General features: G+C 41.2%; 6 protein-coding genes across 12 annotated transcripts in view; 5 read left to right on the plus strand and 1 right to left on the minus strand.

The window, feature by feature from the left end:
- The window catches only part of vps8 (VPS8 subunit of CORVET complex), a 36,608-nt gene extending 22,770 nt beyond the window's left edge, over positions 1–13,838 (plus strand). For both annotated transcript variants that reach the window (XM_027277650.1, XM_027277651.1), the window contains 25 exons: positions 1–91; positions 235–324; positions 648–699; positions 818–860; positions 1,045–1,117; positions 1,271–1,390; positions 1,830–1,901; positions 2,036–2,155; positions 2,733–2,789; positions 3,622–3,704; positions 4,344–4,428; positions 4,676–4,774; positions 4,867–4,956; positions 6,679–6,725; positions 6,828–6,972; positions 7,650–7,739; positions 7,839–8,000; positions 8,077–8,158; positions 8,660–8,742; positions 9,510–9,590; positions 9,701–9,870; positions 10,699–10,867; positions 12,143–12,196; positions 12,403–12,483; positions 12,652–13,838. The exon at positions 1–91 is cut by the window's left edge and continues 132 nt beyond it. In XM_027277650.1, the coding sequence (XP_027133451.1) occupies positions 1–91; positions 235–324; positions 648–699; positions 818–860; positions 1,045–1,117; positions 1,271–1,390; positions 1,830–1,901; positions 2,036–2,155; positions 2,733–2,789; positions 3,622–3,704; positions 4,344–4,428; positions 4,676–4,774; positions 4,867–4,956; positions 6,679–6,725; positions 6,828–6,972; positions 7,650–7,739; positions 7,839–8,000; positions 8,077–8,158; positions 8,660–8,742; positions 9,510–9,590; positions 9,701–9,870; positions 10,699–10,867; positions 12,143–12,196; positions 12,403–12,483; positions 12,652–12,777 (2,365 nt within the window). In that variant the 3' untranslated portion in view covers positions 12,778–13,838. The remainder of the gene's footprint in view (positions 92–234; positions 325–647; positions 700–817; positions 861–1,044; positions 1,118–1,270; positions 1,391–1,829; positions 1,902–2,035; positions 2,156–2,732; positions 2,790–3,621; positions 3,705–4,343; positions 4,429–4,675; positions 4,775–4,866; positions 4,957–6,678; positions 6,726–6,827; positions 6,973–7,649; positions 7,740–7,838; positions 8,001–8,076; positions 8,159–8,659; positions 8,743–9,509; positions 9,591–9,700; positions 9,871–10,698; positions 10,868–12,142; positions 12,197–12,402; positions 12,484–12,651) is intronic.
- A 2,490-nt stretch (positions 13,839–16,328) lies between these two features.
- Positions 16,329–19,238, plus strand: LOC113744943 (calcium homeostasis modulator protein 2). Of its 3 annotated transcripts, XM_027276190.1 has the most exons (4): positions 16,329–16,375; positions 16,642–16,894; positions 17,138–17,745; positions 18,559–19,238. In XM_027276190.1, the coding sequence occupies exons 3-4, from the start codon at positions 17,194–17,196 to the stop codon at positions 18,970–18,972; spliced, it is 966 nt and encodes a 321-aa protein (XP_027131991.1). In that variant the 5' UTR covers positions 16,329–16,375; positions 16,642–16,894; positions 17,138–17,193; the 3' UTR covers positions 18,973–19,238. The 3 variants fall into 3 exon arrangements, with proteins under 3 accessions (XP_027131991.1, XP_027132006.1, XP_027132000.1); XM_027276205.1 differs by lacking the exon at positions 16,329–16,375 and having other exon boundaries at positions 16,641–16,894; XM_027276199.1 differs by lacking the exon at positions 16,329–16,375 and having other exon boundaries at positions 16,641–16,780.
- Positions 19,239–41,948: 22,710 nt separating this feature from the next.
- Positions 41,949–60,320, plus strand: ncapd3 (non-SMC condensin II complex, subunit D3). The gene is made up of 35 exons (XM_010749169.3): positions 41,949–42,078; positions 43,072–43,244; positions 43,415–43,577; positions 43,969–44,138; positions 44,292–44,462; positions 44,541–44,602; positions 44,684–44,771; positions 44,950–45,083; positions 45,458–45,530; positions 45,670–45,795; positions 47,310–47,562; positions 47,843–47,875; positions 50,257–50,349; positions 50,462–50,535; positions 50,689–50,823; positions 51,041–51,261; positions 51,409–51,600; positions 51,704–51,801; positions 51,883–51,992; positions 52,802–52,909; positions 53,297–53,411; positions 54,098–54,193; positions 54,321–54,559; positions 54,962–55,041; positions 55,195–55,332; positions 55,478–55,611; positions 55,870–56,078; positions 56,205–56,315; positions 56,535–56,714; positions 57,128–57,240; positions 57,761–57,825; positions 58,461–58,508; positions 59,164–59,226; positions 59,381–59,429; positions 60,049–60,320. Exons 1-35 carry the CDS (start codon positions 41,991–41,993, stop codon positions 60,116–60,118), a joined length of 4,275 nt encoding a protein of 1,424 aa, XP_010747471.2. The 5' UTR covers positions 41,949–41,990; the 3' UTR covers positions 60,119–60,320.
- Positions 60,321–60,940: 620 nt separating this feature from the next.
- si:dkey-187a12.4 (uncharacterized) lies at positions 60,941–65,646 on the plus strand. Its single transcript, XM_010749170.3, has 4 exons — positions 60,941–61,510; positions 62,267–62,490; positions 62,572–62,731; positions 64,206–65,646. The coding sequence occupies exons 1-4, from the start codon at positions 61,228–61,230 to the stop codon at positions 64,364–64,366; spliced, it is 828 nt and encodes a 275-aa protein (XP_010747472.1). The 5' UTR covers positions 60,941–61,227; the 3' UTR covers positions 64,367–65,646.
- A 2,005-nt stretch (positions 65,647–67,651) lies between these two features.
- Positions 67,652–127,420, plus strand: LOC104933668 (ras and Rab interactor 2). Of its 4 annotated transcripts, XM_019256248.2 has the most exons (13): positions 67,652–67,827; positions 68,015–68,202; positions 84,182–84,273; positions 91,829–91,929; positions 93,783–93,993; positions 94,930–95,041; positions 100,005–100,077; positions 103,706–103,797; positions 109,006–110,634; positions 123,050–123,358; positions 123,449–123,580; positions 123,677–123,840; positions 124,391–127,420. In XM_019256248.2, the coding sequence occupies exons 3-13, from the start codon at positions 84,223–84,225 to the stop codon at positions 124,862–124,864; spliced, it is 3,348 nt and encodes a 1,115-aa protein (XP_019111793.1). In that variant the 5' UTR covers positions 67,652–67,827; positions 68,015–68,202; positions 84,182–84,222; the 3' UTR covers positions 124,865–127,420. The 4 variants fall into 4 exon arrangements, with proteins under 4 accessions (XP_019111793.1, XP_010747473.1, XP_027129291.1 ...); XM_010749171.3 differs by lacking the exon at positions 68,015–68,202; XM_027273490.1 differs by lacking the exons at positions 67,652–67,827; positions 68,015–68,202; positions 84,182–84,273 and adding an exon at positions 87,137–87,308.
- Positions 127,421–131,088: 3,668 nt separating this feature from the next.
- slc24a3 (solute carrier family 24 member 3) lies at positions 131,089–232,074 on the minus strand. Its single transcript, XM_010749173.3, has 17 exons — positions 231,691–232,074; positions 195,254–195,379; positions 147,660–147,736; positions 145,714–145,788; positions 145,502–145,586; positions 144,134–144,237; positions 143,395–143,469; positions 143,218–143,243; positions 143,056–143,109; positions 142,173–142,300; positions 141,438–141,598; positions 140,134–140,368; positions 139,424–139,590; positions 137,231–137,345; positions 136,447–136,559; positions 134,269–134,334; positions 131,089–134,084 (listed from the first exon to the last, which is right to left on the minus strand). The coding sequence occupies exons 1-17, from the start codon at positions 231,872–231,874 to the stop codon at positions 133,935–133,937; spliced, it is 1,941 nt and encodes a 646-aa protein (XP_010747475.1). The 5' UTR covers positions 231,875–232,074; the 3' UTR covers positions 131,089–133,934.
- Between the last annotated feature and the right edge of the window lie 56,284 nt (positions 232,075–288,358).

Genomic DNA, 288,358 nt, shown 5'->3' on the forward strand with positions numbered 1-288,358 from the left:
CCTCCTGGCCCATTACCATGGCAACGGTATGATGGACAGCCTGGAGAGATGCATTGTACATCTGGATGTCACCAGCCTGGACATACAGCAGGTGTGTGTATGTATGTCTTTGTGTACAGTAAGGACTGTACGGTGAGTAAATATGGCCTCCAATATGAGAGGACATGCCATAAACCCTGAAACCCAATGAGTGTAGTGTCACTCAAAGTCTTCCGTGTGTGTGTGTGTTTGAAGGTGGTTCGAGTGTGTTGGGAGAACCAGCTCTATGATGCAATGATCTACGTTTTCAACAGCGGCATGAACGACTACATCACACCTATGGAGGTAAGTCTTCCACTAACAGGTTGTTTCCTCACGTTCATCATGTCAGAGTTGATGCACAATCTTTGAAGATTGAGGCTTTATGTGGCAAAACATACAAATCACTTGACTCTTTAGACTCTTCTTTGGCTGAGGTAAACATTTGTAGGCCTTAGTTTAGTTATTATTATATATTACATATATTTATTCAGAATTATTCTCCTTTTTCATGAGTGTTTATGTCATATCTTGTTTTTTTACATATAAAATTGTTGCAAGAAATATTTTTAATAGGACGTGTACATCACATCATATCCTCTGGCTTCTACTTCATGTTTATTTTTCAGAAACTCTTTGCAGTGATTGGCCCGCCACTTAGGGAAGGGAGGAGCCTAACAGGTACGTCTGGAAACCACACTCCCCAGAAATCATAGCACCAATTATTTGAAGGTTCTGGATACTCCATAGAGTTTGAAAAACATCCATCTTTAGCTCTGCTCTTTGTCTTCTTTGACAGATGAGGAAGTGGTGATGGGAAACAAACTTCTGGTGTACATCAGGTGAGTTCACACAGGTGTCATATATCTGCCTGAACAGTGATGAACAGAACAGAGTGATGTACTAAAGAAGAGCTGAGCAATGTGCTTTCATTTGTTTGGTTGCTGATAATATTACTAATATTTATATTTTAATATTCTGTTTGTGTGTGTGTGTGTGTGTGTGTGTGTGTGTGTGTGTGTGTAGCTGCTGTCTTGCAGGAAGGGCGTATCCACTAGGAGACATCCCTGAAGACCTCGTGGTTCAAGTCAAGAACCAGGTGTGTAGACACTATGTTTGATTGTACAGTTTGTGATCATGGTTAAAGCTACACAACTTAATTGTGTCAGAGGTCAGCATGGAGGACAGGAGCGAGACTTTCTGTTAGCCCTAATGTGTGTGTGCGTGTGTGTGTGTGTGTGTGTGGGGTCAGGTGTTTGAGTTTCTAATTCGTCTCCATTCAGCCAACTGGTCAGAGGAGGAGGAAGTTTTCCCATTTATCCGTACACTCCTTCACTTTGACACCCGGGAGTTCCTCAATGTCCTCGCCATGGTGAGATTTTTTTTTAAACTCCTGTCATGCTGGCCAGTCATTGTCGCTGCTTACTTCCTCTGTTGGCCTGACTGTCATGAATGTTTTCCAGTACACATAATTCACATGTGAAGGCCTATGCTGCCTCCATTCTCCACATCCTGCTTTCTTAACCAAACAGTACAAGTTACTAGTGCAACAACATGATCCCTTCATCAGTAACTTTGTTCAGAAGCCCAGCTGAGCTAACAGTGTTAGAGCTCAGCATTTGTGCTATTCAACTCTAATTTTCATACATGTTGCATTGTTTTGAATTAAAGTGAACTTCACTCCATGCTGGCTGTAGTTTTAGTCTTGCTTTAGTTCCTCGGGTTGAGTTTTTGTTCTCAGAAACTTGAAATGTCAGAGATGTTTTCATATTTTTATTGTCAGTTAAGAATTGTGTTTTACTTCATTTTAGACATTTGAAGATTTTAAGAATGACAAGCAGGCCCTTGAGTACCAGCAGAGGATAGTGGACATCTTACTTCAGGTACTACCAACATAACCACACACAAAACCATTTCCAGAACAAACCTTGTTGGTTGTTACTCTCTGTTACAGCAAATCAGATAATCAACTGGCACTGAACACAGAACATCTCACTCTGTCTCTCTGGTTACCTAGGTGATGGTGGACAACCCAGACTTTACTCCTTCCCAAGTGGGTGGGCTCTTCACCTTTTTGGCTCGCCAGTTGGCCAAGCCGGACAACACGCTGTTTGTGAACAGGAAGCTCTTTGATCAGGTAACCAATCAGATCACACATATCCTGCTTCGGCTCTTTCCTGGTTCCTGTTTCACAGGTTGCTCGTTCAATGTATACTGGCTTGGACTGTTGTCTGCATCTTACCACCTCACCACAGGGGTTCCCCAGGGCTCAGTATTGGGGCCCCTTCTCTTCACTATTTACACCCACCTCCCTGGGTCCGATTATCCACTCGCATGGCTTCTGGTATCACTGCTAAGCAGATGACACAGCTCTATCTGTCATTTCTACCTGACAACCCATTGGTTTTTGCACGGGTCTCTGAATGCCTCTCAGGCATATCTACATAGTAGTCTCCGGTTCTGAACCCACCTACTTGGATGCCCTTATACAGACTTTAGTTACCTTTAGCAACCATTGTGTTCCTCCAATGAACGACACCTGGCTCTGCCACCCGTACACTCAGGGCTTTTCTCGTCTGTTGTTCCCCATTGGTGGAACGTGCTGCCAGTTCCTACCAGAGCAGAGACGTCCCTCAGCACTTTCCATCAGTAATAATGAAAATATCCAACCTGCCATTCAAACCTCTTCATCTTTGCTTTTTCTGTCTTTTCAGGTTCTGGAGTTCCTGTGTTGCCCTGATGATGACTCCCGACACACCGAGAGGCAGCAGGTTGGGTTTTTATTCAAACAAACACACACAGCCAGAGGTGGATTGTAGCTAAGCACATTTAGTCAAGTACATATTTGAGGTACTTGTACTACCACTTAACCTGTAGGAAGGAAACATTGTACTTTTTATGTCACTACATGTATCTGTGGTACAGCTCATATGATTCATCAATGGACAAAATCAAGGCAATCATGCAAAGCTAGCTCTGCCTTTGAAGTACTGCAAATGCTTTTTCTAATGCGAATGTCAGTGCATGTAACGTTAGCTGGTCTTCCTAAGCGGAGTCCAGAGGGAAATACACCGATAACGGACACAGAACATCTTTTACATGCTCCAGTAGCCTGTAGCTGTGACAGGGAATATATGGAGTCAGATCTGAAGTTATCGTAACGGCACACACAGACTGAGAGACATCGTCCTGGGCGGGCGTAACCACCCGCTGCAGGTGAGCTGTGCTGCCCGTGATTTGTTTGTTTATTTATTTATTTATTTCAAAACATTGCAGCGAAGCAACAACCACAATGTAACGATAATATTCCATACAGCGCATTGTTTCACGTGACATATTGAGACAGAGACATAGAGATCCATTCATTGTGTCAGCATTGTGAAGGTGTCACTGTGTAAAAAGTCTATAATAATCAGCAGATGAACCCGTAACAAAAAATACTGATTAGTTGCACACATAATAGTTCAAAATGAGCCCCCCCTTAACTAACTCACTATACATTATATATATTTCTACATGTAATATATATATATATATATACATGCAGTCCTCTGTGATTTATATCATGTCATGTGACTGCTCTTTGTTGTGACTGCTGTGTAGGTTCTCCTGGAGCTGCTGCAGGTTGGCGGTGTGGTCCAGTTTAATGAAGAAAGGCTGCTGGCTTTGGCAGAGAAGGCCAAGTTGTGAGTAGCTCATCCAAGACTGGATACGAATACATTTGCACTGAATAATTGTATCAAGTCATTGTAGTGTCTTTTAGTTTTGCATATCTGCGATGCATTTTTCAGTTCACAAATTCTCCGGATGGTGCTTCATAGCTGTTGTAGGAAGCATCTTCTTAAGAGAGGGCATTTGTGTTTGTTCAAAAGGTTCTCGCACACAGCTTTGTCCTGTGGTCACTGTAGGATATAGGTAGGAACATTTCTCTCAGATGCTGGAGGACATGAGCAACAAATAAACAATAAATATTATATTATTACATTCACTTCAGTCAGGAGAGACTTAATTTGAATGATCAAACATATTGATTGACACATGCACAATAAAGATGAGAAATGTGATTAGACCTGAATATGACATCATGACGAGACATCATCAAGTCATTCACTCAGACAGTCTTATAGCAAACATTTAGTTAGTGTTCAGTCTCACAGTACAGCTTTCCACCGCTTTCTCATGTCATCCAGAAACTTTGGTTAACTCCCTGTAAAACAGCAATGGTAGCAATAGAACGAGTAACCTATAAGTTAAGTTATAAGTTAGTGTTACTACATTTTGTGGCTTCACTGCCGTGTTTGTTTTCTCCCCGTCTCCCCCTCCAGCTACCAAATCTGTGAATTTTTGTATGAGAAGAAACATCTGTATGACAGGATCATCGACTGCTACCTGAGAGACCCCCTCAGGAGGGTAACGCACGTTTCACATTAATCAAACTCTGCGTGTTTATGTTCTGTTTGAATCAGTGCATTTGTGTTTGTGTGCATGTGTGATTTTTGTAGAGGTCTAAATTTTGCTCTGTCACCAGATGTTTGCTTTACTTTGAGTATCAAAGAATGTACGAGGCCTGTGTAGATATTTAAAGTGTGTGTGTGTGTGTGTGTGTGTGTGTGTGTGTGTGTGTGTGTGTGTGTGTGTGTATGTATGTGTGTGTCAGGGGGAGATCTTCAGCTACATCCACAATCTGCTGTCCATGCCCGGCTACAGCCCTGAGGAGAAGAAAGCGGTCAAGGACAAAGTACGGGGACACATGCAGGTCAGTGCACACACTCTACTGAAGGAGGACACACTCTGCAATGTGTGTGATTGTTTTCATCACCTGACAAACCCTCTAATATATTTTCACAGGAGCTGGTGACCTTTGACCCCACTAAGTCTGCTGATTTAGTGGTGTTTCACTTCAGTGAAGAGGTGCAGCAAATCATCTCTGAGTTTCAGGTACGCTCAAAATGAATAATAGTACTTAGGGGTGGGCGATATATCGAATATACTCGGCTTGTTCTACGTGAGATGTATGAAATGACTATATCGCGACCATCAAGTACTTGTCACGTAAATGTTTTAAGCCGTCGGCATTTAATTCTCTGAGTTCTGCCTATGTCCCTCACTCTTGCTGCTCCTCACAGCACGCAGCACACTTCCCCGCACACCCAGAAAAATCCCCTGCGCACATGCGTACTTTTTCTATCAAGTGAGGAGAGACAAGGCCCACTGGCCCACACCGGAGGCGTTACGGCTGCGTACGGCTGTGCCGCGGTCACCGGAGCAGATAGCTGCCAGTCTAGTCAATGAGAGCACTCACACAGGGTGAAAAGCGTCTCTCCGCGCCATGGCGCGAGCATTCCGTAGCATTTCTATTTTTGACACGAGCTGCTGCTAAACCTCGTAAATTTCAACAGAGCACTACGCACCAGACAGGAAATCCGACACAGAATCAACATAATAAACTTCCGCCCCCTTTCAAAATAAAACACAATAGCGTATTCATGTAGCTTTTTATAACTTCACATCTACGTTACATCATGACCTGTGTCACCAGGTGAGCAGTCAATCAATCAAAGGGTCTCAACATGGACGATGAGAGACTAATTGTTGAAGTGGAACAACACACAATAATTTATGACACAATAGATGCTTTTTATAATCTCCTCCAGGTCGGAGAAGCAAAGTCAGCTGTTTGTTGTTGTTGTTTTCTTGATACAGAGTTTATTGCGGGGTCTCGCGTACGTCCAGGATTCTCACGTGATCTCGTGATCTCATGATCTCGTGTGAATACAGCCGGCTAACGCGGTGCAGCGTTATTAATCTAATAAAAAGGGTCTACTTGAATCATCATACTGATGTTATTTTTTGCATCAAAGGGTTGAATTTAACATTCATAGTGATTTACAGGAGAAATAAAAATATCGAGATATATATCGTGTATCGCGATACAGTCGTCCCTCGCTATAACGCGGTTCACTTTTCGCGGACTCGCTGTTTCGCGGATTTTTTTCAGTGTAATTTTGCATGCTTTTTTTTACAGCGTACTGTACAGTATGAATGCGCATTGTGTTCTGCGTCCTAAATTGGCTAAGGGAGAACTGCACATGTGTTCTGCGTCCTGTTTAAGGGAGTACTGTACAAAATGCGTGTAAAAAGGTGTATAAAAGTGTGTGGTTAGGGGTTTTACGGCCTTAAACATGTATAATAATTGTAAAACTCACTTCGCAGATTTCGTTTATTGCGGGTTATTTTTAGAACGTATCCCCCGCGATAAACAAGGGACCACTATATAACTTAAAAATATCGAGATATTGGTTATAGGCCATATCGTGCAGTACTATTAGTACTGACCAGCTGTGAAATAATACACAAATACCAACAACCTTTTACACTAAAACTGCTGCAGATCATTTTTGCTTTCATGGGAAGTAAGGTTATGATTGTCTTTGCTCTTAAAACATCTTTTTTTACAGTGTGCGAGACAGGCTTTTTTTTCTGAATCAAATAGCTTTTCAGTAGCTGAGCTTGTTTATTGATCAAGTAGTGCAGTAACTTCCACACAAGCATTTCTTTAAGAATTAGCTGAAGTGCAGAGGAACTTTCTGCAGCAGTCTGAAATAAAGCTGAAGGATCAGTAAGTGACACCGCTGTCTCTCTGTGTGTCTCTCTGTCCAGGATGACCAGCTGCTTTTCAAGTTCCTCAGCTGTCTCCTGGAGCCACGGTACATGTGCATCATTTTCTAATGAGAACTCTTTCACCTCACGCCTCCATGTTCGTCTCCTCCTTTCCTTCCTATTCACCTCTCTTCTCCTCTGTTATTCAGGGAAGGCCATCATCCGGGGACCCTCCTGCTCCAGGAGCATGACCTCCATGAGCTTCTGCTGGACTTAATGAGCCGCTTTGCCCCACAGCAGCTCCTGAGCTTCCTCCAGACCTCCCAGCACTACAGACTGGAGGAGGCCATACAAGTACTGTCTTCTATATGTTGATTATGTGCATGTCATGTGTTTGTGTGCAATAAAGAAGCATGTTAGCATTATGCCATTAGCATTTAATTGAAAACAAAACTGGGACTAAGTACAGCCTCAGCAGCCTTTCATCATGAAATATATCAGACCCAGTCAATAACATTTATGCTGATGGACAGTTATGAGGTGGAATGCTGAGCTGTGCCAAGGTTCATGATGGCTAACAGAGGAGCAGCCATTGTTTTTTCTGCTCTGTCTGCCTGAATATAAGGCCGTTTTGCATTAACTCAGTAAATGTCACTTCCCTCTTAACCATCAGCTGTTTTTTTAACTTAGACGAAGTTAGCATGTAGCATATCAAAGTAAGGCTGTTACAGTCTTGAGCGAAAATCCTCTAGAGTCCTCTTTGTCTGAGACCGAGATTAGACCAAGGCCTTTTAAAAAATCGTCTTGACCAATCTTGAGAACTATAACATGGCTTATTGGATTACAGAGCTCAAAGGGGCAGGACTGAGAAAAAGCATTAATACAGTTCTGATTAAGGAATCGATGTATAATAATAATAATTCTGCCTGCTATAGTAGTAGTACTGTATTGTACTGTGGTGATAGAGTACTAAGTTGGACCATCTTATCTGCACTAAGAGTCCACGTGATTCTCTCTGTCTGCCTCTCTAGATAACACAGAAGTACCACCACAACGAGGCCACAGCCTATCTGCTGGAGCAGAAGGGAGACATTCAAGGAGCTTTTGATGTCTTGCTAGAGGTGCATACAAAATCACTAAGTGTTCGTGAATGCATTAAGAAAGTGATTGTACTCAGTTTCCTGGTGTTGTCACAAGTTAATTCTATAATCTCTCTGAAGACACTGAAGGAAAAACTGAGTGTCCTCACCACTGAGGCTGACAGAGGAGACGAAGAGGAGAGAGACGGTGAATCAACCCTGACGACAGTGAAGGATTCACTTGATGGCATCATTGCTTTGTGTCACCAGAGCTCTCAGAACCTCTACCAGCAACAAAGAGAGGTATAGTCAGTGTGTGTGTGTCTGTGTCAAAGTACCCCCCTCTGCCTGCTCATTCATTGCTTTTGTTTGCTCTCAGGTCCTCTGGTTTCCACTTCTGGAGACCATGATGGCTTCTCAAAAACTGGTGAAAGGACTCAATGCTAAACACACATTTGAGGGTAAACACACACACACACGCACATGCACACGCACACACACACACACACACACACACACACACACACACAGGTCTAGCAGGCCTGTGCTGCTCTCTGCTGGACAACACTGACGTGGCATCGAGAATTCATGTCACAGTGAAAAACAGTTCATTTAGGTATTCGAGACAGTAACAGCTTTGTGTTGTGTTGCAGTGTGACACAGTAACATACACATAAAAAGATATTAGACAAAACAACATGAGTTATATTTGCATACTCTGTATATATTCTGTTTGTTCCATTGTAAATCTTCCATATTGAATCAACAGTTGAAGAAAGCTAAACGCTCTCTGAAGTTCAGCTCTGCACACACATATTTTCATGTCCTCCGCCCTTTGTCATCATCTCTGATATGATCATGCTTTATGTAGTCATTGAGCACCATTGTTTATTATGTCTTTGTGCATGTATGTGCTGCTATGGTGATTAAGAAAAGATGAATTATGTCTGTGTGTGTCTCAGTGCTGAAGGAGCTGACGATGAAGGTTCTCAACTGTATGAGCAGCTTTATTTCTCTCCCTGCCATCATCCAACGAATACTCCAGGTGTGTGTCTGTGCTGTTCTCAAGCTTCACTCCTTCATGACTCCGTTAATAAAGTAGCACAAAACAGAAGTACATGTGGTTTAGTTACTCACAGTTTGAAGCTCTTACCATGATATGGATGGATGGATGGATAGATAGATAGATACTTCATTGATCCCGAAGGAAATTCAAGCATCCAGTAGCAGCATGCAAACATACATCGACCATACATTACAATTGACCTATAACACAGTATCCATACGTTAAAATTGACCTGAGGTAGATCTAAATTTGAATTTGCACAGAGAAAATAAACATTTGCATAGGATTTAAATCAGTACAGAGGAATTAAAAATGTGCAGAGTTAAACTTTTGAAGTTCAAAAATGTGCAGGGGAATTAAACATTTGCATAGAAAATAAATATATAACTGTGTTCAGAAGTTAATCCGTGCTAAACATCTACACATAATCTATATAAAAGTAGAAAGTAAGTATAAAAATGTTATATACAAATGGAAAACTATATAAAAAATGGGGCAGATTTCACTGAGAGCTGTTGTACAGTGTGATGGCCAGGGGGAGCAGGTTTGAGAGAGCAGTCTGCCACTGAACACACTCCTCTGCCTGATGAAGGTGTTGTGCAGTATGGGCATACAGTGAATGTTGGATAGAATCTTTGTAATGTGTTAAGTGAAATAAATGTGAAATAAATGTCTGATATTTCCACTCATACTGTGTAACGAGGACTCGTGACATGTGATGCTGTTTTCATGCTCGTGTCTGTCAGGATCCAGTCTATGGGAAAGGAAAGCTGGCAGAGATCCAAGGCCTCATTCTGGGTATGCTGGACACTTTTAACTACGAACAGGTAAGGTGTGTGTGTGTGTGTGTGTGTGTGTGTGTGTGTTATGATGTTTTCTACTTATAAAAAAATATATAATATATTGCCTTTTAATAACATTGCTTTTTCTGTTACAGACTTTACTTGAAACAACCACCAGTCTGTTGAACCATGACCTTCACTGGTCCCTGGCTCACCTGCGTGCTGCTGTAACGAGGGGCCTCCACCCAAGACAGGACTACTGTAACATCTGCCTCCAGCAGTACAAGAGGAGGCAGGACTCAGCTGAGGAGATCATCGTATTCAGGTAATACACACTGGAGGTGTTTAACCTGTGGGCTTGATCAGCACTGCCTAGTTTAGGTTAATGAAGAAAGTCATGAGCCCAGTGTGTCAATCACAACATAGAGCATACCCTTAATCTATGTTAGTCATGACTTATAAAATGAACATAATGCTGTGAGGAAGAAGACTTAAAACTAGAGACTGAGACCATAAAGACTGTTTACTGAGGTCATAAATCATGTGAGAAGTAGGCTCATTCTTACATAACCCAGATAGCATGGCAGCATTGATTCAATGTTGAAATTCCATCAGAATCGTGGTTTTTCTTCAGGTTGAATATTCGAGGCTAGATAACATTGAATCAGTGTTGATTCAGTGTTGGCCTGGGATTGGTTTAATTAATGTTATTTCAATGTTGGTTCAATGATAAAACAGCGATTGATTTGAAGTTGAACTAACATTACAATTGTAACATTACATAACATTATTTCAGGATACAAACCTGATGAAAAATTTGTGTTATATTTCAATGTTGGTCTGCTATCTGGTAAAGGCTCAATATAACTATGTTGTTGCAGCCAATTGTTCTGTCCCCTGCTAGACACTAGAAATAATGCAGGTTTAAGACACTTTCTAATGTCCTCACTTCACACAGACATTCTGTGACTTTGATATTGTATCTTGAGACGTTCATCACCATGAGAAGGTTTGATGAGTATGTAGACATAAATAGAACACCAAACAGGAAGTAGCATGGCTGAAACACCCCTTTGGTAAAGGCATGACATATGTACAGATGTTAATGTGTGTGTGTGTGTGTGTGTGTGTGTGTGTGTGTGTGTGTCGTCAGCTGTGGCCACCTGTACCACTTCCAGTGTCTGCAGCAGAAGGACTGTGGGTGGGGCTTTGCTTCAGAGCTGCAGCAGAGGTGGAACTGCTACAAGTGTTCCTCTAGTAAAGGAGGGAGGAGCGCGCCCTCCACCGAACAAAAAAGAGGCCGCACCACGTCCCTCGCACAGGTGAGCAAACAATGAAAGAGCTCAGGGCGGAAGACATCGTCAGTGCACAACATGTGGAAAGATAAATAGAATGCATCTTCCCTGGATGCCAGAACGTGACAACAGCTCCATTACTTTATTTTAATTTAAAAAAAACAGTGATGAAGAAGAAGTGGATTGTGAAGGGCCACATTAATGGAGACCTGAAAGTAATACAGTAATTACAGTAACATTGGGTGACGCGGTGCACAGTAACTGATTTTACATTGTGTACTAACATAATCACGTTAGGGTTCCTCATCATGTTCATGTGTGTTATCTAACGTTAGACTTCTCTCGTTTCCTGAGTGGAATCCAGAGGAAAATACTCCGGTAACGGGACACGGGACGTCTCTTATATGCAACAGCAGCTTGTGGCTATGACAGTGAATATCAAAACACCGCAACGGAGCAATAACCACAAAGTGACGACAGACAGACAGACAGCGTTTCACTGAGAGACATGACTTATGTACGTTTGGACAGAGAGACAAAGACACAGAGAGACAGAGATTCATTCAACTCGCCCAGAGAGGTTCAGCGGACACACACCCACAGCCCTGGAGCTGAGAGTACTGCCCATTTTTTGACACCTAATTTCATAAACTTATTGTTATTTTTAATCATTCAGATTTGGCTGGGTGGTTAATAATACTTTCTTCTTTAGTCTGACAAACTCAAAACACATTTATTTTGACTCTACACGGCCTGTAAGTGTTAATGTCTGGATGATACGTCTAGCTGTCATCTAGAAAAGGAAACCCAAATCCATGGCAACTGTCATTTAGGGTCTAATGTCATAAAAGTCATCATCTAAAAAGAATTCAATCCAGATTTGAAATATTGTCATTTAATTCCCTGATGTTGGTTTGGATTGGGCGTCAGACATTTATGACAATTCATTCTGTGAACCAATCCTAAAAAATCCACATCTGTCGACCAAAGAACCAAACCTCTCTGCTCTCACTGAATCTGCCTCAAAGCCAGCCCAGTCAGAAGAAACAGACTTTGTTACTTTGAACGTGATGAATAAACTAATTAAGTGTCAAGACAGGAAATATTCTCACAGCTGTTTTCATTATTAAACAGAAACATTCAGCTGTACGCCTTCTGAATTCAAGTTTCTCTCTTTCACTGAACTGAGATCAGCTTAATGTGTTAACTCATCATAAAGCACACTTGTCATGTCCCACCATGAGCACACTGTCTGTGAGAGAACGCTCCTGACACCGTCTTCACCCTCTGTCTCCGTCTCAGACTTGTGTTTCATCAGTGCATCACGATGCAGGAGCAGAGGCTGACAGAAAGAAGGTAAACTTTTCTGATCACATCACACGAAGCAGATTAACATGACAACATCTGTGGCTCTGCTTCAGATTGTTGAGCTGAAATACAGTTACAGTGTATTACAACCTGAGTCTTCAATCATCTAAAAACCAGTAAATGATTTGGACTGGTGCACTGCACTGTAACAAATGACAGCTTACTCTTTGTTCTGGATCTGTGTCCTGGTTCAGGTGTTTGCTGAGGCAACGTTGGACCTTCAGCAGGAACAGTCCTGGGATCAGCTACGCTGTTTATACAGAGGGCCATCCAGGGTATGGACACCCTGTGTGTGTGTGTGTGTGTGTGTGTGTGTGTGTGTGTGTGAGCTGAAGAACCTCCACATTAACATTACTGACAGCAACACCTGACTTCATCTGAGACACATCAAGGCAGCATTATCTTTAATGATTGTTCTGTGTGTCTCTCTCTCTCTCTTCCAGTTGTCCGTCCTTTCAGAACTCTCTCACTCCCACAGCAGTGAGAAGACTGGACTTCTGATTTCAGCCCAAGCAGGATCAGAGAATTTCCAACTTAAGCTCTCTCCTCCACCTCTGTTGGAAGAATAGCACCAGGACTGGTCGAGGATTGATCAGTTCCTTTTCCTTCATTCGTCCACACCTGAGTGAAGTGGGACTCGTCTGATTTCCTGCATTCCTCTAACTAATCTCCATCTGTGGACTGAATCTCTACTTCTTTTGATATTGTCTAACTTCTTTCAAACTGTTTAATGGTGATAATATTGAGTCACTGTAGGAATTCTACTAATTGGAGCTTTAATTTGATCCATTGTTTATGTACTACAGCTGGCTGAACCATCCTGCTCTGCATGTCGATGACGGGCAATGTCAAAAAGAAAAAAAGGAAGCTGGGACGTGTTGTGGAGAGAGTGCTGATGCTGATGTTTGTTTACAAGCAGTAAAAAGAGACCCTTGTGCCTCTCTGATTTCTGCACATTAATATGAGACATTGATCTAAATGTGAAAAAGTTGTAGCTTTGTGATTATGTTTGATTATGTTTCTGTTCAATGTTCTTTGTTTTAGTGGAATCAGTCTTTGGCTAACTATCTGTGCCAAATCATAAAGAAAATACCAAATCCTACATAATGTTGCATTCATCTCACAATACGTACACCTAGTCGCAAATGACAAACTTAGTGTCTTTAAGGTGCTCTTTGCCATATGCAGAGGATCAATACACTACACTATGATTGATAAATGATCCAGATTTAACCCAGAATCTAAAATTTTGATTAATTTTTAACTGCTGAATTCATTTTTTTGTCTTTTACCTTTCGCCTGATGTTCGTGGTCTGTGCAGCAGAATTTTAAACCTGATTGGATGCTCCCCTTCAGATTTTATATCCAGAGCTTGTACCTTTAATTTTTTTTCAATCAAAAAATCATGTTTACTATGATTCAACATGGAGAGCTTCATGTTTCATGTCAAGAACTCGCAGAGCTCAAACTTTAATGTCACTTGAGAAAATAAATGGGACTCCATCATCAGTCCTGAAAACTTGAAATAAGTCGTCCCACTTCAGCCTGTATGGTTTGTGTGTTTTCTTACTAAAATATGTGAGCTGTCGGAAACCAGACAGAAACAATAAAATCACTGCTGCAGCCTGGATTCTTCCCCTTTCTAACACTATTTTCTGCTTGCGTCACATTTTGGTTGAAAGAACTACACTGACATCCTTCAGACTCAGACACTCCTCTCCTCTGTACCATGTGCACGATCTGTTCATGTCAACAAACCATTGTAATGAGGATGAAGCATTATTGAAACACGAGACACACTGGATGACTGCCAGTGCAGTCCACTGCGGGTAAGAATCATTTCAGAGTCTTTGTAACTACTATCAATGTTTGCTTCATTGGAATGTAGGGATGCACTGAAATGAAAACCGAATAAAAATTAAATGGTTGGCTGAATACCGAAACCGAATATGAAATGCGGTTGTTAAATTTTTCACTATTGCATAAATAGCCTAGAATAAATTTGTAGACATGTTTTTTCAAAGAAAGTAAATGTTTATTTAATATCCTTCAAATATTCCAGTAGAATTTCCAGTTAGTATAATTATTATTTCATTTATACTGTTAGAAAGCCCATGTTGTTTTAATCACTGTTAATTTGTTCTTGAAAGAAATACTATTTAGTTTTATTATATTTCCGGTCAATTTCAATTTTTACGTTCATGAACGTTCATGAACGCATCATAGTCATTCCGACGGTCATGAACGCACCTCGCATGTGTGAGACGCTGTAGTTTAGAGAGAAGTATATAGCTCCTCTAAAGAGCAGTGTATGATGTATTTCTTGCCTGTGTTTTTCCTATATCCTGCATCGTGGGTTTATTGTGTGTGAATGAGAAAAGAATCAGCAACCGTGGCCAGATCACCGCACACGTTGTTTCATTGCATCAATTGCGTCACGCCACTATTCGGCCACCGAAAGCCGAATGGGGCATTTTTTCAAGAGATGCTGGCTGCAGACCTCCACTGTCACGCACCTCCACTGTCAGGCCCGGAAATGAATGGGATACATTTCAAAATAAAACTGCAGACCTCCACTGTCAGGCACCTACCTCCACTGTCAGGCCCGGAAATGAACGGGATACATTTCAAAATAAAACTGCAGACCTCCACTGTCAGGCACCTACCTCCACTGTCAGGCCCGGAAATGAACGGGATACATTTCAAAATAAAACTGCAGACCTCCACTGTCAGGCCCGGAAATGCAAGGGACACATTTCAAAATAAAATCGTGAATTTGTGAATGCACTTCCGGTTGAATTGTTTTCCTCACAAATGAATTAATTAGTAAACAATGACATAAAATCTTTCAATTCCCGGTCTTTTGTATATATTGTTTTTATAGTAAACTATTTCGGGATCTGGTTATTATAGACACAGTTTAAATGTTAAATATAAATATTTCAATATTTATCATCACAGTAACAGCGTTACACACATTAGTAGCTGTAAACACTCAGCATTAGAAAAATACATACGTTGGTTTGGTGCTTACATAAGGAGTAAACATTTATAATCATCACTTTAAAAGTTACATACGTTGTTTTTGGTGCCTGTTTGTTTCCCAGATATATTAGTGTGTGTGTGAATGGGTGTATAAGAGACATTAACTTAAAGAACTTTGTAGAAAGGCGCTTTATGAAGTTCAGTCCATTTCCTTGTAGTCTGCCACATCCAATATGGCGGACGCGTTAATGTAACGCAGCAACGGACCAACCTGCTCAGTGAGGCATCTGAAAATGAAAAGGGTAATTTTCATCTGAAAATAAAAATGACCCTCTCAAAATGTCCTCTCCACCTCCCCACCCCCCAAAAAACGTCATCACTTCCGGGCCTGACAGTGGAGGTGCGTGACAGTGGAGGTAGGTGCGTGACAGTGGAGGTCTGCAGCCAGGTGCCTCTCCATTTTTTTGCAAAACTCGGCCGAATACTTTCGGTTGCCGAATATTCGGTGCATCCCTACTGGAATGTAGCAAGAATATCTTTGGGACATGTTTTCATCAATTCCTGGTGTTAGTTTTATAGGCTCAGTGTACTTATTAAACTAAAGTAACATATTTTTGAATATTTCAGCTCTTGAATATGTTGTTCTGAGTGGCCCCTCATGGCAGGCAGAGAATAGATCTCTAACACAATCACAGATTTTAGTGACACCATCATATGTTAGACTCATGTCATCTTTAAACGAAGTTTACTCAAAGTGTAATCCTGTCCTAGCTTATCTCTTCAACAATAGTCTGTATTGTTGGACTCCTATCACTTCATACAATACAAGAGTGGACCTCAAATAACTTTCCTAAAATTATAGATTGAGCACACAATTACATAAGTTATAGTAGTATATATTGACCAATTATTATTGAATTATTTATTTTGCTCCCTTGTAGTCTGTCTCACCTCTCCTTGGTGGATCATTAGCAGGGAGGCCTGAGTGACACCTGCTATTTGAAATTTTTGTGCCTAAACCTTGGAAAAATGTTTTTTAGTGCACAAACTTAACCAAGCTGTGACTGTTTTGCAGGCTTATCCTGTTGTACTCTGGACTGACCTGCAGACAGATCTGCTTTAGAAATTTGCCTGCTGATGCCTGAGGCTGTCTCCAGTGGTCATGTGACCCTTGCCTTGCAGGTCATAGCCATCCCTACATGTGCCATGTCTCTCCACTTATTTCACTCTCTGTATATATTGAAAGAACTATTTTTTTTTTTCAAACTTTTCTTAAAATTCTGAATGAAACTTAGTCTGGATCGATTGCTGTCTTCCACTCAGTTTAGTGGCCTGTTGACTGTGTAACTTGTTCACTGGTGTGATTCACACAGGCTCTCAGTTCTGGGGCTGCCCTGCTTTTGCCGCCATATTGCTCTGTGATCTGCAACACATGTTTTCACTTACAGAAGTTTTTTTCTTTCCACTGGGGAGGAAACCAGAGCTCAGTTCAGTTCCTGACTGTGAGTCATCACTGGTGCCCATACTGCCAACACAGACTCGAAGCTGCACGCAAAAAGAAGGACCTCTCTTCTTCAGCTTTTACATGTATGTTGTTTTGGACTCAACATATTTTCCATATTGTTCCTGTCATCGTGCTGGATGTTTATAATGGATTGTGAAGGCTGAGTCACATGTTCCACCTCAGGACACTGCCACAGCGTGAGTTTGCATGACTGCTTTCCATAGAGGCTCTTTGTTTACAGTCTTTTTTAAAACTTCAATCTGAGTAAGTTTTTATCTGTCTCTGGCTTCGTTTCTGATTGATTATTATGACTTTACTCTGTAGAGTAAACAGAATTCATTCATTACATCCATACTTCAGACTGCTGTCATAATGTAACCAGGGTGTTTCTTTCTCAACTTTTAGTTCCTTAATGATTTCTCTATTCTTTCTCTCTGCAGCCTGATATTCTCACAGCACTTCTGGATTATTCCCAGTAAAGACACAACATCCCATCATGGCTGCTGCTGCACTCGTCACAGAGAACTTTAAGTTTGTGTCTCTCTTCTTCAAGAGTAAAGATGTGATGATCTTCAACGGTCTCATCGCTCTGGGCACTGTAGCCAGCCAGACTGCGTACAGCGTTTTTGCCTTTAACTGTCCATGTTCCTCTGGGAAGAACTATCGCTACGGCCTGGCTGCCATTGGTGTTCCGGCACTGGTATTTTTCCTTGTAGGAGTAATGATGAACAACAGCACCTGGGACCTGGTGTCCGAGTGTCGGCTCAGACAATGCCGGAAGCTGTCAGGAGCTGCAGCCTTTGCGGTGCTGGGAAACATTGTAGGTCGAGCCGTGGTGGCTCCTCTGACGTGGGTGGTTATCTCTTTGCTGCAGGGCCAGGCGTACACATGTGCCCTCAGTGAGTTTTTTAACCCCAGTACCTTAGAGGGCTTCCCCTCAGATAACGGGTCAGAGGTCATGGCGAAATTTCCATGTGAAGGAAGTGTTCCAAAGGAGCTGCAAGGATTCTGGGCTGAAATTGAGCGGCAACTGAAATATCAATCTCAGGTAGTGGAGTACTTCATATTTTGTTTTTGCAGAACTGTCTTTTTTTGTTTGTTTTTTGTTATTATAGAAAACTATCAAGAAGAGAATCAATTCCATCAGCTACATTTAATTATTTGCCATTAAAAAACGGATTGACAGAATATTTTAATATTTTGAGAATTATTGGTTCATACCAATCTCATCTTGGTTTGTTAAGTCTGGAGCTTGAGTCAGGATGTAGTTAGCCTAGCTTAGCATAAGTACTGGAGGCAAGTGGTAACTGTTAGCTTACTTCTGTCCAAAATTCAGAGATCCACCTTTAAACCACACTAATGAACTTGTTGTATTTTATTTGTTTCATGTATACACAAATAGAAATGTAAAAATGAATCTCTGGATTTAGGAGGTTACGTTTTGGAACTATTTCTTGATGGACAGTTGCGTATATATCTGCCCCGTACTTCTGTGCAACAACTCCATCTATGGCACTGCTTACAAGATCCAGTCTGTCTGTACAGGCTTTGGTTTTTGCACGTGGTACCAAACCTGGAAGACTTAATGTAAAGACAAAGTGATCAGGAGGGTGTGCACAGTCGCTGCACCCTGCTGTCGTTGGACAGGGAGTAGCTCCAGCATGTACCGTGTTACTGTAGTGTTTAGTGAGTCTCCATAGGAATGAATGTTGAATTCGTCCTTTATATAAATGAACTGTGAGCACATGTGGAGCACAGACTGGATATTTATTTTATTATAGTATGCAGTCGCTGCAATGTCATTTTTAGCTGTGGATAACTACAGGAAGGTATTGACTTCACAACTGTCTCTTCTTTTTAGCTGATAGGCTGGCTGCTGGTGGCAGGAATGTCTCTGATGGTCTTCTTGCTGCTGTGTATGAAGCGCTGCTCCTCTCCCCTTGGTTACCAACAGGAGGACTACTGGTCTCAGTACCGCTCTAACGAAAAGACCCTCTTCCAACGCACAGCAGCTGTCCATGCCCGCCTCCTGGCTGCAGAGAACATTAAGAGCTTCTTTGGCTTCGTGGCTCTGGAGAAGGAAGAGAAGGAGCAGCTGGCTGAGCACCAGAGTGTCAGTCCTGTCTGCAGCACTAATTGGAACAGAGTGACTGGTGTCTACCTCTACAGGGAGAAGAATGGACTGCCTCTGTACAGCAGGCTCAACAAATGGGCCACGTACAACCTGGAGCATAACGTGGAGGCCATGGACAAAGAGATGGATGCAATCTACTGACGGTAGAAGGTGGTCCAGTGACAAAGGCATCAGTTGGATCATCAAACAGAATCTACAACCCTCTATCTCAACTGCTTACCTATATTTCAGAACTTTGTCTGACAGTTTTAGTAACTTCTGATCACCGACTTTAAGACTTCATTAGGTTTAAAGTTACTTAAGAAAGTTCCAAGAGGTTTGAAAAGCATCGGAATGTGACTTCTCAGGACTTGATAGAATTATCCCACACTTACCATGACTCTTTTTTTCATTCATATTATCTGAATTTATAATGACCAAATGTACCTCTATTTTTTTTACTGCCAGTGTGATCCAAAATAAGAAATAAAAAATCAAAATGTACGGCACTGAGGTGATTTCAGCAGACTGCAATTAATGAAGAATTAGAACTGAGATACGCTGTACATCTTCTATATGCATAACATGTGATCTGCATTTTCATATGTGTACCATGTTTCCTCTGTTCTGCTCCTGATTTGCATATTGACTTGACACAGGCAGAAACAAGGAAGCTTATTAAAGTCAGGTGTGAATGGGACAACAGACAAATGATACTGAAAGTTTCCCCCTTGTTCATTTGCTAACAGTTATGAGTTAACTTCCTCCATCTGTGGACTGACTCAGTCCAGTCATCCATGTGAAACTTTGTAGTCCTGAATAATTCACATACAGCCTTCTTATGACTGATGGGTAATGTGAATTCTAACACATCTACAGTGCAGCTCAATTCCCTCAAATCTTTTTAGGCCTGATACAGTGACGGAGGAATTTCGTTATGTGCTGTTAAATTCCCAACATCCAATTTGGGCTGTGTTTGGTTCAAAGATTTTCATTTGTGCTATGTTTTATGTACTGGTACTTTATTTAATAACAGGTCCAACTGCAGACCTCATGTCTGAGGACTTTAAGGTCTGAAAGCCAGTGTTAAGAGAGCTGGATCCTCATATGTGATCTGCGTTTCCTCCTTTAGGGTCCCCATGTACTAGTTGAGTGTGCCTGAAAGAGCACACTCTTTAAAACCTCTCTAGCTTATTCCGATTATTGAGTTTGCCTGAAAGAGCACACTCTTTAAAACCTCTCGGGCTTGTTGAGTATGCGTGTAAGGCGCTAACATGCTAATGCTAACATGCTAATGTTAATTGCTAGCGTATCAGCGCTAACATATTAATGGTAACATGTTAATATTAACATGTTAATGATAATTGCTAGCGCATCAGTGATAACATGCTAATGGTAACATGCTAATGTTAACATGCTAATGCTAACATGCTAATGTTAATTGCTAGCGCATCAGCGTTAACACGCTAATGTTAACATGTTAATGCTAACATGCTAATGGTAATTGCTAGGGCATCAGCGCTAACATGTTAATGATAACATGCTAATGTTAATATGCTAATGTTAATTGCTAGCGCATCAACGCATAAGTGTTAACATGCTAATGATAATTGCTAATGCTAACATGCTAAAGCTAATTGGTAGTGAATCAGCGCTAACATGCTAATGCTAACATGTTAATGTTAATTGCTAGCGCATCAGCGGTAACATGCTAAATGCTAATGTTAACATGCTAATGGTAACGTACTAATGTTAATTGCTAGTGTGTCAGCGCTAACATGCTAATGTTAACATGCTAATGTTAATTAGCATTAGCCACTAAGAATTAAAAACATGTTAATGCTAACATGCTAATGGTACCATGTTAATGTTAACATGCTAATGATAATTGCTAGCACATCAGCGCTGACATGCTAATGTTAACATGCTAATGCTAACATGCTAATGTTAATTGCTAGCGCGTAAGCACTAGCTGCTCCTTTGTCTAAATAACCATGATAAAAATGACTGCAGGAATTTTCTAGTACTGAATTTGCTGAGCAGTGTCAGTAATAATGTATGGGGGCGACGGGGCCAGAGTCAGGCACACAAAAAATTTCTTTAGAAATTTTCTAGTTTTATTTTATAGTCTTGAAAAAGCTCACACAGTGTCTCTGCTCAAGACTTTAAGTTGTGTTAACATAATGTTATTTCTTATCAGAAATATTATTTCTTGCAGCGTATTAGCTGTAAGAATAGCCTACAAAAATAGGCCTGTGACCCTGTTGACATTGTATAAGAGCTCTGCCTGGAAACATAAACCTCTCCTTCAAAACATTGACATCAAGTATAGGACATGTTTCCTGTATGTGGGTACCGCTACAATGCAGTTATTAACCGTGCATGGAGACACCAGAAGAGAACTATCTTCCCATCTCAAATAGAGTTCTCACAATACCAAAATGAGTAACCACGATACTATACCAGAGTTCTGGGTGCAACTCTAGTCTCAAAACCAAGTTAGTCTTGAGTTGTGATGGCAGCTAATCAACTATAATGTGCAGGTAGTTTTGAACATGAGAGTAAATCTTGCTGAAAAATAAAAACCAGGGGTTTATAAATGAATTCAAATAAATCGGTCCCACACACACATTTAAAGGATCACTTCCCCAAATGAAAAGCCACAAAAGTGGAAGCACATGCTTTCATGTGTGATGACTCAGGGGCGGCATTACAAGAAAACAGCTGATTTACAGGAGAGTAAATGTTTGAATGTAAGACAGAGCTTTGCCGCTCTATACTTCATTATATTAACCATCTCCTGGAGCAGATACATTTTCCATAAATACAAACATCTCCACCAATGACTGCACTTCAAAAACTTGTTTTGAAGAATTTAGAAAGAAAAAATATTTGAGACATATTAATTGTGATCAATTGAACTGTGAATTGAAAATGGATTAAAGAAACTTGACTATTTTAAGCAAACCCCACTCTAACACTTTTGTGTATCTTCATTGTTTTTTTTGTTTGTTTTTTTACATTTTCTTAATCATGTCATTAAGTACTATTATGATCCACTGTTTATTTGACCTTTATTCATGTGATTGTTGTCATGTAGCAAACTAAAGTCATGTTCTACAGACAGAACAATACAGACAGAACAGAACAGAACAGACAGAACAGAACAGAACAGAACAGAACGAACAGAACAGAACAGAACAGAACAGAACAGATTAGAACAGACAGAATAGAACAAAACAGATTAGAACAGAACAGAACAGAGCAGAACGGACAGAACAGGACAGAACAGAACAGAACAGACAGACGAGAACAGAACAGAACAGACAGAAGAGAACAGAACAGACAGAACAGAACAGAACAGACAGACGAGAACAGAACAGAACAGACAGAACAGAACAGAACAGACAGTACAATACAGATGGAACAGAACAGACAGAACAGAACAGACAGCACAGAACAGACTGAACAGAACAGACAGAACAGAACAGACAGAACAAACAAAACGGACAGAACAGAACAGAACAGACAGAACAGAAAGAACAGATGGAACAGAACAGAACAGACAGAACAGACAGTACAGAACAGAACAGAACAGAACAGAACAGACTGAACAGAACAGACAGAAAAGAACAGAACAGAACAGACAGTACAGAACAGAACAGAACAGACTGAACAGAACAGACAGAACAGAACAGAACAGAACAGAACAGAACAGACAGAACAGAACAGAACGGAACGGAACAGACAGAACAGAACAGAACAGAACAGAACAGAACAAACAGAACAGAACAGACAGAACAAACAGAAAGGACAGAACAGAACAGAACAGAACAGACAGAACAGAACAGAACAGACAGAACAGACAGAACAGAACAGAACAGAACAGAACAGACTGAACAGAACAGACAGAACAAACAGAACAGACAGAACAGAACAGACAGAACAGACAGTACAGAACAGACAATACAGAACAGAACAGACTGAACAGAACAGACAGAACAGAACAGAACAGAACAGACAGTACAGAACAGAACAGAACAGACTGAACAGAACAAACAGAACAGAACAGACTGAACAGAACAGAACAGACAGAACAGAACAGAACCGAACAGAACAGACAGAAGAGAACAGAAGAGAACAGAACAGAACAGACAGAAGAGAACAGAACAGACAGAACAGAACAGAACAGAACAGAACAGACAGAACAGAATAGAACAGAACAGAACAGACAGACAAGAACAGAACAGAACAGAACAGAACAGACAGAACAGAACAGACAGTACAGAACAGAACAGAACAGAACAGAACAGACAGTACAGAACAGAACAGAACAGAACAGACAGAACAGAACAGACTGAACAGACAGAACAGAACAGAACAGAAGAGAACAGAACAGACAGTACAGAACAGAACAGACAGAACAGAACAGAACAGAACAGACGGTACAGAACAGAACAGACTGAACAGAACAGACAGAACAAACAGAACGGACAGAACAGAACAGAACAGAACAGAACAGAAATAAGAGATGGAACAGAACAGAACGGACAGAACAGAAAGAACAGATGGAACAGAACAGAACAGAACAGACAGAACAGACAGAACAGACAGTACAGAACAGAAAAGACTGAACTGAACAGAACAGAACAGAACAGAAGAGAACAGAACAGACAGTACAGAACAGAACAGAACAGACTGAACAGAACAGAACAGAACAGACAGAACAGAACAGAACAGAACAGACAGAACGGAACGGAACGGAACGGAACAGACAGAACAGAACAGAACAGAACAGAACAGACAGAACAGAACAGAACAGAACAGACCGAACAGAACGAAAAGACAGAACCAGAACAGAACAGACAGTAACAGAGAACAGAACAGAACGCGAAACAGAACAAACAGAACAGAACCGACTGAACAGAAACAGAACAGAACAGAGAACAGAACAGGACAGACAGAACAGAACAGAACACGAACAGACAGAAGAGAACAGAACAGACAGAACACGAAGACAGAACAGAACAGAACAGACAAACAGACCAGTACAGAACAGAACACGACCAGAAACAGAACAGAGACAGTACAGAACCCCAACAGAACAGAACAGAACACAGACAGTACAGAACGAATAACAGAACAGACAACAGCACAGTACAGAACCAGAACAGACAGAACAGAACAGAACAGAACAGAACAGACAGTACAGAACAGAACAGAACACAGACAGAACAGACAGAACAGAACAGACTGTATGGTCATACCATAGACTATACATAGACATATACATCGTAACCTTATACATACATATATACATAGACGCCGCATTGAGCGGGTTGGTCGTTGTTGCGATACCGTAAACGGCGCCGCCATATTGGATCGGGCAGATCTGCCGTAAAACTAATCCACGGAAATGGACTGAACTTCATTAAAGCGCCTTTCTACAAAGTTCTTTAAGTTAATGTCTCTTATACCCATTCACACACACACTAATATATCTGGGGAAACAAACAGGCACCAAAAACAACGTATGTAACTTTTAAAGTGATGATATAAAGTTTAATCATTATGTACGCAGCAAACCAACGTATGTATTTTTCTAATGCTGAGTGTTTACAGCTACTAATGTGTGTAACACTGTTACTGTGATGATAAATATTGAAATATTTATATTTAACATTTAATCTGTGTCTATAATAACCAGATCCTGAAATGTAGATGTGACATGAGGGTTTCTGAATAAAGAACACTAACGTGTACATTACACGTGAACATACATACATACATATAGTATGAGGTGGTGAGATATTTATTTTAAAAATATTAATAACTGAGGGTAAAATCAGAAGTCACTCTTCACACTTACATCTTAAAAATTAACACCATAAAAGAGATGATGAGGCCAAACAAAAACATCAGAAACAGAAAAATAGCTGCCTGCACAAACATCAATAGAATAAGATTTACTGACTGTACATGTTTAATTTTCAAGATATGTATGTGCTGAAGTTATTGCCTTGCCTATGATCTTATTATTCAGTGATAGAAACATATAGTGGAAGTTGTGGAAACAATAAAAATCAGAAAAGTCATAATTTAGCGCATCTTTAACGCGCAAACACCTGCTGACCTTTCGCACGTTCTCACTTTGCTCGTGAACTTGACCCGGAGTCGACCTGCTGCAAAAACTGACCGCTTGAAAAACTGTACCGGACAACCGAGAGAAGGAGAAGGAGAAGAAGAAGAAGAAGAAGGAGAAGGAGAAGGAGAAAAAGGAGGAGAAAAAGGAGAAGAAGGGGGAGAAAAAGGAGAAGGAGAAGAAGGAGGAGAAAAGGGAGAAGGAGAAGAAGGAGGAGGAGAAAAAGGAGAAGGAGGAGAAGAAGGAGAAGGAGAAGAAGGAGGAAGAGAAGGAGGAGAAAGAGAAGGATTTTATTTTCAGCTTTATTTACAGTTGGCAGTAGAAGAAGGAGAAGGAGGAGAAGAAAAGAAGGGGAAAGAAGAAGGAGAAGCACCAGAAGGAGCAGAAGAAAAAGGAGGAGGAGAAGGAGAAAAAGGCCGAAGGAAGTGAAAACACCTGCGGGAACGATGCCTCCTTCCGGACCGCCCACCCCTCCCTCCCTTGGAGACCTGGCTGCGCTGGACCTGCCTGTGCCGGACCTGTTTGCTCTGGACCCGCCTGAGCTGGTCCTGCGTCCGGGTAAGACACTTAAATCAATGTGTTCTTATTCTTATTCTTATTCTAATATGTGAGCAGAACCTGTGTAATTTAAAAGTAGACGAGTTGGAAAATGTTTGAGATACAGTTTGGGTCATACTCGGTGTAAACGTGTTGTTAGTTGGTTTTAGCGCTTTAAAACTTCGGGAAACATCTTAACAATAGTGCAGCGATGTACTGACGTTTTTATTTTGATATATATATATTTGTATTTGTATTAATTTTGTCGATTTTGAGTGAAAAATATTTTTAAAGTCAAGATGGCGACTGGGCCGTTTTTCATAAAACGCATCGAATGTACATTTTTATCACCATGGAGACGATTGAACTTTTAGCAGGTAACGCCTGAACGCGCATGCGTAATCAGAGCTCACCTGGTTTAAATGTACACAGAGCTGTTGTCGTTTTAAGTTCCTCACGTAATGAATCATTTTTAGGGACAAAACTAAAATATACTGTAAACAATAGTGTGAAATGAGGTTTATTTGTGAGATTAGATGATTGATTGAATTAACTAGAAACATTTCTGTGAGATTAGATGATTGATTGAATTAACTAGAAACATTTCTAAAGAAATTTTGAGTGTGCCTTACTCTGGCCCCGTCGCTCCCATACATAATTACTGACACTGCTCCTCAAATACCTCAGATAGTCATTTTTACATGTTTATGTTAAAAGAGGAACTATATTTTATAGTACAACTGTAATATGAGTGATTGTTAACAATGGTGGTGTGATATGGAGTGAATGATGTATTACATGGTTGGTCTGTGTTAAAGAAAATGTCCCTGTGTGTTTGCTTGGCCCACAGCCTGAAACTAATTTAACTTAGTAAAAGTTTATTGTTAACTTGAGGAGTAACCAGTATGTGCGGTTTTTCACTTTTTCATTAAGTGCAAATCCTGTTTTTTTACATCATGTGTCAGAGGTTGGCCTAGATTTTTGTGTAAACCTTTTGTCTTTGTCATACGGTTTTAAAATTTCTTCTGCAATGCCTCTGTTCGGTCACGTCTTGTTCAGCGTGTGATGTCGTCTGGTTTGTCTCTGCTTCGCCTTTTTTGCGATTCAGTCATCATGTTTGTGCTTGAAGGAAGACTGGGCAAGACAACTTGTTGCCGTTGAACCAAATTGATATTTTTGTAATACGGTTATTGCATGTTGATGGTCCATGTTTGGTACCACTGTGGTGGTGGTGTGTGTGTGTGTGTGTGTGTGTGTGTGTGTGTGTGTGTGTGTGTGTGTGTGTGTGTGAGCCGTTTGATGTGTTTTCATCATCACCTTCGTAAATAAGTGATGTGGTCTTGCATGGACGCTGTGACCTGTGAACATGTATTACTCATGAGAGATATTTGCATGTGTGTTTTGTCATGTCCTCATTTCTCACACCCAACGTTATGACAGAATGCAATTTAAGTTGTTAAGTGTTATTTGGGTGGATTAGTATTTTTAACTATTCACAACTTTATAACTGAACTCTATAACTCAACTTTTCTTGTAATATTTTCCTGCAGATGTCGACGCCTTCGTGGAAAGGGTAGTTGTTCGTATTTTCATTCGAAGTCTCTTCAGACGAAGGCGAAGACTCCCTCTCCAGTTCTTCAGATGAGGACGATGCCTTCTTAGTGTTCTGTTCTTCATCTGAAGGCGAAGGCTCCTCGGCCTTCAGCTCTTCAGATGATGACAGAGCCTTTTTTGGCATCAGTTCCTCAGATGAAGACGATGGCCACATCACTGTCTCTCTGGGTGCTGATGAGGTCGATGAAGGCGATGATGTTGGGAAATCATCGCCTGAGTCCTCAAGCAGCATCGAGGATCCCACCTCCTCCTCTTCTGGTACTAGCGTTTCCAGTAAGAGGAGCAGGGAGGACAGTGAGGAGGACTGGACCCACCCCCAGTCCAAGGCCAGGGAAAACGCTGGAAGGAGTAATTTCTTCGTCTGACTGGATGGTGGAAGACATCAGTCAGAGATAAGAGTCGTAGAAGAGTCCGGAACAGAGGAGGACAGCTCAGTCGACATGGATGCTACGAACGATGACAATCATGATGATGAGGAGTCGTCAGATGAAACTTCTGCTTCTTGTGACTGCCGTCACCTGAGGAAGAAGTTTAAATGGCAACAACTCATCATCATGGATTGTTTTAGCCGATGTAACCACCTGTCGATGAAGAAGACTCAGTGTTATCACTGAGGACGAACGTGACGAACCTAAGAGATAGGATGTCCTCAGTGATAACGAAGGTGCCGACATTCCTCCCCTTTCCCTGACAATCGAGAAGATGGAGAACAAGATAAAGTGATTTGATTAATGTAATGTTATGTAGCATAATGTTAAAGTAATGTAATTTATGTAATGTAAGGAAAATGTAATATGTACATGATAGTCAAATGATACTGTCTATAATGTAATGTAATGTGTAAAAGTAATATCATTATGTAGTACCTGTATGTAAGTAAAATCTAATATGTAAGCATGTACGTAAAATGTACTAAATGTTAGTACTGTATGTGTACTTCTGCGCAGCACAGGCAGGCAAGTCTTTGTATAGCACAATTCGTACACAAGCAATTCAAGTGCTTTACAGGGCAAGGAAAAACATTTGACATTAAGACCAAGCAATAGCATAGATAAAAGTGAGAAGCATTTGTTAAAAATATCCGAATGTCATTTAAAATCTTAAAACAGCAAATTTGAAACAATTTAAAAACATAAACGAATCACTGGATTATGATTTCAAATTCTTTAAAATTCTTTAAAAGAGCTCAGCCATACACGTGAAAATAGAAAAGTTTTAACCTGTGATTTAAAAGTGCTCAGTTGGGGCTATTTCAGTCTCTGCTGGTAGTTTGTTCCAGTTGTGAGCAGCATAACTGCTAATGCTCTTTATACCGTGTCTGGTTTGAACCTTGTGTTCCACTATCTGACCTGAGTCAGTAGATTCTTCTACTAACATGTCATTTATGTATTGTGGGCCTAAACCATCAGTGATTGTAAACTAAGCAGAATTTAAAGTCTATTCTGTGGCTAACTGGGACAGTGTAAAGACTTAAAAACTGGGGTGATGTGTTCTGATCTCTCTTGTTCTGGTCAAAACTCGAGCTGCTGCGTTCTGAATGAGCTGCAGCTGTTTGATACTTTTTTGGGGGAGGCCAGTCAAAAGACCATTACAGTATCAAGTCTACTGGAATGACAGCATGGATCAGCTTCTTCTGATCTGTTTGGGACATAACGCCCTTAACTCTGGATAGTTTTAAGTTGGTAGAAGCTTTTTGGTAGCTGATTTTATGTGACTGTTGAAGGTCAGATCTGAGTCTATCAACACGCCAAGGTTTCGGACTTGGTCTTTAGTTTCTAGAGACAGTAACTCAAGGGTTTACTGACAGCAACCCTCTTCTCTTATTGCCAAAAACAAGGACCCTCAGTTTTTTCTGATTTAACTGAAGAAAATTTTGGTTCATCCAATTTTTGACTTGCTCTAGACAGTTACACAATGACTCTATAGGACTGCAGTCATCTGGGGACAGCGCAAGATATATCTGTGTGTCATCTGCATAACTATGATAGTTGACATTAGAATTCTGCAGAATTTGACCCAAAGGCAGCATATATAGGCTGAACAAAAGGGGTCCAAGAACTGACACCTGAGGAACCCCACATGTCATAGCCACTCGATCTGATTGATTACTTCCAATGGTCACAAAATAACTCCGCTCCTCCAAGTAGGACCTGGAACCATTCTAGGACTGTTCCCGAGTCCTGCGCCCATGTCTCCAACCTGCTCAGCAGTGTGCTGTGATCCACAGTGTCAAACGCAGCACTGAGATCCAGCAGGACCAGAATTGATACTTTGCCTGAGTCAGTGTTCACCTTATGGTCATTTAACACTCTAATAAGAGCTGTTTCTGTACTGTGGTGAGCTCGAAAACCTGATTGAAATTTGTCAAAAAGTCCACTGGAGTTCAAGTAATTACTGAGTTGATTAAAAACAACCACTTTCTCAACAATCTTGGCTATAAAAGGAAGATTTGAACAGGTCTTGTAGTTGGTTAACTTGGAAAGTATCCAGCGTTCGCTTTTTAATAGTGGCTTGAGGCAGCTACTTTTAGGGTTTAGGGAAACGTGCCTGATTGAAGTGAGCAATTATTATTTGCTGCAGATCTGTTTGGGAACAGTTTTACAATAGCTTTAAAAAAGTCAGATGGCATTGTGTCAAGACAGCATGTCGATATTAAAGATGCTGAACTGTTTCTTCTATGTTTTTTGATCAAACTGTGTTAAATTCTGACACCGTTGATCATTCCTAGCGGTTTTTTAGGGATTGCGTCACTTTTATTATTGTAGATTTTTGTGTTGATATTAACTTTATAGATTTATTTTTTCATTGAAAACGTGAGCAAATTCATTGCATTTTTCTTCTGAAGAGTTCTGGAACTATCTATTTGGGGGGTTTGTAAGCTTATCAACTATAGCAACAGAGTGCGAGTGTTGTTGATGTCTTATTAATAATTTTAGAGAAGTGTTGCTGTCTAGCCTTGATTAACTCATGGTTGAAATTACTGAGACTTTGTTTGTAGAGGTCGTGGTGTATTTGGAGTTTAGTTTTTCTCCATTTACACTCTGCTTTCCTGCATTCTGTTTTCAGTGCCTTTACCGTCATAGTGTTCCTCCATGGTGATCTCTGTCTACTCAAGGTCATCTTAGTTTTAATAGGTGCACAGCATCCATGACATTTGAGATTTTCCAGTTGAATAAATTATCCAGGAGTTCATCAACTGTCTCTGCGCTCCGTTGGTGAGTTGGTTGGTCGACATGGATGGTACGAGACCGATGACATCATGTAATGGAGTGTGTTCACTCTGCATACTATGATAGTTGACCATTAGAATTCTGCAGAATTTGACCCAAAGGCAGCATATATAAGGCTGAAACAAAAGGGGTCCAAGAACTGACACCTGAGGAACCCCACATGTCATAGCCACTCGATCTGATTTATTACTCCAATGTCACAAAATAACTCCGCTCCTCCAAGTAGGACCTGACCATTCTAGGACTGTTCCACAGAGTCCTGCCCATGTCCCAACCTGCTCAGCAGTGTGCTGTGATCACAGTGTCAACGCAGCACTGAGATCCAGCAGGACCAATTGTACTTTGCCTGAGTCAGTGTTCAACCTTATGTCATTTAAACACTCTAATAAGAGCTGTTTTTCTGTACTGTGGTGAGCTCGAAAACCTGATTGAAATTGTCAAAAAGTCCACTGGAGTTCAAGTAATTACTGAGTTGATTAAAAACCACTTTCTCACAATCTTGGCTATAAAAGGAAGATTGAGCAGTCTGTAGTTTGGTTAACTTGGAAGTATCAGCGTTTTCGCTTTTTTAATAGTGGCTTGGATGGCAGCTACTTTTAGGGTTTAGGAAACGTGCCTGATTGAAGTGAGCAATTTATTATTTGGTGCAGATCTGTTTGGACAGATTTTACAATAGCTTTAAAAAAGTGCAGGATGGCATTGTGTCAAGACAATGCGATGATTTAAAGATGCTGAACTGTTTCTTCTATGTTTTTTTGATTCAACTGTGTTAAATGCTGACATCACAGTTGATTCATTCCTAGGCGGTTTATGGGATTGCGTCACTTTATCATTTTGTGATTTTGTTGATATTTAACTTTATAGATTTTATTTTTCATTGAAAAAAGTGAGCAATTCATTGCATTTTTCTTCTGAAGAGAGTTCTGGAACTATCTGATTTGGGGGTTGTTAAGCTTATCAACTATAGCAAACAGAGTGCGAGTGTTGTTGCATTGCTAGTTAATCAATTTTAAGAGTGTGCTGGTCTTAGCTGTGATTGAACTCCATGGTTGAAATTCTGAGACTTCTTGTATTGTAGAGGTCGTGGTGCTTGGAGTTTAGTTTTTCTCCTTTACACCTTTGCTTGCCTGGCATTATGTTTTCAGGGCCTTACCGTCACGAGTTCCTCCATGGTGACTCGTCGACTCAGTCATCTTAGTTTTTCATAGGTGGAACACGCAATCCATGACATTGAGATTTTCCAGTTACAATTATCCAGGAATGTTTTCATCAACGTCCTCGGCCTCACAGTTGGGTGACATTGCTATAGCCTCCATAAACTTAGCCCTAGTATTCTCATTTATGTACGCTTTTCCTAACAGACAAGAGGTTATCTAATGTTTTGGTGAATTATCTGTAAGTCAAAAACATACTAAATAAGTCAAAAAGAGCCAGTCCTATACAACAACAGAAGAATGTCAACACCTTTAGAGATACCAATCTAGAGTGTGTCCCGAGTGTGTGGTGGGCCGTTTTCAGCACGTGTTAGTATTCATGTTGTTTGTCTATGTGAATGTTAAAATCCCCAGGTAACGATAAAAAAGTTGTAGTCAGTGCAAGATGAAACGGACATCAGATCAGCAAACTCATCATAAATGTTCCTGAGTACCTTGTTGTCGTATAAATGATTAGAAAAGACTTGTTGGATCACCCTTCTTAAAAAAAAGAGAATATTCAAAAGAGGCTAAAAGCACCAAATGTAATGTCCTTCACTGAATACGGATTTGAAAATGGAAGTAACAACACCACCCCTTCTGCCATTTCGACGCTTACCGTAAAACTGAATTTGTTGGTGCTGCCTCATTAAAGAATGTTAAGACAACTACATTCAGTCAGCCCATGTTTCACTAAAGAAGGAAAAAGTCGAGATTATAGGTCAAATCAGGTCATTTACTATCAGTGGTTTGTTGCTAGTGATCCTAGTATTGATAGGCCTAGCCTTGTGGGGATAACAGGAACACTGGGTAATTGTCGGGTTGACAGGCGAGACTCAATAGCAGTGGCCGTCTAGCTATGGGCAATGTGGCGTCCAGCCCCAGGGCGCATTCTCACGGGGGGCGCACGAACGCCCGATAAAAAGCAAAAAACCGGTAATTTTCGATACCAAGCTCATTAATTTGCGCCCGGGAGCGGGGTGTTGAAAAGGCGAGGGGGGCGTCGGACAGAACCTATGGGGGCGACTCATCGCAGGGGCGCAGCGGCGCATCCAGGGGCTGCAGACAGAAAATGTTCGCCTCGGGGGGGTGGGTCGCCAGGGCGCAAATGTGGCCAGGACCGTCGCTGCTAAATAGATTTTGCATAATTTAAGATTTAAACCTTTTTATTTCCCATAAGTTTAACACTTTTCTGTTACCTGTCATCACAGTGTATTGAAAGGTATCTGAACTCCATAGATGTCACCTGACTTTTTCCTGGTGAAATTATTTATAACAGTATTGCAGCCTGGACCCGCACATTACAGTCAGACTCACAGAATGAATTTCAAAGGAGGTGGGGGGCTGGAGACTTTTAGGTCGAGGTTGTTCCTAGGTGGAATAGGTGTGGCTGGACGGTGGTAGGAAGCTATAGGTAGAAAAATAGGGGATTTTGTCGTGTGTTAAGTGGATTCCCCATATTGACAGACTCTTCATCCTGTCATGAAATCCAAAGTGGGGGTCGTCCAACTTATGGGAGAGTTGGTGGCTGGGTGGGGTCTGGGGGGTGGAGGTGGGTGTCCCCTGTTGGGCTTGGGGAGACCTCCGTGTGGGGTGAGAAGAAAGGAGGTTGCCGGTTCTTTCTGGGTCGGCTGTCCGCCCGGTTCAGTCCTAATCCTCATCTCACAGCGCCCTCACCAGAGCGCCGCTTTATAAGTTAATGTATTATTAGTAAAATGTAATATAAATGTATGTATAAAATGTAATATCATGTAGTAGTAAAAGTAATGTTGAAAAGGTAATAAATAGCTAATGTAATGTAAGTAGTAAAGGTATTAGTAAAATGTAAATGTAATGTAATGTAATGTAGAAAATGTAATATAAGTAATGTACTGTCGGAACCCTGTACTTCCCTGTTCATATCCTGAGCCCTGTATCATGTAATGTCCTGTCCTGTCTAAATCCACTCAATTCCAATCCCTTTCATTTGTATCGCCCACCGTCCACAAAGAACAGTTGCCCTCAGGGGGCCTTTAACACTCTGTCCCGGAGTGACCCCCCCTCTGTCCTTTCTCCCCTCTCGGTTCGAGTGAGGAAAAACTTTGCCACAAAAACCCTTGTAAACAGGGAAAAATGTGGACGAACTCTCAGAAGAGCAAGAGGAGGATCCCGCTCCCAGGACGGACAGACGTGCAATGGATGTCCCGTGTTACAGACACATCACGCCACACCTATTGTACATGACTGATAAAATGACAATGAATGTAAGGAAATAAAAAATGATTCAGTAATAGATATGGTAGTAATTGACAGGAATAATACTGTAGTGGGCGTCATGCTGGATCACCAGCCGCCGGTCCCTCACACACGCTCCCGCTCACTGGCCTGGGACGCCAAGAGCCAGAAAACTCCGGGGAAGTGTGGTTGATAGTAACATGATTCCTGCAGCCATGTCACCGATGGCGAGCGTATGGCGCGCTCTGCGGCTCTCTGCGCTCTCGCTATCATCTCTCTCTCGCGCGTGGCGCTTATCGCGCCCCTCTCGACGCGTCTCGCTCTCTCTCTCACTCTCTCTTCTCGCTCTCTCCTCTACTCTCATCTCTCTCTAAGTCTCGTCATCATATCGCGCGCGCGCGCGAGCGCAGAGCGCGACGCCGCGCGCGTTTTCGGATCTGTGTGACCTCTTCCCCCCCTCCCTGGGCCTGGCTGAGCGACCCCGACCGTGGGGATCCCCCGCAGTGTAATCTAGGGCAAGCAAACTCAAGGAAGTGAACCCTGAGCCAGGCCCTACTATAGGCCTTTCAAACGGAAAGTCTAAGTCTATTCTTAAAGGTGTTGACCGTGTCTGCTCCTGAACCCAGAAAGGTATTTTGTTCCACAGAAGAGGAGCCTGATAGCTGAAAGCTCTGGCTCCCATCTACTTTTGGGAAACTATAGGAACCACAGGAACCAGGAACCACGTCGCGAAGGCGCAGTGTTCTAAGAGGGTATAAGGTATTATGAGCTCTTTTAGATAAGATGGTGCCTGACCATGAAGAGCTTTGTAAGAAGGAGAAAATTTAAATTCTAGTCTAGATTTAATAGGTAGCCAATGCAAGGAAGCCAGAAATTGGAGAGATGTTGATCTCTGATCTTTGTTCCCTGTCAGAAACACGTGCAGCAGCATCTGAATTAACTCAAAGTCCTAAGAACTTATTAGAGCAGCCTGAAACAAAGAGTACAATAGTCCGCCAGCCTTGAAGTACAAATGCGTGGACGATTTTTCTGCATCCGCCGGAGAGACAATGCGTCTGATTTTAGCGATGTTACGTAAGTGGAAGAATGCAGTCCTCGAAATTTGTTTTATGTGGACGTTAAAGGACAAATCCTGATCAAAAACAACTCCAAGGTTCTTACAGTGGAGCTGGAGGCCAGGTGATCACTCTAAAGTAACTAAGATCTCTAGAAGAGAGTTTCGAGGGTCGGGTCCAATTACAAGAACTTCAGTTTTGTCTGAATTTAACATCAAAAATGTAGGTCATCCAACTTTTTATATCCTTAAGGCATGCTTGGAGTTTAGTTAACTGATTGGTTGCATCAGGCTTGATCGATAAATATAATTGGGGTGTCGTCAGCATAACAATGAAAATTGATAGAGTGATTCCTAATAAGTTTCCCTAAAGGAAGCTAATATAAACTGAATAGAAGTGGTCCAAGTACAGAACCTTGTGGGACTCCATGACAAACTTTGGTCTGCATGGAGGATCATCATTGACGTGAACAAACTGAGATCGATCAAAAAGTACGATTAAAAACCAGCTTAGGGCGGTTCCTTTGATGCCAATCGATGTTCCAGTCTCTGTAAAAGAATTTGATGGTCAATGGTGTCAAATGCCAGCACTAAATCTAACAGGACAAGTACAGAGATGAGTCCTTTGTCTGATGCCATTAGGAGTCATTGTAACTTTGACTAATGCGGTTCTCTGTCTTGATGCACTCTAAATCCGGACTTGGAAATCCTCAAATAGACTATTGTTATGAGAAGTCAAACAGCTGATTAGCTACAGCTTTCCAAGTATCTTAGACAGAAAGGAAGTTTGATATCGGTCTGTAGTTGGCTAAGACCTCTGGGTCGAGAGTGGGCGTTTTAAGAAGAGTTTAATTACAGCTACCTAAAGGACTGTGGTACATACCTGATAAGTAAGACAGATTAATCATATCCATAACGAATTACTAACTACAGGTAAAACATCCTGAGCAACCTGGTTGGGATGGAGTCTAGAGACAGATGACGGCTTAGCTGCAGAAATGATTAAAGTTATTGATGAAGGTCGATGGGGGAAAAACAGTCTAAATACATATCAGGTTTTACAGCTGTTCAAACTTGCTGTATCAGAATGCAGATCAAGGCCTGTTGAGGGCAAGAGGTGATGGATTTTGTCCTCAATAGTTAAATCTTACATTAAAAGAAGCTCATGAAGTCATTGCTACTTAACCAAAGGAATAGATGGTTCAGTAGAGCTGTGATTCTCTGTTAGCCTGCTACAGTGCTGAAGAAAACCTTGGTTTTTCTTATTCTCCTCAATTAAGAAGAGTAATAGGCTGCCTCTGGCATACGAGAGCCTTCTTTATTTTTGAGATATCTTGCCAGGCTAGATGAAATTCTTCCAGTTTAGTGGCACGCCATTTGCATTCAGATTACGTGCTTTGCTTAATTTACGAGTCTGCTGGCTATACCATGTGCTAGCCTTCTTTGTTTAATTATCTTCTTTTTCAGAGGGCAATAGAGTCTAGAGTTGTCTGTAATGAGCCTGTAATACATCAACAAGATGGTCTATTGTGGGGTGGCTAAAGGAAGTAGACAAGTCCTCTGTTACAGTAGACATGGCATTTGATTCAATGCTGAAGGAACACTTCCTTAAATTTGGCTAACACACTATCAGATAAACATCTGCTGTAGAAGCTTCTACACAAAGGCTGATAGTCGGTAGTATGAACTCAAAGGTTATTAAAAAATGGTCAGACAGAAGAGGATTCTGTGGAAGACATATATTATCAATTTCAATGTCAATGAAGAACAAGATCAAGAGTGTGGTTCAGACAATGAGGCGGTGTATTTTACACTTTGACAAAAGCCAATTGAGTCTAATAGAGAGATAAACGCAGTACTAAGACTATATTGGGTGTTGTCCACATGAAGTTAAAATCACCTACAATAATTACTTTATCGCTGTTTAAGGATCAAGCCTGAGCGAAAATCTGGCAAATTCAGATAAAATTCAGAATAAGGACCTGGAGCTCGATATACTGTAACAAATAAATTGGCTGCAAAGTTTTCCAGGTTGGGTGAGGGAGGCTAAGAACAAGACTTTCAATGAATTATAATTTAGTTTAGGTTTGGGATTTATTAATAGACTTGAGTCAAATATGGCTCCAACTCCACCACCTCGACCAGTACTTTCGAGGAACATGAGTATTATAATGACTCGGAGGAGTGGATTCATTTAGCTAACATATTCATCCCCCTGCAGCCAGGTTTCAGTGAGGCAAAACATCAAATATGATAATCAGATATAATTCATGACTAAGACAGCTTTAGATGACAAAGACCTGATATTCAATAGTCCACATTTAATTCTCTTATTTTGGACTGTTGGAGATGTTGATTAATTTGTATAACGTTTTTATGATGAACTCCTCTTCTGTTTGTTTTATCTTTAAATAATGTAGGTGGACGGGGGACAGACACAGTCTCTATACTAAAGGACTGGGTGGGCAACTGCTCTAATGGAGGCGCAGAGAAGCGTGTAAGACTGCAGCTCTGCTTCCTGGTCTCAATCTGTGGTCGACAGTGGTTTTGGTCAGCTAATAAAATGTAATGTAATGTAATATAATGTAGTAAAAGTAATGTAGTAAAATGTAAAGTAATGTATATATATGTTGTAGGAAAATGTCAAGTATAGTAAATGTAATTAATGTAATGTAAAGTAGTAAAAGGTATGTAATGTGTAGTAAATGTAATGTATGTATGTATGTGAGTAAATGTAATGTAATGTGTAAGTATGTATGTAGTGTTGTGTGTTGTAATGTAGTACTGTATAGTCCTGTATGTCTGTAATGTCTGACACACTAACCCTTCCTTCCTCCAATTCGCTACCTATCCGTGGTGGGGGTTGGCGTGTTCCTGTGACCCCTGGGCCCTGTGTTGTTGTTGGGTCCTCCGGGTCGGGTACCCAAACTGGTCTCAGGAGAGGGGCCAGACTAAGAGCGATTCACCACCAAATTTTGTTTGCTTCTTCAGATTACGGACCCCAACCCCACCACCCGAGCAGAATGCCAGTCCGAGGACTTGGCTGTGCAGATGAAGCTGTCACTACATTCTTCCTCTGTGGCAGCATGGTTGAAGCTCTCAGAAACATAAGACCCTAAGAAAGACACACTGGACACTTCAGTGTGTGCATTGAGGGACTCTATTTACAGTTTGCCTCGAAATCCTACACACTAGTCCCTACCATGCAGTATCTGTTCTTGTTTACCAATAGGGTGAGGTTAAATCAATAAAGAACATTTTAATTTATGTAACAGGGTCCACTGTTCTGTGAGATACTTTACCCTCAGTGATGTTGAGTTAATACAAAGCTTCTTAATACTAAATCCGCTGGATTGTCACAATAATTGTTTTGGATAAAAGGCCTCCAAACAGATTCTCCACGGAAGAGCTAAATGATTGGATAACTTGTAAAACCTGACCAAACTTTATGACACAGTCCATATTCCAGAGTTGTATGTTGTAGGGAGAAATCGAATAACATGTACACAACTCACCCAGTTTTAAAACACCCTTGATACAATGGTAAACAGAAAGCTGTTGGAAGTTTGAAAACTTGAACTGAATGAGGTCAAAATAAGGTCCAATGTAAAGTAATAAAGGAACAAATAATGGGTTAACAAACTGTAGTTCTGCAGCAGTGGAAGTAAATTAAACCTTGAAATGTGTTACAAACTATTCCTAAATAACGTTTGAGTACTGACAAACCCCGTCTGTATAAAAGCAGTGTTGGAGCATTATTTGGACAATATCATACTGCAAGAAACAATATAGTGCTATACTAACGGCAAGAAAAGGGCTGTTAACAAAGGAAGCCAGACAGACCATTAAGTGTACATCTTTTTTTTAGCGGACCTCCCCAGGGGGGCTACGGACTGTTTAAGGGGAGTCTCAGTGAATGGAAGCAAAAAATATGACGTTAGTTGTCAAAAGGAGATCACAGAGACTAAACTAGAGTTCAGAGATACTGTAGTTTTGGGGAATCTTACTGTTTTTCCCAGAGTCAGAAACTAATGAACATCTTAGGAGTGTCGATATGGGATCAAATAGCATCACCATAGACATCTAGAAATTTAGCAAAACTAAGCAAGTAAACTAAGTCAGAGTGGAGGGGGCGCCTTTTTCCAAACTTTGTCTGAAGTGAGGTCCAGAGTCTCAAAGCCCTCGTCTCTTACACCATCAAAAAGACAGAAAGTGGAAGAAACTGACAGGAAGAGGTCTGGCAGACCGAAAACCACTACAGAAGCAGAAGACAGGTTTCTTTGAAACAACAGAATAGAATAGAATAGAATAGAATAGAATGCCTTTATTGTCATTATACAAGTACAATGAGATTACAAGGTGCACAGCTTAACACTTGCGAAGTAAGGAAGTGTCCGATTCACCTTTGAGCTGCAGGTTTGACAGCTCGACCAGCAGTAATAAAGTTGTTGCTAAAATAGAGAAAAACTCATCTTGGCTATGAATCACTGACGTGGACTACTTAAGATTAGAGTAAGGCCTTGTGGGCCGATATATCAACATTTGAAATGTTCAGTTCGTCATGAGCTCAGTTTGCACCTTGCTCCATTTGATTAGAGGTGAACATGATGAAATGGCTCATCAGATTTTTTTAAATTTAGACTTGAACATCCACAAAATCATATTCCCCTCACTTTAAATTGAACAAATAAACTGGAGGAACCATCGTCATAAATCACTACAACCTCTGAAGTATTAGGATGGTCTGGGGGCAATGAAGCCTAAAGTTTTGGAGGGCCAGACACAGATTATGGAGTTATGGAGACAGCTGATTGAAGCAGCGGACTGTGTCTCTACAGCCAGATCAACACAGGAACAGATCTCAGAGCAGGATTGTAAAAGTCGGTGACAAAAACTAAAATATTAGAATGAACCTGTAGAACTACTTTTTTTTTAATGCAACCTCAAGGAACGTAGGAAATCTTAAAATATTTGAATATTTTATATATATATATATATTTGAAAAGTGTATCCATTTTGAATTCAGGCTACAGGGGAATATTTTCAGATATTTATTCTAATAACATTTAACACTTTTTTCATGTTGTCATGACCTTTTAACTCCTTCCTATAATACGATTTCTTCTTTCAGCTCAGGATCCTTTTTTATTTTTATTTTTCTATTTAGCATTTAGCCTGGACCGACCTCTCACACAGCAATGTTCAATTTTTTATCCAGTGAATTAGTCAATATATGTAGGCTAAGAAGCTTTGCTGCCATATGATAGAATCTGCTAAGACTTTGCCACAGCTTGTACTTACAAGTGTTCAGCTGCCTCTCTCTGTTGTCAAACATCATCTTCAGTGACCCGAGCTTCTCTTCCACCAGATACGATCACACAGCACTGGCACTATTCCTGAGATCAGCACTGAATACATTAGACATAACACTGAAACTTTCACTACACTATCATTTTACAGAGTCAATTGGTCTATGCGTTAAATTAAAATGCTGCATGAACATATAGCTAATAATTTATTAATGAACACAACTGTACTTGGGGCGTGCTGGCAGGGTGAGACACTAACCTGTTTCAAGCGTGACTCAACTTGTTTCAGGAGTTTGCGAGAACATCGGAAGCACACCTTTAAAAAATAAATCACACAAAATGAACGGAGACATATCACAGCCATTGTTTACAATTTTATTATTGAGTGTGCCTGAAAGAGCTGATTAGGTCCTGGTTGCTTGGCAACCTCAAGCCTGCCTGAAGGAGGAGAGGGGGGAGAAGCCGAGCGGCGGGCATCTGAGCAGTTTTGGCACTTAATTGGAACTTGTCTGTCTGAAAAGACACACAGAGATAGCGCTGTAAAGAAATGCTATTTGCTAACATTAGCGACCAATGCTAAAATGGAATGCTAATTAACATTAGCCACTAGAAATTAAATAAATGCTAATTGCTAACATGCTAATGCTAACATGCTAATTATCATTAGCCACTAAGAATTAAATACATGCTAATGTTAAAATGCTAATGCTAACATGCTAATGTTAATTGCTAGCGCGTCACCGCATCAGCGCTAACATGCTAATGTTAACATGCTAATGGTAACATGCTACTGTTAATTGCTAGTGCATCAGCGGTGGTCATCTTAGCAGTTTTGGTACTTAATTGGAACTTATCTGTCTAAAATGACACACAGAGATAGCAGAGCAGCTAGTGCGTTAGCAATGCTAAAATTAATGCTAACTAACATTAACCACTAGGAATTAAATACATGCTAATTGCTAAAAGGCTAATGCTAACATGCTAATGGTAATTAGCATTAACCACTAAGAATTAAATACATGCTAATGTTAACATGCTAATGCTAACATGCTAATGCTAATTAGCATTAGCCATTAAGAATTAAATACATGCTAATGTTAACATGCTAATTGCTAGTGCGTCACCGCATCAGCACTAACATGTTAATGGTTAAATGCTAATGCTAACATGCTAATGTTAATTGCTAGCGCATCAGCGTTAACATATTAATATTAACAGGCTAATGATAATTGCTATCGCGTCACCGCTAACATGCTAATGTTAACATGCTAATGTTATGTGTGTGTGTGTGTATACTATATGTATGTATATATGTTCACGTGTAATGTACACGTTAGTGTTCTTTATTCAGAAACCCTCATGTCACATCTACATTTCAGGATCTGGTTATTATAGACACAGATTAAATGTTAAATATAAATATTTCAATATTTATCATCACAGTAACAGTGTTACACACATTAGTAGCTGTAAACACTCAGCATTAGAAAAATACATACGTTGGTTTGCTGCTTACATAAGGAGTAAACATTTATAATCATCACTTTAAAAGTTACATACGTTGTTTTTGGTGCCTGTTTGTTTCCCAGATATATTAGTGTGTGTGTGAATGGGTGTATAAGAGACATTAACTTAAAGAACTTTGTAGAAAGGCGCTTTATGAAGTTCAGTCCATTTCCTTGTATTAGTTTACGGGCAGATCTGCCCGAACCAATATGGCGGCGCCGTTTACGTATCGCGACCAACGACCAACCCGCTCAATGCGGCGTCTATGTATATATGTCTATGTATATATGTCTAGTATATGTCTATAGTCATACCATTCCGGATCATAAGATGGCGGTAATGACCTAAAAACGGAAGTGACGAAGAAATGTTTCTGTGCGCATGCGTCCAGTTTCGAGCGGGCTGATTCAAAACAAGATGGATCTTATATCTGCGCTGCAGTTTCTCAAGTTAGGAGAAATTCCACAAGGTAAAGCTGTGCATTTCTTCTGTAATATACACGACGTGTTCTGTTACATTCTGTGACGAGGAGGGAATAAAGTCGGATTTGTTTCAGACTGTTTCGCGGTGACTTTCTGTCCGGTTTGTCCCGGTGTAATGTTAACGGAAAGAATTAGGCAGAGCCGCCCGGTGTGACACAGCTGCAGACTGTGTACCGTATGCGACTGAAGAGCTCACACACACCGCAGCACTGCTGTCCTCCTCTCAGTGTGTGAGCCAGCTGCTGCACACAGTACATGAACTCAACCTTCCTGTAACGTTACCACAACTAAACGGGACAACGTTAAACTGACGTTAAAAAAACGTCACAAAGGCAGTTTTCTCTAAATAACGTTACCTGAAAATAACAACCAGAATAACTGCACGTATGTAAGCCGATATGAACAATAAACAACACATATTGACAGCATGTAAACAGGTTGAATAAAGCTCATAAAGAAGTTACAAACCAGTATGAACTGAATGAGTGTTATTGTTCATTCATGAGAAGTACTAACATTTCACGAAGCATAAAACGATATTATAAATGTATGTATGGTACTGTCTTCACACGGACATTTGGATATTTAAATTATTATGTAATATATATACGTGCTGATCATGGTTAATATTTAGGTCATTCTTTATATCTTTATTTATCTGATACACATTTTAATTTGACTCTAGTTTTTTCTGTCTACATCATCTATTACATGTCTGTGTGTGTGTGTGTGTGTGTGTGTGTGTGTGTGTGTGTATCTGTAGTACTACTCTTGTGTTTTCTTAACCACAGTTGAGGGTCCAAGTGTTTAAGGTATACAGGTGAAACTGTTAATTTATGAATCAATTAGTCAGTCAACACAAAATAAATAAATAATTGATCCATTGTGTCAGTCATCTTCTCTCTGTCAGGACTTTTGGAGGAAAAAGGTGTTGTGTGTCACTTCTGGTCATGTGACCACTGTTGATTTGTGGTTTTCAGCCTGGGTGGATGAAGTGTGGGACTTAGAGTTCACACAGAGAAAACCATTCGATGATACCATAGAAGAAGCGCTCTCGGCCAGCAAAGACAAGTCCTTCAGAACCCTGTATCAGTGTCTGCTGACCCATGCTGCTGACCAGCAGAAGTTTGCAGACAGCGATGGAGCTTCACAGGTGAAACTGATGCAGACCAGACACTCCTCACACTCCTCACACTACTCATACTTTTATGTGTATCATTTCTAATAGTTTAAATAAGACGTGGTGGTGTGATGTGCTAGGCATCTTTTCCTCCTTACTGGTAGCAGCACTCAGCACAGACTGTCTCCCATGTTGCACTGCAGAGTATCTGGGCGACTCTGGGGGAGAACAGGGTCTCGATCAAGTCTCTGGTGGCTGTGCTGTCCTTCTTTGTCCTGGCGGGAAAAGCCAAAGCGGCCAATGTCCAGCAAAGAGTGAACGGCCTGCATGCTGCATCAGTCTACCTGCTGCTTCTGGGAATCCCAGGTGAGGAAGGGGGGTTAAACATGGTTTGAACGAGTTACTCTTTATTGCAAAGAAGTATGTGTGTGTTTTGACCAAGTCAAGACCAAGACCATGTATGCAAGTATGTACTATAACACTGGTGAGTGCCACAGGTCATTTAGACTAGACTCTGGAGACTGTTTAACTTTGGTCTTCCTTGATGCCAGTTTTCATTCTCGCTCTGGCAGTGTCACTTGGCCAAAAGTCAACTTTTTAAACTCTATTAATGACATGTAAAGGTTGTGTTTTTTGCTCCCCTACTGTGAAATGTAAAGTGTATTTCTCTGTCTCTTTGACAGTGATGTACAGTGTTTTATGTGCATGTGCAGTTTTGTTTTAGATGACTTTCTGTGTATCTGTTTATTGCTTCCAGGGAGCATCATCAACCAGGTTTTCCACGAGGTTTTATTGGACACGTGTTCAAACCTCACCTCTCTCTGCTGGCCTCAGGACTCTGGAAAGAAACGCAAGAAGGACGGCCTGAAGAGTTCTCAGGCGGAGGGCAAACGCTCCAAACCACAGCGGAAAGACGCATCTGAGGAGGTACCTGGATTAAAAGTTACTCAAACCCACAGGACTTCATACATTGATGTTAATGATTGTTATGATGTGAGAGTTATAAATGTGCGAGCAAGAACACATTTTTAAAGTAGTCCTTTCTTTGAGCTTTTTGGTGCCTTTCGCTGTTATCCTTAGATGGAAGTGGACGAGGCAGAGGATGAGGAGGAGGAAGAGGAGCTTCATTTCTCTGGCCAGGACTTGATGAAGATCAGAGATGCTGTGGTTCTCTTGGTTCAAAGCCTCCTCAGACTCCTGCAGACATTTCCGCTCAAAGACAGACCACAGAGCGCCAGCAACTGCACAGAGGTAACTAAAGAGTTCACACGTCATACCACACTGCAGCATTCTCAGTAGCTGACCTCTTCTTTTTTTTTCTCTCTGCAGATCTTCACTAAGCTGCTGTACTTTGAGCCGGTCATTGGAAAGCTAACCTTTGCAGCTGTGCAGTGAGTTTTCTTCCTTTGCTATCTTTCCGAAGAATGTATCCAGGGTGTGAAAGAGCTGAGAGTTATGTTCTTTCTGCACAGAGATATCAGCAAGCTGAGGAGTGTTCCGGAGATGGCTTTCTACGGCCTGCAGCTGCTGTGCTTGCCAAAACACGGAGACCAGAAAGACGTAAGATCCAATAATTATGATCCATGATTACTATGTTATCTTATCTCACTGAATATCACCCTCAGTGATTAAATATATGTTGGTCTTAGTCTGGTTAAATATGCAACTCTACAGCATTATTTGATTAATAATGCCATAACAGAGGGATGTTTCTAATTCAAACTGATCTGCTGTCCAGTCCCTGCGGAGGATTTTCCATCGGCTCCTCTACGTGATCCTGATGATGAACAAAGGCAGCAGAGGGAAGCCCTCACTCCTCATTTGCAGCCAGGCCATCCTCTCCACCCGCGACCAGGCTGTCCATTTTATTTGGTAGACACAGACTTGCTGACTTTTCTATTCTTATTTTTTGTCTTATGTTCATCCTATTTTCTTTTTTTTTTAATTTTATTTATCTAGAAGATTAGACACAAAGAGGAATAGGAGGTTATCTAATCTCATCTGTACTTATTTCTGTTCTTGCTGTGCACATTTCCCCTCTGGGGATCAGACTTATCTTATGTTTCAAATATAGTGTAAAAATGACACCAAGCATCTTCTAATCATATCTCTACTGTGGATAAAGTGTAAATATTGAAGGTACACATCACATGTTGTTGATCATTTGGTAATATTTCCAGTTCTTTAACTGCAGACATGTTACAAATCTCTTTCTGTGAACATTGTTTTTGTGTTTGTGATTTCAGTTATCTTGTGGAAGAGCTGAAGGAGGTGGCACTGCCTTTCCTGCAAATCCTCCTGCAGCATATCTGCTACCAGGTGAGTCCTCCAGCACGTGCTCAGCAGCTGAACATGTTTGTAATGTTTGTGTAAAGTCCAGAGAGTTGTGTCATCACCGTCTTTCTAATTACGAATGCAGTCACATCCAGGGATCATGTTTCTGCTGTGGGTGTTTTAGATGGTGGAGAAGAGCGAGTTTCGAAGCCATGGCGCTCAGACTGTGGGTTTGTTGACGTCTCAGATGGCAAGTAAAGACTACGCCTGCTTCATCAAGTGGCTGAGTAACTTCTCCATACACTCAAAGGTAATGCAACTGTCACCACTTTGATTGCTCTTCAGAGTGAACTAGGCCAAAAACAAACAAGAAAACTAGCTTTTTAAGGGGAGCTACCTAAACCCTATGCAAAAAGACACTTACTAAACCTAACTTCCTAAACTGAGAAAAATGATACGAGAATTTTTAAGAAGAACCCTTAAATAAAGAGGACTGGATTCAAAGTATCAAAGTTTAAGTTGAATTTATTATTCTTGTACAAGAAGGAGCGTTAAACAGTGCAACACACAAAAAGGGGTTACAAAGAAAAGGCTCCCTGAGGAGCTCTAACAATAGGTTCTTATACATTGTTCAAAAATGGGCTGTCTCTGACACCTCCCCACTGATACAGATAACATCATAACATTCCTTTGGTTGGTTTACTACTCAGTAATGAGCACTATATTTTACATCCACATGGTACTCCCCTAGCCCGTCTCTCCTGTCCTCCTACCACTAATTTATAATTGTCTCTCCCTACCAGCCTCAGTAAATCAGAGGCCAACTAAGGGAGGTATGCGAGACATGGTAAGGACAGGACACACACACACACTATCTAAACAGCTGCACCCCAGTATAATCCTTATTTTTATAACAAAAAATGTACTTAAAGAAAAGGCATCAGTCTTGTGACTGTTTACAGATGTGGTGAAATCAAGGGTGACAACACACAAAAGTGACTCGTGACACAAGACTAAACAAGCAAGCAAATTATTCTCAGTTAGAAGACGAACCAAACAACCAAAGCACAGCAGGATCTTAAATATGCCACACCCCAATCAGGCCTCACAAAGTTCAGAACAGACAAACATGACACAAAATCATGAAATCATGAAACTATTTGCAATTTATTAAGTCTATCAAGGGCGGGCATTTTTTCAGTTTCAATTTTACAGATGTAAATGAGCACACCTGAGTTACATGACATGCTGCTTGAAGACACATTTTTCCACACACGGTCATGATGGGTGGCCGGGCTCCTCTTGTAGTGAGTAATACAGTCTGGTGGATGTGCTGGATGGTTTTACCATGTCCTGGATGTAGGATGGGCCTGAGCCAGTACACAAGCATCAGTGTCTTCAATCAGATTTGAGCAGCCACCATGAGCCAGAGCAGTGTACTGTGGGAGAAAGACCAGCCGGGCTGCTGTATGTGTACAGCCGCTCATCTAGTGTCATACCCAAGTTCCTTGCAGTCCGAACCGGGGACACCACTGAATACTCAGTGGTAATGGAAAGATCATGGATGGGAGATTTCGGTCTTGTTAAGGTGCAGACAACCACTGAGAGATGTCAGCCAGACATGCTGAGATTTGTGCTGCCACCTAGGGACTCAGGACCCTAGTAGTGAGGCTAAAAGGTTAAGATGCAGACTCTTTCCAAGCTACCCAGTTCTTAGAGGTTCATTCACTTTGTCAGATGCTGCTGAATGGTCCAGCAGGATGATGACAGAGCAGAGGGATCAGTAGTCCACAGGTGTACAGTGTGTTGTGGTGACTTCTGTAGATGGTGAGCCGGCTGTTCTCCGTGGACGTGGTGATGGTTTTGCTGGAGCAGCCAGAGAGGGAGCAGGAGGAGTGCGAGGACGCTGACCTCGCCTGCTTCCTGCCACACAAGTTCCTGATCCAGAACCTGCTGTTCGCTCGGAGGATGGACAGCTCGCCCACCGTCCAAAGCCACACCCTCGCCTGTCTGGCTCAGTGTCTGGAGCTGCCTTCGCTCAATGCCACCCGGGCCGTGCACAACCTCTTCTCCGCCAGTGAGAAAACACACACACGGTCACACACACTCATACTCTGTACTACATCAGCAAAAACACATTTCTTGTGAAGTTAATGTAGATGTGATTTAGGCTAATTTTGGACTGATTTTTGTAGACAGCCCGCTTTGTAAAGCTGAAATATGGAAACACTTGGGGGAAATCACATAACTCTTTGAAATATTAACATATCTAAAGAGAAATTGTCTATATGTTGAGAGCTGCTGTGTTTGTATCATGAACTGTCAGTAGAAATAACCTGTGTCCTCTCTTTGTTCAGCTGGAACCATGTTGGTAAATGAAACCACAGAAGGTACATTCTTTTGTTTCTTTATTACAGTGTTTATTGTTCGACTGATATCAGAGACTGATGGTGGCAAAAGTTTTTGTCAGAATAGATGGAAGATTAATTTTACCAGGCAGATGAGATATACCCTTTATTTCTGTTGGCCTCGCACACCTTGCTTTTAAATGATAATTCTTGAATCAACTTGAATCTTATTTCTTGGTTTCAAGCTAAAATGTGATGACTGCAACATCATAACGTCACTAAATTGAAGTCTGTCGGGTCGAGGAACAAAAGCACGATTAGGAACAAACCTCCAGTTTAGTCCAACTCTTTTGGAGAGAAAATGAAGTCTTTGACATACTGCACTGCAGTGTGGTAGTGAAGTTGTGCAGGTTAGCACATGATTTTCCTGTTAAGTGAATGTTAAATGTTCTTTGGTACAAGAAAAGATGAAGAGGCAAAGTGCTCAGCACAGGTTCAGGAAACCAGATGAAAAGACTCTATCACAGTAAAGTCATGGGTTAAAGTTCTCCGTAGCTACAACAGTTTACTGTTATTTCATAGAGGCCGTTGATGAGATCCATGTAGATGCAATTTAAAAAAATATTTCGGGCACATAGCCTGGTACAAAAAACAGTTTTGGTCTCTGTAGCTAATTTCCTTGTTCATAACAGCTGTACTGAGGGTGAATTTATATACAACTCACCTGTTCACATGTTCAAATGATATTAAGACTTACAGTTATGCAGAATTAACATTATCTGATAATGATAACAGATTTTTCTGAGTACTTCTTCCACAGCTGTAAATCACTAAGATCTCCCAGATTGAAATAAAATGATTGTTTGTGCTACATTTTAACATGGGGGGCTGTGATGTGTGGCCATAGAAATAGTATAGTAAGTGGTGAGTAAGAGTATATTGACAGTTGCTTTGGTGGATAAGATCAAACACACATTATATTATCAGAAGGTAGCTGGATCTCTTCAGCACCAAACATTAAGCAGGAAACTGATTGGTTACTTTCTTAACAGATCAAAAGACTTCTAAAATACATCACACTCACGAGAGACGGTAAATTAACAGTGTTTAAAGGCTGTGTTTATGTATCTGATCGACTAACCAGCTCTTAATTTACTGAGAAATCTTGTGTGAAACGGTTTGCCTCATTCCTGAGTCATAACTAAAAAAGCGTTATGATTTGAGTCTCTCTGACTTAAAGTGTATTTCATCTATTGGGTGACAAGAATCTATTTTTTTAAAAGCATTTTATATCAATTGAAATGTCCCTTTTAATAATGTACACAGTGTAAATTACATAAAATGTATCTTTATATCATAAATTATCTTGATTTTTGAGTTGACACCACCTTTTTAACATATTTCTGATGGCCTTTAATAAAGGTGGATAATTCTGGAAGCTGAATATGTAGTTCATGTTGTGGGGTGTTCAGAACAGTAATGAAAGTACATTTTGGTCAAACATCTGAAGCAGTCCAAACCATACTGATTTCCTATGGTCGTCTCCCACTGCAAGTTCTTGAGTTGTTCAGGCGGCAAAAGTATAAATTATATAAAGTCTGTACAGAAACACAGTTTATCTTTATGGATTATGTTGATGATGAATTGACAGTCACACTGTGGACATGACGTCCTTTATCTCGTGTTTTTTTTTTGTTTGTTTTTTTAGAGTGATGTGTTTTTACAGACACAAAAGAAATTCTTCAAATGTCATATTAAAGAGAACGTTCTTCGGGAAATCTTCAGCAGAGCAAAAGTTTATTCGTCTGCCATATTGCTTTTGTCTACACCAGGTCTACATCAGGGTGGAAATAGTAAAAAGAGATTTGATTTGAACCATTCCTTACCTCTTGTGGGTGTCAACTTGTCTCTGCCGGTAGGATATTTTAGGATATTTAAAAAAGACTTATATCAGAATGGGTGTGTTTGTTATAAATCATAGAGATTAAAGTCAAAGATTTTATTTTGGTGCAAACCTCAAAAAATGAAACTAAAACTCTCTACATGAATATATACCACATACGTACAAGACTTCTGATCAAGCATTCAGTGCAAGCTCCCGGAACTTGATTCCTACCGACTGTTTAGCATATTACAGTACTTTATTTGACAGAGACAGTGTATGTCTGAAAATATACCAGAGTTTGACAGAAAGGCTCATTTTCCCCTTAAGTCAATAGTTGAGAGCACAGATGTCAAGAATAACAACAACTAAATGCAATCAACAGAGCCTGCCTTCATTGTCATGACAACATGAGTGTGAAGTGTGGATACCATGCACAGAGATATGACCTCAGCACAGTGTAGTGAAGTTTGATGTGTAGGCCTGTTTCACTGCTCCCACATGTTGTTTCAGGTGTTCATGTTGTGCCTTTGTGTTTCAGCAAGCGTCAGCTCTCAGCAGACTCAGAAAACCTACCGCACTCTGCCGTTCAGGACTGTAGAGATTACCAGCACTGATGGCTCTAGCTGTGACGGTGAGACAAATCTTGTCATTCAAATGATTTTCATTACATGCATTGGGTACTGGGCACTCAAAGTCTGACACTGACCCACAGAAATTAAAGTTATTTCACATTTTCAATGCAGCAAAAGAGAACCTGGCTCTTCTCATGCGGCATGTAAACGACTCAAAGACCAACGTGAGGAAATCAGCTCTGCAGGTATCAAGAACAGAGTTTTATCAGACAGCTTCATGTTTCATGAGTGCAGTCATTAATCACTCATCAGTATATGTGTTTCACCTTAGTAAACACACTCAGCTAAGACACTTCACAGATTACCTTTATCCCCTATGCTCTGCCGTTCCTCCGCAGGCTCTGGTGGGTCTCCTGAAACATGACGTGATCCCCATGAGCAGCGAGAACCTGGCTACACTGTCTGAGCGCTGCAGAGACCCGGCTGTGTCTGTGAAGAAGAAGGCCCTGCAGTGTGTGGGAGAGATGTTGGCTGTGAGTCTCAACCAGCAGCTCAGAGACAGTGACAGAACATGGACAAATATTTTTATTTTTTTAAAGACAGATAACAGTGTGGAATAGAATTAGACAAATGTGTATTTCTATGGCTACATAAAGTAACATTTTGTATGTTGATTACAGAGAATCTAGCAACCAGAAAAACATTTTACAGTACATTACAAGAGTTTGTCTTCTTCTCTCTGACCACCAGGCTAAACCAGACTGCAGCGTGGTGCAGAAGGCGTGGCTGCAGGGTGTGGTGCCGGCTGTGATGGATTCCGAGAGCTCAGTGCAGGACAAGGCCCTGGAGGCTCTGGACCAGGTGCTGCTCAGCCAGGTCAAACCCTATTCTGCCAGCCGCCACCTGGATGCCAGTCAGAGTCTGACCTGGAGCCTGCTGGGCCTGCTCTGTCACGAGTGCCAGAACCTCAGGTTGGACCAACGCCGCTTTGTCTTGAAAATGCTAAATGCTGAATATTGGACCAGATATTAAATCATTTCAAAACTTTCTTTACTGCTTTATTCCTCCGAGCACGATCACATCACCATCATGTTTTTTTTTTTGTCCCGTGTCTCCAGCCGATATTTCAGCAGGGCCTTCACCCTCTGGTCCAAACAGAAGAAGTTCACACCGACATTCATCACCAACCTGATTTCACACACTGAGGCAGATCATGGTGCCGGGGCCTGGCTGCTGCTGTCCAAGGTCGCTGCTTCTTCCTCTAAACTGCCCTATGAAAAAATCCTGGGCGCCTGGGACAACATGATCAGGTGAGAGAGACGTTTATTTACAACATTCACATGGAGCGCATGTTTTATTTTCAGCTCAGAATCCTTTAAAATTGTAAAAAAAAAAAAACATTTTTGCTCTCAGCTCAAAGAACGTAACAGAGACGACCTGCTGTCACATTCTGTGTGTGATGGGAGACATGGCCACACATTTAAACCAAGATACAAAGGACAGGATAGTTGGTAAGTGACTGTGGTAATGGGATAATGGAAACATACGCAGGAAGAGTCTGCCACAATGTCTCTGTCTCTGTCTGTCTACAGATGATCTGATGACTTGGTTGAAGACTTTTACTTTGTCTCTGGAGGTGATCTGTGCTGCTGTGGAGACTCTGTTTCAGTTTGGCCGCAGTGAAGACATCAAACAGACTCAGGTTGGAGAGCTTGGCCTGCATTCATTTCTCTTAGTAACATGAGACAATAACTAAGATGAGAGCTGACGAGAGAGACGGATAAGAACTAGAAAATCAAAGTTCCCCACAATCTAGAAAACCTCTGTGCCATGATTCAATTCAACTTTTAGTTGTTTTTGTTGTTTCTTCAGCACTGACAGCTGTCTCACTGTTGAGTCATGATTGTAAAGATAAGCCCTGAAAGCAGTCATTCACATTTTCAAAGTCTTCTTTTATAACAATAAGCTACATGGTATCAAGTGTGATATAACCACCGTACCTTTTTTTGTGCCACACACATAAGGTCAAATTTAGATAATTTATTTTAAGAATAAGGTAATAAGGAGTTTGAACAAACTGTTTAACACAAAAACAAAAACAAAAAGAAGAGTCACCTGTTCTTTCTGCTCAGCTCCCCTGTAAAAAAATAAATAGTGGGAGAATCATCAATCGAAATTAAAAACTCATTTCAATCACTTTTTGATATAAAACTGATATTGTGACAATCCTATCGAACATACATAAAAAAGAACATTTCATTAAACAATAAAGGGACAGCTTTAATAAAAAGAAACAAATGAAGATTATGGTCGTTAAATATTCATGGTTTCACAAAAGGTTTTTGTTGGTTTTCTCCTATATATCTTCCTATAATTTTGGATTTTATACAGAATATAAAAATTCAGGCAAATGTACATCAGGGTTGAATCAAACTCGACTCAGCCCCTGTTCCCTCTTGTATTTTCTGTCTGTCTGTTTTATGGGATTTTTTTTCTCTCTTCTCTCTTTAGGCTTTCATGAACCAGCACTGCGGTGAGTTGGTGTCGATCTGTGAGGCTTATTTAGCCCCCATCATCCTGACTGAAAAGGGAGCCCAGAACCTGAACGAGGATCTGATGGTGAGGACTAAGCCTTCAGGGGCTTCTCCTTCTTACCCCAACATCTTCTTTAACGTGCAGGTTTGAAGTCAGCTTTCAGTCCTGACCTGTTGCTGTTGTTGGATAAACATCAGCCTGAAAGATACAATGTCATAAATGGAATGCAGGGAGACTGTGGTCATGATGAGCATCAGCTGAACACTGGTTATGTATCCTGTTATTTTACTTGATATGCTACCAGCAGGTTTTTCCGAGCTGCTACACTGGAGAAACCACAAAAACCCAGATAACACCACGCCAACCTCAGAGTGTCAGATTAACTTCTTCATTTGTCCGTATCAGTCTCAGTGTGCTGCAGCTTGTATCACTGTGATTCTGACATAACTGGAAGTGTTTTCTCTTTTCCAGGTAAAACACCTCCACACTCTGGGCGTGGCGTCTCTCCACTGTCCTGCCAAGGTCGGCAAAAGAACTGTGCTGCTGGTGGAATCTGTCCTCACAACACATCGTGACAAACTGACAGGTAGAGATGCGAGATGTGTTCTGATAGAACTTCAAGTGTCTCAGTTTCCCTTAGCCAATCAGGACGCCGAACACAATGCTCGTTCATACTGTACAGTACGCTGTAAAAAAAAGCATGCAAAATTACACAAAAAAAAATCTGTGAGGCCGCGAAAGTTGAACCGCGTTATAGTGAGGGACAACTGTACATATTTATTTTTTATTATCATTTGTAGTTTAGCATTTTACTTGCATATTGATATCAGTTTCGCTCCATCACAAACTTTATTTTGCGGCACGGTGGTGCAGTGGTTAGCACTGTCACCTCACAGCAAGAAGGTTCCTGGTCCCTCGGCTGGGGCCTTTCTGTGTGGAGTTTGCATGTTCTCCATGTCTGCGTGAGTTCTCTCTGTGTACTCTGGCTTCCTCCCACAGTCCTAAGACATGCCGGTTAACTGGTGACTCTAAATTGTCCGTCGGTGTGAGTGTGAATGGTTGTTTGTCTCTATGTGCCCTGTGATGACCTGGTCAACCCTTATAACGGAGAGTTTTAAAAATGTAACACAGGAAAACACTCAGTGTATTCTGTGGTAACAAAACTGCATTTCGTTGTCTAAGTACTTGTTACTTTGTGCAATGACAATAAAGTTTAATCTAATCTAATCTAATCTAAAACTTCTTCACATTCTTCACGTTTGTCATTGATAGAGAACGAGGAGGAGCTGCCGGCCTCGCTGCCTCTGTCGCAGTTCAAAATAAACTCCATGCCCACCAAAGTCAGAGCACATGGAGTCATCACCTTAGGTAAACCATCCTCTTCTTAGTTTTTCTCTTCTATCTCTTTAGTTATGTCTCAGAAACATTGTTAGAATCCATGCATGTCTGCTGTCTTTTCACACATTTGACATGTCCTCTCTGTCTTTGTCTTCAGGTAAACTGTGTTTACAGCACGAGGAGCTGGTCCAGAAGTACCTGCCAGTGTTTGCCAGGGAGCTGGAGGTCGGCACGGAGGTTGCCGTGCGCAACAATGTGGTGGTGATCATGTGCGACCTGTGCGTTCGGTACACCAACATCGTGGATAACTACATCCCCAACATCTCTGCCTGTCTGCGAGACAGTGAAGCAGTCATCAGGGAGCAGACTCTCATCATGCTGACCAACCTGCTCCAGGTGGGAACTGCTCTACACATTCTACAACTAGACTCCAGTTTGAAAATGAAATGTGATTATTCATTGTAGGTTAATAAAAAGGATATTGGAACAAGATAGTAAGGTAGATTGAGCCAGGAGATGATTTAATAAACGAAACTCACAAACTGTCATGAAAGGAAATGTTCTTACACGTTTTTTACCTCACTATAAACAGTTAATTACCTTGTTAGCTCTTTGTAAAACACGCTTCATTCAAACTCCACAAACAAAATAAAGTCAGTAAGTCTTCCAACAATCACCAACTCTAGTTTGGTCAATAATATATATAATAATAAAACCTTAATTCACAGAGTTAGGTGTGAAAATGTTCTGTTCTTTCAGCAGGATGTGTTTTCAATGTCTGTCTCTAATTTCCTCTAGGAGGAATTTGTGAAATGGAAGGGCTCCCTCTTCTTTCGCTTCATGGTGGCGCTGGTCGACCCAGTCCCCGCCATCGCCAGGTGAACTGAGCGTAGACTGAAAGTTCATGACACTGTGTACCAATTTCTGTAACGCTGTAATGTCTGAAACAAAGATCACATATTAGTTGTTCTCACACACACACACACACACAGTCTGGATCTGGAGGTCTAAAGTGTCTGTTTCTGTCCCAGTCTGTGTGAATACTGCCTGCTCCACCTGCTGCTGAAGAAGAACCCTGAAATGTTCAGCCAGCACTTCATAGAGTGCATCTTCCACTTCAACTCCTACAACAAACACAAGTCCTACAACAAGTTCCCTCAAAGTGAGAGGTCTGAAACTCCATTTCATCCTTTTCAAAGATGATACTTGTGTTCACGTTTTATCTAGACAGATAAACTGAACAGTAACAGTACACGCAAGACTTATTGGTAACGTTTATTGTTCATACATTGACATATTTTTAAATCTATGCAGAGAGAAGGTTCGGTTCTCCCTGAAAGGATCTCAGCATCGTGACAAGCGATTTCGGATCTACCGTTTCCTGTTGGAGCAGTTCACAGACGCACAGCGCTTCAACATCACCAACAAGATCAACCAGACCGTCTTAGGTGTGTGTGTGCGCGTGTGTGTGTGCGTGGACTGAGATATAAATGCAAACCTACAAAGCAGTCGTACGTGGCTGGTGTGGTTTTTCTGGTGTGGTTTTTCTCTGATGGCGACTTGAAAGATAAAATGAACTTCTTCATTAACAGGCCTTTAATAGTAAATATCTTTGTTTTTCTTTGTGATTTCTTGACTGTTAACAGGCACCAATTTGGCCTAGAGCGGGGAAAAAAATTACCTCTCTTACCTTTTCCTCATCCCAGCATGCTTTGCAGACGAGGAGCTCCCTCTAGATGCAGAAGGAGCTGAAATTTTATCAGAGACCTTCAGCATCTTGAGTCTGAAGGAGATGAAGCTGCAGGCCGTATCTAGTGCAGCCGGAGGCGCCGCGGGGGAGGAACCAGAGGAGGAGAACATGGCCACCATGGCCAAGGCTGTCCTGCAGGCCGCCAAGAAGAAGGTGGTGTCACAGGTGAGCAATCTTAGCCAAGTTACTGTAGTCAACATGAGGCTGCAGGTACAACAGGAGTCTTATGATAGGTTAAATTGCATCAGAAGTTTCAGGAGTTTTGTCTCAGCTTCCTGCTGTGATCCACAGGTCCAGAAGAAGGTCTTCATAGAGAACACGGTTCCTCTCATCATCAGCCTGAAAAGCCTGCTGGAGCAGAAACGCTCTCCTGTCCTCAGAGACCTCATGGCCTACCTCCAGGTGAGACACGCAGCCTCTCTGCGTACTCATTTTTATGAATTAAGGTTAATTGGTGTGCAGCGTGATGACATGCGTGATGATACTTGAAAAAAGTAGAAGATCTGACAGGTTAGGGAAAGTGGAGTCACTAAAAATGAGGGAAAGAGAAAGTCCTCTTGAAGATAAGGCTGCACCAACCAAAGCAGCGTGTGACACATGCGTGACGCGATGTCCCTTCAGGTGACCATGCAAGATTACCGTAACGAGGTGAAGGAGTTTTTCTCTGGAGATGAGCTGCTGGCGGCTGAGGTGGAGTTTGCTCTGAAGACGGCTGAGAAGGAGAGAAAGATGGCGGAACAGATGGAGGAACAGATGGAGCACTGCAGCCTGACAGGAGACGCCAGGACTCCCACTGCACAGGTCAGAACACAGCACACACTCACATCACTGACAGGTAAGACACTGTGTGTATGGAATAATTGACAGCATTTGGATTGCTTTTATGGTGGTGGTATGATGGTGGTGATTGAATTAATAAATACTGACATTATACTTATTCACAGTTTTAAAGTTTACAGTTTTACAGATAATCAAAAACATCAACAATGAAGAAAAAAAGAGTATTGACAAAAAAAGATTTTGTCAATACTAAGATATGATTTTTACCTTTGACTGTTTGTCTTTTTAGAAGTTTCAAATAAAATGATTCCAGTTGAAATGATTAGTCAATAAACTGAAAATGAATCAAGTAATGGTTTAATCATTAATAATGAGTGGAATTGGAATTCCCCACAGTCAGTGAAGGTGTCACAGTTATCCTGTTCTCTCCTCAGCGCTCCGTCCAGAACTCTCCCGTTAAGTCCAGGCCCCTCCTCCCGTTTGTGTTCGGCACACCACAGCCACGACATCCAAACCCACAATCTGCCAGGCTGTCACACACCGAGGGGTAACGTTTCTGTCCATCACTCACAGAGTCCAACTTCCTGCGTCCCAAAGAGAGCACACATTACAGACTGAAGCATTCAGTGTTGTACTTAGCTATACTTGGTTAGCTCCGCTTGTACGTAGTAAAGATATTAATTAAAGGAAGAAAGCAAACACACTACATCAGTACCCTCTGACAACAGTTTTTCTGTTTTGTTTCATCATTCTTCTTCTTCTTTGTCGTCTCCTTCATCATCTTCTTGGTCTCATTTTTAATATTAGTTGTATTATTATTATTTTTATTGTTGTTGTTATTGTTATTATTATTATTATTATTATTATTATTATTATTATTATTATTATTAGGCATTTATTGGCTAGTTCGACTGCAGGAAGAACACATTGGGAAAGTGGGGGGGGTTGGTGGGTGTCACTACTAGGTCACCAGCAGTATTCAATGATTCACATTTTTACATTTTCTTTTTCTCTTTTTTTCTCTTTTACATTGAGGGTAAAAATACATTCTGTGTGTGTTCTTTCAGGCGTGTGGGCAGATCCAGGCAGGGGGAACCTGTCCAGTCTAAGTCAATGGCTCTGGAAGGAACAGGTACGACACTCTAAAAGGAAACTCAGCAGAAGTTTCATGTCGGAGTTAAAGGGTCAGAGGTCACAGCAGTTAGAAAAAAGAATAAAGCTGCTTTTCACCTCAACGATAACCAAAAGAACATGAGTCAGGTCGAGTGTTTGCATCTGGATTAGTTCAGGATTTAGACAGAGTCACATTGATTCTCTAGAGGAGGAAAACTGTTATCATTGATTATTTTATTAATTTAAAATAACATTAATTAGACTATAAGTTCAAAACAGAGCATTGTTCTTTTATTTGCCATGTGGACTCACCACACCACACCAAGTGAATACTAAACTATGTGTTATGTGTTACGACTGTGTTAAGTCTGTGGAATGTGTAAATAGGTAGTGGTGATGATTTCTGCTGCAAATATCAGGTTTTGTAGTTTTCATGTTTATTAAAGTTCATGTGTTTTCTTAAATCTTCTACAATTTATTGGAAAAGGTAGACGGTTAGGAAAATGACTTTTCTTAATGCTGCATTTTAGTGTGTAATAGTGTAACAGAATGATTTGAGATCAGTCTGATTACCATGAAGAGTTTTCATATATGATCCAGTCTGACAGTGCTCTGTCCTGACTGACTGTTTCTCTGCTGTGACTTTGTTTCCAGTGATGCCTAAAGGAGCTGTGAATGACCGAGCCATCAGCACACCAAAAGGTACCAACCCACAACGCCTGAACACAGCATTTCTTCTTCTTCTTCTTCTTCTTCTTCTTCTTCTTCTTCTTCTTCTTCTTCTTCTTCTTCTTATTCTTCTTCTTCTTCTTCTTCTTCCTCTTATTACTATTATTATTACTACTACTATTATTATTATTATTATTACTATTACTATTATTATTACTATTACTATTATTACTATTATTATTACTATTATTACTATATTTTGCAACCACAGTGGACTCTCTTTGACACTAGGAAGGACAGAGATTAAGGAGAGGGGATTGCAATCTGTAACTGTGCCACTAGATGGCACTAAATCCTACACACTGCACCTTTAGCCATTATGCAGTAAAATGTTCCCTGTCAGTGTTTTACTATTACAACTGATGATTCTGGATAAATATTACTGCTGCATTAATAGCTATGTTTTTTTTTGCTGTAGATGTTTACAGTTGTGATAGTTTTTTTATATGCTTTTGGGAAGTTTTGGCTGTGGTGCCCCAATAGATTTGTGTTTATCAAAGGCCTCAGATGTTCAGATGAATGCCTGATCTCATTTGCTTCATCTGTTCAAACAGAAATATAAAAGCAATCATTTATAGTTTCCCTTCACACCCTCGCTTGTCCATCTGTCCTCCTCCCTCTAATCCAGATGTCAACATCAACTTAACTTTTGACGAGGGACTCAGCGCGATCTTCAGCGACCAAGGAACAAGTAAGACACTCTGACCTCTCACTCAGTCTCATCAGGAGTTCAGACTGCTGCTGGCTGTTGTTTGAGCACGAGAATGTCTTTGCATGAGACATCAACCTCAAATCAAACTGTGAGATACAAATTTAGATTGAATTCATCTGCTGTGTCCTCACAGGTGCTGTCAGGGAGAGCAGTGTTCTTCATGTGCGGTCAAACGAGCAGCAGTAAGTGCACGCCTTCTGTCAATGCCTCCATACGGTGTTGTGGAGGTGCAATATTGTGCAAGTAGTGACTGTGCGTCCCTCTTGCTGGGTTTTTGATTTTCCTCTAACAGCAGTACTGACGCTCTGGACACTTGAAGTTTATTTAACAGTACGTCCATTTCACTACTGCTCAAGTTCTTCTAGGTATGCAGTATATCTATACTGTTACTCTCTTCTGCTGTATTTAATGTTCCTGTACAATGTTACACAATCATTTCCACACAACACCTGCTCTTATATAGTGTTAGGGGGTGTTACTGTACCTATTGGAGATGACTTTGTTTATAATGTGTTTCTGTATTAGATTCAGTCACTTTGGTTGTATTTGTCCATGTCTAGAGACTTCTGCATCCACCTCAGTACAGGGATGCTCTCAGCACTGATGTTGGTCACTGACATTTTATTTTTTTGAGTTGGGTCCTTCGATGCCTTTGTTAGCTAGTCTTAGATAGTTCAGTTATGTTTTAATTGTTGATTTAAATTGTGAAGCTTGTCCTGTATTATGCTGTAGCGCTGTAGAGTTTTTAGGAGGTTTCTGTGGAGAAGATGTGATCAAACTCAGCTGTCTTCTGTGTTTCAGAACTCCTGGACTGAGGCAGTGGAACGTACAGTCTCCTCTCCGCCAGAAGAAGAAATCATCTGAAGTTTAGTTGAGATGAAGCTTCATTCATACAGTGATATGTACTGAAATGGTGTTTATTCTTACTGTATTATCGTACTGATATTTTTCTGTTTCTGCATGTCTTATGTTCTTTCCTGAAGACTTCCTGTTCTGTTGCTCTCTCTGTGTGTTCTGTAAATGTTTTTATATCTGGACAAATCTCTTTGCTAATAAAGGTGACCTTCACTTCAGAATATTTGTCAGATTCTTACAGGTGAGAACTGTGTTCAATTAATATGTGCTCTTTTGTGACAAATTATTACAAATAGGTTTATTTTTATATATTCAACTCCACAACTTTGGAAGTCAGAGGTGCTGGAAACAGATCAGTAAATTCCAAAGCGGTGTATACAGGACATGGAAGGTTTGCATTTATATTATTATATTTAATAGGAACAGAACATGTTAATGAACATCAGTATAAAGAATGCTCATTTACAGCCAGGGATGGATTTTGCTCTTACATATAAGTAATGTAAGTATACATTACATTGTAATTTACTTAGCTACTGAGCAGGCATACAGTTTGAATTGTACAGGTGTTTACTAATTAATAGATTAATAGAACGGGACCTTAATTAGTATCACCTGCGTGTCAAAATGGCTGCTAAGAGAAAAAGTCGACTAACAAAACAAAAAAGAACTAATTATGAATGTATAAAACAATTTAAGAACGACTTGAATCATGTAGTCTAATAACATTCAGTTGCATCATGATACGGAAATATGTACAGGTAAATGAATATCTATTAGTAAATTAAAGAGATAATTAATAGTCTACACATGTCTTATTTAAACTCGCAGTGTTTGTTATCCGCGGGCGCTCTGTCCCTGTCCAGGTTGGATAGACGGTTCAGGCTGAATTTGCCGCGGATGTAGAAGGCTCTTGCATTCTGGGAAATGTAGTTTTGTAGCCGCCCCCAATGTTCTTTTAACATTTCGGTGACGTTTGCGCAACGTGATATCAGGGGCTGGTAGGCTCTGCTTTATTACAACTTCCGCTCCTTCCCTGTCGCTAAGTGAACGAAGAAACGTTTTTAAAAGGTTCAGGAAGGTTTTCGGGAACGTTTCGTCGGTTGACAGTTTGTAAAAACTTCAATGGAGCATGTTAGTGAAGACAATCACGACTGGCCGGTGCACCGGCGAATGGACGGTTATGTGAACAAACATATGGCGGACATTGCTCTGGAAACGCTCCAGCAGAGGCTGTCTGCTGTGTCCGATGAGATGCACAGCCTGGCCGACCACGTCTCCAGACGCTCGGGGGAAGAGTTCAAAGACGAGTCGCAGAGAGGGGACATGAGCTTCTGCGTGGAGCCGCAGCTCTCCTCCGCCGGCAGCTCCGAAGCTGCGGACAGATTCACTTCAGCCACATCCACAGGTAAGACTGGAGCACCTGGAGCAGAGTGTGCCTGTCAGGAGGAGGGGGGAGAAAGTTTGTATTAGCAACTAAACTTATATTTATTTATTTTATTTTAAACAACATGCGCGTGAGCATCAGTGCAGTGAGGTCTTATTGTACAAAAATATTCTGACTGTTATTTTATCTGTACATTTGTTATTGTTTTTACTGTGTTCACTCTGTCCTACATTCAAATTATTAAGTCCATTTATTAATGAGTTTGTTTTTATTTTAACCTGCAGTCACCAGTCATTTTAGATATTTTTAAATGTATAGTTTATATAATATAGTTTATTTATTTTAGTTACTAGTATTACGTGTTATGTAAAAACTGTTGGGATTATTTTGAACATATTTACTAATACATTCAAAAACACCTAGTAATAACTAATAAATAACAAATAAACCTTTGAATTAATATGAAAAATCAAATGTAATACTGAAGGTCTCTGTCACAGATCATGACCATTTAATTAATATAATATAATTAAGACTGAAGAGCTGTGAACTTAAATATCTTGACATTTTATCAATGACTTTATATAATAAAACTGAATTCTGGCTTTAATCATTTCCTAGCTATAATAACCTCTGATATTTTAGTTACTAAACTTAATGAATGAATGAAATCACAGGCAAACTAAGCGCTGGCTCTGGATATGGACTTTTTTTGTTCACTGAACTTGAATCATAGTCATCGTCACGCTCAGCTTCCCTCCACCTCTTCCCCTCTAGAGACTGCTGCTCAGCGGAAGATCATCGCCCTGCTGGTGGAAATCAAAGAGGAGCAGCAGAGGCAGTGGGCAGTGCTGAGGGATCTTCAGGCCCAGCTGCATGGCCAGGCTGCCTACGAGGAAGAGGATGTGGAGGCTCTAGACGTGGACCTCCCCCTGAGGACCCTCGAGCAGCTGGATGAGATGGAGAGGCACCTGGAGGACGCAGGGATACAGAGGAGAATGGTAGTTAAAATGAAGCTGTTCACTCCATGTCCGTTGAGTTGCTTGCTGTGAAAATGATGTCATACCTCGTCCCAACTCAAGGTTTCTTACCTGTCACGGATGGGCGGGGCTACTGTCGACGACGCGGTGAGACGTCTTATGCAAGGTGTGCTTTCATTCGCTGTCGGTTCTGAACTCAACTGGGTGGGCCGCGGACAGAAGAGAAGCTTCAGGAACACTCGACTCCAAGGAGTCCTCTTCCGTAAGTGCACGTGCTCCTTGAAACAGCTAAATGTATGATAAGATAAACTTTACTGAAGTGTCACAGAAAGCAAAGGAAGACACAAATCCCACGAAAACACCAAACACTGAACGTGTGCATACATGTGTCAGAGCCTGATATATCTTCTTCCTCTGTGCCTTAGAGCTGATGTCCAGAAACACATCATGTTCTTTTATTACCATGAACACACACACACACACACACACACACACACACACACACACACACACACAGGAGTTTATTCTGACTCAGTCTCACACACAGCTGTCACTGACACAGCTACCAGAAATAATCACTAAAAGACCAAATGTGGAAAGTAGTCTGAAAGTAGTCCCCAATGTTCCTTTTTGAAAGCAAATACATATCTGGAAAGAAAGAAGAGTAACAAAGAAAATAACAACAATATTCATTTTGAAACAAAATGCTATGTTTAAAAATAAATAAATAATAATAATTACGTAAATTAATGTCAAACCTTACAACCCCAAAAACTTCAGCTAGCCAGTTTTTTTCATCTATCATCCCTTTTAATACAATAGTTGTGAGTCTTTTACCAGCATATCTAAAGGAAAGGGTCCGAATCCTAAAAAAATCACCCATCTTACATTTGAATCTGTATGTTAGGTATTCCATTGGTAGTAAGTCAAATATCACTTTGTGCCCACCCCCAATTGTAGGTGGAGCATTATCAATCCATCTGAGCAGCCGTCTTTGATGAGACCCTTTAATATGGCGACTGGGCAAGCCGAGAAGCAGAACCTGAGGATCAGCATTAAGCTGGACGCTAAAAATCAAATTAAGTTTGCTAACAGTTTTACCCCAGTACTCCTCAACATAGATACATGTCCACATGCAGTGCCTATAGCTTCCCACCTCTACTGGACATTTGGAACACTTTTCAGTCAAACTTGAGTTCATCCTATGTCTGAGCTGTGGTGTAATCTGCAAGCGATGCTTCTGAGCCTTTTTTTAATTAAACAATATATTTGTGAACCTTTTTTTAAAGATGTCTATCCTCAGAAGGAACCAAGGAGCTTAAATGTGAGAGCTGAGATAGAGTAGTGATGTTCGAAAAAACAGAGACGGACAGGTCTTCAGCGACCTGCACTGGCTGCCTGTAGCTGCCAGAATTAAACACAAAGCTCTGACGCTAGCCTACAAAACCTGTGCTCCTTTACACCTTTGTCAGCTTATGTCCTCCTCTGTAAGTCGCTTTGGATAAAAGCGTCTGCTAAATGCAATGTAATGTAATGCAATGTAATGTAATAATTGATGGAAAGTATTGAAGGACTAACACGTGGTGGGTTTTGGTCTTTTGTTGAAAATCAGAACATCACCAGCCTTTAAAAACCTACAATACTGCATATGATGAGCACAGAGGTACTTTTCACACAGAGCATGTCCAGATCAACCATAGGTTGTACAAAGAATAATCTCCAGCTTCTCCTCCTAGGCGCTCTGAAACGAACACCGGTGGGTAAGGAGGCCACGCATCACCAGTTTGCCGACGTGGTGAAGAAATGGCTGCGCTTTGCTCCATTCAGACAGGGAGGGACCGGCCGTCGCTGCTGCAAACCTCCCGTGGAGTTTCCAGATTCTGAGGGAACTGACTAAGTTTAACCCGAGCTGCACACGTCTTATTATCCGTTATCCTGACGTACCTAAACATTCAGGTTTCCACGTATGTCCACATATAAAACAAAAAACACTGTGCATGAACAGATTTCTGTTATGAGGACAATATTATTATTGTTTTCTGTACATTCTGGTATTAATGTATTAATAGTGCAAATGTGTCCTTTAAAGGGCTGACCGTGGAGACATTTTGTCAAATGAAAGGAAACCAGGCAGTGGTGCCTTTTGGAGCCTCACAGGAAAACTTCATGCAAAAGGCGAATGTTCTTTTTTTAAAATATGGGTCAGTGCACATCAGCCACAACAGCTGTTTTTAAACAGACACGGTGTCCTGAAATGAGCAAATGCATGAATTTTTCTGTCCGTTAAATTGTTTCACTTCCTGTACACCATCATTTTCTCCCCTCTTTTCTCCCCTCATGCTGCTTTGTAACTCCAGCGAGGGTTGTTTTTACAGCGGGTGTTCACAGTTTGTACTGTAGGGGGCGACCAGATCAAAGCATTTGTCCAGCCTCCTGAGGTCCTGTCATCCTCTGCCTTAAGACAGGCCGTCACTTTTAACAGTATTGAAGAGTGTGTGTAGTTTTCACGAACACATTCAAATGAGCCACAGACGAGAATAGCTGAGTCGTCATTTGTTAATATTTTTATATGCTTTGTGGATTCTTTTACATTTTGTCTGCTTAGATTATTTATGTCAGATTTCAGGAAAGGTACACAGTGACCTGATGCCAGCACTACTCGTCATGCCATGTCATGTTATCAGTATTTACCTTCAGAGCGTTTCTTTGTCTTTAGGATGTGAAGAGTAACTGTCTCACTAAAGCAAACTATTATTTATTACTTTTAATGTTCATACATTTCCGCAGCAGATAGGTATAGCTGCAGATTACTTCATGTCAGTATTACACCATTTACAGCATTCACGTCAGGCAGCTAGCTTGTCATCTGTGCTCATTTTGAGGCATTAATCACACGTTTGTTGAGGGGGGTGAGAGATTAGTAAAAAACGATGTTGGTTATAGCCTTACACACAGGACATACACAGGTTGAGTTGACTAGGTAAGAAAAAGACTGTTACACCATGTAAAATGTTTGTCTTTATAATATGCTGACGTTCTAATATTCTTACTTTAATGTGTTGATCATTTTCTGATGATTGCTCACTTTTTTTTTGTTCAGTTTCAGTTCTTAATTTCAGAGTGAAGGAGCTGGTTCAATGTAACTGTGTTTCCAATTATAAACCAAGCTGAACTTGTTTTAATGTGTGATTTCTTTTCTGAGTCAGGAAACATTAAAACCATTAAATCATGCTTCACCAGGAAATACCCGTGTGTACAAAACATTTGAGCTCAGACAGTATTTAGAATCATTCACATCACCTGGTGCTTCATTTGTTTCCCAGGTGTAGAAGAAGAATCCTTTTTCACTTTGACGTACATAAAAGGATGGATGAATTCCATTTAGCTGCTTCAGAGTCCAGACATTGTGCATGCTGATTCACCGTCACTGTCATGGCTCATGCCTGAACTGAATTATTGTGGTTTGGATTGAGTGTCATGTCGCTATGGATGAAAGCATTCACCAGATAAACACATGAACATAAACAGAGCCATTGTTAATGTTGGTCACACCTGAGCTTTTCCTACGATGACGAGTCAAAATGCCTGTATGATGTCAAACATAGTTATCGATAAATTCCCCTGTGAAGACACGAGCACCATGAAGGCAGCATGTTTTCTAAACCTGTGCAGATGCAGCAGTCTGTGAATGAGGGAATGAGCTTTCCACTATCAAGTATGAATAAGTTTCTTCCACAGCAAATCTGTTTTTTCCCTTCCTCTTTCCACTTCTGATAATAATGCTAGATTTGAAAGCTGCATGGAGACATGACAAAAATAACATGTAGCATGTGATAAAACTGTTTATTTAAATGTTTATTGTTCTTTTGTTGTTAATGTTGCAGCTGATTTAGGGTACCTGGAGCCAGCTGGGACACCCCTATGCCACACAGACAGGAAACAGCATCAGGGAACAATCTGCCCCCTTATGTCATTCATATAAATCATTCATGCTACCTGTGTATTTACACTGTGTGTATCTCAAGATCTTGAGAAAATGATCCCGTTATTTTGCCATGATGACATAAATAACTCGAGAAAGCTAATGACATGAACTGTTTATCATGAGAGAACAGGGGAAAGAAAATGTATGACCACTAAGGGCTTCTGTATTGCGGTGTTCTATGTGCATTGAATGTACCTTTGCTGTAATAATAATAATAATAATAATGATAACAATAATAATGATAATAAATCCTACAATAGACTTGTATATATTTATGTTAAGTTGTGCCATCACTCATAAACACAAACACTCGGTTTCAGTAACAGACAGTTGTGTTGCCTTCATCAGGTTCAGGTTTGTTGCTTTGTCATTGTTCTGAGCTTTACATGTCTTACTCAGTTATGTTCTGTGCAGTGAATCTCTGCGTGTTGTTGTTGCTCTGAGCCTGAGGTAAGCCCTCAGCCTCTGCAGGGGCCTATAACATGTTCCCAGTTGGGACACGTGATGTGAAAGTTAATGCACAGTTTGTTTTTGTGTGTTTGGCTGAGATTTGGAGGGGGAAGGAGGCAGCGGCGTCGAGTTAGACGGTAAGACGACCAGATCCTCCGGAAGTAGTGTGGCTTCGTCTTTAAAATAAAAGCACGGAGTTTGACGCTTAAATGTCACGAAAGAAACATGAAAGACTATGAAACTACAGCATTTGGAAATATTTTTGTAAATTTGTAGCGTTCTACTGTCTGGGCAGGGGGAATAAAACGACAACAAATCAGATGACCCCGTTGTCTGTGCCATTATCTTTTGCTGTTTTTGTCGTTTTGTTGTATTTTCATTAGTCAGCTGTCTAACATTACTTTTGTGTCCTGTCAATTAGGTCTAAAAGCCGACTTAATTGGTTAACTGAGCTCACTATGTTCAATAAGGTACTCTGTACCTTGTACTCGGTTGCCACACGATGGGAGTTATTGTCCAAAAACCAATCCTACCCCAAGGTATATGGTAGCATAATTAAAATGTTATTAACTTTTAATGGGAACAACACATGTACGAAAGTTATTTTTTCTTCTTTACAGTCAGCTATGCTGCTGTACAGTGACTTGCATTTTATTTTGAAAAGCATAAAAGGAAGTCGTTTCGCCTTATGGCGTGTTTCACACAAAGAGAAGGAGCAGCCAGAGATCTCCTCAGAGTTCTCTCAGCGCACACTCAGTTGTTTTCCTCACTCGAAACTTTGAGAAACACTCATTAAGTGTCACAGCTTGTTATACACGAAGCCCCCTCGACATGGACATATGATGAAACTGACATATTCAACAAGTCGTCGGAGAAGCCGCATTTTGTTTTTCCACACCGGGACAACGCTCACTCCGTGAGAGGTACGTACCGTTAAAGTTTAGCCCTCTTTGTGTTGACGTTCCTGCGCCGGTGGTACCGTGTTTTTGTCGACTGTGTTTAACCCCCAAGACTCACGTTTGACTCTGTGTGTTGGGTGAGCGAGTCTCGCAGACGTGCGGTCAATAGTTATTGTTGCACAGTCAGTAATAAAGCGACATTATGCTCCAGGAATCCAGCGGGACGTGTTGTTCAAGTTATCATAACCACCTGTTGTGCGACGTCAGTGTTCGCTCAGCCCCTGAGAGCGAAGGCATCACGGTCCCAGTATGTGGACACATCCCGAGAATACTGTGGAGCTACTACAGGACTACAGAAGGACTACAGAGCCAAATAAACATACATATCCATACATACCAGTAGGTATATTAAACATATATGTAAATACAGTGTCTGTACTAGTGTTATCTGTACACTGTAAACAGTTGTGGATGGTTATGTACAGTAGACATGTCTATGCAGTGTGTAGGATGTACAGTATATCTGACAGTGATGGATCATATCTAAATGTGTGTATTAAATTGTATATATATGTATAAATGTAGTGTATCAGCTGTATCTTGGTGCATGTTTTCGATCATTGACACAGTGAGTGACACTCGGAGTGATGATCTGTGAACAGAAACTGATCTGTGGAGAAGCTGGAACAGGCCGTGTCCAGGATGTGATGGGTCGGCAGAGTTGTTTCCTGCCTGTTTCCTGACAGTGGACATGTATAATGAGGGGCATGTTGACACCAGTCATTTTTTTTTTTTTCTGGCAGAGGGACTACATCCTCTGCTGGGCCTTTTTCATGAATGTGTTGATATTGGACGGTTACTTAGGTCCTGGCAGGTTGTGCATCCCAGAACCCTGAAGCCTTCCACAGACACAAACACAGTGCTGTTGAGTATGATCATAGCGAGTGTTCAGCTCCAGGTTTGGCTCCTCATTGTCCCAGATGAGACAGATGACAGTTGAGTCGTCTACAGACTTCAGGACGACATATTCAGACCAGGGTGCGGTAATCAGGACTGTGCAGTGATTAACCACAGGTTGCTGTAGCAGTGTGTCGTGGCGTGTTTATCTGTTCTGCACGTACACCTTTCTAGCTATCGGCACTCCCTCTCCTCATTCACTATCTATGTTGTTTGACCACTACGGTCATTCTCTCATACAGCACAGACTGAAAGCCAGACACAGACACAGAAGCTGGGTACAACTGTAAGAGAATCATAGTGTAGTCCAGGAACTGCTCCTGGATTCCAGGGCGACTGTCGAGCAGATAAACAGGTTGCTTGTTGGAATTGCCACTGCAGCAAGACCTCGGGTCACATCATGTCTCTCAAAGTTTGATTCTTTTTTCTTTGGCATTCCCTACAGCACGCATCACTGAGTGTAGGCCATCAACCCCCATTCAAATGATTGGGAGGACTGTTGTTTTCAGCACAGAGCCTGATTTAGTCTGAATCGTCCCAAACAGATGGGTCTCCTGAGGTGTAGAGGGAACAGAGCTGTGGGAAGCGCACACATCCCTTGGGGGCACAGGTGCTGGATGCAATTTTACCAAGCCTCATCTGCTGTCAGGAAGTTTGTAATTCAATGACAGGTGGGGGCTGGTGCATGGAGCAGGGTGGGTTTGGGGTGGAGGACTTCTGGGATGATGTATTGAATGCCAAACTGGTCCAGAAACAGGATCGTTGCGTAGGTCCCTGGGGAGTCCAGGTGTTGTGATGTAGCGCAGTCCCTTGTTAACTGCATCGTCTCGTGACCTGTTTGTCCATTAGACAGGGTTTGTTTCACTTTGGTCCACACCAGTCTCTGGAAGGATTTCATGGCCACTAAAGTCAGGCAACAGGCCTGTAGTCAGTGGGAAAGTGGGAATGAGAGCGGAGAAGTCGTCAATCTTGCAGTTTGACAGTGAATAAAGGCTGCAGCTTCTCAAGACTAAAGTAAAGCTCCCATGGGGAGTGTCGCTATGACGATCAGCTCCGCCTACAATGAGGGGGTACTGAAGTAGAGGTACCAAAAGCCCCTCTTTTGCTTCCGGATTGTTTGTTTGGTGGAGTGTAAAGAAACAAAGGTGGCATAATGGGAGGCATTCTTTACGGCACTGTGGTGGGATCCCTGCTTCAAAACACCATTGAGTGCTGTGATGGAGGGCCAAGATGTTTGTGTAGCTGGTGATGTCGTGCAGGCCGCCACACTGATGCAGGGTCATCTGGAAACCTGTTTTTCTGCTTCTCCTCCTCTTTGCTTGTTTCTGGCCTGGTTGTGCAGGATAATATACATTTCTGTGGGCCTCTTGGAAAAGCAGGGTTTGTGCTGAAGGTTTTTGTTAGCACATGTCCTCACAAAGGCTGATACAAAATCGCAGTGTTGATGAGTTCATCCAGGTCTGTAGTCACAGTGTCCAAAACATCCAGTGCAGTTAAACCAGGACTGTAATTCCAGCTTTGCTTGTAGGTCCATCTCATCACAGTCTTGACCACAGGCAGATTTTTCTGTGATAAGATGAGCCAAAGCATGAACTGAGATAGAGATAAAGATTATTTTTTTATTTTTTTTTTACAAACAAACCCATTATTACCAGATTGTTCCTGTGCTATACACTCTATATCAGTATGATACGATAATTAAAGACAGATTTATTTATCTTTATTTTTGTTAAAGCTGGTCCTAGAGAGTGCTGTTGACAGGAATAATGACCCAGATTAGTGAAAGTAAACTGGATTTAACAAATGTTTCAGCGTCATTGTTTGAAACGGAGGAATTAGCTATGATAACAAAGTAATAAGCGTTGAATCATCATGCTGATGAACTGTCATAGCGAGAGCATGATATGAATGCATAAGCCAAGAAACTCACTTGACTCTTGTGGTGTTTTGAAATTGGTGACCCGAGACTCGGCTTTCTTTGGCCCCTGAGTGTTTCCAGCTCACGGGCTGGTGTGTCATCTATTGTTTGTGTGGTAATTAGACTGCTGTTCAGAAGTTGCTGCCAGGCATTTTCAGGGTTCTCGGACTGTAACCCTACCTATTACCACCGTCCTCTCACGTCATATCGTCTTCCCTCAGTCCTTTTTCACAGGACAAGCAAGAGAGAAGTATTTTTCCTGGTACCTGCCAAGACCCTGGTTTTCCAATCTCCTCAGAAATCTGCTAATGTGCTTAGTGCTTAGTGTCGGGACCAAATCAGACCAGTGCTGTCTACCTCAAACCTGAGTCACAAGTCAGGAATTCACAATTTTGAGACTATTGCTACTAAACAGTTAGTGTTCGCAGAAGCCCGCCGTAATAACATTGAATTTCATGCAGATATGCTCTTTATAGAAGTTTGTCTTGTTGTTCAGGCCCGCCCACAGCCTGGAAGTTGAAGCAGGCATTGAAGGTGTTCATCACAGAGACATGTAGACATTATTTCAGCTCTGCTGGTTTTCCTGTTGTAGTCTTTGATAGTTAGTCCAGGTCACAAGTAGTTAGACTCCACTTTGTTCCTGTATTGTCTCTTAGTGCTGCAAATAGTTCTCTGAAACACATACCTGGAATTCCTGGAAGCATTAGTCCATGCTTTAAGTTTGGCACAGACGTCCCTCTTAACCCAGGGCTTCTGATTTATTAAAGTCTATTTATATGTATATATACTTCTCAATATAACATCAGAGACACATTTGCCAATGTAGCCGATTACCATGTCCATGTATGCTGTTGTCTTGAAACAAATAGTCGGTCAGATGAATGGTCGGACCAACGCTGACTTGCCCTCTGCATATGGGCAGAAGCATAACTGAGATATGATCCGCTGAAACGAGGGACAGGAAATGGTCTTACATACACTCTAGAAAGGAGAGTAAACATGCCCAAGACTGCTACCACACATTAGACAGTTGATGTGTTGATATATTGACAGGACTTTTCTCAGTTTGGTGTTGTTCAAATCACTAGCCAGTGGAACTGTTCTGTTCAGTCACTCTGCGAACCCACCAGTGAGAGTTTAATCTACAGTTATTAACAACTCTATTAGACCCCCACCCAATGTAATGTGTATGCCACAGCTGCCCTAAATGAACAGCATTGGTACTTACCAAAATCATTTTTGATGTTTCTGTAATGGTTAATACACCAGTATGTAGAAGCTCTTTAACCAAAATAATATTTTTAATGCTGAAATGTAATTATTATTGTTATCTGTGAACTTTCAAACTGAAAAAATAGTAAAGCATATTGTTATCTCTTGATTAAGATGTCAAATTATAGTTATTTACTTGCATTCCTGAACAGAAGAATTCGTTTTAGTGGTTGAATGTTTTGCTTGATGTTCAGGTGCTCTGGCCAATTTGTGTTTCGTGTCTCGCAGCATCGCCTCCATGGCAGGAAGAGTGTATCGAAGAACAACAAGAAAAGTGTGTCTAGAATTCTTTAAAGGTGTTGAAACGGACGCTGGTGACTTGGTTTTTTTTTCATTTACAAGAAGAATAGGCTACTACTGTGATATATCACAGCACATGTACTTCCAGAAATGGCCATATGGACATAACCTATGGAAACACATGGAATGCATACATACAGTGTGTCTGTTCAGAGGAATCTAGGCCACATCTTCTACCACAGAATCTATTTCAGAGCACAGGGCATTGCCCAACACCACAGGAATGTTGCCCAATGACATTTCATTGACATTGAGAAGGAAAGAAATTATAAAAGAAAGTTACCAGTACTGTTCACCGTTACACAGGCAAACTCCTACCCTGGCTGTCGCTAAGCTTGGCTAAACATATCAAGGCGCCAACCTGAACGACTTTACATGTTGGCACTTTGATAACTTCCTATCCTAAGTCAGGGGCTTTAAAGGGAATCTGTTTCTGCTATACAACACAAAGTATACATGCACAGTATTCAGAAGGAGTAATAAACGTAATATGACACGGTCAGACCTGCAGAATGTCCCCATTTGGCCAGCAGCTATATTGCTGCTATAAGGATTTGGGAGTGGTCCTATTACAAGAAGACCATTAACAGGTTATAAAGCTTTATTGCTGTACTTGTGAAATTTCACACACATACTAACTCCACTCCTCATGAGTTGCATAAATTGAGCCAGCTGCAGTGTTCTCTGATGCGCTGAAAGCTTCCTCTGCCATCATTTGTCTTAAAGGACCTGGAATAGTTATCATAGAGTCATGAACTTGTTCAACAGTTGAAGCAAATGAGTTATGTTGGAGATTATTGGGGTTAAACGTGAAGAGTATTCTGAGTCTGATTTTCAGGGAGGTGCTCTTCAGTACTTTTATTGAGGTGCTGTAGCCTTTGGCTCGGAGCTCAGGCTTTGATAGCTGTGACAGCAGAACACGTGTGTGTGTTCTTGCATGTGTGTGATTCCACTGCTGTGTGGTCGTTTTCCACGGAATAACACACCGCCCTGCAAAACAGTCTCACCCACCCAATGTAAGGGGAAATGGAATGCATTTGACACACTTTTTTAGGAGCTAAACATAGGCATTTATGTGGAAGAAGCCAAATGGCTGCCATCATATTCCTCAGTTAAACCACAACTCGCAGGATATCCCATTAGGCAGCAGAGCAGTGCTCAGGATTGGTGGAGGCTGACAGGGTGAGGAGGTTCATTTTTCAGAGCTGGTGTTTCCAGCTGACTACAGTGCTTCACAGCCCAGCCTGGACTGATTTAAGGGGCCAGTATGTTCTGTCAGAAGTGCTTGTCCGATGGGTGAATAGCCCTCATGGCTTTTCAACATCAGAGTTCAATCTGACTTAAGTGTAGCAATTACGAACAGGTACCACTGACACATGAACTTTTTTTAAAAGGAGAGTAACGTTTTATTAGGTCAGGTTTATACTTATAGCTCTTGGTGTAATTGACTGTTAAGTGTCGGCTAAAACCATCAAACCGTCATTTTTGTTAATTGTTAATTTTACAGTGACAGACCAAAGCATCTTCATTCTTAGCCAGCCTTCATTTTTAGCCAGCTGTTGAATTTGTTCTATCCAAAACAAGTGCATTACAAAATTTGTTATTATATAATAAAAGCTACTACTAACCCTGTATGATTGCTCACCGCCCTAAAACAATACTTTCCAGTGTCCAGTGGCAGTACAATGTACGTGATTCACTCTTTTCTTCATCTACTCTGTTTGGCAAATTTTCATTGCCTTTGTTGGTTTGGATTGGTTATTTTTAGGCATGAGGAGTGAGATTGGTTTGGGTTAGGGTATAAATAGCAGGGTAAGCCAGTCAGAGGCAGAGTAGAGCAGGTCATCCTGGGGGCAAAAAGGCGAACGTATCGGGGCTAATAAATTACGTAAGACTGCCGTACTCGCTGATACCCAATCCAACATTTCAAGATGGATCGAAGGCATTTTCAATACTGTAAGTGTGAACTGTGTTTCAGTTAAAAAGTTATCATTCTTACCAGTTGATGATCAGTGCAGAAGATGTGGAAGAAAAGGCATTGTTGTTGCATCACAGCATCAAGTTCTCTAGCTTCATGCTACAGTCTCATGCACACTGCTTAAACATTTAAGCAAATTGAGGGGTTAACAGCAAGTCACTTGACCCCGGATAAGGTTGACAGCAAAGTTGGTATAAAATGTTGCAGCCGGGTTTTGGACAGACTCAGGATGATATTTTGACCCTGCCCCTCCTCTCCGTGGCACAACCTGGGAGTAACTCCCTATCCCCGTGGTCAAGTTCTGGATGTGGTGGGCAGCCTCTGCATGTGGAAATGTAATAAAGTAGCAGGATGGTGATGGGAAACAGAGGGAAAACAGATCACACACCCAGTGGACAACAACCATGCACTGGGAATGTTAGCTTCTAAATGTGCCGGTTAGCATGTTGTCAGGATCCTTAAAATTTTTTTTTACCTAGCATGCTACCATTAAATTCTAGACTGGGAGGTAGGCTAGAATGACAGTTTGTGGTTGAGATATTGTGTGAACTCAATGCTTCAGTAGCTTGCACATTTTATCCTTGTTGCTTCATGTCTCAGCAGACAGGCCCGGACACGTAGCAGTGGCCTCAGGCAGCATTGAGCTGTGAGACTACAACTAATATTTACCAATATTTATCTGAAAGCACACGGCTGGGCTAATTTAACAAATAATGTGGTTCATGTACAGTTTGGCAGTAATGGGGCAGCTGTATGAAGCTACGTCCATTTCTAATCCTTCGTTTATTGTAAGGGACCTGTGCCTCAAACAAAATGTGTTCACTACTCTGTATTGTATTGATATTGAAAACTACTTCAAAATAATGCTGTCTGTCAGAAATATTCCATTAAACTCTCTCAGAAACTGGACCCTACTGCTGAACGTACACTGCTTCAAGCTGGAGAACCACAATAAACAAACAGCAGCCTGTCAGTGAATTATATCCACAGTGCAGGTTAGTGGTCACTGACTGAAGCCAACAGCGTCACTTTAAGTGAATTGAATGGTTCATCTGTTTAAGAAATTTTTCACAGGTGAACCACAACTCTACAGTGCTGCTCTTCTAAAGATAATTTACAATCCAAACATTTCTGTCATAGCGGCTCAAGACTGATATCAGATCAGGACTTTGTATCAGCAGATACTGTACATTAATGATACAGTCACTGACTGTCATAAAAAACTAAAATTACATTCAGTAGCTCAGAAACAGGAAGAGTTTTCATTGGCATGACGATGAGATCAGTAAGCATTGAGCGTTCATATAGATGAACATACCAGAGAAAAGTACTCTCACACACATACTGAGTAGGTGATTCATAGGTGTGGAACTGTAAATTCAGCTTAGCTGCTACAGAATGAATGAAGCATTCAGTTTCTCATAGTGTGACCTCACATCTCAGGACTTCTGAGGACTAAGCAGCTAATAGGGTTGCAAAAGGCCAGAAAACATTTCTGGGAAAATGAATTTACATCCATTTTATTATTTAGATTTGAATGTTATATGTTTTTATTTTCTGCCAAGGCTCATTAGAAGGTCCTGCATAGTAAAGTGAGTCTGAACCCAGTTTAGTGCTCTGGATTTCTTAACATAGTTAACTAACATGCATGCGTGCGTGACTTATCAGTCAACCACAAGGATCTTTAACTTTGACCGCAGTGTACATGACAGATGTGTAAGTTTGGGTTGTAAAGGGAATTTTGCTCATAGGTTAGAGGATGTGACTCATTTCAGATCCTCCTGCCAAGCAGTGATAGTAGAATCGGGAATTGACTTACTGGTATTTCTCAACACACTGACACAATTTTGAGAGCATGAAAGCACGTAGAGCTTTATGTTAACTTTTCTTCCAGACAGCACTGGTTCTACTGTGCTAAGCTTTGTACATTGTATGAAATATCTGTTAGCATAAAAAAAACAAGCTACAAGCAGGGCAGTTCATCACTTGAACAACCATGTGATTGGCTCAGAACAATATGTTGCATACTGGAACACAAAATCCAAACCATAACAAATGTTTTCAGACAAATGATTTGCCCACAATGGTAAAATGAAATGAAATAAAAAAGATCCCTTCAGACAAGCAGCACAAATGTCTACAGCCCTGGCACAGTTTCACTTTTGTTTGTTGATATCACTAATGTGGTGGGTTTTCTACAGAAAATGGAATAATGGAAACCACTTGTGGAAGTCAGTCTTTTTACCAGTAAATTCATATCTTTATTAAGCAGCCAAGTTTGCATCACAGTCAGATAAACAAAGCAAACTCTTTGGAAAACCACAGCTCAGTGTAGGTAATGTGTCTGTATAAGTGGTTCATGTTTTACTGTGAAGATGACACAGTTGATTTATTTTCATTATATATTATGCAAACTGTAGAGACCCACCAGCTTTGTGAAGCTTCATCATCACAAGGCCCATGCAGCATGTAACTAATTCTCACAGAGTGCACATACAGTACAGTTCCTGTTTATGTGTAGACTGATGATAAATGAAAGGAGAAGACGAAGGAAAATAACTCTATAATACAAGTACGTCTATGTCTCTTAACCAATGTGCTCTCCCTCTCTCTCTCTCTCTGAAACGTCTTCGTGTCACTTTTTTCAAGTGTAAATTGCCAGACTCTGATACTCTACCTGTAGTCTTCTGGTTTTGTTTCTTCGTGTAGCAGCTTCTAAATCTGAGTTTAGTTGATGAATCCACCTGAATACTCTCAGGTCATTTCAGGCTGACTCTGGAGGTTTGACTGATACAAGCGTCTGACTGGCGACCGCAGCATGACATCAGGCTGTTTTTCCAAAAGTTGGGTCCAGCGTTTTTTGGTCGACACCCCTGCGTCCTGCACCACCACAGCCGGAATGGAAGAACCCCACTCAAATTAATGGAAAAACCTGCGTTTTCACCGCAGCGGAACAGTAACCCTAACCTGTATATCTGCTCATCAATGCTGAATTTGCTTGCAAGGTCAAGGACAAGATTTTGGTAACGAGTGGGCATTGGTTGCATGCAGCTAAACGGTCTGTGTGGAGAGAAATGGAGGTGGAACTCTCTGAAACTCTTTATAGACATTGGTGAAATGTCACCTATCATGAAGTTTGCAATCCAACTGCAGAGGAAGTCTTGGCTGGATATCCATTATCAGTTTTACTAGATATCTGGTGCCTTCAGCAGAAGCCCAGACACATTGGCCATTGTCCAAAGAGGCTAAATCCTTGTGAGACAATAGCTGCTGGCTTTCCAAGACTAGACTGGATCCGTTCATTTCAGCAGAGCACACAATTGTAAAGTACAGACGTAACACCTCTCTGTATAACAGATCCATATATTACACTTCAGATGAGCAGCACAAATGTCTACAGCCCTGGCACAGGTTCACTATTATTTGGAGGCTTGTTTGTTGACATCACTAATGTAGTGGGTTTTCTACAGAAAATGGAATCATGAAAACCACTTGTGGTAGTCAGTACCAAACTGACAACTGCTGGAAGAATTTCAGATCTTCATTAAGCGGTCAGGGTTAATTGAATAAACAAAGCAAACTCTTTGATAAACCAAACTCTTTGGGTTTTCTTTGAAAAGCTTTTTTTTTTTTAAGGAGGGCCAGATTTGGCAATGTGAAGATGCCCGGGGACAATAACATTTTAAAAATGAAAAAAACACCTCTAATTCAAAGGGTTAAGAATGATCTCACAAAATGGGCCTCCCTACCAACTTCTCTCCTTTGGGGAATCAACACTATAAGAATGAATATTCTTCCTTGTTTGAACTATCTATTTCAAAATCTCCTGTGCTATCTGACCTTGGCATTTTTTAAGTCTTTGAATGCTAAATGCAATGTAATGTAATAATGTAATGAATTCTCATATATCTGTCTATATTTGGAACAATAAACACCCAAGAGTTAAGTTCTCTACACTTACTAAGCCAAAGGCTCTTGGTGGCTTGTCCCTGCCTTCTCTAAAACTGTTTTTTAAATAGGAAAGATTCCTTATGGTTGGGTCTTGAATCTTAATCTTGTTATCCCAGAAAACTTACTTCCCTTCCCTTTATCAATAATATAGAACATTTAAATCATCTCAAGGATAACATAATTGTCTATAACACACTACTAGCTTGGCGAGATGCAAGGAAATACCAGAATATTCCTCCTGTTTTCTCTTTCTGATCTCCTCTGGCTCTGAATCCAGATTTACCAGTACAGATTAGGTGTATTGGTCTGATGGAGTGGGGCATCTAAGGGCTTGTCTAACTTTATGGACCTGCTGGACTCTGACTCTCTTAAACCATTTGAGCAAATCAGGGCTGATTTTAATATTTCTCACAAAGACTTTTACAAGTACCTCCAAATTCGTCACTTTATAGGGTCCCTTCTGAGGACAGGCAAGATTATTATTCCTATTGAGAAGTTAACTCATGACCTTAACCACTAATCAGCCAAGTTTTGGAGGATCTGGAAACCGGTGCACTCCTTCTTGCAGAAACCATAACTCATAATCTTTTTCTGGAGGCCTGACTGCCTTTTTATTTTTACTTTGTTTATTTTTACATTCTATTATTTCACACACGCTATTCACTTGCCTGTCTCCTATCATCTTGCTGATTTTGTATAAAAAGAGTATTTAAAAAATGAAAAACAAAACAACAAACAATAAAAGTTAGACAAATGCACTGTTCTGTAACATTTTTTAATGGCAATCACCAGATCTTAGTCAATCAGGTGTGAACAAATCTACAAACCAATTCTGTCTTTCTTTCATATCTTAAGTTAAATAACACATAATAAATTATATGAAATATGTTGAACTTGCATCATAATGTAAGGCCAGATAGTTGCACAACAGTTTTGCATGAATACTATGACGGGTGGACATAACCAACTTGCACTATTGTTGAAAGCTCCTGAAAACTCAAATGTTTCTATATAACTTCAAACATACAGTTCTAAATTAGCAGCACTAATTATTCAAATGTTGCTGAATTTTGATTTGTACATGGAAATATTTGACAAAAACATTTCTTATGGGATGAGTGTCGGGCATTATCTGTAAGCAAACTGATATAGATTCATTGGGGCTTGGAGGTAGAGCGGGTCTTCCACTAATCAGAAGATCGGCGGTTCGATCCCCTCCAGTCTGCATGTCAAAGTGTCCTTGGACAACCCCAAATTGCTCCTGAAGGCTGTGCCATCGGTGTGTGAATGTGTATGAATGGTTAGCTCCTCAAACTGATGAGCAGTTGGCACCTTGCATGGCAGCCAATGCCATCAGTGTAAAAGCATTTCAACAGTATCTGAACAGCAAATGTTTTGTCCAGCAGGTTTCCCTCTGAGTCTCTACAGTGAGTCAAATAGTGAACTCAAAACAAGCTTCTGTCCAAACCCTGATGTTCCAGCGACATCTGCATGACTGCACACATGTGGAGAAATATATATATTTTTTGTATTTCTGGATGAAGCAAATGCCAGTCATGTTTGTAGTTCACATAGTATTAAATATTTCAGTCTATTTGACTCACGGGTTACTTGGTGTGTCACTGGACAACTGGCAGTTCAGTCTGTCTTTCCTTGACTGACAACCACAGGGGCCTTCCTGTTTACTAGGCCTGGACTGTGAATCACACAAAAGCTTGAAGTCACACACATGAACACATACACACACACACACACACACACACACACACACACACACACACACACACACACACACACACACACACGTCTTTTCCAACCAAAACAACCCCAAAAGCCAACCCCACTGCTTTGTTTTGACAAGACAGCCCGGCCCACTGGAGATGTGAAGAGGAAAGGGGGAGTGAGACAGACAGGATAAAAAAACAAAACAACAAGAACGGACGCCTTCTATCACGCTGTGGCTCACTTTCTAGAAAATAAACCAGCTTCTTCCTCCGTTTTAATTCAGCCTTTTTCCAAATGTTTTTTCTCCTTAGTCCAAAAGCTAGAGGTCTCAGATACACACTGTTCATATGTTACAGTGTGTGTGTTTGATTGGTTGTGGACACTAAATTTGCTTATAACCAGTAGCCAGCATCCATCCACCCATTTGCTTCCATTTATTGGAGTGCAGGTTGCAGTAGCAGGTTGCTTAAAATTAACTTGTTTGTATGATGTCCAGCCACTTTTTATAGCTGTTCTGAACTACACATGGAAGGTGGAGCGCTGTATGACTTCACTTCATTGTGTTGCACTCACTTGGAAAATTGACAGTAGTTGTGTGAAGAATTAAGAGGGCTACATGAGGTGAAAATGATGGAAACTTTTCGATATGCCCGAACACCCCTGTCACTCCGGATGTTTGAGTTTCTTAAGGCCAACTCACACCGGACGCGGAACGGAAGCGGAACGGCACCGCCGCGGTCACCGTAGCAAATCGAAGCCAGTCTAGTCAATGAGAGCACTCACACAGGGCGCGGATCAGGCGTGGCTCAGAAGCGTCCCAGAAGCGGCTCTCCGCGCCACGGTGCGAGCTTTCCGCAGGATTTCTATTTTTTCCGCGAGCCGCGGCTAAACCTCGTAAATTTCAACAGAGCACTGCGCACCAGACAGGAAATCCGACACAGAATCAACATAATAAACTTCCGCCCCCTTTCAAAATAAAACACAATACGCAGTTCATGTAGCTTTTTACAACTTCACATCAACAATACGTCATGACCGGTGGCACCAGGTGATCAAAGATCGATCAAAGGGTCTCAACGAGAGACTAATTGTTGACGTTGAACAACACACAATCATTTATGACACAATAGATGCTTTTTATAATCTCCTCCACATCGGAGAAGCAAAGTCAGCTGTTTGTTGTTGTTGTTTTCTTTATACACTGTTTATCGCGGGGTCTCGGGTATGTCCATGATCTCGCGTGATTACGGCCGGCTCGCTCCGCTGCCGTTCCGCGGCTGATCCGCCTCCTGTGTGAGTCCCGTGTTACCCTGACTCTCAGTGTGATTCCAGCCACCCTCCAGAGCTCGTTTCAGTCGATCGTATCTGTATTATTTCAGTGAAACCTTGAAGATGAGGATAAAAAACAGAAGACCGGTAAATTGAGAGCATCTCCTTGAAGCTCTGCTCTCTTTACTGCACAATCCAGTACAACAACCACCATCAAAATCTGCCTGTTGATTCCATGCTCCATCCTAACCTCACTCAAGAAACCTAAACCTCCTTCACTTGGAACAGTGCACTCCCTTCCAGCTCCATTTTCTGGCAGAGCTCTGTGGCCTCAGACTTGGAGGTGCTGACCCAACTACATGCTTAATAGGTGTTGGACTCTGTTAGACTCTTGTGCCTTTTCTGTTTTTCTGTGACGTCCACGGACAGAATCTCTTGTGGCCCTGGGGTTTCCGTGGATCCTCTTTTGGCTTCATCAGTGTGACCTCCAGCATTCTTTGCAGCTTAGTGTGAGGCAGCTGGGATGAGTGTCGGCCATTATCTGTAAGCAAACTGATATAGATTCATTGGGGCTCGGAGGTAGAATGGGTCGTCCGCTAATCAGAAGCTCGGCGGTTCGATGTATCATTGTGCAAGATACTGAACCCCAAATTGCTCCTGAAGGCTGTGCCATCAGTGTGTGAATGTGTATGAATGGTTAGCTCCTCAAACTGATGAGCAGTTGGCACCATGCATGGCAGCTAATGCCATCAGTGTATGGATGTGTGTGAATGGGTGAATGAGATATGTAGTGTAAAAGAGCTTTGAGTGGTCGGAAGACTAGAAAGGAGATATATAAGTACAGTCCATTTACCATATACATTGGACCTAACCCAAAGTGGGCACTATGCCATGCATGGTCAGAGCACCAGACAGACTCTGAGATCAAAAGCGTTCCAACGGTATCTGAACAGCAAATGTTTTGTCCAGCAGGTTTCCCTCTGAGTCTCTACAGTGAGTCAAATAGTGAACTCAAAACAAGCTTCTGTCCAAACCCTGATGTTCCAGCGTGAGTGGGGGAATTTGTTGCCGGTAAAGGGATGCTGATGGTGTTGACCTCTTTCGTGTGTCTTTTTTTTTTTTTTTTTTTTTTTTTTAAATAATTTTTTTTTAAAGGAAGGTGTGGGAGGTGTTTGCATGCTTCGACACAGCTGGGTCATATTAGCTGCTGAAACAAAATCCATGACCACAACATCTGGGTTAAGCGTGCCTGTGTGTATGTACATATGTTATCCCTCTGTTCACCCAAACAGAGTAACAGCACTGTTTTCTATGAGGCACCCTTCACAGGCTTAGGTAGTTTGGATGTTTTGTCTTGACAGAGAAATGAGTAAACCTTGTTGTTTACAGCGTGCCCTGGTACCCCAGTGGCCCAGGTGCAAACTCGGCCTTAAGCCATTTGGTCCTGGTCCTATATGGTCCTGTCAATAACGTGAAATATTAAAAAAACAAAAAGCAAATCAAAGGAACGCCCACAACAACCGGCTAGTTTGCAGGACGGGCCTTGCACCAGGCCAATAAATATACAATATTGAATGTATGCTAACTGATGTAGCAGGCTTACTTAACAGTACAGGAGAAGTATGATGCGTCGATTTAACATGCTGATTGTTTGTGACGCAGTCACTCAGTGACAATCGTCACAGTAGCTTTTAATACTTTGGTTATTGAGCAAGTTACTTTGTAAGATCAGAAGAATAGAGCCAAAGAAATTTCATCTTATGTTTAATCTACAGGATATCTTTTCTTTACAGGAACAATATGTTTATAAGATGTTTACTGTATTAAATCATAAAATGCTGTGTCATCAGAGATTAAAGAACCTCAAACTGCTCAACTGAAATACAAGCTTCTTGACAACAACACTACAGTCAATGTTTCTGCTTTCTGGACCAGACGGGCTGTTTTGTTCTGTGTGATCCGGTCTCGCTTCGCCATCGGGGACGTCCAGTGTCTTCAATCTGGCAACCTGCATGAGCTTTGAGTCTGGGGTGGAGGGTGTCAAGGCATAAAAGTCTCCAGTAGTTTGAATTGGGACTGCAGAACCATCTTTCATATTGTTACATATTGAAAGAATGTAAACTTCATATAAATATGATCATTTTTTCCTCTTCTCAGCTCTGGTTGTTCACCTGACTGTAATAATGGAGCAATCTACTCAAGGTGTGTTCAGTTAGCCTGACTTAAGTGCTGGGTGTGGTTCACACACAGTTTTGACACATTAATGTGATAAGGATTGCTGGTTATTAAACCAACTCAATTTGACAGCTGGATGTGACACAGTGACACGCTGGTGGGTGAGTCATTACAAACTCATGTTAATGTCCACTGTTGTGAAATTTGTATTTTGATGGAATTGTGCAATCAAGAAAAGTATGGAGTTTTGAATTGGAGTATGTCATCAATATAAAGTTGATGTAGAATATATGATTTACACATTCAGCAGTTACAGCAACAGAATCATTTGTAGTTGTGTCTCTGGCCACATATTGAACCCTGATAAATGCTCCACTATGTTCCTCAGCAGTCTGTAGCTATGTCCATCAGTGCTGAGCAGGTAGTGTGAAAACAGCTGCTGTGGCTGACAATGACTTTGACCCAAAACAGTGAAGTCGTGGGCTGGACTGCTTAACAATGATCTGAAGCTGACTGTACAACTCTGCAAAGCCGAGGGTTGCTGCAGATCCAGGTGTAGGTTCTTCACTCAGTCATTGGTCTTACGTCAGGTAGCTGTGCTGGAGGTTTTGATCATATCACATGATCTTCACCAGCAGGAGTCTATCCAGTATGTTTTTTTTTTTCAGAGCACTTTAAGACTTTTTGACCAGGTCGGTGCAAAAGTTGAGGTTTAAAGCTCATTTGTGTGGCCTGGGAAACAGAGTTTTTTTTCTTCCTCTTTTCCATCGAGTAGACAAAACTGAGCTGCCTTCTTTTGTATGTAAACCTATAATGCTCTCTTTCCTTTACAGACAGCTCAGCAGAGACAGACAGAGAAAGCTCTACAGACAACATGTCCATCAGTCCATCTCGCAAGCAGGAGAGGAAAGGCAGTTTCTTCAAGGTACGTGCCACTCAGATAAGACAGGATGGGAGGTTTGAACCATTCTAGTTTACACAGGGCAAGGAGAAGTGGGTGGGTGGATGGGTGGGCGGGGGCTGCAAAGCCTCGAGTTACAGGCGAAATCCTGGAGAAGATTAAAGGGGAGGAGGAGCGAGGTGGAGCCGGCCTGAGTATAGCTCTGTGGTTTTCCTGTCAGGCTTTTCATCTCTGTTCTCTGTTTCATATCACAATATTTACGCTAGCGTGACACGCTTTTTCACGATGCATCACCACGAGACAAGACAGGATCTGATTTATGATGGCTGATAATGATGTACCTTCACTTTGCCATCCTGAATCAGAACAGCATGTGGAAAAAATACTTTTCTAAGTTGTGAAGTGTGTGTGTGTGTGTGTGTGTGTGTATTTGACAATCAGCAGCTGGACACATGTTTTAAGCTGGATATTGATCAGCTGACTGCTGTCAGTACAGCTGCGTCTAAGTTGTATGTTTGTGCATATGTGCACATGGAGGTCTGTGTATTCTCGTCAGAGTGATGGAAATAAACTTGTGTAACTGAAATTCCACAAAATAACAACAGTGATGACAATAATAGTCAGCAACAGCATCATCATTCTAGTTCAAATGATCACGATGTTATTTAACAATAATCATAATCAGAAAGGCCTGTCACTTCCTGTTTCTCACACTTTAAGAAGCTGATGTCATCTGTGGGCTGCACTGTGGTCAGTCTCCATTGATGTGTCTTGTCTGATCGTGTTCTTGTCTAGACAAGCGTGCCACAGTTATGTCAGGTATCGACGATCAAACACGAAATCCACAGAGACACAGCAGAATAGAATGTTTGATAGTGAATATCTCTTATCTTTTCTAACTGTCATGTCATGTTGTTTGCTTAACACTCTTGGTTGCATGATGATGTCATTTTTTTCATGTGATTCATGATATTTAAAAAAAAAAAAGTATTTGGGTGCCAACCTGTCCTCTCTCCTCTCTCCTGGCATTTAGCATCAGTCAGGTTTAGTTTGTTGTTTTGTCACAAGGATAAAGAACAAAACAAGAGACAAATTTCACTTTTGTAGTTCCAGTCAGTTTCACAAAACACAAAATACTTTCAGTTCGTTCCAGAGGCTAAAACTCAGTGAGTGATAAATGGAAGGGGGGTGACTTGTATCTTAAACCGGGAATGACTGTGAGTTGATAGGTGTTTCCGGGGGTGTATACAAGTGATGAAAGCCAGCTTGTCACACATTGAACAAACAGACTGGAGAGCCATGAGCCATGAGCACTTTATACTTTGCTGATAGAAACTGATCCCTGTCAGCCTTCACTGTAAAGCTGTGTTATGGTTTCTCTGCAGTCTTTGATAATTACAGATCTGCCTCAGACACACACTTAAAGTGTAACCACACCTCACAGCAAAGAAGCAAGGGACTCCTGACAAAACATTATTTCTGTATGATATGGTTTGAAATGATACATGATGCGATATGATATGACAGTCTTTCCTCCTTCGCGTCTGCTCTTGACTTAATTTTGATCTGGGAGGAAGAAAAAGTCAAATTAAGGTGGGGAGTGAAGAGAACTATATATAGAAGCCAAAACAGTCAAGATCAACCATGATAACTTAACTCAGCGAACACTGAGTTGATTTCAAGTGTAGTCATCTGTTTTCACTAATATAAAGAAATGTAACACACAGAGGTGACTAGCATCGAGTCCAGTCTGCAGTAAAATATGTCTGTAAACATGGAATGGTTTTGTTGGTAAAAGGTTTTGTTGCATTGACCCTGTGTAATTTTACAGTGCCCCGGTATGCCATTTTATGTCAGCAGTCGGCAGTATCCTTGCCAGTATGGCCCCAGGTTTTCAGATTGAGTTTCCTCGTGAAGGTTACCATGAATTTGAACAGCTCTGGCAAGATCTGCTTTGGTAAATGTTTTTGTTTTTGTGGCACGTTTTTAGAATTTTCAGTTTCCTTATAAATATTTTGGCAGCAGATTAATGCTGCAAACAAAGCCCTTCGAATTTAAATCCCATTCTTCTTGAGCAGGCGGTTATATGCCTGCAGGGGAAAAAGGTTTTTCCCATGCACGATATATTTTAGTGTCAGGGACTTGAACTCTTTAATTAAACTTCTGCTAAATCGGGTGAGTCAGAATTTGTAATTCTCTCGAAACAGCTGAGCTAATTGTTTCCTCGTCCTGCTTAAGCAGCTCATGTGATGTTACCCAACTGAAACATTGCCCAACTAGACAGATAACTGGGAAACGAAACTGAAAAAAGCCAGGAACTGAATTCCAGGGAAAATAATTGCGTTCCTATGAAACAAAAGCTTTCAGAGCTTGGAATTAAATGTATGCGATGAAGGCCGTGTACTTGTTCTTTCTCCTTAAAGATGTCACTCCTGCTCGATTTGTTGACTCCCATCGCCGGATACTTGAATCAGAAATACAGCAGGAGATTTACATTTAGTCATTTAGCTGATGCTTTTATTCAAAGCGACTTACAGGGACCACGTTGGGGGTTAGTATCTTGCCACTTCGACATGCAGACTGGAGCAGTCACGGAATCGAACCACCGATCATCTAATTATTGGACGACCCGCTCTACGTCCTGAGCCACAGCCGCCAGAAGATGAACTGTTATATCTGGTTACAGTGAAGCCACACAAACTCAGGTTGTTTTCATAAAGTAGGCACACAGCATGAGTAGTTATCCACACAACAGGGCACAATGAAGTTGCGAGTAGTCGGAGGTGTTTGGATTGCTCCAGCTGCAGATCTGTCACCCACACCACCAGCAGTGATGCAACAGCAGTGCCATGTTCTGTTTTCGTTTCATTTTGTTGCAGTACATAAAGACAGACAGAGAGAGAAAGACAGAGTCAAGAGAAAGAGCAGTAAGCAATGAGCCTGATAACAGTGAGATTTATTACACTGGATTACATGGAATACCCACGTTTCCTGTGAATCCTTCATGCGTGTGAGGACAACTCAAATTCAGAGCGACAATGAAAACTACCTAAAGAGAGGTAATCACTGTAAATACAGTTAATTTTTTTTTAATAGGATCAAAAAAGAAGATGAGAAAAAGATGAGAGTCTGATATCTACATTCTGACTGGTCACACTGTGTGCACGTTATCGTGAAAACAATGAGTACACGTTTGACTTTGAGTTATTCAGGGTCAGACTTGTAGTCTTGGGTAGTTTTTAGAAAAAGCTTGCTCAGAGTGTCTGGGGAAGTAAATGGTAGTAAATGCACTGATTCAGCTGATGACTTTAATAGAAGTAAAACAGAGCTGAAGAGGAGGCAGACAGCAGATTTTCACAGCGTGCAGCAGATGTGTGGTTTGAAACGGAGATGTCTGCTGGAAAATGGTGCTTGGATTTGCCAGAGTGACCGAGAAACGCTGATATGTTTTGATTTTCGACATTTTGGCAGCAGAACACATTTAGGAAATCCCCACGCTGTTCTGTTTTCTTTAGTGCTGACTAAAAAAAAATCTTTTTGTTCTGGCCAAAATAGGCAGCAATAACGAGGAGTTGCAGACAAACAACATGAAACCAGTAACTCGAAATATGTGACAAAACAAGAATGGAACAACAATGGGATATAAAGTTGAATAAAAAGAACTCAAGAACTCCTAAAAACAGGAAGATTATTAAGACTGATCGGGGTGTCGTTTAGCTCAGTTGGTAGAGCAGCCGCCCCATATGCAAAGGCTCAGTCCTTGCTGCTGAAGCCCAGGATTCAAATCTGACCTGTGGCTCTTTCCCACATGTTATTCCCCATCTCTCTGTCCCCACATTCCTGTCACTCTTCAGCTGTCTCTGTCAGAAATGAAGTTTGGCCAAAAAAATAATCTTTTAGGGAAAAATACAAAAAAATACTGATCAAATACAATAACTTAATAACACATCCCATTCATATAGCTGACACTTTTATCCAACCATGTTGATACAGCTCAAGAATCACTGGAATCATTTAAGTACATCTACTTTATCAATCAGGCTAAACTACTCCGTGCTACATTGAGAAACAATCATAATTCTTTTTGTTTTTAATGGGGAAGTCTGTGTGTAGTGTGATGTGGAGTTTCTGTTGTCCTGATGTTAATGGGGAGCTTGTTTCACCTTGTGGAGCCAGAACAGCAAACAGTCACGGTTTTGTTGAATGGTAGCTGGACCACCCTCATAGTGAGGGAGTAGGAAGCCGATTGGCAGCAGCAGAGCGTAGTGTTCTGGATATAGAACGAGCCTGAGCCATTTGAAGCATGGTAGGCGGTAGTGTCAAAGGGATCAAGGGTGGAGAAGATGGAAAAGATTCTTTTAGGATTCATTGAGGAAGATTGAAAAAAGCTGCGGGATGAGGAGGCGAAGAGTGACACGAGAAGAAATTGATGAGCGAGGATGTCTTCAGAACTTTCTGCCTGCCCAGAGAAGAGGACAAGGTAAAGAGAGGAGTATGTCCAAGGCAGGATCGGAAGGAGTCAGTGAAGAGCTGATAAGACAGATGAGGCAAAAGAGGAGGGTGATGGAGAGGGGTGTGGGAGAGTAAGATATGAAGAAGTGGTTAGAGACAGAGAAGTTAGTGGTAGAGCAGTTCCTGGTGAACATAAATTCACACTGAGTTGGTTACCAGCTTTGTGGGTAAGGGTGGGGGTCAGAGTAAACAGAGAGTAAATGTCAAGGCCCACTCAAGGCCAACTCACACCGGAGGCGTTACGGCCGCGGAACGGCTGCGGCGCGGTCACCGTAGCAAATAGCCGCCAGTCTAGTCAATGAGAGCACTCACACAGGGCTCAGCAGCGTCCCAGAAGCGTCTCTCCGCGCCACAGTGCGAGCTTTCCGTAGCATTTCTATTTTTGACGCGAGTCGCTGCTAAACCTCGTAAAGTTCAACAGAGCAGATCGCACCAGACAGGAAATCCGACACAGAATCAACGTAATAAACTTCCGCCCCCTTTCAAAATAAAACACAATACGCAGTTCATGTAGCTTTTTACAACTTCACATCAACGTTACGTCATGACCGGTGGCACCAGGTGAGCAGTCAATCAATCAAAGGGTCTCAATATGAACGACGAGAGACTAATTGTTGAAGTGGAACAACACACAATCATTTATGACACAACAGATGCTTTTTATAATCTCCTCCAGGTCGGAGAAGCAAAGTCAGCTGTTTGTTGTTGTTGTTTTCTTTATACACTGTTTATCGCGGGGTCTCGGGTATGTCCATGATCTCGCGTGATCTCGTGATCTCGCATGAATACGGCCGGCTCGCTCCGCTGCCGTTCCGCGGCTGATCCGCCTCCTGTGTGAGTCCCGTGTTACCTCGACTCTCAGTGTGATTCCAGCCACCCCCCAGAGCTCGTTTCAGTCGATCGTATCTGTATTATTTCAGTGAAACCTTGAAGATGAGGATAAAAAACAGAAGACCGGTAAATTGAGAGCATCTCCTTGAAGCTCTGCTCTCTTTACTGCACAATCCAGTACAACAACCACCATCAAAATCTGCCTGTTGATCCCATGCTCCATCCTAACCTCACTCAAGAAACCTAAACCTCCTTCACTTGGAACAGTGCACTCCCTTCCAGCTCCATTTTCTGGCAGAGCTCTGTGGCCTCAGACTTGGAGTTGCTGACCCAACTACATGCTTAATAGGTGTTGGACTCTGTTAGACTCTTGTGCCTTTTCTGTTTTTCTGTGACGTCCACGGACAGAATCTCTTGTGGCCCTGGGGTTTCCGTGGATCCTCTTTTGGCTTCATCAGTGTGACCTCCAGCATTCTTTGCAGCTTAGTGTGAGGCAGCTGGGATGAGTGTCGGCCATTATCTGTAAGCAAACTGATATAGATTCATTGGGGCTCGGAGGTAGAATGGGTCGTCCGCTAATCAGAAGCTCGGCGGTTCGATGTATCATTGTGCAAGATACTGAACCCCAAATTGCTCCTGAAGGCTGTGCCATCAGTGTGTGAATGTGTATGAATGGTTAGCTCCTCAAACTGATGAGCAGTTGGCACCATGCATGGCAGCTAATGCCATCAGTGTATGGATGTGTGTGAATGGGTGAATGAGATATGTAGTGTAAAAGAGCTTTGAGTGGTCGGAAGACTAGAAAGGAGATATATAAGTACAGTCCATTTACCATATACATTGGACCTAACCCAAAGTGGGCACTATGCCACGCATGGTCAGAGCACCAGACAGACTCTGAGATCAAAAGCGTTCCAACGGTATCTGAACAGCAAATGTTTTGTCCAGCAGGTTTCCCTCTGAGTCTCTACAGTGAGTCAAATAGTGAACTCAAAACAAGCTTCTGTCCAAACCCTGATGTTCGTGATTACGGCCGGCTCGCTCCGCTGCCACACGCGTCCAGTGTTGACGCTGGGCAAAGGACGTAGCTAAACTGCGGCGCAGCCGTCACACTGCTGTAACGCCTCCTGAGTCCCGTGTCAGATGTTAACCTCTGTCTGGACCTCACAGTGGGGGGTGTCTTCAGGGATGTTCAGTAGGAAGACGTATGAAGAGAGAAAATCTTTCTTGTTCTGGGTGTGTATGATGGAGCAGGCTGAGGAGAGGGCTGCACGGGTGACTGTGTTGTGTGGTGTGATCCAAAACTCAGAGAGAGCAAAGAAATCGGCGATCACAGGAAGGCGTAACCACAGATGAACTCAGTCCTGCAGGGAACTGATTAGCAGTTTCACACATGACAAGGTGTTGGGTGTGTGTGTGTGAGGTGGGGAAGATAAGATTAGAGGGGTTGAGAGGCGTCGGAAAGTAGTCTAGCACATAACCTTCATGGTTTCATGGTTTGTGCCAAGACGTGACATGATTAGTGAGCTTTAGAGATGCAGAGAGGCTGATTCTGTTTCACTGGAACTAAGCCAGTCCTCCTCTCTCCAGCCTTTATGCTAAGCTAAGCTTAATGTAGAAATATGCAGATATGCGTTATTGTCCCTTTTATTGAAGTTTTTTTTTTTTAACTCTATGGACTCAGTGATTCACCCACTACAAGGAGTGAGTGATGGTGGAAACAGACGACCTGCACAAAACACTTCAACTGATAAGCTCAACAAACACATGGTGCATGAGAAGATGCATGCCGGGGTGGTGAACTGATTGAGCTGCACATGCAAAGTGGTTGTTTCCTGCACTGTTGGACTATAAAAAACATTTTATTGCAGTTTTTTACTCATATAGAACAACAAGAAAAATAGAATAGAATAAAATAACGTCTCTGTTTTATGCTTTACTTCTATCCACCTACATGTCTGTTACTGGTGAAGAATGTTGTTCTGTGTTCCTCTTTAGTAACTCTGGTCAATGGCGCACGCACACACAAACACACACACACACACACACACACACACACACACACACACACACACACACACACACAGAGCCAGTTCATAAAACCAGTAGTAACATCTGTACACACTTTTTTAGTCTGGAAACGTCTCGATAGATACACCAATTTCTCTGTTCTCTGAACTGATCTCTGGCCCGTTTTTTTCTTTTCCTTCAAATGATGGTGTGTGTCTCTTTGTAGCTGATCGACTCATTTGCCTGGGAAATCGGCACACTGAAGAAGGAAATGGGAAATAAAACTGAACCTGCAGAAGGAGACCACAACACAGACACACTCCTCGGGTGAGTTTATAGGTCATTGTGTGTGTGTGTGCGTGTGTGCGTGCGTGATGCTGTGCAGTCCCCACAGCAACCAGCAGAGAGCACCATTCCAGTCTTGGATTTGATGTTTTGGCCATCGGTCTAAGTCCAGAAATATGTTTTTTTTTTTTCCTTCTTCTTCAAAACAGTATTGTGCATAGCTTCACAGATGTTTGTTGTTTGTTGTCTGACTGGCGGTCAGGAGAAGCTGGGAACCATCATTTATTTCTGTTTCAGCTGTTCACACATTGCACAGTGTCTGTGAGTTTAAAGCAGCTCGCTAATTAATTGTGTGCGATGAATGGAAATGTTTAAATTGTTATTACAGTAGAACAGGAGGGGGTCACATGTTGTCCTGTCCTGTGGAAAAGAAGAGATGTGTGGGCGTGATCTGAATTCATCGTGCACAGAGTACCTGGATTGTTTCCTGTGCATTTCTGGTAATTTATTCCTCTTCCGAGAGCGTCTCAGTAAATACCTCTGAAGTGCAGAGGAAGTGTGAAAGAGGCTGACCAGCATGAAACTCAAATCCAGTTACTTCATCTGTTTATGATTTATACTGAATGAGTCATCGCTCTCTCCTCTGTCAGCACTTCAAATATTATTATATAGTTTGTATGTGTGTGTGGGAAAGAATTGTGATAATTATTATCAATAGCAGATAATTAGTCAAGTAGTCACTGTATGTCACACCACTGTGTACTTCTACTCGACTACAGTTCATGAGGAGATGATTAGACCTCTACATTTATTTGACAGCTAATAGTTCCTTTACAAATTAAAACATAAACTAAACATAAAGAAAATTGTAATTTCAAATGAAACCTAATTTAAAGTCAATACAAAGCCACTGCCACAGTAACATGCTGAGATAAGATTAATTTTACTCATAATACTTCAAAAATCTTTGACTTCTTTATAATGCAGGACTTTAACTTAAATATTTTACTGTGTGGTATCACCACTGTGACCAAAGTGAACCATCTCAATACTTTATAAAAGTCAAACATGCAGAAAGTATTGGAGTGTTTATGCTGCCACAGACAGCTGGTGTTTGTCGTCTCGCTCAGACTTGGACTGATTACAAATTTTCCAAAGAATGTGGTGTCTGTTTTTTTTTATTTATGTTTTTTATTTTTTTATTCCTTCAGCATCTCCTTTGTCTTCTTGCAGTGGAGTCACACAGTTGTGGTTATTTGTCCCTCAAGTTTAATCATTTTTGATACATCTTTGCCTTCATTCACGTAACATATCCACAGCTATTTATTTCCACTCGTGTCTGATGTTTACTTCATATTCAGCCTGAAGAGAAGGGAGGAGGAGAAATCAGGAGAAATCAGGTCGATGCGGGTGCAGAAGATTTCTTGGTCATGTGTTCGCTTACCTCGGTTAGTTAAAGGGTTAAGTAGAAAAAGTCTGTGGCAGCAGGACGGATGGATGAAAAGGTTGATCACTACTGTAGCAGTGCAATAATGTGGCATTGTAGTGATTCTAAATCTGATTCGAGGGTGACGGCTGATTACGTTAACACGTCTGTTTCATTCTGGGTCTGACGGTGTTGACAAGTGAAAGAGAAGATAAAACACAGTGTGTGTTGTTTAATTTGAATATTAAGTGAAATCAGGACAGCTGAGAGTTTAGTATACAGGCTGGAGGAATTTAGATAAAAGTGGTTGGTTCATTCATCCTGCAAAAAATAAACAGTTACTGCAGATATTACAGTCACACTGGAGTTAGTCTGGCATCCTATGACTGTGTACATTTGTCATCATCATTCAGTAGCAGTATGAGATGTATAATATAATATATATAATATTTGTTTGTCTTGTTTCCAGGCTGGGGGAAGAGGTGGGAGGTCTCTTTCTGCAGGCGTCGCCTTGTGCTGGAATGGGAGCAGGGCCGGCCGGAGCGAGAGATTCAGGCTACGACTCCCTCCATCGGCGGCTCAGCGTTCTGGACAGACTGGTGCATACACATGCTGTGTGGCTACAGCTGGGCCTCAGCCGCCACAACGCCACCCGTATACTGCAGAGCCAACCCACTGGGGTGAGGGAGCAGCAGCCACTGTGGCTTCTTGTATCCAAAACTGTTGACTTAAAGCTTTCGCTCGTGTGTAAAAAATTCACTTAGCACACACACACAGAAGGAGAAACAATGAGTTCAACACTTCCTCAGTGCAATACAACACGACACACCGCAGACTACAACTCCTAGAATCTTTGCCACCAATAAAGCTGAACATCTTTGTAATATAAACACTGGACATGACAAAGATGAGTCTATGATCATGGTGATGATGATGGTGAATCAAATTACTAGCAAGCAAAATGGTGGTTAGATTTTTTTGTGTGTAAAAACTATAAAAAGTTAAATAATAGATCACCACATTGCAGATTCAAGATGGAGTCTATATATTTGGATGAATTCCCTTTTATCACAATTCTGAAAGTCGTCGCGCTGTTTGGTGAAACTCAAATAAATTGCGTCAACAAAGTTTCTTTTACTGAACTTCAGTCAGACCTTTCAGAATGTGAACAGCTAACAGATAACAATGACTAATCAAACCGTGTCTGATGTTCAACACTGTACAGTCAAGCAAAAATATCATTGTAGCTTTCCTGACTCACACAAAGGACTCTGACTGTTGTTCTCAGTGTACTTTCAATAAACTTTAAAGAACAAAAACAAGAACTTAAGAGCTTAAGACTGGAAACTAACAAAAAACTGTTACAAAAATTGTCCAAAAATTAGGTGTTAAGTATTCATATTTATAAAAAGCAACATATGATGTATGTATGACCAAGTCTTCTGTAGACTTTAAATACAATAATAGATTACTTTCTACACATTGACTGGGTACGTATGTACGGTGTGCATGTATACATGTCTATATAAGTGTATAAATATAGGAAGTACACAATACATATTTATAATACATATATAAATATGTTCTGATTGGATGTTTCCATCCCTGGTCTGCAGACATTTGTGGTCAGGAAGTCGAGCAGCCTGCAGAAGAAAGTCATTTCTCTGCGTATGGACAAAGACTCTGCAGTTCCCGTCAAAGACTTCCCTGTGAAGGAGAGCCAGTACAGTAAGCATCACTGTTTGTTGTTTTATGTCAATGCATAAATCTTCTAATCAAGTCCTCGTTCAGCAACACAAACAGTGGAACAGGTTAGACCAGGAAATATGCTGATGAAATTGGCTGGAATTCCCGCACTGCTGCAACCTAATTATAGATTTTGGACAGAGCACTTGAAGAATAAGAATGCAGAAATGATTAAATGATTAAATGAAATCATACAGGCCTAAATCATTATAACCTACATCTAGCCTAAACACAGAATAGTGTGCAGCTTTTGTTTTTTCACTGCAATGAATAGAAACCTCTTTAGGTCAAAACACTCTTAAAGTCTTTATTAGCTTCAAATATGGCCACATTGCACATTTGTGTTGTTTAATAAATAAGGGAATGTTTGATGTAAATCATCACATTTTATGATGGATTATACATACTGTATATATGTAGAGCTTGGATTCACCTAGAAAAAATGTGATCAATCATTTCATCAAAGTTAAGAAGGTGTCGCTCATAACCATTAACTAACATAAATGCTAACGTTTACTCCAGTCAATCCTTTTTAGAATGTGAATAGCATCATGACCATAAAGTAACATTCTTTTGGATGGAAACTTCTGCGCGGCTTAAGCAGTTTTAATGAAATGTGAAGCAGCAGCAGGACATAGTCGGCTTTCAGCATCAGCAGTAACACCGTAAAGCTCTGATGCGTTTGAGAGTGATCAGTAAACTGTAAAACAAAGCTGATATCTGAAAGGACCAACAAGGACAGATAAGTGAAACTCTACTCCAAACCACAGTGGTTCAGTTAGATGGTACATAAGTACTGAGAGAGTACTGAAGATGTGTTAGAACACAAGAATTCATGACTTGGTGTGGCCCAGTGCGATTAATACCAACCCAGGTGTGTAGAAAGAAACACTGCATAAAAAGGCTCAAACTGTAACCAACTACAAAATATATAATGTTTAAAATAAGCCACCAGAAAGAACCATCGACTCTAAACAGCGTTCTCATTGAGGCTTTGTCTTTGAACGCCACTTTGTGTTTGCCTTCACTGTTCTTTTTGTCTTTTTGTTTTATTTTTAGTTCCCTAACAAAAAAGGGATTTTCCCGAAGCTTTAACTCAACATCTCACCTCTTTTGTACCTGCATGTGATTACACTTGCACACAAACTGGAATTTCCAAATACTTACTTAGGGAGAGTATGTGCTGCATGTGAGTCACCGCCCAGTGCAGCCTTGAGCGCCTTTAATGTTGGTGCTGACGAGTGGCAAAAGGTGTAGACTGAAGACTCACTCATGTCTCTCTTATTATGAAACAATAAATACAGACGTCCATTCAGAGAGACTTCTGTAAAAAGTAACCTTTAAGTTCTCATCCATTGTAGTAATTTAATTATCTTAATTCTGCAGAAATTTAAGAAATTACCTTTCATATTAGGAATAATCTGTTCAACACAGTGGATTTCTGAAGAACTCCAGAGTTCTCCAACTATACTATAATTACTTACTATAATAAGCTAATTTTTTGGATACTTATTGGTACGTACTTTTATGAGTATTTTTTTATAGCCTGTAATTTAACGCCTAAGTATGCATTACATTATACGATGTACTTCACTTCTGTTGAAATCATAATTCTGTACTGAGTAGACCTATAATTAAAATCATGTCCAAACATTTGATCTGCATTTCTGTGCTTGTGCCAGTCACACACAGTGTTCCCCGCTTCCTTTCAGCATCCATGTTAAGAAACTGCCCTGTTCAGGCACGGTGCGCCGCTCACTCTGTTCTATTTTTTGCGCGCACCATGAAGAACACACACTGCGGGCCAATGAAAACCTTGAACAAAAAAAAATAACAAAACACTGTAGCAGACACAGGTCTGAAGAGGTGAGCGCACTGACCAGAAAAACAGAAGTTGGAAGTAATTTAAGGACTGACGGTTTGGAGACACAGAAACCAAATGTAGACAGATGAGGTAGGGCTGCACGATATGGCCTATAACCAATATCTCGATATTTTTAAGCTATATCGTGATACACGATATATATCAATATTTTTATTTCTCCTGTAAATCACTATGAATGTTAAATTCAACCCTTTGATGCAAAAAGTAACATCAGTATGATGATTCAAGTAGACCCTTCTATTAGAGTTTTTGTTAATTTGCATGCAAATTAATTTTAGCAAACTCCCTTTATTTTAAATTAGGGTGCTACACTCACTAGTTTTTAACAAATAAAGTTAAATAATAACATGGTAACCTGAACCACTGCCATATAATGGATCCAGTCAGTGCTTTTTTTTTTTTTTTTCAGAAACAAGTCGTCCGTCTCCATCTTCAATTAACTTGCTTGGGCTCTTCACTTTTTTTTTTCGCTCTGTCTCTTTTCTCTTCTCTCTCCCAGACATTCTCTGTCTCTCCTCACTTGATAGAAAAAGTACGCATGCATGCAGGGGATTTTTCTGGGTGTGCGGGGAAGTGTACTGCATGCTGTGAGGAGCACCAGGAGTGAGTGACACAGGCAGAACTCCAGGGAATTAAATGCTGACAGCTTAAAACATTTACATGACAAGTACTCGATGTTCGCGATATAGTCATTTCATACATCTCACGTAGAACAAGGCGCGATATATCGAGTATATTCGATATATCGCCCACCCCTAAGATGAGACTCTACGAACTTCATGTGTTCTACACAAGTTAGGAGGTTTTTAGTAGCTTTATGTGTAGCTTTATGAAAACAAGTGGCCTCAGTCTGATCCAGTCATACTTTATAGTTTATCATCTTCTGATCTTTAAACTGATGGCCTGCTATTGACATTGCATTAAACATCAACTAGCAACTCACTAATATAACAGTACGTCTACTAACAGTGCTGATTTTTAGCCCTCTTTCCATGAGGGGTCCCTTTCCAGAATTGTTAAGTCCTTCCTCTATCACTTGTTACACCAGCAGTCCTTCCTGTTTTAACCCTACTGTAGTTAATCTACAACTCTGTGAGGCAGTGCTTCCTTCACCCTATTTTAGCACAATAGCATGTTAATGTCTGCTAAGTAGCACCAAACACCATCAGCCATGGCTGATTGGATATTCGAACAATTTAAGATTTGTCAAGACATTTAACTGACCAGTGGTGGGCACACTGAGAGGTAGATATTGCCGTCTATAAAGCTAAATAATTTGGAATACAACAGGAGACAATTGTGTATGTGTGTGTGACAAATGTGTATGTTGCAATAAATGACTGACTGGACTGACTGACTGGAATTCATTTCTCTTTTGTGTGACTCACATTACTCAGAAACTGCAATATTAATATGTGACAGGACCTGTCAGAGCTTGTGTTCTTAAAGAGAAAGCAGCTGTTGAGTTGTGCTAAATTGTTGCGTTTGCCAGATATTGGCCAATGTGCCATGTAACGAAGTCCAAAGTAAATATGGTTTGGTGGTCTTTAACTCTGTACTAAGCTAAGATTCTTTGTATTATTTGGTAGTTCTTTTATGGGATATTGCCAGATTTGATGTTTTGGGGATCTTTGGGGCAACTGAACAACAAAATTTAAATATATTACCAGTCAAGTTGTTTTAAGTTGCCTAAAGCAGCATTATCATTCATTTGGAGTCATGTTTGTGTCCACCAAATGAATGAATCCCTGGTTCTTTAGCTGCTAAATGTTCCACAATATTTACCAGCGAGTTGCTAACTTTGTCTGCACTGTGGGGTTTTTTTTTTCACTGAAAACATCTGAATTCTTCAGCTGAAATGAGGTGAAATCTGTGAGACAGAACCAGAACACTAAAGTTTTGAACATTAAACCAAAACAAGAGCTGAAAGACACCCATGACATATTACACATGGCCTTTTGATACTTCGTTATTCTAAAAATATTGATTAGTGGAGCTTTAAATATCCAACTTTAGCTAATGAGCTAGGTAGTTTAATTTAGGCAGCTAAATATCAGTGGCTAATAAGTCTGTGTTAATATTAACATCAGCTGCTTTGCTGACAAAGCTAAAATCTGCCTGTTTAGGTTACTTGAGCTGACACGGTGTGTACTAATGTGTGGTAGTGCCTATAACAAAATCAATAATCAATGAGAAGATATTTTCTTGTAAGCTAAATTTGGAAACTTGTCATCTGTCTCCTTATTTATTTGGACTTTAATATATCTATTTTTCACACAACAGCATGCTCTAGCTCTTACCTGCCTGCCATTAGTTCCTATAACAGTGTTCAAACTTGCACTGCTGCAATGAGCATGGTCTGAAGTGTGAGACTCAGCGGAGCTCTGAGACAAGATGAGGACAGTTGTATGTTGTGGGCCTGCTGCCATCTCCACATATGTTTGGATTTAACCCACTTCCCTCATTCCCTCCAAAGTCTAAACACCTTTGTTGTTATTGAAGCACTTGTCTGTTGGATTCAATGAAGACACATAAAGACATGACTGCAGAAGACTCAGACTCTGTCTTTATTTATTTTTCTTCTTACTTTGAACTCGTCAACATGTATCGACGGTGTCTCATTTTCTTTCTCTTACACACACAGTTATTAGTACACACATGCCCGTATCCACACCCAGATGTTGGACACGAAGCCTTTACTGTACCATGCTGTCATTGAGCCAATTTCTTGTTCAGTGTTCCCTGCATGCTTAAGTTTTTCTGCTCCACACCATGGCCTGTTATTCCAAGTGTTCTAAGTGTTGTGTTCCTCAGGGGAATTCAAGTGACTCTATTATTCATCTTCTCTATTATGAAGATGAAGTCAAGCATTCCTTTGCATGTATTTGTTTAAAGCTTGGCGCTAGCTATTGTGCCTCTTTCTCAGTTATGACCTGTTTGCCAGTGAAGTAAGTTACAACATGACAGATGCTTGTAGTGTTAACATGATTTCTGTTACGATATGAGAGTTTCAGAGTTTCTTGCACTTTGTCTTGATCGTGCTGTCGTGTGCTCCTGCAGCTTTCTCCTTGGAGGGATCAGGCCTGAGCTTCGCAGACCTTTTCCGTCTGGTGGCTTTCTGCTGCATCAGCAGGTGAGTTCATCACTCAGTCACGGATTACAGAAAGACATGCAAACCACACTGATGTGACGCACCTGAATGTTTAATACACATATATATTTCACACAGACCTGATCTGAAACCAGGACGAGGAGGGGAGGAGGGGATTTTGTGAGCCGTAATTTGCATCAAAATTAGTTTTCCTTTTCTCGTCTGAGTCATAATTTAGAACACACAAGGTATTTTTAGTTTCCATGTGTGTCCATAAATCTGTTGATAGATCATAGAAAAATGCATGCTTTCAATGGTGACATCACTAAGGCTCAGAATGTCCCCTCAGCATGGCTCATGTACCCTCACACTGACACTCCTCTCTCTCTCCCTGTGCTGAAAACCTGTAGATAAAAGTCAAAAGAAAGTGAAATATTGATGTCTGAAATGAAATTGAAGTTGCCATAATGATGTAATCCAAAATGGTCAGACACTGTAGGTTTCATATAGCATGTCTTACTTCATAATAAAACTCATAAATCATGTTTGTGTGTAGAAAGGAGTTCAGGTGTGCAAAGCTAAAACAACAACAAAGGCAGAGAAGGAACACTCCACAAAGTATTCCATCTTTTTAACATATAGCATTCACCGCTGCCACCGTGGGTTTCAGTATGCAGAAGGCCCTCTCCACAAACCTTTATCTGAATGAGGAAGCTGAGATCCATTTTTACATAGTTAGAATATAAATACACGACTCGTGTACAACTATTCCACTGCACACTGCACCTACGGTACATTTGTCTCATCTGTACTCGCTGTTGTGTTTTGAAAGCATGATTTTTAACAATATAGTTGGAAAGAGTTTGCTTCTTTCATTCCAGTCACTGTTTGTATGCAGTGACAAATCATTGAACAGCAAGTCAGTTCTTTTTCGAACTTCGCTCTGTGTTTCACTATGGGAATCGCTTCTGGCTCATTGGAGACAGACAGACACACTGACTGACACAACATCTGTCTCTGACACATGGTTGACGTGTGGGCAAGGCCCCACCCCCTCTATATACCACGGTCGACCGCCCGTCCAGACGGCAATGCAGACGGTGAGATCGGTTCTGACATCCTCAAATTGGATGACATGGACTAAGGAAAGGAGGACTCTACCTTCCCCACGCAATCCAGACCCCCAAGCTTAACCGAAGCAGCCGCACCGGTGGATAACAACATGTACGAGGTTTGCAAACGAGCCACAGCTAAACTGAATCCCTGTATCCCCTAAACTGAATATCCCCCGGGGAAAGGCTGTCTCCGGCCCGCCCTCCAGCCAAGCACCCGCTCCCAGCGGTCCTGGCCTGCATGGCCGAGATGAGTCGGTTCTGATTGAGCAAGGTAACCACACAGAGCTACTCCAAGCTAGAGGTGCATGGCATGGTGGAGCTGGCGCTGGCCGAACACCCGGCTGTGGAGCCTTCACTGGCCTACCACCTCCAGCCGAGCCGCCGATCCATCTCAGCGTCTTCGCACATCTCCCTGCCCAGTAAAACGGAGTGTACAGCAGTGGGTGTGTATCAGCGTATGTACAAATATGCTGTGCAGTCGGTCTGCTCGCTAAATGCCGTCACGCTGTTGTCGGCTTATCAAGCAGAGATTTTGGAGGAGATGGGCCATCAGCTGGATTCAGCAAATGTGTGGAAGCAGCACTGTCTTCATTAAGGAGCAGAAGTATCAGAATATTTTCAGAAATAGACGTTTATCTGATATGCTCTCATTCACAGGAGCAGGCGCTCAGGGATGTGGAGACAGTCACATCTCACCTCAGTGGCCTGGGTTTAAGAATAAACTGGACCAATAGCCGAGTGCTGCCCGCACAATGCATCTCCTATCTGGGTCTCAGTATAGACTCCCTCTGATATCATGCCATGGTATCACAGGAGAGGCTACAGTTGTTGAATCAGTGTCTGGCCCGGTTTCAACTGGGGACAGGGGTGCAATTCAGACTGTGTATACGGCTGCTGGGTCTAATGGCATCAGTCATTTTAGTAGTGAAGCTGGGCCTCCTGCTGATGAGGGATGTGCAGAGATGGGTAGTATCCTTAATACTGTGACCCCGCTGTCACCTCTCTCGCTCGGTGACAGTTTCTCCAGAGTGCACGGCATCTCTCAACCAGTGGAGAAATCCGGCGATTTTCTCAAAGGTTGTCAGCCAGGACGGTGGCGTCAAGGGTTGTCATGACAATGGACGTGTCCATGACAGGTTGGGGAGCGACATTCAAGGGCAGAGCAGTGAATGGCATCTGGTCAGCGGAGCTGGCTCAGGCGCATATAAACTATATCGAGTTGATGGCAGTGTTTCTGGCCTTAAAACATTTTCTCCCTCACCTGAGAGGGCTGCATGTGCTGGTGAAATCCGACAACTCCACGGTGGTGGCATACGTGAACCGCCAGGGAGGTTCTTTGATAACAGAGTGAGGTGTTTCACCAACAGTTCCCTCCTTGCATGTATGAGGGAAGAAACCGATAATAAATGGCTGGGCAGTTGACCGTGGTAAATAGAGGGGGGCGGGGCCTTCCGCACACGTCGACCTGTCTGTCAGAGACAGATGTTGTGTCATTGGAGCGTCCATAATGGTCTTACCAGAAGTGATTCCCATAGTGAAACATCTCACTCTGTTATCAAAGAACTGCGTCATTCCAAATAACGATGTGTGTATCCAAGGATGAAATAAAAATACCTGTTTTATTTCTGCTTCCCTGACATGTCTTCTTTCAGATTAGTGGAAACAAAACCACCTAAATACATCTTGATGTTATCGAGTTGTATTTCACTCACATTGTCTGTTTGTGTCTGTGGATTTCACAAGATCATCAATGAGAGTGGACTGTGATCATTGTTCAACAACAGTGGAAGGATTTCTCCACGAATATCAGACAGTGATACGTTGTCACTCACAAAATTCTCTGCCAGGGACAACACATGAGAAATAACACAGTGCTGTGTGGCACACGGCTCCTTTTTAAATACACTAACAAATAAATAAATGGCCTCATACGCAGACATAACAGACATTCAGAAAACTTTAAGAACAAAAAATAATTGTCTCAATGTGAGTTAAACTGGTGATATTTGTCTGTTCAAAGTTCTTTAAATCATGTTTACATCCATGTTTACATGCTGGCTAAAGCTAGCTGCCTTTGTTGACACATTGCTGTGTTTCTTGCTGTGTTAATGCCACCTGTACATCAGTGAAATGGTGTCAAACCACTGACAAAGACACAGCCTGACATATTTGAACCTTATAATTCTGCATTATTTTATACTTGCATTGTTTCCTAAATATCTGAACAGCCATCTCACATTCATATCCACACAGTTTCAGGCCACGTTCTGTTTCTGTAGTCATTGTTTCAACAATAGTGCTTCAGTCACATTTAAAGTCTTGAAACATGTTGTAAAAGACGCACAGGGAGGAGAGCAGTAGGCACAAATTACCCTCCGGCTGTGTGGTTGAATATACAGTTCAGCCAACACCACACACCCAGGCTAAGCCACGCTCCTCTCTTCCAACACAGTGACTCACACTTTTAGGAATAGACTCTTAGTCCCACCTTCTCTTGCTCACTTTTCTTTTTCTTTCTGCCTTTCAATCAACCTTTTGTCCTTTTTTTTTTTTAGGGATGTGTTGCCCTTCACTCTGAAGCTCCCAGAGGCCATTGCTTCAGCCAGAACATCTGCTGATCTTGAGGAGGTCGCTAAACTTGGAGCAGGTTTGTTTTCTTGTTTGAATGTATATGCAGAAGACGAGCATGCAATCAGGGCTATCTGTGGCAGGCTGAAGGTCGGATACTATCAGTGTGAGAGTGTGTGAAAACCACAAAGTTAGATAAAAGATAATATTTACAAATGTGGCATGTGTAAATTAGCTAGTATGAAATCATGTGTGTGTAATTTTGACTAGGCAGAAGGTGTGTAAATGTACATCATTTGGTCTTTCCATGATGATATGAAGTCGTGTTGTATGTCAGAGAGACTGGAGAGCAGTCTCCAGAAAGGATCTATGAAAAAATAAGCGCACAGTAGGACGTGTGCAGAGGTATAGTATATATATCACTGTCTGATGACACAATGATATGTTGTGTGCTGTTTACTATAAATCTTCCTTATTGCATCAACACATCTGCAGTCAGTTTGAAGCATTTTTCTGTTATTTGTGCACTTCCTCGAGCCTCTTACAGATTCAGAAAAGTATTTTCCTCTGTCCCACATCTCCACATCTGTTGTGTGTAAAAAAAAAAAAAATTAGCCTTTTTTTTTTTCCTGAGGCATGACACTCGTAAAGCCCAACTCGAACACATTCCCCCCTGCTCTAAGGATTTAATGGCATACCAGTGCTAAATGACTCACCCCCAGGGACAAAGGCCTCTTCCAGGCACAGATCAGTGCAGCACAGCTGGGCATGGACCAGAGCTGGGTGCCTCTGGAGCTTTTTCTTCTCTCCTATCAGCCTCGGCCTTCTTACAGTCTTCAACACTAAACTTTGCACATTTTTATTCATATATTCTGACTACACTACATAGTTTTTTTCTTAACTTAAAAATAGTGCTTTAAAAGTGTGTAGGTGTTTATCTTAGACCCCACTTCCTCTTTCATAACCCGCTCAGAGTGACCTTTGTGTTCATTCAGGTTCTGCTGCTGTGACTCAGCTCTGAGCTATCATGTGCACTGTGAGCTGAGACTGCCAGACATCCAGTGTCCAGTGTCCCACGGCCCAAAAGCCTCTTAAAGAGTTCAGGATGACACACAATGATTAGATGGCATGCTCCCTTTAATGTGGTCTCAAATGATCTACAGACATACATTTTCTCTCTGTTTTCTCTCTTGTATTCCTCAGTCTCTCGCTCTCACTCTCTCTCTCTTTTTCATTCATAAAAGGGTTCCTGTTTAGTGAGGTGACACAATGGTGGGTTTTGTGTGTATGAAGGTAATTGAGCAACAGTGAACAGATCTGCTCAAAGGCTGTACTGACGTACATGTGAACATTTATAGCTGTCAGAGATGAGAAAAGAGTAGTGTTGACTGTGACGTCTTCACAGTGTCAGATTACGTGTTATACAGTATGTCTGTCCACCTGTACAGTTTGAGGAAGGCTGAAGGGACTTCTCTTTATTATGAAGTTATAAAGTAAGGGTTGAACTTAAAGTATGAGAAACTTGGCCAGTGTAATGGAGCCAGAGGACAAAGGGCTCTCCAGAACACGTAGCAGAAAAAGAAGATGTAGAAGAAGAAGTGTGCTACTACTCAATAAATGACAAACGGACAATCATAGTTATTATTTAGCACAAGGAAAGCCTCAATCCATACAGCATCAATCTCTGTATGGAAGAAGCGAAAACATCTTTTTATCATCATGTCGCTAATCTTAGCTTTTATTAGCATTCGGACCATCTTGCTAAAATCAACACACTAATGCAATGCAGAACAAGTAACAACAACATTAGCTCTGATTGGTGGTGACAGTATTGATTTGTTTTTATTGTTGGGAAAAACAATGCATTGGGTATTAAAACTTGATTCTGACACACAGCTCCACTTAACACTTGTCTGTGCTTTGGTGCTGTATTCTACATCAATGTATCAAGAGATACATTGATGTAGAATACAGCACATCCAAACCAAAGGATTGGTACCAGATACTGATTATTTGGATGCAACTGATCCACATTAAATATCATTTTTTGTCCATAATGTTGGTAGGCTGCCAACTGAATTTTTAGGGACCTGGTTTATGTTATCTTACATGGAAACTATGCCATTGCCTTTCAGACAGTGTAAAAACAGATACTCTTGGGATGAGGTTCTGGAATAAATATCAGAAGAGAAAAAGTCAGATCATTTCATATTTGTAACCAAATAACTCCAAACTATTCACCACGCAGATAAACTGGGTCCCTGTTAGTCTGTGGGACTCTGGGGAAGTTGCCTGCTTTACCCCAGTTGTAAATCCAGCTCAGTTGATTATTGAATTTTGACCAATTAAAATACATTTATGTAGTGACGTCAGTCACTGGCCCACTTTGAACAAGCTTGTTGTACATTCATGCTAGTTTGGCATTTCTTATCTAAAGCTATATCAATGATATAGTGAATAATGATAATAAATCAAAGAAAATGATGTGTCAAATTACAGCAGAGCTTACTGTCAACTCACTTTTCTCTGAGGAAAGATAGCTAGATTTACCTTCATGAAGTGAGTTTATCCGGAATTAAGATTATTTATTAGGTCAAGAACCTGAAATTTTTCTATATTGGTTTTATTGTTGTTGTTGTTGTTGTTTAGTGAAACAAATATATAAAATAAATTAAATACATTCTGCATCATCACTGCTAACAAGTCATGGTTACCACAGGATATTTCTGTCACTGTTTCCGTGAAATTGGTGTTACTCATCAGCCCAACTGCATACAAGCGTTCTTAAATTGAACTGCTTGTGCTTTCAAACAATGTTCGGCACGCTGATGTTTAGAGTTTGCTCAGAGGTTGAAAATGTTAGAGAAAGAGGTTTGAAAGGTTTTGAATACAATATCTGTCTCTGTATCTACAGTAGAAGAACCTGCAGGCAACAGATCGATACGATCTCTATTCTGCTCTGCTGCAGGTTTGCCCTATCTTCTGGAAGTCTGAAACTCCTTTTGTTTTCTACATCTACTCTAAACCATTTGCAAAAATAATCCACAGCCAGAGGTAGACAGTGTGAGGAACATTAAAGTTGACAGTAACCTGTTTTATAGTTGTTTTATGTGTACTGATATGCTCAGTAAAACTGACAGACTCGGCCACATATCACTTCAGTTATTTACCTTTCAGCTTTAGGGCAGCCACAACTTCTCATTCTCAGCTTTTTGAGATAACACTTTTATCACTCAGCCCGAGTGTTGGAGCATATAAAAGGGATGCAGCAGCGCGGCAATCTGAAAAAAAAACAAAGTGACTTCATGTCCCATAGAGTGTGTGTACGTGCGATCTATTTTTGGCCCCAGTTCAGCTGTCATCTCTCTCTACAAGGTTCTTCTGATTTACCCTTGACTTTCCCAGTTCTTACATCAACCACGCCAAACCACATTCCTCTGTGCTCTCTGACCCAGGTGCTCTCTGTGTGTGTGTGTGTGTGTGTGTGTGTGTGTGTGTGTGTGTGCTGTGCTCTGCATATACTTGTGCGAGCATGCTGGTATGTAGAACTGAGTAATCATTTAATTCCACAGAGTTATAAGTGTCAATTGTGAAATGTCTGTAACAAACCGTGGTAAGTCATACAAAGAGAGATTTTTATTAGCAGACGGAGTAAACAAGAGTAGAGTAGGTGTGAAATAGGAAAAATCTTAGTCTTGGTGCATTAGAGAGAGAAAAACAGAGACAGACCACGCAATTTCTGCTGAAAGAGAGGGAGGGAGGCGGGAATACTGTGCTAAGAGCCCACCCACAGACACATCAGCATGAGTGAGTCATAACAGAGACCGAGCGTGAGTGAGCCAGAGAAGTCAGTCGAGTTTCAGCTTGTGCACACGCAGCAGTGTGTCTTCTGCAACACCATCAGAAGTTTACAGAGTCGGATCAACAGCTCGTCTGTGTGTCACTGAGCTTTGGGATCACAGTGAGTATTGTTGCCCTCTCTTTTCTGCTCTGTAGTCGTGTGAAGGAGCTGCTCTGTGTCTGGTACTAGTATTCCTCATGTGGTATTGTTGCCACTGGTGCACGTCTGTCTTGTTGTGCTCTGTCTGGTACGGCTCGGGCTCTAAAGGCTCAACAAAGTGTTGTGTTACAGTAGTTTAGTGCTCTTTCTCATTGGCTGGGGTAAAAGCTCCCCAACAGGCTGAAGCTCTGAAGTGATTTTGGGCAAAGCAGCATTTAGAGGTTTTATGAGCCCGGTAATTGCAGGACTTGTATTGAGTCATTGGAAGGATTGGATGATTGAGATATGCAAAGCTAAATGTCAGTATTGTTCAGACTCAGTTAAATAACTGTGTATATGAAGGAAAAATATCTTTATAGCATTTGTTATTGCTTTGACACAGTCTGTATGTACAGACAGGACCTGTTTCAGACTACCTCCACTCATCGAAACACCTCTGTAATGATCACAAATGAATGAGCGTGTTCATTGGAACCATTTTCAGACTAATCATGTCAACAACAGTGACACTATAACTGACTGATAACACCGTCTTGTTTGGTGTCATGTGCTTGAAATTGTTACAAATGGGATTTATTGTACCCTTGATGCGATGAGCTCATTAGTACAGTTTTGGCAACAGTCAGCAACTAATCGACAAAACTTTATAGCTGGAATTTATGTTCTTGCGTGCCCTGACATGGACTGTAATTAGACTGAGACTAAAATTATTTAGTTAATGCAGCGTACCGACATACTAAATGTGTTCTGCAGTGCAGTTAACAATAAATATACTGCTGCACCTCTTGTTGTTTTTCAGTAATTTTTCTCCAGGGGAAGCTGCACACAGTCTTAGGGTTAGGAGGTTAAAGGTTGAATTTTGACCCGGGTCGTCCCAGTCACGGGTTAGGGGTTAGGGCTGGTCAGGAAACCTCAGGGTATTGTAACCAGCCCACTCTTCATCTCTGCATGAGGCTGGAGGGTCTAGGATACAGTAGATGTAATGAGCACCCTGGAATGTGATCTGACTAAACTGTTGGCGGTTGCATTGTGGGTAATGTAGGCCTTCAGGTTTTAAGGAAGGAAAAATCCCTTTTTAAAAAAATTGTCCATTGTGAGTCCAACAAACCTATAATATGACAATCAGTGACTATTCTTTTAATTCTTTTGTCTGAAAGCTGGTGAAGAGGCAGCTCCTGAATCTGTGGCTCAGGTTTGGCCACGCTAATGTTGGCTCAGTCCACATACTATTATGTTTTGTGTTTTGACTTAATCTAAGTAGAATATTCCTCTCTCTGTCTCACACAGGCTTCTGGGAAGGCAATCAGTTGTGCCACAAGACGAAGGGCTCAGTCTCAGGAATAGGTGCTCCCGACAGACCACCTCCACCTTCCCAGAGCACAGTCTCCTTGGCAACCACCCCAGGATACCCTCAGCTTCGAACTCGCACACCATCTGAGCTTGATTGTTGCCAGTCTAATGGAGCTCTTTGCTTCATCAACCCCCTCTTCATAAAGGTTCACCAACCAGACGGAGACACCGCTTCAGGTTCCTCAGGCACAACAAAGCAAGGCCTGAGGGAGGAACCTGTTAGAAGCAACCTAGATACTGACAACAAGGACACTCAACGCTCTGACGACTGTAGCTCAGATCACAGTGACAGCAGCCAGGCACGTCAAAGCAACCTGCAGAGCCTTGGCAGAAACACCGGGCTACAGGACGATAACAGTGAATCCAGCAACAGCAGCAGTCAGAAGCTGAGCACTGCAGACAGTGTGTCACGGTCCCCCCCTCCGCGCCCACCACCACCTCACTTTACGTCACGGCGCTCTGCCCGTCCTCTCCGACAGCGCAGTATGCCGGAGAAGATCTCTTGGATCAATGTCCCCAAGGAGAAGGTGGAGGAGAGGGAAAGGGAGAGGGAGAGGGGGAGCAGCCTCCTTTCTCGCCTTGGCTCTTCGCTAAGCATCAGCCCCTCATCCTCACCTCCCAAGAGACTCAGCATCAGCTCCCCCATATCGATCCCTCGGCCCTCCCTGCCGATCTCTCTATCATCTCTCTCCTCCTCCCCACGTCGGGTAAAAGCCTCACCATCATCCAGTCAGGAGGATGCCCAGTGCCACTTGGCGCTAGAGGAACAGACTATTGAGAAGGCCCTTAAAAGGGCAAAACTGCGTAATACTAGCAGAACCTCTGACCAGGACTCGAGCAGTCCTCCAGACCCTTCACTGACAACAAGCAAACCGTCAGTTGTAGCAGGAGAAGAAGAAGAAGCAGTCAAGCAATGCGGTAGCGGTGGCCAGCGGCTGAGCGACATGAGCATTTCCACAGATTCCTCAGACTCTCTGGATTTCTCCCAGTCCTCGGCCTTCTTCCTTCCTCCTCTGCATGACCCCAGCCCCCCCACTGTGGCTGACTTCAACACCCACCTCCCCCTCTCCCTCCCACCTCCCCACCTGCCTTACTGCAGCATGGAGGAGGATGACGACGATGAAGATGACGAGGACGAGGAGGAGCCCGACTATGGCGTCAGTCTCGAGAGTGACCAGGACCAAGACCAGGACCTGACCATGGTGCCACCGGGACACCGCACAAAGCGGCGCCCCAGCGCCAGCGCTCTGGTGCTGCAGAAGGCCCTGCGAGGACAGCTGCGCAAGATGAGCGGCGTTTTCAACTCGCTGCTGACACCGGAGAAGAGGGCGATCCGCAGGGTGGTGGAGCTGTCCAGGGATAAAGGCTCGTATTTTGGCTGCCTGGTGCAGGACTACCTCAGCTACATGGGCGAGGGGGCAGGCACCCAGGCTTGGCAGGGCTACGCCTCTGGACTGGAGCTTCTGCAGACTCTGCGCCAGTTCATCACTCAGATGAAGAGCTACCTGCGACAGAGCTCTGAGCTGGAGCCTCCAATTGAGAGCCTCATTCCAGAAGACCAGATTGGTGAGTACCCTAGTAGCTCTTGCTCTTGTTGCGTCATCCTTGTTATTTCACTGGTTTTACCAGCTTGTTTCATGCAGATGTAACCGTTACTTCGCTGTGGAAACAATGTCAGCTTAATACTTTAATTATAGTCATTGTGGATGTGTCTCGTGTGCCTAAAAGCTCGGTCAACTACATTACAGCTGACGTGCTGCGACTGCTCGATTGCTTCATCTCTACCTTTTAAGCAGCATGACCTCTTCGTCAACTCAACAGAGTGGGAGTGATTAATGTGTGTGTTCGCAAAACATTAGTGATTATTTTTAGGACCAACACTGTGTCACAGAAAGAGTTTTAATGCAGACGCGGCAGTTTCACTTCAACATTTTATTAGTGAGGACATCATCCTCACATGTGCCGCTACATGTGCACACCTATGTTCATGTGTGCAATAACCACGGCCACCAGGGTCATTTTAGTTAACTGTTGGTTGACCATTATAAGTCAGAATCCACGGTCAAATCAGACTTACCTTTTGAAACTGAAATCTGTAATCCAACACCAATATTTGCATTTCCTTTATTATATCCAGCCTTTATTGCACCTTACAATACCATGACAGAAACATGAAAGGGGGAAAGTAGACACAACCACATAGATACATAAGAGTGCACACACCCACACTCACACATACACACACTCACACATGCACTCACACCTGCCGGAAGAGCAGTTTGAATTATTTAGGCCAAGATTCAGTGGCTGCGTTAGACTCTGGATGGAGTAACATGTAAACAGAGAGCACAAAGAGGGTTTTATGTTAGGAGGAAGAGGAGTGTTGAACCAACCTGTTCCTACTGGCCCCGTTCAAACAGTTCACCTGGCTGTAATTATGTCAGTCAAGATTCGTTGCGCACTGATCACGAATGTTGACATTTTAGTCAGTTCTGTAGCCAGATGTAGCCAGTGTTGATGAGATTTTGACTGAACTCAGTTTGACATCTTATTAGTGGCAGTGTCAGCACATATTTTAATAAAGAAGTGTTTCACCAGTTTTACACACAATCAGTGAAGTTCAGTGAAAACAGAACACGTCGTCTGTGGGGATGATGTCATAGTGATGTCATCAGTGTTTTCGTAGTCTGTGCTTCAGACCTCATTTGTAATAGAAAGGCTGTATTACAAAAACTATCCAGTTGCATAATGGGAAATGTAGGATTCAGTGTTTTTTTTACAGTCCGGATATATCCGCCTCCGATGCCTCCATTTTATGTCTCACAAGTCCAACATCTACTGAATTGCATCATTTACCAACTGATGTAACTTTAACAGCTTTAACATGTTCAGCAAGGCACAGGAAGTGATTTTTGTTCGGGATTTATAGAAAATGTATTAAAACTGAGTCAGAGTAGATATTACTTTTTATTTTTCTTCATGTGTGGATCAAAGAGTAAGATTGAAGATTGAAGGTTTAGGTTTGATTGACATCTGGTGCTGGTGTAAGATTCATAGATTGGTCTGTGTTTTCTTGCCTTGTTTTCTGAATGGTCTGTTTTTCTCGCATGCGACGCTCTGGGAGCTGCTGCGGTTTGACTTCTTGGAAGAGTTGCACAACATTTTGTTGTGGAAGCTTCAGAGTGTTTTCTGTTCAACTCAACTAAAAAAAAAAAAGGCCGGCCGGCCGGCTGGCCCAGGTGCATTTGGGTGACTGCCTGCCAAGTCGTGCAGTTACTCCAAGTCCAGTTCTTTTAAGCCAACTCTCCAATCAGAGTGAGAGGATCCGAGGCAAGCCCCCTCCACTCTCTTTCTCGCCCTTGTCTGTTTACTCTGTTTGCACGTCTGTCTTGGTTTTGAGTTTCTTTTGCTCTCTCTCTCTCTCTTTCTCTCCTTGCTTTAAGGTAATGTGACTGCACTGTTGGTGTGACTGTTTGTGCTTTCATGCAGTATTTAATGTAAATGAGGGATGGCTGATTGGTCCATTAAATGGAATAATGGAAAAATCCAGCGGACGTAGAGCTGACTTAAAACAACACGTGACACAGGAAGTCAGGGAAAGAAAGGAGACCACTCAGAGGAGACAGACACTGAGTTTCTAATCTGGAAGACGCTGCTGCTGCTGCTGCTGCTGCTGCTGCTGCTGTTGTTGTTGTTGTTCCTCATTCAGCGCTCATTCAGCAACCCAGCCATGTGTGTGTTTGGGTTCAGGATGTTGAGGCGGGGCGAGGGGAGTGTTGGTGGTGGTGGGGCAGAATAGAGTTCCTTGTATTCCAGCCGTCCCACACTCTCTCCCAGCAGAACCAGAACTGAGATCTGACCTCGAAGTAAAAAAACGCCAAAAGAGAAAAACAGCATGTCACATCAAGGCTCATTTTCAGTAGTATTATTATTATTGATTTGATTAATTAAGACAACCCTGACAGGTATTTTTATCTAAGGATACCAGCTAGACCATTCTCCTGTCTGTTCTTGCACGAACAAACTGTGAGAATATGAGTGGGAAAATGATCATATACAGTATCATATATCGCTGTTTCTGAGTATAATGTTGCAAATCAAAGAGCAGGACTTTACAGATTTTAGAGGGTTGTCACATCAGCATGATGAAATGTCTTCATTTGTCAGCTTCACTGGATTAAAAAAAGAGTTTTACATTTTAGGAAATATCCTTATTGCTTTTCTTGCAGAGAGTTTGATGACATAATCGATACCACTCTCATATCAGGCTGCTGAAGATGAAGCTAGAGCCAGAAGAAACTAATCAGATATATCATGTGTGTGTTAGTGAGTTTCAAGGTGCTGCTCAGTTTATTTAGTTACTTTTGGGCAGAGCCAGACTCGCCCTTTACTTCCTTTCCTTTCCACATGGATAATAAATGACATGCAGTGATAGGACAGGGCTTTTTTACCAAACCAACTTCATCCAACAGATGCTGAAATTAATCATAACAGGGTTTTTAAAGACTGATTACTGAATTGTTTGAGACAGACACAAAGGCTATTTTTAATGCCCATATCATGGAAGCAGGAAGGGAGTAATCTGTATCAGCAGAGCTCTTTGGTTCAGTGACAGGACAGATGGACACACCTCTCCATCTGATTATACCAGGCTATCTGTTCTACAGGGTCACAGTCCCATGGCCTCCATGTCTACAGGCCATCCTGTGTGTGTTTACATGTGTGTGAAAGGTAAAAGCATCAAACAGGAGGGGTTCCGGTAATGGTGGCGAACAGGACGGTCGCTTGAGTTGTGAGCTCCCGTAGCCAACTAATATATACTGCGCTAAAAGTTTGAAAGTGGCAAAAGAAGAACGTAAATGTCGGGGGAAGGGAGCGCGAGACGGAGTACGAGACACCAAAACAAACAAACAGAAGGTACGCTCCAGAAAATCGACGAAGAAGAGAGTGCACCGACGCTAACGCCCGAAGCTAAGGAGATTGACATGGAGGCTGTCCAGGCTGGCCTGGAGGGGATTAGCAAACAAATTGGAGACATGCGTAAGGAGATGAAAAGTGACATGAGAGCCCTGAAAGACGAAATTACAGCGCAACTGGACGAGAAATGGGCGACGTTCAGTGTGGAGATCAATCGCAAGTTTGACACGATTACTACGGAGATGGAAGAGCAAAACACCAAAATGGCGAGTGCGTTGGCGCGCACAGAAGAAATGGAAGAGTGGAGTTTGGAGGTGAATAAAACATTGGCGGAGCTGTTGGAGGAAAGGCAAAGAATGATGGATAAATTGGATGATGTCGTCCAAAGATCTAAGAGGAACAACATCCGTGTGTTTCAACTGTCCGAAGAGGCAACGCCAGCGGAAGGTGAAACGATGGTGCAGTTTATGACCGACTGGCTCCGCAAAGAACTGGCTATCGACACTGACCTAGGCATCCAGCGGGCGCACCGGGCGCTGGGACCGAAGAGGAAACCAGACGAACCACCGAGATCGGTTATTATTAACTTCCAGCGGTTCGATGTGAAGGAGAAGGTTTTGGCCAAAGCCTGGGCAATGACACCACCGGTGAAGTACGGCGACAGAAGAGTGTTCTTTGATCATGATTACTCGGACAGAGTGCTGAAACAACGAAGATCGTATGACAACATAAAGAGAGTCTTGACAGCAAATAAGATCAAGTTCAACACGGCTTTCACCAAGATCCGCATCCACTGGAACACCGGGAAGGTGATGTACCAGAGCGCCACGGAAGCAGCCAAAGATGTGCGTAAAAGAGGACTGGAGCTTGGAGACGAGCAGCTGGCAGAGGTCGAGAGAAGCTGCGCCGGAGGAGGCGGCGAATCAGAGGAAGCTAGCGGGGGAAACTCTACTCTTCTGGAAAATCTTCGTGCAGCTAAACTTTCTACCTGGCAACGAGTGGATCGAAGAAAGGACCAGACCTCGGAGGCCAGCAGGAGGGCAAAAGGAAAGCTGCAAATATATAAACGTTGAGTGTTTAAAAGATGCATGATTCGACGGTGTGTCTTTAGCTAGTGTCGGCTGGATGAGGGTGAGTTTGAGTGTTTACTCTGTGCATCTGGTTAAAGGCATGAGAGTGTGAGTAGATGGAAGGAAGGTGTTTTGATACTCTTGCATAACTATATAGTTAAAGTCAGGGTGTAAATTAATGAGGAATAAAGGTGAAACGTTTTGCTACTTTGGTTTAAAATGACAAATATGGTTGGTTATGGGAATGGTTCTATAAATACTCTGGTATGGAGACCCCTTCTAGGCTGGACTTCACTACCGGGTGGGAGCCCCAACCAATGGTAGGGTTTACTCCCACAATACCACAAGAGGGTCAACAGGGGAGGGGATGGGTTGACATCTCTTACTGGAAGTCCTTGGTTTTGATTTTGTTTACATTATTGTGCCTGTACATAGTTATTGTCTTTATTACTTTTTTTAAATGTGATTGCACTTTTAGACAGCAAGGGTACGCTGTTTTCCTTTTCTTTATTTTTTTGGTTTGACTCCATAACTGTTTATGAGCACTAAACCTGAGATCAAATTTATGTCCTTGAATGTTAATGGTCTGGGAGACCCTGTGAAACGAGCGAGGGTTATGGCTAAGTTGAGGAAGGAGAAGTCGCAGATCAACTTCCTGCAGGAAACCCATCTATCACGTTCAGAACATGAGAAATTAAAGAAATTTGGTTATAAGCATACGTACTACAGTTCGCATACTAATACTCGTAAAAGAGGAGTGGCAATTTTAATCTCCAACCAGGTCCGGTTTGAGTACCAAAAGGAAATAAGGGATAATGAGGGGAGATTTGTAATTGTAAAAGGTACTATAGATGAAACAAAGGTGACTCTGGTAAATATATACGCCCCGCCAGAAAGCGATAAAACATTCTTTAAAATGTTACACGATACTATTGCATTGGAGGCAGATGGGGTATGTTGGTGTGCGGGTGATCAAAATGTGGTTATCGACTATTGCCTGGATACCACAAGTAACAATAGAAGTAAGACTTCATTATCAAAACTAGTGAAAAATTCATGGGAAGAGATGGGATATATTGATGTTTGGAGGGATTTGCATCCTCTTCGGAGAGATTATACTCATTATTCGCATGCACATTCGGTATACAGTAGAATAGACTACTTCTATACTCAAAAGGAAAATATAGAATTGATAAGGGACTGCCAAATTGGAGTAGCTGATGTATCAGATCACAGTGCTGTCTACATGAGGGCTTGTCTCTCTGATAGGCAGAGAAATACAATATGGAGGTTGAATACTGGACTGTTGAATAGTAATCAGGTGGTAGAGCAAATTAGAACAGACATTGGGAATTATTTGAAGGAGAATGACAATGGTGAAACTAACCCTGCGATCTTGTGGGATGCCCTGAAGGCAGTTATCAGAGGGAAATTGATTGCAATCTCAAGTAAATTGAAGAAGGAAAAATTAGCAAACTATAAACAACTGACGAGTGAACTTAAGATAATGGAACAAAAACATAAATTGAAGGCTGACCGGCAAACACAAGCATCAATTAGTGAAATAAGGAAGAAAATCAATGAGCTCCTACAACAGGAGGTGGAGATTAAAGCGAGGTACTTAAAACAAAATTACTATGAATCGGGACCCAAAGCTGCAAGATTACTGGCAAGACGCTTGCGTAAGCAACAAGCAGACATGGCAATACACAAAATTGTGGACCCCAAGACAAAACAAGTAAAATACAAGTCTGGAGAAATTGAGAATGTATTTAGTAATTACTATAAAGACCTATACGCTAAAACATCAACTTCTAGTGAAGAGGATATTAGATTGTTTCTTGGTGGCTTGGACCTTCCCACCATTGGTACTGTACAAAATGAAGAAATGGTGAAAAACATAACTATGGAAGAAATTGGGGAAGCGATAGGGAAATCGAAAACAAATAAGGCCCCAGGTAGCGATGGTTTCCCTTCAGAAATGTATAAGAAATATGAAAAAGAGCTGACCCCATTACTCCATTCTACGTTCAATTGGGTTAAAGAGAATAATATAACTCCCCCCTCGTGGAAGGAAGCTATAATTACTGTAATTCCTAAACCATTAAAAGATAAACAGCACTGTCAAAACTTCAGACCAATATCGATGTTAAATGTGGATTACAAACTTTATACCTCTATATTGTCTAAAAGACTTCAATCCTTCATACCATGTTTGGTGGACGAAGATCAATGTGGCTTTGTCACTGCTAGAATGACACAGGACAACATTAGAAGAACTTTGCATGTAATGCATCGGATAAACAAGAATAAGACACCAGCTGCGTTGGTTTCGTTGGATGCTGCGGCTGCCTTTGACCGAGTCTCCTGGGACTTCTTATTTCTCACACTAGAAAGATTTGGGTTTGAGGAGAAGGCGATTCAATGTATTAAAACACTATATACTAAGCCAACAGCTAGGATAAAAATAAATGGTTCTTTGACAGATAGATTTGAGCTAGAGCGGGGGACAAGACAAGGGTGTAATCTGAGTCCTACGTTGTTTGCAATTTTTATAGAGCCATTGGCTCAGATGGTAAGACAAAATGAAGCAATAGCAGGTATAGAAATCAACGATCAGCAGCATGTAATAAGTTTATTTGCAGATGATGTAATGGTTTATCTTAAAAATCCATCAGTCACGTTTGAACCACTTATGCAGTCCTTAGATCAATTTGGCTCATACTCTGGGTACGAATTGAATAAGTCTAAAACTCAAGTTCTCATGCTTAATTGTAAACCAAACCAAAGACTCAAGGAGACCGGATTAAATTGGGAGGCAAAGTCAATCAGATACTTGGGTATAAACATTACCAAAAATCTTACAAAACTGTACAAAAGTAATTATGGAGAAATTGATGAAAACTTAAGGAAAGATATTGATAGATGGTCTACATACCCGATGGGACTTAGTGATAGAATATATACTGTAAAAATGAATGTATTACCACGCTTGTTATACCTGTTCCTTTCCCTACCAGTGCCTATACCGCCAGAACAATTTTTTAAATGGGATAAACTAATATCAAGATTTATATGGGATGGAAAGAAACCTAGGGTAAAGTATAGTACTCTACAGCTGACCAAAAGAAAGGGTGGAATGGCACTTCCAAATTTAAAAAAATATTTTCAAGCAGCGCAACTGCGTCCGCTCCTGAGTTGGTGCAGTAGTGCCTACGAGGCTAGATGGAAGGATATTGAAGCACCAGTCTCTGCATTCCCAATCCAAACGATCATAGGTGAACGAAAGATCCCAGAGAACATCGAATTTGCGTCGGAGATAGACATGATAACGACTTATACACTAAACACATGGCATTCGGTTGTGAGACAGTTAAGGGTGGGAAGGGAACTCGGTTTATTGAAATGGATTGCACACGATGTGGCTTTTAAACCTGGAAGGCTGGATCCTAGATTTAAACAATGGACTCAAGTGGGTGTGACTGCCATGTGCTCGTTGATCCTTAAGGGAAAAATGAAGAGCTTTCAAGAAATGAAAAACGAATATGGATTGGCCAATCAAGATTTATTTAGATATCTACAACTGAGAGACTACTATTGCAAGGAAGTTAAAAGAGCAGAGGATGATATACATCCAATAATAAAACTCTTCTCTCGGGCATATGGTGAAGTTACGCCTAGGGCGGTGTCCAAACTTTACATGTGTTTGATTGAGTTGAACAAAGACTCTACTGTGTATGTGAAGAACAAATGGGAAAAAGAATTGGCTGTGGACATTTCTGATGAGATGTGGTATGATATGTGGGTCATACACCAAACGACAACTCAGTCAAGCGGATGGAGGGAATTTTCATGGAAAAACCAAATAAGATATTTCATCACACCTCGAATTAAAAGTAAACAACTTAAGGCACCTCAGCCATGTTGGAGACAGTGTGACCAAATTGATCCTGACCATACACATGTTTTTTGGAGTTGCAGTAAAATCCAGCCTTTCTGGGAGGCTGTGCACTCAGTTATTTGTGTGGTCTTAGGATATGGGATCCCCAGCTCATGTCTTGTTCTTTATTTGGGTCATATGGGAGGAGTTGTTTGTCCGAGAGACCAATATTTGGTCAAGATCTTTCTGGTTGCTGGGAAGAAGGCGATCACCAGGAACTGGCTTAAAACAGATATCCCGGATTATGAACAGTGGAGGACTATCGTGGACAATATACAGGATATGGAGTATTTATCGTTCAAACTAAAAATTCAAGAAGATTTGTTTCAAAAGAGATGGGAAAAATGGTTATTGTATAAATCCAAAAGGGGAGAAAAGTGAAGGGTGAAAATTGTGTACCCCTGTGATGTCTTGATTTATTTCTTTTTCCCTTTTTTTTTTCTTTCTTTCTACCGTTATGTGTTACTGTTTTATACTTGAATGTTTTTCTATTCCTGTGCAATCCAAAATAAAGACAAAGTTATATAAAAAAAAAAAAAAAAAGCATCAAACAGGTCGGGCCTCAATCACACAGCAGTGACGGCAATGAGAAGGTGTGTGAGGCGTGTGGGGGATTACCTCTTAAGTGTTGACATTTCCATGTACAATCAGGACGAGGGTTTGGTTGAAGGTTAGCAGAGGACAGAGAGGATGTTTGGGGAGAGGATGTTTATATAAAGAGGGAAGAGGCCCTGTGGCTTGTTTAGGCTGTCCTTGGCTGATAAGCAGACTGACTCTTGTGTTTTCCAGCGTCTGTCTGTGATACACAAATAACTGACTCTGACTCTAAAGGTGAAGCTGTAAACTCGTTGCATGAATTCACTTTGAAGCCAGGACAGGACACAAAGGTGCAGAGGGGTCAGCATTCAGTCTCAGCCGTTCCTCTGTAGGCTGGAAACATGTGACCAGGTGAAAGTGACAAACCTGTAAGACACACAGCTTGACTTTGAGAAGTCTAATTTGTGTGTCTGTAGATCTTCCTCCCTTTTAGAGTTCCATGAACAGAGCCCTGAACTTAATGCCAGGAATGAGGAATGTTGGCACAACGTTCTCCATTTTTAATCACTTTAACAGACCTGTGGGGAGTCCACTGATTCTTCAGCTCGAGGAGAAGAATCCCAGTTTTAGTTTTTTCTATCACTCAGTCCCCTCACTGTGTGAATTTTTATTAGGGATTCATATGCTGATTATTTCCTCGATTCATTGTTTTGCCTAGAAAATCAGATAAGACAGACTTTTCACTCAGATTCACACAGGAATTGTTAATAATACTATAAATCCATACTGGACTGACATGTAAGGAAATCATGAAAAATGGCCATTATAGAGTCCAAGCTGCCATGTGCAGATGTCTTTTTTGGTCTGATAAACAGTGCTGAGCTCAAATATGTTGAGTTTCCAGTGACAGGAAACACTGACATGAACACTGGAGAAACTGGGAGCAGTGGCTTTTTGAAAACAGTCACAGATAATTGTTGTAGGCCGGCTAAAACTGAAATGGAAAAGCCAAACACAGGAATGAATCATAAATGATTTCATAATCAAATCATCATTTATTCATTGTTCAAGCAAATGAGCCCAAATTTACCGCTTCAATATTCTAATGTGAATGTGTGCTGCTTCTCTCACTTCCCCATTACAGTTAAGTCAATGTTTTTGGGTTTGGGCTGTTGCCTTGACAAAACAAAACATGGTGACACTGTGATGGACGTTTTTCAGCTGAAGAACAGACCACAATGCATTGTACTACTCACATTGTATGTGATAAATAAATATGAGTGTATGAATATAAGATAATATAAATATGAGATAATCTATATTATCTGAGGGGCAGTCTGTGGTGCAGGGGCAGTAACAACACAAACATGCCACATTACATTTGTATGTGCAACTCACATGGAGCTGTTTAGGTGGCCGATGGCAGCAGCAACAAAAGAGTTATTGTGTCTTCTTGCATCTTGGCACAGTGTATCTGCAGCCTAACAACTCAAACTCAGAGTTCAGGGGGTGGCTGAAGTCATCCAGGACCGAGTGGGCCTTCTTCAGGGTTCTACCTACGTACAGACTGTGGAGGTCGTTCAGAGTGTAGCATGTGGCTTTGAAGCACACCTTCACTACACTCTGCTATTGTTTTTAAGAAAAGACTTTGACCTTAACATGCAGCATGGAGGTGCTTTCAGGCAGTAATGATTGCCAAGTTGACTGAAACATTAGTTTTTTCCTTGTACCTGTCGCAGGTTCTTCCGGGAATCTTTAAACTTTTATTATTATTTCTGAAAATCTCCCTGAAAGTGGAGGAAGTGTCTCAGTAACACTTTCGGGATGTCAGCAGCCTCTTGTTCTGGTACATGATAACATCCCGGATTACTGAAGGCCAACAACATTCACTCAGGCTTCGCTCCTGTAGCGTGCCAGTTAAAAGTATCAGAACAAAAAAACAACACTAATTGTGCCAGCTCAGCTTGCCGGGCATTCTTTTTCCTTGCAACTCTCAAACCAGTTCATGTAGTTATGGAATGAGGAAGTGAGAGTGTCCTGCTGGGTTCAGTTCCAGCTGAAGGTACGGGCAGGTATTGGTGATTTATCAGTGGGTGTGGATAAATTTTCCATTAAGACCAGCGAGTGACGTGAACGGTATCGAAGTGAACGGCAGATGCTGAATGTCGTCCGACTGTGGTGGAAAGTTAAGATCTGTCTGCGAATGTGCTCAGCTGAAGAAAAAAACAAAAAAACCTGCTGACTTCACCCTTTCTGGAGGAAAATCAACACACACACACACACACACACACACACACACACACACACACACACACACGTGGTCCTTATTCAGCAGTGCTGTGGTTTGGCCTCCCTCTCTGCATCCATCCTGTCTATATTATGATATCATGGTTGGTGTTAGTCAGACTGCACGAGCTGAGCTTGTAAAAGCTGATGTTGACACTGTCAGCAACAACAACACACTCAACCATCTTGGACAGATGGCGAATGGCGAGATAGCGAGCTTTGCTTTCACACACCACTCGTACTGAGATGTTAATGCCCTGAAATGACTCCAGAATAATGATCCATGAACCTTTTACGGGCTGTTATCTGAGTCATCCTGCAGATATCAAACAAACTCCGGAGGAGCAGAGCTCTTCCTTCAAAATGTCAGCAGTGTTTCTTCATTCCTCAGGCAGGCAAAAGTTCTTGTTGTGCGGCTACGCACTGCTGTGACCTCCAGCTGCTTCTGCAGCCTCACAAAGTCGGCGAGCCACAGCGTTGAACTTTTCAGCTTCTTTATTTATAGGTCCTGTCTGTGTGTTCAGCCTCTCCACCAAAGTTCAATCCACTTTTCACGCACATCAGATGCATCGTAAAAAAACAAACAGGACGCCGGTCTCAGCTTCTCACATTCCTCTCACATTGTCATGAAATTTGTGTGTTCAAATCGGCAAATAACCAAAGCTGACTCACAGCAAAACAGCCAGAGAGGGCATTGTAAAGTTGCCAAGCCCCGTCTAATAAACAGAGAAATACATGTTTGGAATTGTTGATGCATGAATATACAGTATACAAACTAAATGCTGGAACACAACAGAGTCCTAAAGACCTGGAAAACTTCAAAATGTATCTACAACATGAATTATTCATGACTTAATAAGCAACACTAAAGTTCCATCTCACAAAGAACTATGATATGAAATGTTGTTTATGAAGTTTTGGCTGTTGTTCAGAAGAAATCCTTTTTCTGAAAGATAAATGACTGAAAGAGGTCATTTAGCTTCACTTCCTGTTGTTCTGAACACATTTCCAGGAGTTTCAAAGAGCCAGTCTTCCAAACATCTGGATAAATAAATATTCCCTCCACTCAGATTAAACATCTTTTTTAGTTTGCAGCAAACAGAATAACCTTCGACTTATTTAAAATTGTTTGGTCCTCTGATCTCTTTTTTTCAGCTGAGTTTAAACTGACTGTTGAAATAGACAAACTGTGAACATGTGAAGGAGCTCACCTGTGTCCTCCCCTCTCCAGACCGGGTCCTGGAAAAGGCCATGCACAAGTGTGTCCTGAAGTCCCTCAAACCAGTGGTGAGCGTGGCCCTGCAGGAGTTCCAGGTACGCAGTGGCGAGTGGCAGGAGCTGAAGGAGAACCTGTCATTGGCCAAGGCCAGGCCTCCGCAGGAAATGGGAGTGGCCGACACACTGCCCCCAGACCCCATGGCCATAGAGAAGATCAAGCATAAGTTCCTCACCATGAGCAAACTGTACTCCCCTGAGAAGAAGGTCACCATGCTGCTGAGAGTCTGCAAACTCATCTACACCATCATGGAGGACAATTCAGGTGAATATTTCCTCGCATGAAGACACAATGATAAAAAGGTATGAAATGATGATGTTTAAACTCACCACCCTGCTCTGTTTGTGTCTCAAGGTCGTCTGTACGGTGCTGATGACTTCCTGCCCATGCTGACCTACGTGCTGGCCCAGTGCGACATGCCGCAGCTGGACAATGAGATACTTTACATGATGGAGCTGCTGGACCCATCACTGCTTCACGGAGAAGGTCTGTTGTAGGCTTCACCCTAAACACCCAAGACGCCAAACATCTGAAGAACAACTCAACATTGTTAACCCTCTGCCTCTTTGTGTTCACGTCCAGGTGGTTACTATCTGACCAGCGCCTATGGGGCTATGTCCCTGATCAGAAACATCCAGGAGGAGCAGGCAGCCAGAGTGCTGAGCTCTGAAACCAGGGACACACTCCACCAGTGGCACCGCCGGCGTACCACCCAGCGCTCTGCCCCATCCTTTGATGACTTCCAGGTAAAAACTCACATTTACACTCGACACCTCAGCTTAAATTGTCTTTCACATCAGTTTTTTTAGCCTTTTCTTAAGAATTACAAAAGTCTGAAGCACCTAGCTGGATCATCCTGATAAATCAGTGTCAGTATCAGTAAGTGGTTATTTGTCCTGAGACTATAATACATAGAAACGGACACTCAGGCACTGTTAAAAAGGAGTTATGATGACGTGTACATTGGAAGTAGAGTATTTCAGTTTAATTACCTGCTCTAACCGTTGTCTGGCCGGACAGGAACTTATCCCAAATAGTTGAGAACATTCTCAGGCTTGGTTCTCAAAAGATTCAGTTGTTCTCTTTGTATAATGGAAATTTTTCAACTGAAAACATGATGTTGAGAAATGTTCATTTCATTGACGAACGCTATGATGAAAAATGTTCATCCATCTCTCTTTTAATTACGCTCACAAGACAGGACAGGACTGGAATTCTCTCTGAAGTTGCACTTCAGGCCTAATGTCTATGTTATGTGTGCCACAGTCTCATTGTGTTCTTCTGAATGTCCCTCAGAATTACCTACGGGTGGCGCTGCAGGAGCTGGACAGTGGCTGCACAGCCAAGACTCTGCAGGTCCGACCTTATGCCACCGTGGAGGAGGTGTGTCAGCTGTGTGCCCACAAGTTTAAAGTGTCAGACCCTGAGAACTACAGCCTGTTCCTGGTGGTGGAGGGCAGCAGCCAGCAGCTGGCACCTGACACCCACCCCCAAAAGATCAAGGCTGAGCTCCACAGCCGCTCGCAGGCCACTCCCTTCCACTTTGTGTTCCGCCGCGTGGCCAACCTCAAGACCTCGTCGTCACCAGCTCCCCCGAATCCTACACTCAACCTCAACGACCTCACTGTGACCTCCGACAGCCAGGCCAACCTGAATGACCTCAGCATGGACCCATCGGCCCCCTCTGCCCAGCCCAGTCTTAGCTTGAGTCCTACTCTGAGCCTCAGCCTGCCACCCAGCCACCTCAATGGAAACTCCATATCGATATGACTGTAGCAGGGGGACTCACTGACAGTCTGAACAGGGTCTTTGTCTCCCAGCTGTGACAGTGTCGCCCGTCATCTCCAACAAACAAGGTTCCGTGAGACTGAAAAGGGTCAGCATGTTGACAGAGTTCAACTGGGCAAGATGCTGTGTCGTGCCAGTCCTTACAAAGCCTGACTTCTCCTTTTGGACGACACATTTCCTCTCGCTGGAAAGTTTTGTCTGACAGACATGGGTGAAAGAGGAAAAGAGGAAAGCAGGGAAGGAAGTGAGAGAGATGGAGTTTTTTTGTTTTTAACTTCCTTGGCATCAGAGCAACTTGCTGAACACAAGTCTAAACACACTTCAGGTAGAGATGTTGGAGATACTGTAAAGACCACATGAACTAAAATGTGTTCCCACTCCTGCATTATTGCTGCAGGTGCTGATTCAGGGTAAGCTGTTCTTGTTGTTACCTTTAGGGTACATAGAGGGAAATCAGATCTCAGACATATGAGAGACTAATCTTTGATCAATCACTTTAAACATACAACAGATTTTTTTAGGTGATAGATGTAAGTTTGATTTACTTGTTACAGTTGCTGGTAAACTGTGTTTTTATGCTGTTTGTGTTTTGAAACTGTTAATCCTTCAGATTGTTGGGATGTTTTCGTGGGTGTTGCTGACACCTAGTGGCGACTAGTGCACACAGCAATGTAAGATTCTCCAAGCGGTCAACATTTATGGAAGCGGGACAAATTCATTAGAAACAAATGCAAGAGGAAGTCAGCTGTAAGGCTAGATGAAAACGTCTATATAATGTTAAAAAAAAACAAAAAAACGACAACTATAAAGAGCCCCATTGTGCAACTTTTTCTGGACTGACTCAGTGATGCTGTAGCTGCTGGCTTGTGGTTTGGTGTTACACATGTGGTGTGTTTTTCAAATATTTTCAGAGTTCTGTTGGAAGCAGAACATGATTCGCCTCTGAGGGGCAGTATACCTTACTCTACACATTAAAAGAAGACCTGTACTGAACCACAACAAACTAGCAAACCGAATTAACCGAACCATAAAAAACACACCAGACATTTTGTCTTTTTTTTAATCCACACAGTCTTGACACCTACATTACCCACAATGCAACTCGACCACTGAAATTTTCCATCATAGATTGGGATGTGTTTTGCTAGTAGTAGCTAATGTCTCCTCAAGCAGAGAGGAAGAACAGGCTACAAGGTGTGGTGACATCTCTAACTTCATGACTCCAGAGTTTTTGTAGTCTTCAGCATCAACCAACACTGACTCATGTGACATCACTTGAGTCAATTTGTCAGCCTTCACACAAAAGCAGCAGTACTTTCCAAGATCCGGAAACACACGCTGATGTGCCAAGACTTTGTCTTTTTCTTTGTAGACTTGCTGATATATCAGAGGCTCCTTTTCTGTGTTGACTTGAAACTGGAAGAGAATCTAAAGATAGTGAATCTCTGTCAGATCTTTGCTGTGGCTCCATCACTGTTTGATGAGCCTCTGGCTTTTCCCTTCTGTCTTCGACATGCAGCATTTCCTGTGCATCAAAGCTGCATATCTGCAGGTAGATCCCAACATTATCGTCAGGGCGTATAATATACATAATGCCTCATTTTGATATGATAATCTTAAGGATTAACATTTTAAACTTTGTGCATGTAGTTTGTTTAATGTTAGAAACAGGCAGGTCTGCCAGTGTTCAAAAAATGTAACATTCATTTATATATTTACTGATTATCCTGGTGATATGAAAGATACTGTATCATAGCTGATAGATATTGTTTTTTTAAGGGCATCCTTTTCATTCAGATTGATAATATGTGACTGAGGAGCAACTGCGGCTGGCTGCCGTCTTCTAATTCTAGAAGTCTCTGTAATACTGACAAACGTTAAAGGTTTTTAATCCTGGTGGGATACGTGGGCTTTAAAGCTGGTCTGAGGTCACACAGTGAAACGTAGAGAAAGACAATGTGCAAGAAGATATGTGCAGGTACAGCGGACAAGGAGGGGGAATGTTACTGAGATGGGCGCACTCTGCAATCCAGTCTACATCAGTATTGAGTTTGGTACTGTCAGTCAAATACTTGAAATTTTTTGTGAATTTCTAAGGTTCCAGTAGTCAGAAAGTCAAATAGATATGCTGTTTATTTACCGAGCGTATTGAAGTATAACACTCCATCCTTTCCTGTTTTACATTGATGAGATGTGTGAGGCGAGGTGAGCACAGAGGGGACTGAAAAGTGATGCAGCTGAAGGAAACCTGAGACCTGTCGGAGGCAGTCGAGTAGCATTAATGTCATGTATCATCTGTATGTAACCTGTACATAGCTCACCATGTTTATCTAGTTTGAGTTGTCTCATACTGCCATGTTATTGGTGATCTAACTTCACTTCTTTGATAAAGCAAAGTGAGTATTTATGTGTCTCTGTGCGGGGATTTTTCACAGACGGCTTTTCCATATCTATAATATTCTATATGGTGTCAAAAAACATCTGTCATTGAATGATGTCATAAATATTCTTTTGCACTTAATAAATGTTTAAAATGGATTTACACGCCTGACTTGATGTTTGTTTTTGAATGTTGTTGATGTTGTACTTGTACTTCACCACTAGAGAGTGCTGCAGTACTTGTTTCATCTGATCACACCTTGGCATGAAACACTGGATTTATGACACATTTCTCTCCACGGGATCAATCAAGTTTAAGAGTCTTCCAGGCAAAACTACATACATGAAGTGTGACAAAGGGAGCATCTAAAATGAAACAAAAACAAAATATGCTAAATGCCATTTATACACACAAAGATGTGCATTAAAACTCTCAATAGTGGCAACTTATTTGATAAGGGCTGTGCACATTGTTAAATGCTGCTGTAAACATACTAGAATTATCCATCTGTAATCCCTGGACAGATGTCACAAAGGCATCCTGAAAAAGAACATAACCAGGAGGACTCTGCTTTCTGGTATTTGTAGAGAGCACGGTTAGCTGGTGGGAATTATTGAAGCAAAAGCTAAGTGTGTGTCTTTTAATGCAACAAACTAGTGCAGTAAGTTAGTAGTAGCAGTGTGTCAAGTCAGAAGTAGAGACAAATTACCTGCTAAAGGAGTTACCCGATCAAATACTTTTGTGAAAGTTTTTGTCTTTTAAAATCTTTTTATCTAGCTGTTATTTGTTTGTTTGCCTGACGTCATCACTTCGCTTTCTGTCCAAGCTCGATGCCTCTCACTGACCAATCAGCTGGTGGATGCTGTTATTTAAATGCTCAACATGTCAGTCTGCCATCTCCACAGGCTTAAAAGTCACCTCAACTCAGGGCTGTATCCAAGAAAGCTGCTGCATTCCACAGCACAGGCCCCAGCCCCTTACAGACACCATATACTACTTATACTATTATACAATTATTCTTATAAACAGATTTCATGGTAGAGAGTTGTTTAGTGATGAAAATACAACATTCAGGTCAAAGACCTGAAAAGGCATCAATGCTTGACTGAAACGTGCACAGGTCAAAGTTTTAATTTGTTTTGAAAAATAGCTCAGCATCTACTTGATTGATAATTCTGTGTTTACATTCATGGTTCCAAAAGGATGATTTCTAATCACTTTGTTGATCCCCTCGGTATTCATCTTTTTTCACCAGCAGTCATGGTGCCCAGATTATGTATCTGCAAACTGCTCCTGCAAGCAGGTTAGAGGACCATCACATAATAATCCAATAATGTGATATATTTTTTTAGAATTAAACTGAAAGGGGCTATTCTGCATTATGAGTACTTCTATTTCTGAAGTATATTTTGCTTTTATTAATACTGTAAATGAACTGCAGGACATTTACTTGTATTCTTTACACACTAATTTTAGGACTTTTTACTCTAGTTACATTATTGATGCTACACTGACACTGTCACTATAGATGCTGTTAGCTAATGTTAGTTGAGTTTGTTAGCAGGGCTGCCCAGGCTGTAAACTCAGAGCAACAGGGAGTGTTTGTACCAATGAGAAGGGGAGATTTTTAAGCCTGAGGCACGGGCAATTGCTAATGGTGAGTGGAGCTCGTGTCATGCTAGAACCGGAACTGAGCAAGCGGGCAATGTAACCAGGCTCAGCAGCCATAATTACAGGAGAGAAGGATCCGAAAAGGACGTTGACAGAGGAAGCTGAGTGGGGCACCAGATAAGAGTAAATCTGGGACTGACTTCATTGATGGTGAGAGCTTGGTGAAATAAAAGCCTGAAAGACGCCGAGCTGGGCTGACTGCTGTTGGACTAGTCAGTGATAGGCTGACTGCTGTTGGACTAGTCAGTGATATTAGCTGCTGCTGGGTCTACTGTTGTTGCACTTGCTTGATGTTTGACATCGACTTGCTAGTTTTTGATCATAAGTAATATAATCATAACAAATACACCAATTTCTACAAAATGTTGCTTGAAATATCAGAGTACATCAAACACTGCCATCAAATCTATCACTGAAATGATGGATATCAAAAGGTAGTGGTCATCCTTTATATGTATGTTTCTGCATGCAAGTGTGAGTGAAGGTCCAACAAAAACTTATTGTACAACAAAACTTGTGTTACCTTAAGCAAAGACAACTTTATTAATGCTCAGGTAGCAAAATGATCTCTAAAATTACATTTGAAACATCGAAACACAAAGTAAACTGTTGAAAAGTTTCCTGTGTAGGAAGAGGTAAAGCTTGGATACGTAAAGAAACGTATCGTCTGCAAATACTCTCACTCTGTCTCTTATATCCTATACTAGCAACAAGCATGCAGTCATCTAGGATATCCAGTTCAAACTAAATCCAGTGCTGTCTAAAAACTCATTGGTCTCTCATTCCAAAGTACATTAAGATTTACCTTATAATTATAAATAATTTATTATATTGAAATATTTCCATGCGAGTAAACAAAGGACAATAGCTTCGGAGGTCTCAAACACATCAAAACAAAGGGGAGTACAAGGGAGACCTAGGATCTATGAAAATATATTCAACAGATATACAGATTGAGACAAAAAAATATATAAATACATTTACACCTATCTATATACATATGTACAAGAGCAATATCACCTATGTGAATATCACAAATTATTTAGAAATCTCTTCTACAAGACGCCTCTTTTCAAAACATGAGCGTCTTTGTGGTGGTTTGGTTAGTTTTAAAGACAGGGTACTCCATGTTTAGGTGTTAGGTACATGCAGTGAATAGCAGCACAGAATGTATTGAACCAAATAATCTATAGAATCAGTTGTTAAATGGTAAAGTGCACGATACAGATATTTTCTGATATATATGATAAACTGAAAAAATGCCCTGGGTTATAAAGATACTAATAATACTGAGTGATTTCTCTTCAGCAGCCAGTAGATTATATGACTTAAGAGTAAATATCTGTATCTTACTCACCCTACCAAAAATGAGCTTGTGGCTAGTCATAGATACTAGTTTGAGCCAGGAATGCTACAATACAAAGACTTAAATATCACTTCTTCATTTTATTAAAATCACAAACTGTTGATGTTTTGAAACTAACCTTTGTGTACCAACAGTCATTTCAGCATTTTGGGATTTGACAGAGGTTTAAAATAATTAAGTAACACTTTATTTCATTGGTCCCATGGCTTCTCAGCAACTTCGAACTTCAGCTCAGAAATTCTAATTAAAACAGAGACGTTTCTCAGTTAGTACACTTCCAATTAATTATTGCTAGCTTCATCTAGAGTCAGTCAGTCAGTAAATCAAAGTCACTCCACAACAAGTCAGATGACTCGGCAAATATGTGAAATTGTCTACAGTCAAGCACACAATTAAAATATATGCTGAATTGAGTTTCCAATAAATAAATAAAAAAATATTTGGGTTTAATTAATCTTTTCATGAAGGTATCAGCAATTCTTTCAGATAATTAATAGAAGCCCATTTCTGCCACAAAAAGGAAAAGAAAATGTTGAATTGAGAAATAAGTCCTGAAATTCTATGTATGACTTTGAAAATCTAATTTTATTTAAAGTGACAATAAAATTGTGATTTTTACTCAGTATCAATGATGACATACTAAGTAAGAAATGACAAAAAATTCTTACATCCTGATAATTGTGAATTAGCATCATGATTTTGACTTAAGAGTCAAAGTTTGGATTTATTGTCATAATTTGGACTTACTACTTCATAATGTTCACCCCTTATAATTTTTTAAAAGTCGAACTTCTGATTGATCATCTCATTAATAATTTTACTGACAATGTATATTTTTCTCCTAACATTCCATTTATTTTCTCTTCTTTTTGGTGTAAATGGGCTTCCATATAATTTCTCTGGTAATAAGCAACCTGGCTCCTTCAAAATAAATGACACATGTACTTTGAATCCTCTCTAAGAACATTCTCTATATCTACACTTTCCCTGCAATTAGCATCACATGGTTCTTTTTTCTGGGAAATCTTTTTAGGAAATGGGACCTATAAAATAAATCATTAAAAGCGTGTCTCTGATCACTGAGGAGCAGAAACATTTCTACCCTGATATGACATGATTATGATAAAGAAAATTAGAGGGTTAGGGTTAAATTGTAACAATTGTGCTCAGTCATAAATTGCAAAACAGGCCATGATGATGTTTAGTATTGTAGGGCTCTGTATGTAATTAACAGTCCTGTTCTGATTGTTTGTAGTCACTGACAAAGAATGACGAGCCGTTACAGTGTCACATGTGGAGAGACGGCATTTACAAAGAGAATACATTTTTTTAACTATTATAAATTTGTCTTTGATCATTAAAGCGGCATATTTACATATTTGTAAGCTCATAGTTATTGCATTACATAAGATTCAAAAACACATTTAAACCCTGTTTTCCGGTCATAGCACAGAGTACTCTGCCTGTGTCTCTGAAATAAATAAATATGTATGATATATGTACCAAAAAACAAAAAAACATTCATTCATCTCTCACAATTGAAAGATAATATTTTCCAGATTTGATATTATTGATCAATAAATTAATATTAACCTGAAACAAATCAGACATGTCTTCCCTCGATGAGAAAAAAAAGGAAAAGAAAGACAGGAGCGGGGCACTTGACATTTCAAATGAACCTGTCTGGAAGGAGAAGCTGACATTTTGATGGATACTCTGTGAGAATCAACAGGCTCTGACAGATGAGTGTTCACTTCTGCAGTGGTGGAAGTCTTACAGGAATAGAGTGACTTCGCTGGCGGGCCTCGCCTCGGCAGTGAAATAAAAAAATCCCCCCGGCGGAGGGTTCACAAACCACATTGCACATGCTCTAAAAACTATCAGGAATATTTATGTACCACAAACCTACCATATATGGACAAATCTAGACATTAGGCATTACAAAATACAAAGAACTCCTGGATAAAAATAAAGTTGATACCCCAACTTTTAAGTATTACAGCTGGGATCTGAAAGTCCTGATGCTTTATATTGCATCTTTACTCTACTCCTACGATACTACCACTTAAATACCTCATCTCCTCTTTGGGACCACAGGGGGGGTGAAGCAGGACCATCCATTCATCCACCACAGAGGAAATCCCTTGTCCAACTTGCTTGGCTGTCGTTTGAAATAATGCCGCCACTGTTTTGAGTCTATTTGGTCAGTATCTTCAAGAAGAGAAAAAGCAGCAGTCCATCTCACCACAAGAACCCCGGCCCACCCCCCAAAATAACGCACATTTGCTCCTTTAAAACCGTGATATGATAATCTCATACAAACCTGCTTCATCTTACAAGGATTGCTCTCCTTATAATCAGCACGCATTAGGAGGAGGAACAGTTCGAGTCTCCCTGTGAAGCTAGTCCAAGCTCTTCAGTGCAAGTTTGAATTCTGATTTTTTTTTTAAAACATCCACACGCATCACGCAACTAAATCAGCCGTTGAAGGAAATTGTGCTTGTTTGTACATGAGTGGTCGTCTGTAGAGATCTTAAGTGTGGATCAACCCTGGGGCCCATAAATAAAAACTGCCCAGTTTTGTGGCCACCAGAGGAGAAATGTGCGTATAATATGAATAAATAATAAATATGACATCTGGGGGGTATTTACAGAGGTGTGCTATTTACAGGAGGACTCTCCGTAAAGCTAACATGAAGTTAATTCTTCTCCAGTACAAAACACAGAAGCTACAGCTGTGATGCTATTGAAGTACATTTATAAAAAGGTGACTGGATAATGCCCTGGTTCTGTGTGTGTAGTGGTGGTGGTGGGGGTTGTGTAGCTCTAATCTGAAAATGCAGCTGTATATGAAAATGTTCTGAACAATCAACATAATTGGAAATCACTCTACAGACCACGTAACGGAAATAGAAATAGATAACAGAGTTTGAAAAATGTGCTCATCTGCACCACAGGTCCTGTTCTTTGCCTGAAGACTTCAACTCGCAGCTCTGACTCTTGATTCAACAGTTTGACAAATCTTCATTATCTACACCTCAGCGCTAAGCTACACCCTCCCACCCATTAACATCATTGCTTTTATCGTTATTACTCTCGATTAGAAGATCTAAAAGACCCGCCTTTCCTCTCGGGAAAGGATAGCAGCTAGTAAACACCACAACTTTCACGTCTAAATACGGGGAGTGTCGAGCAGTAGTCGGACAAATAGTTATTTTTTTTTTCTTTTGTTGTCGTGGTTGTCGTCCTCAGTGCTGTCCTGCGTGAGGGCTTTGTGACGAGTCAGTCAATTCCATCTCTGCTCCTTAAATCAATCCCACACTCTGGCTGTGAGCAAACAACCAGAGCGGCTCCATATTGCACTGAGCAGGAAGATGGGCATCACAAAAAAAGACAAAAAACAAAAGAAGACGACTGTAATCTCTTCTCACTGACGGATATTTGCAAATAATTCTTGCCTCTTGCTGCCCTAAAATTATTTAGATTTATACTTTGCGGTTCTCATTCTATGGTCGGACACCACCATCTATTTAATACTTCTCTTGGAATTCCTGTATGTGTGTGTGCACATATGTATATTAGTGGGTGTGTATATGTGTGTGTGTGTGTGTGTGTACATGTGTCATGTGTGTGTCTCAGTCGTCCCGGCAGGTTGGCAGGTTGACAAAGGTGAAGATGTTGTACTCAATGAGGCAGGAGAAGCACAGGAAGACAGAGTAGAACAGGAGACACGTGAAACCGAGACGCTTGTCCAACGTCCACTTGTTTAGGTGAACTCCGAGGACCTGGACAGACAGACAAGACAGACAGACAGACAGTCAGTCAGATGGATAGACAGGGAGGGAAGCTGGTGGGAGGAGAACAAATCAATAGACTGATTGAGAACAAACTGATGGAGAGGACTCAGAGATCTGGCAGAGGCAGAGTCTGTCCTGGTTTTGGGGAGAGGACATGCTGTTGTATACTCACAGTCATAAACACAGAGGCCAGCAGGAGCCCCACGGAGAAGATCAGCCCTTTACTGTTTAGTTTGATCTGCAACGAGAAAAAGTGTGAGACTTCACCATGCAGAAAAAGAACAACTATCCTTTCATCACAGCCGCCAATCCTTTTCCTCTCAGGTCTGAAGCGCCTGGACACACTGGGATTTAAAAATTTCACAATAATCAATTCATTCCAATGGAATCACCGTGATCAGAGGATCTGCTCGAGGAAGCAGAATTAATGTAAATAAACCTGTGGAGTCGCCCCCTGCTGGGAGTTAGAGAGAATGCAGGTTTTATGTCATTATCATATTTACTTTATTTAGACTTTTATCTGTGTTACTTTTGTTCCTGACCTTCGACCTTATGCAAAATAAATGCCTCGATGTTGGCTCTGTGCAGTGAACACAAGCACATGCACACCTCGGCTAACACCTCCGCTTTTATCTGCACCGCTTTGCTTCACCCGAGTTCATTTCTTTGTACAACAGCAAGACACTAATTTAATTTATTTGTGTCGATAATTTGACATGGTGTGGTATATAATGCAGCTGCTTTCATTATCAAACCAGTAACTCGGCAACTAATTCCACACTCATTCTCTCTCGCTCCCTCCAGACACACACACACACACACACACACACACACATACACACACACACACACACACACACACACACACACACACACACACAGAAACATATTTAATATCACAGTCTTACTTCTTCTGTTCATGCTTATTTCTCTGACACTTAATTGCTTTTGGTTGTTCTAGTTTCTATCGTGTGGTTGGTGTTTTCATTCAGCTTGTGTTATCTCATGCAGCAGTGTATCAGCTTACACTGTTGACTTATTTTGGGGATATTTGAGATGATTTTTTTAAATGCGCTATATGTGCTAAGTGTTTTATTATCTCAAGTGCACAGATTAGCACACAGCATCGTTTACTGTCTTTATCATATTTTCCAACTTCAACCATCAGCTATGTATTATCACTGCACAAAACTCTCAAAAACATGCTGATGATGATGTGTGTCTTATTTGTTCTGCTGCTAACTATATGCAAACACACCATTTAGTCCTGTACATGATTTCACATAAAAAGATGCTTGTGTGATAGTGACTCCAGTTTCCAGCCGGCCTGCATGTTAAACCATGAAAAGACAACATCAAACAAAGGCCAGCTCTAATTCAGTGTCCTGCTCCGTCCTGTGGACTGTGAGCTGCACTCTGCAGATATGTTGGCTTTCAAAGGGTAAAACAAACCTAACGTAGTTTCAATTCAATTTAGTGGTATCTAGCCATTTTTATAAATGTCATCGCAAATGTCAAAATTTCATTAACTTCCATTGTAGTGGGAGCAGAAATCTTAGAGACAAATATTTCAGTGTTGTAGTAGCAGCTGATGATAAACTGTTCTTACACTGAAGTGTGCTGACCTGCTATGTTACGGACAAGAGGGACATTTTTAAAGGGCCAGCATGTAGAATTAATCAGTGTCTCGTGGTAAAGTTGCAGAAAGCAACCGGCTTAATAACCCTCACCTCACCTTTCTGTTTCAAGCATAGAGTAGAAATTACAGTGGACGTAAAACTTGTGACGAATGCGAAGGGTCCTATGCAAAGCCGGCGTTTGGTTTGTCCATTCTGGGTTACTGTAGAAACATTTAACAAGGCGGACTCCGTGGAAGAGGACCTGCTCACTCTGTAGATATAACAGTCTCACTCTAAAGTAACATAAACACAACAATTCTTATTTTACAGCTGATTATACACTAATGAAAACATAGTTATCAATATTCTATTTAGATATTCTATCTAAATGTTCCACACTGGACCTTTAATATAACTCATACACACACAGTGTGTATGTGTATTAGTGTGTTTGAGCATATGTTTTTAGTGAGTCAGCATCATGAGGAAGCCTCTGCAACAGTTAAACAAAAGAAATCTAGCTTTCATTCTGTCATCCACATTGTGTTTTTCTTTTTCTTATTGATGTGTTTTGGGTTTTGACACTACAAATCCCATCCTGCTTTGGGCAATGCAAACAGGAAGTGTTGAAATGTCATGCAAAGACAACAAGGTCACTGCTAAAACTTAAGAGTCCGTATTTGATGATTCAACAGGTTCTGATGTGACTGAGAAGTGTGTGTGCATCTTACATCAGAGCCGTAGTTGATAGCCAGAGTCTTCAGAGCCCAGGGGAGGCCGAGCCCCACTAGGATGTCAAACACGTTACTCCCGATGGAGTTGGACACCGCCATGTCTCCCATTCCTGGCCAGACAGACAGAGATCGAGTTGTATAAAGCAAGAGAAGCAGAGGGGACAGAAAGAGAGAGGTACAGAGAGACAGCATGAAAGGGAAAGTGAGTGGGCAACGAGGAGACAGGAAGGTACACGGGGGGTGTGAGATGAGAGGGGGGAGGCTGTGACAGGTTGGGACAGAGGTAGGTTGATACAGGCGAGATCAGTGGAGTCATCTGTCCAACTGACGTCCCACAGAAACAACCAAGCGCCAGCAGCTACAAAGTGGGACGACTAAACTGCAGTGGTGAGCCCCCCCACACACACACACAGACAGACAGAAAGACAGTCCTTTAAATATTTGATGACAGGAGCAAGAATAAACTCAGATGAAAGGATGGAGGACGGGACCCCGTCGAGCTGTCTTCCCTCACCAACACCCCTCCCTCTCCCTTCTTTTACAGCCTCACCATAGGGACAGAGGAGGGACAGCGGACGAAAATGAGAGGTCCACCCCCCCCACACACACATATACACTTACACACACACCACACACACTCCTCCACCCCCATCTCTTGTCATCTCCTCCCCTCTTTGACAGCGGCCTCACTTCTGATTCTGTTGTTTGGCTTCCAGGTGTGTGTGTTTGTCTTAAATGACAGCTTGCTAACTTGTCATTTTGCGTGTGTGTGTGTGATTACCCTGTCGTGCCACGATTAGGCTGGCCATGCAGTCCGGGACGCTGGTGCCGGCTGCCAGGAAGGTGATGCCCATGATGACATCTGGGATACCGAGTGTGAAACCAATCACTGTTACCTGGCCAACAGACAAAGACAGAGAGACATTATTACTGCTTGTATTTTGGCAGATGTGTGTGTCCTTGTGCGCACTCAGACGCCTGCACCAGATAAACAAAACAGGGATCCACTCACACACAAAAACAGCTCTGTAGTCAGGACCGCCACAGGGCACCATCAGTTAGGCAGAAACACGTCTCCAAATGAATGCTAATGCTGCTGCTGTGTGTCGACTGAATCTGTAAATAAGCCCCTTTCTGCTGACATGTTCACCATATGAACTTTATCAGGTGCTAATTGTACTGCCCTTGCAGCACTTACTTTTTGTTCAAAGCTCGACAGCCAGTTAACACTGAGAAGTCCTCCAATAAACACACAGGATTGACTTTTCTTTATTTTACTGAAGCCTTGTTTCCTCTTTTGGAATTTTTGTTTTGTAAAACTGAAACATTACTGAGATAACATAAACAACTGCACAAACATATCCATATATGCACACGTAACTTTGGAAATTCACTATTCCTATTTCAACATAAAACAGGGCTAGCCATGTGAAAAGACTTTGAACGATATATTAGTGAAATGTGGAGTTAGAGGTTCAAACAGTTTTTTAACAGTTTTCAGTCGTGGGCGGTCCTTAAAGGGTGGCTCGATGACACGCTGAGGCCACCCTGAGCATACCCCTGCACCTCTAGCATAGACATAGAGATGAATTCATCTCGCTCAGTGTTTCAAAGTTAGTCATGTCATTTTCTGAACTCATCTGACATGTTTCAGGCACTTCAAAATGGCTGCTTGACTGCTCTTGACTGGTTTTAGCACATTCAGAGGACACACCCCCACAGTCCTGGAGCTGAGAATTCATTTTTAGCTGATTTTCACACCTAAACCAAACTCAGAACACATTTATTCTGACTTTCCACAGACTTTAAAAATGCTTTATATTGACACTGATATTAGTGTTTTTAATTTGCTAACTCACACCTATATCAATGTTGTACAATGTCGCAACTTAGAAAACCAATTAAAGCAACTGGAAAGCCAAAATTCCTTTCCTAATGCTGATGATACTACATTCTTCTTGGTAGACATTCAGTAGCATGCCAACATGTTAGCCATGTCAACTTTATAAAAAATCAGCAGGCATCTAAAAAAATAGGAAACTATGGCCACTTTAGCAACAGTTACAGAGCAGCATTAGCATTCATTATTGGTCATGTTTCTGTCCACCTGATGAATGATAGTACAATATTCAGCCACCTTTTAGCTCTCTTTTGGTCTCTACCACCTCCTGAAGGTGCTTATCTATGTTCACAACCTAACAGCTAATGTCAGCTATGTATGGGTGTAGTGCAGTTGTTCATATGAAAATGTTGGTTGCTTTAAGAAAAAAAGTTGCTTATTCTGTTTCTCCTGAGGAGTTAATATTGGGTCTGAGATGGTTGTGCAATAGATGCAGGTGCACACACCATCTAAGACACCAGGTACTACTACAATAAAGTATCTGCCATCATAGTAAATGTGACAAATGTGCTGTATTGAATGTGTATTCTTGTTGCTATGTTGTGGTGTTTCTGTGTATCTGTGTATATGTTTGAGGCTCTGTACAGACTGTGGTAACAAATTTCCTTGTAAGGGCAATAAAGTATCTATCTATCTATAAACAATGCACTATCGTGGTGGTAGTTTTAGCTAATCAGCTACCCACCACTGTTAATGTTCTCTCATTCAGCATTCCTCTGGCCTGCAGATGAAAACATTAAACTGTTATTGATTCTGTTCACAGTGTTGTTCTTGCTTTTCTTGTCAATGTACCCTTTCTGGATGTTTTCACTGTTGCACCTCTTCCTCCCTGCTCCAGTCTGGTTTTCTCTTTCATTCCATTTCAGACAATTTTCAGACATTTCATTTTGGTTTATATAGCTAAAGGACCCTTTATTAATTACATATGTTGACTGCTACTAGAGATATTAATGATGTAACACAAGCATAATTAACTTAAAAAGAACAGCAGGCTGAGGTGGAACTGAAAAAATGTTTTTTCTTCTACATCTCTGTCAGTTTGCCTTCCCCTCCTTTGTCTCCCCCGTCTCTCACCATCCAGACCATGATGTAGGAGAAGCCGGCGATCCACAGGGTGGAGGCAGCAAAAGACAGCATGAAGCAGTTGTCCCAGCGAGGTGTGGAGCAGTTGGGGACGGTGAAGTACAGGAGCAGGCACAGAGGCCAAGCCAGCAGCCACTTCAGCTTGTTACAAAAACCGGCTGCAAACACACAGGTACACACTTACTGTGATAAAGATACAGTGTCAAGACAGATATGTGGACTGTGTTAGAGAAAAGACATCCTTTTATACTGAAATGTCCACTTGATTGATACACATGTAATTAATGCACTGGTACAATATCTGACACACATTTGATCATGCTGTGACACAGATGAACAGATGAGTGGTTAAACACTGTATTTCATGAGGACATGAAAGCAGGAGAAACTTCAAGCCTACAATTCATGAGGGTGGAATCCAAAAACACATAAATATAAATCATTTACTGAACTTGAGTCAGTAATATTAGCTGGCTGATATGTCTTGTGGTGTTGACCCTGCTTGATGTTTGGCTGTTAGCAAAGTTGTCGATTTTTGATCACAATAACAAATACACGTGTACAGCTGTCCATATTTACCTTACATCTGAAACTGGGGCTGATATATCAATCAAAATTGTCCAACACAATTACAGTTTTACAAACTAAACACACACTAAATAAATAATTTCCAGTAACACAGCTGTGTCTGTAGCAGGTACCTGGGCACTGGAAGGGTACAAAGGGTCCCTCTCCATCCTCTTCTTCTTCCTCTTCGTCGTTTTCATTGTTCTCGTTGTCCTCATTCTCCATCTCGTTACTCTCCTCTTGGTCGTCGCGGCGAATGCCTCTCTCGGCCCCGGACAGTCCATTTTCTATGCCCCGCCTACTTGCTCCTTTAACTTGAACATCGGAGTCACCATTGGTCAGAGTCCGTGTGTTGATTAGACGCTGCCTCTGTATAACGCACACACACACACACACACACACACACACACACACACACACACACACACACACACACACACACAGTTTTCATAGTCAGAAAATGAATTAAAACCAGTTAGTAGTTCTAGTAGTTAAGTAGTTCTGATCGGGCAATTTCATTGTTCAACTAGACATTTACAGTAGAATGTGCTCAAATCAGCATTAGCTAGCTGACTCATCACTAAAGATCTCCACATTGTCACATCCTGTAAATATTTAACATGAAAAGAGATATGAATAAGAACACTGGAAGTCAACTTTAATGAAGCAATACATCTAAAAAAAAATGCGTGGTATTCATTCAGTTTGGGAAACTGCAAACGGTAATTGTCTGGGACTAGACATCGTCTCCGTTACAGGTTACGTTACTAAGACTGGGACTACTTGCTGGAGTAGTTAACTGGGTTCCATTACGGGAGTCTACTGCTGTGACTGTGTTCCAGGTATTAGTCAGACCCCGTGTGTCTCCATGGGAACAGACTGGAATGGAAACAGCGAGCAAGATTTTGAGAACAAATTGCCCCAAACTATGACTCTTTTGATTATATATTTTATTTTTAGTTTCTTTCAAATTGGTTGGTGGTTTGACTGGTAGCAGCGTCGGCAGCTTCATTTAGTGTAATTTAACAACTTTGTCATTTACATTTGTCAGATATTTTTTTCCCCTCTGTTGGACAGGAGTAGCCAGGCAGCATGCACAGTAACCATTCAGCTACCAAGGCACACTGTGATTTACATTTGTAAAATAACAAATGAGACAGATGTGACCAGGTGTTCTACATCATGTTTTGACTAGTTTTCGAGAAATGTACAAAAAAAACATGCAATGCTGAGAACGTTCAATGGTGGAGCTGATTTGTAGGCCGGGTCCTCTGTGCTGCACCAGATTACCTTGTTAGAGAGGCTGTCTGAAACACTCTTCCCTCGGAGAAAAACACACTGCGGACTGCTTCAAATTGGAAATGGCAGCAATCTTTTTTTACCCTCTTTTTTTTCAATCAAAAGTGCAGTTGTAGAGTGCTGGTGTGTGAATCCTCACCTCGGTGATGAGCATTCGTGAGGCCATGGTGAGGCGAGTTCTGGGGGAGAAGTGGCTGGTGATCATGATCCTCATGCCGGCCTCGGAGAAGGACAGCTGGTGGGGGTAGGCTGACAGCAGCTCGTCCACCATCAGCACTGACGGCTTCCTGTGGTGGTTCGCTGTAGGACACAAATAGGCATGTAATCACACAATATACCACAGGAGAACATGTCCATCTGCTATGTTGTATACCTTGTAATATCTGTGCCAGAACATACAATTCAGATTCAGAGATGATTGAGCGACTGAAAGCATTTTTTGAAAGCATAGCAGTGATTCCATCATTCTATATCACATCTGATCAAACTCTGCAGTCAAGAGGTGGGGCTTAAAGGATCAGTGTGTAGGATTTAGTTGCATCTAGCGGTGTAGTTGCAGATTGCATACCCCTACTGTTTATTACAGCAGCTGCCAAACATGCAAAAAATGCAAAAGGACCTATTTAGAGCCAGAGAGCCCACTTTCATATCTTAGAGCAGGGAGGCGTTCAGCTTAGCTTAGCTTAGCTTAAAGACTGGAATCAGGGGGAAACAGCCGTTGAGAATGAAAAACACATAATTAGTAATCAACATGATTTCTTTGTGTGGTACAGAAACAGAAATAGAAAAAAATGGAAACATTTGTCATTTAAGACGGAGTTATGTAATCTATTTAATTTCTAACAACACTTCTGTATGCCTAGCTGCTGTGCACCTTTCTTCAGTAGAACAGCGGTCGCATCACAGCCATCGTCTAGTTCAGTGTTACTGGCTGCTCCGTTCCTCAAAGTGGACGAGTTCTTCTTCCGCCTCTCCAGAAAACGAACAACATGGGAGTTCATCCTGAAACAGATGTGACTTAAAATCCAATTCACTTCTATCATTAGTATACAGTGTCAATATGTGTACCATGACTTGAGTTTTTAATCACAAATTCTTTGCTTTTATTGAGCTGCTCCGGAGCTCTAAATCAACTGTACTCTGACCAGAATAAAATCCAGAACTGATTTAGTTTTTTTGTTTTAGTATCTGCCATTTACTGTATCTTTAATGTCGTTTTCATTTTTCTTAATATTTCTATAAACATTAAATACCACTATTTCTACCCAGGCCACAGAGAATATTTGTTATTCTGATTGGCTGTATAGTGTACAGTAATCAGTGTGCAACTTTATTTTTGTCAATAAATTATTTAAACAGATCTTGTTGATGGTGTGGTCCTTGCTGGTTTAATACTCATACATCTGAAAGTCGGTGATGTTTATTACAAGACTTGCTCACAAAGTGCCAAAACATTTTTCCAAAAACAAAAATGAATAGTATTTACAACGTGGTCATGGTATAAGTGGAATAAACCACTCTGACCCATGTGGTTATGAAAAATAATGCACTCCATGTAGGCAAGTCCATTAATGTACTGCCACGAATGTGACAATTGTTACAGTTGCTTACAACAAAAACCTCCATGTTTTAAACATGTTTCACAGGTTAATCATGATCTACAGGCCAGCTGTGAAGTGTCCTCAGTTTGTCAGTGACCCGTTAATTCTTTAAGAAGATGTGTTAGAACTGTGTGATACCAGAAACGAATGACTTACTTCATGATCAAAATGTAGACGAAATACATCAGAATCAACGTGAGAGCTTCCCACCTGGAAAACACAGTTTGGATCAAAGTGAATGATTTAGTGTCATTAATTATTCACTTTATTTTCACTGTATTCATTTTAAACAATCAGTACTTAAAAAAAATTACTTACCAAACCACTTTTTCATCATATATGAACTGTAATATGGAAGAGGAAAATACAGATTTGAATATATCAAAAATAGCTGTTTAAATCACACATATAGTAATGCATTAGTTGCATCCAACAGCCTCCAGCATGTCTCTTTGTATTTACAGTGTTAATGTGTTGTATCAAGCTCTTTCTTACCACTATAAGAGCAGAGATAGACAGTGTGTAGTAGACGGAGTCTCTGAGCAGAGGCCAGCAGGAGAGACGTATTGTCTGGAGGAGACAGACGGGCAGACGGAGAGACAGACGGAGAGACGGACGGAGAGACAGACAGATACAAGAGTGAGATGATGGTAAAACTTGCAGACACTGAACCATTTTTGTCCTGTTGAGTAACATATCCCACAAGGTACACACTACTGTGCACTACAAGATAAGCCAAGCTCTGTGTGTGTGAGTACATGTCTGTTACATAACATGTAATCTAAAAAGAAAAAAAAATCTTTTAAAGTATGTTTTTCTTTTCCTCATGGGATTACAGCAGTGAACAGCACAGATATCATTTTCTGACACACACACTTTCACTGCAAAAATAGATGCAGTTATGACGAGAGAGAGAGACAGACAGATAGACAGAGACAGAGAGAGAGAGAGAGAGAGAGACAGACAGAGAGAGAAACAGAGAGAGACAGACAGACAGATAGAGAGAGAGACAGACAGACGGAGAGAGAAACAGAGATAGAGAGAAACAGAGAGATAGAGAGAGAGAGACAGACAGACAGAGAGAGAGAGACAGACAGACAGACAGACAGACAGACAGACAGACAGACAGACAGAGAGAGACACACAGGAAGAGACAGACACAGAGAGAGACAGACAGATATATACATATATACAGTATATACCCATGAATGGCTCTAGTGTGTGTGTTTTGTACCTGCACAGCGAATATCCCGCACACTCCAATAATGCAGAGGATGTTGAAGACGGCTGAGCCCACAATGGTGCCAACCCCGACATCACCTTTAGTGATGAAGACTCCTGTACAGCAGATACACAAACGCTGGTCATCACTCATTCTCAGTTCAAGCTTGCAGTGTTTATATTTGTGTTCACAGGGATGCCATTTACCTCTGGGTCTGGACACCGAAGCTCAGACATCACCAGATGTTTAAATCGGAATTATTTTAAATTGTTTTGCTTTCCTGACTTTTCCCCTCTTTGTGTGAAATACTGGATAATAAATCATCATCAGATGATGGGTACCCAGATTGCATTTGGGCCAATGTGTCCTGCCTTGTTTGCTCTCCACACAGACTGTTTGCAACCAAATCCAACTCAAACTCAAACGTGATTGGTCTATACTGTTCAGACTATAAATAGAAAACAGAACACTTCTGATACCAGAATCTGCATTCATATGTAGCCTATTTGCAGCTCTTATCTCAAACAACATACAAATATCTCCATAAGAAAATACAAAACAACAACCAAACAACAGTAAACAGAAAAAAACAAATCATTATAATAACAAGAATATTGTGAGAGTAGATAACCAAATAAGTCTTGAAAGACTTCTGAATTAAAATAAGCAGTTACAGTCCGGTTTGAGTTCTGTGGTTCCACATGTTGATCTAATGAACACCAAGCAAGCATAAGAAACGAAGTTAATTATTTTATTTGTATCCCAGCAGCTGCTTCAAATCATCAAGTTGTCCAGAATCATGAATGTGACAACACAGTGTGACATTGTACACAGTCACCCTTGCTCTCCTGTTTTACACGTTTTTCCAGTTTTTATAGGCTCTAATATGAGGCTGGGATATTTTACTTTAGAAACCGTTTTGACAGATTGCCCATTCAGTTTTAAAAGCTGTGGATTGCAATCCCCTCGTTTCACCTTCTCATTCCTCATGTGAAGGAGAAACTACAGTGGCTGCAAAAACTTGAAAGTCCTCATGTTGAGCCAGTGTTTGGTTTGTCCGTTCTGGGCCTCTCTAGAAAAAGCCTCATTCTAAGCATTCGAAAACATAACAGTTCTTATTTTCAGGTGATTACACACTAATGAAAACATAGTTATGAATAAGGAATATAACATTACATTTCTGCCATATTCTGTAGAGCCCCATAAATCTGACACACTGGACCTTAACTATTAAACATTTAGTTCAATATGGCAAGATAAAGTTATATTACTGCTGTTCAGAATGTGACTGTTAAGTCATTTTGTGTTTCACTTAAAAAATGTGTAAATATATGTATCCACGTGTGTGTGTGTGTGTGTGTGTGTGTGTGTGTTTCTCACCAATGACAGAGGTGAACAGTTCAGGAGCTGAGCTGCCTGCTGCCATGAAGGTCGCTCCTGCGACATCTTCACTCAGATGAAGACGCTGGTTGAGAGAAGTTAAGAGAAGAAGAGAAAAAAAGTATTCTCAACTGAACAATGTCACAAAGCATTACTTCAAGAGTTCCTGCGTGATGATGTAAGATCAGTAATGACCTGCAGTGTTTTCTTACCTCACATATCTTCTCGAGTGAGGGGACAAAGTAGTCGTCGCACACCAGAGCCAGGGCGTAGAACATGTAGACCGCCTGCAGGGAGCAAACACACAAAACAAGTAGATACAACAATACCTTCTCTCTCTTTGAGACAGAACCTTAATAACTAGTTTAACATTTGGACTATTTGCTTCATTTCCAATATTTTGTGTCAAGTTCAAAGTTGGAGCCAGGTAGCAGGTACAGTTAGTTTAGATCTGTTCACAGTTCATCCTGTTTATAGATATTTTTGATATTCAGGGAAATATTTGAGAAGATCAAAACCACTCTCATGTCTATGAAACTACCACAAGCAGCCTCCTAACTTAGCTTAGCACAAAAACAACAGTGGAAGTTAGCCTGACTAACCACACAACTAAAATGAAGATAGGTCACATAACATGTTACCAGAAACCAAAAACTGCTCAAACAGAGGTTACATCATACCTCTGTTTGAGCAGTTTTTGGTTTCTGGATCTTTGGACAGTCCGTGTGTCCTCACATCACCCATAAGCCTCTGCTCAACATCTGCCAGAAACGTCCACATTACAGCACACTGACAGCCGGTGGCTTATATCAGAGACAGGCCTTTATTTCTGGTTTCCACAGTTTCACACCGACTTGTATATTTTCATTCACCTTTCAGTGAGACATTTCGTCGTGGTTTGATTTACTGTTCGTGCTGTTTGCTCTAAACCCAAAACTTCCTCCAGGTTCAACTGTCTTCATAAATCACATGTTCATAGACATGCTCACCATTTCTTTAAAAGAAACACTCTTCTCACTCACTAATTCATTCCAATTGAATTGCAGTTTAATTAGTTACCATTAATGAAATTCTCCTGCACAGATGTTTCACATTAAAAGCCTTCTAATGCCCCGATAGACATAACCCATCCCTACTGGCACACTTTAAATTTGGACTGTTGTGTTTCATCGATGGTAACAGTGATTGAAAAATTGGCATCTAAGAGTTGTGACTATGAACAAAAACATTTCTGTTAAAAAAGCAGTCCGAGCAGTGAATTGGTAAATGGCGTAATTTGAGTCTCCCATGCAGGACGGTAAATAAACAGAATTTATTTTATTTCTATGGCCATTGTCACAAACAGAGGCAGAGGAACAGCTAAATATGTGATATGATTGACAGGTAGGTGCCAGATGGCTTGTTGAGCACCCAGGTCTCATTCGGCCCGCCTCAGGTCCGCTGATGATCCACGTCTTTGCCACCTCCCATCTAATCTAAAAATCAGCAAAGGCAACGTGGCCTGTGCTGCATATTTTGAGCTTCAAAACAGCAATTTGAAAACTTATGGGTGACATCACTAATACGCTGTCCATCCTTTATACTGTCATTGGTTAGTTCAAATGTATAGCATGGAATTAGGGTAAGTTTCATTGGTGATAACTTTTATTTAAATACCATCCAGTTGCTATATTTTAAAGATATAACGAGTTCCACAGGATCTCAAGGATTCCTTGGTAAAACATAATTTTCACACATTACTGTTACAGCTACAGTGTTATGAGCTTTATATGTAGGAATGGAGGCTTGTCTATTTCAGTCTGCAGCCCAGATTCATGTAGCTTAATGTGTGTGTCTTTATCTGTGCACAGTATTTATAGGAAGCTTTTACATTACTAGATAACAGAGCAATGTGCACACTGATTTGCTGCAACATAAAATGCCACACATGCAAGACACATGTCAGCCCCTGATAGGAAATATCAGCAGTCATCTTTATCAATTTTTTGGCATATTTGAAATCATTTTTCAAACTGCATTTTATTTATTTATTTATTTATTTATTTGCCGTCTTTGTGTCCTTTAATCCTTGAAATCATTCCAGGAATGCAATAGCTAATTTATAAATGCTTAATAAGTGTGTATATGCAGTATGGACAGTGGTGCATGTGACACTCACACAGAGGACGTGCAGGCCCACTGCTCCGTCAACGCGCTCCTGGTTGGTGAAGTAATCCCTGGGGAACTCATGGATTGCTGTAGAGAGAACACACACAAACACACACACATGATACACACAAATACAAAAAATGAACTGCAGGTAAGAGAAGAGGAGGATAACCTGAGGGATTCATCCAAACAAACATTAAAAAAAAAAAACAAATATAGTCAAGGTGACAAGCACACATATATACATCAAATGGACGACTGGATTTAATATCCAACAAGGAGGCAGAGGTAAATAAAAAGTAGAGGCTCTGCATTGATTACAAAATATAACAGTTGTTGCAATCCAAAGATGAACATGAGGAAAAGGAGCACATGCCATGTCCCATGTTACATATGCATCGTTTACTTATCAAGAACTGCTTTTGCCTGTTAGCGATTTCCAATTAAACGTCAGACAAAACTCTCTAAATGCCAATTATAGTTGAACACCCTGCAGGAAAGCAGAGACAAACCACAGAACACACAGCTTGTGTCTGTTTTCTGTTTAGAAAAGAACTTTTGTTTAGTGCTGACTGGATTTTCCATCATATATAGTCATTCAGTTCATATTAATGCAAAAACTCACCCTTTACATTCTCAAATACTAGTGTCATGTCAAAATGTCAAGTTATCGATAGATGGATGGATGGATAGATGGATCAAATCAAGCTCACCACCACTTTGGTCCAAAACAGAAAAATTGCCACAACGAACAAAGAAAAAAAAAAGAAAAAAATCAAACTCTGGCTCTGTACAATTAAAGATATTCAGCTCATTTCAGTGTCAATGTATTAAAGCTTCAGTGGTTCCAAAGCAAACTCTTAGCACACATGCATTCATAATCAATGGACATTAACAAAAGAAAATGAGACACTAATTTATGAAAACATGGTAAGAAGATCGAGTTTTGAAAGATGTGAAATCATTGAGGTTCATGATGAAATCCCTTTTATTCTAACTATAATAACATGAACCAACCAGCCGCCTCCATGGCTGTGAAGTGAAGCCAACACAGAAGTGCAGTTCCTCAGACATCCACCTGAGACTGGCTACAAAACAAGTCAGTCTCCATAAGTGCCCATGTTCAAATGTCCAATTTCACAGCAGAAATAAACATGTTTACAGCCTGGTACAAAAAACAGTTTGGTCTCTATAGCTAATTTCCCCGTTCATGGCAAATGTACTGAGGGTGAATTTATATACAACTCACCTGTTCAAATGATATTAAGACTTAAAGTTATGCAGAATTAACAGCGTGGCTGCTTTGATTGACAGGTGGATCGTGTGACAGGTGGCTTGTTTGAGCAACCAGGCTTCATGCAGTTCATTCAGCCTGCCTCAGCTCCACATCACACTGAGCTTTACAAAAGCGCTTTAGAAATCTGTGGGTGACGTCACAGAGACAACCTCCATGTTTTATACAGTCTATGATAATAACATTATATTAAATGTATTTGTGTGCAGCATTTGCAATAATTAACCCCTGCTTCTTATTCTCAGCGTGATAAATCTGTGGTTAATAAATGTTTATCTGTCCAGAACCAGAAAATGTTTTTGCTGCTAATGACACAGATTACAGCCCAACATGCATCCTCAGGCATACAGATGCAATTCACTCAGGGTTCAGTGTCCAAAACAAAAACCTGACCCAAAGGATGAAGTGCTCAAGAGTTTGAGTTTGAATTCAGCAATCTACATATGTTCAGTGACATCACCCTGTCCCTCCATCCACAACCTGACCGAGGCGACACCATGAATCCATCACTGCGGCCAATCACAACATGCCAATATATGCCACATATTCATTCACAGCCATCATGTGCGTTTCCTGTTGCATATGAGTCTGCATATGAGTGGTCAGGCTAAAAATAGCCATAGCCCAGTGTGACTGTGTGTGTTTGTGTGTATGTAGGATTTGCTTGGTTTGGTCTGTGTGTGTATACTACATGTGCGCTGCGAGTATGCGTGTGTACTTTCCTCGCTGTATGTTTGTTCGCTGTGTGCGTGCGCTTGTGTAACGTGAAGGCAACCCAATGTGCAATGACATTCTGTCTCTCAACAGCCAAGAGCTTGTGAGTCAGGCGGCTTTAGCTTCAGCCTGCCCTGTACGGCCCAAACACAACGCGGGCCTGTCTGCTCATAGAAAGTGACAGCAACACAGAAAGAGAGCGAGAGAGAGAGAGGAGAGATGAGAGTGATGGGGAGGGAAACAAAAGCACACAAAATAAGAGACAAAATGAAGAGGCTGACATGACATGGAGCTGCCAATGACAAAAGCTGAAGAAAGGAGAGAATTCAAGTGCAAGGAGAGAGGTGAGGCTAGAGCTTGAATGAATTATTATATTATTGACTATAAGATTCAATCCCACAAATGAGCTACAGTGCTGCACTACATTTTCAATCCAATATAAACTCCTGATCGTTTTTACTTGAGTTGACTTCTACCATAAAATCAAATTGATGTTACACTGACCTGTAATCAGGTGAATGGTGTCTCTGTCATTAGTACGTCTGTTTGTACTCTGCGAGAAGTACGTAACGCTTTATAGCAGGGGTCTTCAACCAGGAGTCTGTGGCCCCTAGGGAGTCCGCAGAGGTACTGCAGGGGGTCGCCAATTATTGTCATAATAATTGACAATTTTAACCAAAATAATGGTGACTGTGAGAATGCAGATAATTGAGAAACTACAAACAGTGGAGGCATCTGCACTCTAATTCGATGAATCAGTGGACAGGTCCAAAGACGCACAGCTCTTGGCATTTAATAACCAATAATTACGCAACTTTTTTATCAAATCAAATCAAATCATATTTTATTTGTATAGCCCAAAGTCACAAAGTACATTTGCCTCGGAGGGCTTTACAATCTGTACAGGGAGTGACACCCTCTGTCCTTAGACCCTCGGTTCGAGTGAGGAAAAACTTTAACAGGGAAAAAAGGTGGAAAAAACCTCAGGAAGAGCCACAGAGGAGGAATCCCTCTCCCAGGACGGACAGACGTGCAATAGATGTCATGTGTACAGAACAAATCAACATAAACATATTGTACAATTACAATGAATGATAAAATGACAATGAATCACAATGAATGATAAAATGACAATGAATCACAATGAATGATAAAATGATTACAGTAGCAGTGGAACCTGTGATAGAGATAGAGAGACACAGATGCACAGCAGCAGCAAACCATGAACTAACTATAAACTATAAATAATGACAGTAATAATATATGTAGTGGACGTCATGCAGGACCACAGCAGCAGCCACGATCCATGAGAACCTGCTGGACGATAGAGCACAGAAACTCCGAGGAACTCCACCTAAAGTAACTAAGACTCTAGAAAGAGAGTTTCTGAGGTGTTTGGGTCCAATTACAAGAACTTCAGTTTTGTCTGAATTTAACATAAAAAAATTGTAGGTCATCCAACTTTTTATATCCTTAAGGCATGCTTGGAGTTTAGTTAACTGATTGTTTTCATCAGGCTTGATCGATAAATATAATTGGGTGTTGTCGGCATAACAATGAAAATTAATGGAGTGATTCCTAATAATGTTCCCTAAAGGAAGCATATATAAACTGAATAGAAGTGGTCCAAGTACAGAACCTTGTGGGACTCCATGACAAACTTTGGTCTGCATGGAGGATTCATCATTGACGTGAACAAACTGAGATCGATCTAAAAAATACGATTTAAACCAGCTTAGGGCGGTTCCTTTGATGCCAATTTGATGTTCCAGTCTCTGTAAAAGAATTTGATGGTCAATGGTGTCAAATGCAGCACTAAGATCTAACAGGACAAGTACAGAGATGAGTCCTTTGTCTAGATTTTATATCGGTCTGTAGTTGGCTAAGATCTCTGGATCTAGAGTGGGCTTTTTAAGAAGAGGTTTAATTACAGTTACTTTAAAGGACTGTGGTATATATCCTGAAAATAAAGACAGATTAATCAAATCCAATAAAGAAGGGCTAACTAGAGGTAAAACATCCTTGAGCAGCCTGATTATCAATCATAAACACATGTAGTAACTCAGTATATAAAGAGGTTAATAAGGTGAAATAAAAGTTGAATAAAGTAAATCTAAAAGTTATCATAGGCCAGGCTTAGAATGTGACACATTTAAAAAAAGCCTGGTGGCCTGGACTGTGAGCTCAGAGGAGTGTTAACGTTTCGGACCGTGGACAAAAGGAGGTTTTCAGGCTCAAGTCGCAGGTCAATGCTGATGTGCAGAGGAGCTGGTGTTGTGCCAGAACCAGAGCCAGACAAGCGAGCAATGTAACCAGACTCAGCAACCTCTACAGACATAATGACAGAGGTGGTACAGAATAAAGCATTATGGGTTTTGTCCTACAGACATTCCACACTGTAGGTTTGTCTGTGAAATAACGATATTCATTATCTACAAATTTCAGAGAGTAGTTTTAGATGAAAGAATCAGATGTGAATGAATTTTTCCAGTGAATGAGACATCTGACAAGAAATATGCACGATCTATGGCTGCTGTACAGCAGATTGACTCATTGATTTACATCACTGTCTGCAATCATTTGAATCATCAAGTCGACAAACATGCATAAAATTGTGACTGGATACACAGAGAACAACACAGAGCACACACACAGTCTGCAGACTGCTGTACATGTGTACATACTAATATGTGGGCATGTTCAATTTACACTATGCAAGCTCACACAAGAACATATATCCATGCATAACATAATCGGTAACACATGTGGGTCTGGGTTGATTTGTAGTTTGGTTCAGATCCAAGCCTTGATCTACACTTTGAGAAGACTAGACCTCAAACATTATTATCAAAATATGCACGATCCTACAAAGGATGATGGTGTGTGAACATATTTAGCTGAGAAGGCCAACACACATGTTCTTGAACTACAAACACACTTCCTTCTTCTATCTACAGAATCTACATCAGGGGAGACTCGGGATGGGAACTGATAAGCTTTATTGATACCAGTGCTATTATCGATTCTGCTGATCACTCTTTAATTCTGCATCGATTCCTATTGTTCATTTTTCGGTGTGGATAAAAATGCATGCATGCCAGGTATTTTCTTCTTCTTATTATTATTGTATTTACCCTCAGTTATGGGAATGCTGCTCGGCTGGGAAGCATGGGCACTTGTACATATAGTGTCAAATCCACAGCATACCTGAAATTTAAGCTCACCTTATGTATTCAAATGTTCATTTATTCAGCATATTGCTGCCGTTTACACACGTAATTGAAATTAACATTTTGCAGACATGTCTATTTGGACCATTCCTTCTTCTCTGCCATGACTCCTTGTTGTCAGAAACACATGCAAGCATCAATAAAAGGAGGTGACAAACCCAGAGGCAAATAATTCCAGTTGCTTTAGATCTTTAAATGAATAAATAAATTCTGCTACAGCTCAGCCCGCTTACTATAAGAGCAACAGATGAACAGAAGGTTGAACATCGGGTCACTCAGTTGGTAAGAAGAGCTTATCTTCACTCAGAAAAACAAAAAACTGCTTCAGTTTCTTTCAGTGGAATGTGTTTCCCACTGAACCTTCACAGCCAGGACAGCCTGTGCCAAGAGTAGTGCAACACACACACACACACGGACATGGACAAAAACAGCACAGAGCCACAGCACACTGAGAACATGCAGGGAAGAAAACAATTAATTTCAGTCTCTGTATCGTCTCACATCTGACACATTGTATCCATATTCATACACACAGTCACAATGATATAAACCCAAATACAGACTCACACCACACACACACACACTGGCCTTTTTACATACTGATAAAACACCTCTTTAGCCAACTTCACATCACAAAAATAACAACAACAGTCTTGGTCTGTTAGCGTGACTGGTTCTTTTGGAGCGTTTATGAGGAGGCTTTGTGTTTTCAATTCACAGATTAGAGGCTCACTGAACTGGCCAATGCAGGCATGGACACAGGCCAACTCTATTTCTTCCAGAGATGTGTGTGTGTATGTGTGTGTGTCTCTGTAAGCATGTGCGTATGTGTATGTGTGTGTGTGTGTTTGACAGGCCATCATGACAAAAGCTGTCCTTTCTCTTTGCTTTAACCTCAGGCTGGCACTGAAATGCTTTCTGAAGGAAAGATGGGCAACATACTACATACACAATATCTACCACACACACACACACACACACACACACACACACACACACAGGGATGTAGTTCTGCTGGACTAGCCAAGTTTATGTTTTCAAGAGGAGTAAATCCAACTTATTTGCTTCTCTCCAAAGCAGAAATGATAAAAGGTATTTTGAAATTAAACCTCACATTGTTACAGAGAAACATTTGTTTTATTTTTTTATTAATTTCAATTGGAAGATGTGTCTTTCTGCCAGGAGTGACATTCCACTTTGATATACTGTACAACATAGAGCAGTAGGACCTGGGGCTGCTGCTGTGGTGTAGAACAGGTTCAGTTAAAACACTTTGAGAGTTTTAAATTGATTTTCCACTTCAGTCAATTCTATCAGTAACTGCTGAGGAGAGAACTCAGAAACTCAGATGTCTGTTTTATCAGTTAAAGTTACAGCCAATAATTACATAAACATCATCAGAACATTGTCAAAATGTACAGCACATCGTGAACATACATCCAATATATTAGCAAATGTATTAGGAAGCATCAGTATTTTATTTAAGCAATATTACATTAGAGGGTGTTCTTTAATGGAGTACCCAGAGAGAACTGAGCCGAGGTTTGAGCCAGGAACCTCATTGCAATGAGGTTTCCGTGCTTACCACTCCATCATTGTGCCTTAAAGATATGTGAATGTAAACAATAATAATTATTAGAAAAACTGAACTTAACGTTTGAAAGTGTTGGTACCTAAATTCAACCTAAACACAAGATAGAAACTTGACCTCTGACCGTTTTGTGATTTGGTTACATGTCATGTGCACGTAAGCAGTGTTGGGTATAGTTACTTTGGAAAGCAGTTAATTAGGTTACAACGTTACCATCAATTAAAAGTAATCTGTTACATTACAGCGGTACCTATGAATAAAAGTAACGTGTTAGTGTACTCATGCGTTACCAAAAATTAAAAGCCGTTTGCAGCGCCTCACACATGCTGCAACTTAACTGACACAGACACACAGCCTCCTTTAAATGCACCGAGTCGCCCTGACAATAAATAACGTCAGTCATCCAAACAAACTAACTCTGCAGGATAACAATAACACGAAAGACAGTCAGCATTGGATACAAAATGTTTTTTAAAATTGGAAGTGGAATTTTTTGCGGTCGACAGAAGCTTTTCACCAATGCAGAGTGTGCATTTCACCGTTATGTTGTTCTTGTCCGTTTCACTGGCGAATTGAAAATAATATGCGTACTTCCACGATTCAAAAGCTGTCCTCTCTGCCATCTTGCCGGCAGTTCAAAAACACTCACACACACACACACACACACACACAGGTAACGTAGGTCAGCAGGGCACAGACGCGTCATCACAGTGCTGACACATCCGTCTGAATTTCTCTTTCCTCATCCGGAGAAATTCTTAAAGCAATGGATTAAAAAAAATAATAAAGTTACTGATTACGAAACTAACACGTTACGTTACACGGAAAAAGTACAGGGTAACGCATTACAAAGGAAGTATGTAAGTATGTTATACAGGATTTATGTTACCGTCAGTCACTCTGGATAAAAGCCTCGACTAAGTGCTTAAAATGTAAATGTCAAAATGCTTCTTCCTGCCTATGTCAAAAAGAGTCATATATGAGCATCTCTCATGATTTAGGATTAAAGCCATAGGATGTCTGGTGGAGGCCCGGGCTAACGGCAGCACTGCACTGACGTCACCTCTCATACTGCTCTAATCTTGTTAAATTCTGTGAATAAATGGATGTCAAACACTGAGCGAGACAAAAGTGTTGCATAATGTCCGGATTAAAAAAAGAAAAATACCAGTATGATATGCAGTAGCTGCTGCATTAAAGAAATGTATAATCTGAGTTATACTTATATTTGGTTGGGTTAAGTGCAGTCTGTTCTCTCTGAATGGCTTTACACTATAGGATGAACAGAGCAGAATAAAAATGGATGGACAGGCTGTTGTCAGTGTGTATTAGTCCATCCGAGTTCTCAGCTGAACATCTGGAGAGGTCAGGGTTTTATTTAATGACTTCTATATTTCAAAATGAATGAAGAATCAAATCTTCTTTCAGTTTTGTGTTGAGACACATGGATGTATGGCTGCATCTCTTTTCTTCTTTTTCCCGTCACTTTCTATGCTTCGTATGATTGCGGGCTCATGTTAAATATAGCAGCATCTCGTCTACGTAGAAGAGATTTTTAAGCTTGAAATGTGGCCATAAGTCACAACCAAGACAACAAAGCAAATGCACATTCTAGCCATTCATTTTAACATCTTTTATATTGGCCCTTTTTATACTATTACAGAACTCTGGATGGTTTAGCACCTCCATTTTTCATCAACTGTCTCTCCCTTTATACCCTAAACCACTGCTTGGGGTCATCCAGCATTAGAGCATTAAATATACTAACAGTTAATACACAGTCTTAGGGAGAGGCAGAACATTTGCAGAACCAGAGACTACTTTGTAGTCAGCATTAGTGCGTTGAATTTAATGTGGGCTGCTACAGGTAGCCAGTGGAGCTCGATGAGCAGTGGGGTAACGTGACCTTTTGGGTTGGTTGTAGACCAGGCGCGCCGCCGCGTTCTGGATCATCTGAAGGGGTTTCACTGTGCAGGCTGTAGGGCCCGACTGGAGGGGGTTACAGTAATCTAGTCAGGAGATGACCACAGCCTGTGTCAGGAGTTGGGTAGCATGTTGAGTCAGGGAAACTTTAACATTTATTATGTTTGTGTTCACCCAGTCTCAGAACCCATCAGATCTGACTGTGATTTAACCTCTTGAGATGAAAGCCAATGTTTCTGAGCTATGGCTATCTGGGTTAAGAATGACAGAAGGACACACTTCTGCTAATCTCTATATATGCATGTGAAAGCAGAAGCTTAAAAAAGCTAAATTGTGATGATAGGTTCTGAGACTGCATTTCGGCCAATGCTTTCCATGTGGACGTTTGATCACTTCCACATCATTTTCCTGAACCAAGCTCAGTTTAATGTTTTTAATTTTATGTTGCTGCAGGAATGTGTGAAAGCTTAAGATTCTCTTACACAATGTGTGAATCATCTTCTTGTTCTACTTACACAACAATCAACATGTGTGTAGTGTGTATAAGTATTTGAACCTTTTGTACTTTTGACTGTTATATGAGTCTGCAATGGACGTTCTGTGACAGTGTCTTTTGACAGGATATAAATGGGTTTACAATAAACGGTAAAGGAAGTACACTAACAGGAGGATCTTTGCCCTACACTGCTTTCATTTATTTCTCAGATTTCTAAGAATCTTCATCCATAACATTAATGGCAAATTCTCAAACATCCATGCCAGCATGGTTAAAATCTTGAAGAACAGTAATCATAATGAATGGAAACTCTCTGGATCGTTCATGAGAGGTTTCGAACATGTTTCATGGGACTACACTTTTTCGACCAACAGCCAGACTAACAACAGATCTCTGATACAGATATAGAGATATGGAAATATAAACTAATTCAGTGACATATGTGCAGCTATTTGCATACATATATTGTTGCCATGGTGCAGTGTGGTTGGAAGCCAGTTACAGCTCTGTACACTTCTCTGTGTTTTTAGTATTTTTACTACCTTTCTGTGTGTGGGGGTTTTCGACACCAATCTCTGTCCGTTTCTATGTAATGTAAAAGTTGCTAAAATAATTGCAATGTGAGTTAGTGTTACGGTTCGACACAGTGATTTTACACTCAGTGTGTATCTTTTCAAAATAAATAAAAACATAAAAACAAATTTGAGCATCAAGAGTTTATTGCTGAGCTGGATTTCAATTAATACTGACTTCTGTTTTCATCCGCTGGACAGACAGGGACAGTTCAATGCTTCACAAAAATTATTTTTAAAAAACACTCAAGTAGTTCAAGACACAATTAAAACTTGTCCTCAATAGTGAACAGTTTGATAAATGAATGGCTGAGCAAATAAAACCAAACCTATCTATGAAACTTTGTATCACAGTACACATGGTTTAGGTATTAAATGTTTATAAAGTGTAATGAATTACTGCTGCAGTTTTGGTTATTTCTAAAAATGATACAAATGTGAAGGAAACGCACACACACAAACACACAAACACACACACACACACACGGTCAGTTTTAAAATCCCCAAGCTGTGTGAGATCAATGTGGATTGACCCGAGCGGAGATGGACGGCTCGTCACTCCAGGGGCAGAGCAACAGTTGACGACCCCCCACCCCCCCCCCCCCACCCCCCCCCAACACTACCCCCAACCTAGGCTGCTGCCACCCCCCCAACACTTACGTAACACCACGAGCATTACATAAGCGCTCCGCAGCTCCAATAGAGACAAAGACACAGAGAAAGAGGGAGAATCCTCCAAATCCTACACATCATTAAAGGGATGCGAGGAGCAGCAGAAAAGACGCTGCTCTATGCAGATGACAGATGGCTTTTCCTACATCAATGACAAAACATGCTCAGCGTCTGTTGTGATGGAGACACACAGACACACACATACACATGCAACATGTAGAAGCCCTGCTGTCATGTGAACACTATGTGTCTTTAAAATGCCACCTTGTATTTTTTTATTCATTTATTTTGGGTATTCATAGGTTTTACATGTTGTATTTAAATACAGGAACAAAGGTTTATGACTTTTCTTACAAAGTAAGACTAACCTAATGTTAACTTGCCAGCTGTGGGGGAGTTATTCGTCAGTGTGTCATGTGGCTTTCATGCTGGTAGAACAAGGTATCAAGTATTTCGTGATAAAGCTGATGCACACAGCCAGCCTCGCTTCTTCCTCCACCCTCTGTACATTACCTATGCTCAAGACTCACACAGGTGTTCCCACTTATCTGACTAATTAGACTCCTGTTCATGAAGCAACAACATTAGTTGGAACAACCTGACAGGTGGAACATGTACATAACAAGCACAGTGTGTACAGGTCCACAGAGTCCAGAAGAAATAAGGAACAAAACATGTTATCAGTATCTCTTCATTCTCCACCTCATCAATCCTTCTTTTTTCATTCATCAACCAGATCAGATATTGAGCTAACATGATATTTAGCGATAGATTGGCTGTAGCAATATGTCCAGCCATACATGTGGGCTCAAAGACAAGACTACTAGATAACAGACCTTTTTCACAGCAGCCATTTTGACATCAAACAGTAGAAACACAGGTGTTACCAATGATACTAATTAAGGTTCCATTCCACTCAGGTCAAACGGAGTCAGGGTGCTGCTGTGGTTCACGACAACTGTCTGAATTTTATTAACTCACCCATTCAAATAAAACTTTAAAATTACACATAATTCATGATTTGATTGACAGGGTATTGTTACAGATGGCTTGTTTGAGGTGCTTTAGATCCGCCCATGATCGACACCGATTGTTAGATTAGAAGGAAGAAGTGGGGCAGTCAAACATGGCGGCAGCTAGCTTCAAAGCGGTGCTCCGGAAATGTCATGCATGCTCTGTCCTTTCTTTATACTGTCACAGAGGCTTAACAACGCAACCTGTACAAAACTAGAAACTAGTGTCCGTCCAAAAGAACACAAGTTACAACTGCCTTCATGTGGGGCAGCAGTGAGGTCCATGAAAATCACACTGCACTGTGTCAAGAAACTCACACACATAATTCATGTTTCCTTTACTTCCTACTGACACAATATACTTGACAGTAATTGTGAACCTTGCTCCCTCTCCCTTTCCCCCACACACATACAGTACATACACACACACACACACACACACACACACACACACACACAGAGTATACCAGCCTTGCGGTAGATGCCCTAATCCTAAAGATGGCATTTTAATGCATGGGAGATTTAGGGAGCGCAGCACTCAGGCTCAGACCCGGACAAAGTGCTATTCTCACAGTGTCATTGAGGTTCAGCGTCTCGTGTTTATTCTCTGAACTGAGCGGCTTAAGACGGACACAGTGAGCACGCCATGTACATGTTCACATTATGAGGGAGAAATATGATGTAAGTTTAAAATGCTCGACCCTGTGGCCTTACGCCTGCTAGTGTTTAACAGTTTAGTGCATAAGAAAGCATGCAACACACACACACACACACACAAACACACACACACACACAAACACATATACACACATATACCAACGGCAGCATGTGGTTGCATTTATTTTCTGCCACAAGTGCTTACAAGTAAGTGGGTGGTATTACCTAACACATCGGACATTCGTCAGTGGGAGAAAAAACAGTGCAGAAATGAGAGAAAACGAGGGGGAAGCACGAAGAGAGGTCGGCTCTATTTACAACATTTTCCTGTAAATCGTCCACTAACATCAGTGTTGAATAAATACAAATAAACATGTCTTTCTAATGGCTCTTTAAATAACTCTAAAAGGAAATAGTAAAAAGGAAAAACAAAAGCAGAGCAGGGAAAGAAACAGGAGGAGAGAAGCAGATCAGGAAATAACTGTCCAGGTTGAGCTGCCCTCCACTCCTCCATAAACTGTTCCTCTCAGTGTCTGCAGCCACGGGCTACAATTAGCACCAGAGGTAGCTCAGTGAGTGGAGGGGGGCACTGGGTTCACACTAGCCCACCCTTGAGCTACAGTAGCAGGGCAGCCAACCTGAGTACTGCCCTGGCCTTTGCTGTGGCCCTGGATAAAGTTTAACAACGCTCTCTCATTCGTGTTCGTGACAATTTGTTGAATTGAATCATCCCCGTTGAAAACACTCTACTCACCAAAGTGATTGCTGAGAGACACACACATCAGAGATAAAACCCAAAGCACACAGGAAATGTTGCTAATGATCTCTCTTTGCAAAGGAAAACTTTGCATGACAGTGGTTTGACATTTAGGACGTTTAAAATCATTTTATCAAATCTATTTCAAACATTAAAACTGCTTATCAAATCTGACTCTTCAAGACCCATTTATGATTCAGTCACTAACAATATAAAATATTCATATTACAATTCAGACTGTTTTAGCATCTTTTAGCTCATTGTTTTGGTTTAACAGCCCATAATTTTACTTTGGTTCTCTTTCAGCTATCATCTTTACAGCCGTGTTCAGACAAAAGGCTTTTATAAACCAGCCCAGTCTCACACCAAAGTGTACAACAGACTGTGTCAGTGTCATGTTTTGCCTCGCCTAGATGTGAAAAGTACATGCATTTATGAAGGTGCAGAACTAGCAGCAGAGAGAAGTTTTAAATTGATAGATCAACACAGTACTTTTAACCACAAAACCCGCATTTGAGTCCTGTGAAAAACAAAAAGTCAAAATCATCTTGTCAGGTACGATATAATCCTAAACTAGCTTAAACCTTACTAAACTATAGCCTCAGAAAGCTTTATTTTGAAAGTACAACCAGACGTTACACTAAAAACGTGACACTGCTACGGTAGACTGGCTTGATATTAGATTGGCTAAACCCACTGTATGCTACCAGCCCAGCACCAAACAACAGACAGAGAATGTTAGCAGGTAGCTGGTGAACATAATGGAGCATTTAGCAGCAAAGGAGCCTGATATTACTGGAGGAGAACAAAATGGAGCTTGAAGGAGAGTGAAATGTGCAGCACAATTCTAAAAAATGCTAATATGTCAGACTTATGTTTGTAGCCAAATCTATTAATGCATCTTCAAAGAATGAACATTTATAAGATATAAGATATGATCTGACACTGCTTTGACCTGCACGTTGATTATGAATGATTCGTACACTTATTTTTATTGAAGCTTCAGTTATGCTTCATTTCAACAGAAATGAGCAAAACTCCGCACGTTAGTGCTCGTTCTTCTCGTGAAACCCATCAGTGAAACCCAGCAGATAACCAAATCAGATGAAGACATGACATGGTTTCAGAGTGCCCCCCCAACGGGACACATTCACGATCAATCACCCTCCTCTCCACGATGACAGGTTCATCACTGTGACAGGCTTTTAACAACTCTGGACGGGAATAGGTTTTCTCTCTCTCTCTCTCTCTCTCTGTACGCTGTGCGTCAGAAAAGCTCCAGCGTTCCCATCTCCATGGAGCACCCCCCTCGCTTCACCCCTTCCTCCCCTCCTGGGAGATGTCATATTCATGGAAACGTGTCTATTTCTGACTGGCAGAGCTGAGTGGAGTGATAGCATAGAAAGAACAAAAAAAAAGAAAGAAAGAAAGGGGACAGGGGAGGTTTAAATCACACCGCACGGGGGTCAACTCTGGCTCAACAAGTAATCAGAGAGAGAAAGAGGAAAAAAAAAAAACGTAGAACGACGGATGGAGAAAGTGAATGTATCTGTATGTAGGTTATGTGTCTGGGGGAGATGAATGACAGCATGAGCTGCTTTTTGTTGCAGATGGACACACACACACACACTGAAAACTTGTTGTGTGTGTTTGTCTGTGTGTGCATGTGTGCGTGTGTGTGTGTGTGTGTGTTACTTCCCAGCTAAAGGTTACATGGTAATACTGGCATTTAATCAGTGAAGCAGCAAACGTGGGCAGCAAGAAATCAGATTATGACCCACTCTGACCTGGGACTCATATTATACAGGATAGAAAAATCAATATAATGTTTCTTCAGTGTCTCACCTGTGGATGATGTGATGAGTGTGTATGGCATGTCCAATATATTTGATTATGCTGTGTTATCACTGTAGCTTTCACACCTTATCTTTTCAGTCCCTCAGCGGTGGAATTCATGGGGCATGTCCATATTTGTAAAAAAGGACTTTTGCTGCACACATATCATGTCATGATTTAATGCAGGTCAGAAGAACTCTAAAATCAAGTTACATCAGGCTGGATTTGGTTTGAAGGTCATCACTACATGTTAAACTACAGTACACAGTGTTATACCACAGAATGTATGGAATTGTGTATGGAATGGAACAGCGGTGATTTAACGCTAAATTTAGCAAGCTAACATGCTCACAATGACAATCTTAAATTGATGTTTAGTCTTTACTATTGTCACTGTCGCTTTACTTAATGTGTCAGCGTGCTAACATTTGCTATTAGACCTTTTTCACAGCAGCCATTTTAACATGAAAAAGTAGAGTCCACTTGAGGCTGGCTCCAGAAGTGAGTCAGTCTCCATAAGTCCCCATGTTCAGATGTCCAACTTCACAGCAGAAATAAACATGTTTACAACCTGGTACAAAAAACAGTTTTGGTCTCTGTAGCTAATTTCCCCGTTCATGACAACTGTACTGAGGGTGAATTTATATACAACTCACCTGTTCAGATTATATTAAGACTTAAAGTTATGCAGAATAAACACTGTAGCCACTTTGATTGACAGGAGGGGGCTGTTATAGATGGCTTTTGTTAGCACCCAGGCGTCATTTGGCCCATCGATATTTAGATTAGACGGGAGGCGGAAGAGGCAGAACAGCCAATATGGCGGCAACCACTTGTGCATATTTTAAGCTTCAAAACGTTACAGCTTCGGAAACCTAGGCAATGTCACGCATACACTGTCCATTCTTTATACTGTCATTGCGGTCAACGCAGGTGTTTCCAATGGTACTAATTAAGGTTCCGTTCCATTTATTGCATCAGAGCCTAGTGAGCCAACATGCAGCACAGCAGCACCCCGACTATGTTCGAACCTGAATGTAACTGAACCTTAATTGGTATCATTAGTAACACATACATACTATTTCATGTCAAAATGAGTGCTGTGAAAAAGGTCTTTTAGCATAAAAGACATTGTATGCCATGAGTTTTGCAGGGATTTGTTCATAAACCAGCATTATAGTTTAATTTTCCCACTATAAACCCACTATAGACCAATCTCAAATCTCCCACTCCTTTCCAAAGTTCTTAAAAAAGTAGTTGCTGCAAATCTTTAGGACCATCTTAAAAACAACAACATCTTTGAAAAATTCCAGTCTGGTTTCCGATCTGTGCACAGTACAGAAACAGCCTTGGTTAGAGTCACAAATGACCTCCTGATGGCAGCAGACTCTGGCTCACCATCGCTCCTTCTCCTCCTCGATATGTCTGCTGCATTTGACACTGTAGACCATACTATACTCCTCAACCGGCTACATCACTCCATTGGACTCAATGACACTGCTATAAACTGGTTTCACTCCTACCTCACCGACAGAACTGAATACATCTCTTTTGGCAACGCACAATCCCAGACACACACGGTTACCTGTGGGGTCCCTCAGGGCTCAGTCCTGGGCCCTATCCTCTTCAATTTATACATGCTCCCACTCGGCCGTGTTATCAATCGCCATGGACTTTCCTTCCACTGTTATGCAGACGACACACAGCTCTACATCAAAACTGGCACACACCCCTCCCCAAATTCTCCATCATCACCATCGGTATCAGCTGCCCTGCCGTCACTCTCAGCTTGTCTGGAAGAGATAAAGGCGTGGATGAATCTCAACTTTCTTTATCTCAACAGTTCTAAAACAGAGGCTATTATTGTGGGCACCCCTAACCAGATCCAGGCATCTTCCATAACCAGCCTCACCCTCTTTGGTCATGACATCCCCCTCTCTTCATCAGTAATCAATCTTGGTGTTAGATTTGACCCCCACCTCACCTTTGAAACTCATATCAAACACCTCTGTAAGATCTCCTTCTACCACCTCAGAAATATTGCCAAACTCCGGCCAAATCTCACCTTACCAGACTGTGAAAAACTAGTCCACGCCTTTGTCTCCTCCAGACTTGATTACTGTAACGCACTCCTCATCGGGACCCACAGTAAACACCTTCAGCAGTTACAACTAGTCCAGAACAGCGCTGCTAGGATCCTGATGAGAGTGCGAAAATCAGAACACATCACCCCCATCCTTCACTCACTGCACTGGCTTCCCATCTCCGCTAGAGTTAAGTACAAAATCTCTCTGCTCACCCATCAGTGCATCTATGGCAACGCACCCACCTACCTCATGACACATCTCGTCAAGCCTCTTAAGGTCATGTGTTTTGTTTTCTGTTTTATTGTGAAACTTTATGATTTCTGTTTTATTGTGAAACTTACCCTTCCTCTCGTTTCAGACCGCCTCACTTCCTGCCCCTGTGTTTTTTCCCTCCTGTTTTGATTGTCTGCCCCGCCCTCATTAGATTCACCTGTGTCTTGTTATCACTCCCCTCTCTTGTGTATTTAGTCTGTGTTTCTCCTCCTCTCTGTGCCAGTTCGTTTTGTACCCCAGTGCCTTACATCCCAGCCCTGTGAGTTTTCTTGTGATTGGATTTTCCTGGTTTTTTCGTACTTTGCCTGTTCACCGACCTTTGCCTAGCCCTTTTTGGATTTGTTTGCCTGATCGGATTTGATTACCGTGTACCGAACCTTCCTTTTGACCAGTAAACGGATTGCGTTTCAACCCTGAACTGTTTTCGAGTCGTGCTTCTGAGTCCTACCTTTTGTGAAGTACCAGTCATAACACCTCAAAGAACTGCTCATCCCAAAAACCCCCACACGATCCCTCTGCTCCAAAAACTCTAACAATCTCTTTTGCCCGAGGACCAAGCTCAGCACCATGGGCGACAGAGCCTTCTGTGCCGCTGCACCCCGCCTTTGGAACGCCCTCCCTGACCATCTGAGGTCATCACAGACCCTTGACAGTTTTAAAAAAGGACATAAAACTTTCCTTTTTTTCTCATCTTATCGTTTTTAACGTGATTTCTTTTGTTGTGATTTATTGTACTTGTTGCTTTGTGTGCATATACTTTGTGTGTGTATTGTAGCACTTTGAGATTTGATTCAAATGTAAAGTGCATTATAAATTAAATTTTTTTATTATTATTAGTATTATTATATTAATTATTATTATTAGGATTATTATTATTATTATTATTAATTTGATTTCATATAAAATCACGGCATGAAAAGTCAGATCACAAAAGGCATGGGGACACATTGTCTGGGAATCATGAGTACTGAGGTTAGTTGCCCTGCTACTGTAGCTCAAGGGTGGGCTAGTGTGAATTTACACCCTCCCACCCCCTCCCTCTCAGTAAGTCACCTCTGGTGCTAATTGTGGCCTGTGGCTGCAGACACAGAGAGATCAGTTTATAGAGAAACAGAGGGAGCTCAAACTGGACCATTCAATCATTGTTATCTTCTGTCTTTCCATTTTTCATTTTATAAATCTTTCTCTCACTCGCTTTCCCTCTTTCCTCCAGTTTCCTCATCCCTTACAGACTGACAGTCGTGTCGCCGTCAACATCTCTAGATCCACTGACAGACAGCTAACACTAACGAGACCACCATGTGTTATGTGGGACGACATGTCAGTGAGTGGACGGGATCTGCTGATGACTCAGTGAATGAATGAAAAGTAGCATCTAATGGGAATCAGTGCTAGCATTAGCAAGCTAGGCTAAACTACAAACTTGACGACACGCTGGGTTCTCGAAACGTGTTAAAGGTACAGTGTGTAATATTTAGGAGTACCTATTGGTAGGAATGTAATATAGAATTCATTAGTATGTTTTCATTAGTGTATGATCACGTTAATATAAGAGTCATTGATCAGTGTAAACACTGATCTAGAGATGGCCTTTTGCTTTTTGTGTGAATTTTGCAGCCAGAGTTTTTCCTACATGCATAGAAGGGTAAGACGTTGCATTTGGTTGCAATTTGCAGCTTCACTGCTAGGTGCCACAAAATCCTACACACTGGACCTTTTAGGGACAGACAGCTAAAATCTCAAATGGTACATTGCAAAAGGAATGTGGACTGGGAAAAAACAGTCATGTATCGATGTTTGTGGTTCAACATGGCAGACTCCATGGAAGAGGACCCATCGTGTCATAGATATAAAAGGCTCATTCTAAGGTTACAAAAACATAATGCTTCTGATTTAATGAAAAATAAACTTATGATAGCTAGTTATTAATTTTATACTCTATTGCTGCCAGAGTCCGGCAGACAGACTGGACCTTTGAAGAAAGCCACTTTAAGGATAAGCATTTTCACACTTTCACCATCCAAAGACACCACATACTGTGGTCTTTACACAATGCAGTAGTGATAGTTAGACTCCTCTTTAAACCGAGACTGTGCAATGACAGGTACTCTAAATGAGTACGATTGTCTTACTTATTGTATTGTCCACAATACATTGTTGTTTCCCACGTCAAGAGGCCTCAAGTCACTGCTGCAGTACATTTCTACCTGAGGACCAACAACAGGAAACAATAGGAGGTAATGTGAGACAATAGCTGGGCTGAGGTGTTCTCATTTACACTGTGCTGCGCTGCTGTAATGGGCTGCTGTGACAGCATGTGACTACGAACCTGCTGCTTAATTACAAACACATTTGTGGTGATGAAATGCTTGTAATGGAAAATGGTTGTGAGGCAGTCTGGAGACAAAGGAGTACAGAAGACAGAGAAAATAAATGTGATTCTTTTCAGGGTTTTTTTTTCATTATGCTGCTGAATTTATGTGTTAAAGTGTTTACTGTAAAAAATACATTGTGTGCTGGAGGGGGGAAAAAGCAAGCTTCCTCTTCTCTGTGCATTCACAAGCTTATTAGAGAGAGAACATGATGGAGAAGCAGCCTTTGGAAGGCAAAAAATGGAGAGAAAATGTTCCTATCCATAGGTTGTGTAGTATGCACAGACTTCTGTTGAATGACTCATAATTCTGAGCTCTGCCACCACAAGCTGCTATAGTATGACAAACCATTTCCCACTTTGGTTCATCAAAAGTGTTGAGAAATGTTCCCGAGCTGCTGCTCTCATTTTAATCACTGAGAAATGATCTGACCATAAAACATCTGATCATCTTTGAGTTGATTGCAAAGTGTTGTCATTATCTTGATTCACTGGATGTAAAATGTAACAATCTGTCCTTTAGGTCAGTCCTGACCACTCTCTCTTCACCGTATCAGGGCTGTGATATGCTCCGGATAATAAAGGAACATCCTGCCACTGCTGCTCCAGATTAAAAGCAAAGCATGGGGTGGCTTTTATTGTGATGCAGCTGCAGGAAACATAATGTGTTTGCGGCTGCAGCCGCTCCATGTGCACAGATAGCTAGCAGGTAAGCAGCGCAGCATGAAATCAGATGGCAGTTGTAACTACTATTATTGACTGACTTCTTTAGGGAAACACTGAGTTTGTTTGGCTGCACTGTAAGCACACATTAATCTCGTCTTGTTCATTTTAGCACATATGAGACACACAGTTACAGACTGCAGGTTCAAAGCAGATGTAAATAAGGTCGTAATTTGAAGAGCACAGGCGATGCACAATGTGGAGAGTTGAGTTAAAACTTGTTCTGTAAAAACATTTTGTATATCTGATGTATTTGTATTCACTATTGATGCCTCCAATTTAGTGTCTTTAGGCACAGTTTTCTTTACACTGACAGTAGAGGAATAACCCAGACACAAGTGAAGACAACTAGACATGAACATTTGACTACTTTTGTCTTTAAAAGCAGGTCAGAGGGGGAGAAAAAGTGTATATCATATCATGACACACAAAATGACACATTTCAAATATTATGTCATCGTTTAAGTCTTTGACTATGACGTTGGACTCATCACATGACACACGCACGCACACACACGTCAGCACTGTGTTAATAATTACCAATGTTAATGCACTGCTACCCAGCCGGCCTCTGCTGCTGCTAACAACACAGGAGACAGGACACAACTGTGTGTGTGTGTGTGTGTGTGTGTGTGGGTGTGTGCATGAGAGAGTGACATGCTGTACACACGTGTAGATGTGAATGATTCAGAACAGAAGCAGGGTGATGATGCAACGATTGTGACGACAACACAGATGACAAAGTGACTTTGAGAGTGATTACTGCATTTACAGTGCAAGTGTGTGTGTGTTTACTCCATACATGACAGTGTGCCGCGCCACAGACTCAGAACAGGAAGGGAACTAGAGAGTGAAGCTGTGAGAGTGTGGGTAGTGAACAGGCTGTTTTTAATGTGAGGCGTCTGTGACCTCTGACCCATGAAACACTCTGCACCTTCACACAAGATTGGAGAGCAACAGTATGTATGTGACTGTCCAACCTCAGTCTTCTGCACTGGAAAATAAGCAGACTTGAAGCACTTGGAGGGGAAATGCCTTCGGCAGCAGCAGCCTTGGCGATCACACTGAGATGCATAGATAGAAACACATCACAAACAAAACCATTGTTTTCCTTTGGTACAGAGTGCCTGGCGTGTGGTTTTTAGTCACATAAAAGTTCAAATACTTCAATGCAAGGCTCAGAGTCGCACCAGCTGTCAATGTCACCCTCGGCCCTTGCAGCCGATCAAATCAAACGAGCTTTGATGGTGTACCACTTCCTTCCTGTTTTTATAGCAGTAGATGTGAAAGGGTGGGCCAAATGCAAGTGAGAGGTTGATATTAGCCTTCAGAATGTACAACACAAAACATGGAAGACACAAACATCCACTTTAAGGACTTTTTGTCCCGCCTCTTCCAGCAACAGCTAATCATATGTGATTGTCAGGTTGCGCTCGCAGAAATGCTCCACAGGCACACCAGCTGTTTTCCTCTCCGCCTGATCGGCCCCTTATTCTTAAGCCAGCTGCCAAATACCAAAGACCCATTCAGACCCCTTCATCCAGAACATTTCTGTTTTTTGATTCCACTTTTCATGAGTTCAGTAAAAGATCTCACAAATTTGTTAAAATCTTTGTTAGTGAGCACTTCTCCTGTGCCAAGATAATCCACCCATCTGACCGCTGTGGCAGGAGAAGATGCTGATTAAACAGCATGACTATGGACTTGGACTCTTGGACTGGTCAAAATAAAGTTTGAGCCCTCAGTTGGCATTCATACAGGATGACTGAGGGTGTGTCTGTTTGTGCTGAATGTGAAACCATCAGGAAATAACTTTTTATTGCTCTGATAAACCAAGACTTCGATTATCGAGACTTCTTTACATCACTGTTTTGCAGCATAAATTGTGAGCCAGACTCAGATCTAGAAGCTGGTACATAAAAAAAGAACAATGTCAGAACACAACAGAGGTAGAGTGAGTGTCAGAGTTTAGTCCATAAATCCACCTCAGTTACTTCAGGCTGACTGTGGAGGGTTGACCAGTCTGAGCGTCTGATTGGTGTGATGTCAAGCTGTGTGTGGTCACAGCCAAAACAGACGACAAATGAATGGAAAAACCTGCGTTTTTACTGCACTACTTGTCTATATGCCTAATAAATGTCCTTCTTCAAGATGGAACTGTTCATTTTTAAGTGGTCAGTTATTGTGAAAACATTTATATTTATGTGAGAAAGGTTTGACTTCCAGTCAAATGTATTTGGTTGCATTTTGGATCTGGTTCCAAGTTGGTTGAATACCTTGATTTGTTCAGCTCCAACACATCACTTCCTGTATCTTCTATCTTCTTTCATGAGCAAAGATGTCGCTGTCTTTGAAATAAACAATTTATTTGTGTCTTTATTTACATGACACACCATTACCATTTAACACTCACCCTTCTTATATATAGTTCGGTTCACCAGTTAGTCGCTAATTTTGTGGCTGTTTGCTGCTGGACAGACAGACAGCGTACTGTGGGTTATACAGAGCTTTTAGCTGGGAACAGCTGTCTGCTGCTGGAAATGAGGTTGATGACAGCGCAGAGACTGAACCGGAGCAGTAAAATGAAAACAACAACAATAAGCTTAAAGACGCTGAAATGCTCCACAGAGATGAGTGAAGTGCAGAGTTGGATAATAATCCTCTGTGGGTTTGTGAAGCATCACATTAAACATGTCATTTCATCCATTATTAATATAAAGTATTGATTGGTGCAGCTTTTCTAACCGTATTTAGTTCAAATCCAGCAGCGTGGGCCAACCACGTTCAGCTACAGACAGTTCACACAGGAGGCAGGTTTATTCCTGAGGAAGATGATTGACTGTTTGACCACTGGTTCAAGAACCAGTAAAAAACCACCGGTGGAACTCGTACCACATTTTGAAGTCAGGAAGTGAAGTTTTTGTAACTTTGACCTCATCCAGCTTAATAGAGAATGGTAGTCAGAACTTAACAGTTAAACATTTACTTGGCTGGAAACTAATTTACTCAAAGAAGCAGCACAGCACAGCTCAGTGGATGAAGGAAGACTACAGACTGTTAGCTCAAGCACAATCATGGATCCATATGTTACTCTCCATGACCCAAATTCAAACTGGAAGTTGTAAGTTTGTCATGTTCTAATGTTCTAATGTTATTTTGTTGTTTAGTGTGCTGAACCTTAGTTCTACTTGCCCAGGTTGGGTTGATGTTGAATTAACGATGTAATATTGAGGGACAGTCAGGAGCAAACGGTGTGAATGTTGAAACTCATTCAACTATATAATGAAAATATACTCCACCATGACCAATCCACCAATGGAATGGTTGAAGACTAGGCAGAATTTTATGGTCTAAGAGGTGAAACCAGGATAATGTAAATGCAGCATTTGCTAAAAAATAAATAACAAAAATAGTAAATTAAGAAAATACTGTTAAGTTTTCTCATAATTATTACTTTGGTATCTCGTAATTGCAATGTAGCATCTCATAATTAAGAGAAAAAGATCCCATAATTATCAGTCTGTATAATTACGACACATGGAGGCCATAATTAGAAGATATTTCTTTGGTGAAAACAACATGCCTCCGTATATTTCAAAATATTCTGATGGCACATATGTTGTTTGTAGATCAACGTCTGTGTGTATTTATAACACTTGAAGTCAGAAATTCTCACAGTGCACAGTGATGGATCTGAGACTGAGCTAAAGATTCACATCAGTTATCAGCTGGCTTGTTGTCCAGTCGTGTGTCTCGCTCTCCCTCGATGCTTTGCTCATGACTTAATACCATGAAATCAACAGCGCAATCCTTCTGACCAACAGGGAGATTACACATGGCCTCTCTTTAGCATGTGCCCTCCTGACATGGAATACACTATCCTCTTTATACCATTATCGTCTGTAGAACTGCATAAAGCAGCACACAGCCCCACACATGCACGAACACTGGACGCCATGTATTGTTCATCCACATGTTGTGTTCATGCACACATTAGCCCGTGCTCCCATCATATCTACTGTATGACATCTGTGTCTACATAAACAGATGGACCTGATATTAATCCCATCTCTCTCTCTCTCATTCACACACACACACACACACACACACACACACCGCCATGTTAATGTTCCTTTTATTCTCTGGCCTAACATGATCTTACTTTACATCCACTCTGCTGCAAATCATGACATCACTGTATGAGCGAGAGCGGGCCTCTGCTGTGTATTGTCTTGCTGTCGCATCATCAGCATCTCTTCTTTTTTTCCCTTCCACCATTTTTCGGTTCACTTTCTTTTCACTGATTTATATTTTAAGCCGTCCTCGCTTCATAAGAACGCTGTGGTAAATAGTTGTCTTGCTGCAGGGGACGTTTGATGTGCGGGAACACGAGTTTGAGGTGAAAATCAGTCTGAATCCATGCAATCTGCATATTTTTCAATGGAAATCAGTAAGAACAAGCTTGGCATCTGTAGGTTGTGAGGGTTAGGGTAAGGTATTGCAGAAATTACAAGATTGTCATCAGTAGCAAGTATATGCAGGTGTGTGTGTGTGTGTGTGTGTGTGTGTGTGTGTGTGTGTGTGTGTGTGTGTGAATGAGAGAGAGAGAGAGAGAGAGAGAGAGAGAGAGAGAGAGAGAGAGAGAGATGATATAATCCTCAATTTCTGTCCTCTAACTGGTGATATCTCCACTGCTGCAACAGCAACATGATAGAAATGTGCTTGCAGCTTACTGATTTAGAGCATGAAAAACATTTGAGCGTAGACACCGAAAATAAACCAAGATGGAGAGGAGAGAGAAGAGGAGGACATAAGAGAGAGGAGAGGAGAGGAGAGGAGAGGAGAGGAGAGGAGAGAGAGAGAGGAGAGGGAGAGAAGAGGAGGACATAACAAGAAGGGAGGGAGAGGATAGGAGAGGAGAGGAGAGGAGAGGAGAGGAGAGAGTCATTTTCAAAGTTGCTTTGACAAACCACAGTTGTTCAGAGGGAGGCGCTCACTAGGATTTCATAATGTTCACGGGGCAGACAAAACAAGCAGGCGATGATATTGTTTGCTGATGTAAACTGATAGGGCATCATAGCTAACAGACTTTATTCTGAATCCAAATGAGGCAAAGGTTCTACCTCAGCTATGACATACGACATGCAGCTGTTTTTTTTTTTATTACCATTTATAACCAAGATGAATGTTAACATGTACCAGGTCCTATACAGATGCTAGGCGAAGTGAAAAGAGGAAACTTGGGGTTTATGCAAATAATATCTGTGTGACACTATTGTAGTGCTAAGGAGGATGGTGTCAGAGTCTAGTCTAGTCTAGGTGATGGACACCATGGTTCACATCCATTACCGTCAAATACTGGAAATAGATATGCTGATATTTCCCCAAAATTGATGTTTTTAACTTCCGTACTATTGGGCAAACTAGCTGGTCATAACCAAGAAACAACCTCATTGGCTGGGAAATGAAGCTGATGCTGACAGTTTTGGTCTCTCTATATATTAAGATATATATTAAGGCTTAAAGTTATACATATTTAACAGCATGGCTGCTTTGACTAACAGGTAGATGTCATTACAGGTGATATGTTTAAGCACCCAGGCTTCATTTAGCCCACCTCAGCTTCACTGATGATCCACGTCTTTGTCAATCTTTAGTTTGGCTGGGAGGCGGAAGAGTCAGGACAGTCAAGTGAATCTGTTAATAGAAACCATGTAGGTCGTTTAACAAATGTATTAACCAGACACGTAGGCTTAGCTTCCCGTCCCAAACACGAGCACCTAAATGTTACAACTAAATGTCCAACAATGCTCCCAAGCTTCAAATCCCCACACGACCATGTGGAATGGTTAGTCACTGATATTCCAGGTAGGCTCGAGCCGATTTTAAAAATGAAAAGTGAAGTGTTGAGGTTGTATTATGTAACACTGTAATGCAGTACAACTTAAAGTGCACCTTAAAGTGGAGCAGATCTAAACCTACAATGTTACTGACAAGAACAGGTTATATTAGAGTTAGGGAAATGATGGCAACTTATGGTGAAGATGCTGCTTACTCCGTACCACCGTCGATGTAGCTGCGAGCTGCTTTCTGTCGTGATGACAAAGGCTGATTCAGTTGGCTTGCAAATCAAACCGGTTTAAGCTTGTATACCAGACCAGACAGACAAAACTGGACAGACAGAATTTGGAATCGACCCAACCTCTGGCAAGGTTATGGTTATAACAATGACCACCACGTTTCCCTGACTTTAGGTAACTAAACTGTTTCCTGTCAGTAGGATGGAGCTGTACGTATGCTTCACAGAGAGATCTGGATAGAGGAGGCAATGACGTCTCCTTGACAAAGCCTCTCTGTCTGTTCTGTATTCCAGTGTCCATGTGCTTGTCTCTTTCATCCTGAACCCTCTGACTCGTCTCTGTCAGCTCTGGCTCTTTAGTTTCCACCAGGAGAGTTTTGAAATGTAAACATCCCCTGTGGAGCTAAGGAATGCAGAGCGGCACGCCGAGTCACCAGAGACCGCCAAGCACTGCTGCAAAGCCTCTGGTGTATATGCCAACAGCTGGCACCGCGAACTGTAACTGGCAGTAAGCTATCGAACAAGAGAGAGAGAGACAGAGAGAGACAGAGAGAGGGTGGACGGGTGGTGGTGGTGGTGGTGGTGGTGGTGGTGTCCAGGTATGAAGCTGACATGCACAGGGAGAGAGATGTGCAAAGCTGCAGTATTGAAATATGCATTGGACATGGTGTGTGTCCTCTTCTAGACGCTTCTTCTTTTTTGCAACACACACAAACACACACACACGCACACCAATCTATGAACACACGCGTACATAAAGTCCACTGGTAGGTCACACAGTTCACTGGTTGCCATGGCAGCAGGGGGGAGGGTCTATTCCCACCAGTGAAAAATTTGCTGATTTGCCTGAGCTGCAGAATGGTCCTAAAAGAGTGTACCTCCATTACACACACACACACACACACACACACACACACACACACACACATACACACACACAGGTATAGCCACTGGTTGCAGCGACTTTAGGCCTGTTATAGTGTGCCTGTCATGTTCCCACTCTCTCCTGAGATTTTGTTTGTGCTGGCTGCAGATCTGTGGGGGCTGTGAGAGCATCTGGTATGTCTGTAATACATTCCTGTTGTTAAAGGGGAATTCCACTCTGTTTTAGAATCTGCTATAAATTATAATTACAGTGGTGTGTCCCCGTTTCGACTTATTCTGGCTAATTGGACCTCCTCGTAGGTTGAAGCTGGCTGATGGTCTGCAGAGAATTTTCCATACCCCATACTGTAAATTCTCAAATAAAAGATGGTATTCAAGTAATGCTGAGGTTTTTTCATTCACTGATTATTTCATACCTCTTCAGTTTGCATTTTTTCTCCCCACTATGCTCAGCTATTAACCTAATGTCCCAACCAGAGAGAGATCCAGGAGCAGATCTGAAAACAGGGAGATGTCTTACTAAAATATGATCAAATATAAATGAATAGAAGGCCTAATGAGCCACCTGTGAGGGTGTGAGTCACCGTGAAATGCTCTTGTAGACCTGGCGGAAAACGCTTCTTCTTCCTGAGTGTATCTTCATCAGCCAGACCGAACGTGACGTCAGAGCCTCCTACATTTAGCAACTTGTGGGCGGATCATCATCTTGTCAATCCAAATGAAAATTGCCTCCATGTACATTAACAGGTGATACATATGAGTGCAAAGAGCTGTACTTCAGTATATAATAAATTAAAAGAGTAATAAGTTCTGGGTATAAAAACAGTTACATGCAGAATGTAGACTGATGACTACTGAATTTTGAACTGAAGTTTGTCAGCCAACATTAGAGGCTATCAATAACATTTAGGCAGTGTGGTTGCTTAGTTACTAGCCTATGACATTGACAGTATAAAGAATGGACAGCACAGGAGTGACGTTACCCACAGGTTACTGAAGCTGAAAGTGGAAGGAACTGAAGCTGGCCACCGCCATGTTACCTGTCCTGCTTCTTCCACCTTCCGGCTAATCTAAAAATTGCCAAAGACGTGGATCGTCGCTGGACCTGAAGCGGGCCAAATGACACCTGGGTGCTCAAACAAGCCATCTGTAAAAGCACCTACCTGTCAATCAAAGAAGCTATGCTGGAAATTCTGTCTAACTTTAAGACTGTTTTTTTTAGTATCAGGCTGTTTATTTCTGCTGTGAAGTTGGACATTTTAATAAATGTAACATTTCATTGAGGTTGAAATGTTCTGCAGCCAGCCTCAAGTGGCCGCTCGAGGAATTACAGTTTTTTGGCACTTCCGCATTGGCTTCATTTCCCAGACACAGAGGTTGCCTTACTTATGACAATATGAAACAAACAAGTTAGCTTATGTATTAACTTGCTGTTGTTTTGGTCGGGGTCTGATCAGGAGAGCATATCTTTTTTATTTCTTTTGTGTTTTTTCTTTTAAAAATAACAAAAAGAACCAATAGGAATACTGTGAAAGTGCCATATCAATCAGAAGCATCAGTAAGAGTACTTTTAAAGTCTTAATGATACCTGTCTGGATGGTTTAAAAGACAAGCTTATTCAGCGTTCTGCTGTGGGCTCATGTGTAAAAGCCTTCCATCTCTCACACCGTTTACAGTGATTGAAATTCACGGTCAGTTTGAAACAATAAGGCATTGATTTTTAGGAGCATTTGTGGACACAGAATCAGGCTTTCTTTTCAGACAATGTCCATCGATTTTGCTGGCTGGCTTTAAACATTTCCATTAAATTACATTCATAGAAAAATAGACAGTAAGTAGAAATATACAAAAGCTTCTTAAACATGCATTTAATGGCTACATATCAGGCTAACTCGGCGTGTGATGATGAAAAAAAAAAAAAAAAAAAAAAAAAAACAAGCTAAAGCTAATAGGTCGTAACAGATGATAGCACATGTAGAAATGAGCCATGCATGCTATTTTTAGCAGACAAACACACTGTAATCCATTCCTTACTCTCAGTCTGGTTTTAAAAAGCAGATAAAAAGAGAGACACCATTCTCCGAGCTCTTACTGAGAGTGCACACATCATATCGGGGTCACTTATTGGTTATCAGTGTCAATTTTTTGCATCTCTACTCAAACAGTAGGGCTATAATTAAAACTGATGTTATGGTGAAGTATTGACTGCATTCTAATATTAGTTTAAACAATAACAACAAGCCTTTTGGGGGCTGGAATTCTCCTTTAATTGCAGTATTTAAGTGACAATTACAATTTGTGTGTGATTGCACATTATCAGCACATTATCACGTGCAAGCTGTATGTTTTCTTTCTCCATGAAAGACCCGCAGAGTGAAAAAATGGACAAAGGGTCAAAGGTCATCCTCCACGGGATTGTGTCTATGGTCTCTAATAACAGATAAAAGTCACAGGGGACGTTCAGATGCTCAGTAATTTCCTCAGAGGATTATACACTGACAAGAAAAACCTCAAACACTCAATCGTTTTTGCATGTGCACGTGTGGAGTTCAGGATAGACCCAGGGGGTGAATTCAGCTGAGTATAAAGAACGTCCCGCAGGGCTCTGTACTCGGACATTTATCTTTTTCACCCGGTCAAAACACAGCTACAGTCAATTAACATAGATTTTCCTTGAAGGAGGAAAAAAACATTACAGACAGACTCACTGGGGTGTGTTGGTGTGTAGGTGCTTTTAGTGTGTGGAGGTGGTGTGTGTACAGAGGGTGATTTATTGGTTTTGTTAATGCAAGATCACCAACTGTATCCCCAGTTGGGTTTGGCATCATTGTGATCAGTAACATTTCCATTTCTCTAACCTTGATGCATCGTCTGAATGTAGCATCCAATCAGCCTCCGGGCATTCATCACTGCTGTCATTCATCAGTCAAACTGGCTGCTCACACCGACCACTCGCCATCGAACATGTTAATTAGTCGTGACATGTCGATAAATGTCACAGGGTATAAAATCAACTCACAGGCTAATTTTCATTTCTTGGCACTGCAGGCTGCTCATATATAGTGCTGGTTAAAATCAATATCAAATCTTAATATACTGTATCACAAAGCCAGTACAGTGCATATTAGATCCCATGACATTTAATGCAATGAAATTGGTGTCAACAAATGATCACACCTCCATTTTTTTGGAGTAGGTTTGTTGATTTGTTGCTGAACAATTTTACATTTCTGTTCTGTCTGAGTTTCCTCAACAGTTGATGGTCGATGAACACAGTTTGGCTTCTGGCTGCATTCACTTCTCTGCTGGATTCAGCTTCTCTATCTGATCAGTACATTATGTATTTATGTTCTGTCAGACTTTTATTTCACAGTTCTGAAATCACATTCAACACATCTGACATGACCCAATTTAGGATCATCATGTCTGAAGCCATGTCCAACTGAAGACCAAAAAATCTCAAACTAAGTCCAGAGTCCGGTTTTATTGTTGTTTATGTTGAAAGTCATAGAAATAATGACTCGAGTCATGTGAACAGAATCCAGATCTGGTCTCTATGTTCTTGCAGCATTTCAGTGTGACTCTCTAAGAAACCCAACAAATACTAAATATTAGTGGCAGCCTTTAAATTATTTCCTTGCCTCTGCTGTTATTTCATGTCCATGAAAAGGACTGTGCTGACATGACTGTTACTGAAAACTGCAGGCGCCATGAGTTTAAAGAGCGACGCGGTCCAATTGAATTAGAAGCTAAGAGTGTACTGTACAGACCAATACACACACACACACACACACACACACACACACACACACACACTGACAGCTGCACGTAAATGGTCACTAAACGTTTCCCTGACACTTTCACACCTCTTTGTACTCTGTACAGCCTGGCTCAGCAGAAAGGTGAAGCGGAGAGCAAAGCTCCACACCAGGCCCTGCTAAAACGATAATCCACGATCATAAATAAGCAAGTGGACTGCAGTAAAACACCCAAACCTGCCCGACGATGATGAAATCTGACACCTTGTGTGTAGCTGGCCTCACTATTATGCTGCTGAGTAATATGACATTTAAGCCTCCATCTCCATATGTGTCTGAGGTTGTGTGTATGTGTGTGTGTGTGTGTGTGTGTGTGTGTGTGTGTGTGTGTGTGTGTGTGTGTGTGTGTGTGTGTGTGTGTGTGTGAATGTGTGTGTCTACATGCAGAGAAAAAGTGCAGTGGCAGACTGTGCATAATATTACACCATTATGCAGAGAGTGGCTTCACTTCCTACTGCATGCAGAAGAGACAGAGCAGTAGGTGGCAGATTCAAACATTCAGGACAGTCCGCTCATCATAGATGAAGCAACAATCTGCTACACCTGTTCAATATTATATCACAGCACTGAAAGATTCTGTCTGCAGTGTGAGCGTCAATGCTCAAGTGTTCTGTTTCTTCTTAAAGTGATGATGACATGGTGGATGGATACAGATTTTACACGTAATCATGAAACAATAAAAATAACAGTGAATTTTGTGACTATGATAGTTAGGCAGCTGATTATGCTGAGTATTCACACAGACAGTGGAGAAGTGGATGATGCTGCAGGCAGATGACAGGTGTCTATTAATATTTTTATACGTTCACCACAGTGAATCCTGGTCACTGTTGGAATTCATTGTAAGTGCTGTGAAGCCAAGCAGACTGAATCTGCAGGAGCTCGCGATGGATGGAAAACCAAACTTTGATAGATTCTTTATCCTGAGTGCTTCACATTAAAACTAACAAATGTTCCTGAATTAAAAACAAGAACGTTCCAACCACTGTAATATTTAAAGATAATAAATATGGCAAAAATGTCATTTTAATAGAATTTCCGCAATGATTTTACCTCATATTTGGGTAGCATCCTTGTATCTAATTCCAATGTTTGCTCTACTGAACACATTTTGCTGATGTGTAACAAAAACATCTCAGCTCAAGGTTTACTAGCTTTCAACTGCATCACGTGCTGTACATTCAACAATCAGAGCAGCTCAGGTGTCAGCATGTGATTCAAGTGTTAAACACTAAAGATCGGCAGTGGTGACAACTTCATCCACCTGTTTTCACATTTTAAGTCCGACAAGACATTTTCTCTTAGTTAAAGCCATTACATGCAAATAAAAGCTCTAAAAGCAAGTAGGTACAACTTTGATCTCACAATATTTTGTAATATATACTATTCCCAAAGGTCAAGAACAAAGTCTGACCCAATTATTATGTAGCACAACTCTGCCTTATACTCCAGTGGGGTACTGTGTCTGATCTGTGTACCTGGTTGCAGTAAAGTCAGTAAACTAGGCTCCATGTACAAATCACGAGGCTGTTTGCACTCAGTTAAATGCATCTTAACAATCTTAGCTACAAGTCAGGGGTGTGAAACATACAGCCCGCGGGACAGGAACAGCCCGCCAAGGTCTGTTTTTAGTCGTAGCAGAGAGATCAGAGAGGCAGCTGCGAAAGCTGGCTAACAAAGATAGCAACAGCATCTGAAGCCATACTCCGAGGGTGGACAAGCAGCAGACTTTTGCCAGCATCAGCCTGGTGACAAACTCTGCAGCAGACAGGACTTGAATCTTGCTGGAGATTTGGAGCCAAATGAAGCAAAAAGGCATTTGTTGTATTTTCGGTTGTAGTTGATGAGAACATGAACATCACAGATGCTGCTCAACTGGCCACATTCATTTGTGGTGCTGATGAGACTTTGACTGTCTTTAATGCTGCATCTCTACACATTCATGTTCCATCAAAGTTTGCCAAAAGTTTATAGTTACAGTTATCATTATTTAATTGCTGCTGTGCATCTGTCTCTTTTTGTCTATCCCCATTTGCACTACCTCTGCTATATGCTGACTTTCATTCATCTGTCTACAGCCTCATTTAATTGCGCATAGTTCTTCTCCCTATTTGCAGTTCTATTTCATATTTTTATAACATTTTTTTTCTACTTTTACATTCTACCTTTTATATAGTTTTCTATTTGTATAGGTGTTAGCAGAGGTTAACTTCTTAACACAGTTATATGTTTAATTTCTATGCAAATGTTTAATTCCTCTGCACATACTTAATTTTCTTGCAAAAGTCTAACTTCTCTGCCAATGTTTTAACACAGGATTTAACTTAAATTTAGATTTATTAATTTTAACATATGGCTACTGTGTTATAGGTTAATTCTAATGTATGTTTAATGTATGTTTGCATGCTGCTACTGGATGCTTGATTCTGTCTATTGAATCACCACTCTATTCATCAGATCTTCGTCTAACAACACATCTGGGAACTGAGGTTTTGTCTTCTGTTGCCACTGTCCAGACTTTTCTGAAACATGTTGCTGCATCTTTGTGTTATTTTTGGAAACAAGGTTGTAGTTTGAACATTTTTCTTTTTAAAATGACAGTCTCTAGTGCTACTTAACAGTTTCCCGACTCTAATCAGCGAGTCTCTACCTAATGAGTGGTAATATTTTGGAGCCAAATAGGAAAATCAGAGCTCCACTGTGTATAACATTATGTCTAGATCACTGTGTTCTTTCTGCTGTTTCATTCCACTGTTGTGGGTTAACAGGGGGAACACAAAATTAGCCAATGTTCATCTCCTTGATGATGTGCATCTCCTTTCCTCTCTCAGACTTTAGATTGTTTCCTGCTGGTGGGATTCCTTAACAGGAAATGATGCAATATGAAGTGACAGGGATCACTTCCCCCTCCTCTACCCCTAACACACACACACACACACACACACACACACACACACACACACCCTCCCAGCTGGCCCGCAATCTCTGACATGCCTAGTGAGCGTTCTTGGAGTGACAGATGGGCCGTGGGCAAGGAGGGATGGCTTGGTAAACATACTCATATAAGCGCACACACACATGACCGCGCACAGGTACACGCACAGGAGGGTGAACACATGTAATCGTCCTCACATCAGCACACGAGCTTCTTTCCCCACACGGAGCCGGCACCGTGCTCTCTCTCTCTCGTGCCTTTACCCACAGTCTGTGTTCGAGGCTGGATCCCCAGGGCTCCACACACGTGGGGATACATGACCTGCCTGCCTTTCACAACCTGTTTGTTCTCCCACCCTGCCAAGCACCACAGGCCACACAACAGCAACAGCTAGCCCGGACCATGGCTCATGATGTCTAAATAAATGGGACTGCAGAGGTTTCTTACTTGAAGAATGTAGCTGTTGTGAGGTGATGATGCAGTATGACTGATTATTTTAGAATTGATCAATTCAACAGCTGTCTGAGGTGAGCGACTGAAAGACAACACAGTTGTAACCCTTCCTAATCATAGCAACCCTTGATGTTCTTTCTAAGCATCTACAACCCTGTTGACAGTAGTGTTTTGAGCTAACATGAGCATGCTAACATGCTAACAATGATAATATATTTGCCCTTAATCTCCCACTCATTCATTCATTCAGTCATTACTCCCTACAGATATCAGGCAGTGTTGAAGTCAAGACCACCTAAACCAGGGGTGCCCAACCAGTCGATCGCGGTCTACCAGTCGATCGCAGGCGGAGTTTCAGTCGATCGCGAATGACAAAAAAAAAAAAAACTTGTTCACACACACAGTACACTAATAAAACCATCGTTCATGAGTGACCAGAATATATTTTCATATTAATAACATTAAGAAATATATAAGTAATTCTTAAATATATAGATAATTCTGAATCCTATTCTGTTGCATGCTGGGTATGGTTTGCCATAGTTGCTAGGTTGTAACTAGGGACTCTAAAGCGCGAAGAAGCTGAGAAGACAATGGCGGAAACCAAAAAATCTAAAAATTATCACTTTCATCCTGAGTGGGAAGAAGATTACTTTTTTGTTTTTTCGAATTCAAAGCCAGTGTGTTTGATCTGTAATGCTACCGTGGCCATTCCAAAGAAGGGAAATTTGGAGCGACATTTCATGACAGTTCACAAGAGCTATGCTAAAGACTTCCCGGCGAACTCAGCTATACGAACTGAAAAGGTAAACAACCTGAGGAGACAGCTAGCCGCAAAGCAGGCAGTGTTTACGCAACCCGGGAAAAAGAGTAAAACTGCCACGATAGCGTTCTTACCCGTGTGAGTCGTGTTCTGGCAAAGCACAAGAAATGTTTTAAAACGCGAAGTTTTCAAAGAAGCCTTTGTAGAGGCCGCAGATGCACTTTTTGCTGACTTCAAGAACAAGAAGGAGATCATGTCGGCTATTCAAGAAACCCAGCTATCCAGGAACACCATTACAAGGCGGTGCGAGACCATGTCAGAGGACATTGAACGACAGCTTAGAAATGACATTGAGAGCTGTCTTTGTTTTTCGCTGCAATTTGACGAATCAACTGATGCTGTGGATGTGGCGCAGTTATGTGTTTTCATTCGGATGGTTTTCATGACATGACGGCAAAAGAAGAGCTTCTGACAATTTTGCCTTTGAAAGGGCACACAAGGGTCGGATGTTTTGACACGTTTATGGAGTTTGTCAGTAAGTCGCATTTACCCCTCTTCAAGCTTACGTCAATCACAACTGATGGGGCTCCATCTATGGTCGGGCATACTGCTGGGTTCGTTGCTTTGTGCAAGCAGTCGGAATCTTTCCCTGATTTTTTTAAACTATCACTGTATCATTCACCAACAAGGGCTGTGCGGGAAGATTGGAACATGAAGGACGTCATGGACATAGCTATAAAAATCGCGTGCTCTTTCGGGCCAGGAGTTTACAGAGGCCTTATTCCGTGCCCAGCTCGAGGAGGCAGGTGCAGACCACACCGATCTGCTGCTGCACACCGACGTCAGGTGGTTGAGCCGAGGCAAATTTCTCGAAAGATTTTTGGAACTTTTGCCCGAAATAAAGAGTTCCTGGAAGCACACAACTACCCATGCTGCTGCTGCGTATACTCAGCTGGAGGACGGTCAGTGGCTCGCTGATTTGGCTTTTCTCACAGATGTCACCAATAAGATCAATGACTTAAATCTCGAGCTGCAGGGGAAAGGAAAGCACATCGCCAACATGATCAGTTCGGTGAACACCTTTAAAACGAAGTTGCGCCTGCTGTTACGCAGGTTGCAACAGTGTGACGTCAGGAACTTTCCGCACTTGGAGGCTGAGCTCCGCCGTGAGGGCAAAGACAGTGTGGAACTTGCTCGTTATGAGCAACAGATCCAAAACATTCTTTGGAGTTTGAGCGCGGGTTACTGACTTTGCGTCCATCGAGCCTGTTGCTCAGTTTCTGTGCTTTCCATTTGGTGAAAATGTTGATGTGGATTGCATTGCGCCCAAAGTAGCCACACTCTTCAGCCTGGACTCCAGTGCTGTCGAGAATGAAATTCTCACACTGCAGAATGACATTGAGATCAAATGCAGAGCAACACCTGGGATAAACTGGCGAATTCTGGAACTGCTGCTGGAAGAGAAGTATCCAAACCTCAGACAATGCGCACTGAATATGACTTCCCTTTTTGGATCAACATATTTGTGTGAGTCTGCCTTTCACACATGAAAATAATCAAGTCCAAGTACAGAACCACACTGACTGATGACCACCTCGCGGCCTGCTTAAGGCTGGCACTCCAACTCCACTGTCGCGGATTACGAGAAGCTAGCTGCCTCCTCCCAGTGCAAGAAGTCCCACTAGTAGAAAAGTGTTTATTATTATTATTAGTATATTATTATTATTATATTATATTAAATATTAATATTATGGTTATTATTAGTCTATTATATTATTTATTAGAGTAGTAGTAGTATTTTGAATAACATATTAATATCATATCCATACACGTATTTTATCTGTTTTACAGATTCATTGAAATCCAACTGCTGGTTTCCCATTGCCACTCTCCAGTGAAATTTTCATTTTGAAATATTGGACTTCTCCTCCTTCCTCCTTTTGGAGTGTTCTTTTCTGTGTGTGTGTGTGTGTGTGTGTGTGTGTGTGTGTGGTTGAGAGAGAGAGAGACGATGTGCCTCTGAAGTTCTGTTTTGGACAACCTATTTGTGACATGTTGATCAGCTAATTTTTTGTGCATTTATACTGCCTATTCTCCTCCTGTACAAATAAAAACTCAACTACGTGTCATCTGCGATTGCGGCTCCATGTTTGAATTATTGCCCGGCCCTTGATCTTGACTTGGTAGATCTCGGCATGCCATCAACTTCAAAAGTAGATCTTGGTTAAAAAAAGGTTGGGCACCCCTGACCTAAACAAAGACCATGTCATGACTAAGACCAGAGTGTATCAAGACTGAGACAACAGCACGACTTTGAGGGATCAAACAAGGATCAAGGAATTGCGAGACAGAGTTAAGATCAAGATCAGATAGTATATAGCCTACCTAGGTGGCTAATATGTAGATAATCTTTGCCTTTGGGCAAGGCATGGTCTCAAGCCTTGCACTGCAGAATTTTCACACTGCTATGGCTTTCTATTGGATGCTGTTTGCAGATGAAGTCTTTGTGGTGGTTTGTTCGAGACAGAGACAAGGCACAGTAAAAATGCAGACTTTGGAAAGATCAAAGTCCAAGTGACAAAGACCAATCTCACACTGACACAGGCAGTCAGGAGTTAACTGTACTTCCTGTGTGTTAAACCGATAAATCATTGTCAGTTTGCATCATCACCAACCAGTCTGTAGTATGACTTTGCGTTTTTAAATACCACACTTGAGGGTGATGCATTGTATTGTGCAACTGTGCAAGAAAGTATTGTGCATGCCACGCTTTCCAATGGTGATGAGTAAACATACAGTAGTGCAGTATATAGTAAATAGGGGGAGATATTTGGACACATGCATGCAGAGATAATGTTTACTATTGTCACCATCTTTGTTGTTTGTCATGTTAGCGAGCTGATGCTAAATAGCACTTAGCACAGTCAGACAGTTGGCAAGTCATTTTACTATGGTCGTACCTTTGACTGAATTAAAGTTTTGTGCATAGTTAGTTATGAGTCAAAGTATTGGACAGTTACAATTCATCCCATGGGGAACATGAATGTGTGTTCTAAAATTTCAAGGCAATTCATCCTATAGTTGTTGACTTACCAAACATATTTAACCTGATGATGGCATTAGAGAGAAAGTCGGGGGTTCACTGCTGGTATTAGGATTCATCATCTGGGAAACATGAATGTTTGTACCAAAAGTTAAATTCATTTTCTCCAGAAAATGTTTGTTCCATTCAACACTTTCATGTTGTAAGGTCTAATACCCACGTATTTCCTGTTGTTTCCTGTTTCTGTTATTGCTTGTGAAGTCCCCTGTAACTCGAAGGCTCTGAATGTTTTCAGAAATCCGGTTTCAACACTTTTTTTTTAGCTGCCTCCATTCTTCCAGAACTGTCTCCAAATAGACTCTCACACTGCCTTTAAGGTTCATTTTGCCTCAGTGTGCAGTAATGGAAAAAGGGAAAATAGTCCCATTAAGTAGATAATTAGCTGCACGTTAGAAAAACCTGCAGTACACATGCTGTTTATCATGCTGTGCCGCGAGTCAAGGCAGCGGTTTTTCATGTGTCTTAAAAGAACTTTTCAAAGCATTTGACTTTTGAGAGATTAGGCAAAAAGGACACAGCATTGACGGTACTGACTAGGAAATAAAGGTCTAATGTCTAAAGAACAACTGGATGCCTCTCACAGCTGCAACAAAAGTGCTTCATTACACCCACTATGTAAGTCTAAAGGTGCAAACAACATACTATAGCTATTTACAGTAGACTTAATGAATGCCTTAGGTTGAGACAGTGTATGGAGTCCATGAGGAAAGCTCCTGAATAATTCAAAATAGAGTTCATCCCCAATTGAGCGTGAATGTGTTCTGCAACTTTCTCTAATATGGTCATCAAGTTTTGATATATGTGAGGTAAAGACAACTTTTTGTCCCTGAAGGTAAGGTAGGTACAGAAAAAGCGGTCATTAGAAACTTAGTGATTGATCCTCTGGGGACTATGACTTTTTAAAGTGAATTCCATATATAACTGTCCAGAACTGCTACAAACACAAACCTTTACAGAGAGAAGGAAACTGCCCAGAGCAGTGTTCATGTAATCAGGGAGCGCTAATCAACAAATAAAAATAATGAGCATCATCTTGCATCATTAGCACCGCGTCTCTGCCAGCAATGTTAGCTAAGGTTAGCAGTTCTTTGAAGGAAGAAAATCCATACCGTCCCACTAAATTGTTGTGGTTACACAAAACCCAAGAGGAACCTCAAAAAACATGCAGCACATTTGTCAGTCTGTTGGGCACTTTGTGTGGAATCCATTAGCCTTGTAATAGACAAGAACAACATCATTTGACTGTACAACTGCAGCACAGGGCCCCACAGTGTCACCTCCAGAAGTTCTCTGATGATACAGCCATCGATGGAGTATCAGAAGGAAATGAGCAGGAGACTTCATTGACTGGTGTAATCTCAACCACCTTCACATCAACGCCAGCAAAACAAAGGAGATGGTGATCGACTTCTGAAGGAACACGCCTCAGACCAGACCAGTGAACCAATACAGGGATTAGATATGCAGATGGTGGGAGCATACAAATACCTGGGTGTTCACCTGAACAACAAACTGGACTGGTTGGACAACACAGACGTCTTGTACTAGGGTCAAAGTCGTCTCCACTTACTGATGAGCCTGAGGTCCTTTGGAATGTGCAGGACTCTGTTAAAAACCTTCTATGACACTGTGGTGACATCTGCATTATTCTATGCAGCTGAGGAGAGGGAAGCACGGAAAGGGACAGAACAAGACTCAACAAACTCTAGACTCCATAGAGGAAGTAGGGGAGAGGAAGTTCATGCATGACTGTGGAGACCTTAAACAGCTCCTTCAGCTACAGACTGCTACTCCCACCATGTAAGAAGGAGATCTACCACAGGTCCTTCATTCCAGCAGCTGCCAGACACCAGCATGACTGTGAGTATTTTCTTATCAACCTTGTGTATATGAGGGGATTTCCCTGGTGTGGGATCATTAAACTCTATCTTATCTTACAAATTATCGACTGTAGAATACACACACAACCAGAGCTAGACCAATACCAGCTCATTGCAGATATATCAGTATTGTGTATGTAAAAAAATCAAAATTCTTACACTAATAAATGAAGAGAAACAGAGAGCAGAGGTAATTATAATTAGATTTTGTCAGTTAATTAAGACCTGATCAACAGAAATGTGAGCAGGTGTGAGTATGACTAATCAGGCAGGTCAAGAGTCTGTTGGACCACCATCACTACAGACATCCATCTATCAGCGGTGCTGTTCACGATGGAGTGAGATTGAATTAGATGACAGAGAGAAGTCAATGCTGCCGTGGCGCACACATACACAAACACACACTAATACACACATTGTAATGAGGCAGAGGTTGTTTGCGGCGCGTAAGCAGAGAGGAGAAAGTCTGCAATTGTAAACATGATTATCTCTAATCCAACGCACTCCACTGCTGTAATAGCTGAATGTGTGTGTGTTGGTTTCTGACCTTAGACGGATGAAAAATGACAAAAAAAGCTGCAGGCATGCCAAAACACGAGCTGAAAGAAACACAACTGTGTGTTTGTATATGAATATCCTCCAGTGTCGGAGCATGTCTGCGTACATTCGTTCTGCTGCGTGTTCGAGTGCGGATGTGTTTGTGCCGTCTGTGTGTGGGTGAGATGAGAGGCTGAAATAAGTGCCATTGATCCAACCAATTACAGCTCAAAGAGCGGCGGAGAGACAGTCACTGCTGTTGGAATGCATAGAAACATCTCCTGACAGATTACAGTTGACTTTTTCCACTTGTGTTCTGCTGCTGTTAGCACCGACACTAACTGTCTCTTAGATGGTGAAGCTGTCGGTGTCACCGTTTAGGTGCACAGGTAATCAAACTGAAGCTGCTACATATTCATTTAACCGGTGACATTCTTTTAGTCTGTAGGTCCTTCCGTTTTGTTTTTGTTCAGTTCGGTGCTCTGTGCTTGCCGGCACTTTGTGCCATACTCCACCTGTCAATCAAATACAGCGCAGCAAGCACCTGTGTGGTCCTCTTTCACAAGTGTCTGCTGTTGGTGTGACTGCTTTCTTTAGCTGATTGAGCAGGCGGGATGCGTGTTTTAGGAGTTAATCACATAACAAAGTCAAACATCAGAAATAACATCCATTGTTTCCAGCGTCTCAAATGCGAGCTTTGCTTATTTTCTATATCATTAGCACAGTGTGATGAAGAAAACACACATTTAGCACAGTGGAGACTGCTGAATCAATTGAATTCTAGGGGCAGCCTTTACTGGTTTGGTCCCTTGATCAATGAAATACAATCAAGTGACGTCTAGAAACAACTTCCAGCCCAACAATTCACTGAATCATCTGAACTGGACTTCTGCACTTATTCGACACGCGCTCATTCAGAACAGGTTCAAAACTGGACGATTGCTCCGCCTCCAGTGTTTTCTCCAAAACTCCAAAATCTGTTTAACTTTGGACAAAACACAGAACCTGCCTCGAGCCCTGGGGAATTCTGACATTTTATGGACTGAACTAGTTAATTGACAAAGTGATGGAATTATGGAAATGGAAAGAAATCAATGACATAAATGGAAATAATTATTTACATCTCTAATGACTGCCTATGCTCATCTCATTTTTCTTTGTCACATCTATGCATTGTGCTCTCTCACTGTGGCCATGACTGCGGCGGCAGCCAATGAAATCAGTGTATGAGGTATGTAGTGTAAAAACGCCTTGAGTCAGAAGACTAGAAAAGTACCAACCATCCATTCATGTGTTTTTAAATAATAAAAAAAACAAACATTTGTAAACATTACATTATAAATATTTGTGTCACATTCCAAATAAAAATGATTGAGAACATTTTTTTGTAGGAAATGAGAGATGCAGTGTTTATGAAGCAGTCCATATTCATAGCATAACACAATACTAATGTTTTAACTTAAGAAGAATTCAGAAATCATTTTCGCCCTCAGCCAGTCTGTAGCTTTGCTGTCTGTTCTTATGAACTGCAGTCTTTAAGATTATAACGCTGGATCAAACCTGCTAGTAAAGACAGAATTGAAGCCATCTTTGCTGAGGTCAATAGTTATCTTTTTATTCAAATTACCTTTGAGGTACAACTAGCGCTGTTTTGTTCTCTAGTTGGTCCTGTTGCAGGACAGTGATGATAGTGATGAGCACAGCTGTGGTTTTTACCCTTATCTCTCATTAAATAAGATTTGGTTCAGGTTCAGACATAAAATTCAGGAATAAAATTGCTGCCGTACATGTAAAGATTGCTTTTTTTCAGCAGTAGATATAACTTAAGAAGTACAATCCATCATTACATCAGCCTCCTAAAATCAGTGAAAATAAGCAGTGAGACATGTTAAACCGAATGATACTCGATATACTGGACTGCTGATGATTAACCATTCCATTTACGGCGTACCTCATGATGTGTGCGCTTCTCCTGCAAACAGCATCTCTTCTGTTAAGCTAAATCTGGCTCAGTATAGTTCAATTGATTTGCTCAGTGGAGGGAGGGGGGCACATACAGACCCCAGCTGGTCTGAGCCAACAGGAGAAAGAAGCAACGTTATTTTGGGGAATTTGCCGTCACGTGTCCGAGCTCCATTGTTACGCACTTGCAGCGGGGCTGTCAAGTCAAAGCCACTAAAAATAGAACCTAGGCTATTCCCCCAACCCCCAAAACTGACCCTGTAAAAGCTCAACAACAACAACTGCAATATCATTTTTTCCCCCAATAGGTATCTGGAGCCCATTCCAGCAAATATTCTACTCCTTTATTCGTCTCCAGTACAGCCCCAAGCTCTCAAACAAAGACTGCTGAAATAAATCCTCCACTTTAGACTTTTACTGTGACAGGAAATAATTAAATAATTGGACTTGTTTGTCCAGTAATTCATCCTGAAACGTGATTGTTAATCTTCAAGACGTTGTCATTGAGTTTAAATCTTGCAGGAAGTTCAACAAATAAAAACAAATCCAATTAAACACTTTGCCTGAAAATTTGCACTTGTTCAGAGAAGAATAAGTCCCAGATGCTCCACATGAGATTAAATATTTGTTTAGACGGATGCATGCACGTGTTGCCGCATCGGAGCATCTCCTTGGGTGTGTGTGCTTGTGTGTTTCTGTGCATGTGTGTTTCTGGCTTTGTGTATGACGAGAATGACTTGAAATTGAACTGATGATTGCGTCTGTGAAACAAAACAAAGATACAAGAGAGAGAGAGAGAGAGAGATCTAGAAACAGAAAGGAAAGCACAAAGAAGAAGCAGGAGACAGAAAGCGCTCCGGGGAGGAGGAGAAGGATAAACAGATGATAATGGAGCGACGGAGAGAGAGAGAGAGTGAGTGAGGCGTAAGGAGCATGTTGTGAAGGCCCCTTTTAGTGCAGGAAAGCAGGAATAATCCCTATTAAGGTAATTAGTGTTTCAGGAGATAAAGCGTAATTAAACAGAAACAGGCTGTAAACTATGTGCCGTCTAAATATAACTCATCTGTACTGATGTCAGTCTGCAGGATCCGACGTCTCCGCACCCCCAAACTGCAGGCAGGACGAGTGTGTGTGCATTAGATGGGGGCGGTGTGTTTACAATGAGATCAAGAGAATGCTTGGCAGGACGTCAGCCTTGTAAAGCTCCAGGATTCCACATGGAAAACACTCATGCACTCCGTGCCATGGGGAACACACACACACACAAACACACACACACACGCACAGACCGACAAGCTCGCAGAGAAAACAAACATACGGCATGAGAGCCTTTGGTACACACACCGAGAAAGAGATGAGCAAGACACACACACACAAACACACACACACACACACACAGAGGGAGACACTCACAGTCAGCGCTCGCTTTTAAGGAGAGCAGAGAATTTCTACCTGAGAGAAGTTTGTGTATTTTATCTTCATGACAATACACACACACACACACACACACACACACACACACACCTCTGTTTGTTTCCAGCTCCTCACCAGAGGGATTGCTGTTCATTTCTCATCTTCACTTCAGCTCCTCAGTAGCCAGCTCTCCTGAGATAGTGTGTGTGTGTGTGTGTGTGTTTGTGTGTGTGTGTGTGTGTAAAGGTGAAGGGAAGTGGTCACAAAATGGTTTCCTTCCACCGGAAATGTAATATTTCTATCATCATACAGTTTCTAAGCAGCAGAGTAGCCAGCAGCCATGTTAGCAGCTCTGTGCAGCTCTATTTTAAAGGTCCAGTGTGGAACACTTAGCAGCACCTAGCGGTGTAGTTGCTATCTCCTTCCTAGCATGGAGGAGGTCCCATCTAGAGTCAGTGTTTAGTTTGTCTGTTCTGGGCTACTGTAAAAACATGGCGGATCAACATGGTGGACCCCGTGGAAGAAGACCCGCGTGTCTGGAAATAAAAGGCTCATTTAAAGGAACACAAACATAATGAGTCTTATTTTCAGGTGATTCTTCACTAATCTGACACACTGCACCTTTAAGACACAGTTGTGCTCTGATGCTAACATGCTGATGTTTAGCAGATAGTGTGTTAGCATGCTAAAACAGCTGAGGCTGATGGGAATGTCATCTGTTTTGCACGATTCTGGTCATAGCTCAACATATAGAACACTTTAAAAAAAAAATGACTTGATGATGTATGGATGATGGTGGTTTATGAAACGTGAATGTCTAAACCAAATGTGATGTGATGGTAATAAATATTGCATGCATACTTCCTACATCCTGTGAAATAGTCAAACAGAAAACTGTATGTCCTGTTTGGCATCATGGAGGTTTGTGCAAAATGTCATCATAATCTGTCTGATAGCTGTCAGCAGATATCGGTCTGCCTTCCCTGGGGCCGTGCTGCGAGCACAGCTTACAATTCTAACAAATCTAATCTTAAACCTTAAATCTCATTTATCTCATGTGTTTTGGTTGTGTGTGCGTGTGTGTGTTTGCAGAGAATCTCACATAACATTCGGCCATCCATCGGCAATATGTTTTGTGCACATTTAAACTCAACTACCTCTCGTGGTTAGCCGTGAATTATAATTTTTGAAAAATCTTGACTGTTGACTGTCTTTGACTGGCTGCAAGTGATCAACTCTATGATGTACGTGGTGGTCGCGTTCTTTTGGTGTCATTTTCACTTTAAAACTGACATTTCTGTCTTTGTCTGACATTTGTCTCCGCATAGCACCTTGATAATGAAGAAGAAGAAGAAGATATACTTTATTAATCCCACGACGGGGAAATTCTTTTTACGCTCACACTACACTTTTATTTTACATGCATTTTAACCCAGATTTTTGGTGGAGTGATAGGCAGCCCCCCTGAGAAGCACCCAGTGAGCAGTTGGGGGGGATCGGTACCTTGCTCAAGGGCACCTCGGCAGTGCCTAGGAGGTGAACTGGCACCTCTCCAGCTACCAGTCCACCTTCCATATTTGGTCCATGAGGGACTTGAACCCTCTGGTTCCCAAGCCATGTCCCTATGGACTGAGCTACTGCCGCACCTGCACATCACCTCCCCTTCACTCTGCTGCTACGCACACACATGCCCCCAGAGTCCAGTAATGCTCGGACTGCAGGTATACCTGCAGACAAACTGGAAGGCTGGATCATAAAAATAAACATTCTGATTAACAGCGGGTGGATTGAAGGTGGCTGAAATAGAGTGAAGCGTCTCCCCATTAAGAGAGACACTGTGCACATTTACACACGAGGCTCAGCAGCAACAACTGCATTGATTATTTAAATCACCCAACACACTGACAAGATCAGTCGGGATCTAATGTTAATGAATGTTCTGTGTTCTTCTTCACATCCAAAAGGTCACACACACACACACACACACACACACACACACACACACACACACACACACACACACACACACACACACACACAGTCCAGGTCCATACAGTGAAATAGTAAAGCAGCTGTCCTCCTGATAAATCCTGAGCTCCGTCAGAGCTGTTTGCAGACATTTATTGCAGAAGATTAAAGTTTTATTTGGTTTCCTCTGCAGAGTCCTCTCTGTCCTGTCAACTTCAGAACTACACTTTTTATTTTGCCTCTTCAGTGTCCCATGATGTTTGCTGCAGTGACATCTCTGTGCACATGGAAATGTTTGAAATAGCTGAAAGCCGCCTCTCTAATCATTAAAGTACATTGTTATGTGTAAATACTCATAAATCAATACAACACACAATAAAAATTCTCTTTTGGAATTTGCGATGGACATTTCTCACATTTTATAGACCCAAAAATGAAAAACTATTCGATAATGAAAATAAAATAATTTGTTGCAGCCAGAAGAAATGTGGACCTTCAACATGTTGAATTCTCTCTGTACACTCACACATCACACGTTCTGCCTGTGGAGTGAACTCACTCTCTCTGCTCAGCCATTTAAACAGCAGTTCAGTCATGTATCACATGCATTAGTGAAGCTGGTTTAACGGGACCGCTCACTCTCACTGACTGAATGATGGGAAGAATCTTCATGTGTCGCCATGTGCGGGCTCTCGCTCTCATTTGTAATCTAGTGAAGCAGCGACAGCACACTCCCCCAATCAGCTGCACAAAATATCATTTGCATGTTCAGAAGAGAATTTCATTTTTTTGCCATCACTGAACAAGACTCTGACATACTTTAACTCTTTGGACAGAAGGCGAAGCTCTCGATTTTCCGGTCAATCTACGTTCCAACCCTCACCTATGGTCATGAGCTTTGGGTAGTGATCGAAAGAATGAGATTGTGGATACAAGTGGCTGAAATGAGCTTCCTCCACCGGTTGGCCGAGCTCAGCCTTAGAGATGAGAGACGAGAGTGAGGAGCCCGGACTTCCGGAGGGAGCTCGGAGTAGAGCCGCTGCTGCTTCATGTTAAAAGGAGCCAGATAAGCGGAAGACCATGGATGGATGGATGGATGGATGGATGGAGAAAAGAATTTGTCTTCAATAAGCCAAGAATCGAAGCCCTGAACTGAACTGATGTGCTCAAACACCACAGACTAGGAACAGATTAAACTACTCGATTTGTTGAATGTTGAATTTGTAAAATGAACCATGTACAAACATATACTAAAATTAACATTAAAACTAGATCTGAACTCAGGATAAGGCCTCAAATACATATAAATTAATTAGAAGTAGTAATAAGTATAGCACCACATGGTGAACCTAGAGTCTACAGGCCCTTTGGAGGTTGGCTTTTTTCAAAATAAAAGTCATTACTGTAGACTGATTTATAATTGTACAAATTGAATCAAATGAATCTATTAATGATTTAATCTAGTGTAACACACAAATCACACCAACAGTCCAAAACTACATCCATAAACTGCAGCCACACCTGATACTTCATCTGCACACTCTGCTTCATCTCTCAGAAAGCTCTGCAACATCTTTTACATCTCTCAGCTGCTCTTACCTGGTTCAGTGCAGTTCTTTTCAGGCTCAGAGTAGAGGTTGGACTCGTTGTCATAGACTTCTTGTAGAAGGTGACGACTCTCCCACCTTGCCCCCTCCATGACCACCGGGCCGGAGTCATGATATCCTGAGAGAGTCAAAGACAAAGAGAAAGATATGGTGAGATGGTTCCACACAGAACATATAATCAATGGCAGCTCTGTTGCAGAGCAGCTGGCTCGGTGAAAGACAGCGAATGCATCCTGTTGCATTCAGCAACCCAGCTCTTCATACTGGTTGTGATCTCTACAGATGAAGTGACTTTTCATTCTTAAAATAGATTCATGTTGTGTTGCTGCTTTAAACGCGCCCTGTTGTGTTGCTGCTTTAAACACGCCATGTGCACAAACAGAAGCTCTCAGTTCCGTAGTTAATTGACATTCCTGAATACTTCGTCCTCACTCCTCCACCCCCTCCGCCCCCCTCTCCCCACAGAACAAAGGCAGATGAGACATGCATCTTGTGTCACCACGTTCGCTCCTGCGGGAGCATTCGTACGGCAGCACGCTGAGCACCGCGAGGCCAATCATTCCAGCTCAGTCATCTGGGTCACAGTATCCTCAAGCGCCCCCATCTCCAACCCATCTCCTCTCCCACCATGCAACAGGCCCTGACTTTAGGTGCAGAGCACGCCGGGGCTTCTATAAATAGCACCGCGGCTCGGCTATATTTATCAAAACGCAGAAACATGAAACGTTTTGCAAAGAGCTATGTCACAGGCAGCCGGAAGAACAGATAGGCTGGAACAGGATGCTGTGGAGTGATGATTGTAGTACGGCTGTATTATGGTGGATATGTGCTCGGAAGCATATGTTTGGCTAATAACTGTGAACACAAACAACTACCCTGGAGCTAAAAGACCAGAGCTAAGTCTTAGAGAAACTGTGTTCTCTCCTCAGAGGGGTTTCATTGGATCTACTTTAGTACAAAGCAGGGTTAAGACATACATACTACAAGACGACATAAATGAGCCCCTTGTCTTCAAATCTTAAGTATAGAGACTCATGAATATTCATGACTAAATAAGCAAAAATCAAAGTGAAACAGAGTTTAACAATCAAAAATTCTGCTAATGTTCAAGTCTGTGTTATGCCTGTGTTAGTCCCCTGGGCACATCTCCGTCACGTTGCAGACATTGTTTTGGTCTCTTCTTCACTGGAATTTAAACGGCATCTCATAAGCATTTAAACAGCAGACTTTGTTAAGATTTGGTCCTTTTTTTCTTGGCTTGCATGTTTCTGAATGTATAAATATGCTAAGTTGTTGGCTATTTTTATGATTGGAAATTTGCGCAGGGTGTTTTATTTTGAAAAACGGCTAGATTCTCTATGGTATTTCTGTGTCTGACTTCCTGTCAGCTCAATCTGCTCTATGCAGATTGACACGGGCTGCATATTCTTGGCAGAACTGAGCGGAGACCGCAATAGAACTGATGGGGTTTGAAACATTGACTAGGAATGGCTGAGATTAGCTCTGTGGTGCACACGGAACATGTTATAACTGTGGATAATTTAGGCTTTAGTGTGATCGTTTGATCAATCAAGCATCATCACTTTCCATCAGCACCTTCCTGCAGATGCTTTTTGATCATTCTGACACCTGACTTGTTGAAATCTCTGTGTTTGCTAATGTTTTTCTGCATTTCTTGGAGTGTTGCTGACAACTGTCATCAGTGTCTTTGTGCAGGGGACAAACACATTTTTTCCATCCTCTAGCAAAGGTCAAAAACTCCACAGCTTTCTTTGTTTTGTTTTTTTCTTTTGTATTTTGTGGATCCACTGTTAATTTGAACACTCTATAAACCACATTACACCTGTGGGATTTAAATTCATAGCAGAGCTGTTGTGTTGGTTTACATCAGATTGCACAGTTGTACGTAATGAGGTGGCCTGCGAGTGTATACTGGTATCACAATTTGCATGTACGGTGATGGAGGATTTTATGCAAAACTCTCATTAGAAAAAAGAAAACTGCTGAGGGTGCTCTGTGAGCAGCGACACTGTTTCTGTCGAGATGCGTCTGTTGAATTATTTAAATGTGCTGTCATTTTTCAATTCTGTGAGCAAATCCCATTCGCCTCCATCGTACTGAGACAGATAGCTCAAAACCTGGAAAAATAACCGCATCTGCACGACTCCATACAATTAGAGGTGCACGATCAGAGCCTTGCGTATCAGCTGCGAAAGGAAACGTGCTTTTTGTATTAAAACAAACACAGAGTGCAGCTGTGCGCTGACACTTGATTACAGTGTGTAGTTCTACAAAGAGAACTGAAGGGTGAAATGTGCCAAGCTGCATCACTGCCAAAGCGTCCATACAACTGTGACGCCTTTTGCCCTCTTACTGTATGCTCTTCCCCTGAGCCAATGCTTGTGTATATGTGTGTGTGTATGTGTGTGTGGCATTAGTAGAAGACACTAAACAACTTTACAGCTTGAAACATACTCCACAGGAATCCATTCTATCTCTTGTCATTACTTAAAAACTTGAATCTGTGCCCCCTTAGGTAGCCCACACACATACAAACAAACACACACACACAACATATATATATAGCGGAAGTAGACACACGGCTCATTTGTGTGAGATGCGTGCAGACACACATTTACACGCAAACACGAACAGACCTCTGTGAGTGTTTTGGGTGACTGGTAGTCCAGTGAGGCAGAATGCATTGTGCCTGCTGAGGTTACTATGGTGATGTGACGTAACAGATAAGAGGCAGGGGGGTGCATGACATAACCCTGAGAGACTCACGCACATGCACAGACACACACAACAATGACTAACCAAGTGAATGCTGTCGCACAGGTGACAAGCAGCTCTTCATTGGAGAGTCTGTAGAGAGGACAGGCCATGTTGATCAGGTTCAGGAGTAAAGCTAAAGATCTCCTATCTGTCTGTGAAGAGCTTTAAGTCCACATTAAATTCAAATCTTTAATGCTTTAATGCAAAGCAGTCTCCGGTTCTGCACCCACCTACTTGAACCCCCTCATACAGGCATGTGTTACCTCATTGCCACCATTGCGTTCCACCAGTGAACAACGCCTGGCTCTGCCACCTGAGTATACAACTCAGGGCAATCCAAACTTTTCTCGTCTATTGTTCCCCGTTGGTGGAACGTCCTACCAGTTCCTACCAGATCAGGGGCTCTCTACCCTCTCTACCTTTATAAAACTCCTGAAGACCTCCAGCTCTTCAGAGAGGACCTCCTCTCCAACACTACCAACACCTGGACATGCTAAAACTACCCCTCTCTACAACTGGACCTTGATTCTATGTGAGTAGTACTTATTTTTTGTGAGACACACGGTGGCGGCTGTGGCTCAGAGGAAGAGCGGGTCGTCCACTAATCAGATAAACGGCGGTTCGATCCCCGGCTCCTCCGGTCCACATGTAAGTGTCCTTACTGACCATACTAAACCCCAAATTACCCCAAAGGTGTATGAATGGTTAATTCCTCAAACTGCTGAACAGTTGCCACTGCAATCAGTGTATGAATGTGTGTGAATAGGTGAATGAGATATGTAGTGTAAAAGCGCTTTGAGTGGTCGGAAGACTAGAAAGGCATTATATAAGTACAGTCCATTTACCATAAAAGCATCAGCTAAATGACTAACCGAGGATGACACGTAATGGTTTTTGTCATGACATTTTGTTCAGTGCCATTGTCAGGAGAAACTTGACAAACTCTTTGGTCCATGTCAACACATCTCAAAATGGTAAATGGACTGTACTTATATAGCGCCTTTATAGTCTTCTGACCACTCAAAGCTCTTTATAGTATGTATCTCATTCATTCATTCACACATTCACACACTGATGGCATTGGCTACCATCTGCTCATCAGTCTGCAGCAATTGTCTTGAATTTTGCTTTGGATAATCATGGTCTGCAGTGGGTGAATTCTAATGTCAGTGATGACACAGATTAGAGATTATTATTAGTTCAAAGCATTAAGAAAGAAATGTTCTAAAATGGTCAAAATTTCCTTTAATGCCAATTTCACATTAAAATTTCCATTTGTACAAAACGATTTATAACATCTGATCGAGGATTCACACTCTGCCCTGGGCATTCCATTACCTTTTTTCTGGTACCATCTTTAGGTCAAATTGTCAACTCTGTACACAGGATTGCAAAGAATAACATTTCATTGAAATTTGGTAAGCACTCATCAATTAAACTATTCTGATTTGGCTGGATTGGTTACCAGCAAACCCAGAGAATGAGTTCAAAATAGTACAAAATACAGTATAATACATTTTTTTTGGCTACTTGGGGGCAACATTCCATCAGTGTATCTGTATTTTGAAGTATCACATAGAAAAGGTTGAAGGAAACAAAAAATATTTCGAAAAATTCCAAAAGGCTGGTTTAGACGTAGCAACATTGAAGTCACATGGCTAATCAGCTGTCTCCTCATGGCTCTTATGGCTCTACAAAACATCCATGATGACTCCAGACAGATCTAATGGAATCTCCCTCACATAAAGCAAATGTCTGATTTACATCCTGTTTTCATTGTATTCAGTATGGAAAATCTTGGTGAAATTTGACACCATAAAAATTACCGTGTCTCAGTAGATTATCAGGATATGTAATAACAGCCTCATCCAAGCTTGTAACGTAGGCATCAAGAATGAAAGCATGGCGGAAAGTGCATGAAACGGAACCGAAGGCACCCAGTCCACTGAGCGGAGCCAACACAATGTAAGGCGATGTGAAATAATGTAAACATGTTCATTAATGTTAGGAAGAACATCTGGTGATATTTATATAGCGAGTTAAAAACGTGAGTCGATATTGACAGCGAGTTATGCTGTCTGTAACTTTACCTCTAGGAAATAAAATAAAACGCTGTTTTGTTAATTTAATTCACTACTCACAGTGTTGGCCCATCACACAAAAACATACACTCATTTTCTCATTCAGGCTCCTTTCTCTCACACAGGAACATTTCTTATGTGTGAATTTTCCTATGTAATGATGACCATTAGATGGCATGTTAATGTCTATATTACTGTTAGTTTATGAAGGTTATGAATTCTAAATTACCTTTTTGTTGCTGTCTCCTTTTGAGATTTTGGCTTCTAATTAGGGATGCACTGAAATGAAAATTTTCGGCCGAAACCGAAACCGAATAAAAATTAAATGGTTAGCCGAATACTGAAACCGAAACCGAATATGGAATGAGGTTGTTAAATTCTTCACTATTTTTTTTACTATTGCATAAATAGCCTAGAATAAATTTGTAGACATTTTTTTTCAAAGAAAGTAAATGTTTATTTAATATCCTTCAAATATTCCAGTAGAATTTTCAGTTAGTATAATTATTATTTCATTTATATTGTTAGGAAGCCCATGTTGTTTTAATCACTGTTAATGTGTTCTTGAAAGAAATACTATTTAGTTTTATTATATTTCCGGTGAATTTCAATTTTTCCCACGTTAATGAACGCATAATAGTCATTCCGACGGTCATTGAACGCACCTCGCATGTGTGAGACGCCGTAGTTTAGAGAGAAGTATATAGCTCCTCTAAAGAGCAGTGTATGATGTATTTCCTGCCTGTGTTTTTCCTATATCCTGCATCGTGGGTTTATTGTGTGTGAATGAGAAAAGAATCAGCAACCCTGGCCAGATCACCGCGCACATTGTTTCATTGCATCAATTGCGTCACGCCACTATTCGGCCACTTCACCGAAAGCCAAATATTCGGTCGAATACTTTCGGTTGCCGAATATTCGGTGCATCCCTACTTCTAATGTTTTAGTATGATAAGAAAATCACAAGATTTCGTGAAATTATTTCAATGTATGTGTTTTTTGGACATCAGCAATTAAGAATACCGTGATAATATCATTAACTGTGATAATTTGGTCACTATAATCAGGATGTCAAATTTTCCATATCATTACATTCCTAGAAGACCACTGACTTATCCGTTCATTATTTTTGTGATGTTAGAGTCACTATATCTTCTGTTTCAAGATCATTTTGCACGATTATTTGTAAAAATCAAAAAGCAAGTGCAGTGAAACAACAGTATTACTGAATGATTTGTCTATTGCACGTCTGTCCGTCCTGGGAGAGGGATCCCTCCTCTGTGGCTCTTCCTGAGGTTTCTTCCACCTTTTTTCCCTGTTAAAGGTTTTTTGTGGGCAAGTTTTTCCTCACTGGAACCGAGGGTCTAAGGACAGAGGGTGTCACTCCCTGTACAGATTGTAAAGCCCTCCGAGGCAAAATGTGTTTTGTGACTCTGGGCTATACAAATAAAATTAGATTTGATTTGATTCCCAGATTCTGGGAGTAACACAGATGTGGCTGTGGCAGAACATATATTGCTGGATTCGGTTGAGACAAACTAGAATTTCTGGCGATACTGATGGCCAAGACTAGTCTTAGATGAGTCAGAGTGCAAAGACTAATAAGTCCAAGATAAGTCAGAGACAATAGAAATGTCCGGACAGCGCTTTTCATGATTTTCATCAAAATATTGATTAGGGCAACTTTAAAGACAGTCAGAGAAACTGTAAATAAAATTTTAAAAAAGTGTACAAATAGAAGGTGAATGAACGTAGGTGTATGCTGCTGGATTTCCCTCCAGATTGCAGACAGTATGGAGTCAGCCAAGATGTTCTCCACCTGCAGGAATCACCCACCTCGAAGATCTAGGCCAGCAGTGTGTGTGTGTGTGTGTGTGTGTGTGTGTGTGTGTGTGTGTGTGTGTGTGTGTGTGTGTGTGTGTGGAGAGAGAATACTACAGGGGAATCTTAAAACACCAGGAGAGCTGGAATAAATCGCAAAAATATTCTTGATACATCTTTCTCCCAGCTGCATTCATCCATCCACCCCTCTCTCTATCCCACATTGGCCAAAGTCCTATATCTATAGGTCCAAGCCGACCCCATAATGTCACATAACGTGGCCGCCCATCGCTCTTCACTGTCATGTTTAATTAGCTACTTTATCTTCATTAGCATCCCGTGGCAGGCATGTGTGTGTATGCATGTGAGTACATATATGTGCGTCCATGAAGACAAGTATGAGTCCTCATGTATCTGTGTACGTATGTTGGTGTGTGTATTTGTATATTGTATATGTGCGTGTGCAGGGCCCATCACAAGTCCTTTAACGTGCTGTGTGTATGTGTGTGTGCATGTGTGTGCGTGTGCTAGGAATTGCCAGCTACAACCTTGTCCCTGGAGAGAAAGGAATCAGGCCATGAGCACGTGGATCTTACTATACGGTGCTATAGCATGCCACACGTGATACCATCATCCTTGGCTTCTCATCATAGGACGTACAATATCTAGGTTACTGCTTTGTATGTATTATCATACAGTGCATACATTATACACAGATGCATCAGTATTCATACAGGATTACATTACTGGACATGTACATAAGCACTGTATTTCAGGCACGGTTGTTGGAGTCATTTCAAAGGAGTCATTTTGGTTATGTGTTGAGAATGAAGGACTGACTTCAGACTGACTAATAACACATTAGTGTGGGGCCCACTAATAATATTTTTAATTTAATCATTTACTTTATTAATCATGTAATGTTACACATATGAAATTATTTCTCCGCTTTTAACCCATCCAGCTGGCACGGACAGCTGTTGGAACACCCAGATGCCATATACACACAATGGACAGCAATATTACTATACTAATATTTATCTGCTTGGGAGCATGAACGTGTTTAGTAGATTAGTAGCAGTAGCAGTTTATTATTTGTTTTAGTCCAGTTTTTCCTGTGGGGAACAGAAATGCATATCAAAAGCTGATAGACAACTTGTCTCTGAATTTAATGTGTACAGGTTCAGGGCGAGTTCTTGAAATGCTAAAGTTTAACTGAAAGGTCACACAAAATAACTGAGGATCATCCTTAGGGGACCATGAATATCTGTATAGACACATGTCATAGCAATAATCAACAACATCCTGTGTTATTCCGGATTATTTAGCAACACTATACTGAATTCATCAAATGATCTTTACCTCCACTGCTCATTTTATAATAATAAGGAAATAAGCTCCAAATGTACCGTGTGACTGAGTCAGGCCACATATCTGACTTGCGTCAGATAGATGTCACAGCTGTGGCAGCGACACTTTCACTTGTCACTTTTTATTTCTTAACCTGACAAATTCTGAATGACAATATTTGACTCACTCCACTAACCCAAAGAAATGAGCATCAGCTGAAATCAGTAATAATCCAACCAATAAATAAATAGATCGTCTAAAGCAATTAAAACTGCTACTTTTCTACCGCTTTATAGCTTGCATGTCAGACTGGAACATGCTGTGTCTTGTGTCTATTAGTGAGTACATGTGGGAAGATGATGTGCCACACTTTACAGCCATGTGTGAAAACTTCACTGCTGCAGTACAGACACGTTGAATGTTGAGTCAAAATGAGAGCAGAGCGTCACAGTCGTGCTGGGGGCTAGTTCTTGTTACCTTCATTGGAATATTAGGGTAAGCCAATCAGAGGCAGAGTAGGGAGGGTCATGACATTGGTATCTGGAGCTCAATGTGAAATAGCCATAGTTCATTGACTGATCCACCCTAGAGTAAGAATGGGAACCAAGAACCGGTTTCCAAATCTCCAATAAATTGGAATAGTTTGCCGCTGAGCATATCGTTCCTATTACTGATGCCAGCATATTTTTTTCTGAGAGTTGCACATCGAAAAACAATGACGTCAACCTTGTGTGTCTACACTGCTGGAAACTTTCAATGGGAAACAATCAGAGTGGAGAGGAAGAAACCTCAGGTCAAGATTAAACACTAGATACTAAACACTAGTAATATGTTAAAAAATCTTTCTATACAATCTGTGCACCACGCCTTGACGTACGAGTGCCACTGCTTTCCAGCAGAGCAGCATGTCCATTACCGAAGGTAAATCTCCCGTTAGAATTTCAACTAGAACACTAGTGCCATAGATCTAAGACAATCTGTAGCTTTCATTATTTTTTTATTAATTTCTCATGAGTAATTTCTTATCAACCTTGTGTATATGAGCTGCTGTGACAAATACATTTCACCAGTGTGGGATCATTAAAGTCGTATCTCATCTTATCTTATCAACTGTCACTGACAGATATAACCTGAATGTGATCCCTGGTTTCAGAGTCAGCTACACAGTCCTGACAGGAAGCAGATACAAAGTTCCTTTTCTGTACCTGCTGGATGCTGGTGATATAGTGCTACACTTTACCATGCAGTTATTCATTATTTCAGAATCCAGTACAGTACATCACTTTCTGTATGTAGACTTGAATAAAATCAAAGTCTACTCTCAACAACATAACCCGAAATAAAAGCCAGAGCATGCACAGTCAGTAGCAGCACTTTTCCACACAGAAGCTACTTTCCTAGAGAGCGGAGCAGTCAATGCATTGCTGCTGCAAATCCTGACTGTCATGCTGCCAAATTCAGAAACACACTCAGCTACGTCCACTCAATATCTCTGAGCAAGAGCAGTGTAACATTCAGTCGGCACTTGTGTGACACACCTCACTCTCTTAGTCACATATCAGCTGAGCAGCTCACTGTGTGATCGCCCATCAATAAATCAATACGACTATGACATCCGTCCCCTGTGTGAAAGAAATGTGTCTCTGCTGTTGATGTCAAACAAGATTCTCCAGCGGGAACACCTACTGTATACAATCTTTAATAATTAATAATGATAACAATGATTCACTTTATTAATATAACACCATTTAAAGAGCACCAACTGCCTGGAGTGTTAACTATGTGGCATCCCCGTCACTCTGACATCTCTCCAACTAGTACAGTCTATAGGTCCTGAGGGTGTATTTCAGACTGTGTAATGAAAACAGTGTACAAATGAAACCTCCCTTAGCTGATTAATAAATCAATAATAATAATAACATTAAATGTTAAAATAAAACAAAGGAAAAAAACATAAAAGATCAATATATGCAAATCTTGTCAGATGGTTTCTTTAATTGTTGCTTAACAAACTTGACAGCTCGTTAATGGTCTCATTATCTGCCACTGTCAGACGCCGCTCACGCTGCGAGTGTGTATAGTTGCTGTCATCTCAGACATCTCTCACTCTCATGTCTCTTTTTGTCTGATGATTACAACCCAGGCGGGGGGGAAGAAGAGCCTCTCTCTGACCAGAGAAGAGGGGTCACACATGGGCGAATGGGTGTGGAAGCTTCAGGTTGTTTCCTTGATAGCAACATACATACACACGCATAACAGTCGGTTCACATTTCTCACCAAGCATTGCATATGAAAGTATTATTAGCTTAGCCATTAATTATTTTTGCCTTTGGCTGCCACTCATGAACGGCATCATTTATTTCTAACAGACGTTAAGCATTCTGTTGTCTCTTTCTCTATCAGAGTGCTTTCGTCACCAGCTACCATCATAAAACTGATATCTACCTGCAGCAAATTAAAATCAGGTCTGGCTAAAGGGACCACTGACAGAATTTAGATAACACCTGGACAAGTGTGAGGATGAGTGTTCATCTGCTATTAGGCCTTCTGCTGTGACCCCACAATAGAAAAAACAATAGTGCATTTATTTTAGACTAAAAATGGCACATTCGTCTTTACATTTATTTGACAATTCAGTGAAATTCATATGTGATACAAGCTTGATAGCTTTAAGATATAATAGGATCTTAACCTGAAAATTAACATCATTCAGTAGACGAAGAAGCTTCCCACTGACACAGCTGCACTTGTCGTCTGTGGTTAGCAGTTAGCAATAGAGTTAGCATTAACTTCACAGCTTCAACGTTTACCTTTAACAGCTACCACACTAGCTTCTAGCTGGCAGCACTGGTCTAAAAATAACATGATATGAGCAGCTAACACCAGATTACACTGGGGAACAATTAAATTAAAATTGGCGCGCTGATTCCAAAATTGCAGTCAGTTTTTTTCTAGCATGTCAAATTTTTTTTATTACAATTGGACTCATCTACAACTACGTGGCAACTTGTTTGTGCAGTCACAATTGAGTCAGTGCGGTGAGAGGTGTGTGCAGCTCCCAATAGGTCAGTACTACGAATATCATACCGTTGTAAATTCTATTTGGTCTTATGCTGTTTTTGTAGTTTTCAAAGCCTGTAACTATTCCATCTTATTTAAACAAAGACAGGGAGCAGGCACAGTCCACTCTATCTTTTTAAAATATAAAATGTGTGTATGTTCTCTTCAACAGACAAAAGTTTCATTTTCTTGTTTGGCCAACTTTAAGAAGTAATGTTAATTAGCTACAGCTGATGATTAGCCGGTGAAATCAATGGTGGATCCTGAATTAAGTTCACCTCTGTAAGCTTGTCAGTTAATAGTCTACTGAAATTTGCAGCTCTTTAAATGTAATAACATTCAGTAATGTTTCCAAAAGATACTTCAATAGATGATTGCAGTATTAATGTTGAGGCACCAAAGACAAGACTACTGACAAATCTATTCCAGAGCTTTTCAGTATAAAACTGAGAGAGGATGCCAGATGTATCAAGCAGAAAATCTTTGTAATAGTTGGTAGAAGGAATGAATCATGATGAGAAAAGAGGCTCATCTTCTTCAGTAGAGCCAATGAGAAAATCACCAGAGCAGCAAAAAAAGGACAGAAATAAGGCCTACCCTAACATCACCACTCCAAGAGTGATGAGACTTTTTGTGGAAAGTCATGTTTCATAATCACACTTGGAGAGAAATGAGGCATACCGACTCATTTTCAATCTGATTCTGTTTCTATTTTAATTTGACTTTTCTGACCTTTCCCGGAGACAAGTGAACTAAATCTGCTCTTTCTTTCTGGCCCACAGCAGATCCACGTCTCTTTGGATGAGCAACTCATCCGGTGTATAAATATACATGTCACATACAATAACCGACATGACGTCACCATGATGTCACATATGCCACTGTGTGCCATTGTGTCATGTTCCCTGCGTCAAACACATTGAACACAGGATTGCAAGAAATATTCAGGTCCAGAACCTGAAGAGATTTCCACTTTCTGTCTACTGACTGCATGAATTCTCCTCCACACTGCAACAAAGACCAAATAATGTATGAGCTTCAGAGCAGGAAAAAGAAAGTGTGTGAGAGAAAGGAATCTTATCACAGTGGAAATGTTTAACTGTAGAGATTGGACAAAACACACACAGGAACACATTTCAGAACAAATCGTCTTTCAAATACAGAAACTACTTCAGACAAGACAGTTATGTAATCAGGAATTATTTGCCTAAATCATCCAGAATGGACAAGAGGAAGTATATGGTGCATTCTCTGTATGGATCCCACATGAGGTCTGAGATGAAGCACAAAAATGATCTTAGTTTGGACAAAAGCTCAACATGACAGCTTCAGAATAACACATTTGGTGCATGTAAATGGGTGTGCATACACACGTTTGTGGAATTCAACCTGTATTAAGTCAAATGTAACATTGAGAATATCATACTTGCTTGAGCTTCTGACATAAAATAGGTGGTACTGTATTTTAGTGACATATTGAATACTTGCAGGATTAGTTGGTGACCTATTGTAACACACATCCAAATCGAGGGGGCTAAGGAAAGAGAGTGTCAAAGAGCAGACATATCAGGCTTATGGCCCATGTAAATATTTTCAAACCAGCATGATACTGAGCCAATATTTTACAACGATGTGTCACATGTGACTCAACTGCTCCCAAGGGGAACATAATAAGAGCCATGTACTAGCTGGCTAGCTACGTCATCGCTAACATAGCAAACATGTGTTGAACAGGAGTGACATGACGGCTGTTAGGGACAGGTTTTTATTAGGGTTAGGAAAATGATAGGGCATTGTTTACTGACTTTCCATGTGCTGCAGACAGAACTGTGTAATGTAGTGACCGTCCATGAAATTACTGACATTGCATCTGTTCAGTCAGTTTGTTAAAAGTGAATTATTTGTGTGGATTCACTTTGCCTCTATGCATAAGTCCTTTGATTACAGCAACTCAACTGAACTTGCTGGTCTGATCACAGTTGGAGCACTTCCATGGCTTGGATCCAAGGACTGAATCATTAAGATAGTGAAGATAGGGTTAGATAATATTTGATTCTTTGTAGTCAAAAGTACAAGCCATGTACATAGTACTAAGGACAGACACCAACTGTAACTCAGAATAAACATCGCTGTGAAGGTGTGTCTCCACAGGAGGTGTTTCAGTCTGTACCTTGCATGTCACATGGAACAGATACCCTTCTATCTTATACAGTCAAGCTGTCTACACGTGTCATGTAATGGATCACATTCCCGTTGTGTAATGTGCACATAATTGCAACCTGAAGCAACATCAAGTCTATTTTTTTCTCTCTTATGTGCATAATTTTAGTGATTGTGTATTAGGACATGAGTACTGTAGAAAAAAGCATGTGGCATACATTTACACCTGAAACTAAACTGACATAAAAAAACATATTTTCTCAGAAATGGCAATAAAGTTATTTCAACTGATGACCACAACAGAAACCTGCAGTATCTTATTATCTACATTGCCACAGAGACTACTATGTGTCAATAACGCTGGAATTCTGTTCATCCTGCAGTAGCAGTAATACTTACGCAAAAAGAAAGAAAACTTGGGTACTGGCTTTAATGTCAAGAATAGGTCAAAACTTATGGAGAGAACCAGCAAAGAGATGGTTCAATTAGTTGGGAACACTATGGACCTCCACCAGAGTATGCTCTGACTTTGCGCTGCCCAGGTGCAGTTCACCATCTTCAGTTCTTTTTGCAGGCGCTCTTCCTTCCTGATTGTGCATGCAAGACAGGTCAGTCATGCACCCGACAATAATTTCCAGTGCACTTGTTTAATTCTTAGACAGTTGACCTGTTGTCACTCAGTTACTGAGCTACTTAAGACTACTTGGACAGCCAAGACATGTATTGAACTTCTGAATGCCTCAGTCATTCCATCTCCTTAAGTTACTCTTCTGTCTTTAGAACGTAACACGCTTTCTTGGAAACAAACTTGGAATGGACCAGACTTGAATAGAAAGGTTTGTGGCAGCCAGGCAGCCTATTAAACAGTGAGCTCTCTGAACGAAGAGCAGGCTGCAGATAAGGAGAGAGTTTCACTCATTATCTTTCGCAGTGAGGAGATTAATATCCTCAGCATATTTGTCTTTTCAATAGGAAGGGCCTCTCTAATCTCTACCATAATAAGCTTCTCTCCAGTTGTCTCTCTTACACACACACACACAGGCACGCAGAAACAGACACACACATACAAACACAGACACACAGATTGTTAAATTTCAGAGCCATCTGAGAGTATGATTAATCTGATCGGAGTAATTAAAAGCGAAGTGGGTTCCTCTGGTCCTGCTAAATGCAGGTGAATAGCGCTGTGATTGTGTTTGCATTGGTCAGGGGAACAAAAGGGCCATGCAGGCTAATCGCTGTTGGAGAGCTCAATCACACATCCGACTGTGTCATCACCAGCCAACAAGAGTCACTTAGAGAATCCAGAGATAAAGGACACCACTTTAAACTGGTATTTTCCTTGTTTTTAGTCTGATGATGATATGGACACATTGTAGGGGGTCTCCAAGAAGAAGGAGGAACAATAAAGAACATTGATATTGCCTCAGGATTGTTCACAAGGGTCTTAAAGATACAGAATGAATGTATGAACTTGGTTGGACGAACGGTCGCCAAACACATCAACTGGCCAGAATTTCCAAAGCACTTGTGTTTCCGTCAATACAAACCAAGTCAACAAGGTTAGTTTGAAAGTCAGTCTGTCTGACAGTTACTGCTTGTGCCAGACATTGAACTGTTTCATTGACAGCTTGTGTCTAAAAGACAGATCCAATAACAAAATCCAGTGATCAAGGTGAAGACTTACCCGTATTCAAATGCTGTTAGCTTCTCATCTCGACTTTTAAAACCATTTGTATTTGGATAGCTAATGCTCAGTTTAGAGCCACTACATAATATTAACTTAATTCCATGATTTATTTTAGTGCTAATTAGTAAATTCTAGCATGTTAACACTCCTCTTGCACCACCAGTGGGTAAAACTTTTGATTCACTTGATAAAATATAACATCTACTTAATGAATTAGTACAAAACTTGATGGACTCAGGGTTTGGTACCAACATGTTCTTCAGAACTGGCGACTTGTCCATGGTGTACCCCCAACTCTCGGCCCAAATCTGGGATAGGCTCCAGCCTCCCGTGACCGTAATGAGGATAAGCAGTTGCAGGATATGGATGGATAGATACAGTGTCAAATAGCCGTAAGTATGGCAGAAGACTCTTTGTTTTGCTGTATTGCAATATTCTGCTAAAACATATTGGCACACCACTAATATTTATGGTTATTTAAATCCTATCAATAAGGACAAAGGGTCCTTAAAGTGCTGCGGGAAAAAAAAGAAATCTGAATATCTGAATTAGAAAAGTGTGACCATTGTCTATAGCAATAAAGTAACACTATTTCATGCTGTCATTTTTCAACAGCGCTGCCAAAAGATCCATTCAGGAAAGTCTTTGTTTTAAATGTATAGCCTCTAACCTACATTTGACTGCATGATAATTCTCACTTGTGAAAAGCAGTCCTGTCAGACTCGAGGCCTTTGGGGAAACAGCAGGTCGGTTCCATTCCTAACGTACAGCGAGGGACTCCTCTGTATAGAAGGCAGAATGTAGTGGGCTGGTGAGAGCTATGGCAGGTCTTTACCAAGCTCCTCAATCAAATACATAATGAGGACTTTTACAGTGCTTCTCTATATATAGCTGCTGGGTCTGTAGGTCAGTGTGAAACAGTAGTGGGACATGATTTTAAAACGTATATGAAAATTAGACTGCCCAGACTTTTATTAGCTGAACAAGAGAAACAAGTAACGGCTTCATCGTATCCAGGAACAAAAATGTACAGAATCTTTTATCATCCCTCCTCTCATCAATGTATTTACGGGTCATGCTTACTTGTCTGTTGTAGAGTTTCTAGAAATGCAGATTCTGGTATGAAGCTGATATGACTGGTGGATTAAGCGATTTATTCGTCAATAAACAGCAACTATTAATCGTTTATATTTATAGTTACGATACATGTGCCTGTATGTCCATATTGGAGTTAGGACTCTGAGAAGAACGTTTGATACCAATAACAGCAAGAGGTTTAAAGTCTGTGTAAAGTCAGAATAAATGTGTTTTGAGTTTGTCAGACCAAAGAAGAAAGTGTTATTAACCACCAAGCCAAATTTGAATGATTAAAAATATTGACAAGTTTATAAAATTAGGTGTCAAAATGAGGTAAAAATAAATACTCAGCTCCAGAACGGTGGGGGCGTGTCCTCTGAATGTGCTAAAGCCACACCCACGCCCAGGAGCAGTCAAGCAGCCATTTTGAAGCAACTGAAACATGTCAGATGAGTTCAGAATAACATGACTAACTTTGAAACACTGAGCGAGATGAATTCATCTCTATCTCTCTGCTCAGGGTGGCCTCAGCGTGTCATCGAGCCACCATTTAAGGACTGCCCACAAAATCCTGGACTGAAAAATGGTGAAAAACTGTTTGAACCTCTAACTCCAATTTCACTAATATATCGTTCAAAGTCTTTTCACATGTTTTCAGCAACTATTTTCCAACGTACTTAATGTGTTTTGAAAGAAATCTCAGAATTGCCTGACTTCTAAAGTTGGAGAGGTACTGCATATGATTGTACTGTGATGACAGTGGGTCATTTAGTACCGGGCCGTACAGAAATATATACAGTACATATATATATATTTAGGGCTGTCAATCGATAAAAAAAAAATTAACTAATTAATCGCAAAAATTAATTTATCAATAAATTTATCAATAAATTGATTGCATTTTTCTGAGACTGAAGCTTATGATGAATATTTATTTATGTAAAAATCAAGTTAATGTAGAATAAAGACAGAGAAAGTATATTTAAATTCATTCATTTTATTGGCTTAAGTTGCACATATGCACAGTGCAAAGAGAAAAAAGCCAGAATGAGGAAATATACTGACGAGTGCCACACTCCTGTAGTGTAGACTGGCGAGGTCCCGTGGAGGTAATTTCAGCAGGGTGTTTTGCTTTGAGGTGATATGTTAAAGTCGTGTTACTTCTGTGGAATTTAAATTCGGCTTTGCAAACTGTGCGAATTGCCTTGGCAACTTTTTAAAATGAAATGTTCCCCCTAAAAGTCCGTCCTTATCCATCTTTCCACCATAGACTCTCCTTTAGTTAGGATAGATCATAGACATATACATAGACGCTGCGATACGTTAACACGTCAGCCATATTGGATGTGGTTAATGCCTCTTATACACACATTCACACACACACTAATATATCTTTGCCACATCCAAAATGGCGGCGAGGTCGACGTACAATTCAGCGCTCAATGCGACGTCTATGTACGGGATAGATGTTTGACCCTGCATGTGACCAAAGGTTATGGGTCAGACGCCACCGGAAGCAAACAAAACCACGTTAATTGCGTTAATTTTTTTTAACGCGTTAATTGTTTAAAATTAATCGCCAAAATTAACGCGTTAATTTTGTCGATTAATTTTAAAGAATTAACGGTTTTGTTTACTTCCGGTGGCGGCCGCCATTTTGAATGTGGAAAAGTAGAGCTTTGTTTCCCAGATATATTAGTGTGTGTGTGAATGGGTGTATAAGAGGCATTAACTTAAAGCCCTCACGGAGACTGCGCCCTGGGCAGTCGCCCACATTGCCCATAGCTAAAACCGGCCCTGCTTGTTTTAGTTTACGGGCAGATCTGCCACATCCAATATGGCGGACGCGGTAACGTATCGCAGCAACGGACCAACCTGCTCAATGAGGCGTCTATGTATATATGTGTATGATCTATCCTAACTAAAGGAGAGTCTATGTATATATGTCTATGATCTATCCTAACTAAAGGAGAGTCTATGGTGGAAAGATGGATAAGGACTTTTAGGGGGAACATTTCATTTTAAAAAGTTGCCCGACGGCTCGTTGGACAAAAACAAGGCAATTTGCACAGGTTGCAAAGCTGAATTTAAATTCCACAGAAGTAACATGACTTTAACATATCACCTCAAAGCAAAACACCCAGTCTACACTACAGGAGTGTGGCACTCGTCAGTATTTTTCCTCATTCTGGCTTTTTTCTATTTGCACTGTGCATATGTGCACCGTAAGCCTATAAAATGAATTAATTTAAATATACTTTCTCTGTGTTTATTCTACATTAATTTGATCATTTTACATATTCATTGCTATGATGCTTATAATATTCATTATAAACTTCAGTCTCAGAAAAATGCATTTAATTTATTGATACATTTATTGATAGATTAATCGCGATTAATTACAGAATTTTTTGCGATTAATTAGTTAATTATTTTTAATCATTGACAGCCCTATATATAATATATATAATATATATATATAATATAGACACTTGTCTCGGTCACGTGATGCGTTACCCCAGTTAAGCCCTTAAAGCTAGCAAAAATGTGTAAAAAACAAACGTCTTTGGAAAGCTTCTTCAGCGACCAAAACTAAATTACGGAATAGACTGGACATAAGGAACACACTTCGGGTGTCATTGTCTCCTATTACTCCTAGATGGGACCGGTTCGTTGCAGAGAAACAAGCTCAGGGCTCCCACTAATTCAGCGTAATGGTGAGTTGTATTTTTATGCACATTATATTTGCTTTTATGCCGTGGCATCATTTATTTCGTCGTATTTACCCCCAACACCTTTAAGGCCGGTCCGTGAAAATATAGGGGTCGACGATACGGGTTTTTTGATGGCCGATGCGATACCGATTTTTTCCCCATGGCCCATGGCCGATACCCGATTTCCGATACCCAATTTCCGATACCGATATGGGTTAAAAAAAGTTTAAAAAATGACAAATATTCCAGGTCTCAAGTTAAAAATAAATAGCCATTTATTTAACATAATCAATTGAGGTAGAACTTCAAGTAATAAACAAGAACAATGAACAACCAAGAAATACAAAAATAAAGTGTCTTGGTGCTTTTAGAAAAGCTGAATAACATAAAATAATAAATATTTCAAGTGACTGAACTGACGTTAAGAAACAAGTAACAAAGCAGCAAACAAAAAAAATGTAAAATAATAATAATAATAAATAAACAAAATTGTCATGCCATTATTGCTCCCGCGGTGTCGACATGCACTGACACGGCGCTACCCCATGTGTTCAAAAAATATTCCCGTACGTAAGCTAAAGTAGTCTATGGCTTAGCAAGCCTCTTCTCGAAACCCAAAATGTTTCATTAGGTCTGGACGTTGGGTTCGTTGTGCAGTTATCTGATTACAGCAACTGTTCCGCTCCGCGCTGATCTTTTTCTCGCTCCTTCAGTCTCTCCCTAACGTGCACACGTGCACACACACACACACACACACACACGCCCACTGGGCTGCTTCAGTTTCACCACCGGTGTTCGCTGCAACACTCCAGCAACAGCGACCGAGATTCTTGAAACATTTGGTTGCTATCACTTTGTGGGAGAAGTGTAGCCTACCCTTATACTGCACACAATGAGTGGCGAGTTACGTTTAGGAGGGATTTAGAAGTTTATTCAGTGATAATCACTCACATGCCATTATTGCTCCCGCGGTGTCTGAGAGGACACGGACAGGGCGCTACCCCATGTGTTAAAAAAAATATTTCCGTACGTAGGCCTAAGCTAAACTATGGCTTAGCAAGCCTTCTCGAACCCCCTTAAAGTTTCATTATAGGTCCTGGACTGTTTTGCAGATATCTCCCAAATCTGACATCTGCCTACAGCAATGACTGTGTCGCTCCTCACTGATCACTTTTTCTCGCTCCATCTGTCTCTCCCTCACGTGCGTGCACACTCACTCACACACACACACACACTGGGCTGCTTCACCGGTGTTCGCCGGTTTAACTCCTTCAAACGCCGAATTGACAGTGACTGATAACAACACCGACTTCATTTGCGGCGTGCATAGTGGGTCTTCACAGAGCTGCCCTTGAACGCCTGTCTGTAAATGACGCTGGATGCGTATCGGCCGTATCGGCAACGCTAATATCGGCCCGATATATCGGCCGGCCGATATATCGGTCGACCCTTAGAAAATATTGTCTTACATGAGACCAGTCCGTGGCGCAGAAAAGGTTGGGGACCGCTGACCTAGTGGACTTAAGCGAGGATAGTCATTAAGGACATTTAACGTCATCTGTTGAAATTATTAACCATTTATGAAATGATAAGAAACAAATGATTTTAGTACTGCTGCAGATGTAGATTCCAGCGCAAAACTAGCTAATTCAGGTTGGTAATTTCTGTGTTTCAGTCTGACATGAAATTTATGTAAAAAAGATGATTGGTAGTGATGGCAAAGTTAGCATGTCCGATACTCAGAAGAAAAGATGACTTAGGTTGACAAACAGTGTTAGCTTTTACACCCAGTTTACAGTTTTGCATGGACTGTGTTTTGGAGCGTGAAATCCAATCCTTCAAAACCACTGGAAATTTCAACAATGGATGATAGCGCTAAGCCTGAAACTGAGCCTCATGTCAATTAAGATTAACAACACAGTGTATAACAATGAACCTAATAGGAACAGGAGATTAGAGAAGAGGAATAGTAAAGGAGAGTACACGAGAGCATAAGTGGAAGGAAGCATGTGAGGAGGATATGAAGGATATAATGCTAAGACTACAAGAGGTCTACAGAATCTTAATACAATGGCCACACTCCTCCTCGGGGACGGACCCCCTTTCTTCAACTCTTCCGCCTTTCATGTGTCTCTGCGAGCTGTGCGAGGATCCCAGAATACACATGGTGGGTGCTAAAATAGGCTTTGGGCTGGGTGATGAATTAGGAAGGGCATATTTGGGGAGCAAGGGAGCGACAGAGAGAGAGGGGCAGAGAGAAAGAGAGAGAGAAAGAGAGAGAGAGAGAGAGAGAGAGAGAGAGAGAGCAACAGTGAGAGACAGAAAATAGCTCCTAATGTTTAATCACAGCTAGATCTAATACAGTACAGAGCCCACAGACAAACTTGGTGACCCTTGCTTAGATTTGCTCATCCATCATAAGCGAGCTCTCACTGTGTTTGTGTGTGTGAATGTGTGTGTGTGTGTCTCCATATGATTTGATTATGAACACATGAGAAAATATTCTTGAGGGTGAGAGATAAAGCTGTTGTTAACAGATTGGGGACGATCAGGAGACTAGGACACACACACACACACACACACACACCAATACAGACCAATATCTAACATACCTTTGCAGTAAAAATGACAACTGATTTTTGGCGTAATACAGTGTGTGGTGCTGGTGGGCTTATGACTAAGTTCTACAGTTGTGTGTCAAAGAGTGTAAAGACTTCTGTCCCGGGATGCCTGTCTGCATTTGCAAACTGGGAGTATGCTGACCGCCATCTACTGCACTACAAAATACCCAAACTACCTCTTTCAGTGCCAATTGTACTTGCTATGCATACTACTACTACTACTACTACTTTGTAGTCAACATTGGTGATCTTAATATAATGTGGGTTGCTACAGGTAGCCAGTGGAGCTCGATGAGCAGCGGGGTAACATGCAACCTTTTAGGTTGATTGAAAATAAGGCGCGCCACTGCGTTCTGGATCATTTCACTGTGCAGGCTGGGAGGCCCATCAGGAGGATGTCACAGTAATCTAGTCGCAAGATGACCACAGGGCCCCTCCCAAGACCAATGATTTTTATACACATTGATAAATCTCCGGATTGTTGTCTCACAATGGATTAATAGAATAATTCTATTTCTATTCTATTACTAAAACCCGAAAAGGTTTGGGTTAGGGTGGTAAAGATACAGAAGTAAATCTTTTGATTGAATAACGACAATGAGAATAATCGGATTATTTTTCTGTTGTGTGACTTCATGATTGATCAAATCATTTCACCTGTAGAACAATGCAAGATACTGATACTGAGCCAAGGCATCTGCTCACTTGGCACTGTTGGTGATGCAGCCTTGACTGAGGTATATAAATCGTCACCACACTATATTTAGAGTATGTTAGTGCTCTGGGTTCTCCTACAGCCTGAAATCACAGCGAGAATCGGCTGCTGCTGGATGAGCCGAGTGGCCACTTAATTATCAGCTCGACACCAGAATGTTTTCTATGAAGTGCGCACATGCACACACTCATCAACTCTCTGTCTCTCTCTCTCTTACTTCACTCACACACACACACACACACACACACACACACACACACTTACATAATTGTGAACTTAGTGTGACATTATTCTCACTGTGCTTATTAAATAATTACCTTATCCTCATTCTGATCTGAAATGCACAAAGCCCCACATCACAGTGTCCTTACTCCCAGCAGACTTCCCCCACAGTTCAAAGTGTCATGCAGTCAGTCGACTCATGATGTTACACGCTGGATCCGCTCTGCTGTGAATTCATTATTCAACTTCAGGCTTAAATTAAACATAAGTAGGGACTTCCACGGAATCAACAGGAGTCATAAGATAACCTCATTATTTGCCAGAAGCCTGCGAGAACCTGTGTTATCGTCTTTGTGTAAAGTGCTTATATTTTTAGCTCACTGATTGAAGCCGATTTCATGTATAATTATTGCTGTGCAAGTGTTGCACGTTCAAGAGTCACAAGCTGTCTTTGTCGATTTGTGCTTCTCTTCTGTTAGCAAATCTATCATGGCAGTCCAGTTTGAACTGTTATTTGCTGCATCACCCTCAAAACTATGCTTGCGCAAGCATTATCTTTTTTGCTTGCCAATTCATGTAGTGACAATATCTGAACCATAATGACGTATGAAATTTGTACAATCAGATTAAGTACTTCCCTAAAGGTAGACTCGATGAGAACAGAGGACCTCGATAGTGATCTACTTCTATATCTGTTTCTTAGACTTTCCACCAAATTTTGAATTATGAATACTTAGTCTAAGTCACCCACGAAAACATAGACTGAATCACCAACAAAGAAATAATTTAATTCCTTCACACTCTCAAAAGATCTTGATGCTACCATATGAATTATCATTAGGCTAGCACTGAAGGCGATCATTGGATGGAAGTCCTCAGAGTGCTTCAATCAAACTCAATAATGAAAGCACCCAAATGGAACAGCTGTGTAAGTCACTTCCTCATGCATAAGCTATGCTAGATTTGCTCTAGTACAACAGACAGTTAGTTTGCGGCAATAAACAGCAGATTCGTGACGCATGCAGCAAGCTTCAAAGTGTGAAGACAGAAGCATACAAAGCAACCTCTGTATAATCAACCTGCCCAAGGGACCAGAGGGTTTAGACCAGATCGGTTACCTACAACCCAACCTGCAATGGTGGATACCAGATTGAGATAGACACTCTGTAATGACCGTACTATAGAGAATATAGGGACTGAGCAGCAGAGGCCCTGAACCCTCATCTTCAATTCTTCATTCTTCATTCTGGCTGTGGCTACGAGCACAAAGTCTTGGCTGCCCAATCAAGTGTGGAATCTACTCTGCTCTTTTTCCTGCATTACAGCCGATTGTCTCAGTTTTTAAGAAACTGTTTGCCTCTGGACTAAGAACATTCATGATCTTAACGGCTTCAGCCAAGATAAAGCTGAGGACTTCATTCGTGACCTGCCTCCCATGATCATTCTGCCTCCTTCATCCCTGCCTGGATGAAGCTGTCTCACCACACAAAGTAATGACTCCCCATCAGTGATTGTCAAATATTAGCCAACTACCTTTTATCGACATCTGATGCCAGACAATAGCTTGTGGATTAAATGCTCACTCACATTCACTTTGTCAACATGGGTTGCGGATCAATCTGGTAAGATTTCTTCTTTCTTCTTCAGAACACACCAACATTGATTCCTTTGACTTGTTAACCAACAGCCTACTATTGCAAGCCCCTTGTAATTTCTCAAATGGAGGCAGCTAATTACAAAAATAAGGAAGGAAATTGTTAGTTGTTACAAAAATGCACCAGCCTCGATAAAGCTGTTAATCAGAGAAAAAAAAAGTAATTTCCTGATTCCCCCAACCACCGGACAACCCTGCTCCGAGTTGCCACAATCCCTGATTCTGTGTGAATTCTGTGCTGTATCTCTAGATTAAAGATTTATGATCACAGCAAATACAGTGAAATTCTTCTCGGGCTCTTCCAACAATGGAAAAAACGAAAATTACACAAGAAGACAAAGACATAAAATTTATAAATAAAACAGAATATACTGAGGTAGACTGGTGAACAGAATGAATAATTAATGCACATAAAAATATGTACTCTGATGGTTTTAGAGCTTGTAATAGTAAAATTACTGTGGTGTGTGCAGGCATAAACTGCTGTTTCATGTCTTTTTCAGCTGGTTGTCTTAATGTGGCCAACGATTCATACAGGGATTTCTACCAGGCACTGTGGTACAAAAGTGGAATCAGTGGAGAAAAACATGGACAATCAACATCTGTCCATGTGAGTGCTACGAGTGAATGTGTCAAAAGCGTGGACCTGTCACCTACACCTTCATACAATGGGAGAATAGAAGCTTTGAGTGACTCACACCTGCAGCTCATTGGTCTGCTGAAGGTACATTGCTAAAGCAGAACAGGAAAAATGGAAAGTGCTGACATCTCATCCAACCCACAATGGCCCTTTATAGTCTCTCTAGACCCCGCTGAGCCCCATTTGACAATGTTTGATTTGAAGGACCTGCGATGGACACAGTGATACTGATTCAGTGGTAAAAATATATATTGGGATTACACTGCACAATTATGGTCAAAGTCAGGAGACTGTATGAGCAATACGATCATTAGCTACCAGAGAGGAGTGACTGCTTTTTTTAATACCTCATATGTAACTTTTGAGGCTAAATAATCCTGTTCATTGTCATTCAGATAAGTTGGTTCAAACACTGTTTGTAAACCTGGATAAAATCACCTTTAATAACAGTGTGCTTTTATTTTGAAATAAAGGCCAAATGAATAGACAGATAGAGATAGACAGATAAGCAAATAATTGTACTAATGATGTGATTGCGGTTACATGGGGATGAGCGTGCACTAAAGCGATAAATTCATGGACAGAAATCTCATTTTATGACTGGTGTGATGTTGGTGCCCGACTGGTGGGAGTCCCAGCCGTGTAGGGGCCTTTTCATTAAGCCTGCTATGAACGTGAAAAGTTTTTAAGAAGCTTCAGTTTCATAAACAATATTCAGCAGCGTTATGCATAATATTTATAGTTCACACTTTAATATCAAATTAAATGGCACATGTCACTGGCTTCAGTCAGAATCCTTGAGTGGTTTTTATAACAGTCTCTCAAACTACACTTTATATGGCTCTTTTTCAATGCACAAACTTTTATTTTGTTGCATAATTGTATCATGCATATGTATAGATGTCTTTACTATTCTTTACTTCAGCTGTGATTATTATAACTGATCAACAGATCATTGTGATTTCTCAATATCCTGCATGTTCTCCTCCAAATTCATTACAATTCCAACATATTTTCATTATTAGTCCACATACCTGAGCCATAAAGTAGGTTTTCGCGAACACACCAACACATTATTTGTAAAGTCTAATATCTTGAAGTTGGTGGATCTTGTAGAATATAACACAGCACAGATAATGTATAAAGCAAAAATATAATATTTATAAAGATAGTCTATAAATTATAATACATCAGTAATAGTATACTAATAATAATATAATAGTAGTAGTAGTAGTAATAGTAGTATACTAATAATAATACAATAAGCAGAGAAGAAGGGGTAGGATATAAGTGTACACTTCTTCCTACTCCCTTTCGTCATGTATGTACAGTACATCTCTCTCATGTTGCAGCCGTGATGCTGTCTTGGTCCATTCTCCACACGACTTCAAAACCCACCAGGAGTGTTAAAGCCGCCAGACTTTGTTAACTTCTTCATTTTTGCTTGGTTTATGATCTTTTAATATCAGTAAATAGTCCACATAGACATACACATTCTAATCAGGGTCACCAAAGTCTCCAAAATACAAAGTATGTTGGAATGTGGGGAAAATGTGCACAAAATGATGCTTTAAACATCTGACATTTGATCAAATGATAACAAGCAGGTTACTTGGGTTTTTAATATTTCAATGTGTGCCTTACATACAACATCAGTATCTTAACAATCAGAAGCTGAAAATGGATTTGACATTTTTAAACTTCAATTGTGAATGATATTTACACCTTAAAATGCAGCTCTCGTACAAACTGTGTTTTTCTCACTGTTCATTATTAGGCATGTTACTTCCTCTTGTATGCCCTTTACAGCTGACAGTAGACACCTTGTGTTGCTTATTTTCCGTCCCTCTGATCTATTTGCATGTGTCTAATTTGTATACGTTTCCAGGTTCATGTACAGGAGAGATGATTCTATTTATTGTAGCTCTGAAATGTGAATGGAGGTGTATTAATCATTAATGTGGCTAGATGTGCCTCTGATCAAACTCTGGAGGTAGTTTAAAAGATTGGTGCCTCACTGGTTCCTTACTGAAGTACATAACCTGGATTTCCTGTGATCACTGGACACTAGTCAACTGTCCCACTTTGAAGACCAGCCACAAAATCTATGATGTAAAATACTGCTTGCACATTGTCTATGATAATTTCTCAGTGGCTGCTTTTCCCATAATGATGCTCTCTCACTATTCATTAAGAAAACACACACAGATTCCTTAACCCGACTGTGTCACAACAGCTTGAGTGCCTATACCAAGTCTCCTCAGGACACACCACATGACATTTGGTCTTATCAAATTTGTGATGGAGTACCATAAAATTTGCATCAGTGCAATAAAGTGTGGTGATTTTTTCTGGTATCTAATTGGCTTGGTTAGCTGAAAACTGAAATCTACAGCTTGATCAAAATTGGATTTTTAAGGCTAATACAAAAAACATCAAAAGACAAATTAGGCAAATCTGAACAGTCAATGAAGTGCGAGCTGCTGGGACATGGGTTGAAGGATGTGAAAAGCACTTCCCATTTATGGGTTCCCAGTCATGAGCAATGTGAGAGGGATGCTCTGGCAGATTGCAACGGAGGTGGTAATGCCTAATATAGTTTGGCCATCTTGGCTTTGAAGGTCAAAAATAATCCAAATCATCAAAAAAGCATCAATTATGAATTCTACGACCCTGCAACACTGCTGAAAATAATTCCAACATGGTTGATGGAAACATTTTGGATGTGGGGCGCTCTCAAAGGTTTTTACCAGGGGTATGGAGGCTGAATTTGTTTTTCAGCCTTCCTTGAAGACAAATCCACTGAGAAATTCTGTGGCCACAGAATTGCTGGAGATGAGGGGGGTCAGTATCTTTCCCAAGGACACGTCAACATGAAGACTGGATTAACCACGGATCATCTGATTAATGGACTCTCTACCTCCTGAGTTACAGCCGGCCCATGAATAGAAGAACAGAATTTAAAATCCTTCTGGCTCTTCATGGCCAAGCACCATCAGCTATCAAGCTCCTCTTCTGTGGAACAATCTACCATTTTGGGTTCTGGAGGCAGACACGGTCAACACTTAAGAGTAGACTTAAGACTTTCCTTTTTGATAGAGCTTCTAGTTCGAGCTGGCTCCTGAACCACCCCTTAGTTATGCTGCTATAGGACTAGACTGCCGGGGGACTTCCCATGATGCATGAAGTTTTCTCGTCCTGCAGGTTCAAACGAATTGTGGCTACACTTAAATCAGCGATTGATCAAGCCTGCTGCTGTGGTCCTGCTTGACGTCCACTATATCTGTCGTCATTTAATTGCTGATGTGCATCTGTGTCACTATCTATCCCTCTATTTATGTATCTACCCCGCTTTGTTGTTCTTGTTTAGCTGTCAGATTCCTTGTCAATGGCTGGCTTTCAATCAGTTTGTGTCAAGCAAAACAAAGAGCAAAGGTTGTCTGTACATTGACTCTCAGTGACAGTACCAAGAATTCTTTCACATTACAGAACATCATTTAATTCTGTGTAACACCAACAATTCCCTTAATGCAGCTTTAATCGTGTAACATTTAATCTTCTCAGTCCAGTCAGATTGAGTGGTGGAACTCTGGCCCTTCATGACTATATCTGCATATATTTACATGTGGTCGCTGCCTTGAATAGCATTACGGTGCTGACATGACTGACTAACAAGAGTGTATTCTTGTCCATCATTCAGTCAGAGAAGCGGGCGATATGATTCCTGGCATTCTAACCCAGAGAGGAGAGAGGCCCCATTAGGTGCTCAGCTTGTTACAATAACACAAAGCCATCTATCAAAACCTGGACGCGCTGTCACAAAGCCTACAAAAGGCAGCTCCTATAATGAAGTGCTACATGACCATCAGATCAAGGAGGGGGGTGTCTAACAGAAAACAGACAGAGTGATAAACGAGAAGGGAGAAGAAGAGAAAGGAGAATGAAGCAGCAGTAATAAAAAGCAAATGAGAGTAAGAGAGAGAGAAATCCATATGTTGTCATCCCTGATGAACACCAGCAGGCCATTTTCAGCTCATGTTCTGACTATTTCATTCATCACACATGCACACACACACAAACCCATACACACACTTCTTTCCTGTCATGGAGTTACTGTGCCATCTTCTTTCTACTGCAGTACGTTGCACAGAAGTCTCTGCATATTCCTGTAACGTGATGAGCGCTAAAACTCTAAAAGCACCATGTGTGCCTGTGCACAACCTTCCATGTGCATGTCCTAAATTGTGCACAAGTACAAATAAAGGTCAGTCCATGCTTAACACAGTCTCTCAGAGCAAAGTGGAGAGATTAATCTGTGTGTAACTGTCTGTTCACATGCTCACATTATACAGTCCACGCAGATCCATGCTCATAAAATGCATTCGACTTGAACTGATCTGACTCGTATCTTTGTACCGTTAGTTGGTAAAAAGTTAAAGCTGCACTGATCAATAGTTTAAATTTTACAATGGACCAAATGTGTAACGTGAAAGATGTCACTTGGTGACAAACCCCCTGAGAATTATGACCTAAATATGAAGTGCTCCTTTTACCCCAGTGTTCTAACCTCTTTCAGTGCATTTTTTTGGTTGTATGAATCTAGCACTTGTAGTTCACCACTTAACATTTACAGCTGCAGTTTCAGTACAAAGCATGTGATAAACCCACTGTGCACGACCTAACCAGCAACAAACAGCAGACGGAGAACATAACATTGAATTAAACAATGTATTTTATTGGTGGAGCCAAAAACAAATACTGGACGAACATTTCTTAATGATGTCACTCTGTGTCTGCTGGATCCATACGCAGGAAACTGCTAACATGTTAGCCACTGCAACATTAGTCAAAAAGATGTTTTGTCTTGTTTAGAGCGTGGTGTGCTGTCTTTAAATGACCAAAAATTCAATACAGGTAGGAGCAACCATATTATGACCTACAGACTAAAGTCAATGCTAAGATTAACAGTATTGTGACGTTTAGCAGGTAATACAGGTTTACAATACTTGCTACCTTAGCTTTTCAAGTTAGCAAGCTAAAAAGTTAAAATTTTCCATAGCAATCTACCAATGCTGATCAAAGTGGTGGACCAACTGACATTGCCATCTGTGGACCACATGCGGCAACCTCTGTTGCTGGAAGCAGCCAGTGCACTCAAGTGCCAAAAACTGTAATTCCTTGAGCGTCCACTTGAGGCTGGCTCCAGAAGTGAGTCAGTCTCCATAAGTCCCCATGTTCTTCACAGCAGAAATAAACATGTTTACAGCCTGGTACAAAAAACTGTTTTGGTCTCTATAGCTAACTTCCCCGTTCATGACAACTGTACTGAGGGAGAATTTATATACAACTCACCTGTTCAAATGATATTAAGGCTTAAAGTTATTATGCAGATTTAATAGGTTGGTTGCTTTGATTGACAGGTGGGTGCCGTTACAGATGGCTTGTTTGAGCACCCAGGGGTCATTCTGACCTGCTGGTGATCCACATCTTTGCTGATTTTTAGATTAACCAGGAGGCGAAGAGGATGAACAGTCAACATGCCTCATATTTTGAGCTTCAAAACGGTGCTTTAGAAACCTGTGGGTGACATCACTCATGACTTACTCTATTCTTCTTTTTACCATTGTTTGAGTCTGTACTGAGAAGGACAATTAGGCTTCATTTGTCCAGGATCACAAATCCACCTAGAATCGAAACTTCATATTTAAGATTGCAACATACAGAAAGAGAAGTGTAAACATAGATTTCCTCCACTTAGGTTGATTCCATTAAGTGTGATTGGGTAACCACAGTGGGTTACCGTATTAAACTCAGAAAAACAATGACGCAGGATGATATGGGATGGTGCTGATACAAAACAGCAAATAAATAAGTCAACAAACAGGCGAGCTGTGCTTGAGCAGGTTCTTTGAACAGGCTTTGGAAGACTGTGTGCTGAAGGAACGGGAAGAGAGTGAGAGAGAGAGAGGGAGAAAAGAAAACTGTAGCTGCTTCATGGCTGGGGCGCTACGAAAAGGCACAAGGGTTACAGCTACAGGGGGATGTATCGAAATGATAGCTGAGTGCCACTGAAATGGAGGGGAAGACGGACAAGATGACAGCATGGTGGCCACTACATGGAGGGGATGCTAAAGAGAGAGAGAGAGAGAGAGAGAGAGAGAGAGTACGACAGAGGAGGGAGGAATGGATGGATGGATAGAAAAAAAGAAGAGGTGGTTTGTGTCTGTCTCAGACTGGGGGAGTGTTGCTCTTTGTTCACACAGGCTGACCCAGATGCAGCTGAATTAGACACAACAGTGTGTGGAGGTGCGTGTGCACTTTAGTGCGTTTGTGGATAACGGGCAGTAGGTTTGAGAGCTAAAGAGCTCGAGGTAGAAAGAGAGACAAAGAGTGACAGATTGTTTCAAGCAGATGTCTCTCGGTTTTTTCAGCTTTACAAGCCCCAAACAGCAAAGAGAGGCTCTAAAAATGAAAGGCACTACAACATCGTTAGCAGGTTGATTTAGAGGCCGGTATGGAACCAGTACTAAAAGAATGCTTTGTTCAATTCAAAGTCATCTTTGTTCTTTGAATTTAAATCATAATAGACTGTATTCTTGTACGGCTGCTTGTGTTCATGCAATATTTAAAGCTAATGCACATATTTTACATGTAATGGCCTTATAAGTAAGCTGATACGTTAGCTAACAACTGCCTATTTACACATCCATCTCGGTAGATCCTCATGGTTTGGGCGACAGTAGCTCAGTCCATAGAGACTTGGCCTGGGAACCAGAGGGTGGCCAGTTCAAGTCCAGCATGGACCAAAATATGGAAGTTGGACTGGTAGCTGGAGAGGTGCCAGTTCACCTCCTGGGCACTGCCGAGGTGCCCTTGAGCAAGGCACCAAACCCCCCTAACTGCTCTCAGGGCGCTGCTCTGGCTGGCTGCCCATCACTCCACCATCTCTCTCCACATTTGCATGTCTATGAGCCCTTTGTGTGTGTGTGGTTGTATTTTGGATAAAAATGCATGCATGCTATTCTATTCTTCTATTCAGCAGATAGAGAGCAGCATTAGAATTCATCAGGAGTCCTGTTTCTGGCAGAATATTCATATCATATTAGCTCTGCTTTGGTCTAAACAAAGTCTTATGAAATATATCTGTCTATTCAGCTGCTAAATGCTGCGCTATGTTCACCGGCTAGTCACTAATTTGGCCTGTTTGCCATTTGGTGGTGCTTTACAGATAGTGTGCAGCACTTTGGGTTTGTCACAGATCTTTGGCTAAAAATCCTGCCTGATGCTCCTGGAGACAAGGTTAAGTTTTGAGAGTGGACAAAAACAACGGGCAGCTGAAAGACACTAAAACAGAGCAGAGGGGAACTGCAATGCAGGGTGATCATTTACAGGAGTTAGTTACTAAAAGTGACCATATTTAATGTTACACAGTGAAAATACAGCAACACAAAATAGTAGTATAATATTACAATATTTTAAAGAATGACTGGAATTTTCGTTAATTCTTCTGTAGCACGACAGGTGACACCTGATACAGCAAATAGAACAAAAACCCTGAAGACTACCTGTATGTGTCTTTAGCAAAAACTTTGTCTTAAAGACATTACTGAGGGATATTACAATTTTTCCTGCTATGAATGACTTTCTGAAGCAGCACTAATGTTTTCACATAATGCTTGTAGTAATGAGCTACCCAATGTGGCTTGCCAAAGAAAAAGAAAAAAAAAACAAATCAATGAATGCAGCTTTAATGTGCCCGCCTTACATAACTCAGTTCATGTGGGAAGTTCCTCTTACAAAGAAGGAAATTGCAACCACACAATGTTATGTATCAACCTACTATCACTGTTAACATCTTCATCAATATCAGCACACACCCATACGACCTGCATGCATACATGCTTCATATGCAGCAAATATTCACTTTGCTGTTTTGGATGAATATTTCAGTCACCGTTCACAATCAGCGGTCTCTAATGGCACAAAATAATCCTTGCATCCGTGCATCTCCACAGCTCTATCAGCATTCTCTCAAGTTTAACTGGCTAATTAAAGAATATGTCAATCACACATTAAAAAGGCACCGCCCAGGGAGGAGTAGCAGTCCATTTGTGGAAAATGTCAGAATCTGTTCCCTGACAACAGAAGAGAAGATGAAAAAAATGTAGGTAGAAGAGTAGACAGACTCTTCAGTGTCCGCCTACACAGCTAATGTGTAAAATATTGTACATCGAAAATATTGAGTTTCCTGTAATAGAGCTGCTTTAGGTGACAAATGGCCGCCTTGGTAATTCATTTTGCTAGTGGTGCTTTTACTTTGAAATACTCTCCATCAAAAACGTCAGATCCCGACTGTGCACAGCTTACAGCAAAATTCCAGTTTATTGCAATTTCATTTCATAGTTTGGGCAATCATCTCTATCAGTTATGACAAAACTGCATTGATGACGGTAACTGCTAATGTAGTCATGTACATGTATCTGTTCTTGTGCTGAAGACATTACAAATAAAATCCAGCTAGATTAAAAACTTTTATTTTGAAGACTTCTGTTATTATATTTCTCGTTTATTGTTTAACTTCCTGACGTTTGAGAACATATTTCTATGGAAACAAATATATCTAGAATTCACTTCGAGTACAAGCAGCACCCTCAGTGAAAATGAAGTGCCAAAAACTGTAATTCCTCGAACGTCCACTTGAGGCTGGCTACAGAACATTTCTGCTTCCTCTTTTCTTTCTGGACTTTTCCTGAGTTACTGCAGTTACAATGTACTTAAACTGATCGCCATGTCTGGTTCTTGCAATAGAGTGCTGAGAGACGCTCTTTCAGTCTGATCCTTGTCCATGCAGAGTTGGACCCACAGCACTAAGGCCTCACTGCTATTCTGCTTCATGTTGATCCAAAGTAAAGAAGTTTCTCTGCTGCTGCTGCTCATTAGACATTGTTTTGCATAAAACACAAGTGAAATGCCTCAAAGGTACATGAATTATTAGTTTGGACTTTTGAAGAAAAGGCCTGTGTCAGTAATATTCAGACTGGAGAATAACACTGGGGAGTAAAGATTATGATGTCCATATATTGTTCGATATCATTGATAGGCCAATACCGGCCTACCACTATATAGGTCAGGCTCTACCTCCTCCTCCCTTTCTTATAACCTCACTAACCTTAACTCCCATCTTCACTTCATCCACCTCTGCTGGACCCGCTCCCCCTTCACCTCTTCTCTCATGAGTCCAGCTCACCCCCCTCTTCATTTCATTATCCCGTCTACTCGTTCCCTCGTACCCTCCTTCACCTCCTTCCATTGCCGCTGTCCTTGCTCCCCCCACCCCACTTTCCATCATCTCCCTCCACTCCCGCCTCTGTTCCTTTTTTTTTTTTTTTGTCTATTTCGGCTCAGAGTCCCGAGGCTTCATCGGCACAAAGTGCTCCGTCTGTGCTTCAGCGCTCTCCTCTCCCCTCCCGTCCTCTGCTAGCGTGCAGAGAGAAGGGGGACCCACCAACGAGAGCTTTAAGTTATGTAATGAGATCATCTGGAGACTAATGCTGTACACCAGATATAGCAAGCAGCCATTAGTGGCTTCTCTATAGCATGACCATTTGTCTGGCTGGTACACTCGTCTTTTAGTTTTGTCACAGATGTGATGATGGAGAGGCTTTAGCTTGAGTAGCAGGGCTCAGTGATATTAAAAGGTCCAGATGACAGCAGCATGTGTTTGGGTAATCCTCCTTCCTATAGTGCTTTTGTCCTGGGCCCGGCTTTTTACCTTGTGTTTTCCCGAGGTGAGACGTGGACGGACGGGCTTAGAGACATGGTAGTCGAAAAAAGGACAGATGGAGGACAAGGGGATGAGGAGAGGTGTGTGCGCATCCACGTGTCGGCCCACAGGGCCATGGGGGGAACACACACCTTAACACGTGTGTTAACCTCGGTGGGTTACTATGACTGACATGAGGAGGTCCTGGACTATCATGTGAGAGTGAGAACGCTGTCAATGAGCATCCAACTCAGAGGAGTCCATCATGGACGGGTTAGCGTATTAATGATCAGACAGGTCAGAGCTGATGGTCAGCCATCACTCACAGGGTTGTTTGTCGGTAAATATCAATCATAAATCAAGAATGTCAACCTTTTATAGACGAAAACTGGGTTTTCAAACTGACAATGCACAATCATGGTCTGATCAATAAAACACCTCAAATAATTCATCATTTTTCAGAGGCAAAGGTCTTCTGATAACGTCCGAACACTCAGAGGAAGCAGTGAAAAGTAGCAAATCTTCACACGTGAGAATAGAGAACTGCCCCAAGAGGAGGAAAGAAACATTCATTCTTTAAAATTTAAAGAGGGTCAGCGTCAGAATTCTCAATCACTTCTGGTATTTTCACTGATGATTCCATCATTAAATCCTCATATCCGAGGACAGTTTGTCCATCATTTATCATTCCTGCACCTTCATACCTCAAACATCTCACAAAAGGCACGATTTCAACGAGACACACTGAAGACTTCGTCTCTATGAACATTCATCAACTCAGTGTGCACAAATGTGTGCTATGTGATATGTTCATAACCATAGTGAAGAAGTGAAGTGCACCTCTGATGATCATTTCTTGCTTTCTAGGTTACATATTACACACAGCTGGCATTCTCATAACGCCTCAGTCATTTATCCACGTTCTCATACTTTCTGTCGGGCCAGCTGCCATTTTCGTCAACTACTGGCACTAAATGTAGAAAACCATATTCCATATTCTATACAGCTGCAACAGTTGTTTTGTTCACATGCTGAAGTCCTGGGCTGTGTGCTCTCAGAACACAGCAAAGAATACTGCAGGAACATTAACTGGGCTGCTGACTTGACCATTGACAAGACTTACTTGGCAAGAGATAGCAAAACATTGGCTGAGCTCAGAGCTGGTAATGATATAAAGCTGTCCAAAGGTCTGAGTCAAACTTGTGTGTGTGTGTGTGTGTGTGTGTGTGTGTGTCTCTGTGTGTGTGCGCGCTGTGCGCTGTTTCACAACTGACACCGCACAGCCCATTGATCACGACTAGATGAGCACTGATAACCCCGTCGATATGAATACCTGTAGCCGTAACGAGCCTGCGAGGGGGCCGTTTAAACCGCGTTTCCACTCCCAAAGACTGCTGTCCTTAAACTTGTCATCCAGTCAATGAATACACTGCTCTGCCGGGCCTCCACAACACAACTCACACCACTTATCCAGGTTCATCAGACCTCCAGTCCTCCGCCTGCTGTGGCTGACAGGAAATGGTAGAGAGTAAAGATACAGGCAGCGCAGTCACAGCTACCATTTCCAGGGGTTCATTATTTACAGATGTGCAGCTACATGCAGATGTTGGCATGTTGTTGTTTTGTTCCTTACTGATTGTATAAACGTGTGCGCTGTGTGATACAGCTGCACTGATCCTGATGGGATGTGTGCGGTGTGACAGCCTTGCAGCAGCATCTGTACTCTGACTGTGTGCTGTTTGCACTCAGCCTCTGCTTGTTTGCACATATTTAGTGTTCTTGTTGATCATCAGTCCACACTGACCTCACTGTGCTTGCATCAATATTTCATGTTTCATATTATTTCTCACACACTGCCTTCACTTTTTCCCCTGTATTGTTGTTTTAGGAGTTGACAATGGAACAATGAGCACAGTGAACTCCTCTAAAGAGCAGGGTGTTTCAACACCCGTGTCTCTGCCTCCAAACTGCCTGTTGTTCCTGCCACAAACTCCGCATGAACGTCTCCGTCAAACAAACATGAAAGCTGGACTTGTTTGTCGGTTGACAGTGAAGCACAGAGCCGTTTCAAAGCGCCCCTCACCTGCTTTCTGTGCCACAGACCGGAACCCCACGACGAGCCCCAGCAGTAACCCCGCGAAGCACATCTGGAAGGCGAACAACTCCTTTCGCTTTCTCCGCCTGGCTTTGCTCTTCCGTCGGTTCAGCATCACTCCTCCGCCGACGGCCGTCTCCGGCATCCCTTCAACGACCACCACGCGGGCCATGGCGCTCTTGTTTCGGGCGAGCGTTCCGGCGGAACCCCCCGGGTGGTGGTGGTGGTGCAAAGGTACGAGAAACTGAAGCTGAAGGAGAAAGAGACGGAGGGATGAGCTGCCGTGTGTGTGTGCGCTCAAGTTCCTCGACGAGAGGAGATATGACTGGCTTCTGGATGGATTAGTCAAGGTAACCCGAGTCTGAAGGCTGACACGTCCGGTCTCAAATTTCACAATAAAACTCGATAGCGTTTGTTATTTTTCTGCAAATTATTATCTCCAAAGGACTTTTTCCAAATAACTTGATGAAAAACTATATATAAACACATTCAACAGTCCTAATAATGAAAACAAAATCAATCAAATCAAATAAATAAAAATGTGTTTTATGTATGAGGTGTACATAATCTGACAGAATCACGCTGGTAATATTTCTTTCTGTGTGACAGCTGATGTCAAAATCAAGAACTGGAGGCAGGTTGAAGAATTTCTAGATACATTCGAAACGCAGTAAAAATATATATATATATATATTGAAGTTCACGCTTCTGGTTCTTAGCTAACTGCAGATCACTTTACGCAGTTCAAACAAGGTGTGCGTCTCTCCATCGTTTACACCACCTCGGACGGAGTCAGGAGGCGGTCTTCTCCTGACTCCACGATCCGGGACAGGACAGCCGCTGTCCCGCAGTGGGTGCTCGAGCAGGACGTGTGTGTGTGTGTGTGTGTGTGTGTGTGTGTGAGAGAGAGAGTGAGATAGAGAGAGAGAACACCTGTAGAGAAATGTATGAATAGTCAGTGTCATAGTATGATATAATCCCATATTCAAAGGCCGTATTTGATTTTAGACAAAGTAAAACAGCCATTTCAAAACTAGTATCAAGTATCACTTTATTGATACCACATTAAAACGCTACAATTTTGACAGTGTTGTACCAAAGTACCAGAGCTTTCAGTGAAGGCTGCACAGATGAAACAATGTGTCAAATCACCCAGTACTCATTATGTAGCATCAAGTATGACAGTATCAAGACTGGACAGCGCATGAGTGACACCATCATAGGTTTCAAAAGCAACGTTTTAGAATTTGCCGTGAACATGCTGTTAATTCTGTATAACTTTAAGTCTTAATATCATTTGATCAGGTGAGTTGTATATAAATTCACCCTCAGTACAGTTGTCATGAACGGGGAAGTTAGCTATAGAGACCAAAACTGTTTTTTGTACCAGGCTGTAAACATGTTTATTTCTGCTGTGAAGTTGGACATTTGAACATGGGGACTTATGGAGACTGACTCACTCCTGAGCCAGCCTCAAGTGGACGTTTGAGGAAATACAGTTTTTGGGGCTTCAACATTGGTTTTCCCCTCCCAGCCACAGACATTTGACAGGTACAGCTGACGACAGGCAGGAAAGTTGGTGTCAGGGTGGGGGATGGTGGCCTTCGTACATGCGATGCATGCTCTACCGCTTCACCTTAATTTGTAAATTTTTAACCAAAAGAAATCCTGTTTTGTGTCAGGCATTTTATTTCTTGCTTCGATTGCTATATTTATGGTATCAAAGATCATAATCCTGACATTGCACACCACTGACTGAATCACTTACACAGAGTAATTATGCCGAGTTGTCTGAACTAAAAAATAGGTTACGTTCAAGAAAACAAGCCTCATGGGAAATTTTAAAGTGCAGCTATGATCAGAGAAGCATGCTGTCAGGCGTGCAGATAGGTTTGAGAAACTGGGGGGGGACGAAGCTCATGAAAATCATTACAAATTATTAACTGTCATCACACACAGAAACCCCCTCACAAAAATGCTAAACTCGTTTTAAAAAATGCTGAGAAACTGGGTGGGCTACGTGCGTTTAGTCAGTCCTTGTTAAACAGTAGGCCTATGCTCGTGCGTGGCGAGGAAAGTCAGATTAACATTAAAACGGCATTACGTTATTAATGTCCAACGAGGTATTTACATGTAGGCTACAGGCTACGCGGAGACAGAAGGCGAAAGTTTGTCTCTTGCCTCGTACGATTTTACTTTCACGAGAGGACATTGCTTCGAGACTCTCAGAAATGCAATGTGGTGTGATGAAGTATATATTTAAAAAGTACAATTTACTTACAGAAGTGACTTTTTGAAAAAATTACGCAATAGTCTTTTGCTTTTTTGTTGTCCTTCTCATCATGCCATGCCGTGCTGAACGTGCAGCTAGCTGTCCAAGTGATCAGTTGGTAACCGTGGCAACCAAAGTCGACGACGACTCCACACTCTTTGCTGCACAGTCCAAACGAGTCACTTGCTTGATGCGTACGCGTTGTTACACACAACGCATGCACATCAGCACACACCTCAGTAAACCAAATATTATGTTAATTCATATTTTGGTTTCCTCGTGATGCTTGAATCAGAAGATTTGAAGAAGACAAAGTTTAAAAAAAAAAACAAAAAAAAACAAAACGTTAAGCTACATAAAAGTGGGTGGGACGGATCTACGGTCATTCAAAAGTGGGTGTGTCATGACACACCTGACACACCCACTATCTGCGCCCCTGCATGCTGTAACGATGGCTCAGCAGAAAAAGGGCTTTTGAAGAGGGCTTCCATTATGAGCATTACCATTAAAAACAATGAGGTTGATCTTTCACCCTGGAAACGAGTACACACACTCAAAGGCACTCCAGCTGATTGAGGGGGGTCGTGTCCTCTGACCACTCTATAGAAAAACATCAGATGGATGCTTTTATTCTGGAGGCGGAACAGAGGAAGAAACTTTCAAATGAAAGGGATGGAGGGAGTCAATAGTTAGACACTTGAGACTGTCACCTGAAATTCAGCATCAAGATCTCACTGTCGAGCGCGTCACCGGACTGCATGTGTGAAGCATTTGTAGAAATCACTCCAGATATGCGCTCGTTTCTTGCCCTCCTGCAAGGTGTGTGATGATGTCATCCCAGGAAGGATGGAAACTGAAGACTCATAATGCCATGCGAGAGATAGAAGGCAGTGTGGCATTAGCGAACGAGCTCCCAGATTACCCCCCCCATGGCCCATGCTTATACACACACACACACACAGGCTTGCTTCATGACGGATTGGGCATAATCCTCATCCTGAGCAGCAGCATCTGACGGCAGCGATTCAAGACAATGACAATGACATATCGAGTGTGCTGGATTAGGCAGCAGTGATTTCATTCTTCGTGTTAAACCTCCAAACAGAGCTACATGTTATTTATTACATCTACTCTTTGAAAAGACACACACACACACACACACACACACAGTGGTTTTGGTGCAGAATAACCACACGTTATGTATTATTTATTATTTATTCCTCTTCACATTTGAATATGTTTAGAATCTACAGAACACTTGACTTGTATACAGATATTATATGTTGTTGTTCATTGTTTTGTATGTCATGTGACCTGAATCAGCTTAATCTTTTCTTACAACATGCAGAACATTCAAACACACAACATGTCAATTTAATGCCCGTCAGCTAATTACCACAACTGTGATAGCAGGGAGTTTTTAAAAGGACTGGTCCCAACTGCATGGATGGTTCCACTTCTTCATGTTACATGATTTCTGGTTGATGTTCAGGTTTTATAGGCGACAACATGAAGAGAATTGGATCAGTAGTCTGTCTTCACACTCTCCTTTCTCTCAAACACACACATCATATCTGTTCTCTCTCTATGCACACACACCCACACACACACACACAGAGCGTTTGTAGTGTGATGTTACACCTACCTTTGATGTGTTAGTCCAGGCATTGTCCTGTAAATCATTCCAGGATTCCATGTTTATACCTTTCTGCATGGACCATTGAAGTTGCTCCTCGCCTCTTTTGATCATCAGGGATTTGGTTGGAACAGTTAAAAGGATTTTTTTTTTTCCTCATAGAAGATTGATTAGGTGTGTTTGAAATTCATTATGAGACATAGAAGACTGTCCCACCCTCACTGACTGAGACACTGTTGGTTCGGCCTGCTATCTAAAGTTCATATGCCATGCAAATATTCATGATAGATTTGAAATTTAAAAAAACAAAAAACAACAAATATCTTACTCCTCAATTCCAAAGAACAACTGCTTTATTGGAAGAAAGCTGGACTAAGCAACATTGTCTGAACTGCTTTCATTTTTATTTTCAGTTGTACCAAAGGGTGAAGAACGAAGAGTGAGACATTAAAATGTGCTCTTTCCCTCAGGAAGATCAGGAGTACACTGTACATCATTTACATAGGTTAATAGTCTTCTGAAACACTCAGTTCAAGAGGATTAATTAATATTATACTGCAGATAAAGAATGTTCATTACAGTGTCTCCCATCCTCGGCTGTTAGGACTTTGTGAAGGTGTCACCATCTCTCATCTCCACCTCTATTTCTGTTTCCCCAGTCCCCTTCACTGCCTTCTCCTTCTGTCTACAAGTTGCCCTCTGACCTTTCCCTTCTTTCCCCATCGTCAGACTGCTACACCTCTTTCTTACACCTGCTCTCACCTCATCTGTTCTGCAGTTACCTGACCTCAACCACCCACTTCTTCACCTAAATCTCATTCCCTAATCAGCTCCTCCCTACATATAACATTCCAGATCCTTTGTTCCTTTGTCACTTTGTCCTACTTATGTTCCCCTCTTGCTTTGAGTTTTTGTTGTTGTTTTGTTCTCAACCTTCTGCAACCTGAACCCAGACCTGAAACTGCCTGTCTGTCTGCCTATAAGCATACTTGCTCATGGTTCTGCTGGTCATTAAATCACTGATCTGTCCTGTCTGTCTCGACATTTGAGTCCTCCTGCTGCTTCATTCATACATTCACTGTCACAAAGGGTCATAAAAGGGTTCAAATAACAATCAGCTCAAGATAACAGATATACAATATTAACAGAACTAAACTGTAAAGAAAGGCCAACATAGAAGTTTCTCAAACATCCACCTGAGTCTGGCTCCAGAAGTGAGTCAGTCTCCATAAGTCCCCATGTTCAAATGTCCAACTTCACAGCAGAAATAAACATGTTTACAGCCTGGTACAAAAAACTGTTTTGGTCTCTATAGCCAATTTCCCCGTTCATGACAACTGTACTGAGGGTGAACTTATATACAACTCACCTGTTCAGATGATATTAAGTTACGCAGCATTAACAGCATGGCCACTTTGTTGACAGGTGGGTGCAGGCATCATTCAGTCTGCCTATAGCTCCTCTTTGGATTAACTGGGAAACAGCAGAGGCAGGATTGTCAAGATTGCCATGTTTATTTCTACACAAGAATAGCACGTATAGTTGACAATTATAGTATATTGTATTTGGTGCCCTGATGTGATCTTACAGGTTCAGTGTGTAGGAGAGACTAAAAGACTAAATACCCTTTGCATGGTTGTGCTTCAAGCTCAGTGCTCACAATGCTAATGTTCAGCAGGCATAATGTTTAATTGTGTTCCCTATCTTTGTTTAGTGTGTTGGCATGCTAACATTTGCTAATTAGGACCAGCAGACATTAGTATGTTTATGGTATTAATGATCTGTAATTCTGCTGATTGTTCATTTATCTGATGTTCTATCAAATTTAAAATAGACATAGATTGAATAGTAGTTAGTAGTTAGTAGTTAATAGTATTTAGCAGGCTTCAATAACTAGAAACCATTGATTTTAAATTATACTCTAATTCTAATTTAACAAGTGTAAATAGATATATAGATAGAAATAGATAGATGATCGTTTACAGACTAGGGACCTGACCAGATGGGAGAGTTGAGTTGAGGGTGTGGCTAGGGTTGAGTACTATACTGCATGCTCTGTGTGTAATGGTCACTACCTATCTCATACAACAGACAGCAAAAAGCCAAAGATGTGCAAGCCTCAATTAGTTATTTGTTATTAAGAGAAAATCTGCGCCTGGCTCTACATCAAACACCATGTTTTTTTATCTAACAATACAATATGTATAAGTAAGTCATGAAAATGTTAGAAAATGCTCTGTTTTGCAATGTTAAGAAAAAAACTTGTCACGCCATCGTTGGCGGCACACAAACCAACTGCCTCATCCTTTTTGCTCTACTGGCAAGATGTGGAAACGGGGGCAGGTGCAGTCGAGGACAGGACGGCACTAAAGCAAGAAACCTGTATGCAGGATTAGACAGTGACCTTTCATTTGAAAAACAAGTCAAAGAAGTTCAGTCACGTTTTTATCAGTTGACGAGCATCTCAAACATCAGCGCTCGTCTCATCGCAGTTCTGAAATGTTTCTGCTCCAGGGTCAACCATGAAAAGCACTTTTAATAATAATAATAATCAGAATAATCTGTAAGATCAACATAATTCACCTAAATCTTAAGTTTCATAAAGAAAACAAAAGTTTATTTATTTTTTATTTTGTTATTCACATTCAAAATCGTCAAATTTAAAGATACATGCTTTTCACTGAATAGAAAGAGCTGAGTCTGAAAAGTAAAAAAGTAGTGGAGTAAAAAGTATAATATGTGAGAAGCAGTTTATCATTATGAAATAACATTTCATAACTTTATTACATTACACAAGATCAACCAGCTAGAGGCTACTACTGCAAATAAACACTCTGAACATCACTCTGTGTTAAAGCTTTAATGTTGCCTCCAGTCAAATCTTAACGTACCTTATGTATGTCAGAAAACAGTAAAAATGTCTGTTAGAAGTTCCCACACCCCAAGAAGATAAATTAAATTAACCAAGAAAAGTTAACGACTACATAAGAGAAAGGAAAGCATCACATCCTCACGTTTAAGAAGCTGTGACACATTACACGAGCACACTGAGGATCATCCCTGATGAAAACAGACACAGCAATTCAACTTTAAAGCTCCGGCTTATTTCTCATGGTGCTCCTCTTCTTTCTCTGCTTCTGGTCCTGGTTCTGGTTCTTTCTGGCTGCTTCTTGCAGCTCAGTGTGACCTTATCTACGTCCACCCCCTGGACCTTCAGCTTCTATTTGAGCTGTAATACAAAATTCTTCAACATTATCATTCATTGAAGTAATATCACACAAGACAGAGATATATTTGTTATACTTAATATCACACAACAGTTGTACAAGCGACATTTATTATTTTATTATTATTTAACAGTAATAAGTGACAGAGTGATTTGTTGTGTATTTTTTCAGCAGAGTGCTCCTCGCTTTGTCTTACTGATGTGTTTCCTTCAATGTATTCTCTGTTTTTCGCAGCCCTTTGTTTAGCATAGAATCCTGTTTCTTCAATGAGTCAAAGATGCTCGTCTTGCCATTGACCCTATGAGCGTACTGGAGAGGACAATATGGATCCCTTATTTTAGGCTCTCAGCCCAAATCATCTCAGGGCAAATAACTCATTGTGTTCACTCGAGTTGTTCCCAGCATTTGGAAAATGGCTCATGTTATACCCCAACATATGGGAGGTGACAATCAAGCTGCCTTGCCTAACAGTAAATGACCAGTTGAACATATTTCTGTCTTCTGTCTTGAGCCCATTTCAATCTGGTTTTGGTGTGGGCCACAGTGCTGTTACATGAGACCTACTTCATTCTGGCACTGCGTGACATGATACTCACTCAGACTCACTGTACTGACTGGCCCTTGCTTCATGTTCCACGTCGCACTGTATTTTATTTTACATTATAATTTTTTTTCTTCCCAAATGGGAAAGTTTGAATGGCTTTGTATTAGCTCTGTTGTTCTTCCTTTTCTTTGCTTCATGCAGAAACTAAAAAGGCAATTTCATTAGATTAATCAACATCATGTTAAGATAAAACAAACAAACAAAAAAATGTTTCTAGCCATAATGTAATATATATTTTTATTATTTTTGTTATTTGGCTTTTCTCTTTTGATGCTACCTCAATTCAACATGAATAAATAAATTATAATATAATAAAGAGTATTTGAATCATGGGTTACCACTCACCTGGACTGTAGCAAACAAAGGCAAATTCTGTCTCACATGGCCAGTCCTCCCATTTTCCAGAGCTGAAGAAGTCTGCTGCCACACACTGCACTGGTTTATCTCTATTATTCGGTTCCTTCTCTTTCCAGTACCCAAATGAGGAGTTACTTCCATGGTTCTCTGAAAAGACTGATCCAGACCTTTTGTTCAGCAGGTACCATGCTTTTTACACTGATTCTCTGTCATGTTTTTTTTTCACACTGGCCACGTCTGTGTGGTGTGTTCTGCAGAAACTGTGAGCCTCAGTCCATGTCATGGAAGTAGAACCATTGACAAGTGTTGTATCTGGCCCTGAAAATAGACCACAGTGAAGTGATTGCTGTGCATGCTACATCTATAGCGGTACTCATGACATTACAAACACACTCTATAGAACCACAGCAGTAAACTATTGAATGACATTATCATCTTAATCTATTACTGAGTATTTCTTGAAAGTCACCACAGTGTGCCTATCAATACAACAACATACAGTATAAATACTCTACTACAGAGCAGCGTTTTACTGCTGGAGCTGCTCCAGGTGGAGCTCGGTTGAACGACTTTTTATACAGCAGACTATTTCAGTTGAGTGGTTCCCAACCTACGGTTTGGGTCCCTCCAAAGGTTCATCAGATAAATCTGTAGAGTCATGAGATGATTCAAACAAAGGTAAGTGTGTGAAAGTGTTTGCTTTTTTGATGCAATATATTAATAATAGTATATTTTTTAATCTAATATTTAATTGAAAGCATTGAAAGAATATTTCAATGAAAGCGTGTAGAGGTTTAGAAGTAAACTCTCACAGTGGTGGAAATAAATAGTAATTAAGTAACATTTTGAGGTACTTGTACTTTTGAGTGTTTTTATTGACTCCACTATATTTCAGAGGGATATTGTAAACAGCACGTTAATGTAGAAAACAGCAGTGGTCAAGTCAAGTCAGTTTTATTTCTATAGCACATTTACAGACAGACAAATACAGATTAGGCTTTTTATCTTTTACAAAAATGCACTGGTCAAGTGTTTTCTGAAAATAAAATAAAAAATGTAAATGTGAACAGGGACTAGTACTCACTTTAATTCAACTAGGTCTCCTTACTGCAGTAGCATTAGTCAAGGATTCCTCCGTTCAATAACGAAAATGTTCACGTTGTTTAGTTACTTCACTACCAGCACCAGCCGGTTTCATTTCAGCCTGCCTGCCTTGAATGTCACTTTTTGCTGCCTGGAACCAGACTTCAGACTTCCCGAGTAAGCTCTCTTCATAGATAGAAAGTGTAAGCTAGACTCCAAACTAGCATTCATTATTAGCTGTGTTGTTACTGCTATGTCGGTCCACAAATTAAATGAGCCTACATGTTGGTAATTGGTTGTATGATAAAAAAGCCTGACTGATGACTCTTGACTCTTGAATGGTAATTCTACTTCCAGTGTCAAATAGAAGTAATTCCACTTGCATTGATAAAATGCCACAAGGGATGGAAGAAGGGATGACCATTTTAGAAGAGGGATGCACTTCCAGGTGTCCATGTCATCGTACAGTCCTATCCAGACAAACTGAAAGCAATATTTGATTTGTTTCAAGTAAAAAAAAAAAGATAAAGGTAAAGGTTCAAAGATAAAGGTTCATAACTGTCTTAAACAACATGCCAGTGCACAATATGAACATTAAAGCGGGTTTTGATGACTTTAATTGTTCTTCCTGGTCATTTCAAAAAAGGTTCCATTCTTTATAACACACATTTCACAAAATTATAAACCATCCACTGACTTTCCAGCACTGCAGACCTGTCAAATCTTCAACTCACCTGTCATTTACATTATACTCAAAAGTAGTTTTGAAATGAAGAAAATACAAAAAGTGAGCTCACACAGTTGGGTACAAAGTACGGTTTGCTCATATCTGCCAGCTTGTGCATGTTCTCCACGTCCTTCATGTCGTCTATAGAGGCCGGGTCTTGATGCATTCATAAAATACAAGGAACAAGGAAATGTAATTGCAGTTGGTAGCTTTGCATTTGAACAAACACTTTATTTATTTCAACGTGTATCTATCTTTGTCTGGATCTGTAGGCTTCTGTAATTTCAGAAGCTTTCATGGCATCATGTTGCTCGCATGGCTGAAAATTAAAATATAGGAAGAAAGCAAAGGGAAAACAAGGAGACAGACTGCACTGTGTTTACATCCAAACAGGAACTAATGTTGGAGGAAGTTCCTTTAGGGAGGAAGTTCCACAGTTCCTTTAATTCCTTTTAAAGAAATGAACTACACTAAACATTGTGGACTGAAAGACGATTGATCATGATTGATTGTTGATTAATCTAATTAATTTACTTTAAATGAGAAAACAGTGAACATCTTTTTTTTTAGATCCTGGGGTGATGTCTTCAAATGTGTTGTATTGTCTATGGCCAGCAGCCATCTGTGTTCAGTTTACAATATAAAACAGAAATAACAACAAATAGTCAGTTCATTATTTAACTCATTTCCCAATAAAAATGCCAAACATTCAGTTTCAGTGTCTTTACTGACTGTCAAGACAGTTACATTTTTCCTGTTGATCAATTTGTCTATAATAGTTTCAGGTTTTTCTGTGAATTGACTTATTGCAATATCATTTTGTCCGACCAACATATTCAAATGTGAATATTTACTGTTTTGTTGTCTTTTAATGATTCATTCACCTTCCTCTTTAAAGTTTTGGGTTGTTGGTAGTTATGAAGATATTTGAATCATAAAAGACTAAATGGTAAATGGACTGTACTTATATAACACCTCTCTAGTCTTCTGACCACTCAAAGCTCTTTAAAGTACATATCTCATTCACCCATTCACACACATCCATACACTGATGGCATTAGCTGCCATGCAAGGTGCCAACTGCTCATCAGTGTGAGGAGCTAACCATACACATTCACACACCGATGGCACCAATATGCAAATGTCAGAAATTCTTGTGTTTGAACATAAACCAGGAATGCTTTGTAGCATTTTACCAGAAATGAAGTGGATCTAATGCTCTAAAAGCATTTATGCCATTGCACCATCACACAGTTGAAGTATCTTGAGATAAAATGTCAGAAATGTAATGCTTTGATGTGTTTTTCCATGTTTAAATGAAAACTAGCAATGCTGCATAGTGTGCCACCAGAAATATGGATCTTGCACCTCAACAAATATTTGTGCTCCTGGACCACCACACCGATGAGGTGTGTTAAGATAGGTGGGATTGTTAAAGGGTTAAAGGAACGCACTAAGCTGGTCTTTTTTTTTTTTTTTTAGATCGATCTCAGTTTGTTTATATCAATGATGAATCCTTCATGCACAGCAAAGTCAGTCACAGACTTTTACAAGGTTTAGTGCTCGGACCACTTTTATTTAGCTCATATATGCTTCCTTTAGGGAACATTATTAGAAATCACTCCATTATTGGTCTAGAGTGGACCAAGATGGTGACTTGCAGCTCTCCATAGACTAGTTCAATGTCTCCATTGGTCCACAAGCAGTACTTGAGTTTCTGTCCTGCTCATGCAAGAGGGACTGTGTCACTCCATCATGTCTGTGTGTTGCCAACAACTTGGCCTGCACTGACCTATGCCATGCAAGATAGCGTAAAAACCAGAAGGATGGCTTTGCTGATGAGGAACAATCCTATTCCTGTGATGAGGATTTTGACGAGGAGTTTGATTAGTGTTGTGGCCTTGAATGATGCAATGTGTGCTAAAATATCATATAAAATTTCATTGACAATGCCTAAAGGTCATGACCTTGACTTTTTACAGTAAAGGCAATGTCATAATTGGGTTTACCACACTTTAAAACATAGGAATCCATGTCTCATTTATTATTTGTTATACCATTTTTAGATTTTCAGCTATGTCAGTGTTCCACTTAATTTATATGCATTATTTTCTAAAATGTCATGTCTGATATAACACTGAAAATCACCCCCTCCAAATCAGATAACATGGGTAAATGATACATTTTCTGAATCCTCAGGATCATGCCAGTATTTCAGTGTTTGGATTTTGTTTCTCTGATGCTCCCTGGTGCCACAGAATTAAAAGAGAAAAGATGACTTAGGCGGAAATGGCAGGAAAATGTGTGTGATTGAAAGTTTGAAGAGCCAACATGTCCACAAAAGGATTTAAATGAAAGCTCAGAGTCCCCCCCTCCCCTTTAAAATGACACCAAACATAACAAAATAAGATATTCCAATATGTCCAATATAGATTTTCAGCTGTGTCAGTGTCTGCTTAATTTATATGCATTATTTTCTCAACCTCAGTTTACATTATGTGTGATAACTCAAAACAGCTACTCTTGTCAGATGGCCATCATACATCATTGAAAAGCTGAGATTCCAGGCTTTCAGAAAAGGTATAGTAGCCTTTGCCACTTTTTCGGTAACGACCAACCCCTCTGGCTCACGGACTACATTAACTTTTATAATGATATGTTGTTGTTATGATTCGTCACGGAAAAAGTCAACTACACTTAAATTAAAATTTGAGTATAATTTAAAATCAATGGTTTCTAGTTATTGAAACCTGCTAAATACTCAGGTTCAGTTCAATCTATGCCTAATTTAACTTTGATAGAACATCAGATAAATGAACAAACCCAGCATTTCTACCATACAAGGCCATGCCCATTTCTGAAATTCATGTAGGCCAGTCATCATCAAGTAGCAGCCCACAGACCACATCCAGCCTGTGAAATGACCACTGATGAAAGTATTGTGTTATTTATATATTTGCAATATTGAGCGTTTTAAGTTTCTGTTGCAGCTTCACATTAAAAGCATTTCCTTCACACTAGGAAAGAGAGGGTTAGTAGATGGGGTAACAATCAGCAACTGCACTGCTAGATGACATTAAATCCTACACACTGATCCTTAAATGACCCCATGACATTCACTTAAACAGCACGATAGAGCAAAAGTAGTAAGAAAGTACAAATGTATCAGCCTCTTTATTCTCAACTCACATGGGACTCGTGGGAGATTCAGGCTTTTCATCTTCTTGTGTTTGAACTTTGTGTTGTATTTCTGTACAGGCTTCCTCAGACGAATTTTATATGGGGAAGCAGTTATTTCATATAAACATGTGTAATGTGTGATGTAAATGTTGAAGCAGCATGTCCAGACAGGAAAGGTTATATTAAAGAAATGCTTGCTGCCCTGTGGATGAATAATCCAGTCCTCTGTAAGAAGATTATGGAGTGTTTTCAGATTTCTTGTTCATAGTCACACAGATGTGCGCACACATGTGAACACACACTCACATGCACACACACACACACACACACACACACACACACACACACACACACACACACACACACACACACACACACATGCACACACACACAAACTGTCGAAGCAAATATGCTCTTCAGTGTGCTTACAGGCAGATGCATGGATAAAGGTACACCTGAGTGCACTGGATGATGTGCTTGGGAGGTTTTAAGTGCATGTGCGCGCGCACAAACACACACACACACACACATACAGTATGCATAGATATACAGACACACACACACACCTGTCGGCTCCCTAAAGCTTTTACCTGTTCCACTTTAGCACAGAGTGTTTTTGTGTGAGGGAACATTCTCTCCTGCAGAGCTCTCTCTCTCTCTCTCTCTCTCTCTCTCACACACACACACACACACACACACACACACACACACACACACACATGCACACACACTGAACAACACAACTCGACACAATAGAGATAGTCAATCCAGTATTATAACTTTTAACCCTCAAGACCGAATGGTGCCCCAGACTCATTGTTAATAATTGAAACATTATAACACTCTGATCTTTTCTTCTTGTAAATCAAAAATATCTCCATCATAAGCATTCCTATATTTTTTGTAAGAGATTTGTTGTAAGAGATATTCTGACCCCGCAGTGCATCATGCTCAAAATCACATACTGACCCACCAGGCTCTCACTGCGTGATGCAGATACCAAAGGACTGGACTGGCCATGTTCTGGATTTTTGCTTGGAATTTTGTCACATAATCATCGTCACATAATCAACAATTTTTCCACTTAGGATCTAAATTAGCCAAAGTCTTTTCACACTCTGTACTACCACATTACTGATGTGTGGACTTAAGGGTGGGATGATTTTATTTTGAAAACCTTCCAGTTATTCAATGAATCTTCTGTTCTGTTCAGACTTTAAATGTTGGACCAATAGTTACTTTCTCTTCTTGTCCACGTAAGAGAAGTTTTATTCTTGAGTCTGGAGGATTTTTTAATGTGTTGCATCGAACTCAGTCTAAAGACCCACAGAGGAAGTTGCATTTTTTAATATGAATATAACTTGTCTTGTCAGTTTCTTCTTGTAAAGCTGTTTTTATGGATTGAGTCAAAAAATTCTCATTCAGGTTATTTTTCATTTAGTCATTTGTCTACAAACAGTGGCTCTAGATAGGGCACGTTTTCTGCATGTCGCTGTGAAGGGGTTACATTCAGTAATTACACTGCTAGAAGCTTCTAAATTCTGCAGTGTGGTCTATTAAGACAATAATGCCCACAGCTCAGTTTGAAGTGTTTTATATGTTACATAGTAACTTGTTACTAGTAAAGTAGTTTTAACAGCTGACAGTTCGATATCTGGGATACATATTGTTTGATATAATTACACTGGTAAAGCTCAAAATAAAAGTTTTGTTTCCTTTTGTGTCCTTCATCATAAATGGTTACATTCTCACAGATGACCATACAGTGCAGAACAGAAGTACAAATAAGAGACACCATTCACCTAATTATAGGTTGGTGTAGCATCAATGTTATTTAAAATCTGTCTTCATGGTAGAAGAGCTACACAATGTTGCTTTAAGTTATGAATATTTATTCAGAGCAGTACAGTGTGTACAGCTGTTACAGCATGTAAGAGAAGGATGTTCCACATGTTTTCTTCAAGTCCTGCACATGAGGAAGACTTTTGGCTATCTATCCCTGTGCCCATGTGTACACAAGAGATGTAATTTGGTCCTCATGTCAGATCAATAATGCTGGTCGCTGCTCTGCCTTTCTCCAGTTCTGCCCAGTAGCCAGGCTTTCCCTGTGGGGATTCTCCACAGTACTAATGTCTCTACTCTGCAGGCTATTCCAGTAGTAATGGGTAGAGACCTTTCTCTATATTTGGAAAAGATCCGTTTACAAAGTCACCCCAGGGACAGTGATCTAGAGAGGATGGAAGAAGAGGGTGAGGAGAAAGCAGGTGAAGGACAGCAAGTGTCAAAACAGAAATGGGTATTTTATTTTTAGGTCAAATTCAGTTTAATTCAAATTTCACCTTTTACAAAGTGAACATGTTTAGGATCCTTTAAGTAAAAAGAAAAACAAGGTAATAGTACTGTCAGTTTGTATTGAAGCATTTCAAGTGCTCTGCATACTTAGTCTAGAAGATTAAAAGATGTTCTTTCTAGGGGTGGGCGATATATATCATTTACGATCATGTCGTCGTTGTTTTAACGATGTGCAAATTTACGTTATCGAGTATGAAAATTAGTAATGAACAAGAGTTACGTAACTTGCGTGCAGCAGCACACCGCAGCAGGCCTACAGATGTAGCAACTTAAAAGTTCCCGTGTTTCCGTGACGGAACCGTGACGGGACCGTGACGGGACCGTGGCTGGTCCGTCACAGGTCCTTGGCTGGCACGTGACCGAAATGTAATCCCCCGCGATGACGTAGTCAGTGAGGGCCCGACTGGAAACGCCCCTAAGCAGTCTGTGTGAAAACCAGCTGCAATGCCTCATTTGTCCACGGGGAGGAGCAGTGATGTTCCGCTCTCACCGTAGACTGTCTAAACTAAGACACATCTGAACAGATACGCTGGGGTGAGCGGGTGACCTTGTGTGAAACTTGTTATTAAAGAAAACTCCGCCCGTAACTGTTTTTTAAGAGTTATATCTGTTTGATGCTTTCTGAAGCCTGCAGTATGAAACACGTTCGATTTCTGAATATTCCTCTGAACGCCATAGCGGCCATATTGATAGTACAGTATACTGTACAGTATGATGGATACTGATGTCCAGCTGTGGCTTTCACTACATGCAGATTAAGAGGGAGCGACAGAGAGAGAGAGTGCGCGAGAGAAAAGCTTCGGTAATTATGTACAGTGAGGACAGAATAACCTAGATGTTGTTGATTTGGTAAACAGTTAACCAATAATAAATAAAATATATCATAACATTAATGTGACTTGTCGAAAGCTGGGCGCAGAGGAGACCACCGGGCTCTGGCTCCCTCCAGCATGAACTAAAACACAGCACGGACACTTCAGAAACTATTCGGAATGAGTACTGTACTGTAGGTTCCTGACCCCTGATCTATGGCCACCACTAGTCTTTACATAATTACTGAAGCGTCTCTTCTCTTGTGCTCGCGCACTCTCTCTCGCTCATCTGCATGTAAACAACAAACTAACCCTTAAAAAAGTTACAAAAAACGGTTCGGACGTCTCGGGGCTGCCAGGCCTGTCTGTCAGACCTGCAGATACAAGCGAGGGTTTATTTTTTTAATTAACAGTTTATTTGGAGGGGAGGGCTTGGTGTTGTTGTGCGCGACATAGAGCTGCAGAGACGAGCGTTTTTCTCTAAAAGTCGGTCTATTCCACTGCAGCGGTGCCTCCATTTGCAAAAAGAATTGAAGAATAACAACAGCAATAATACCTCCTATTGAATATTTGATCACAGTTTGATCGTTGTGAGACGCCATTTAAAGAGGGAGAATACCTGGTGATTAACAGCCCTTTGGAAGCCCTTTGTTATGTAGGTATCAACCTTTTGTTTGCACTTGATGGGCCTCCCCCCCCCCCGTGTCACGCAAATCAGAGCGGAAAATGCAGCTGGTACTGTGTATGAGTACTGTGTACTATACAGTAGCCTTGTGATTGGAGTGTGCTCATGAACATGAATGGCTCCTTTTCAGTGACCATAGGCTAAATGGCGTAAAGCGTAAATGGAAAGAATTACGGGTGAATCAAGTGTGAAATAAGTCAAGTTAGTTTGGTTTTAATAAAGTTTGCAGTATACGCTTATGAAACCGTCATATGTGGTGATGTGATGATAGAGACATATATTTAGGAGAAGTTCGGACTGAGAGACCTGTGGTTTTAATGCAAACGAAGATTTTACAAAACAAAAACCCAAACGGTCGTATTGTGCTTAATTTGACGTTCACCCACACCCATTCACTCATTTCGTGCTGACGTGTGTGAGCTCATTAACTCTCAATGTGTAGTCACGAATACCTGGAGGATGTCTTTTAAACAGTGACCATAGGCTAAATGGCGTAAAGCGTAAATGGAAAGAATTATGGGTGAATCGAGTGTGAAATAAGTCAAGTATGTTTGGTTTTAATAAAGTTTGCAGTATACGCTTATGAAATCGTCATGTGTGATGATGGATGATGGTGATGATGGCAACACGTTTCTGTTAATCCCACAGGCGTAAAGAAAACTCCATGATGCAAGAATCTTTTTTGCAATTGTTATATTTAAGTGCACAGGCACGCATGCAAATCAAACAAAACAAACGTATAATAACACCTCTAATAATGAAACAATAATACTATGTATGTATATATATATATAAATATATATATATATCTGTATATACACAATTCACAACAACTTTGTGGCAAATGTCCTTCAGCGAGTGAAGCCAGCGCGCTGCGTCTCTGGATCAGCCTTTCGGGGACTCCTTAGTCTTTCATTAATTCGGCTCCGGACCTTTTGCCACTGGTCCCCAGACAGGTTCGGGAAGCGCTGGGAAACGTGCTGGTGCACTCGTTCTTTTAAATTGTCCGGCAGTGGCCGTTTGCCGTTGGTGCCGCTCCAATTCACGTTCTTCCCCCAACACTTATAAACCTCAAATGGGGTTAGCGCCATGAACACACTGGCAGCGTATGTGTCCGGTCGCGTCTGGCACAGTCTAAAAAATTCCTCCTCCCGTTCGGCAGGTAGGGCTCTGACTGCCACGTCCGGCGTGACAGCACATGGAGCCACGGGATCTGGAGCTGGGAGAGTGGGGTCCCCTGGTGTGTCTCCGAACGTCAGCCGACGTCTGGCACCTGGGCTGCTTGGTGTTGGTGGTGGGGGACTCGCCAACCTTTGCAGACACTCCCTGATGTCCATTACTGCCTCTTCCACTCGGACCAGTCTCTCTGTGAAGCTGTCGGGGATGCCATCAGGGACCCTTGTAGCTTCCACTGCGGCTACCCGGCTTTTGAGGGCCCGGATCTCGGCCTCAAGTAACCCCTGGACCGAACCGGCGTAGCTTCCTGCCACGGAGTTGACAGTGGTTGCCTGTACAAGAAAAGGAGAAGACAAGATTATAAATTTAGCCTCTTCTGTACACTCCCAAGGTCACTCTCTCTGAATAAATCGGGGTCGATTCAATAGATATAACTTACCGCTTTTTTTTTTACAAGCCGCACGTTTGCTCTTGCTCTTGGTGTGGTTGTTGATGTCCGTGGCCTCGTGAGCGGCGAGGGCTGCTTTGTCTAGTGGGAAAGAATCAGATTAATTTGCTGCGTTCATCAAAGCAGGTATTTCACTCAGGTGAATTTGTTCAGGCTGAAAAGCAACAGTGGCATAACTTACCTTTGATAAGACACGTCTTGGCCTCTTGGCTGCTGTAGTATAAAAAGTGCCGGCTTCCATCTCAGCGTAAAGAAGTCCAGAAAAATGTGAAGGTCTTGAGTTTCACGGGCATTTAAATGTTGAACTTTGGTGTGGGCGTGTTCGTTCGCAACGCATAATTTACATATGCATATTTACATATGCATATATAGACTCTGTCAGACGCAGAGCCTCTAAACTGTCGAGATGACGCGCATCAACAAGGAGAGTTCCCAGCAAGTGCGTCACATGCGAGCTAATGGACAATCAACGCGAGAGATTCAGAAAAATTTAGCAGCACGGGGCATCAAAGTTTCAGAAAGAGCGATAAGAAAGCACTACAAGGAGCCACAACCACGCCGCTCACGTCCGAGAAAAATGCACAAGTAAGTTTCATATCAATGGATAAATGTAAAACAAACAAAGACCAATAACAATTTATAGAATTCACATTCTATATGGCAATTGTAATGTTTTTGGATTTGTCTAATTTTTCCTTCTTTTCACAGTGCTATTCTAAATGCCATTGATGAGATGACAAAGGCAAACGATGAGATGACGGCCGCTGCAGTACAGCTCAAAATCCGGTCCGATTTTGGAGTTCGTCTGAGTCTGACAAGTATCCGCAGTGCTCGCAGAAGTATGGGCTGGAAATTTGGCAAGACCCGCTTCTGTCCAATGATAAAAGATCGCAACAAAGCGGCGAGGCTGCAACAGGCGACTCTGTGGAACAACTCCGGGGAGACCTGGCATAATGTTCTTTTTACGGATGAGACAACAGTTTCATTGGAGCACTACGCCAGACAGAGTTTCCACAGGAAGGACCACTTCGTTGCCAAACCTCAGCCAAAACATCCACTGAAGCTGCATGTTTGGGGAATGATTTCCCGGCAAGGTGCAGGTCCAATGGTAACCTTCGAGGGAATAATGGACCGTCAATACTTTGAAGAGGCCATCATTAAAGAACACGCTGCACCATACATTAGGGCATACTTTGGGTCTGATCATCGCTTCTTCCAGGACAATGATCCAAAACACACTGCTGCTGGAGCATACATGGCGTCCGAGGGGATCAACTGGGTGAAAACTCCACCAGAGTCACCGGACTTGAATCCCATTGAGCTTGTCTGGCATTCCATGAAAGACTTTATTCGCAAGGAGGCGAAGCCAGGCACAAAACAGGAGCTCGTCGAGGCCATACAGACGTTTTGGCAAACAAGAGTCACCGTGGAATTTTGCAACAGACTTATCTCTGGACTTTCAAAAGTTGTCCGGTGTATTATTAATAATGAAGGGGGGCATAGTGGAAAATAAACAGTGGTGTCCATGTAGAATAAAAACATCACCTATATACTGCAAACTTTATTAAAACCAAACATACTTGATATTCATACTTGATTCACTCGTAATTCTTTCCATTTACTGTCAGTGTATATATATATATATATAGTATTATTGTATTATTATTAGAAGTGTTATTATACGTTTGTTTTGTTTGATTTGCATGCGTGCCTTTGCACTTAAATACATAACAATTGCAAAAAAAAAGATTCTTGTTTCAAGAAGTTCCATTTAGCCATAATAATATCCACGAAGCTGCCAGTAAAACACAGTAAAGACGTCACATCCATGATTGTCTGTCCTGCATTTTCAACTCTGATTTGTGTGACACGTGGGGGGAAAAAGGCCCATCAAGTGCAAACAAAAGGTTGATACCTACATAACAAAGGGCTTCCAAAGGGCTGTTAATCACCAGGTATTCTCCCTTTTTAAATGGCGTCTCACAACGATCAAACTGTGATCAAATATTCAATAGGAGGTATTATTGCTGTTGTTATTCTTCAATTCTTTTTGCAAATTTTTAAGGGTTAGTTTGTTGTTTACATGCAGATGAGCGAGAGAGAGTGCGCGAGCACAAGAGAAGAGACGCTTCAGTAATTATGTAAAGACTAGTGGTGGCCATAGATACTGTAGATTAATGCGCCAATGCCGGCCCGGCATTAGCGCGATCAGCTGTTCCCGGAGTAAACAAAGGCAGCTGTCCAGGTGGAAGCGGCATTTAAAAAACACGAGAAAAACTCAAAAACTTTCTAAAAACAACATTGCTAGAGAGATCAGGACTCCACAGAGTTACAGCGAAGAAAACAAAAATGAACAAAAGAGAAAAAAAGTCAAAAAGCGACCTCAAAGGCTGGAACAGCTTTGAGAATAGATTAATGGTGATATTTTTTTATCGCCTGATAAGAGTCTCACCTTAACGCAGCAGCACGCATAACGGCCCACCACTAGTAAAGACAGAACAGACTAGATGTTGTTGATTTGGTGAATGCTGACATGTTAGATATAAACACCTTAAATTTAATTTCAATTCATGAACACGCTCAAATCATACGGCTACTGTACAGTATGCAGTAGTCAAACCAGCTGCATTTTCCGCTCTGTGATCTGTGACACTGGGAGACCAAAAAGCCCATTACTGTAAGCGCAAACAAAAGGTTGAGCAACGAGAATGCTAACGAGGTGTGTAAGCTACGTCATCTCCAGGTAGAACAACTGTAAAAAAGTTCTGTGAGAGAAGCGCCATCTCCTGGTCATACCCTGTAATTACACGAATGGGTGGAGTTACAGTAAAAAATAGACACGCCCGGGAGAAGGAGGGGGGTCTCTCCTTTCCCGGGACTTTGCAGGGAGCCGGCTGGAAGTCAGCTGGAAGACGGCTGCCATTCAGCTGGCGTTCAGCTTGAACGGGAACTTTTAAGTTGCTACTACTGTAGGTGGTCACATGATCTCTCACTGGCACAAGACAGTAATTTGCAAAGTTTGTTAAAAAACCTGTTGCCGTTAAAAGCAGCTTGACAACCAACCTGTTTGACCACTTGCGGACTAACCACACGAAGGAATACGAAAAATGTCCAAAGCTAGCTGCCAAAGAAAAACCTAACTCTGCGAAGGGTACCTGCTGCACAACACGGCCAACATGTTAGCGGACTCCTTCAACAGAAAACTGCCTTATGACAAAAAAGCAACCGATGGCGAGACGTAACAAATGCTATCACCAGTTATATAGCAAAAGAAATTTCTGATTTGAAATGAACATTTTTGTTTCGTTTGATTTTTGTGCAATATTGGACAGAACTTGAAGTTAGTCATTGTTCTATATGACTAAAAGCTAGATTTGTTAGTGTGGTGTGCAATATTTTACTATGGTATAGCAGTGGTGTTTATTACTTTTATTTGCTCTTGCAGACAAATAGAAATAAAAAGGAGCATTTTTCCCTTCTTCCCTTAAAACACTGTGTCCATTAATATCATCATCCATGGGAAACAATTAATGAGCTGTAACTCAGGCTGTCAAAAACACACATTTAAACGAATCTTGTCTAATTATCGTTATCGTCAAAATCCCCCAAAATGTCGAGATATTATTTTTTGCCCCTAGTTCTTTCTTATGTTGGTATTAAGCGATCCAAAGAAATCATAAACAAACAGACTAATGTGACAAATGAGAAAAAAAAGTATTCAGGGGTCTTTAACAGAGGGTCTGCAGAGTTACTAGAGGAGGGCTTGATTGCTTGATCAGCCCATTCGTAGATAATAATAATAACTTACATGATGAAAGGCACATGTAATCATATATGGTAGCACTACAGTCATGTTTGACAACTCTCAATTTTCCCTGTGGACTTTTCTCATTCCGACGTTTCCTCCTGAGGTCACAATTCTCCCATATTTCTCTTTTTTTTTTTTTTTTATTAAATTTTGTTTACACAGTGTCAAATCATAACAGAAGTTATCTCATGACACTCACGAGACTTAACATTTCCCACCATTAACAAGCGACTGGCTGAAGAAAAGCTTCCTTTTAAGAGGCAGTAGCCTCGCACAGAACCCAGCTCATGGTGGATGGTCATCTCTTGCGACTGGTTAATATATCAGATATGGACGCATCATAAAGGAGGGACAGAGATGTTTGCAGCTTCAGTTGATTATGATGGACCAAAGAAAGTATTATAAATGGTCCATGACGTCGCCCACAGGTTTCTGAAGAGACATTTTGAAGCTCAATTTCTGTGGCTCTGACCATCGCCATCTTAGCAGTCCTGCCACTTTCAGCCAGCCTCGAGTGGCCACTTAAGGAACTGCAGTTTTTGTCACTTTGGCATTGGCTTCATTTAACAGCCATGGAGGCAAACGCTTGTGATGGACATGCTCTGCAGCTGCAGTTGCATATGTTATACTGAGTGTCATGTTAATGAATTACTGCTGGATATATTTGTTTTCTATTATGTGCCGTATTTTGTTTTATTAATCTATCTTCATGTATGTTTTGGAATTTTTTCAGTTATGATTGTTGTGGTTATTTTCTTTGATTTGAGTGCTGCACCAGCCAATCGGCTCTGTTAGCTGTAATTTGAAGCAGAGAAAGTGCATTCTGTGTTTGTAGAATAGACTGCTGGCCATCTTCTGTGTTCCAGGTCTACGGTGTCGCCAGGAGGAGATTCAGCCAAAGTGGAGACCGTGTGACAGATGGAAGCAGCACAAACCACAGGGAGATCTTCAGACTAACAAAGTGGAGGACGGCTCGCAGTGGCTAACCGGCGTGGGTTAAGGGACTGCCAGCCCCTCATTCAAGGAAAGACATTGCCCTAACAATATTATTCCTATTTGAATCTTGTGCAATAAATTGTTTCTGTGTAACTTGGTGTTTGGGTCATTGAGTACTGCTCACCCTTGTACAAAAGAACTTGCATTATAGAATTTGGTGGTTTGTAATTTAAGTGTGTAAAACACCATTATTACACATACACAGACTGTAAGGGTAAAGGGTAAATTTAACAAAAATTCTGTTGCAGTGTAATTATTTTATTATCTGGGGTTTCCAAATTCTTGCTATTTTTGAAGTTGTAAGTTTGTATACAATATATATGGAGTAAGGGGTCCCTGCACAGTGTATGCAACAACTATGGCCTGAAAAACATTTAGGACTCTTGGTTTGGAGAGTAAATGTAGCAAAGACAAGTTCAACCAAATTACAAAACAATCAATTGTTCTTGCACCATGACTGAAGTCAATATCACCGCTAAAGGAGACCTTATGTAGAGGTGTGTGAAAACAATTCTACCTCCCAACAGGTCTGGTAAGTAGTGATTGCAAGAAATCCGAAGGTGTTCATGACTTGAACCAGAACTAGAACCAGTCCAGCCCAGCTTATTGCCCTTTTCTTCCTATTTTAATTTAATTCATTTATTACTGTAAAAAACATTTTAAACAGTTTAAGAAATGTTCTTTTTGTTTCTTCTGCTGTATATTGTCACACAAGCCTAACCCTGAAAAAAGCAGACCTCTGTGATATTTTCCAACCTGCTCGTTTCTTTCCCTGCCAGACTTTATTGTTGTTTATTGTGGTGAGTATTCCCAGATCTCTGCAATTACTTTAGTAAATACTAGTAACGTGTGCCTAATTTGCAATATTTTTCTCCCCAGATCATTTGAGACAGCCAACAGAGACCTTCCATCTGTAAGGAACACCTGGACAAGAGGATGCAGTGCTGTAGGTGAAACAAAAACAGGGGGATGGAGGTGTTTGTTTGAATAAATGAGCTTATTTACTGTCAGGCCAATCTGTCTCGATGACCCTCATCTCCTCCACTGTCACACTGTGACACTGGGAGGATGCATAATGGATCACAACGAAACGAGCCAGAACACTACAGGAGGTAACAGGAGGAAGGCCTGTGAGCAACACACTTTTTCAAACACACCTCTGCTAGATGAGGAGCAGCTTCCAGGGACTCTGACAACTCCAGGTGTACATAATTGTTGGTCCTTTTCTGTTAACGTGTTTCACTGCCTGTTAAGATTTTAATACAGCCTGTGAAGTACCGGGACACTGCTGCTGCTGGCGGATAGAGAATCAATGTGAACATGTGACTGATACAAACTTCAGACCTTGAACCTCAGTGACCACACACACATTAGCATTCTTGTAATCGCAACAGCACCAAGCACCACCAAAGCAATATGTGAGTTAGCACCCCCCGTTTCAAATTGCAACACTACTATGGTAAATATGGACAGCTGTACACGTATGTTTATTATTATTACATTACTTATGATCCATTGCCTTCTTCAGCTTGATGGCATCCCTCACATCAAGCTGAAGAAGGAGTCCTACGGAACCTTTTTGGCCTGTGGGACTCCTGAAGCAACTGATGGGTATCGATGTGCCAAGCGGAGTTTTGTGGACCTGGAGAATGCGTTCAACCGTGTCCCTCGGGGAGTCCTGTGGGGGGTGCTCCGGGAGTATGAGGTTCCAGACCCATTAATACGGGCTATCCGGTCCCTGTACTCTCGGTGCCAGAGCTTGGTCCGCATTGCCAGAAGTAAGTCGGACCTGTTTCCCAAGGGAGTTGGACTCCACCAAGGCTGCTCTTTGTCACCGGTTCTGTTCATAACCTTTATGGACAGAATTTCTAGGCGCAGCCAGGGCGTTGAGGGGCTACTGTTCGGTGGCCTCAGGATTGGGTCGCTGCTTTTTGCGGACGATCTAGTCCTGTTGGCTTCATCGGAACGTAACCTTCAGCTCTCTCTGGAGCGGTTCGCAGCCGAGTGTGAAGCGGCTGGGATGAGAATCAGCACCTCCAAATCCGAGACCATGGTGCTCAGCCGGCAAAGGGTGGAGTGCAGCCTCCGGGTCGGGGATGAGATCCTGCCTCGAGTTCAAGTATCTCGGGGTCTTGTTCACGAGTGAGGGAAGGATGGAACGGGAGATCGACCGGCGGATCGGTGCGGCTTCTGCAGTGATGCGGACTCTGCACCGGTCCGTCGTGGCGAAGAAGGAGCTGAGTTGAAAGGCGAAGCTCTTGATTTACCAGTCGTTCTACGTTCCTACCCTCACCTATGGTCACGAGCTTTGGGTAGTGGACGTCTCCCTGGTGAGATGTTCCAGGCACGTCCCTCCGGGAGGCGGCCCCAGGGAAGACCCAGGACACACTGGAGGGACTATGTCTCTCGGCTTGCCTGGGAACGCCTTGGGGTCCCCCTGGGAGAGCTGGACGAAGTGGCCGGGGAGAGGGAAGTCTGGGCCTCCCTGCTGAAGCTGCTGCACCCGCGACTTGACTACGGATAAGCGGGAGAAGATGAATGATGAACCTACTTATGATCAAATAGCTAATATTACTTACGAGTCCAACAGCAAGAAGCCCAGCTCGGCAACTATCCTTTTATTTCACATAGCTCTCGCCAATGTCTAGAGATCCATCTCAGAATTTGCTCTTGTCTGGTGGTTTCTTGCTCGAAGTTTCTCTCTCACTGGCCCTAGACAGTATCTGGAAAAGGAGAGATGGGAGAGGTATGTGCAGGATCAAATACAAGGGAATGATAGGACGAAAGGGAGAGTCAATGGACGAGCAAAGAGCCGGGCAGAGCAAACAAAGGGTTCTCGAGGGAAAGAGAGGATTGGTTGGGAAAAATGAGATAAGTATAAGCAGGTTGCTGCTTGTTGGAGCTACAAAATTCTTGCATCACACAGTTCATCTTTTGTTCTGGTGATTCAACAAGGAAGTTTTCATGCAGATCAAAACTAGCTAGTCACTAAAGATGTAAGAAACAATGAATGAATTTGAGGAACCAGGAGTGCCCCTCCTACTTTTTAGCAGGAGGAGCCAAGAGTCCATCATCTGCAAAGTGACCTTGACTGTGCTTACTGTGGGAATGAGCACCTGCAGGGTACAGTAGATGAACTGGCACAGAAAAGGTCAGCCTTACAGGTTAACAAGAAGCTGCTTTGCAAAACATTGTGTGTAGTGGCGTGTCGGACGTGAATGTATCGTTCAATATGAACTAATCTTTTATAAGACTCAGAGTAATGAGTAGTGTCAGTGAGTGATCTATTTCATGCAGTATGCTCTCGCCACAAGGCAGCTGCATGGCCGCTCAGGCTGTGTGACGAACAGTGAGCACAAACAGTTTGTTCATTCAGTTAATTTGTCACTGTGTGAGGAGCGGTTCCTTCAGCAGTTCGTATATTTGTCATGTGACAGGCCACTCAGGCTGTATAAGGAGCAGTACACACAGCAGTACGTTCATACGGATCGCTCTTTCGTTCATTTGTCACGTTTACATCGGCCACCAGAGGGATACAGCGCTGCACTAGTGAATGAACGAAATGAACGACACGACTCAAAAAAAGATTTGTTCATTTTACCGTCTGAGAGCAAGAGATTTGAGTCAGTTAAAAGACTCGAACTTCCCAACACTAATTGTGTGGCAGGTTAAGGGTTTTCCCTCCCCCCTTGTACACGCAGTGTGTACATATACGGTAAAGGCAATCAGAGCTCAGGTGTGTCTTGTTCCTGGAGCCTGGTGGCAGTGTACGCGGCGTGGCGGAGGTCTTTTGGTGTGGCGGCAGTACAATTTTGGGAAGCAGAAAGCCTGTAACAAAGTGGCACCTCTTTAGCTTTGCCATTTGTACATAGCTGGTTTTGCCACGATACATGTACTGGCTGTGTTTTGTAGTACGGTCGGCTTGCCCCCCCACCTCGGCTGGAGTAGCATTCGGGCCGCATTGTGGAGGCCAATTAAGCGGTCTGCTTGGGGCTGGCACTGGTAAACCTGGGGTCTGCTGTTCCTGGTTCGTACCCGTTCCATTAACCCTTAGATGCATAAGTGGGTCAAAAATGACCCGGTGAGGTTGTTTTCTTGCAATATCTTCATAATAAAAAATATCTTCATAATAAAAACTCCAATAAAAACTTATCATTTCATATTCCAGCTATTCCTCAAAAAACATGTTATTGATATAATGCCATTTAAATTTTTAACTTACCTTTTATACATTTTACGAAATTGTAGTTTTTGTATTACTACCCCAAGCTTCCATATTTCATGGGAACCATTCTTCCCACAAACTATATATTCAGATCATTTTACACAGCAGGATCTGATACATGTAAGTATTATCTTCATTTTCTTACCTCAGAAATGTGTCATTCATCACTACTGTGTGAAAGTGTATGTGTTATTATCATGTAATAACATATTAGCCTACTTTAAGATTAGCTAACAGTAGCTAGCTAACCAAGCTAGCTAACATTACTGTATGTATTGTGCATGTGTGTGTGTGTGCATGCATGTGCGCATTTATTTATATAGCTACATTGATGAATTGGTTTGCTTGTCATTCAAAACATTGAATGAGGATTTAGTTGGACTCAGAATCTGAAATATCAGACGATGGGGACCCAGACTATTGTCCAGGTGGAGGTGGAGGTTGTCCACCTGGAAATCCAACTGAACAGGATCATACGGACACAGAAGATTCCTCTTGTGAGTCCTCTGAAGACGAAAATGAAGTCCAAATCATGTCCAACAGAATGAGTCGTAAGGGCTCTTAATGGAGCAAGTTACCTCCCACCCAGGAGGGCAGAACACCAAACCACAATATTCGAAAGAAGAAGAAGTCGGTCAGAGCCTGCACCAGGGCTAACCACCGCTGTCTCACCAAAAGATGCATGGGAGCTCTATCACTGATAATATCATACAAGAGGGGATGAAGTGCACAAATTGGAGGGATGGAGAGTAGCAACAGCTAGAGGAAAAGAGTATAAAAATGTTGACAAAGATGAATTAATGGCATTCATTCGATTGACCCTTCTTGCAGGAAGTGCGAAGAACTGGGATGTATCAGTCCGTGAGCTATTTGGGAGTCCTTTACATAATCCTATGTAATGGCTGTTGGAAGATATGAAGATATACGCCGTGTCTTGCGCTTTGGTGACAAAAGGACCAGAGCCTTTCGACTGGAAACAGACCACATGGCAGCCTTCCGCTACATATGGGACCTGTTCCTGGTCAACTGCAGACTGCGATTCATCCCCAGTGATTGTGTCCCTGTAGACAAACAGCTTGTGTCATTCAGGGGGAGGTGCAAGTTTCTACAGTACATGCCAAACAAGAGAAGGATCTCACTACTGAGGGGACTCTACGGCAGAACAAGCCAGACATCCCTCCTCTGATGAAGGCTTCCAAGTCCAGGGAGGTTCACAGCACAGAGTTCGGATTCAATGGCAGCCTTACCATGGTCAGCTATGTCAGAAAGAAAGGAATGGCTGTTGTGCTCCTAAACACAATGCATCACAGCAAAGTGGTTGATGAAAATAGCAGAAAGAAAAAAACAGAAGTGATCACATTCTACAACAAGACTAAAGGAGGTGCAGACACCATGGACCAGATAGTTGGCACCTACACCTGCAAGAGTCAAACACAGAGGTGGCCCATGGTGCTGTGGTACAACATACTTGACATTGCCACCCTGAATGACTGAAAATGAATGAACACTTTTTTCACAGCTCAACACCCTGAATTCAAGAGTCGTATCACCATTGCATGAAGGCTCTTCCTGAATGAGCTCTCAAAGGAGCTTGTCACACCACACATGAGAAGACGCTTGGAAGATTGCCCCCAATTGCAAACTCCGATCATTGAAGCAATGGGATGGTGTGTGGGATAACAAAAGCCACACCTCAGCCACAGGAAAAAAGCAGGAGCCAACAAAAGAGAAAGAGGTGTCAGATCTGCCCAAGTAACAAGAATCGTAAAGTCAGTGGTCGGTGTGGGAAATGCAGTGTACCTGTGTGCAACGATCACAGCCAGAAACAGGTAGTTTGTCACAACTGCATCCAGTGAGGAGAGAAGGCAAGAAAAGAGAGGAGCTGTCTGGCCAGTTACACACATGCATATGCTCTCTCTCCCTCTCTCTATCACACACACGCATGCACACAGACACACTCTCACTCACGCAAAATGGATGTTGACATTGTTCTGTTACTGTTATGTAATTCCAATTTTCAAAATGTTTTAAAAATGTTAAAATCATTCTTGTGTGGCCCAAAATATAATATAAATGATTATTCTTAAACAAAATGACAAAAATGGCATTAAAAACACACTGATTCTAACACTGGTCATTTTTGACCCACTTATGGAAGAGTCTAGGGTCCAGTCACTCATGCATCTAAGGGTTAACAAAAAGTAAATTTTTGTTCATTTTTAATTTATTTTGTTTCTTTGTTTCTGTTAGGACATAGAAGTATGGTAACACTACTGTAAGTGGGGCATTATCACAGGAAAGGCATTAAGGTAGGACACAGGTGATGAGTGGTAGATGTGTGAGAGGGGAGGCAAACCGTTTTTGACTGTCAGAGAGACAATGTTGCAGGCAGCATTTGTACAAGAAGAAACTATCCAAAGAAAAACTAACCCATGAAGACTGAGCTGTACTAAGGTGTGCATAAATACACTGTGGAAATTAATGGGTCACGGCACCCAAACAAGGTACTGGACATTGCTTTTATTGTTTTACGGCCATTCTCCCGATTTGTCCCTCAGTAGCTTGAACAATTTTTTGACAGATGAGGTCTTTACTGATAAAGTGATGAGAAATACATTACATTATATATTCACAGCAGTTAAGGTGGCATGAAAGGGACATTTCATGCATGTAAATATGAGCTGCTGTATCAACAAATTACACAAAAAGGCTCACAGAGTTGTAAGAGGTTATGTTACATCAAAATCTCCACAATTCTAAAAAGGAGTCACATAAAAATACATTTTGCTCCCAGTCTATAACAGTACAAAAAAATTTTGTGAGTAGGTTCATACAGGTCGTTTCTGGACAGTTTTATACTGTATATACAAAAGAAGAGACATTAAAAAACAACAACAATAACAACAACACTGCTCCATTCAGCAGTACTTACACCATTTACACCAGTGTCACATTTTAAACTTTTTTCCCTCACTTTAGGTTTTATTAAAGGTGATGTCCTATTTTCTCAGTTGCCAAAACAAAGATATAAATACAGAAATTTAAAGTGCAGATTCTGTTGAGGTCATCATTTGAACAGCTTTGTAAAGGCTAACCAGTGAGCATAACATGGAGTTGTCATGCCTATAACAGCTGAAATCAAATCAAATCAATTTTATTTGTATAGCCCAAAGTCACAAAGTACATTTGCCTCAGAGGGCTTTACAATCTGTACAGGGAGTGACACCCTCTGTCCTTAGACCCTCGGTTCGAGTGAGGAAAAACTTGCCCACAAAAACCCTTTTAACAGGGAAAAAAAAAATTCCCTGAATGCGACGATTTCCATGTTGCTCAGCAAAACGCTTTAGAAATTGATCTAGATCTAAAGCTTTTGTGAATTTTTTAATCTCTTTTCTGTCATAGTAGACCGCAATTAAGTCTTTATGAGCGATGAGGGAGAGAGCGAGATGAGGATGCACTGCTCACAGGTAACTGCTATACACAACCTGAACAACTCATAAAAAACATCCTGGTATGGGTCCAAAAACTCCATTGTGAACTCCATTAGAGTGGTAGGACGCTCCTTTCCCCCCCTTTTCCCCCCTAGTACTCTCCTTGTCTGATGTAACTCGTGTTTGAGATCCTGAATATTTGAATCATAAGCTTAAGCCAATAACAGAACAGCCTACTCTCTCAAAAAAGTTGGACTTGACGGATTTAGTGCCTGGACACCCTGCATAATGTTACAATTTGTGTTAGAAAATCTCCTTCCTATTTCTCTAATCATGTTATCCAGAACTGGATAGTACACAGAGACACAAAATGTGTGTTTGCTATCTGGAACTACATGCTGTCCCAAGGTGGAGTGGATGACAGTATCCTGAAGCACCTTTGTTGTCTGTCTTGGCCGTTTTTGCTGAGTTGTATCAATGGTACTTCGTTGACATAAATCAAGTGTTTTACTCCACATTTCCTCAGAAGAGGCTTGACTACGGTACTGGACCAGTGTCTCTTTAAGTGCTTCAATAAGTTCAACAGCCTTAGCATAGTCCACTGTTTTAAACTGGAGCATGTCACTCAGGACCTCTATGAACAGAACAAGAGATCTAGCAAAATTCAGATCAATTTGAGCCAATATCCCTCTTGCTTTAACAGCTCTTTGTGGATGGTTCTCAGATGCAATCTCTTCAAGCACATGTACTATTGCAGGCAACCTGTCCATAACACTGTGACATGCTACAGGCCCAATGTGTATCACTTAGCTGTTGGAGTTCCCTTGGTGCACCATCAAACATCTCCCGCTGCACTAATATGAGACAATAATGAGTTTTCTGCATCTGCCACACTTTTTACAGCGTCTACTATAACTAAGTTCAAGCAGTGTACACTAAAGTTAACATAGAAGGCGTGTTTAGCTACGTCTTTTATTTTTGCTTGAACACTTGCATGCTGCACCCATCACTGCTGCCCCACCGTAGGCCTGGCCTACAAGCTTTTTCATATACCCCATGCTTCTCAAGGAAGCATATAATCTTGTCACTTAAGGTGGCAACATCCAAAATATCTCAGAACAAATGACATTTGCTATTTTTTTCTGAACATCTACAGTTTTATCAACAATAACTGAAAACTGCTCGCTCATCACTTCCTGGATGATCTTTTTCTCTTTGACCATTGCAGCCAAGCACAACCATTTCATTCTATATTGTTTTACTTGTGTATTTAGCATTTTTTAAATCTTTTTAATGATGGGGTCATGGTTACCCAAGTCTAACATAAGAAAAGTCTAACAGAAAAACACCCTTTTTTTCTGAGCCCAGAGACTCTGTGACCCTGCTGTGCTATGTTTTACATTGGAGATCCGTGCTCGTAAATGTCAAATTGGCCATAACTGTTCTTTTAAATCGTTGCTGCCAACTGGGGTGGCAGCAGGGGTTTCTTTTAGGGTGGCATTTGCCACCCTATGCCACCCCGGTAGATTAGCCCATGGTTGGCTGTCCACTCCCCTCCTATTAAAGGCACTATATGACTTTTGCGCACACATAGACATGCATATAAACAGGGATGATTTGATTTCATCTGCACAATTACAAATGGCAAATAGACAGACTGGAGGGACTTCTGAAGTTTCTGAGTGTAAAACTGAATTTAAGAACAGCTATGAGACCATTGCATCATTTGAGGCAAAGGTTTCCTCCTTTGATAAACAGCTCTAATCCAAGAACGAGGAGATAGATAAAATCCAGCTCCAGAGAAAACAGGAAAATCATGTAAGCACGGCAAGGCTGGAGTCAGAAAAAAGTCCAGGAGAGTGACGTGCTGCAGAATGACTTGCAGCAGAAGTTAAAACAGATGGAGTAACAGCTCCGTCAGAAGGACAAAGAGATCCTGGATCTTCAGAAAAACAATGACGAGCTCGCTGAATTTCTTCAAAAAAAAAAAAAAAAAAAAAAAAAAAGACCAAAAAGACCAGGAAATGAAACACAAGGACAAGCAAGAGATTGGTAAATTCTCACAGAAGCTCACAGAGGCAACGAATGAGCTGAGGAGCTGCAGAGCTGAATTTCTCCAGAGCTACAAAACTTGGTAGAGAGAATACGACCCCAAATACAGTACCTGGTGCCTTGGTAAATCTTCGCCAATCGGACGTTTGTGTAGTGCACTCTGAAAAGAACCTTACATTGTAGTAAGCTGTGCCTGCCACATATAGAGGACGTGTGAACTAGCTTAAGGATTTGGTCCCATTGGTTGTCTGAAACTGGAACTCCTATCTCTTGCTCCCAGGCCTGCTTCAGACAAGTTGTTTGGTCAGGGTTGAGGGAGTCAATGGAAGTCACAGAGTAAATCACAGAGATGGAGCGCTTTTGAGCAGGATCGAGGGAGAGCAAGGAGTCAATCAGAGACCTGGGCGGGTGGTTGGGGAAGTGTGGGTAAGCAGTTTGGACAAAGTTCCTGACTTGAAGGAAACGAAAAAGGTGAGAGCGAGGTAATTCAAACCTGGCTGCAAGATCTGTAAAATCATTAAATGTGTTTTCTTTGTAAAGGTCTTTGTTTCACTAGATAGTAAAGGTAGGGTCAGATGAGGAGGGTGGAAGTGTTTTTTGACCACCGGGGCCAAAGTTGAGGGTTCATTCAAGCTATAATGTTTACGAAATTGATTCCAGATTTTCAGCGAGTTAGTAACAACAGGGTTCTGTGACACATTGTGGATCTTGAAGGGAAGCTTTGAGGACCGTAGTTCTGTCAGAGCCCATGGTGGGCCTACGTCGGTTCCTCTGTCAAGCCATTGACCGATTTTGTTGATATTGCATGCCCAATAGTATTGGATAAGATTAGGTAGTGCAAAACCACCCTACTTTTTGGGGAGTTGTATAACAGCTTTTCTAATACGGGGCGGTTTATTCAACCACAGAAACGATGAAATTGTCTGGTCTAGATGCTGAAAGAAGGACCGTCCAATAAAAATCGGGATGTGTTGGAACAAATAGAGAAATTTGGGGAAAATCACCATCTTAACCAGGTTAACTCTGCCAGTTAGGGAGAGAGGGAGGGAGGACCACTGAGTCAGATCTAGCTTGCACTTGTCAATGAGAGGGTGAACATTTTTAATAAAAAGGTCCTTGAAAGATGCAGTCACAAATATGCCAAGATATCGAAACAACTCCTAATGGGAATGAGGACAGCGGTATCTTCTTAGATAGGGCATTTACAGGAAGAAGTTCACTTTTATTAAAATTTAACTTGTAACCAGAGTATCTGCCGAATTGGGTTAAAATGTCTGAGATAACAGGGATGGACGAGGCTGGGTTAGACACATATAATAACAAATCGTCGGCATACAGGGAAAGCTTGTGGGTAACATCATTTCTGGTGATGCCCTCAACTCCCCCCTCCCTCCGAAGCCAGATGGCCAATGGCTCGATAGCTAGAGCAAATAGGAGGGGGGAGAGGGGGCACCCCTGTCTGGTGCCCTAACAGAGGGCGAAAGGGGGCGACCTCAAGTCATTTGTAAGGATATGGGCAGTTGGAGAGTCATAAAGCAGTCTAATCCATGCAATAAAGTCGGAGCCGAAACCAAATTTAGACAGGACGCAGTACAGATACTTCCACTCAACCCTGTCAAACGCTTTCTCAGCGTCTAAGGAAATTACCACCTCAGGAGTAACAGGATTGGGGGAGCCGATAATGTTGAGAAGTCTCCTGGTGTTGGACGAAGAGTTCCTTCCAGCCATGAACCCAGTCTGGTCTGTAGAAATTATGGTAGGTAGGGCTTGCTGCAGACGAGTGGCTAGAACCTTGGCAAGAATCTTTTGGTCCACATTTAAAAGTGAGATGGGCCTGTAGTTAGTACATTTAAGGGGGTCCTTGTTTTTTTTCAATAAAAGAGAGATGTTGGCTTCAAATAGGGTTGGAGGCAATCTCCCACTATTAAAGGATTCGTTGTAGACGTTAGCCAAATGTGGGATTATTAGGAATGAATATGCTTTGTAGAATTATACTACAAACCCATCTGGGCCAGGGGATTCGCCATTCTGTAGCTGCCCAATCGCCTCCTATACTTCCGCCGCTGCAATCGGAGCAGCTAGTTTATCAGCCAGATTGCCATCAACTTTGGGATATGAGAGCTCCTCCACGGGACTGTGGTTCTTCCAGATTTTAGGTGAGTACTCTGAAGTGTACAGGTCAGAACAGAAATTGAAAAACGCATCATTTATCAATTTGGGGTCGGTAACCACTGACCCCGACGGCGACCTTATCCTAGGGATCGGTCTCGAAAGAGCTGCGGTTCTAGCTTGATGGGCGAGGAGTTTGCCCGGCTTATCTCCCATTTCGAAATAGCGTTGCTTTGTTTTTAACAATTTTGTTTCAACCTTGGATGTTGACAAGAGGTCAAATTCAGCCTGGAGTTTAAGACACTGTTCATAAAGGGAGGGAGTAGGGGCGGCGGCATATTTTGTGTTGACACTAACTAGCTGTTCTGAGACCCAGACTGTCCTTTCCACGGCCGCTTTTTTCTGCCGAGAGGCAAACGAGATTGCCTGTCCCCTCAGATAAGCTTTACACGCCTCCCAAAGAGTGCTTCTTGTAACATCTGGGGTGTCGTTCGCCTGAAAAAAATTAACAATTTCCTCCTGATTGATGGTTTTAAAACGTGAGTTATTCAGTAAAAAGTAAGAAAGTTTCCACTGAGTGTGTGTGGTTTGAAAAGTTTTTGACAGTGGACGTAGGAGCATGGTCTGAGATCACTATGCCGTGATACTCGCTAGAGACGACCCAATGCAGTAGCCTGTCATCAACAAGAAAAAAATCAATTCTAGAATATGTACGATGGACATGGGAGAAAAATGAAAAGGCCTTCGTGGTAGGATTAAGAGATCTCCAAGAATCACAAAGACCAAGCTGGTTCATAAAAGATTTCAATGTAGTAGCTGAACTGGACAAAGTGAGGGGCCTAATGGAGGACAGGATCTTGAATAAGGTTGAAATCGCCACCTATAATGGGGTAATGAGTGTCCATGTCCGGGAGAGAGGAGAAAAGATGGGTTATGAATTTGTCATCATCCCACACAGGGGCATAGACATTCATTAAAATAACTGGGATGTCAAACAGCTTGCTTGAAACAGCCACAAAACGGCCATTGGGATCTTCAATGGATTTCGTTGGTTCAAACGTTATATTTTTACTTATAATGATGGCTGCACCTCTCGCCCTCGCAGAAAATTTGGAATGAAATACGTGACTCATCCAAGGCATTTTAATATGTGAAATCTCAGAGGTCTTAAGGTGAGTTTCTTGAAGGAAATAAATATCCCCTTTGAGCTGTTTCAAGTGTGAGATCACTCTGCTCCCCTAACGTTCCATGATACCAACCTGCAGCCATGAGCTGGATTAAATGTAACCCAGATAGTACAGAGGGTCAAACATTAACCCGAAAAGGAGTTTCAGTGCCTCCCATGTTATAAGGCATAGAACCAATTTACTAAACAGAAAACAGAACAGTTGGGCCCGGGAGGAAAAAACATGACTAGAGGTTGCATCTTCATATAACCAAAAAGAAAACAGAACCACACATTTATCTGGACAGACATAAAAGACAACTTCGTATTAAATGTTTAACTGAAATGACCCCTACTGGAAAATGAAAAGTGTAGTCAGTGACTAATGGCTATGACACGGCTAATCAAAACAAACCGAGGTAGACTCCATACTCAGTAACAGGTGGAGATTTACAAATGTTGAAAAAGTGTTCAGAAAGCGTCCTAAGACACCAGAGAGAGTTCACAGTCACTGTGTGTTAAAGAAGGTAGCAGCCTCCTCGGCAGAGGAGGAACGTTTCTTATTTTTATTTAATTTTTGAACTTCAAATGCAGCCAGTCTATTGGTTTCCTGCTGCTTCTAGTGTTTATGCTAAGCTAGGCTAATCACATCTTGACCCATCTTGACTTTGAAAGAAAGTGAGTTCAGTAAAGGATTAAGGAGTCACACTCTTTCAGTGAACTTGTTTTTTTCCCCTCTTTGGTTTAATTAGATCATGTGATCAGATGTAGTGAAAGATGGATGGATGGATACCACAGGACTGTAATCAAGTACTCATTTGGCTTGCTTGTTACTGTACAATGAAAATGCCATGACATACCATAAAAAATATCAGCACAGCAGCTCAAACGCTGTGGGATATCGGTGGCACGTCCTCGGGCAAAGGAAAATCTCATCTTCAGTAGCAGAATGTGGAAACACTATTTTGAGCAGAATGTTTGCTTAAATTTTTGGGCTGCACATTGTCCTTGGGGCTCCTTGTAGGGTACATCACTCCACATTAACTTAAGTGATTTCATTCCAAATAATTTAATAAAAATGTATCTAGATTGATTTAATTTATTTATGCCGTAAACCCCTGTGTGACATTTGTTGTCAAAAACAGTCTACATGTCTGCTTGCCTTTAAAATCTAAATTGACACTGGCCCTGAGCTTAAAAAACATACACAGTGAGAAATGGATTGTCTATATTTTTGGTAGACCTGATGACTGTGGTCTCTCAAACTGGAAGGAAATAATATGTCAAAAAACACATCATATTCAGTGTTTCCCCTGGAATTCTTTTCAGCAGCGGTGCTGCTGTGTCTGGGAAGATGCGACGTCGACCTGTATTCATATGAGTGAGAATAGTTTCAAATGACCGTGGAATTATTATAGACAGGATTATACATGTTTGTATTTTGTCTCAATTTACAGCTTTTGACATTTCTCTGTAGAAAATATTTAAAAAAATAAATGACACAACACAGAAATGTACTCTTTTATTTATTTACAAGTCAGAAGACTTGTCCAGTCTGTGTAGACATAACTAGTACTTGTAGTAGACATTGTGGCTCTCACTAGTACTACTAGTGGGCATTCTCGCTGTTACTAGTAGTACTGGTAAGGCCCAAATTATCTACTAGTACTACTAGCAAGAGCCACAGCAACCACTAGAAGCACTAGTTGGGTTATTTTGGACCTTACTAGTACTACTAGTAGTACTAGTACCTTACTAGTACTACCAGTAAGGGCAATGTCCAGGCTCTACTAGTAGTACTAGTAAGATGTTTTTGGCCTACTAGTAGTACTAGTAAGGGTCCAAATGTTCACTAGTAGAACTAGTGAAATAAAATGCTAATGGGGAGGTGGGAACAGCACATGCATTGAGGTTTCCTATTAGCTCTTCTGAAAGGATTCCACCCAGCAAAAACTTAACCCCATAAAGCCTGATGAGCTTTTACTGTTATTGTTGTTGTTGGTAATAAGAAGAACCAATTATGATGTTATGTTATGATGATGATATCAACAATGTCAGATATCTGATGTCTTGGATATGCATATCCGTCGTGGGAAATGCTGAAATCACTGTTGCACACAGTGCACCTTGCCATGGTGTCATCATTCCTCACTTGAGTTTTGTATTTTTTTTTTCTTACTGGAGGATTCGCCCTCTGCCATTTTGCGAGCTGCATTGATTGAAGGAGTGAACACAGAATTCTTAAACCTGTGGTGATAAATAATAAGTCGGAGAGAGTACATCGAAGTCCCTCCCACAACGAAAGCTTATTGGTGTATTTTGCTGACCAAACCAATCAGCGCGCTCTCTCTCGCAACCAGTCGCCCTGAACACGAGAACAGGCTGAACAGAGTTTTCGCTTGAATGCATGCACGGGTGCTTCATGTAGCTCATTGTATCTCAGTCTCACGCGCTCACCCCCCTCCCCTCCTCTTGCCTATGCCTGCGCAATGTAACTGAAAGTAATCCGAGCATGATGCGCGAGGTACTATCTTTTCTTTATGCTCGCACTCGCATTTTTTTTAATCTCTCTCGCGTAATCCAAAATCCGGGATGTTTTACCTAGCTCGCGGGCATCAGGGAGCCACTGTTAATATCAGGGAGACTCCCGGAACTTCCGGGAGACTTGGGATGTCTGAGTACTAGTAACATCAAAAATGCTCACTAGTGTTACTAGTGACAGATTTTTTTTTCTTACTAGTGTAACTAGTAGAACAAAGTTCGTCCTACTAGTGAGCCTCCAAACCTAACATGTAAGGAGTTTGGCTGTACTAGTATGACACAATACACTACTAGTGTGCAACTAGCGCATTCCTAGTACGCAATTGCACACTACTAGTGCGCGACTTCATTCAACTAGTAAGACATTTCTGTAACGTGTAAGACATTTCTGGGCACTAGTAGGACAACTTTGGCATACTAGTAGTGTATTGTGTTATACTAGTACAGCCAAACTACATGTTGGGTTCAGAGGCTCACTAGTAAGACAAACTTTGTTCTACTGAGGTCAATAATGCCTTACTATTGCTACTTGTGGGCATTTTGGTGCTACTATTAGGGTCTAGGAGGCTGCTAGTGCGTGACACATGCCTACTAGTAGGGCGTAGCAGTGTTACTAGTGCAGTACAGTAGTTTACAAGTAGGGTTTGATTGCGCACTAGTAGGCCAAACATGACACTAGTAGTATACAAAACGTTACTAGTAAGACACAATCGTTCTACTAGTGTGCCCTAGTAGTTCTACTAGTGCGCAAAATCGTCTTACTAGTGAGGACAAAAAGCTTACTACTCCATGGACCTTAAGTCCGATATCAAGGATATTGAATAAATGCTCAAACGGCTTTCCATAGGTTTTTTGTTTCTACAGATGTAGCAACTTAAAAGTTCCATGACAGGTCCTTTGCTGGTCCTTGACTGGTCCTTGACAGGTCCCTTGCAGGTACGTGACGGTAATGTGATCCTCCGCGATGACATAGTCAGTGAGGCCCTGACTGGAAATGCCCATAAGCACAGATACACTAGGGTGAGCGTGTTAGCCGATCAGCTGAGACAGAGCACAATCATGGATGTGGCTAGTGGTGCAACGGATCATTGTTGATCCATGATCCGTTCAGATTGCTCCCCACAGACCGGCACCAAGTGGTCCGCGGATGGGAAAAAAAAGTTGTGATAAGATAACACTGAGGCACCGCTACAGCCGCTCTTTTGCAGCGCCATGCAACAACAACAACATGCCCGTTTATATCAGCAGGTCTGACACACAGGTCTGGCAGCCCTGTTTGATGGACCGTTTTTTTTGTAACTTTTTTTTAAGGCTATATCTGTTTGATGCTTTCTGAAGCCTATGAAACACACTCGATCTCTGAGTATTTATTGCTCGGACCGTCATAGCGGTCAAATTGATGACTACATATGAACACCTGTTATAGACCTGTGGCCAAGTGTAGCTTTCACTACATGAAGATCAGGAGCGAGTGAGGAGATAGAGAGTGCCCGAGCGCGAGAGAAGAGACTCATCAGTAATTATGTAAGAAAAGAATAGCCTGGATGTTGTTGATTTAGTAAACACTGACATGTTAGATAGAAACACCATAAATACTTACCCTCCTTTATAATGACTACTGAATAATAACATAACCTAATAAATCTGTCAGCTGCTTTCCAGTCCAGTACAATCACTGGTGTCTGCGGGTGTAGGCTACATTATGTGTTGTCAATTTTGGACAAAAAGGGCTGTTCGAGTTTTTTTTTTTTTTTTTAATGTTTTTTTTTATTTTTTACTGTATTTTCATTTTTGTGCATCCTATAGGTTAAATCCCGCATAAATAAATTGAACCATAAATGAAACAAGAACTTTTTTTTTTATGAATTTCCAATTAAAGAGGAAGAATAACAAGAGTAATGATACCTCCTGTTATATATTTGATCTCAGTTTGATCGTTGTGAATCGCCATTTAAAGAGGAAGTATTACGGGTGATTAACAGCCTTTTGGAAGATTTTTACAGTTGTGCAGGTATTCAGTATACGCTTTAGGCCAGGTAAGCCCATACAAACACCTCATTAGCATTCTCATTGCTCAACCTTTTGTTTGCACTTAATGGGCTTTTTGGTCTCCCAGTGTCACACAAAACACAGAGCCGAAAATGCAGCTGTTTTTTTTTTTGTGGCCTTTTTATGCCTTTAATGATAGGACAGCTGAAGATAGACAGGCAGAGAGAGGGGGAGTGACATGCAGTAAATGGCCGTCCGATGCGGGATTCGATGCGGGATTCGAACCGGGGCCAGCTGCAGCAAGGACGTTAGCCTCCACACACGTAACCCACGCTACCGACCCCCCCGAAAATGCAGCTGGTTTGATCACTGTATACTATACAGTAGCCTTGTGATTTGAGTGTGTTCATGAACAGTAACAGTAACAGTAAATGAACAGTAAATGTATTTTCATAAATGAGGTGTGTGAGGCTAATGAGGTGTGTAAACTACGTCATCTCCAGGTAGAACAGCTGTAAAAAAAAATTCTGTGAGAGAAGCATCATCTCCTATTCATACCCTGTAATTAAATGAATAGGTGGAGTTACAGTAAAAAATAGACATGCCCAGGAGAAGGAGGGGGTCACTCCAGCCGCTGGAACTTGGCTGGAGAACGGCTGCCATTCAGCTTTCAGCTTGAAGGGGAACTTTTGAGTTGCTACTACTGTAGTCTTTTTGCTTAGCTAGGCTAAGACATGTCCTGGATGTCTGAAGGTCTACTGTGTACACAGAGATGACGTTAATATAAATCTGCAGATCTCATGCTTGGTAGGAACAAGAGTGAAGAGCGTACTTTTACTTTAGAGCATGAAAAACCTATTTTTTAAAACGATTAACGCACTGCTACATGATCATAATACTGCTTTTATTATAATACCCTTATTTGTACTACATACTATTATTATTATTATTATTATTATTATTATTATTATTATTGTTGGCTTAGTTAGGCTCTCGTTTACATAGACTGCAAATATTAAAGTTCGTATTTAATACACTCACTGTGGTGTGTGTGCAGAGTAAAAAGAAATGCAGAGGGACCTAAAACAAATGGCTATTATGAGCTGTGTGTATGCACACATCCACCCACCTACCTACCCAGCCACCCACACACACACACACACACACACACACACACACACACACACACACACACACAGCTGAATACATCAACAACATTGCATTCTTTGAGCACTCTCCTCCACAGAGCAAACTCTATTAGCAGGCGTCTTCCCTCAGGGCTGACACTGACTTCTCCTATCAGACTCGACTGTCCTCAAGAGGACACACACGCACAGGCTCACATAGGCATAACACACACACGGTTCGAGCAGGCCTGCGTGTGCATCAGAGAGAGAGAAGAAAATAGATTTATTACGAAATTACAGCGAGAAAAAGACAATAATAGGCTAAAGAGACTTTTCAGTCACTCACACTACAGATTTTTTCTCATATGTGTTTCATACTAATACAAATCAGTGGAAGCTTTTCCAATAGTTCATGCTCTTTGGCTGAGATGCCAGTCTCAGTGTGATGCTCTAAAATGAGCATGTCGCTTCCAATTCAGGCGGTCCTGAAATCAAGCGAAATCACATACTATTTGTGCATGAGAGACCGAGATACAAGGAGTGAATAAGAGAGAATGACTGACTTTTGATTTAATTTGTTCCTTTCCATAGACCTGTTATATTTAGAAACTGGATTCCCGACAGCATTCATATGTATTTAAATATCACATCAGGTACGAACAACTGCAGAATATACTGTTAAATTTAAACAGAATCTTCCAAACCATCTAATTTATGTCAAATGACGAAGCCAGGTCTGCTGGGCCCACTATGTGCATAGCAGATAGGATGGCATGTTGTTGCAGAATGCTTAAATAACCTTGCTGGCTGTGAATTAAGCAATATTACATGAGAGGGTGTGCTTTAATGTTATTATTGGCACAACAGTGATGTGGTCGTAAGCGTCACTGAAGTGCCAATAATAAATAAAAATTCACCCTCAAAATTAATATTACGATTATAAAACAATTACCAACTTAACTTATTCATGTTTTGGGGCAGGTTGCTCTTGGATACCAGGAAGTCACAGCAGTAGACTCCTATATGTAATGGAGCCCAGTTTACTACTCCAGCAAGTCTTAGCCTTACACGGGACTCACACCGAACGCGGAACAGAAGCGGAACGGAAGCGGAACGGTACTTTGCCCGGTGTCAACTCACACCAGACGCGGATCAGCCGCGGAACGGCAGCGGAACGAGCCGGCCGTATTCACGCGAGATCACGAGATCACGCGAGAATCCTGGACATACCCGAGACCCCGCGATAAACAGTGTATAAAGAAAACAACAACAACAAACAGCTGACTTTGCTTCTCCGACGTGGAGGAGATTATAAAAAGCATCTGTTGTGTCATAAATGATTGTGTGTTGTTCCACTTCAACAATTAGTCTCTCGTTGAGACCCTTTGATCGATCTTTGATCACCTGGTGCCACCGGTCATGACGTCACGTTGATGTGAAGTTGTAAAAAGCTACAAGAACTGTGTATTGTGTTTTATTTTAAAAGGCGGCGGAAGTTTATTACGTTGATTCAAGGCCCAGTTTCCTGTCTGGTGCGCAGTGCTCTGTTGAAATTTACGAGGTTCAGCCGCGGCTCGCGGAAGAAATAGACATCCTGCGGAAAGCTCGCGCCGTGGCGCGGAGAGCCGCTTCTGGGACGCTTCTGATCCGCGTCTGATCCGCGCCCGGTGTGAGTGCTCTCATTGACTAGACTGGATTCTATTTGCTACGGTGACCGCGGCGGTACCGTTCCGCTTCCGTTCCGCGTCCGGTGTGAGTTGGCCTTTAGTAACGACATAGCAATGGAGACACTTTGTAATCCTGTCGAAGCTTTCTAGAGATGTTTCAGAAACAACTGAAAAAAATCTGCACATATTTAAATATATTTAACTAACAGATTTAACTATTAAATCTGTGAACTTGTAACATGTATTCTTAAGCTAAAAGCGCTGTATTTGGACTCGCCATGTTTGGTGATCCAAACATTTCCAATAACTCCACAGCATTGTAAAGTCCAGAAGTCAAAATGTATTGAACAAAGTTTGATATAATCATTTCCAAAATTATCAAATGTTTTGTCTGATGAAATATTCAACTTCAGTCCATATTCGAGGTACACACCTGTATTAACGAGATGGTCTAACTGCTCCATAAAATATTTAGATTCAGATCCTGAACTACTCGTGTCACCATCAAAGCACCTCCAACACCTTCCACGTTTCATGGTGGAAACCACCACAACAGACGTTAGCTTGCTAGCATGGTGCTAGCATCTCTCTTCAGTCATGTGAAACAGAATATATGGAGCAAAACAGGTGTGGTTTATTAGCAAGTAGGATGTGATCGAAGCGATAAGGAGCTGACTGTTCACCCCTTATCACTCATGCTGTTAGAACAGGAGGAGGATAAGACCTCGTAATGGAAATTTCTTTTGGGGCCCTGTCACACAATCTTTCTACTTTGTACTGTGATAAAATGGGAAAGCTGTTAAATACCTTGTGTTTTACTATCTGGGAAAATAACCAGCTGTTAATGGCTCTCTTAACCTAAGCCTCGCTTACGATGTCCAAGGACAGGACAGGATAAGAGCTATATATTGTCCTCCTTTGCAAGTTGTGCTGTCCCATACTTGTCCCAGTAAAAGATAATGTGTAACAGCTAAAAAATTAAAATATCAAATATCAAAATTTCAAGTTCAGTTAAGAAATTCAAACACTCTACTGGCTAATGATTAATTGCCGTTATGTGATGACCAAATCACAGAGAGACTAAGTCATAATGTCCAGGCTAAACTCTGTTCTAATGACTTCTGTAACTGTGCAATCATTCATTCATTTGTTTAATCTGTTCGTCCATTAAACACTCATGACTTTGTGAGCACAGAAAAAAGAAACTACAGTTTCCATGAAACTTTTCAGGACAGTGTAGATACTCATGACTGTAGTGTGTCTAAAAACTACAACATTCACCTTTCTCTGTCCTGCTGTTACAACATGTGACATGTCTGAACTAACTGCAACCTCTTTTGCAACGCTGTATTTTTAGCCTGAATGTGAATTTTCTTCCCCAGTTGAAGATGAGTCATAAATATTACATCATTTTGTTTTACAGGAAGAGAAAATAAGAAGGATTTTGAAAAAAAATCTAAAAAAATGAACAAGTTAAATGAACAAAGAACAATAAGGGGACAAAGGAATAGAACATGGGTAATTTAGTTGTTACATTTCACTGTGTGGACAGGTAAAATGAATGAGCTTTAAACTAAAGTGGGTCAGGCAAGAATTCAAAATTACAACTGCTTGTATAAATTCAGCTAATTTTGTCTTTGAAGTATTTTTATTCTAGCGTATCATGAGAGAGCAGCTTTACCACCTGTCAGCTCAGTGTGTTTACAAAGCCTGAACTCTGAAGATATTGGAGTAACAGGGGAGACTGGCACTGATTATTTATTACACTCATGAACCAACGCTGACGTGGTTATGGTCTTCAGGATTTTTGTGGAGATTCATCCATCTTCTGGCTCTGGCTCTGCCTTTTGAATAATATTTTATTTTTATTTGGACCAGCATCACCTAAATCTGGTGTGGGACCTGCAGCAAATTATAATTTGTGTGATATATGACATATCTACAAATGTACCCATTCCACCGGGATTTAGTCAAACCTCAGTCTTTTTTCCTAATACACGGATCGTGTCTGTATAAATGTACAGTAAGCTTATACATGCCAAAGAAAAATATTTTGATTTGTCAAAATTTTTATTGTCAGCCATTCTAGCTTGGAATAGTCAGTCACAATGTCAACCCAGAACTTTGGTTCAGATTTGAAATAGCTCCCCAGTTACTGGATGGAATGCTATTTTACAGCCATTCTAACTCATCTACTTACTGGACAGCAACAAAGTTTGGTACAGAGAGTCGTGATGGCTGTCTGTCTGAGTAAGTGATATTTCTGTGTGTTAGCTATTATCCAACCACACATAAAAAAAGCCCAGAGGAAGCCTACACATCTCTAGTTTTCCTTTGTCTGACAAGACTGAAATGCTCATTATCCATTACACTAAGAAGACACGACAGCACTAGACTTAATCTTAGGTAGCCAGACCAGTCAAGGATGACAGATAGCATGAACTGTGTTCCAAATTTGGACAAATTCAAATTATGACCCAATGATGGAGCAAGATGAAAAGTCAGATCATCGGTTCACTTCATCCTGAGGGTGAGTGTCTGTCCCAAATTTCATGGCAAGCCCTAATAGCTAAGCTAACTTAGCTTCATATTCAGAAAAGACGCACAGTTTGTGCACAATCTGTGTGTCTTCAGTAGCAGATTTCCGAAGATAGTATCCCATTACAGAGTCAACTCTTTGACTGATCCTGGTTCTGTAAGTGAAGGAGAGCTCATAGGAGCAGTTCAGAGATTAGATTTCTATGAGATCGTTAAGCTTATCTCATACAATTCTGATAAAATAATCTTTATTATCATTAGAGAGAGAGAGAGGTGCAACAGCTGGTCCAGGAGTGTGGAGCAGGTGGAGGTGGGTCATTGTGAGGTAAAATCACCCACGTACTAGAATGTCTTAACAAAAGAAAGTTTAGTTTGTCTTTGTGGCTGCTGAGGTAGATTTGCTGCATGTTTCTTCTTTTTACCACATTCTTCCTCGTGGTTCTTGTAAACCCAATTTGTGCTATTTTTACACCTGGCCCCCAGAGGCAGAGGAAATTTCTGCAAGACTGACAATCATAAATTGCATGACCTTAGTAAATCCAGCGGAATACATAATTTACCTTTGTCTCCTCCTATTATTTGCTTGATCCTCCCTGACATGCACATACAACAATGTGTTCAGGGCAGAATGTGTCGCCTGAAAACAGGTGCAAAAACCTGAGTAAGTCTGACCTTAAGTCCCTGGACAAGATGTGTCTGACAACACCAAAGGAGGACATGTTCATGGTTAAAGCGATCACTGCACAAAGTCTACCACCACATGTAAACCAACGCATATATCTTTAACCAGATATTGTGCCATTTTCCAGACTCTGTGGTCTTTTTCAGATCCCTTCTTTGTTCTCCTTGGTTTCTGCTGTTCCTTTGGAGCACTCTGACCTCTGGACAACATTTCTTCAATCACATCTAGCAGCTGTTTAACCTGTGTAACCTGTTTAACTGTCAGTATTACTCAACTCTTTTGGCTTAAAGTTGAACACAAAGAACCTGTTCCAAAAATCCCCCCAAAAGCCAGATGAGAGTATCCTCTTCCCTCTCAATGTGCCACTCAGTGTGGTACTCCCAACCACTGAGATCTGTTGAAGAACAGACTTGCGTTTTGCTTCGACTGCCTTATTTAAAGGTTCACACAATCTTCTATGATCTTCCTCTGTTTATCAGTAAATGAAGTGTCCACAGCGATTGTTAAAAGGAAAGTACAGCAAGAAATTTGGTGTTGTAGGTTTTCCATAGCAGATTGGCGAGTTCTTGCTTGGTACTGATCAATAACCTTCATAATAACTTGATGGCGCTTGTTGGAGAAGAATTTCCACCATCCAGGAAAATCTGTCACAGTTTTCCCAGGATTCTTCTCTGTATATTCCAAAGATTTTTTTCTTGTCCCCACTTTTTCAGGGTTGCCCGAGATTGGAACTACCTACAGATTCAAATACCCAGCCAAGTAACTCTGATTATGGGGGTTCCTGAAAAAAATGAGGTCGTTCTGCAGTTACTGTAGATTTGGTGAAAAAAGCTCTTCTCTTTATTTTAGCTCTCAAACAAACAAAACCACCTAAGACTAACCCAAAACATTAGATTGTAATCGTTGATGATGGGCTTAATAAAATTCAAGTAATGGCGCACAACATTAAGAGTCAGATAAGGAGAAAGCATCCAGGCATGTATGTTGGACTTTATCTACATAACAGTGATGTCAAAGTTAGGCTCAAGTCTGCCAGCTGTCTGTTCATATCAGGCATAATCTATATACCATAATGCTAATATATATATATATATATACACACACACACACACACACACAGAGTTCTTTTCTCAATCAGTTAAATGTGATTTTAAAAGCGTTCCTTTCATCTGGAGAAAGTTGATAGGCATGTAAAAGGGTAGATGGGTGAGTAAGTCGTCATTAAGTATGAGTCACACGGTCACACTCCTCTACCTTTACTCCAGCTTTCCATAAAAGTCTGATTACATACCTGACACATGGGGCCTGGCTTCCCGCTATAGAAACAGTTGCTGTGGCGACTGAGTGAGTCCTTTGAGTGGAAGAGGGTCTTGTGGTGAGGAACAGTGCTATACTGCTCCAGTTCAAGGCTGCTTTATGCTCTCTTAGAGAACCCTGCTATGCAGCATTTACCGAGCCTTCTGGAGGTGCTGTGTCTATATCAGTGACTCATGCTGTACATGATAGGGGAAGACAAGCCGATAACTCCGGCCTGCACTCAAACCCTCAGTGCGCTAACGCTAATGATAGGTGGCTGCAGTCAATGGGACGTAGCCTCTGGTATAGTATGGGGAATCTCTAATTTAAGTGTAGTCTGGTAAAGATAGAAAGGATTTTAGGAAAAATCATGATACACCCCATACACATAAACCCCTACACTTCATATGCTAAGGTTCAGCTTTACAGGTGTCCAAACAATAGTTACGTTAACAGTCATTATCTATCTTATCTATCTTTACTACCAGTCAGTCAGAACTGAAGAAGCCTCTTGGACTCCAGTTGCCCCAGATATAACCCTTCTCATAGAAAACTGACCTGGATGACTGAGAACCTTCAAAATATAAAGGCTCAAATTTCAAAGATAAAAATTATTACATATATATAGATACATATAATAAGTAATATAAGTACATACATTTTTAATATAGGAAAATTGAAAAATGTACACACTGTACAGTATGTCACATTTGTAGGTAAATAATATAGTAAAATCACTTGTCTATACTTGGACAAAGTTCATCATCTGAGGGAAGAACACAGTCTCACATACACAGTTGTATGAGTCCTGCAGCGTGCGGGGAGAAGTGTAGATCCAACGGTACACTGGGATGAGTGAAACACTCTGTAGTCCATAGCATAGCATTTAGAGTGACCTCTGCTGTGCTATCACCAGTGGTGGAAAGCTAAGTGACCTAAGATAAGATAAGATATACTTAGTACCTGTCATTATTTGTAGCCAGGCAAACCAACTCATTTGTTGTGTGAAGCACTTCTATGCTTATGCACTTCTATAGATTAAAATCAAGTCAAAATCATCTTTGGCCGTGAGTGCCGTCTCCCGACAGGTATGATGGAATGTCTGACATCACATACACTTGTGAGGAGAATAACAGTAGGCGCCATTAACAATTGCATCATGGCATCAAACAGACTTATTTGCAGTGTTACATGTAAATGTTTCCTACTACCTGGTTTTTGTTTTTTATTGTCTGCACATCATAACAGACTTAGTCATGATGCAATTATCATTTATCCTGTCATACCTGTTGGCAGACGTCACTCATTGTGTGACAGCCCAGACCAAAGATGATTTTGACTTGATTACCTCACAAGCAGTCACAGCTTCACTATCATAGCAGCTTAGTTTGAGGTAGGAGTATGAGGGAGTTTGCCTGGCTACAAATAAAAGCAGGTACTTTTAATTCTCCCAAAATGTATTGATAATATATATATATATATATATATAATTGTGTATTTTTATTCAAGATAACAGCTTTTCCTGATTTCTGTTGATCTTGTGCAGTGGCCTCAAATGTCAGACTTGTGGTTCTTCATACCACAGTCACAGAAACAGATCCAAAATGGTGCTGAAGGGTTTGTAGTGTCACATGTCAATGTTTCTTACTACCTGTAACATCAGTATTTTTATTTCACCTTGTTTTCAAAGTTTACATAATTTTCAAATGCTGTACTTGAAATGTGACCTGAAACCTGAAAGTGATAAAAATTCACAGAACAAAGACTGCAAGATGCCATAGAGACAGCAACAGTAACAAAAATACCATGACCACCTTTGACACCAAACAACATTAAACAGCTTATACTTTATACTTGTCTACATTTATTGTTACCATAAAATATACATTGTTATAGATTAAAATAGCCAACAGCGTATGTACCATGTTATTTAATAAACTTCAGTTTAACAAGATTAAAATGCTGTTTACTTGCACAAATTAATGAATTAATGTAATAATGTTTGACTAATAAGATAAATACATTAAACTGTATATATATTAAATTATTAGATGATCACAACGATCTCCCAATGTCACGTAGTGTTAATCTTCATATACGTACGTACTCTTGTTTAAGTATGATTTAAGACTTTTATTGGTTCTACTGATTTTATCATTGTGGTTTTGTCATTTTTAATTAAATAATTTAATTTAAATACTTTGTCCACTGCTGACTGAACAGAACACACTCTTTCACACCTATTCAACGTCATGAAATCATAACATAAAAGGTTTCATACACATGTGAGGATATGTGACTCCCGGTCACATGACTGACACATGTAATTCAGCTATAGAGGAAAAATATCTGTCCAAATTAAATTCAGCATTTTTTTAACCTACACCTACACCTACACCACCATCTAGTGTTCAATATTAGGTATCACGTTACATCAGCAAGCCTGCTAATTCTGGAATTTATCAGTTTACTCAGATCAGATTATTTCTCCAGACATTTGACCATTTAATTGAATTGCTTTCATTTTGAAAAAACATTTTTACAATCAATTTCCCAATTTTATTTAAAAAGAATATGCAAATAAGAATGTGGCAAAAAAACAAAAACATAAAAAAACACAACCGCCTTGTTTCCCTCACTTTCTTTCTACTTACATACACCCAAATAATGTCTATAGTAATAAAGTATCATGATATGATTACATTCATGAGGAGATCTTGTATCTTGAGGACTGAATGTTTCCAGATTTCTTCAGGCATTCTGCCATACATTTAACCCTCACATCAATATTTTTCACCGGTTCAGAGCAAGGTGTAACTTTACTTGAAATATACAAATCTCCATGAATGAATACTCTCAAAATAAGATCTAGTGTATATGTGAAGGAGTAAGTAAAAGTGAAAGAAAAATACCTTTGGTTCCAAAAGCACCTTTATGAGATCATATTAATAACCTCCTTCCTCATTCTTATTTCTGCTTTTGCACAAACAAGTCTTACATGGATGGAGGAAGCAGATAAACATCAAATTTTTGTGTGATGGGAGACGTGTCTTTGTTCACGTCCATAGCTTTTACTTTAGGCATGGAGTCCCTGGAGGGCTGACCTGAACAGTCTATTCAACAGAGACAGAGATAGGTGGGAAGAACGTGACAATAGCATGCAACCATAGATATAACTATCAGCTATTTATTGGAACAAGGATAGACATGTATGTTTAATTTCGAGCAGATATGTTTGGAACAAGACACATAATCAGACAACAAAGACTGGCGAGAGACATCACAACATTCCTGAAACCGGTTTCTCTACAGCAAAAACATCCAAGCATGTCCTTCAGCATTTTAGCAGAGGTACATCTGTTCATTAAAGCAGCTAGAACACAAGTGTGAAAAAGTGCCTGTGATTCTGATACATTTACTTGTCTTTCTTACAGCTGATCTCATCAGCATAGATCCAGATCTCATTGTGGTGTTGGAAAGAAAAATAAGAATCATAACCAGCCCCGGTGTATGTAGGCAGATCAGTACAGTTTTTATCCATGGCATTCCAAAGCATGTTGGCATTGTCTTTACCACTCTGGATGCTTGGAGTGTCACTGAAGACCCTTTAATGTGAAAACAATGACAAAAGACTTTCAGATCACATAAATAAATAAATAAAAAATAACAAACAGTGTGCAGAACGTTGGTTAAACAGATTCAAGCCCTGGTAAGATGTGTTTAAAGACTGTAAAAATGAAACTGCAATATAACAACGATAAAAAAACATTCTACTCACCTGACATAGACAGTGGCTTCGGGTTTGCTTTGCAGTGTGACCAATGTGTCAGTGTTTTCAGGCATTTCTGTGCCAGGAGGGACAAACCAGGACAATGAGAAATCCTGACTTGGTGTGACGGTGATCAGCACTGGCCAGGTGTCATCAGGGATTGTATAACCTGGAAGAGAAAAGCATGGAACAAAACTGTAAGGAGCATAAGTTTCCAGAACAGAACAACAACTAAAAAGGGAGGCTTGCACATTCAAACATGTTCAAATTTAACATCCTTTGGGGAAAACAAGTGTTGAAATTTGCATTGCTGCGTTTCACATCATTTTTTGCTGTGGTTTTTATTTTAGGTGTTTCCATTCTCCACCATTTCCTCGCCCAACTAATGAACTCTTGGCTTGATACATTTGAATGGCAGGCACTGTCAAGTGCTATTAGCTATGAGCATCAAAAAGCAAAGCACTGTATGCGTGAGGCTTTTGGTTTCAGATCCTGACATACCTGCGTCCTTCTGTCTTTTGATGTAGTCCTTCAGCTTCGAGTTTGCATTAATCACATCACTGCCCCCTGTGCCTTCTATCTTGGTGGTAATCCATTCAGTGGCAACATACATACGCTTCTCAAAATCCTGTAGACAACAGAAACTGTTTAAACACTTAAACTGTTGCAACAATATTCTCTAGACAAAGAGCATGAGTGTGTGTGTGTGTGTGAGAACTGCTCTGAAACCTACCTGGTTTTTCTCTATCACTGTGTAACGAGGACATGGTTTTTCGTGGCAAAAGTTTGACCATTCGTCTCCTTTGCAGAATGACAGCAGGACAAGAGAAGCAAACAGGACTAGAGGTTGCTCCATGCTCCCGGACTCTTCAGAGTAACTCTGCAGATCGTGTCATGTGGACACTCCTGCTGTTTTAACATGAACAGTGACGTCACATTTCGAGTTACCAGTTTATCAGGTTGCACAGACACTCCCACGCTGTTCGAGGCAGACAGGAGACGTCTCTCTGTCACAGCCACAGTCTCTGAGTTGGAGAAAGACAACAGATCTTTGATATGATGTCTTTTCCTGGATGATTTGTTTATGCACATGAATCAATTCTGTGAAGACTGGAACTTGTTGTACTGCATGGTTTATAAGAACAATACTCCACTGACACACAGGGATTCATCTTAGCTATGATAACTGCTAAGACCAAGGCCAATATGATGTCACAAGATCAGGCACATGTACAAACTGTACTGTAGTAAGACATACACCATGATATGCCATGTGTCATCTGTCTTTTGTGTGTTAGCAACTTAAACCAATGATGACATGACACTATTGAAATCTTATTGGTGACTGTAAAAGGTCCAGCTTTTCTTTTTAGCCATACTAGCAGTGTCTTCATCGTCAATTTCCTTAACTTCACAAAAGCACATCACATTTAATGACTCCATCAGCCTCATCAGTATTAGAAAATGTTAGCATGCTAACACACCAGACTAAGATGATGAGTGCAGTACACATATTATCCAAAATGCAGATTTCAACATAAAGACAAAATATGAGATAAAATCATCCTCTCTCTTCTTCTCATGCTCGCCCTCTCAGAAAACATATCTAAAAAGTCAAAGTCTAGCAGACTCTGTGCACACAAAAATGTAAAAGGTACTAGCAAAGCATGTACCTTTGGCTCTGTTGTTGGTGCCGAGAACCAACACAAAAGTCTTTGTATGATGTATTCCACCATCTGAGGGTGTGAAAAAACAGTGGACTGAATTTGTTTTTGTGCAACAACTGGAAAACTTGATCATGTGTGTGCTCACCATTTTTCTTTTAGACTGCTCCCTCAACAGGGACCAGGAGCAGGAAATCTTCAAAACTGAAGCTCAAGGATGGATCAATACTTTCTGTGACCCATATTCTGTTTTACTGTTTTCTGTTTATAGGTCATCCTATGCTATGTTTTTTCATGATGCTTTTTGTAGAACATTATAATGCAAGCTTAGCTGGATTTATTGTTACACAAAACTGTTACAATTTTAGAAATAGTTCCTTTTCTTGGTAATGTGTCTGCTAAGTTGCTCGTCCCTGAAAGTTGGAGTGGTTCTCTGGGCAATCTGAGGCCAATGCGACCATTCTGATTCTTAGATACAGTTAACATTACTGCAGCAGTATTAGTCAGACACTATTGCAGCTCCAGTGTAACATTCTGTATACTTACACCAGAGAAATGCTTCAAAGCTCTATCCACTTCCTTTCAGTGGCCATGATAACTAATTGGACTGTTCACAGTGAGCATGCAGCTCATAATTTGTAGCTATAGTTTGTCTGTTTGTTTTTTCCCTGCATGTGATTAGAAAAGACAGACAGGCAAAGAAAAGTTCTTCTGGTGTGAACAGACTACTGCTACTGCTCATGTGAGAACTGACACTTAGTGTCGCCTCAATGTAATATTCCACCGCCATAAAGCATGAAGAAGTTTGACAGCACAATTTTCAGTCAGCATTAAGGTAAAGAAACCTAGACAAATATGTACTTAAATATTTATTTTATTGAGGATAAAGCTCACCCAATCCATAATCCATAACAAAAACACAACAATATGAGCTAACTGCAGAATTCCTTGTAGCTCCAAACTAAACTGGGTAATTCAACACAACTGAATGAACTCCTGTGAGAGAAGGGACACGGGATATATCTGTGATTGAACTATAAGGCTTATGATGCTTTTGAACCCCTGAGAACAAAGCACGACTGTAGCTGAAAACAAACAACACGCTGCATTCACTTACCACTGTTTACAGGATTTTCAGCTGTTCCAGCATAATCTGCTCATGAGGGATTGTGCTCAGGATCGGCATCACCTATACTGCTTTTCATTGGTGTTGCACTGTGGAATCTTCACTAATTTCAGTATATATATATATATATATTGTTTGACACTGTGGATCTTCACTAATTTCAGTATATATTATATATATATATATATATTAATATATATATATATATATATATGAGCATCCTAATCAAGTTCATGTGTTGTGTACACATTGAGCTAAAGTAAAGGACACAGACCAGACCACACAGAAGTGAAAAGCTGTTTTTATACATATGAACACTAGAATTTGAGTGTGAATGGATGTTTGTCTCTATGTGCCCTGAGATAATCTGGCAACTTGTCCAGGGTGTACCCCACCTCTCGCTGGGATAGTGCACTGTGACCCTGATGAGGATAAGCAGTTACAGATAATGGATACAAACACTAGATGATGTAGGACAAGTATGCAGATGCCCAAGTAGTTGAGCAAGATGTGGTCTTGCATCTGTAGAAGGAGAAAAAAAAAATCAGTAAAGTCCTTTAATGTGAACTCCCTTTTGTTCTCTGTATGCTTCCATTTGGTCACATTACCCCCTAACACAACATTCATTATCATTGTCACTGTCCTTGTCCCCTTCTGTCTGGAAGGGCATCAGACAGATCCCCAACTACAAGCCAAAAGCCCCCTGCCCCATTGACGATCTGTGACTTGTCAACAACCTGAACAAGTTCTACTGCTGCTTTGAAGAACAAAGGGACAAGTCCTGAAACCCCCTGCAGTTTGTCTACAGAGCCAACCGGTCTGTAGACCATGCAGTCAACATGGTCTCCACTTGATCCACAGCACCTGGACTCCACAGAAACCTATGCTAGGATCCTGTTTGTGAACTTCAGCTCTGCCTATAATACCATCATCCTGGCTCTGCTGCAAGCTCTCCCGGCTGAGTGTGTTTGACTCCACCTGTGGGTGAATCACAGAAGGCCAACTCAAGGCCAACTCACACCGGACGCGGAACGGAAGCGGAACGGAAGCGGAACGGCACCGCCGCGGTCACCGTAGCAAATAGAATCCAGTCTAGTCAATGAGAGCACTCACACCGGGCGCGGATCAGACGCGGATCAGAAGCGTCCCAGAAGCGGCTCTCCGCGCCACGGTGCGAGCTTTCCGCAGGATTTCTATTTCTTCCGCGAGCCGCGGCTGAACCTCGTAAATTTCAACAGAGCACTGCGCACCAGACAGGAAACCGGGCCTTGAATCAACGAAATAAACTTCCGCCCCCTTTCAAAATAAAACACAATACGCAGTTCATGTAGCTTTTTACAACTTCACATCAACGTGACGTCATGACCGGTGGCACCAGGTGATCAAAGATCGATCAAAGGGTCTCAACGAGAGACTAATTGTTGAAGTGGAACAACACACAATCATTTATGACACAACAGATGCTTTTTATAATCTCCTCCACGTCGGAGAAGCAAAGTCAGCTGTTTGTTGTTGTTGTTTTTTTATACACTGTTTATCGCGGGGTCTCGGGTATGTCCAGGATTCTCGCGTGATCTCGTGATCTCGCGTGAATACGGCCGGCTCGCTCCGCTGCCGTTCCGCGGCTGATCCGCGTCCGGTGTGGTCCCGTGAGACTTACTGCCTGACAGGAAGAAGCACCTAAAGCTGGGGAAACATGTCTCTGACTATCAGACCATCAGCATTGAAAGACTTTATCTGTTAGTCCAATGCTGAATTCACCAAAGCTTGAGAGTGACTGATTCCTTTAAATGATTTATGATTTCTTTGGAGAATGAGACAACAGAAAAACAACAGTTTGACATCAGTGTCGCTGTCCCAGATGCTCCTGCTGCCTCCAACGAGAAGGATGAAAGAAACCTGTGGAGGTCTC

This window comes from Larimichthys crocea, chromosome III, assembly GCF_000972845.2.
Source record: "Larimichthys crocea isolate SSNF chromosome III, L_crocea_2.0, whole genome shotgun sequence".
Classification (NCBI taxonomy): domain Eukaryota; kingdom Metazoa; phylum Chordata; class Actinopteri; family Sciaenidae; genus Larimichthys; species Larimichthys crocea.

Bases quoted from the DNA above. Each gene is read 5' to 3' on its own strand.
- LOC113744943 (XM_027276190.1), top strand. From the start codon at position 17,194: ATGGCTGCTGCTGCACTCGTCACAGAGAACTTTAAGTTTGTGTCTCTC. The intron at 17,746-18,558 runs GTAGTGGAGTAC...TCTTCTTTTTAG, and splicing joins AACTGAAATATCAATCTCAG to CTGATAGGCTGGCTGCTGGT.
- ncapd3 (XM_010749169.3), top strand. From the start codon at position 41,991: ATGCGTCCAGTTTCGAGCGGGCTGATTCAAAACAAGATGGATCTTATA. The intron at 44,772-44,949 runs GTAAGATCCAAT...TCTGCTGTCCAG, and splicing joins AACACGGAGACCAGAAAGAC to TCCCTGCGGAGGATTTTCCA. The intron at 51,262-51,408 runs GTTGGACCAACG...CCGTGTCTCCAG, and splicing joins CACGAGTGCCAGAACCTCAG to CCGATATTTCAGCAGGGCCT.
- si:dkey-187a12.4 (XM_010749170.3), top strand. From the start codon at position 61,228: ATGGAGCATGTTAGTGAAGACAATCACGACTGGCCGGTGCACCGGCGA. The intron at 61,511-62,266 runs GTAAGACTGGAG...CTTCCCCTCTAG, and splicing joins CACTTCAGCCACATCCACAG to AGACTGCTGCTCAGCGGAAG. The intron at 62,732-64,205 runs GTAAGTGCACGT...TTCTCCTCCTAG, and splicing joins ACTCCAAGGAGTCCTCTTCC to GCGCTCTGAAACGAACACCG.
- LOC104933668 (XM_019256248.2), top strand. From the start codon at position 84,223: ATGTCCATCAGTCCATCTCGCAAGCAGGAGAGGAAAGGCAGTTTCTTC. The intron at 100,078-103,705 runs GTGAGTTCATCA...TTTTTTTTTTAG, and splicing joins GCTTTCTGCTGCATCAGCAG to GGATGTGTTGCCCTTCACTC. The intron at 103,798-109,005 runs GTTTGTTTTCTT...TGTCTCACACAG, and splicing joins GGTCGCTAAACTTGGAGCAG to GCTTCTGGGAAGGCAATCAG.
- slc24a3 (XM_010749173.3), bottom strand. From the start codon at position 231,874: ATGGCCCGCGTGGTGGTCGTTGAAGGGATGCCGGAGACGGCCGTCGGC. The intron at 144,238-145,501 runs GTGAGAAACACA...TCTGCTGTACAG, and splicing joins ACTGTTCACCTCTGTCATTG to GAGTCTTCATCACTAAAGGT. The intron at 141,599-142,172 runs GTGCACAGCAGC...TGTGTCCTACAG, and splicing joins CGCTGTTCTACTGAAGAAAG to CGAACCACCACAGGAAGCCG.